Raw genomic sequence first — 277,240 nt, forward strand, 5'->3', positions numbered from 1 at the left:
CCTTCTGTCTATTTATGAGCTTTCTATTTTATCCCACTGATCTATCTGTGTCTTCATTCACCGCCTCCACATTATTATTTGTTGACCTTGCAGCCAGAGCACAGCCTGGTGATCATCCTCCCGCAGCCCTGTCAATGAAGACACTGCACACTGCAGGCCTCCCACCCACACCAGTGCCCTCAGTCCCTCTGCTAACTCTCAAGGTTGTCTCCTCTAACCCTCCCAGCACCACAGCCCTCCCACCATGGGCACTGTGTGTTCTGTGCCTCGGGCCCACACTAGCACCTCCGTTCCCACTCATGCATCCAGCCCCCCTCTACAGCTCACCTTCACCCTGGAGGTTTCCTTCCTGCTTGAGCAGTGACTGTGGTCCAGCTCTGCTTCTGCAATGACTACAAACCTGCAAACTTCTCTGCCATCCACCTTCTGCAACTATACCTTCTTCAACGAGATCAGAACCCCAGCCTCAGAGAGAGGGCTCATCTTCCATGCTTGTCCTTACTCCTGAGCCTGTCCTCTTTCAGCCCTAGGGTCTCATATAATGTTCCCTTACATCTGAGAGTTACTCTTTTATCACAGGTTATTCATTCTGTTTAATGAATGTTTAAATCACTGTGTTTTCTGTCTCCTGATTTGACTCTGAATGATGCAATCACAGAGCACGTTTGCTGTAGTGCAAAAGGAGAATGTAATTAGTATCCCATACTGTACAGTATCATTGCCTACTGCACACTGCCGTGTTTACTAGTGAGTTTATTACATTATAACTAAATATGGAATTGAGGGTTTTAATTCTTTATATAATGTGAAATGCTTGGTGGATTAATATATGAGTGTTTTAGTGAAGTTTGAGGAAATTGGCTGAGATTTTCAATGGGGTGGGAATGTGGTACTATTTTGCATATTTAAGTCAATGTCTAAAAATTCACTGTCCACCAGATTAAATTTGGATAATAAGGGACGGCTGTATTATCTTTTCTCTTTTGGTTGGTTGCACTTGACAGAAGACCCAAGTGCACTCTCATATCTCTTTGGTCTCCTTCCCACCCCAGTGTGTTGTTAAGGCATTGAAATTTTCTTTGGCAGTTGTTAAGGATTTCTTTTCCTTTCTTTTTTTTTTTTTTTTTTTTGGTCCAAGCAATAACACAAATGAATCTTAGAAATATCATTTTGAGTTGAGAATAAATCAGGTTCAGAAGACCATGAGGAGCGTAATGTCATTTACATGAAGCACAAAATAAGAAAAACTGTACATTTTTTGAATACATACATTTGTGATAAATTGCTACAAGGAAAACCAAGGGACTTTATATATACAAAATTCAGAGTAGTTGTTAATTCTAGAGGCTAGACAGATGGTTGGATGGGGGAGAACACAAGTAGGTACAAAAGTATCAATAATATTCCAACTTTGAAATTGGGTGAGGAATCAGGTTCCAGGCTAAATCCTGTGTATGATTTTTCAGGTCTGACTATAAGGCTTTGCCTGACTGGTCTCCTGGGGGAAGCTGCCCTCTCCACACCAGGCAGCCAGGTGCAGCCAGGCCATTGCAGTTTCCTGAAGGGAGCTGCAAGGATCCCAGGGCCACTTGGACAAGATAAACTGATGCATATTTGTGTTTCTTGCCTGGTCACCTCCATCCAGAGGCCTCCTTACCAGGGGCGTTGGTGAGGCATTTTTCTTCACTATGACTCAGTACTTTTCCAGTCTTAGCCCTTCCTTCTCTTCCTCCCCCAGATCCCCCAAGTGCATGAAAAGACAGGAAGTGTTTGTTTGAGGATCCTTGGCAGTGAGATCATTCCTGTCTGCCTGCATTATCTGACCCTTGCCTTGTGCTGTTCCAAGCGGGTGTCAACCCAAACGATCAATAAACAATCTAAAATAAGGAATAGAAGAGAGTGTTATTCTAGCCATACTGAGGACTAGCCTTGGAGTGCAGTCTCCGCCAAGGAAGAAAGTGCTGCGGATGCATGACTTTCAGCACAGTTTCGTATCTTCTCAGGACAAGAACATACATCAAACATGACAAGGGTACATTCCTTCAAGTTTTCAGAAGAAACAGATTAGAGTGCATCAATACATGGCGAGTCAGTATGGCCTTGGCATTTGGGAAAGGAATCTTCCAAGGAGTACTAACATTGGTGTCATAGGAAGGGAAGCATTGATTCTTATCCTCAAAGTAGACATTCTTTTTACTTCTAGATAATGCATTCTTCTATAGTTAAAGCAGATGTACAATGGATGTTTGACAGGCCAAAAGCCAGGATGTTCTAGTTCACATAAAGTTTAGGCCAAACTTTGTATAAGCCAGAATGATTTCCCCATACCCCAACGTGTGAAAATCTTTTCTATTGTGGAAAACGGAGCATTAAGGAGCCAGCACCTCTTCATTTCACCTCTTGCTTGCAGTGACACCGTAAGTGAGGTTGGACTTTTACCTGCAATTTGGCTTGTTGTCTTAATTAGCCATCTTGGCACCTGGCAACTCAAAAAATTGATGCAGCCAGCAGGGTGGCCACTCGAGCCCTAAGCCTTTCTGGAAGAATAAAAAGCCTGAGGGTCCCCTGGGCACTTCCACAGCCATGCAAATGGGCCTTGGGAGTGCTAGTGAATTATTTATGGAAACTTATAGTTCTGAGAGGAACCATTGGTCTTCAACTCCCTGGCTGAATTTCCTCATGGGTCAAATTAGAAACTCAACAGAGGGACTCCAGGAAAGCTAGGGTAGCAGTTCCCTGGCCACTGCTCATGCTCCTGCAGCAACGGGACCAACAGCTGTCAGAGACACTGCGTTGCAAACAATAACTCTTGTTGGATGCAAGCAGGTTCCTGGTGCCAACAGAGGCCCTGCAACCCAGTGCGTTACTGAGATTCATACTGTCTGCGAAAGAATATGGAGTCCTTCAGGATTGCTTTCTCCAGTAGCTCAAAGAGACCTGGAGACTTGGTTAGTTTGCCTCCACCATAACAAAGATCATCTTGTTAAACTTCATGATGGAGAGTCTGTTTGTGGGGTGCATTGCTACAGACCCTCTCTTTCAAAGTGCCCTGATGGTGTCCATTTTGGTTGGGGCGGAAGAGGAAGAGGGAAGGGAGAGGGCCCAACCATCTGAGACCTCCTTCCTCTACTGGGCACTCCCTCAGGTTTGGCTCACCCGTGACAGGTCCCTTGTTTAGACCACACCTGCAGAGGATATAACCTCCCTGCAAGCCATCCTTGTGGCCCCATGGGAACCTACAATGAGGGACTGAGGACAGTAGATGGTAAGACTTAGCCAGACTCAAATTTCCAGGTTTGTAGATGCTACTTGAGTTGGCCCTGGTCATTAGGCCATTACACCCTGTTGTGAAGTCAGGTCAATTGGTCCATGAAACAGTTCAAGTCTTAACTGATGAGTTTCTAGATATGGAAAACGTGGCCACTGGCAAAATAGCAAAGACTGAGCGAGAGAGATAACGGATGTTAGAGTAATGACCTGGCGCCCTCTCCTGGGCAAACTGGGCTAAGGCCTTCCTAGAAAGTTCTCTGAACTTGATTCTTGGCTGGCAGTCTCAAAGGAGACTGATAGGCCAAGGAAATCAGGACCAAATGCTGGGCCATGGGACACCTGATAGGGCTCCTGGGGAGCCTGGAAATGCAGAGCACTGCCACTTTTACCTGGACCTCTTGGCATTCAAAAATAAATAAGACTAAAAAAGTTAACAAAACTACGGGCCATACTAAGGTCCCTCTGTCCCCACAGGGGACTGGAGGCCCTAAGCCAAGGTCAAGTTTCAACAGGGATGTGAGGGAGAATTGCACTTCTTGGCCTTTTTTAAAAAACTGAAGTATAGTTGATTTACAATGTTGTGTTCATTTCGGGTGAAGAGCAAAGTTATTCAGATATCTATATGTGTATCTGTATCATCTATATCTATATTCTTTTTCAGATTCCTTTCCATTACAGGTTATTACAAGGTATTGAATATAGTTCCCTATGCTATACAGTAGGTCCTTGGTGTTTATTTGTTTTATATATAATAGTGCGTATCTACTAATCCCAAGCTCCTAATTTATCCCTCCCCAACATTTTCCCCTTTGGTAACCATAGCTTGTTTTCTATGTCTGTGAGTCTGTCTCTGTTTTGTAAATAAGATCATTTGTATCATTTTTTTAGATACCACATATAAGTAATATCATATGATATTTGTCTTTCTCTTTCTGACTTACTTCACTTAGTATGATAATCTCTAGTTCCATCCATGTAGCTGCAAATGGCATTATTTCATTCCTTTTTATGGCTGAGTAATATTCCATTGTATACATATACCACATCTTCCTTATCCATTCATCTGTTAATGCACACTTAGATTACTTCCATGTCTTGGATATTGTAAATATGCACTTCTTGGCCTTTGACTGCTGGTACACAAGTGACTGTGATCCCTGAAATCCTTGCTCCAGGATGAGGGGGAACAGATAAAGCTCTCCAGTTTGGGGTTTGAGGTTTCTATCACTGGGAGTCTTGCCGAAACTGAGCTGTGGGTAATTCCTTGTGGGTCCTTATAAACCTCCTTTGCCATGGCTCAGTACTGAACATATTATTGGTATAGATGGATTGTCTGTATGTACTCCTACCTGCCTTTGCCCCAAATCCCTGATAAGAACTGCAGCATTTTAGTGGGCGGATGACTCATGAACCTACCCAATTTTCTCCCAGTGCTGAGTAGCATGGTTTATCCAAAATAATATGGGCTGATTGGCCAAAAAAAGGAATAGCCACCCGCGTTGCCAATCTCACAGAAGCCAAAGTTCTCCATGAGAGAACTCTTCATTCAATAGCCCCACCCGGACTGTGCTCAAGGCCTTGGGTATCTGGAGACTCACCATTTCTTATAGAAGGCTCAATGCCATAGCTCCAGAGAGGTACCTGATATTGTGTCACAGAAGTTATTGCCCAAGCTGAGGGAAATTGGTATACTGCAATTGTTACTGAACATGCTTTTTTAAGCATCCCCTCTCTACCCAGATGATAAAAATCAATTTGCCTTCATAAGGAAAGGGTTGCAGTATACCTTTAATGTCTTACTTCCAGGCTACCTAATTCTCCAGCTATCGGTGATGAATGTGACTTGGAAAAAGTCCTGCTCCTGGAGGGAGTACTGGCCTTTGTTATATTGATGACATTCTCCTGGTAGACCTAGACAAGGGCACCACTGGACCCCCAGTTGACTCGCATGCAGCTACATAGCTGCGCCACTGACACAAGCAAGGCACAAGGACCTAGTAGCCAGTGAAATTCCTCGGCATTATCTGGGAATGGGCATGATATCTCATTCCAGACATGACTGCCCTGACAAACATAAAAGAGGTCCAGTGACTGGTTGGAGTCCTTAGCTACTGATGCCCTCATATAATCCATGTGGGGATCTTGAGGGGTCTAACATCTAGGACCTGTGTGAGGTGAGAGTAGGTTGGTTAAGTAGATCTTCAAATGTTGCAGGGCAAACTGAAGCCCTGGGATTTGTAGTCTGCTTCTTTTTAAAGTCTTGGTCTGGAAAGTGCTTTTCAGAGGACCCACCTTGGAAATGAGCAGTGGGACAAATCACATCCTGGGTTTTACCCAGATACTTTTCCAGGGGGAATATTATACAAGCTGGCATTTGGATGAGAGCCCAAGCCACACCTAAAAGGACAAGGCCTGCAAGAGCTGGGAGAAGGACCTAGCAGCAGGCGAAGATGGCTAAACTCCTCAGAAGCAGGTGTCCAGCCATGCCCAGGCCAAGAGAAACAGACCCCAGGTCACTGCAGCTGCAGACATGTCAGCAGAAACCATGATGGAAAGACCCTAAGGCCCCATGGAAAGGAAATATCCTTCCCCTGGCAGCCAGCACTTGACTCCTCCTCCTCCAATACCACCACCCCCTGTGTCCTGATGGCATATAGAGAAGGCAGAGGGGAAAAGAGACACTTTGTCTGAGAGAAAAACAGCCAAGACAAAAGGTTTAACTTTTTAATAGATTAAGTTCATCCAAATGAGTTTCATTTAATCTGAGGCCACTTGGCACTAGAAGTGACCAAGTGTCCCTCTCAACTCCATTGAAATGAACCTCCAAAGAAACATGAGCTCAGACATGAAATGCTACATTCTTTATACATCTGAACCATGCTATGCTTACATTGCAATCATCTACATATAAACATCTTTACATGTACACATAGAAGTAAATACACAAGCAGCAATCTACAAGGATTCATACACAGCACACTGAAAACATTCACCACGTACAGGAAAGTGAATGAAGAGTAGTGCTGATTCTATTGAAATGTATACATGCATTCTTTATATGTTTCAGAAAAAAATAAATGAAAACCTTAAAAGTTTACAACTAATATTAAGCATCTACTATGTGCTGGCACACTGCTAGGTACTGAGCAACGAGCAAAGTTTTGCAGGGAGAATCTTTCAGCTCAACTCATTTTCTCAAAGGCTGATAGGTTTGTCATCACGGAAGAAATTTATCTGTGGACTCTTTGATGATGCTTTAAGTGATCGGATCGTGCAAAGTTCCTGTTGCATTTAGTACACAGGTAGGGCCGTTCCCTGGTGTGCTTCCTCATGTGTCTGTTGAGCTCATCTGAACGGGAGAATGCCCATGTGCATCCCTTCACGTTGCATTTGTAGGGCTTCTCTCCTGGACCCGAGAAAGAAAGGAAGACTTGTCATGCTTCAGGATAGCATGAGACATGGAAGTTGGAAATGAATGGAGAAGAAAAAGGAGTTGGGCATGTTGCAGTGGGATAGGGAGAGACAGGAGACTGGAGGGGGTGCATGGGAAAGGAAGAGAAGGAGGGCAGGATGGGCTAGAAGGCTGAGAAGAAAACTGTGAAGGAGGGAGAGGAAAAGAAAAAGAAAACCAGGAGGGGAAGACAAAGGTCAGTGGTGGGTAAAGAAGGTTGAGGGAGAGGGGTTATCTGTTGGACCTATAGGAGTCCATGAAGAGAAGTCCCAGGAGAGGTAAAGTCAAGACCATCCTAAGAGGTCAAACAAATCCCTCCACTTCTTGCATCATCCCAGACATTCGATACCACAAAAGGCTACAGCCCGGTTGCTTCTGGCCCAGAACTAGAGTCTGTTCTTAGGACTGCTTTATATACCCTTTCAGATTTGCCAGCATTTTCTAGGGTCTTCGGGGTCCTAGACTTAGAGGGAGGTGGCAACAATCTCAAATGACCCCGAAGTCTTATAAAGGCAGAGATCTTTAGTCATTTTCCTGACACCCTTATACTTCGGTCTTCACTCACCAGTGTGTAGGCGCTCATGGATTCGCAGGTGGGAAGATTTTGAATATGATTTCCCACAGTCCTGGTATGTACAGATGTAGGGTTTCAAAATGTTAGAATTCTTCTGCAACGGACATCTCTGAATCTTGAGATTCCACTTCTGCTTTTCTAGGGGTTGTCCTTGGATCAAATGGGAACTAGAAATGTACAGAAATCTAGGATATAGCAATGATGATGAGGAATGTGGCACTATATGGACTTCATGGGGAGTGTTCTCATCATTGAGTATCTTCATCGGACACCTATAGAGGGTTTGATCCCCACTGAAGCTCATCTGGCCTCCATTGTGGGCCTGGTATACATGGATGGTTTTCATGTGACTTCCAGAGACAGCCTGGTCCCCAGGGAAGGTCATCTGGGCTCCACTGAGAATCTGGCTTTCACTGGGGCTCTTCATCTGACCCACATAGAGGGTCTGTTCCCCACCGAAGGTCATCTGGTCTCCACTGAGGCTCTGGTCTTCATCGAGGATCTTCATCTGGCTACCCTTATTGGGGATTGTCATCTTGTTTGCATTAAAGGTTGTCACTTTACAATCAGTGATGAACGCCTTTGTGGTGTCAGTGACATCCATCAACTGGGATGCTGCTGCAAGGTTTCTCTCATCAAAGGAGGTCACCTTGGGGTCAAAAAGAAAGGCACTTGAGGTTCCCAGGGGGCAAATCAAGGGATTTAACATGGGTTGTTGTTAGATATGGACAAGAACTGTCCCAGGGATGTTAGAACATGCATAATCATCTTTGTGGGCATCAAAGGATTCATCACCTGGTTCTGCATTGACTCCTTTTGGCCGTCCTCATCATGGGCGGTCAGAGGTACATAGAGCTCTGACTCTGGTGCAGCTGGGGTTCCTGCCTCATGTATCTCATTGATGTCCTGGAGGAACTCATCAATGTCCTCAAGTGTCAGAAAGAAAGAAGTCATGGAAGCCTCTTTGCTGTTGCCTGATAACTGAACTAGATCTTCAGCTGTGGGATTCTGCAAAAAAAGTTAGAAGTCAGATGTGTTACCCAGCTCAAATCCTAACTCCACACACCCTTCCTCTCCATCCCTGCTGACCCAGTCCTAGTCTAGCCCACCATCATTGCTTGCATAAAAGCCTGCAATTTCCTCTTAATTGACCTCTGTGAATCTGGAGTTGACTCCATCCGGTGTGCCCTCCATAAACAGTAGTATTTCTAAAATGAAAAGTCTTCCTATGCTACTCCTACCTATCAGTGGAGGTGGGATTCTAGATGAATGGAAACACCACACTATCCCCTGCAGCGAGCTTGCCCCATAGACTTTTTAAAAATTGATGAACACTTGATGTACACAATTATATGTTATAGGTGTACTATATAGTGATTCACAATAGTTAAATGTTATACTCAATTTTTAGTTATTATAAAATATTGGCTATATTCCTTGTTTTGTTCAATATATCCTTGTAGCTTGTTGTATACATAAGAGTTTGTACCTCTTAATCCCTTGTCTCTATATTGCACCCCCCCAACAGAGACTTTTCCACAGATGCCCCATCTTCCAGAAATCCTACCAGAGATTTGGTTAATTTAATGAACTTCCAAACATATTATCTCATTTTATTCCAACCATGACCCCAGAAACAGGAGCCATGATAAAACCCTGTTAAATAAGCATTCACAGACGTCCAAAGAGGTGAAATGACATGGCCCAAGTAGAAGATTCTTAACTTGACTTGGACCTGTCTTGCTCTTGGTGCTCACAGGCCTGATCCTCTGTGGATATTTCCCCCAGAGACCTCCTGGAGTTCCCCCTGGCATTCTAGCTTCCTGAGAACCATCCTGGAAAGCATCAGCTTCCAGGAACCATTCCAAGAAGCTTCATTACAGGCAGAGGCTAATGTGCACATGGCCAAAGTCTATACTTCTATTCTCATTGGCCATCCTTACGCTTCTAGGTTCCCTATACATCTGGTAGAAAGCTTCCAGTTAACTCCCCAAAGCCATCATGTCTGTAGCCTCACATCTTTTTCACCCTGTATGCCTCCTTGCAGCTCTTATCCTACTCTAGCCAGACCAGTCTGTTCACTTTTGTCATATCCCTGTCCTGTCCCTTGCTCATAGCCTGTCTTATTAAATATGACATCCATTCTTATCCCTGCCACCAAAGACTGGTCTCTCCCACCCTGTCCTGACTCTCAGAGCAGAGAGACATCTAGGATAGTTCACCCAGGCTATGTTCGAAATGTGTGACTGTACAGCCATTGACTATGGTAGACTGAGGGCACTCCGAAGTCTTCTTCTTCTACAAAAAAATCCATAGAAGTGATAGATGCCCTTAAATTTAATTGTTATCTACATTCACACTTGGAAATAAGTGGAATTTTCCAAGCCACAGTGTAGCAGAAGCCACTGTCACTTGGAGGTGTGGAAAAGGGTACCTCCATGAGGCCAATGTCACTGTGGAGACAATCCTCCAAGAAGGGCCATCAAAACCTAGGGATTCTCTGAGATGAAGCCTCACTGGAAGTCAACCTCTAATAACATCATACTAGGGCACTTCTTTTACTATCATTCCCACTCTTGAAATAGTGTCATGCCTGTCTTCTCCCCTTCCCCTACCACTGGACTGAAAACTCCTCAAGACTAGAGAACTCTACTTCCACCTTATCAGGGTCTGACAGATCCAGCTGGGCAGACCTCAGAGAAAAGGGACCCAAAGGAAGACTTTTGATTTCTACTACTCCAGCTCTAGGTCTGCATCCAGCCTCTAAAATCTCAGGATGTGTTTGGGGTGTCAGTGACATCTGTCAACTGGGATGTTACTTGGGTTTACTCTCATCAAAAGAGGTCACCTTGGGGTCAAAAAATGTCTCACTTAAGGTTTCCCGGGGGGCAAATCAAGGGCTTTAACATGGGGTGATCTTAGTTCTGGATAAGAACTGTCCCAGGGATGTTAGAACATGCAGAAATCATCACTGTGAGCCTCAAAAAATTCATCACCTGGTTCTGGATTGACTCCTTTTGGCTGTCCTCATTATGGGCAGTCAGAGGCACATAGAGCTCTGGCTCTGGTGCAGCTGGGCATCTTGCCTCATGTATCTCATTGATGTCCTGGAGAAATGCCTCAATTTCTTCAATTGTCTGAAGGTAAGAGTCCCTCGACACCCCTTTGCTGTTGCCTGATAACTGAATTAGATCTTCAGTTGGGGGATTCTGCAAAAAAAGAAGTTCATGTGTCATAACCAGCTCAAATCCCAATTTTACACACCCTTCCTCTCCATCCCTGCTGACCCAATCCTAGTCTAGCCCATCATCATTTCTTGCCCAAAGTTTGCAATTGCCTCTTAAGTGGCCTCTGTGAATCTGGAGTTGACTCCATATAGGGTAACCTCCAAAGACCGTCAGAGTAATATTTCTAAAATGAAAAGTCTTCTTATGCAACTCCTATCTATAAGTGAAGGTGGGAATCTCGATGAATGAATTAAAGCCCCACCATCTCTTGTAGAGATCTTGCCCCGCAGACCTTTTTTAAATTGATGTGTACTTTATAGTATTATATGTTACAAGTATACAATATAGTGAATCATAATAAAGGTTATACACAAATTTTAGTTATTATAAATAATTTTTATATTCCTTGTTTTATACAATATACACTTGTAGCTTGTTGTATACATAAGAGTTTGTACCTCTTAATCCCCTATCTCTGTATTGCCCGCCCCTTCCCAGAGACTTTTCCAAAGATGTCCCATCTCCCAGACATCCTACTGGAGATTTGGTTAAATTAATGAACTTCCAAACATATTATCTCATTTTATTCCCACCATGCCCCAGAAACAGGAGCCATGCTTAATCCCTATTAAAGAAGAGTAAATAAGGGTCCAAACAGGTGAAGTGACATGGCCTAAGTAGAAGACTCTTAATTTGAATTGGACCTATCTCACTCTGGGTGGTCACAGACCTGAACCACGGTGGATATTTCCCCCAGAAATGTACGGGGCTGTCCCTGGCATTCTAGCTTCCTGAGAACCATCCTGGAAAGCATCAGCCTCCAGGAACCATTCAAAGAAGAAGCTTCATTACAAGCAGCGGCCTAATGTGCACATGGCCAAAGTCCATACTTCTATTCGAAGTAGCTATCCCTATACTTCTAGGTTTCTTATACATCTGGTAGAAAGCTTACAATTAACTCCCCAAAGCCATCATGTCAGTAGCCTCACATCTTTTCACCCTGTGTGCCTCCTTGCAGCTCTTGTCCTGCTTTAGCCAGACCAGTCTGCTCAGTTTTGCCATATCCCTGTCCTGTCCTTTGCTCAGCCTGTCTCTCTCAGTAAAGTGTCTTAGTGACTATAGCCTGTCTTATCAAATATGACATCCATTCTTATCCCTGCCACCAAAGACTGGTCTCTCTGTCCTGTCCTGAATCTCAGAGCAGAGAGACAGCTAGGATAATTCCCCCAGGTTATATTAAAAGTTTATGACTGTACAGCCATTGACTATGGTAGACTGAGGGCACTCCGAAGTCATCTTCTTCTACAAAAAAATCCATAGAAGTGATAGATGCCCTTAAATTTAATTGTTATCTATAATCACACTTGGAAATAAGTGGAATTTTCCAAGCCACAGTGTAGCAGAAGCCACAGTCACTTGTAGGTGTGGAAATGGGTACCCTCATGAGGCCAATGTCACTGTGGAGACACTCCAACAAAAAGGACCATCAAAACCTAGGGATTCTTGGGACTTCCCTGATGGGGCAGTGGTTAAGACTCCTCACTCTCAATGCAGGGGGCCCAGGTTTGATCCCTGGTCAGGGAGCTAGATCCCACATGCATACAGCAACTAAGAGTTCACATGCCACAGCTAAGGAGCCTGTGAGCCACAACTAAGGAGGCTGCTGGCCGCAACTAAGACCCAGCACAAGCAAATAAATAAATAAATAAATATTAAAAAATAAAAAAGCGCCACTTCAAAAAAAAAAACAACCTAGGGATTCTCTAAGATGAAGCCTCATTGGAAGTCAACCTCTAATAACATCATTTTAGGGCACTTCCTTTCCTCTCATTTCCACTCTTGAAATACTGTTATGCCTGTCTACTCCCCTTCCCTCACCACTGGACTGAAAGCTCCTCAAGACTAGAGAACTCTACTTCATCCTTAGCAGGGTGTGACAGATCCAGTTGGGAAGACTTCATAGAAAAAGGACCCAGTAGAGGACTTCTGATTTCCACTCTCCCAGTTCTAGGTCTGCAACCAGCCTTTAAAATCTCAGGATGTGTTTGGGGTGTCAGTAACATCTGTCATCTGGGATGTTACTGTGGGTTTGCTCTCATCAAAAGAGGTTACCTTGGGGTCAAAAAGGGTCTTACTTAGGTTTCCAAGGGCAAATCAAGGGCTCTAACATGGGGTGATCTTAGTTTGGGATAAGAACTGTCCAGGGATGTTAGAACATGCAGAAATCATCATTGTGGGCTTCAAAGGATACATCACCTGGTTCTGGATTGACTTCTTTTGGCTGTTCTCATCATGGTCAGTCAGAGGTACATAGAGCTCTGGCTCTGGTGCAGCTGGAGTTCCTGCCTTATATTTCTCATTGAGGTATTGATAAAATGCCTCAATTTCTTCAATTGCTTGAAGGTAAGAGTCCCCTGAAGCCTCTTTGCCACTGCCTGATAACTGAACTTGGTCTTCATTTGTGAGATCCTGCAAAAAAAAATTAGAATTTCATGTGCCTTCTATCAAACTCTTAGAGGAAAACATAGGCAGAACACTCTATGACATAAATCACAGCAAGATCCTTTTTGACCCACCTCCTAGAGAAATGGAAATAAAGACAAAAATAAACACATGGGACCTAATGAAACTTAAAAGCTTTTGCACAGCAAAGGAAACCATAAACAAGACCAAAAGACAACCCTCAGAATGGGAGAAAATATTTGCAAATGAAGCAACTGACAAAGGATTAATCTCCAAAATTTATAAGCAGCTCATGCAGCTCAATAGCAAAAAAACAAACAACCCAATCCAAAAATGGGCAGAAGACTTAAATAGGCATTTCTCCAAAGAAGATATACAGACTGCCAACAAACACATGAAAGAATGCTCAACATCATTAATCATTAGAGAAATGCAAATCAAAACTACAATGAGATATCATCTCACCCCAGTCAGAATGGCCATCATCAAGAAATCTAGAAACAATAAATGCTGGAGAGGGTGTGGAAAAAAGGGAACACTCTTGCACTGCTGGTGGGAATGTGAATTGGTACAGCCACTATGGAGAACTGTATGGAGGTTCCTTAAAAAACTACAAATAGAACTACCATATGACCCAGCAATCCCACTACTGGGCATATACCCTGAGAAAACCATAATTCAAAAAGAGACATGTACCAAAATGTTCATAGCAGCCCTATTTACAATAGCCCGGAGATGGAAACAACCTAAGTGTCCATCATCGGATGAATGGGTAAAGAAGATGTGGCACATATATACAATGGAATATTACTCAGCCATAAAAAGAAACGAAATTGAGCTATTTGTAATGAGGTGGATGGACCTAGAGTCTGTCATACAGAGTGAAGTAAGTCAGAAAGAGAAAGACAAATACTGTATGCTGACACATATATATGGAATTTAAGAAAAAAAAAATGTCATGAAGAACCTAGGGGTAAGACAGGAATAAAGACACAGACCTACTAGAGAATGGACTTTAGGATATGGGGAGGGGGAAGGGTAAGCTGTGACAAAGTGAAAGAGCAGCATGGACATATATACACTACCAAAAGTAAGGTAGATAGCTAGTGGGAAGCAGCCGCATAGCACAGGGAGATCAGCTCAGTGCTTTGTGACCGCCTGGAGGGGTGGGATAGGGCGGGTGGGAGGGTGACGCAAAAGGGAGGGGATATGGGAACATATGTGTATGTATAACTGATTAAACTTGTTATAAAGCAAAAAAATAAAAAATAAAAAAAAAAATTTTAAAATTAAAAAAAAAAAAAAAGAATTTCATGTGCCTTACCTAGCTCAAATCCCAATTCCACACACCATGCTTCTCCATACTTATTGACCCAGTCCTAGTCTAGCCCACCATCATTGCTTGCCTAAAAGCCTGCAACTGCCTCTTAATTGGCCTCTGTGAATCTGGGGTTGACTCCTTGTGTACCCTCCAAAGACAAGGTAATATTTCTAAAATATGAACTTTCCCTATGGTATTCTCATCTGTCAGTGGAGGTGGTACCTTGATAAATGCATGAATACCACACCATCCCCTGCAGAGATCTTGCCTCACAGACTTTTAAAAATTGTAATATAGTTGATATTTAAGGTTTCGGGACACATGTAGGATGAAAGTGAAAAGATGACAAAATACGTTCCATGTAAATGGAAACCAAAAGAGAGCAGGGTAGCTATACTATATCAGAAAAGTTGATTAATCAAAAGCTGTTACATGAGAAAAAGAAGGTCATTATATAAGAAAAGGGAACAATTAATCAAAAGGATATAACAATTGTAAATTAATGGACTCAGCATAAGAACACATAAATATGTTAAACAAATACTAGCAGTTCTGAAGCCAGAAATAGACAGCAGCACAACAGTAGTTGGGGACTTCATTCCCCACTTTCAACAATAGATAGATCATCCAGACAGAAGATCAATATAGAAATATTGGACTTGAACTGCACATTAGATCAAATGAACCTAACAGACATATATACTACATTCCATCCAACAGCACAAGAATATACATTCTTCTCAGGTACACATAGAACATCCTCCAGGATAAATCATGATCATATGTTACATCACAAAAACAGTTTTAAAAATTTAATAAGATTAAGGTCATATCCAGTATCTTTTCTTACCAAAATGGTGTGAAAGTAGAAATCAAAAAAGAGAAAGGTTGGAAAATTCACAAATATGTGGAAATTAAACAGCACACTGCTGAGCAATCAATTGGTCAAAGAAGAAATCAAAAGAAAAGAAAATATTTTGAGACAAATTAAAATGGAAACACAACATACCAACACATATGAGAGGCAGCAATAGCAGTTCTAGAAAAGAAGTTTATAACAATTATGTGCCCACATTAAGAAACAAGAAAGATCTCAAATAAGCAATCGAAGTTCACATCTCAAGGAACTAGAAAAGAACAAATTACACCCAATGTTAGTGGAAGAAAAGAAGAAATGACAGAGACCATAGCAGAAATAAAAGAAATAGAGACTAGAAAAATAATAGAAAAGGTCAATGACACTAAGAGCTGGATTTTGAAAAGGCAAGCAAAATTGACAAAGCTTTAGCTAGACTATAGATGAAAGAAAGGGAACAGTCTAACAAATAAAATCAAATATGAAAGAGGAAGGAGCATAACAGAGACTGCAGAAATATAAAGATCATAAGAGATTACTATTAACAATTATATACCAAAAAATTGGATAGCCTAAAAGTAATGGGTTAATTCCTAGAAACATACAACCTACCAAGACTGAACCATAAGGAAATGGAAATCTGAATAGATGTATATCAGTCATCAAAAATCTTTCCAACAAGATTCCAACAGTGAAAGTAACTTCACTGATCAAGTCTACCAAACCTTTAAAGAATTAATGTCCATCTTTCTCACATTCTTCCCAATAATTGAAGAGGAAGGATTAGTTCCAAATTCATTATGGGGCCAGCGTTATCCTGCCACCAAAACTTATAAGGACACTACAAGAAAATAAAATTATAGGCCAGGGACTTCCTTGGTGGCACAGTGGTTAAGAACCCGCCTGTCAATGCAGGGGACATGAGTTTGAGCCCTGGTCTGGGAAGATCTCACTTGCCGTGGAGCAACTAAGCCTGTGTGCCACAACTACTGAGCCTGCACTCTAGAGCCCACGAGCCACAACTAATGAAGCCTGCACAGCTAGAGCCCATGCTCTGCAACAAGAGAAGTCACCGCAATGAGAAGCCTGTGCACCACAACGAAGAGTAGCCCCCACTCACTGCAACTAGAGATAGCCAACGCACAGCAATGAAGACCCAACCCAAAAGAAGTATAAATAAATAAACAAACAAATAAATAAATAATAAAATAAAATTATAGGTCAGTATTCCTGATGAATATAGATGTAAAAATTTTCAACAATACTCTAGCAAACCAAATTCAGAGCACATTAAATGGATTATACACCATCCTTAAATGGGGTTTATCCCTGGGTTACAGGGATGTTCAATTCACACAAATCAATAAATGTGTCTAATGAATTAATAAATGAAGGATGAAACTTATATGGTTATTTTAGTAGCTGCAGACAAAACACTTGACCAAATTCAACACTTTTTCATGACAAAATCTACAAATTAGGTGTTGAAAAGCTGAAGATTTTTCTCTAAGTTCCAGAACAAGACAAAGGTGCCAGCTGTCACTTTTATTCAACATAATACTGGAATTCCTAGCCTGAGAAATTAATTAAGAAAAGGAAATAAAAGGCATCCTAATCAGAAAGGGAGAAGCAAAAATGTGTTTGCAGATGTCATGATCTTACATACAGAAAACTCTAAAGGCTCCACAAAAACATGCCTAGAATAAGTGAATTTAGCAAAGTTGCAGGATACAAGAATCAGTAGTGTTTCTATACATAAACAACTCTCAGTAAGAGAAATTAAAAAAACAATCCCACTTGCAATAGCATCAAAACAATAAGGTACTTAGGAACAAATTTAACCGTAGAGGTGAAACACCTGAACAGTGAAAATTATATTGATGAAATTGAAGAAGACACAAACAGATGGAAAGATATCCCCTATTCTTAGATTGAAAGAATTAATATTGTTAAAATGAGCAATTACCCAAATTGATCTAAAGATTCAAAGGAATTCTTATCAAAATTCCAATGGCGTTTTTCACAAAAATAGAAAAAACAATTCTAAAGTTCAACTCAATCCACCAAAGACCCAAATTACAAAAGCAATCTGAGAAAGAAAAGAAAAAAGCTGGAGGCATAACACTTCCTGATTTCAAACTATATTATAAAGCTATAGTAATCAAAATAGTATGGTACTGGCTGAAAAACAGACACATAGACTAATGGAACAGAATAGAGAGCCAGAAATAAATCTATGCATCTTTGACCAGGGTGCCAAGAACACACAATGTAGAAAAGATAGCCGCTGCAATAAAGAGTGTTGGCAAAACTAGATACACACAGGTTTAAGAATGAAAGTGGATCCCCATCTTATAGAACTCACAAAAATTAACTTGAAATATACTAAAGAATTAAATATAAAACTTGAAATCATGAAGATTCTAGAAGAAAACATAGGGGAAAAAATCTCCTTGACACTGGTCTTGGCATTGATTACTTTGTATTTGACACCAAAAGCATGTGCAACAAAAGCCAAAATAAACAAGTAGGACTCCATCAAACTGAAAGCTTCTGCACAGCAAAGGAAACAAGCAACAAAGTCAAAAAGCAACCTGTGGATGGGAGAAAATCTCTGCAAACCATCTATCTGATAAGGGGTTCATATCTAAATATATATGGAAGTCATACCACTCCATAGCAAAAAACAATCTGACTTAGAAATGGGCAAAGGAGCTTCACAGACATTTTTGCAAAGACATACAGATGGCCAATAGGTACACAAAAAGGTGCTGATCATCACTAATCATCAGGGAAATGCAAACAGAAACCACAGTAAAATAGCACCTCATAACTGTTAGAATAGCTATTATCAAAAAGACAAGATATAAAATTGGGGGAGGATTTGGAGAAAAGGGAACCCTCATGCACTGCTGTTGGGAATGTAAATTGGTACAGCTGTTATGGAAAACAGTATGGAAGCTCCTGAAAAATTAAATACTAGAACTACCATATGATCCAGTTATTCCACTTCTGGGTGTTCAAAGGAAATGAAATCTGTATCTCGAAAAGAGATCCACACTCAGAGGTTCAATGCAGCCCTAGTCGCCATAGCCAAGATATGGAAACAACCCAAATGTCTGTCCATGGGATGAATGATAAAGAAAATGTGCTATTCAGGTATCCAGAGCTTTTTGGAAAGTTTGCATTATGCCACTTTCCTTTTATGGAAGACCTACATTAATACCTGTTTTCAATAACCAAAAACAAAAACAAACAAAAAACCCAGAAGAGGGGCTTCCCTGGTGGCGCAGTAGTTGAGAGTCTGCCTGCCGATGCAGGGGACACGGGTTCATGCCCCGGTCCGGGAGAGTCCCGCATGCCGCGGAGCGGCTGGGCCCGTGGGACATGGCCGCTGAGCCTGCGCGTCTGGAGCCTGTGCTCCGCAGTGGGAGAGGCCACAGCAGTGAGAGGCCCGCGTACCTCAAAAAAAAAAAAAAAAAAAAAACCAGAAGAGGATTTTCACTTTTACAAAAACAGGTGAAAGTGAAAATAGTGCTAATCATTTTTTTTTTTTTTTTGGCCATGTCATGCAGCATGTAGAATCTTAGTTAACCGACCAGGGATCAAATCCGCACCCTCTGCATTGGAAACGAAGACTCTTAACCACTGGACCACCAGGGAAGTCCCTCAACATTTGTTTTGCAGTGAATTTGAACAGAGGCAACGCACACCGAGAACAGGGAGAGTGGCAGCTCCTCCCTGGGGGACTACACTCAGCACCTCCTCAGCAAGCCGCCATACCCTTGAATTCTGTCTGTGAGCACCTGGGCTTTATCTCCATTTGTTTTGCCCATACTTTAGCAAGAAGCGTCCTGAGGTAATTGCCTCATTGCTTTATGCCATTTCAGCTTACAAAAAGTTTCATAGGAATGCTCTACTTTCTGAGAACAGAGAACATTATTCGGCCTTCAAAAAGAAGGAAATCCTGACATTTGTGACTACATGGATGAACCTAGAGGGCATGGCATTATTCTATGTGAAATAAGCCAGAAAAAAACAAACTTTATGTTATTATTTTTATGTAGAATGAGGAAAAACAGTTGAACTCATAGAATCAGAGAGAAGAGTGGAAGTTGCTAGGGGATGGGGGGTGGGGAAGTGGGAGCTCTTGGTCAAAGAGTACACAAGTCAAAAGAGGAATAAGTTCTGAGGATCTAATGTACAGCATGATGATGAGAGTGAATAACGCTGTATTGGATACTAGAAATTTGCTAAGAGAGTAGATCTTAAGCATCGTCACCCAAAACAGAAACGTAACCACATCAGGTGATGATTGAGTTAACCACTTTGAGTGTGGTAATCATTTCACAACATATACATACATCAAATCAACATGTACACTTTAAATTTATGCGAGTTTGCCAATTATACCTCAATAAAGCTGAGTAAATAAAAATAAAACGTTTTCAAGGAAGGGAGAAATCGGTGCCCCCTGCCACGGGCTATATAACTCATTCTCTTGATTGTCTGATCTCTACCAGAATCCACCCAGGCCCCTCCACACATGGCCACCCATTTTGCACATCCTTCCATCCTTTCCACACAGGTTGCAGCTGCCCAGTACCAGGTAGTGATCTGGGGACTGGGGGGGGTGTACCATCTAGGCAGCAGCCTTGCCCTCAAGGGGCCTTCAGGGACAGCAGCCAACTGGACAGGTCCCAACACTGTCTCTTCTTCAGGAACTCGACTGTCTGCACAAGGGCACCCCCTAGACAGTGCAGACACGCAGGGGTGCTCAGTAAAGAAGGCCTCAAAGAAATTAATGTTTTGAATGTTTGGGTTCCTCTTCCACAAGAGTGTACCCCCTGCTAGGACTCACGACCTTTCACCTCAGTACCCAGACTTTGGCTGCTCTGTTTGAAGGTGCAGACTCACCGTAAGTGGATCCATCGTGTGGCCGGGGACCTCAGCGTCGTGGGCCAAGAGTTGCCAAGACTGTGCTGCAGGCTGAAGTAGCTGACCTCTTATATTGTCTCAGGGGCCGGATGTACTGGGGTCCCAGACCGGCATTCTTTGGTTGGCCACGCCCTCTGGGCGGATCCCAGCGCACCCAAATCAGACACTTGGGAATTCTCGACCTTTCAGGTTACCTACCTGATTGGGTTACCCACAAGGCACCTCGGGACGTTTTTACAACCATTTCCCAGGTGTTCAAACTGTGGCGGGGAGGTGGGGGGTGGGGGTGGGGGACGATTTACACAATTAGCCCATTTCATCCTCACCACAGTAGTATGAGGTGGAATTTATAACTGTCAGCATAAGGTGCAGAAAATGAGGCTCAGAGAGGTTAAGCAATTTGTTGGAGATCACACAGAGAGTCAGTCATAGGTTCTAGATTTGAACTCAAAGGGCTTAGCATTCGTAATCTGGGTCCTTGAACACATCAGAGGTGTCAGCCCAGGATCCAATCACCACTGAGTTCTGCAGATTCCATCTCTTGGCTGTAAACATAATCAGAAATACTTCCAGGGTGAAATCCTGGATTTGATGAGATCACCTAGAAATGATTTCCACCTCCCCTCTCCCACCCCCAAGTCCCACGGAGACTGTTTCATCCCAGCAGAGTGATACTGGGGTCGCATGAGTGACTTCTGACCCGCTTCCAACTCTGCTCCAGGTTCGTGTCTGGTCCCCACGGCCTATGGCTCATCCATGACCAACAAGCCTCGGGGCTTTAACCATTTGTAGACCTGCCCGAGGGGAGCCCCGACAGCCTCCGGTTTCTAAAAATTTTAAAGCAAGGTGCTCACGCCCTTTCACCTGGGCCCCAACTTGGGTTGAGGGGTGAGGTGAGCGGGGCAGAAGGAGCCTGACGGGGTCCTTGGACAGACTCCCAGATCCTGGCTTCTGCTCTTGGCCACTGGAAGGCCTGTCCTCGTCAGCATCTCCAGTCGTCTTGCCCTCTGCTCTCTCAGAGGCAGCTGCTCTCATTTATAATCCAGACCATTTTCTCAATCAAACCCCTTCATCCCCAGGCAACCACTGTTGTGTTTTCTCTCACTATTCCACATATGTAAATGACAACGTATAGTGTTTCTATGTGCTTTTAGACTCATATACCTGGCATTACTCAGCACTTATTCTTTTTTTTAAAATAAATTTATTTCTTTTATTTATTTTTGGTTGCATTGGGTCTTCATTGCTGTGGGCAGGCTTTCCTCTAGTTGCGGTGAGTGGGTGCTACTCTTCATTGCGGTGCGCCAGCTTCTCATTGCAGTGGCTTCTCTTGTTGCGGAGCATGGGCTCTAGGCACATGGGTCTCAGTAGTCGTGGCACACGGGCTTAGTAATTGTGGCTCGCAGGCTCTAGGGCTCAGTAGTTGTGGCACATGGGCCCAGCCTCTCCGCGGCATGCGGGATCTTCGCAGACCAGGAATCGAACCCATGTCCCCTGCATTGCAGGCGGGTTCCCAACCAACTGGGCCACCAGGGAGGTCCAGCACTTATTCTTAAATTTGCCTTTTCTCACTGGACCTTATGTCTTCATATCTATTCCTGTGGATAGACAGTATAGTCTTTTTTTTTTTTTTTTTTTGGCGGTACTCGGGCCTCTCACTGTTGCGGTCTCTCCCGTTGCGGAGCACAGGCTCTGGACGCGCAGGCTCAGTGGCCGTGGCTCACGGACCCAGCCGCTCCGTGGCATGTGGGATCCTCCCAGACCGGGGCATGAACCCGCGTCCCCTGCATCGGCAGGCGGACTCTCAACCACTGCGCCACCAGGGAAGCCCCCAGTGTAGTCTTTTTAGAGCAGCTTTTTTTCCTTTGTGTGAGTAGAGGAATGAGACGCCATCCCAGAAAATTCGGGGTCCTCAGGAGGGACTAGCTTTTCTGATTCTGAAGCAAGGTATGTGCAGGAAGCGCCTGGTGTGAGCACACCCCTAGGGCAAAGGAAAGCTGTTTCCTTTCCAGGTTACCTTTGGATAAGTTGGGAAATTCCCTTTGATTAAGGACTGAAGGCCTGTCCACTTTCATAGATAAAACAGAGGGCGAAAGCCTCTCAAATCCAGTGTCACTGACTGAATTTGCATTGATTGGTAAAAGAAATACAGTAAATAGTTTGAAGAAATGAGTAGTTTCAACCTTAAGGTGGTTTTGTATTTGAAAAAACAGGACTGCCAAGTGAAAAAAGCAAAACTTTGGTTAAATGGTAAAGGTTACACTCTAATAAAAATTTAGAACATCATGTGAATAACCAGGTAATCTACTAAGTTTTGGGCCAAAGTTTAAACAGTATCCTTCTAATGTAATTCCTTTTCCTAAACAGTTTGTTTGATGAGAAAGAGAAAAGCTCCTTGTGGCTGTTGACTCGAGTGTCCCTGCTGAATTGGAGACAATGAACACATGCAAGTTGACATCAGGTCAACAATTCATAGTCATAAAAGGGGTTTTAAGGAACACTTTTGCATTAAGACTTTTCACTGAGATTTAGAAGGTAAACTAAATCCAGGAAATTAAAATTTCACCAAAGTAATTTTATATACCTAATCATGGCATAATCTTTGATGAATTAAGTTTTGGGGGGAGTCTGGGGCTTCAAAGATGGCTATATGCAAGAGGGAAGAGATATGGGAACATGTGTATATGTATAACTGATTCACTTTGTTATAAAGCAGAAACTAACACACCATTGTAAAGCAATTATACTCCAATAAAGATGTTAAAAAAATTATGAGGATTTTCCCAACTTATTAAAATGTGTACAAAGAAAAAAAAAAAAAAAGATGGCTATATGACTTCTTGATTTTACCACTGTGAGAAATAAACATGCAAATAGGTCATTTTAATTTATGTAGGATTTGGATTTGGTTTAAATAAATAAGCTAAATTAAAAGAATCACCTAAATTCTTAAATTGCCTATAAGCTGTATAGTTTATTATTATTTACACAAATATTTAAGCATTCTAAGTGTAAACATGGTTGTCCAATTAAATTGAATCATAATTTAAATAACTAACATCTTTATAAATTTTGTCGTTATAAATCTCAGGCAAAAATGAAAATTATGTGAGCCTATGGAATTAGGCTAACTAAACTAACTGGGAAATGTTTTCAGGGGTCTTGTTTCTCTGTCAGATTCTTATTATTAACAGTGATGGTATTATTTTTCAATGATAATTTAATTATGCCATGTGAAATTGCTAACTGACTTTAGGATCTTGGACTAATCCAATATTAAGATAATAGTAGTCATTGTTTACCTGGAAGCCTCCAAAGAAGTTAAAATTCAGAGAGGGAGAGAAAATAAAATTCTTAATTGCCATACGATCTTCAAATGAATTTTTAACCTATGTATTCTTGACCATATATGTCTTCTTCATAATGCTCAAACTAAGATGGAAAGTAATTCCACGTCTTTTAATCCTTCTTCCAAAACAGTGTGTCTTTTCATTAGATTTAGGGTTTATAAGAATCATCTGGGAAAGACCACAAATTACAAATGCTGGCGAGGATGTGGAGAAAAGGGAACCCTTGTACATTTTTTGTGGGGATGTAAATTGGTAGAGCCACTGTGGAAAACAGTATGCAGGTTCCTCAAAAACTAAAAATAGAACCACAATATGACCCAGCGATTCCACTTCTGGGTATATATCTGAAGAAAATGAAAACTATAGTTTGAAAAGATACAGGCACCCCGATGTTCATAGCAGTATTATTTACAATAGCCTTGATTGTCTTTTTTTTTTTTTTTTTGCAGTATGCGGGCCTCTCACTGCTGTGGCCTCTCCCGTTGCGGAGCACAGGCTCCGGACGCGCAGGCTCAGCGGCCATGGCTCACGGGCCCAGCCGCTCCGCGGCATGTGGTATCCTCCCGGACCGGGGCACGAACCCGTGTCCCCTGCCTCGGCAGGCGGACTCTCAACCACTGCACCACCAGGGAAGCCCTTGACTGTCTTGATATGGAAGGAACCCAAGTGTCCATCTACAGATGAAGAGGTAGAATATGTGGTATATAAATGTCTATATATCTATCTATCTCTCTCTCTATATATATATATACACAATGGAACACTACTCAGCCATAAAAAAATGAAATTTTGCCTTTTGCAACAACATGATGGACTTAGAGGGTATTATGCTTAGTGAAAGAAGTCAGACAGAAAAAGTGAAATATTGTATGATATCACTTATTGTGGAATCTAAAAATTAAAACAAACTAGTGAATATAACAAAAAGAAACAGACTCATAGATATAGAGAACAAACTAGTGGTTACCAGTGAAGAGGGGGAAGGGGAAAGGGGCAAGAGAGGGATAGGGGTTAAGAGGTGCAAACTACTATGTGTAAAATAGCTATGAGGATATATACACAGAATAGAGCCAGTATCTTATAATAACTATAAATGGATATAACTTTTAAAAATTGTGAATCACTACGTTGTACATCTGAACTTACATAGTATTGTAAATCAACTATACCTCAATAAAAACAAAAAGAGCAAAGAAGAGTCACTTGCCGAGCTTGTTAAAATACAGATTTCTGGGCCCCACCTCTGGAGGTTCTGATTCATTCAGTCTGGAATAGGACTGGAGAATTGGAACTTAACAATCTCTGAGGTGATGCTGCTTCTGCAGGTCAATGGACTATTTCGTGGAACTCTGCCCCAGAACTAGAGTGATTAGATTAATTTTTTTTAAAGTAGAGTTTAAAGCTTTGAATAACACCATCAATTAAACATATTATATTGTTGGATGTAACTATATAAACACATGTAGATGTACATACTTAACTATCAATGTATATATAATAAAGTTAGCAAAATGAGAAGTGTATAAAAGAGAGACACTGGTAGCTCAGAGAAAATGGAATTGGGCTCTGGGTACATGATCTGTGCTTAAAACTAGGTAGTTTTCTCTTATCTCTTCTGCCAATATGGTCCTACTCAAGCATGCATCTATCCTCCAGAGTCTGTTAGCCTTTGGACTGACTTGCATTGCATTTTTAGATAGTTCAACTGGAGACATTTGTGAAACAATATGGCTTCTCACACTTGAAGGAGTAGAAATTTCCAGTGATCCTTATGTTACTTTCTGTCGGGATGTAATAAAATATTGTCACTGATTAGTGATATACGCAAGGATGTAGCCGTTTCTCATTCTCAGTCACCTTTGCTCTTATCATTGTGAACTGACCTGTTTTATTTCTGGCACCTTTTTCTTATCTTGCATTTCTGTAGGATCCAGTTTTCTTTTGCACCTGGATTATTTTTGCCTGTGCACCTGCCCAGTGAGACACTGAATATCACCAAAGGTTTGCTCCTCATCTGCTTGGGCATCCTAAGGCAATGCAGCCTCCTCGGGGTTTTAGAAAAAAATTACTAGGCTCCTAATTCTTCCAGAGTGGTTCAACAGTGCAGTAAAAACTGTTTTTGTTTGTCATCCCCACAATGTGAAAAAAACTGTCAAGACAAAGAGAAAAACTTCAGGGCTGCCATTGGATTATTTCTATCCAGAAGTAGTAAGTCATGTTCATGCCATGTACCCTAATGGGACATTTCACTTCTGTGGTATTCTTCCCCAAAGTGCATAACTCCAATCTAATCATGAGAAAACTTCAGAAGAACCTTAAAACTTCAGAAGTTCCTTAATTGAGGAACATTCTATAAAATACCTGACAAGTACTCTTCAAAAATGTCCAGATGGGGAAACACAAGGAAATAGAGAAACTACCAGAGATTGGAGGAGATCAAAGAAACATGTGAATTAATGCAATGTGGGATTCTGGACTGGATTCTAAATAGACAAACAAAACAGGACAGTAGTGGAAAAACTGTCAAAATTCAAATATAGTTTTCTTAGTCAATATTGCTAAAAGTTTGTCCATTTTGTTAAACTTTTAGAAGAACCAACTTTTGGTTTCATTGCTTTCCTGTATTCTTTTCCTATTTTCTATTTCATTTATCTCTGCTCTAATCTTTATTATTTCTTCCTCCTGCTAGCTTTGGGTTTAGTTTGCTCTTCTTTTCTAATTTCTTAAGGTGTAAATTTAGGTTGTTGATTTGAGATTTTTCTTCTTCTTTTAGGCGAGTGTTTAAATTTCCCCCTTAGCATTGTTTTCACTGAATTCCTCAAGTTTCATATTTTCATTATTATGCAAATGAAAGCAGTGTTTTTTCATTCCCATTTATTTCTAAATATTTTCTTATTTCTATTATGATTTCTTATTTGACCCATTGGTTCGTTAAAAGTGTATTGTTTGGGTTTTCCTGGTGGCGCAGTGGTTGAGAGTCCGCCTGCCGATGCAGGGGACACGGGTTCGTGCCCCGGTCTGGGAGGATCCCACATGCCGCAGAGCGGCTGGGCCCGTGAGCCATGGCCACTGAGCCTGCGCGTCCGGAGCCTGTGCTCCGCAATGGGAGAGGCCACACAGTGAGAGGCCTGCGTACCGAAAAAAAAAATGTATTTTTTAATTCACATAATGTTGTGAATTTTCCAGTTTTCCTTTTGTTATTGATTTTAACTTCATTTTATTGTAATCAGAGAAAATACTTGTTATCCTTATATATCTTTTAAAAAGTCTATTGGAATTGAATTGTGGTATAATACATCATCTGTATTAGAGAATGTCTCATTTGCAGGTGAGAAGAATGTCTATTCTGTTGTTGGGTAGAACGTTCTCTTGTTAAAACCACTTGGTTTTTTGTGTTGTTCAAGTTCTCTTACTTATCTTCTATCTGGTTCTATCCATTATGGAGAGTGGGGTGTTGACATCTCCAAGTATTATTGTAGGACTGTTTCTTCCTTCACTTTCTTCAGTTTTTGCTTTATACACTTTGGTGGCTTGTTATTATGTCTGTAAACGTTTGTAATTGTATTATCTTCTTGCTGTATTGAACCTTTTATTAATATATAATATCGTTCTTTGTCTCTTGTAACCTGTTTTGATTTAAAGTCTATTTTATCTGTTACAGCTTAGCAACTCCTACTCTCTTTTTGCTACTATTTGCATGGACTATCTTTTCCATTTTTTCACTTTCAACCTATTTGTGTCCTTGGATCTAAACTGAGTCTTTTATAGACAGCATCTAGTTAGATCATGTTTTTTACTTCACTGTACTAATCTCTGTCTTTGGAGAGTTTAATCCCTGGCAAGGAGGGATTCACCTCTACTGTTTTGCTGTTTTCTTCTATATGCCTCATAGCTTTATTTGTCCCTCCCTTCCTATATTACTATCTTCTTTTGCATTTAGTTGCTTTTTGCATGCTTTAATTTCTTTTTTGTTTCTTTTTGCATATATTGTATAGCCATTTACTTGTGCCTACCGTGGGGACTATGTCTAACATCTTAAAGTTTTAACACCCTAATTTGAAATTATACCAGTTTAACTTCAAAAACATACAAAAACTTTGCTCCTCTGAATCTCTATCCCCACCCCCTTTCAGGAAAGGATAATGGGAACAATATTCCCTGCATTCTGGCATGTTTAAAATTGCTTTCCTGCTTCCTCGATATTACAGGTAAACTGTTCCACAATTTCTTTCCCTGCATAGTTGCTATATTATTGTTTTCTTGTATTGAATGTTTATGTAACAAACATAATGCCAAACTGATTTTTTCCTTTGTGAAATAACTTGGTCTTTCTGCTTGCAGTCCCTAAAATTTTTTTTTTTTTTTTTGTGGTACGTGGGCCTCTCACTGTTGTGGCCTCTCCCGTTGCAGAGCACAGGCTCCGGACGCGCAGGCTCAGCGGCCATGGCTCACGGGCCCAGCCGCTCCGCGGCATGTGGGATCCTCCCGGACCGGGGCACGAACCCATGTCCCCTGCATCGGCAGGCGGACTGTCAACCACTGCGCCACCAGGGAAGCCCCCTAAAAATTTTTTTATTTTTAAAGTCTAATAATTCTATGAGGATATGTCTCAGAGTTGATTGTACTGAGTCAATTTCTCTAGGTAAATGTGGTACCTTTTAGGGGCTTCCCTGGTGGCGCAGTGGTTGAGAGTCCACCTGCCGATGCAGGGGACATGGGTTCGTGCCCCGGCCTGGGAAGATCCCACATGCCGTGGAGCGGCTAGGCCCGTGAGCCACGGCCGCTGAGCCTGTGCGTCCGGAGCTTGTGCTCCACAACGGGAGAGGCCACAACAGTGAGAGGCCCGCGTACCACAAAAAAAAAAAAAAAAAATGTGGTACCTTTTAAATATATACAGATGGATCCTATTTAACTTCAAAATATTTTCTTGAATTAGAATTTTAAAAATTAGTTGCTTTCCCCTGTTCGGATTTTCTTTCTCAGAGACTACAATTACATTGGTTGACTCTTCCTTGTCTGTTTTCTGTATCTATCACTTTCTTCCTGATTTTTGAAAAATCTCTTTCTTTATTTTTGAAACACTTTCTTGGTTCTTTTCATTTATTTTCTCTATATCCTTTATTGTCTTTTCAGGTTATTTATTTTCTCTTGGACACCCTGTAATTTAGTCTTCCTGTCTGAGATAACTTTGTCTTTTTCAATCTCTTTCCTGAGTTAATAAGTAAGCTACAGTTTACATGATCCTCTGGTTTGGTCCATTTCTGTATTTTTGTATCTTTGTTTCTTGTGATCCCCTCCTCCCCATATTTACAATTGTTTAAGTATTTGAAATTCTGGTTGGATTCTTGTTTTGTAATTTTCCTCTGCTAAATGACAGGAAGTTTTCATGTGATAAAGATAGCTGATTCTCATTCTTTTTTTTTTTTTTTTTTGAGGTGCCTGTTTATTTATTTATTTTTTAAAATTTTATTTATTTATTTATTTGGCTGCATTGGGTCTTCGTTGCTGCTCGTGGACTTTCTCTAGTTGCGGCGAGTGGGGGCTACTCTTTGTTGCGGTGCGCGGGCTTCTCGTTGCAGTGGCTTCTCTTGTTGCAGAGCAGGGCTCTAGGCACATGGGCTTCAGTAGCTGTGGCACACGGGCTCAATAGTTGTGGTTCATGGGCTCTAGAGTGTAGGCTCGGTAGTTGCGGCACACAGGCTTAGTTGCTCCACGGCATGTGGGATCTTCTTGGACCAGGGCTCGAACCCATGTCTCCTGCATTGGCAGGCAGATTCTTAACCACTGTGCCACCAGGGAAGTCCCTGATTCTTATTCTTAACAATCATTTTATCTTTGCATGTATGCTTTATTTTAATTTTTCTTGTTCATATTTAGAATGTATTGGGTTTTTCTGGACCATATATTTGAAGAAGGAATTTCTGGAGGGCAAGGAGTGAAGGTGTAGACATTTTTACCAATTTTCGGTTCAAGGGCTCCCTTTCTGTTGCCAAATGTAGAGCTGTTTCTTTAATACATGGTACCTTTATTTCTGGTGACGTTTTCTCTGATCCTTAGATCTTATCTATTTAAGTAGAATCTTTATTATAAGCTACTTCTTTCCTTCTCTTCACATCTACTGAGGCCTCTTCTAGACACTGCTGTCTTCTAGGGTGACTCTCTTTTTCTCCCTTAGAATTGGTACCTTTCAAACACTTTACAATTTTGGCCACAGGCACTTTTGAGCCACTTCCTTTTGAATCTTCTATTGTTAGTGCTTTGACACATCAGTCTCCGACCTGCTGTCAGTAGTTCCCTTCAGGACGGGTTCCTCTCTGTCTGAGGATGAACCCTTGTTCTGCCACTGCTAGGACCCATCCACAGTCTCACTCTTGCATGCAACTCCTTCTGCCCTCCCACACCTATGTGGGCTCAAGTACAAATTCTGCTAGTCCCTGGGGTTTCTCTCCCTCACTTTCTATTAAACTGGAATGTGTAGTCTCTTCTGTCTCAGAGTTACACTAGGACGATAAGTTCTGGGTATTTTTATTTATTCTCAATTCTCTGCTTGATTTTTAGGAGGAGGTGTGGGAGGTATCAGATCTAGGCAACATCCACTATCATACTATAAGATTCTACAGGTTATGGGCTTCAGAGTTTTCTTCCCTTGTGAGAACTGAAATTAAGCTGCCATGTCAGAGGGCTTTTCCAGACTTCAGACAAACCACCATGGACCTTTGATCTATGTTAGAGGGAAACCTGTTGGCAAGAAATACATTGCTTTTCCTCATCAATAGGAAACTACCTATTCTGGAGGAGAATCACATGTACAGTATATCAGTTTTTTAAAAGTTCAGGATGGGATATATGATTATATTTCTATTCTGAAAGTATCTTTTAAAATTGTGGGTGAATTGGGTCTGATTATTTGAAGCTTGTTCCAAATGTCTGAATCTGTCTTTTCTTCATTTTCTTTAGAAGAAACGTGGAAATCTATAAAAATATCAAATGATTTTTATTAGTCAGCTATTATTTTAATAATAGCTCATTATAAACAACCCCCAAAATCTCAGTGGCTCACAACAACATACAGGCTTACCTTTGTTTCATTATTGTACTTCACAGATATTGTGCTTTTTACAAATTGAAGGTTTGTGGCAACCCTGTGTTGAGTAAATCTATCAGTGCCATTTTCCCAACAATTTGTTCACTTTGTGTCTCTGTGTCACATTTTGGTAATCCTTGCAATATTTCAAACATTTTCATTATTATTATATTAGTTATGATGATCTGTGATCAGTGATTGATTGATTGATTGATTGATTGATTGATTGATTTGCGGTACGCGGGCCTCTCAGTGTTGTGGCCTCTCCTGTGGCGGAGCACAGGCTCCGGACGCGCAGGCTCAGCGGCCATGGCTCACGGGCTCAGCCGCTCCACGGCATGTGGGATCTTCCTGGACCAGGGCACGAACCCGTGTCCTCTGCATCGGCAGGTGGACTCTCAACCACTGTGCCACCAGGGAAGCTCGAAAAAAGGCATTTTATCCGTGTATATTAGATACTGTGCTAAGCTTAAGCTAATCTCTCAACCCAGTTGGACAATGGAAGCAGCATATGTAATAAAATAGGAAGAAATATTCTCCAATAATAAAATCCTCACATGGGGGCTTCCTGGCTTAAAAACTCTATACGTTGACTGGGATACTCACCAGAGGTTGGCTCTGGGGAAAGGGGGCCTGTTATCTTAGAAGAAGGTCTTCTTAAACTCTGTAGACTGCTTGAGAATTTAATGAAATCTTCAACTCCTTGAGTGCATGAGATCTTTTCTTTTCTTCCTGGAAGAAAGTATGAATTGGTTGAGAGATGGAGAATGGAGATTTTAGGAGGATTCTGGAACCCCAAAACTGAATATCACTTTTTGAAAAAAAAAAAGTTTTATTTTGAAATAATTTCAAACTTACAGAAAAGTTGCAGGAATAGTACAAAGGACTCATATATCCATCCAGATTCCCCAGTTGTTGATATTTTGCCACATCTGCCTTATAATCCTTATTGTTATTCTCTCTCTCTCTGTATGTATAGATATAGATATATTGATATTTGTTTTTTCCTGAACCATTTAAAAGTAAGTTGCACACAATGCTTCATTAATACATCCACACCACCCCTTAATACTTCAATGTTGATCTCCTCAATGCAAGGGTACTCGCTTACATAACCACGCTATAACCAACCAACAGATCAGAAAATAAACATTGGAGCAATTTGACTGTGTAATCTATTTGCTCCACTCACATTTTGCCTATTATCCTGATGTCTTTTATAGGTCCAAGATCCAATCCAGAATCATGCATTTAGTTGTTACATCTCTTTATTCTCCTTCAGTATGCAACAGCTCTTTGGTCTTTTTTGCTTTTCATCATCTTGGCATCTGTTAAAGAGTGCAGACCTCGATTTGGGTTTGTATGATGTTTTAAATGATTAGATTCAGATCATATACTTTGGGCAGGAATACCTGAGAAGTGGTGCTTTGTTCTTCTCATATCAGGAGGCAAGTGATGCTGATTTGTCCCATTATTGTTGATGTAAACTTTTAATCACTTGGTTAAGATGATGTCTTCCAGATTTGTCCACTGTAAAAGTAATTAACAGGTATGTTTTCCTTATTAATTTAACTGACAAGTATCTTGTACTTATACATTTAATAAGTAATTAATAAATATTTTGTGAGGACACAATTTGAGATTATGTAAATACCTGTTTCCCCATCAAACTTTCCGCTATTAGTTTTATCATTCATTAATGATTTTTGCATAAATCAATTATTGTTATGATGATGGATAAATGATAATTTTCTACTTCTACCCTTCCTTCTACATTTATTAGTTGACATTCTACTGTAAGAAAGAGCTTTCAATTCTCCCTCATTTATTTATTTATATGAGTATGGGCTCATGGATCTCTCTTTTTTTTTTTTTGCGGTACTTGGGCCTCTCACTGTTGTGGCCTCTCCCATTGCGGAGCACAGGCTCCAGACGTACAGGCCCAGTGGCCGTGGCTCACGGGCCCAGCCACTCTGTGGCACATGGGATCCTCCCGGACCAGGGCACGAACCCATGTCCCCTGCATCGGCAGGTGAACTCTCAACCACTGCGCCATCAGGGAAGACCTGGATCTCTATTTTATTTGATGAGTTAAAATCCATTATTACTATTATATACTCTGATGCTCAAATTGTCCCTAATTTGACCAGTGGTAGTACCTGTATTCTTTTCTCAAGTTCCTTTTGACATATTCCCATAGTTCTTTGACCATCTCCTTATTTTCTGACACTATAAGATATTCTAGGCTCTTATTTTTTTTTCCTTATCCAGTCCTGGAATCAGCTATTTCTGTAAGAAGCCCTGTTTCCTTTTATGGAAAAATAGTATTTAGATTTGGATGCTAGGTATCCTCGTTGCCATGGGATACCATTGCTACTAGACCTTCTCAATGGGCAGAGCTAGGACATATACATACACACTCACAAATACATCTATATTTGCTTTTTGTATCTATCTACTAAAAATCATGAGTTCTCACTGATACCTCCAATTCCAATACAATCCTACAGAATTATTCTAGATTATCCTCTTTCCATATTTGTAACTCCCTCAATACTGAGAAACCTGGTTCCCAATATTCTCAGTGTGTTTACTTACTTGCCTATATGTAAGAAATCTTCTGGCCACACTGGTAGCCTGCTCAGCCCTGATCCCACTGACCTCTGGCTACTCTGGCTGAACCAGCCAATTCCTTGGTCCTGGTCCTGACAACCATGCCTACTGCACTGCCTTACTCCTTGGCTTCAACCCCACAGATGATGCCAGCTGCACTAATCAGATCTTCAGCTCCTGCCTTGCTAACTGTGTTAGCCATACTGCCAAACATGTGACCCTGCCCGCCAGATCTTGGGCTTGTTTTATACGGAGGGACAGAGCTAGCAGTAGCCTTTATTACTGCTTACTGCCAATGGTTGAATATAGATTCAAGTCGATCTCTTCTGATAGTGCTCTGACAGTAGCAGAAAGCTGCCCATGGTTTTTAGAGCAAAAGAATAGAATCATAGCTTTACAAATTGAAAAAAACTGAAATGCTGGAAGGGGACAGAGGAATTACAAAGGAAAGGGGAGGAAGAGCTTTTAACAAAGATCCTGAGTGGAAAAGTTTTCATTTCTGCAGGCAAAGAGATCTCTGGAAAAAATAAGTACCTATACTGACTTCCAAACGGAAGTAATTCCTTGGGCCCACCTCCTCAGTGGGCTCAGAATCAAGTTGCATCCCCGAATCTGTACTCCTCTTTTGGGAGCCTAAGAATTAGAAGGTCATTTCCACTTGGTAGAACCCCTAGGTCACACGGAACTTTGTGTCTTCCACACACTAGGTGTCACCCAAGTCAGGGGCTTGTCCCCACGTTCAGTTAGGATAAGTTGTGGCATATTCCTCTCTCTTCAAAAATGTTTAATGCTGTGGGGATTTCTAATCAAAGTGTGACTTCTTCTACCTCTCTCCCTGCAAATGTTACCTTAGGGCCATTCTGCCTTTTTAATTAAATCCTTCCTTTCCTGTCAGCCTGATGTAGACCCGATGGAGAGTTTCTGGAGGACACCCCACTCCCCCAGGAAAGGAGCAGGGAGTCAGGTGGACTTGTAAGACTCCCAGGCACTTCCAGCCCTCTGTATGGTGAGGCCAAGTTATAGGGTCCAATGCCCAAGGGCAATTCATGCTTTGCTGCAAGTGTAAGCTTTGAGCAGCAAAGCATGCAGAAGCTTGGGGAAGGGTGCACAGAGCAGATAAAGGGGAACTGAGAGCATCTGGGTAGGGCCCTGCAGTGATCACTTCTTGTACATAAATCTATTCTCAAAGTGAAATAGAGCAGGACCCTATGGTCTATGCCTCCCATGTCCTCTGCCTGTTTTTGTCTGTGGAAAAACTTTAGCCAAAGAATAAGTTTAATCAGAGAAGTGAGAAAATGCAGAAACAAAGGAAAAGAGTCAAAGGAGACCAAATAATAATATCTAGTCATTAAGCAAAGTCAAGGACCTTTAGGTCCTCCCCAAGGGCTATAGATAATCTTCTGAGCTGTATCCTGTGAGCTGTGTTATAGATACTGAAATCCACACCAGGTGGAAGAAGTTAACTACATGAAGACCAGACTGTAGCCATGACATAAGCTGCCACAATTCTGAGAACTGGCCTCAGGGAAATGGGAACAAACCGACCCTGGAACTGAAGATTAACTGTACTTAATCAAGATGACGCTGATCAGACCATTGGTCTTGATGACCAATTTCAAGATGACTGTCAGAGTTGCCTGTGCTGTTTCTGCGAGTAGCCCCCTCCCTCAGCCTATAAGAGCTCTTGTCCCCGATTGTCAGTGGGGGGAGTCGGCCTTTGGACAGGCGTCTGCCCTCCCCACCGGTTGCTGGCATCCAAAATAAAGCAAGTTTTCCTTTCCACCAACCTTGCCTCTTTATTGGCTTTTCAGCAGCGAGCAGCTGGACCCCACTTTCTGTTACAGAAGTACCTGCTATGAGCTGAATTGTGTCCCCTTTAATTAATATATTGAATTCCTAATCCCCAGTTACTTCAGAATGTGACTGTGTTTGGAGATAGGATCTTTAAAGAGGTAAGTAAGTTAAAAAGGGGTGGTTAGGGTGGGTCCTAATCTGGGTATTAGTTACTAATATGAGTGGTATCTTTATAAGAAGAGGAAATTTGGACACAGACCTGCAGAGGGAAGACACAAGGAGTAGACAGCCATCTATAGGCTAAGGAGAGCAGTCTCAGAAGAAACTAACCCTGCCAACATCTTGATCTCGGACTTCTAGCCTCCAGAACTGTGAGAAAATAAATTTCTGTTTTATAACCCACTCAGTCTGTAGTATTTTGTTACATCAGCCCAAGCAAACTAGTATAGTATCTTCTGCATCTGGAAGCAGGTCTCCTTTCTGTAATTATATCACTTTTAAAACAAACTATTTTTCAAACAAGAGTTTTTCTGTACCTGGATACCTGTAGGGAGGCCACAAAATTAGTAAAAATACCTATCTTTTCCTTCAAGATCTCCGCTCCATTAATGAAGCATACTGCCTTTGTTTCCAATTGCCCCTAATCCAGCCACAACACTGTCTGCTAAATATTTCACACTCACAGCCTTGGGTTCTACCTTTTTCTCTGGTCCAGTCTACAAAGAAAACATTCCAAGGCCTATCCATTTTTCTAAATGATTTAGAAGGGTTTAAATAATATTATGTTTCCTGGGACTTCCCTGGCAGTCCAGTGGTTGGGACTCCTTGCTTCCACAGCGGGGGGCCCGGGCTTGATCCCTGGTCTGGGAACTAAAACCCCGCAAGCCACGCAGCACAGACAGAAAAAGAAAAAAAGTATTATGTTTTCTGGTTGTTTAGTCTCATTTGACATAGTGATGATCGATTGCTATTCTGTCCTTCAGTAGATGCCTGCAGACAGAACAAGCATCTGTCCTGTGTGGCCTAAAAAAGCCACTATACTTTTGTGAAAAATGTTACAGTTATGGTACTCTGGGTCCACTACCTAGAACATAATATCTCTTCAGGGGAACAGCATCTTTCCAACAACTGAGAAAAAGCTATTTTCAAGGACTCCGGACATACTGCAGTTTCACAGATGTACTCTTTATTGGGCATGATTGGAAGTTTTCTCTTTTCCTTTCATGCATAAGAATAGATAAACCTAGGCTAATGGGATTCCATATTCAAAATGTGTCGGGTGTCTTTTTTTTGCATTTAAATGAACATGATTCCTACCTTTGAGATACCATAACAGCATAAGCACTTAACAAGCCTTGGGCAGTAGTGCTGCTAGAGAAGTGGTGAGCAGGGGAAACAAATCCAAATCAGAATAAGTGTCTATTCCAATGGGGGTCAAATCACTACTATGTTGTGATGTAATCAATCTGCCTCCAGGTGCTTGACTGCCCCCAAGTGCAGGGGGCTAAGGGTTAGTGACTCTTGCTGGTAAATTGGGCCTCAGTAATGGCAATAAACATGTCAAAGTAAGGGGAAGTCCGTGTCATTGAACCCATTTAATTTATGAATCCATTGAGCAAGTAGGGAGTGACTAGCGAGGGAGACTGACTGACACCCACAGAACAGGTCATCTTGTTTACCAGGTTATGGGGAGTCTCCTCCATTCTGAAGATGAATAAATACTCTCATAGTCTAGACACATTTTAAGAGGGTCTTAAATCCATCTACATACCTCTTCTCCAATCTTCCTTGTCATCAATTTTTTTATTTTGCTCCTTCCAAGTCCCTGACTATACAGTTAACAACTTGCCCCTTTTTTATGTGTCCCTGTGAGGCCTTACCTCAGAACATCTTCCCTAACAAGGAAAGTGGACAAGAAGACGTGCTACTTAAGTTCTACCCACTAGAAGGATTCCCTTCTCTACAGTCCATCAGGGACACTCCGAATGTAATACAGGACACAGTAGTATACTTCTGGCCACTGCAAGTGTCCTGTGCTGAGTATTCTGTAAAAAGGCTAAACGTTTTTTCTCTTGGCTCATTGATCATAGGAAATGCTCTGTGAGGTCATTGGCATTGGCTGAGGGATGGATGGCATGTGATGAGAGTAGACATACTAGGAATGTAAACAGTCAGCTCATGCAACTTACGTGTATATTCAGACTCAGGCCTGGTCTTATAAGACCACTTCCACTTGATGGATGACATGCCCTCTGTTTTATGGTTTGGGATCCTTTGGGGTTGTATAGTCACCAGGTATTTCATGGCTAAGTGTTTTTATATTCTCCTGGAGTCCAGGAGCAAGCCAGGTGCTAGTTCCCAAAAGAGCCATTTGCTGGAGATAACATGCTTTCTAAATGTGTTCTATTTATTAGGGTAAAGTTAGCTTCACCTGGTGATTTCAAATGATAGTCCTTTTAGACTTAACGTACTTTTGTTTCTATCACATCAGAGTATCTCAAACCAAAGGCCACCAGCCCCCATCTTTACTTTGCTCTAACTAGTCAAATAGGAGATTAATTCATGCCTCCATTTTTCCCCCATCTGCCCCTGCTGATTAAAAAAATAAAAAAACAAGAAGAAGAAATGGAAGGATGGAGTGTTAGAGAGTCCTTTGGGAAAATTTTCTATATTGGATCCTGGATCCCATAAAACTGCCATATAACTATTTATCCTTCTCATGGGAAGCATATGGGGTTAACAGACTGTGACAATGGTCTTTTATTCTTCCATAATATTTTAACTTCTATCTGTTAAAAGGTTTTCAAGACCAAAGAAAGCAACTTAAAGAAAGTAATTTATGTTATGAAACTTTTATTTGATCTAACACTTGATCTTGCTCTTTTGAGTTCAATGGCTTCACCTGGGGAGACATATGAGTGAGAGAATTCATACCTTTTTATTATGGAAAATTTCAAACATACATAAAGTAGAAAGAATGGTATAAGAAGCCTCCGAGCACCTATCATCCAGCTTCAACAATTATCAATATTCTATTCCTGTTATTTATACTCTATCCTACCCACCACTACTTTTTTTTTCTTTTGCTGGAGTATTTTAAAACAATCCAAGACATATCATTTCACTTTGTAAATTCTTCAGTAAAAATCTCTAACATAAACAGACTAATTTTATAACCATAACATAAACACAATTTCATTATCACACCCAACAAAATTAACTATTAATTCCTAATATCATCTAATAATCAGTCCATGTTCAGTTTTCCCCAATTGTCTCAAAATGCCTTTTTATAGTTGCTTTATTTAAATCAGGATCTAAACAAGAGCTACATATTGCATTTGGTTGGTAGGTCTTGTCTCTCTCTCTCTGTCTCTCTCTCTCTGTCTTTTTAAGTTAAATACAGTCTTTTCTATTGAAGCAATTTATGTTTTTTCTAGTTCCCAAAATAGACATCAGGTTTCTAAACAGAAGGAAAAAGCCTTAGCCAAAGAGCCACATATTAGATATTCAGACTGGTCTAAGAAAACTAAGAAATTGAGTAAATGAACTTGAATACATTAAGAGTGCACATTCAGAACAGAATTGTACCTTTTGGTCAGAAATATATGAACCAAAGGCAAAAATCTGCTAAGATTAAGGTCATTTAAAATATATATATATATATATAGGGCTTCCCTGGTGGCGCAGTGGTTGAGAATCTGCCTGCCAATGCAGAGGACACGGGTTCGAGCCCTGGTCCAGGAAGATCCCACATGCCGCGGAGCAACTAGGCCCGTGAGCCACAACTACTGAGCCTGCGCATCTGGAGCCTGTGCTCTGCAACAAGAGAGGCCGTGGTAGTGAGAAGCCCGCGCACCGCGATGAAGAGTGGCCCCCGCTTGCCACAACTAGAGAAAGCCCTCGCACAGAAACGAAGACCCAACACAGCCAAAAATAAATATACATTAAAAAAAACTGTAAAAAAAAAAATATATATATATATATAAAAACAAGGTATTTTTTCCTTCATTTTGCATTCATCTTGATATCATATAAAGTGCATTGCCAAGCTAAAATATGAGCTTCCTAATTTTAAAAAAATGGCATAGAAATTTCCCTTTGTTTTAGGGTCTTCCTTATACCTATTAACGGCAATTTGTTTTTGCCCTCACATTCTTAGTGTAAGAGATTACTGCAAAAATCATAGGACTCTAAGGCAAAAGCTTGGGTACAAAGCATGACAACTGTGAGGGTGATGGCTGTAGTGAGGAATTGTTGCTTTTTTCTTTTGTAGTTAAGTTTGTTTTTTAACTGTGTGTATATTTTATTATATCAAAACTATAAAACAAGGTACATTGAGAGAGATACCTCCCTATCCTTTTCCTTATAGGTAATCATTTTTATTTATTAGGTTTTCGTTTATGCACTTTAAATTTTTGAAAATAGAAATATATATATATATATACATATATATACTTTTTTTCCATTCTTACACAGAAAGTATAATACTATACATACTCTTCTGCATGTTGCTTTTTTCACTTTTATGCTGGAGATCACTCTTTAGCAATATATAGAGATATTCTGCTTTTTACATTTGACTAATATTCCAGTGCCTGTATGTGCCATTGTTTATTCACCTGTCCTGTACAGATAGACATGTGGGCTGTTTATGGTCTTTTATTATTACAAAATGTGCTGCAATAAATAGCCTTGAGTATTCACCATTTCAAGTTTTTACCATTTAATCTTAGCTACATATACCTAGAAGGTAGGTTGCTTGGGCAAAGAATAAATGCACAAATAGTTTTGCTAGCTCTTGTCAAATCCCCCTCCACGGTTGTACCATTTTTCACCCCCATCAGCAGTACATGAAAGTACCTGTCTCTCCACAGTCTCACCAACTCAGTGTGTTGTCAAGTTTGAGATTTTTGCAAATCTGATAAATAAGTAATGGTATCTCATTTTAGTTTTAATACATTTTTCTTATTATACAAGTAGTATATCAAAGTTAAGCATCTTTTCATGTACTTAAGAGCTATTTGCATTTATTTTTCTATAACTTTCTCATTTACTACTGGGTTGTTAGACTAGGATTTGAATTTCTTTTCAATATTTAGAAAAATTTTATATATTAGGGATATTGACCTTTTGTGATATTAGTTACAATTTTGTCTTGGTTTTTATTTAACTTTTACATTGCTCATGGTATTTCAGGCATGCAGTTTTTAAATTTTTTAAAATTTTAGGTAGATAAATTTACCCATCTTTCCTTTATTAAATCCAGATATGGTATCATAGTTAGGAAAGTCCTCTTCATTCCCAAGTTGTAAAAAACTTGTTTTCTTCTAGTATTTGTATGACTTTATATTTTTACATTAGATATGTGATCCACTTGGAATTTATCCAAGTGCAAAGTGTGAGGAATGGATCCGATTTTATCCTTTTTTTTTTTTTGGTTGTGCCAGGTCTTAGTTGTGGCAGGTGGGCTCCTTAGTTACGGCGGGTGGGCTCCTTAGAAGTGGCATGTGAAATCATAGTTGTAGTATGCATGTAGGACCAAGTTCCCTGACCAGGGATTGAACCCATGCCCCCCTGCATTGAGAGTGCAGGGTCTTAACCACTGCACCACCAGGGAAGTCCCAGGATTCAATTTTATCTTTATCCACTTGGCTATCAGTTGTTCCAACACCATTTGTTTATCAAACACTAAATTTCCATATGCCTTTGGAGTCTATCTTTGAATTTTGTATCCCGTTCAATTAGCCACATGTCTGTTTATGCACTAATACCATAATGTTTTAATAAGAGAGTTTTTTTAAATTGAAGTATAGTTGATTTACAATGTTGTGTTAGTTTCTGGTGTACAGCAAAGTGATTCAGATATATCTGAATGGTTTATTATGGTTTATTACAGGATATTGAATATAGTTTCCTGTGCTATACAGTGGGACCTTGTTGTTTACCTATTTTATATACAGTAGTTTGTATCTGCTAATCCCAAACTCCCAATTTAACCCTCCCCCACCTCCTTTCCCCTTTGGTCACCCTAAGTTTGTTTCCTATGTCTGTGAGTCTGTTTCTGTTTCATAAATAAGTTCATTTGTGTCACATTTTAGATTCCACATGTAAGTGATATCATACAGTATTTGCCTTTCTCTTTCTGACTTACTTCACTTAGTATGATAATCTCTAGATCCATCCAGGTTGCTGCAAATGGCATTATTTCATTCAATAGGAGAGTTTTTATAAATGTTTCAATGTGAGGTAGGGCTAGTCCACCATTTCTCTACTTTTTTAGGAGATTTCTGGCTAGTCTTGTATTTATTTTCCAAAATAACCTTATAATCAACTTGTCTGGCTCCAGAAAAAAAATAAATAACCTGAGGATATTTTTACTGGGATCACATTAAGTTTACAAACTTTTAACTTGGCAAGTATTGATATCTTTCTGATATTGATTCTTCTGATCAACAACATGGTATGTTTTCCCATTTGTTCAAACCTACTTTTTGTCCTGTAAGAATGTTTTATAGTTTTCCTCATGTAAGTTTTACACAATTCTAAATTTGTGCCTGCATTTTGTTTTGGTTTGCTTTTGCTATTGTAAATGGAATCAGGGCTCTCCTCTTCCTTTATTTCTTCCAAGTGGTTACGATACCATGCACCTAAGATTGGGAATCGAACCCACGTGCTAGGACTCGAACCCGGCCAAAACCCTGATTGGGACTTGAACCCACGCAGCTGGGACTCGAACCCAGCCAAAACCCATGGTCTTCCAACTGAGATCACACACCTGTTTCAGGACTTAATGAAGCTCAGGTTCTTGATGTCTCATTGCAGAAAGAATTCAGTGAGAGACAAAGTGATAGGTAAGAACTTATCTTACCTATTTATTAGGACTTATTTAGAGAGAACACACTCCACAGACAGAGTGTGGGCCATCTCAGAAGGCGAGAGCAGCCCCAGGGTATGGGTGGTCAGTTTTTATAGGGGTGGGTAATTTCATATGCTAATCATGGGAGGAGTATTCCAGCTATTTCAGGAAGGGACAGGGATTTCCAGGAATTGGGCCACTGCCCACTTCTTGATCCTTATAGTCGGCCTTGGAACTGTCATGGCGCCTGTGGGTGTATCATTTAGCTTGCTGATGTGTTACAATGATGTGTTACAGTGATGTGTTATACTGAGGCTCAAGGTCTAGTGGAAGTCGACTTGTCTGCCATCTTGGACCCATTTGGTTCTAATCAGTTTATGTCATGTCCTCGGGCTACGTCATTCTTTCAGAGGTTCTGCCCTGCCCCCTTCCCTCCTGTTTCAGTTACAAAGCTCTTTATTTCTTTATGTTAATTTTATATCCTGCTACTTGACAAAATACATTTACTCTTCATAGGAGGTTTTCCATTTATTATGTTTCCTAGAACTATATTATTTGCACATGGATGTAACTTTATGTCTTCTTTCTCAATTCTTATGACTCTAATTGTTTTCTCTTGTATTAAAAAAGTGGACATCTTTGTCTTCTTTCTGATTTTTGCAATGAGTTCCAACACTAATTGTCTGATACCAGCTGTGTGTCCTACAATTCAATTCAATTCTGACACCAACTACCTGCAGTTAGTAAAGATCCCACAGGTTAAGGTTTTCAGTGCCACAAGGCTGCCTCCACATCAGGTCCTGGGTGTCCCCAAGCCACCCACACTTCTGCCTGGCTGGATACAAATTTGGGGCTTCCCACAACATCCTCAGGTGGAAAATTCACTAGAACCACCCACAGAACTCAGGAAAGCACTATATTTACAATTACCATTTTATTACAAAGGATACTAATGAACAGCCAGATGAAGAGATACTATCCCCTAAGCCTATTAAGGTGTTCACCAGCTGGGGAAGCTCCCTTAGCCTCCTGGCCAAGGGTTTTTAAACCATTGCCTTGGTGACTGAACTCAATCTCCAGTCCCTATCCCCTTCCCCGAGGTTGAGGGTGAGGCTGAGTCCCAGTGCTCTAATCACTGGTTTGGTTCCTCTTGCCCCAGCCCCCTTCCTGAAGCTACCAAACCCCTCCCCCCATGAATCATCACCATGAAACTCCTTATTAGCCTAAACTTGAATTTATAAAGTATTAAATATATCAACTCAAGAGCTGAGTTTATAAACTCAAGTATCAAGGGGCTTGTTATAACAAGACACTTTTATCACTCAGGAAATTCCAAGGGTTTTTGCAGGTCTGTGCCGGGAATCTGGGAGAAAAAAAAAATTTTTTTTTTTTAAATTATATCACCGGGTTTCCCTGGTGGTGCAGTGGTTCAGAGTCCACCTACCGATGCAGGGGACACGGTTTCGTGCCCCGGTCCGGGAAGATCCCACATGCCGCGGAGCGGCTAGGCCCGTGAGCCATGGCCGCTGAGCCTGCGCGTCCGGAGCCTGTGCTCCGCAACGGGAGAGGCCACAACATTGAGAGGCCCGCGTACCGCAAATAAATAAATAAATAAATAAATAAATAATATCACCAGCAGGAAAGCCTCAGTGTTTGCCCACTAATTAATTAAGTTGCTGAATTTGGGGTCAAGCTATGTAAGGGAAGTATCCCTCAATTTCTTTTTATTGAGTCTTTAATATGAATGGGCTTTGAATTATGTCAAATGCCTTTTCAGCATCTATGGAGATTATCAGATCATTTTCTCCTTAGGTGTATAAATTTGATACATTATGTGAACAGATATCCTAGTGTTAAATGATCTTTATATTCCTGAAATAAACCCCACTTGGTTATATATATTTATTTAATGTTCTATTGAGGTATGCTTACTAATATTTTACCTTTCTTATTCATTTACTTGTTATACTTACTCCACAAAAAATAAATTAGAAGTGTTTCTTCATCTTCTATGCTCTAGAATTGTTTAAGTAACATTCAGCTTTTTTCTTTAAAGATTTAGTGTAAATCACCCTTGAAGCCGTTTGGGCCTGATGCATTTTTTGTTGGGTTTCTATTTTACAAATTTGTATTTCTACAGAATTCTGTCTGTTTAGATTTTATATCTCTATGAGGGTCAATTTTGATAAATTATAATTTTCTAGAAAATTATTTATTTCATCAAGATTATCATATTTATTTGCATAAAATTGTACAAATTAATAAGCTCTGTTTTGATGGCCATGTCTGGCTTGTCATTTAGTTTGTATATTTATACTTTATTTAAAAAATTAAGTTATTTAATAGTTTGTGCATATTGTTAGTGTTTTCAAATAAGCCTTTTGGTTTCTGTATTACTTTTACTGTCTCTATTTTTTTAATTCATTAATTTTTCACTCTTATCAATTCCTTCCTTATGCTTTCCTTTCATTTTCTTTGATCTTTTTCTCTTTGTGACATCAATGTTTCATTTATTTACTTTCATATTCATTGATATAAGTATTTAGTGTATGAATTTTCCTCTGATAACTTTTGTTACTGTAGATCATTTATTCAGATGTAATATTTTTACTATTAGCAAGAGTTCTGAATTTTTTATTTTTCCTTCATTGCAGGAATCATTTAAAACTATGTGCATTAAAATTTTTTCCAAGTGGCAGAAACTTTATTATTATCACTAATTTCTAGCATTGTAATCAGAGAGTGCTGTCTATTATTTGCATTTAAAATTTTTTTACAGTATTTTATTTTATTATTTTTTAATTGAAGTATAGTTGATTTACAATTTTATATTAGTTTCAGGTGTATGGCATATTTATTCAGTATTTTTACAGATTATACTCCATTAAAAGTTATTACAAGATAATGGCTATAATTTCCTGTACTGTATAATATATCCTTGTTGCTTATCTATTTTATACATAGTAGTTTGTATCTCTTAATCTCATACCCCTATCTTGCCCCTCCTCCTTCCCTTCCCCACAGTGATAGCCACTGGTAGTTTGTTTTCTATATCCATGAGTCTGTTTCTGTTGCTATATACATTCATTTGTTTTATTTTTTTTTAGATTCCACATATCATACAGTATTTATCTTTCTCTGTCTGACTTATTCCATTAAGCATAATATTCTCTAGGTCCATCCATGTTGCTGCAAATGGCAGAATTTCATTCATTTTTATGGCTGAGTAGTAGTCCATTGTACATATATACCACATCTTCTTTATCCATTTGTCTGTTGATGGATACTGGGTTGCTTCCATATCTTGGCTATTGTAAATAGTGCTGCTATGAACATTGGGGTGCATGTATATTTTTGAATTAGTGTTTTTGTTTTTTCCAGATATATATCCAAGAGTGGAATTGCTGAATCATACAGTAGCTCTATTTTTAGTTTTTTGAGGAACCTCCATACTGTTTTCCATAGTGGCTGCACCAATTTACATTCCTACTAACAGTACACAAGTGTTCTTTTTTCTCCACATCCTCTCTGATATTTATTATTTGTAGACTTTTTGATGACAGGTATGAGGTGATATCTCACAGTTGTTTTGATTTTCATTTCTCTAATAATGATTGATGCTTATTGCCAGTTTTCTTTGTGCCCTAAGATATCCATGTGCACTTCAAAAGGAAGTGTATTCTCTAATATTGATATTCAGAGTTTGACATATATTTGTAAGAGTTACCATACCGATTATGTTCTTTAGGTCAGTGCTACTCAAAGTAGCCAGTCTACTATATCACTAAGCACAAAATAGTTCAGCTGATTTTTTTTTTTTTTTGTAGCAAGACTTTCCAGATGACGGAAGTGGTTCATCGATTTATATTCTGGAGCAAGCTTCTTATCTCACTGCATCTGGTAACCACAGTTCATGAACTTGCACCAGTCTGTAACCACATTTTCAGTAGCACTGGATTAGGTTTCCTAAATCTTTATTCATATTTCACCCACTTGCTTTGTCTTGGAATGAAAGTAATGTATCAAACTTCTCTCTTGTTAATGTGTTTCTATTTTTTCTGCATCTACTGTATTTTTTACTTTGTGGAAGCTGACTGCTGTGTTATTGAGTATATATCTCCATTGTTAAAACCATTAACTTTTTTTTGTGTGTGTGTGGGCCTCTCACTGTTGTGGCCTCTCCCGTTGCCGGAGCACAGGCTCCGGACCTGCAGGCTCAGTGGCCATGGCTCACGGGCCCAGCTGCTCCACGGCATGTGGGATCTTTCCGGACCGGGGCACGAAACTGTGTCTCCTGCATCGGCAGGCGGACTCTCAACCACTGCGCCACCAGGGAAGCTCTAAAACCATTAACATTTTTAAAGTCCTCCTTTTTCTTTTTAAAGCTTTTTGGTCAGAAATCTACCTTGACAGACACCAACATCATGACCCTTGCTGTTTTTGTGTTTTACATCTTGCTTGGTATATATTTATCCATTCTTTTATTTTTTTTTAGATTAAAAAAATAAATTTATTTACTTGATTTATTTATGTTTGGCTGCGTTGGGTCTTCGATACTGCACACGGGCTTTCTCTAGTTGCAATGAGCGGGGGCTACTCTTCGTTGCTGTGCGTGGGCTACTCATTGCGGTGGCTTCTCTTGGTTGAGAGCACAGGCTCTAGGCATATGGGCCTCAGTAGTTGTGGCATGTGGGTTTCAGTAGTTGTGGCTTCTGGGCTCTAGAATGCAGGCTCAGTAGCTGTGGCACACGGGCTTAATTGCTCCGCAGCATGTGGGATTCTCCCAGACCAGGGATCGAAGCCATGTCCCCTGCATAGGCAGGCGGATTCTTAACCACTGTGCCACCAGGGAAGCCCCCATTCTTTTATTTTTACGCTTTCTAATCTCTTTCTTTTAGTTGTGTTTATAGGTAACATAGGATTAGACTTTGCTTTGTCTGACAATTTGAAAATCTTTTCATTTAATATGTGAGTAAGCCTCATTTATATTATTGATAAAAACCTTTTTTTAAATTATAAAATATTTCACCATATGGTCATCTCTCTTTCTCTCTCTTTCTCTGTCTCACTGTTTCTCTTTCTCTGTCTCTCTATCTCTCCTCTTTTAAAAAATATTTCTCTTGATTTGGAGAGGAGACAAGATGGCAAAGTAGAAGGACCCTGAGCTCACCTCCTCTCACAAGCACACCAAAATCACAACTAACTGCAGAACAACCATTGATTAAAGACTGGAACCTACCAAAAAGAAGACATTATACATCCAAAGACATAAAGAAGAAGCCCAACAAGATGGTAGAAGGGATGCACTCACTATATAATCAAATCCCCTACCTCCTGGGTGGGCAGCCCGCAAACTGGAGAATAATTATACTGCAGAAGTTCTCCCACAGGAGTGAGAGTTCTGAGCCCCATATCAGGCTCCCCAGCCTGGGGGTCTGGCACTGGGAGGAGGACCCTCCCCCAGATCATTTGTCTTTGAAGGTCAGTGGGGCTTGAGTACAGGAGCTCCACAGGACTGGGGGAAACAGAGACTCTGCTTTTGGAGGTGCACACAAGATGTTGTACACACCGAGACCCAGGGCAAAAGCAGTGACTTCTGACCTGGAGGCAGAGGATGGCTATTGCTCTCTCTGGGGTCACAAAAGCTGGTGGCGGAAATATCAGGGAGTGTTCATCTACTTGAACTCTTGTTGGAGGCAGACATTTTGCTTGGGTCATTAGCACCAAGACCTGGCCCCACCCAACAGCCTGTAGGCTCCAGTGCCTCAGACCAAACAACCAACAGGGTGGGAACACAACCAGACAGGCTGCCGAAAGACTTCCTGAGCCCACAGCCACCTCTAGACACATCCTTTGGCGTGGCCCTGCCAACCAGAGGGCCAAGACCCAGCTCCACCCACCAGTGGGCAGACACTGGCCCCTCCCACAAGGAAGCCTTCACAAGTCTCTAGACTGCCTCACCCACCAGGGGGCAGACACCAGAAGCAAGAAAACTATGATCCTGCAGCCTGTGCAACTCAGTCTGCAAATGCAGGTCAGAACCTACCCTGGGGCCAGCTGGTCCCTAGCCTTTGGGTGACAAGAAGAGACACATAGGACATCCCCTACAGAGGGCCACTTCTCCAAGGTTGAGAAACATAACTAACCTTCCACATACATAAAAATACAAATAGAAAATGAGACGAAATGAGATGGCAGAGAAATATGTTCCAGACAAAGGAACAAGATAAAACCCCAGAACAGCTAAGTGACATGGAAATAGGAAATCTACTCGAGAAAGAGTTCAGGGGTAGTGATTATAAAAATAATCAAAGGACTTGGGAAAAGAGTAGCGGCACAGAGTGAGAAGTTACAAGAAGTTTTTAACAAAGAGAAAATGTAAAGAACAACCAAACAGAGTTGAAGAATACAGTAACTGAAATGAAAAATACACTAGAAGGAATCAATACAGAATAAATGAAGCAGAAGAACAGATAAGTGGGCTGGAAGACAGAGTGGTGGAAATCACTGCCATGGAACAGAACAAAAAACAAACAAACAAAAAGAATGAAAAGAAATGAGGACAGGGCTTCCCTGGTGGTGCAGTGGTTAAGAATCCACCTGCCAATGTAGGGGACACGGGTTTGAGCCCTGGTCCGGGAAGATCCCACATGCCATGGAGCAAATAAGTCCATGTGCCACAACTACTGAGCCTGTGCTCTAGAGCTCATGAGCCACAACTACTGAAGCCCACACACCACAACTACTGAAGCCCACGCACCTAGAGCCCATGACTTGCAACAAGAGAAGCCACCACAACGAGAAACCCATGCACCACAATGAAGAGTAGCCCCCGCTTGCCGCAACTAGAGAAAACCCACACGCAGCAACGAAGACCAAACACAGCCAAAAATAAAATAAATAAATTTATAAAAAAAAAAGAAAAAGAAAAGAAGTGAGGACAGGGACTTCCCCAGCAGTCCAGTTGTGAAGACTCCTCCTTCCAATGCAGGGAGTGAGTGTTCGATCCCTTGTCAGGGAATTAAGATCCCACATGCTATGTACTATGGCCAAAAATTTAAAAAGGAAAAAAAAAAGAAATGAGGACAGTTTAAGACTTCTGGGACAACATCAAACTCACCAACATTCGCATTATATCAGTCCCAGAAGGAGAGGAGAGAGAGAAAGTGCCTGAGAAAATATTTGAAGAGATGATAGCTGAAAACGTCCTTAACATGGGAAAGGAAACAGTCACTCAAGTCCAGGAAGTGCAGAGAGTGCCATACAGGATTAATCCAAGGAGGAACACACTGAGACACATAGTAATCAAACTGACCAAAATTAAAGATAAAGAGAAAATATTAAAAGCAACAAGGGAAAAGCAACAAATAACATACAAGGGACTCCCCATAAGGTTATCAGCTGATTTTTCAGCAGAAACTCTGCAGGCCAGAAGGGAGTGGCATGATATGCTTAAAGTGACAAAAGGCAAAAACCTACAACCAAGAATACTCTACCCATCAAAGCTTTCAGTTTTTTAATTAATTAATTAATTAATTAATTTGGTTGCGCCAGGTCTTAGTTGTGCTCACAGGCTTCTTAGTTGTGGCACATGGGCTCCTTAGTTGTGATGTGAACTCTTAGTTGTGGCATGCGAACTCTTAGTTGTGGCATGTGAGATCTAGTTACCTGACCAGGGATCAAACCCAGGGCCCCTGCATTGGGAGAACAGAGTCTTAACCACTGTGCCACCAGAGAAGTCCCTCATTCAGATTTTGACAGGTCTTAGGACTGTTCGGACAATTTAAAAATCTTTCCTTCAAGCAGAGGGCAGGAACAATATGAGTAATATCTGGATAGTACTTGGCAATGGCTTTGATAGGGAAAGAAGAAAATAACCTCTTTTGATCAGTTTCTGTCTTTGTGTAAGATTTCAATTTCCATTCTACTGTGTAATATAAAATCAAAGCATGTCCTCTTGTTTATGGCAGGGGTCATTCTCAGACTCTGGAATGGGGTCTGCTGTATGAAGTCATTACTCCCTTTTTCTAATCCTCTCTTTAATTTTTACATAAAACAATTTTGAGTGGTAGCAATGGTCCCTGCCTTGTTCCTGACTTTAATGGCAGTGCATTTAATGTTTAGCCATTTAATATGATGTTTGCTCTTTGTTTCTCAGAAAAAGAAAATAAACAACTCTTTATCATAGTTAGGAAATATCTTTTGTCTCTTGTTTTACTTAGTGTGTTTTACCAGAAACTGTTCTTGAATATTCTTAGCTGCTGTATAATTGTAGTTTTCAACTTGATTTTATCAATGTGATTAATTAGGTTGATGGATTTCCTAATTTTGAACTATCTGTAAGGGCATGAGATAAATTCTATTTTTAGGTTTACTCTTAGGTGGTTAATAGTTTTTCTTGCTGTTGTGAATGGAATCTTATTTTCTATTACATTTTCTAATTGGTTATTGCTGGTATATAGGAAAGCTATTGATTTTTTTTAGGTTGCTCTTGTATATGGTCACCTTGCTGAATTCTCTTATTAATTCTAATAGCTTATCAATTGATTTTCTTAGGTTTTTATATGTAAGCAATAGTGTCATTTGCAAATAATCACAATTTGCCTCTCCTTTTCTAATGTTTATACCTCTTAGTGTTTTCTGTCTCATTTTGAATTAGAGAAAATAAGTGATACCATTTTAATAGTAGTGGTGATAAAGGTCATTCTTGTCTTGTTTCTGACTTCAATTGGAATGTGTCTATTGCTTCACCATTAAGTATGGCATTTGCTGTAGGTTTTTATCATTGTTTTATTAGAAACAAACAATGTGGGACTTCCCTGGTGGCACAGTGGTTAAGAATCCGCCTGCCAATGCAGGGGATGCGGGTTTGAGCCCTGGTCCGGGAAGATCCCACATGCCGCGGAGCAACAAAGCCCGTGCGCCACAACTACTGAGCCAGTGCTCTAGAGCCCGTGAGCCACAACTACTGAGCCCGTGTGCCACAACTACTGAGCCAGTGCACCTAGTGTTCCACAACAAGAGAAGCCACCGCAATGAAAAGCCCGTGCACCACAACGAAGAGCCAATGCAGCCATAAATAAATAAATAAATTAATTAATTAATTAAAAAAACAAAAAAAAACCAAACAATGTATCAAATTAAGGCTGTTCTTTTCCTAGATGCTAGGACATTTTTTTCTTTTATATCATTAATGGGTGTTGAATTTATCAAGACATTCATTTAAAATGTTTTTATTTATTAATATAATAGGTTAAATTGATATATAATCTAATGCTGAACCATTCTTTCTTTCCTTCTTTCTTTCTTTCATGAATGACAACTTATTTTTTACACTGAAAGGCTGCTGAAAAACAATTACTAGTCCTATTAAAGAAAATCCAACATCTTAATTGAAAAGTATGGTGACTGTATTTACTCATTAACTACTACTGAAGTTTTCTAAAACAACTTGAAAACATCCTGTGTGTGTTTAATTTCAGTACAATGGATTCAAGATCAAGTATACCTGTTACATGTATTAAGGCTGGATTACAAATGTTCATCGTCATCACCATCATCATCATTGTCATCACCTTCACATTTTCTTTTAATGTGTTTGATGATTCATGGGCAGTATCTTGTGATGGCACCGTGTTAGTGTTAGTAAGAATGTTTTGGGACCCTATTAATGATGGATTAATCCGACATTCTGAACTGCTGCTGTTGCAGGAACTGATGCTTTTACAACTAGGACTATGAAGTGAGCATCTGTACTATAAACCTTTGCTCTGTGAGGGACATTGGAGTCCCTACCTTAGTTGAAACGGACATGATTTTGGGGGTTGGTGTGCCTGGAGTGGGGATTCTTGGTCTGCTACTAACTGAACCCACACTTAACTGTGGAACCGTTACTCTTCCAGCAAAGCAGATGCCTTTTTTTGGTAAAGATTTAAGTTTATAGTTGGGACTGTCAAGCAATATATATCAAGTGGCAATTTAGGGGCTGAATATGGCTTGACCAATGGCAAAAGAGTTTGATTTCTTTGCCTTCAATGTCTAATAAAAAATCTCGGGCTTCCCTGGTGGCGCAGTGGTTGAGAATCCGCCTGCCGATGCAAGGGATGAGGGTTCGTGCCCCGGTCCGGGAAGATCCCACATGCCGCAGAGCGGCTGGGCCCGTGAGCCATGGCCGCTGAGCCTGTGCGTCCGGAGCCTGTGCTCCGCAACGGGAGAGGTCACAGCAGTGAGAGGCCCACGTACCGCAAAAAAAAAAAAAAATCTCTTGGGGAGGAGAGGTAAAAGATTGGTTAGGGCAATACTGGATTGCCAATCGCACATCATCTGCATCAACAGTAGCTTTCTTAGCGTGGCTTGAATAAATTTTCACATCATCTAAAATTGTGGTCACAAATTGAAAGGCGACCTCCAACATCTGATTTATAACTCTTGCTTCATAGTCTGTAATCTCTATGTCCTTCAGGATTTGTGCCATCATCTGTGCATCTTTCAGCATGCTCTTGGGAGAAGGCATCTTGCCAGAATCTGTGATATCTAGTGATCAGACTCCTCGAGCTATATCACCCACATGAATGTAGTTCAGTCCTGGTTTTGATGCAAGTCCTTTGTCTAGTGTGGTTTTTCCAATCCCTGGTTTACCTTGCCTGCTCCGCCCTCCAGCTCCACCCTGCCATACACCCTGACTGGTGAACAGCATGTTGGGCCTTTTCTTATTTTCTTAAATAGATCATATAAGGTGAAAATTATGTATCCTTCAAATGTGTTTCTCTCTTTGTTAGGCTCTGATATTGTGCTACTTTCATGAGCTGAGAAAAATTTCAACTTCTTATATGCTCTGAAGTCAACTTATTTAAATGAGGAATAATCTGTCCCTTGAAGTTCGACTAGAACCACCTATTTATAACTCTCAGCCTGTTACTTTTTAACAGTGTAGCTCAATGACAATATTTTTATTTTTTCTATGGTTATTGCTCCATTTGGTTTTCTAATTCTTTTTGGAACAATTTTGGCTACTTTTTTTTTTAACTGGAAAACATAACTCAGAACTATGAGCTTTAGCTGATAAAGAAATTGGTATCAGAACAGGCATGAATTTGGTATTTATTTTTGGGCAGTGAAAATCCAGCTAATATCAAAAGTAGCCTTTGGGGCTTCCCTGGTGGCACAGTGGTTGAGAGTCTGCCTGCCGATGCAGGGGACGCGGGTTCGTGCCCCGGTCCGGGAAGATCCCACATGCCGTGGAGTGGTTGGGCCCGTGAGCCATGGCCGCTGAGCCTGCGCGTCCAGAGCCTGTGCTCCACAACGGGAGAGGCCACAGCAGTGAGAGGCCTGCGTACCGCAAAAAAAAAAAAAAAAAAAAAAAAAAAAGTAGCCTTTGGCCTGCTGCCAATAAGTTATCATCTGCAATCAATTATCACCTGAATGAAAGATGCATTGAAGGCAAAGCGTTGGGGAACTAAGTGGTCTCTGACACAGAACAGTATGGAGGGCAGATGGGATCTGTGAACTGCTATAAAGAGGGGTTTCTTTCTGGACAGAATGAAGAAAAAGAATATGAAGCTTAATACTCTAAAAGTTTGGCTCAAGACAAGTCCCCAAACCATTGGCTTTCTATGTCTATGATAAAAATAATTTATCTTTTGCAGTCGCGGGGCTGATAGTAACTGAAAATCAAATCCAAAGTGTTATATTGAGAATTACTGTAGTACAATATCAGTAAAATTCACAGCCTTGGGACTTCCCTGGTAGTCCAGTGGCTAAGACTCAGCGCTCCCAATGCAGGGGGCCTGGGTTCGATCCCTGGTCAGGGAAGTAGATCCTGCATGCCACAACTAAAGATCCTGAATGCTGCAATGAAGATCCCGCATGTGGGAATGAAGATCCAGCGTGCCACAGCTGAGACATGGCAGCCAAATAAATAAATAAATATTAAAACAAAACAAAAAACTCATAGCCTTTTGCCAGGTCTCGTATTTGAAAGTCAGAGCGTTGGCCAGAAAAGAAAGCAGTCAGATGACTCAGAACATCCAAAATCCTACCCCCTTGAGCCTCCCTGGCCAGCAGAAGTGGCTCCTTAAGGCTAATGGGTGACTTCTGACAATCCTTGTCAGCAGCAGGAAATAGTGACATAGTTCTGTGACAGCCTTCTGTTGATCCCTTCTGGTAAATCAAGGTAAATAAGGTAAACTCCATGAAAATACATGTGAGTGATGTTTCTGGAGAGCCAGTGTTCTAGGGAGCATCACAATGTCCCTTCCTAAGTACAAGTTGCTTTGCCTTACAACCTCCTACCATATGAAAGAGACAGAATACCATATTTTACTGATTCACATTTAAGAAAATAATTTATTAAGGTAAAATTCACATAACATAAAATTAATCATTTTAAAATGAACAATTCAGTGGCATTTAGTACATTCACAATTCCAACATTCTAACATCTCTGAAATGGAATTCATCTTACAATCAATGGTATGCTATGGTTTAATTGACAGTGTTTTATAAAATTCTTCATAGTGGAATATAAATAAAGGTGCACCTTTCAGTTGATGGTGTCTTAGAGTAGTTGAATTTGGGTACTTGGTGGTTTTCTTGGATTTTTGAGGGAGCATACATCATATTTGGGTGTCTTGCAACCCATTCATTTACTGAGTGACCTGAAAGACTGTCAGCTTTGAGAGGAATCCAGAGCAAAGGAAATTGTCCAGGTGGTCTAGGCTGCAATGTAAGTAGATAGGCCACTTGGTCTCCATGACCCACCAGATCCCAATCATGTTTCGGTCATCTTGCTGAGGGAGTCTATAACAAGCCCAGGAGCAGCAGTGCAGAAGAAAGCCATGCCCTGTCTGATAAGTAACTGATCTCCTTTGAGAAACAGCTTTATCTTACTACTGGTTCCTGACAGAAACTGAATGCTTGTCCATGGGACTACCAGGACAAGTGACCTTGCAAACTGAACTGCCCAATATAACCTGCAAACTATTTGATCCACTCTAAAGTCTTTAGTGTCCAAAAGCATTCATCATCAGGTAGAAAGGTTACAAATGAGACCAGGCTTAAGCATGTTTTCCTTTACCACCCATCGCTCAATGAATACTTATGGTCTCATCAGGCAGAGACTGTTTGAATGGATAAAGAAAAGCAAAACCCAAATATCTGCTGTATATAAGAGATGTACTCTAAAAGATGAAAGAAAATGGAAGGAAAAAGATATACCATGCAAACAGTAAGCTTGTGAAGGCTGGAGTGGCTACAATATCAGATAAAGTATACTTCAAGACCAAGACTATTACTAGAGATAAAGATAGATATTTCATAATAATAAAATGATCAATTCACCAGGAAGAAATAATAATTAAAAATGTGTAATAACAGAGCTTATGACCTAATAACAGAGCTTCAAAATATGTGGAGCAAAAATTGACAGAATTAAAAGAAGAAATACACAATTCCACAATCATAGCTGGAGATGAAAAAAAATCCTCGGCAATAGACTAAGAGACATAAAAAATCAATAAAGACATAGATTATGTGAACAATACCATCAATCATCTTGCCCTAACTGAAATTTATAAAACTCTGTACCAGGACTGCAGGATAAACATTCTTTTCAAATACACACGATATGTTCACCAATGGACCACAGGCTGGGCCATAAAACAAACCTCAATAAATTTGAAAGGATTGACTAGAAAAATGGTACAGATGAACCAGTTTGCAAGGCAGAAATAGAGACACAGATGTAGAGAACAAACATATGGACACCAAGGGGGGAAAGTGGGGGTGGGGAGTGGTGGTGGGATGAATTGGGAGATTGGGATTGACATATATACACTAATATGTATAAAATAGATAACTAATAAGAACCTGCTGTATAAAAAAATAAATTAAAAAAAGAATTTGAAAGGATTGAAATCATATAGAATATGTTCTATGACCACAATAAAATTAAATTCGATATCAATAATCATAAGATACCTAGAAAACTCCCAAATACTTGGAAATTAAGCAACATAGTTCTAAACAATCCATAGATCAAAGAAGCAATCGCAAGGGAAGTTAGAATGATAATGAAAATGTAAAATGATTAGTAGGATGCAGCTAAAGCAGTCATTAGGGTGAAAATTATAGCTCTAAGTATTTGTAATTGAAAATAAGAAAGGTCTAAATACCCCTTACATTTTATCGTGGAATGTTGACTTGCATCCCCAACTTTATGGTCCAGTGGATTAGATAATTCTCAGTTCGCATTGGGCGGTTTCATGGCATCTCGTGGACAAATGTTCAGCTTCTACCAGGGTCGCTGTAAGCCAAAGACTGCTTTTCAAGTAGTGGCCAGTGGTTTGTGGGTGGGATCAGAGCCTTACTTCAGAATCCTAGGTGCCCATGCTGTAATTCTCCAACTGGGGTTGCCAGAAGGTATATGTAAGTTTTTTGTCACAAAATACTTCCAAAACCATTAGGTCTGTTGGATAATCAGGCCCGACTGGTAACACAGCTTGCATTGCAACCTGGACCTACCTTTTGGAGAACCCCCTTTGGAGCCAGGTTCCTCTCTAAACTTATAGGTTACTGGTAAGTGAGACAGAGCAGCACGCCCCAAAATAGTACACATTGCCTCCAAACCCAAAGAGGGCCACCAAGCTTTTAACTCTTTCTTTGAGGTGAGTGGTATAAGCTGTGGCAGCTTGTTTCTTACTTTAATTTTTATTTATTTATTTAGTTTAGTAAAGCAAAAGAACTGACTGGCAAAGAAGTCTGTAAGATACTCCAAGACTTTGGGAGGACTGGCTCAAAGAAAAATACAACATGTATATAAAAGAAAAAAAAAGTTGTCTTAGTTTGAGCTGCTCTAACAAATACTATATAGCCTGAGTGACTTAAACAGTAGAAACTTATTTCTCAGAGTTCTGGCTGCTGGAAAGACTGAACTAGAAAAAAAAAAAAAAAAAGCCAAATGGCATAAATAGACCACAGGTGAGAGCGAGGGTGAGGGAAGGGGCCAGGAGTCCACTCAGGAAAGCTGGTAATTGTCGATGTGGAACTGGCAGGGGAAGGAGAAGGGAGATGCCTGCAAGAACACGAATTCCAAAAAAGCTGAAATGGTGTGGGGAGAGGACTCCCACAAACCCTGGAATACATGGGCGGTGAGTTTGACAACAGCAATCTTTTCCTTTGCGGAGGATGGAGGTGGAGTCTCCACTCAGCCGCAAACTCTGGAGACTCAGCGCTGGGGCTGGGGATGGGGGCGGGGCTCCCGAGAGCACCAAGGGAGGCGCTCCCCTCCGGAAGGCACCTGGCACTGTCCCAGGACTGCTCCCTGTTGGTGCCACACGTGTCTTCCAGCCATTCCCAGAGGAGGTCTTCATCTTTCTTTGGCCCCCAGAACTGGCCGGGGACCACACGGGCCTTGTCGATGCCACTGTCCTCCAGCTCCTTGCCCTCGACTTTGCCAATCTCGCACGCCCCACTGGCTTTCCCCCCAGGGGCGCAGGATGCTTTGGAGAGGTTGTCATCTTGATCAGGCCTCATTGGCAGCTCCAGTTCCCATCTACCTGTTTCTTTTTAATGAGGTACAACTTTCACACGATCAATGGCACAGTTCTTAATGTACCAGCTGAAGGCAGTGATCACTTTTCCTTCTGGACTGCTGAGGTCTCTATGGCACAGGGCCTGGCATGTAGTGGCATATCTAAGTGGCTTACAGTAAGTACTAAACAATTATTTGTTGAATGAACTAATGAACAAAATCGAATCAATGTACATTCCCACCAACAATAGACTGGTGCCTATGTCATCCATATCCTTGTCAAAAATAGGTATCACAGTTATGTTCAAGTTTTACCTATCTGATAGGCATAAAATGATTTCTCATTATACCTTTCAATTTTTCAGCTCTTTCAATCCCAGTGAGGTGGAATGCTTATCTGTATGGTTACTGGCTGTTGCACTTCTTCTGTGACTTTCCTAATCATGTTCTTTGCGCATTTCAAAAAGTGGGAAATTTGTCTTATTAGTTGGAAAATGTCCTTCATAATTAACCTGAGCAAGACCAGATCAGACTGAGCGGTTCTGGATCTTGATCACACCACACACAGACCACCTTCCCTTCCCCACAGTTTCTAAGGAGCCCCTGCAAATAGGGCACATGCTGGGAGAGACCAGAGGATGAGGAGACCCAGTGCCACGCTTAAGGAGCGCATAGTCTTGGTAGGAGAGGGGAGGAGGGCAGAGGGGGAGGGCAGAGGGGGAAAGGAAGGAGAGAGCCAGGCCAGGCACTCAGGAGCTAGAGTGCACTCTTTCTGGGCACAGCTGTGAACAGTGAGGCTCAGGAGGGAGGGGCTTCTGCGACTCTTTTTTATTCTGCATCCTACTGCCACGGCCAACCAGCCTCCGGTTCCAGCTGATTCTACCACTGCCTCTCACCAGGTTCTCCTGCCTCCAGCTTCATCCTCCCTACTGGCAAGCCACCAATCATCTTTCTAAAAGGTGAATCTGACTCCTTTCAGCCTTCTTCCTAACTCTCCTCCCCATGCCACCGCCACACACCCTTCAATGGCTTCACATTACTCTCAGGATTGAATAAAAACTCTGTTAAAGTCAACTTTGCATCCCCAGAGCACCCCAGCCTGAAGTCCCTCTCCCAGGCCCCTCAATAGGACACTGCAAAGCAAGAGTCTCTTCAGAAGTGATGCTGGGTTCCTGAAGAGGGTCAGCTGGGTGGGCACCGCAGGATAAGCTCCTCTCGGGGCTGGCAGGGAGACCCGTTGTCACCTGCAGTCTGGTAAAGGAAGTGTAGCAGTGGCTCCCCAGAAGGGTCAAGAGAGAGGCATCCCTCTCTCGTCCTCTTTTCCCCAACCCCTGGACTCAGTTTCCCGAAGGAATGAGCAGCTCTGGCCCCGTCATTCTGGGGGATTTCTTAATGGCAGCAGCTAAGGTGGCACTCCAGGATGGGGACAGAACCAGGCCATGGCCAAGACAGAATGACAAATGATTAACCTTAGGGTAAACCCCTTATCATGGCCCTCAATGCCTACCTCTGATCTTAAGTCTTCCTATTCTCCCCTTCCTCACCCAACAGCCACCACACTGGCCTTTTTTCTTTATGTCCTTTCAACACATAGTTCCTTCCATTTTAGAGACTTTGCACGTGTTATTCCTCATGTCTGAAACTCTCCTTCCCCAGGTATTCTGTGGCTATTTCCATCATTTAAACCTCAGCTCTGATTTCAGCTCCCTGGAGAAAACTTCCCTGGGGTTCCATATATTCCCCCATCCTATTACCCTATTTTATTTTTTTCACAGTACTTGTCACCATCAAACTTACACTCTCTATTTTATAGTTCATATGCTAGTTACAAGCCCCATTGGGAAATATTTGTATCTCATTCACCCATTGCATCCCCAGAGCCTAGAATAATGCCTTACACATACACACATTTATGTACCATGATCCTTGCCCTCACAGAAATGATTCTATCAAGAGCAACATATCTTAAACAAATAATTATGCAACACAGTAACTACAAGCAGAGTCAAGGGTTTTGAGGCAGAGGTGCAGGACCCTCTCCCACTTCTTGCTCCAAGGACCATTCCCTTACCCTGTGGGCAATTTCTGCTGCAAGACTCTGGCTTCCCCTGGAAACTGTTTAGAGCTCAGAGGATTCACCCAGGAATCAGGCCTCAGGAACAGGGCAAGGTTTGTACCTCTAGGCCCAGTTCTTCAAACTTTTGGGGTCTAGCTAGGCTTGTGGGCTGCAGCAACTATGTCCCCATATGCCCCAAGCCAGAATAAGTTACAACATTGATAGCTCACTTGTGTGGGCTGTCTGCTCCTCCAGGCCCTGCTTGAATTTCTGACAGGCCCCTGGCTTGGGGCCTGGTCTCCTTAATACCTTACAAGCTCCACTCCATCCCCCATGCTCAATGCCCAGTGTCCTCTATGTCTACAGGCTAGTTTGCAGAGGCTGAAGTTGGGAGCTGCTTCTCCTGTCCCTTCTGTGCTTCCTCAGGACCGCCTGTTCTAGAAGTCTCTCTCTCTCCAGGGAGATCAGCAAGTTTCTTCTTTTGAGGGATACTTCTTCCAGGTGCTACCTGTTTGGGATTGTGTTCTTGGACTACTTTGGAACCCACACTAGTGCAGTTAGCTCCCAGACTAGTGAAGTTCCAGGAAGCTGGGCTCCAGGAAAGCCCCATGAGGCCCCGACCCACACCCCACCCCCCATCAGAGGAGTGTAAGTGAGGGTCCAGACCTCACTCCATCTTGGCAGCCACCCTGGGAAGCTCTGCCTTGTCCAGTTGATCTCTTCATCTCGAACGCGTAGCACAGTATCTGGTATGTACTTAGCACTGAATGAACAGGGGCAATTAATACCACTAATTTATGTAATGAAAAAAGGCACCATGCAACTGTTTTACATGGATTATTGGCACTTCACTTACGCAGGTACCATGACAATTTCCATTTTAAAGTGAAGAAACGAGTTCAGAGAAATTAAGCGACTTCCAAGGTCACAAAGCTGTGCACTCTCTCTTCATTGCGCGACGGAGCAACGCAGAGGGAAAATGCCAGAAAGCAGGCAGCCCAGGAAACGGGCGGGCTCCTGGGAGCCAAAGAGTGCAGCAGTCCCTGCGCGGTCAGTAGTTTTCACACTGGGTTACCAGCCGGCTCGGTTTCCGCTAAGCACAGACCGGAAGTGTTCCTGACGGCCACATTTCTAACGCGCACGACCGGAAGTTTCTGTTTGCGGCTTTGCGGGGATAGGGGAGTCGCTGGGCCGCAGCCTGGAGGTCTAGGTGCGGAGGCGCTTGGGCTTAGGAGACAGCTGGGGCCGTTAGGGAGACCCAGGCGGCGGGACACTGGCGGGGCCCCGACCTGACCCTGAGCCACTCTCGTCCTCGCGGCCCGCCTCTTCACCCCGCCCCCACTTGGGGCTGAAGTGGCTCCGCCCCCCGATCTGAGCCTGGTAGTTCCTCAGGCACTGACTATTGACCTCGGGGTGCTCCCCCATCTCTCGGGCGCGATGGCTACGGGCGCGGATGTGCGGGACATTCTAGAACTCGGGGGTCCAGAGGGGGATGCAGCCTCCGGGACCATCAGCAAGAAGGACATTATCAATCCGGACAAGGTAGCAGTGGTGCCTGAGAGCGCTGGGTAGCGGTAGTGAAGTGGTGGGTAGGAGTGACAACGGAAGACAGCTCGGGGAGAGATGAGGTGCCACACTTCTTGTGAGATGGGCGGTAAAAGATGTGAAATAACGGGATAGAGAATATGTGTCACCTTGGTGAGATGGGATGGAGGAGGTGGGACCCTGTGGAAAATGGTGGGGACCAAGAGGGTGTGACATTTGTAAGACAGGAACTAGAGAGTGTGACACTTGTGGGATATTGGGGGGACATCAACTCGGTGTGACATGCTGAGAGATGCTGGAAAAGTATCTTCTGCTCTGACAGGTAGGGCTCTGAGGTACGGGTGTGGAGGGGAATGACCTGCTCAGACCCAGGTGCCCCTTGAGTGGGTTTCTGTACCTTCATAGTGTGTCATTATGTGTCACAGTGTGTATGTGTGTCATTGTACCTGTAGATGCTGGTTTGTTCAGGGATTGAGCTGGGCTAAAGAATTTTCAGGGAAGGGAGTATAGCCTGTGGTTCCTCTCCTGTGGTTTCCCTCCCCAGAAAAAGTCCAAGAAGTCCTCTGAGACACTGACCTTCAAGAGGCCCGAGGGCATGCACCGGGAGGTCTATGCACTGCTCTACTCTGACAAGAAGCAAGTATTAGAATCCCAGATCCCCCAGGCTTTGGTCCCTGACCAACCTGCATGTCCCTAACTCCTAATTTTCCCAGCCAGTTTTCTCCCCACCTCCCCTCTCCACACAGGGCTTCTGCTTGCTTAGGATGTTGGAGCTCGGATGTCTCACTCCAGGACGTGACTTCCTTGCTCTATGGTAGATCAGCAGCCTGGGTCCAAAGGCTCTCTACACACCTTCTGACTGTAATCTCTCACCTCCTTAAACCCTGCTGCCAGGGATGCACCCCCACTGCTACCCAGTGACACTGGTCAAGGCTACCGCACAGTGAAGGCCAAGTTGGGCTCCAAGAAGGTGCGGCCGTGGAAGTGGATGCCATTCACCAACCCAGCCCGCAAGGATGGAGCCATGTTCTTCCACTGGCGACGGGCAGCAGAGGAGGGCAAGGACTACCCCTTCGCCAGGTTCAATAAGGTGAGCCACCACCATTGGGACGTAGGCCAAAGTTGCCCACCTACTCTGAGCCACTTGCCTGAGCACTCCAGTCTCCTAGTTGGCTCCAGAGGCCCCCTCAGGCCAGGTCATTAACAGTGGTTACCCACTCAGTTATTGGTGCAAGTACCTCTGTGGGTCTTCACTGCCCATGGGATCCTGTCCTCTCCTGGACCTGCTCTGGTGCTCGGTGTGTTGCCTTAGCCTTTCGTTTCTCGCTGTTCTTCGGAGCTGTGTCCTAGGTGCTCTACTCTTCTCACTCTCTACTTTCTCCCTAGTGTGTCTCGTTTACCCTGTGACCTCCGTTACCCTCTGTATGCCATTAACCCCATTCAGTGTCTCCAGTCCAGAGCAGCAGTCCACATATATCCAGTCATTTGCTTACCTCTCTCCCTGAAGGCCCCACGGGTACTTCAGATCAAGTGGATACCCTTGAGCAGAACTCATAATCTTCCCTCTGTTCCCCACCCCCAAACCTGTTCCTCACATAAGTGAATGATGCCACTATCCACCCAATTGCCCAAACCAGAAATTTGGGAATCATCCTTGACTTAGCTTCTCCCTTAGCTCTCATATTATTTCAATCAACAACGGGACAAAGAAGGTAGGGGAAGACAGATAACAAACATGTAAGCAAATAAATTGGATTCTTTCAGATAAGAGCCATCAATAACATAAAACCAGGATATGAAATGAGATAAAGAGTGAACTTGTAGGTGTAGGGGAGGCCTAATAGATAGGGTGGTCAGGGAGGGCCTCTCTGAGAAGCTGGCATTTGAGTTAGACTTCAGTGATACATCTAGTCATTGAGTCCTGCTGACTCTGTTTCTATAATAAATCACATCTGCCTGTGTTCTTCATTCTCTGTACCCTAATCCAAGCTGAATTATCTCTGGTCTGGATTACTGAGGCTCAGATGGAGCAGGGCCTTATACAGACTCACGCAGCCAGTGAGAAGCAGAGCTGGGCTGGGCTAGGATTCCCTAGGCTGTTGTTTAAGCCACTCACGATACGGCCCCACAGTCCCTGCAGCTTGGAGCAGCCTAGACTTCGAGTCTGCAAGCACTGGGGGCTTGAACCCCGGACTCCCAAGTCCTGACTTCTTTCCCCTCAGCCAGTATACCCACCTGCACCTGGACACCTCCCCCTGGGTGGCTCACAGGCCTCTCAGACTCAGTACGTCCAGGTGCGACCCATCATTCTCCCCCATGCCCCCAAACTGGTTTTCCTCCTTAGGCCCCTCACCACCATCCTTAGGCCCCTCAGGTCCAGTGGAGGGAGAGGCTGGAGATGTAAGACTGAGAAGGGATAACCAAGAGGTAAGAGATTTGAGGTGGGGGTGGGAAGGTTGGATGAGACAATTTGAGGTGAAGACAAAAGAGTGTTCATTTTGTATTTAGTAAATACTACTCCATGCCAAGTCAAGCCCAAGGCAGTGGGGACACAAACATGAATCAGGCACAGTATCTGCCCTCTAGAAACTCTGCATGTTGTTGGGGAGCTGGGGGGAGGCACAGGCAATTACAGATCGGTGGGATACGTGCCATATTGGGAGGAACTGAAGGTCATGGAAACTTCCTGGAGAAGTTAGAGCTTGAGTTGAGTTTTTTTTTTAATTGAAGTATAGTTGATTTACAATGTTGTGTTACTGGTGTACAGCAAAGTGATTTAGTTATACCTGTGTGTGTGTGTGTGTGTGTGTATGTGTATTCTTTTTCTTACTCTTTTCCATTATAGTTAATACAAGATATTGAATATAGTTCCCTGTGCTATACAGTAGGACCTTGTTTATCTGTTTTATATATTGTAGTTTGTATCTGCTAATCCCAAACTCCTAATTTATCCCTCTCCCCCTCCCCCTTTGGTAACCGTAAGTTTGTTTTCTATGTCTGTGAGTCTGTTTCTGTTTTGTAAATAAGTTCATTTGTATTATATTTTAGATTCCTCATATAAGTGATATCGTATGATATTTGTCTTCTCTGTCTGACTTACTTCACTTAGTATGATAATCTCTAGGTCCATGTTGCTGCAAATGGCATTATTTCATTGTTTTTTTATGGCTGAGTAATATTCCATTGTATATATGTACCACATCTTCTTTATCCATTCATCTGTCGATGGGCATTTAGGTTGCTTCCGTGTCTTGGCTACTGTGAATAGTGCTGCTATAAACATAGGGGTGCATGTATTTTTGCAAATTAGAGTTTTCTCCGGATATATGCCCAGGAGTGGGATTGCTGGGTCATATGGTATTGATTTGAGTCTCGAAGGATGTTACCAGGTGATAGTAGAAAAGGAGTGCAGTGACTTGTTCAGGCAGAGGGGACATCATGAGCAAAGGCATAAGTGAAAAATCAGCCATGTGTGGGATGCTGTGGGCATTTCCCTGTTGATGGAGCCTAAGGTCCAAGGTAGGATATGGTGGGAGACGAGACCTGAGAGGGCAGCAGGGCCGCGTCAGGCAGGGCTTGGCAGCCAGGCTCAGGAATTTGGGCTTTGCTCTGATGTCTTTAGGGAGCCACTGACAAATTTTAAGTAGAGAGGTGTCGGGATCAGATTTGAGTTTTAGAAAGATCGTGGTGACTGGGTGGAGAATGAAGTCAAAGTAAAGGGAACTAACATCTTCCCTCCAATACTGCTCTCTCCTGGGGTCCCGCTTTCAGTCTGTGGCTCCCCAGCCGCTTTCCTGCTCAAGCCAGAAACATAGGAGTTACCTATGACAGCATCTTCTCTCACCCCTCACAGCCACTTGTCACATCCTATGATGTTTAATCTAAAGCCTCTCAAGTCCATGCCCTTTTCTCTGCCTTCCACTGGTGCTGCTTTATTTCAGCCCTCTTCACTTCCCACCTGGATTATTTCTTAAACCCGCCAGCTGGTCTCCCAGGCTCATGTTTCACCCCGTCTTCACTGTTGCCAGGGTGGTCTTTGTAAAAGAGAATCGTGACCATCTCACTCCTCTCTTTAAAACTAACCTTACTGACTCCCGTCACCCACAGGATGAATTCCAGACTCCTTAGCAGTCACACAAGGCTTGCAGCAGCTTGCCTCTGTCAACTCTCCAGGCTCTCTTCAGGCCTCTCCCTGTCTCACCCTTTTCTTGTTTCCCTTAGTGTCCCTGACTGCCAAGCCCGCACACATCAGGCCATTTCTCTCTCATCGCTGTTTATGTGGCCCCCCTGCTTAGGAGTCTCTCCAGCGCCTTCCCTCACTGGTTCAGTTCTACTTAACCTTAAGACTGAACCAGGCTCCATTTACCTCTTCCCTGACAACCCTTGTCCCAGGCTGCATCAGGTGTCACTCATTACACCCTAGGCATACCTTTGTCATCAAATTCGCTGCACTTTACTAAATTTTCAGCTGGACTGTGAGCTCTGAGAAGGCAAGGCCCCTGTCTGTCTTATTCAGCATTGTGTCCCCAGCATAGGGCTAGCAGGCCCGTGATAAATATTTGCTGAATGAATGACCATCTCCCTTGCTTGACGGTGAGCTGCTTTTTAAGTAGCAGTGTTCAGAGAGGTCACATCTTGGCTGCAGATGGAGAATTGTTTAGAAGAGGATTAAATGGAGGCAGAGAGGCCAGTGGGGAGGCTGTTTCTCTGTCCAGGCAAAGGGGTAGTGGTGGTCTGGACAGGGTTGTGGCAGAGGAGATACAGAGTTGGGAGGTAAAATCCACAGATGTGGGAAAGGGGAGCGGTCAAGGGTAAAGGTGGGATTTAAAGATGCCTGCTAGGTTTCCGCTTGGGTGATGGTGACATTGACTGAGATCCGGACTGGGGGAGATAGGAGTTTGAGGGAGGGCGATGAGCTCAGTACTGAACATATTAGGATTTGTTTTCTTTTAATTGAGGTATAGTTACTATATATCATACATACATTAGCTTCAGGTTACAACATAATGATCCAGTATCGGTATATATTGTGAAATGACCACCCCAGCAAGCCTAGTTAACACGTATCACCTGAACATATTCAGTTTGAGATGTATATAGGATCTCCAGTAGGAGATGTCCAAGAGGCAGCTGGACATAAGGGTTTTGAGAGCAGGTTCAGAGCCAATGTGGTCTTTGATGGAGAAACTTCCCTCGTCCAGCCTAGCATTGTCTCTTTCCTGGGGTCTCTGACTGATAGACGCAGGTGGTGGTGGTGCTGTTTGTCCCTGAGGGAGGTCTGGGGGACGGGACATGGGTGTTGGGGTGGGGGGTGTATGTTGCGAGTAGGATTCAGGTGCCTTTTCCTTAGAGACGTGACCTTGGCCAGCTCTGGCGGAGCTGCAAGTCTCACTGTCACCACTGGGTGGCAGGAGTACTTCAATCAAGTGTGCCATGACTAGGGCTCCTGGGCCTTTCTCCAGAATTTAGCCATCTGCCTTACTCCAAAGTTGACCTTTGGACTCCACAGAAGCACTCACACGTGGTCCCCTCACCTTAACCATCGGGTCAGGAGCATGTGTCCTGTTACCGAGGCTCTGGAGCCAAAGGCATGATGAAGTTGGTCCTGGAGTGGATTCAGAGGCAGGCAACAGTTCTAGAGCCTGCCAGGGCCTTTGGTCAAGCAGAGAGTTTCTTTTCTTGCTCTGGAAACATCATGTCCAGGTGCCCTGTGCAGGGTCCCAGGCAGAGGATTTGCTTTTGTCCAGCCCAGGGATTGACAATAAACAGGAGGGGCTGCTGGAGCCTGCGGGACGTGCTGTGACGTGGGCGTGCCCCCTGTCCCTCCATGCCTGTAGACGGTGCAGGTGCCCGTGTATTCAGAGCAGGAGTACCAGCTCTATCTTCATGACGATGCTTGGACAAAGGCAGAAACCGACCACCTCTTTGACCTTAGCCGCCGCTTTGACCTACGTTTTGTTGTTATCCACGACCGGTATGACCACCAGCAGTTCAAGGTGAGCTGGTATCGTGCATTTGCATGTGGGCCCAACCCCCGGGCGTGGCAGGCCCACTACCTTCATGATCTCCTCTCCACATGCCTCTGAGTTTTCATCCTCCCTCTCTCTGTATCTTTATCCTCAGAAGCGTTCTGTGGAGGACTTGAAGGAGCGCTACTACCACATCTGTGCCAAGCTTGCCAACGTGCGGGCCGTGCCAGGCACAGACCTCAAGATACCAGTGTTTGATGCTGGGCACGAGCGACGGCGGAAGGAACAGCTGGAGCGTCTCTATAACCGGACCCCAGAGCAGGTCAGCCCGAGGCCCACAGACTCTGCTCCGTGCCGTGAAACCCCTTGACCGTTGCCTCCCTCCTGCACACCCTCAACGCCCTCACCCCAGCTCCCCTTCTTCCCCCTCTTCCCGCCCCCATCCAGCCCTGCCTCTCGCCGGCCATCCTCCCTGCTCTCTGTAGCCCTCACCTCCCTCACGATCCCCTGCTGCTCAGGTTCCCTCACAGACAGCCCGGCACCCCTCTGTCTCCCCGTCTCCTCTCACCGCCCCATGACCCTCACGGGCGTCTCAGCGTCTCTCTTTCCCAGGTGGCGGAGGAGGAGTACCTGCTGCAGGAGCTGCGCAAGATCGAGGCCCGGAAGAAGGAGCGGGAGAAGCGCAGCCAGGACCTGCAGAAGCTGATAACGGCGGCGGACACCACTGCAGAGCAGCGGCGCACGGAACGCAAGGCCCCCAAGAAGAAGCTCCCCCAGAAAAAGGAGGCTGAGAAGCCGGTGTGGAGACCAAGTCAGCCCAGCTCAGGGTGGAGGGCTCTGAGAGCACGCGGAGCCGGCAGGGGGCTGGGACTAACACCGGGCCCTCTCCCCGTGACAGCCTGGTCTCCGTAACTCCTTCTCCCCCAGGCCGTTCCTGAGACTGCAGGCATCAAGTTCCCAGACTTCAAGTCCGCAGGCGTCACACTGCGGAGCCAGCGGGTACGTGAGTCACCTCCTTCACTGTGTCTGGGCCCTGGGCCCTGGGCTCTGCGGCCTGGATGCTGCAGGCCATGGGGCCGGAGCAGGTGGAGGCGGATGTACTGGGATCTCAGGGGGATGCCAGGCTGAGCTCACAGCTTTCACTCTATTCCGCTTACTGGCTGTTTTCTTCTGTGACCCAGAGCTGCCTCTAGGGGTTATCTTCTCTTCCACTCCCCCCACTGCCTTTAGTCTCCTTCATTCTAAACCGCTTGTTGGGGGGAGAGGGCTTAGCTGCCTGGGTCATTGCAGATGAAGCTGCCAAGCTCTGTGGGACAGAAGAAGATCAAGGCCTTGGAACAGATGCTGCTGGAGCTGGGTGTGGGTGAGTGCAGGGGCCAGCCCCTCAGGACGTCCCCACCGAGGCTGCAGATGAAGGCTGGGTGTGGGGGGCAGTTCTGGCTGCCGGCCTCCCACTGCACCCCAGCTCTGTCCCTGTGCCTTCCACCCACCTGCCCACAGAACTGAGCCCGACGCCCACGGAGGAGCTGGTGCACATGTTCAACGAGCTGCGGAGTGACCTGGTGCTGCTCTACGAGCTCAAGCAGGCATGTGCCAACTGCGAGTACGAGCTGCAGATGCTGCGGCACCGGCACGAGGCGCTGGCCCGGGCCGGTGTGCTGGGGGGCCCCGCCACACCGGCATCGGGCCCGGCCCCGGCCCCGGCGGAGCTGGCGGTGCCTGAACCCGGTCTCGGCCCGGACCCCAGCAAGGACGCCATCATTGATGTGGTGGGCGCACCCCTCACACCCAATTCGGTAAGAGGCAGGGGGAGCGCAAACTGGCCCTGCTAGTGAGCACATGCACGTGCGTACGCAGGCCCCACCCCCTCTAGTGCCTGCAACAGGAGTCGTCACTCTGAGGGGTTCTGAGAATGAGGGACTGGGTGGTCGGTCAGTAGGCATCACCTTCCTGACTCAGAGAGTGAAACACGTGCACCCAGCCTGAATCTGGCCCTGGGGGCCATTGACCTCAGCACCTTCTGTGTCTCCTCAGAGGAAGCGACGGGAATCGGCCTCCAGCTCCTCTTCTGTGAAGAAAGCCAAGAAGCCCTGAGGGGCCACACGGGGTGTGGGATGGTGCTGTGTAAATAGAGCTGCTGAGTTGGACTGGGCTGCTTCCTTTTCCTTCCCACCACTTCTCATGCCCCTGGCTGGGAGGGTGGGCAGGAGGTGGGGGGGTCACCATACCCACTCCATGGGGATGGCGCTGGGGCTTGCCTGCACTGAGGCCCTTAGCAGCCCTTTAACCACTGACCAGCTTTGCCCAAACACCTGTATCCACGAACACCCGTGGTTCTGCACTCAGGTTGGTTCACACACAGCAATGACCATAGATAGCGGCTGCTTTGAACACAGCCTTGTGCTCAGACAGTCCAGGGCCCTGTGCATGTTCGGTGTGGGTCCCCTAGGTGCTTCAGAGACTGCCAGCTCTACTGGTGGCCTTGAGCACAGGGCAGCCTGGCATGTGCTCTAACCCCTGCACATCCAGACAGTTAGGCTGGCACACACACACCCAGGGCCTCGTTTCCCCGACTTTATTCAGTGGCACGTTCACAGCGGGGATGGGGGTAGACACAAGGTGGGGCCTGATCTGTCCTGGAGCCCTGGGGGCACCACACACCATGCACTACAGATGGGAGGGGGCACAGGGGGGCTTGGTGGCCCCAGCAAGAAGCCTGTACTGGGAGGAGACAGTGAGGAGGAGGCCCCCCAGCCCAGGCCCACAATGGGAGGGCCTGATACTGGGCTGAGGTTGAGGGGAGGGGGTAGGGGGCACAAAGTGTCTGTTCCAGAGGGGCCAAGTGGCCAAGCCTTACCCAGGACACAAGCCCACAGGGCGGGCTGGGGGACACTCTGGACGTAGAGCTGTGCCACTCTCCCTTTGCCCCTCTGGTGAGGGAGAGGAGGGTCTTGGGCTGGGCCAAGCAGCTACCCTGTCCTGCCCCATCCCTTCCTCGGCCAGTCAGAACGGCTTTGATGTCTGCTTGAAGATGAAGCCTCGGTATGCGAGTGTCTTCATGATGTTGGCGATGTTCTTGCAGTCATCTAAAAAGAGGAAGAGAAGACATTTAGATGGGCCCCAGAGCCTTCCCCTGTGGGCCCAGAGGTACACGGGTGGGGGTGGGAGGCAGGTTCAGATTCAGGAGCCATAGGCTCTAAACCAGTGGGTCCTATCCCCAGCTGGCAGTAACTCCAGCTTCAGGTTGGGCCGGGTGATGCTGGGCCAGCAAGAAGCCTGGTCTCAATGCTTCTGAGTCCCATAATTCATGCTGGAAATTGGCCGGCGTGTCCCTCCCTGGCCCCAGCGGTGATGTATGGGCACCGTCGCAGTAAGAAAAAGGCAGAGTAAATGTGTAATTTCTCCCTTGACGGCCCCCGGCCGCTGGGCGATCCTTCTTGTTGCCGCCGCGTGGGGACGGCCCGTCCGCCACACTCCGTCTTGCCGCCACCCGTCTTGATGTCTCCATTTCATTACTGTGCGGCCATTCATCACGCCCACGGCCAGGGTGACTTTGCCGGCACTTGCATGTGTGTGGGAGACGTGGCCCAGGCCATAATCACTGGTGACAAGGCACAAGCCTCGGCACTTCTGGGCCGGGGTCCCAGGCTCACGTGCTCCAGCAGCTACTGCCTGGGCGCCTGCTCCTGTGCAGCCCAGGCCAGTGGAGAGGGGCCGGGTCTGTGGTCCTCTTAACACCCTGGCCAGCAGCCTTCTACCAGACACGCCTGTGTAGCTCAGCCCAAGCCCTGCCTCTCCCACCCCGGCAGGCTTCAGCCCTGTCTCTGGCCATACCTCAGATTAAAGACATCTGCGCCTGCCAGACCCTGTCACAGCCGTTTCCTCAGTATTGACTGCCGTAAGAAACTCCGTGGTGAAAACTGTCCTAGACCCCGGGGGCCACAGGAACAGGTACTCCTGGAGCCTCAGTCTCATGGTCATGGGCCCCGACCCCCTCACCTGCCTCCTCTGCCATCCCCCCCACCTCCCACAGGTGCTCTGCTCCTGTGCCGTAACCAGGACCTCAGCTGCCACCGCCCTCGTGGGGTCGATGCCATGGTGGCAGAAGTATCGTACGTCGGTGTCATAATCAGGTGTGGGGGTGGTAAGGTCAAGGTGGGGTCAGGAGGCCCCTGCGTCTGTCAAGGACCAACCCCTTGCACTGAGCTCCCAGCCTGCCCTTGCCAGGACCTTAGACCAGGAAAGGGGACCCATCAGAGCTAGAAAAAGACTGTGGGAGTGGGAGGAGTCTGGTCAGGCCAGGCCCTGTATCATCAGCCAGACACCAGCTCTGCAGACCCGGCGCACAGCAGACGAGCTCTCTGGGTCAGGCCAGACGAGTCACACGGGGTCCTGTCTCTCAGAGCTCAATATGAATGTAGCTACGGTGGATGTGGGCATGGACAGGTGACCCAGGCACAGGGACACCTTGTTCCTCTAGGCGCTCGGGAAGCCATGAAGGCTGGTCTGAGGCAGAACAGTGAGAAGACAGATGGGTGGGTAGTGGCGGCCATGGCAACTCCAGACGTGACCCATCCCCATGGTTTATGGGCCGGACACGCGCCCCGCTCAGCTGAGGCCCCGTCATTTGTCTCCCTTAGTGTGCACGCCTGTGCTGTGGGGGCAGAGGGTGGAGGGAGGGGGCTGTGACAGGAGGAGCTAGGCAGTCGACAAGAAGGGGAATGGGGCAGGAATGGCTGTGCAGGAGGGGCGGGCCCCAGGAGTGGGGAGGGTTTATGACAGGGACCAGGGGCTGTCGCGGCACCGTTGAAAGGGCTACGATAGGTGATTTTCTTCCCAAATAAATCTGGCCTTGTCAGGGCCCCTCCGATCCTTGCTGTCTCCGGCACTCTGGGGACCATGGCCGCTGTGCATATTAAGAATAAGTCCCCTCGTTATCTGCAATTACCCAGCGGCCACACACCTCATTTCTTCCAGCAGAAAAGAAAATTAGTTTTCTATTGACTTCATCTGGCTCCTCCCTCATTGCTGGACAAATTGCTCAATCTACCTCCCCTGGCCCAAGTGAATGTGCCCAGCTCCTCCCCCCAGGCCACCAGCCATTCAGTGGGGGAGCACTGACTTCCCACCTGTGCCTCATCTGGAGCTGGGCAAAGGTCCATGTGCCCCAGTCTCACCCCTGACCTCTCCCCACTCTACACACCAGATGGCTTCATCCGCATCCTGAACTTCTGAAAATTGCTGTCTCCAGTCTGGGCCTCTCTCCTGAGCTCCAGACCACAGATCCAAACGCCTCTGGAACATCTCTTCCTAGGTATCTATACAAACTCAAAACGTCCAGCAGTGAACTAATTTTCTCCCCCAAGCTCCTCTCCCCTGTGTTCTCCATCCCAGTGAATGGCACTCCCAAATGTCCCAGAAGAAACCTGATTCAAGCTTGACATCCTGCCTGCCCCCCAAATCCAATCAAGTGTGAACTGCAGGCTTTATCTTCTTCTCTGTCTCATCATCTACTTCCCTTCATTCTGGCACCACTTCCCAGTCCAGACCCCATCATCTCCTGCTCTTACAACAGCAGCTGGTCCTCTTTCTTTTCCCTTTAATCCATTCTCTTACAGCCAAAGTGATCTTTCTCACACAAATCTGATCACATTCTTTTCTCTTAAGTCCCTTCAGTGGCTCCCCTGCCCTCACTTTCAAGTCTACACACTCCTTATTATGACTTGAAGTTAAAGGCCCTGAAAAAACAGATCCCTGATATCTCTGGTCTCACCCCCGTCACTCTCTACCCCCAATGCCCGGATTCCAACCTCAAGGAAGCACTTATGTTTTCTGAAAATGACGAAGTGGGTTTTGGAGTCAGACCTGTTTGTAGTCTTAACTTCGCCCACTGGCTGTGTGCCCTGCGGCAAGTGCCGAGTTTCTCCAAACTTCAGGTTCACTAGGGGTGACAACAGATACTACCTCAGTGTTACTGGGAGGACTGAACGGGTGATACACCCACATGTCTGCACATGCTGTGTTTGGAATACCTCCTCTCTTCTTGAAGGGAAGGCAAGGATGCTAGTTTTCTGGATGACCCAATGGTGAGAAGGTGTATACTGTACAATCCGTGGCACAGATGACACAGGGGCCAGCACACTTGGTGAAACCACTTGTCACTCGCGCCACAAACTCTGACTGCTGACCCTGTCCACTGGGGATTCTGGAGTCTTAACTTGTTGCAACTGGTCCACCACAATGAAGAGAGACCCAGACTGGGGAAGACAGCCCTGAAAGCCGACCTAAGAGTCAGTGCAACCCACTGATCAGCACAGAGACAAATGTGGGCTTTTAACAGACCATAAGTTCAGAGAGAGCACCGGGTAAGCCTCCCAGAAAGTCCTCTGCTCGAAGCTCTGGGGCCACCTGGGTCAGCAGCCCCACCTTGTGGCACGTCATTGAGCTACTGAGGCCAGCCTGAGGCTGTTCTGGGGTCGGGGGCAGGGAGCCTTGTGCCCACAATGGAGGCCTCCAAGAGTAGGTCTTCCTCACCTCCAAATTCTAGAAGACTAACCTGTTTTTATGTTCCTGCAGGAACATCAACTTGTGACAAGACTGCCCTCTTCTTTTGGGGGGCATTAATATTTTTAATGTTGGAATTAATTCTTAATGTTTTTATATTGCCAAGGCTGTAATGGGGGGGTCGGCTGCATAAACCCCTCAGAGAGGTAAGTGGGGCCAGCACCTAACAAAGGATGAGCTTGCTGGCTGGCTCCAAGGGTAGTCAAATATCTGCTTGGCAAAATAGCTACTAGTGGAAGGGTGGCTCAGATCGCTTAGGACAGCCGGTGAGAACACACACAGGGCAACCACCTGAGGCTGACACGCTCCAGTTGGCTGCACTTGTCTGGGAATTGAATGGTAGAGGACAGGATGCAGAGCCTGGGCCAGCGCCACCCTCAGGAGGGAAGGGACCCAAGGAAGCTCTTGGAAGGCCATCTATTCATGCACTCATTCATTCAGCAAATACACACTGACACCTTCTGTGTGCCGGCTGCGCAGGGCCCTGCTGGGCCACAGGGCTGCAGACTCTGCAGCTCCCTGCCCTCGAGGAGCTCAGAGACTGCATCTATTAAGTGGTGCAGTGTGAACAGTGCTATGAGGGAAGGAGGCACAAAAAAGGGCACTTTGTTCAGTCCAAGGATCAGGAAAGGGTTCCTGGGAGGACGAAGTTAAACATGCAGAGAGGGCCGGCCAGCAAGTTGGGGTTGAGGTGGGGAGGTGTTCTCAGCATATGGAACAGCACAGGCACATTTCTGGAGGGGAAATGTGGAGTGTCCCCCACAAATTTAAGTTGAGCAGGTGGGGGATGATGAAGAATAAGAGGCAGAGGAGTGGCGAGATGAAGGCGGCGAGGTCAGCAGTGGCCATCTAGAAGAAACCCTGCAGAGCCCCGAATGCCAGACTAAGGAGCTTATAATTTCACTGTTCTGGGAATGATGGGGAGACTCACATGTTTGAGGAGGCGCATGACAGGACCCGATTTGTGTTTCAGAATTATCTTTCAAGGACTAGAGGTGCTAACGCGGAAGGCAGAGATAGCAACTAGCGGACTCTACTATGTATTTCTGGTCCAGGCCAGAAATGGTAGCCCAGAACTAGGCCAGTGGTGGTGGAAATGGAGGTGGAGATATACTGGTGTTGTGGAGAAGCAGATGGAGGCAAGAGATTTTTAGGAAATAGAATGAGCAAGACTTAATGAGGGGACTGGGAGGGCTGGAGGGATGCATCTAGGATCTGAGTGCCACTCACTGAGATGAGGCAAACCAGAGAAGGTGCAGGTTTGGGGCAGTGATGAACATACCTTCGGATGTATTAAGTCTTGAGATTTCCACGAGACAGCTAAACTTATCAAGCATTTCTTTTATGGCTTCTGGGCTTTATATCTTGCTTAAACAGGCCTTCTCTATCCCAGTGTTATTAGAAAACTATCATGTATTTTCTTTGAATACTTTTTGTATTTAATTTTTTAATCTGTCTGGAATTTACTTTTGTATGTGGTGAGAAGTAGAAGATCTAACTATTTTTACCCTAGTGGATAGCCAGTTGTCCTGTCACCAATTGAACAAACTGTCCACACCTGCCCCGTGCTTTTGAAACAATGCCTCTATCTTATAGACCATCCCCACACATGGATCTGTGGGAGCCAGGAAAGAGAATGAACGTGAAATGATCAAAGAGGCAAACCAGATTGAGAGGACACCTGGAGCAGCAGGGTGACAAGCCGCTGACCTTACAGGGCTGTGAGGCAGTGTGCCCTAAAGGAAAACTTAGACACAACCTGAGGCCTCCTGCCTAAAAAGCTCAGCCAGGCAGTGGTTGAGAGTCCGCCTGCCGATGCAGGGGACACGGGTTCGTGCCCCGGTCTGGGAGGATCCCACATGCCGTGGAGCGGTTGGGCCCGTGAGCCATGGCCGTTGAGCCTGCGCGTCCGGAGCCTGTGCTCCGCAACGGGAGAGGCCACAACAGTGAGAGGCCCACGTACAGCAAAAAAAAAAAAAAAAAAAAAAAAAAAAAAAAAAAAGCTCAGCCAGGCAACACATCTTATGAGTGATCTCCAGGTGCTGGTGAGGAACGGGGCCGGAGCCCACGGAGCAAAGATGGGTGGAGAGAACAGCACAAGGAGCAGGAACCATGACAAGGAAAAGAGAGCAAGAACCTGGCGCGTGTCGACATTCTAGAACCTCATCTTGTTTCCACCTCTTTCTGTTAGGACACCTTGGCAGCAGCGTGCCTGAGTGCAAAGTGTCAGTGGGACTGCCGGATCAAATATATTCCCAGCCCCACATGGGACACACTTATACTAAAAAAATTATTTGCTGTTTTATCTGTTTAAATTCTAATTTAACTGATGTTCCTATATTTTTATTGCTAAATTGGCAACTTGGTGCTGGGGGCCAGCATCTCAAGCCATGGTTGGGTGCAATTCAGAGCACAACAGCAAATAGGAACTCAGAAGAAAGGAAGCCAAGGCAGGGAATTTAGGACTAAACCAGCAGAGGGCCCCTGTATATCCTTAGATTCTGGGTTCGAATCCAACCTCCATCACTTAGTAACTGTGTGAACTTGAGCAAATTACTGTACTTTATTTAACCTCTGTTTTCGGATTCTTCTCCTCTAAAATGGGAATAATAATGATAATTATAGCAACTACTCCCCTCACAGGGTTGTTAAAAAGATGAAATGAGTTTTTATTTGTGAAGTGCTTAAAACAGTGGCTGGGTTAGTTATTATTATTAGTATTGGTGTCGTTATTCCAATAATAATATTGTTATTCCAACAGAAATACACTGATATCCCCCAACCCCTGTTCCTTGTCCCAGATGTGGCCCACAGAGTCCCCTGGGCCCCCAGGCAGGGTGACCTTGGCCCACCCAACATGCCCTCCAGACATAGATTCCCTTCTCCCCACTGACATGGCTCCCACGGCTCCCTCCCGCTTCCCCCCAGACTGGCCGTTATAGCCTCAACTCCAAAGTGACCCCTTCTTCCAGCCCTCCCCGCATCCCCCCTCCACCCCACCGAGGTGCCTGGAGGTGCCACAGGGCTGATGGTGAAGGATGACGGTGGTTCCACAATAAGGGGAAAAGGCAATTTCATCTTGATTAGCAGGCGATTTCTCTCTCCGTAATAAGCGCGCTCCAAATAATTAGCGTGTTTTACGTAATAATGAAATTACAGAAATGCAGTCCACTTATTCAAACAACTCACCATTACCATATTTTTAAATATTAGACTTAATTAGAGTTTATCACTTCGGAGAAGTATGCGGACCGAAGATGTTTTTAAAAAAATCCTCATAAAGTGTTTATTAAGCGCTGGTAAAGCTGGGATAATGATGTGTTTGGAAATTAAGGCAATCAAACACTTACCGCCGCTTCTGTAGGCCGGGCATGGAAATGAGGCCATTACACGCCCATTACCCGCCAGCTCACAGCCACTTGGGGGGCGGGGAGAGGATGCGCCTGGCCGAGAGGGCACAGTGCCCAGAAATGCCTGTGCCAACAGCCCACAACAGCCTGACCAGTAAGCACAGCATCACTTACAGGACATCTGGCCACCAGGAGCCCAACTCAAACCTGGCCAGGCAAATGACTGGACAGGTCCCAAATGCCAAAGAAGACACCCAAGACTAACCCAGGTCCAGACTCCCAGGCCTGGCAGGACATATCAACTTCATTTAAACCCCAGTGCAGAGTGGGGACAGAAGCCAGACTGGGCAGTCAGAGAGGTCAATGAGAAGAGGCGGAGGCTGAGGAAGCTACAGACCCGAGTGTCCACTCCCAATTCTGGGCCACACAGGAAGGGGCAGCTAGAGTGGTGGAGAAGGGTCTAAGAGGAAGCTGGGGAACTGAGCTGGGAGCCAAAGATGCAGAGGGGCCAGGGGCCAGGGGCCAGGCTCAGCAACACACCTGGGGACAGACTCAGACTGGGGAAAGTAGGCAAGAAGGGTGGCGGGAGAGGGGCTGGTGGCTCCAGGCCCCATTTATCCCAGTGAATAACTAATTCCAGAATTTATAGTGCTGGGTTTTTGTTCTGTGGCCATTTATATCTGCGAGGGGAGGAAATGAAGAGGCAGCGCGGATGCCACATCTTTCTGTGTTATTGCTTGTCTGCCATTTGCAAATCATTATTAATTGTGGGCCCTGGTGGCGGGCTGGGCGGGGGCCGGGCTGGGTACATCCACATAGCTCTTCATCAAGGACCCCAGCCGCTGCCCCAGAGAGCCAATTACCCCGCCCTGATTGGGATCAGATAAAGAGGGAATTTTTACAAATTAGGGAATAAATAGAATTTCCACACAGGGCGCGGGCAGGACCTGAGAGGCTGTAATGAAAAACCATCCGTCACCATCAGCGTGGGCTGGGCACATAGCCCCGGCACTCCCTCCCTTTGTGGGCCCACCCTCATGCTCAGGGGCCTGGACGTACAGGTCTAAGGACACCCCAACCCCTCCAAGTCCGGAAGCAGGGAGAGGAGTTCCCAGTGGGGCGCGTGTATGCCCTCTGGGCCCCAGCTCTGACACTGTCCCTAGTGCTTCTCCCTCAGGGTCTTGACAAGGAGGAGACTGGGGCAGTCCTGAGAACGACCAGAGCTGGGGACCACGGGGCAAAGACCCCATCCACGCCCCTCCAGCTATGGCAGCCCTAGGGCAGAGCCCCGGCCCGTGGACCACTCACTCTGGGTTCCCATTAGCGCTCCTCCCCTTGGATCATTAAATATGTATATCTTATTACACGCCTTGTTAGAGTATCGAGCTCTATTGACTGATGATAAATCCTGAGCCTCGTCCTGGCCATAAATTTATCTGGAGATGATGAAGACTCAATAATCTAGTCAGGCAGATAATATCATCGGGCCTTAAAAAAGATCATTACATTATATGTCAGAATTAAAAGTGAAATACGCCGTAGTAACAGGGCGGCTGCTCTGGCCATTACAACGGGTGCCCGCCTCCCCTCACTCATCCCCAGCCAAGGCCCTATCCAGGTAGAGGGGCCAAGAAGCCTCGCCCTCCTCTTGGCTCTGGATGCCACAGATAAAAGTGCCTGATAACGTAAGGCAAAGTGAAGGGGACCTGGCCTGGGAGGGGACAGGGGAAGAGGTGGCTACTGAGAACAGCTGAGCACCTCTGCCATACTTGGCAGCCACTTCTGCCCCAACCGAGCTCCCAGCTGACCCTGTCCCTAGGGGTCTCCTGTGGGACTGTCTTCTGGGGGTCCTTGAGTGGCTCCAACAGGAAGGTGACAGGGCTTCACACCCTTCCAGAGTGGCCTGACCAATCAGGGCAGATTCTTTCCAAAATGGAGACACAGGGATAGGGAGAGGTTAGGCTACTTGTGTGTATGCCCTAGGCACCTGTGACCTGGCCCCAGACCCATGTGCCAGCAGCATATCTGAGGCCTTTCCTGTGAGCATGTGCTATCAATCCAGACCACGGCCACCTCCTTCCCGAGAGCCCTGTCTGTCACAGCCTCTACATCCTGTCCTTTGAGAAACTTGCCGCCAGCCTCTTGTTCTTTGAACTCAGCACTAACAACCATCTCCATTATATCTTATTTTCACCCATTTCCACAGTCACACCCTCCACCTTGTTAACATCCTCCACTGTGCTACCTTTTTTTTTTTTGCGGTACGCGGGCCTCTCACTGTTGTGGCCCCTCCCGCTGCGAAGCACAGGCTCTGGACGCGCAGGCTCAGTGGCCATGGCTCACGGGCCCAGCCGCTCCACAGCATGTGGGATCTTCCCGGACCGGGGCATGAACCCGTGTCCCCTGCATCGGCAGGCGGACTCTCAACTGCTGTGCCACCAGGGAAGCCCCACTGTGCTACCTTTGAAATGTTAAATTCAAATATTCCCAGTTACTGACGATAATATGCTTTTCATTTCATCTCACTGGAACCTCGAAACTGTTTATATCCCTAATATCTCCAGATACATTCCCCTCCTGTGTTCACCTTTTTCCCCGTCCACTTTTGACTGCTTACCCAACAGCCACTCCCCTTCTGCGAAGCTGGCAGAGCCCACTCCTCCCTCCCTGACCAAGGGAAACCTCTGTGGTCTGAGCCATTTGTGGGGATCCTACCCCCTTGCCAGCCATGGGTTTAGGAGTGGCCAAGTGTTCTGGCTACTGGGATATGATGGTAAGCTTGCTGAAAGACCTTCAAGGAAAATTTCTTCACTCTTACGAAGAGAACCATGAGGGGAAAATAGTCCAGTATATTCTGCTGGATGTTTTCATGTCTGCACATAATGTCTGGGACTGCAGAAGCCATATTCCAACCTTGAGGGGACTTAGCCTGTGAAGAACATGCTGAAGATAAAAGAACAGAACCATGGAAAAAAATCTGGGTCCTTGATGACATTGCTGAGATGCTGAATTAACCAACCCTAGGATCACCTTACCTCTTTTGTGAGGGAATAAACCCTCTTATTATTTAAGGTTTAAATTGGGTTTTCTTTTTCTGTAGCCAAAAGCTTATTAACACACAGAATGTAAAGGCAGGAAAGAGAATGACAAAACAAATGAAGGGAGGCAAAGGGCAATGAGGACACTATTTCAGGCTAGGAAGCTGGTAACCCTTGTTATGCTCTCTTAAAACATTTGCTCAGGGCTTCCCTGGTGGCACAGTGGTTAAGAATCCACCTGCTAATGCAGGGGACACGCTTTCGAGCCCTGGTCCAGGAAGATCCCACATGTCGCGGAGCAACTAAGCCCATGCACCACAACTACTGAGCCCGCATGCCACAACTGCTGAAGCCTGCACGCCTAGAGCCCGTGCTCCACAACAAGAGAAGCCACCGCAATGAGAAGCCTGTGCACCGCAACGAGGAGTAGCCCCCGCTCACCACAACTAGAGAAAGCCTGCACGCAGCAACAAAGACTCAATGCAGCCAAAAATAAACAAATTTATAAAACAAACAAACGATTTTTACGTCTCTGACTTGCAATTTAAGTTGACTTTTTCAAAGTCCCATGGCAACACAAAATCATGAGACTCAAGGCTTCTTTCTCCCCTGCCCTTCTTAGCATGTCGTTTCCAATTTCCAGGTTATCTTATGGCCCAAAATGGCTGCTGAAGCTCCAATCATCACGTCCACATTTTAGGAAAGAGGAAGAAGGAAAAAGCAAGAATAATGTACTTTCCAGCTAAGTCATTTCCCTTTCAGTATTGTTCCTGGAGGACCCACACACTTTTCCTTTTCTCTCACTAGCCAGAACTCAGAGACATAACCATATCCAGCTGTATGAGAAACTAAAAAAAAAAAGTAGTCTTTTAACTGGGTACACCCTGCTGCCCCTAATTATCCAGGGGCTCTATTTAGTGAGGAAGAAGGTCAATGGCTATTGGGTACATACCAAGCAGTTTCTGTCCTAGCAACATAACTGGTACACCTCGCTTTGGAGCTTGGATTCTATGGTCCATCATCTTAGTCCTTTCTTGCCAATCGTCTCAACTCTCTTGCTCCCCTATTCTCCCATCTCCCTTGCCTGGAAAAACCCAAACACTGCCTCCTCTATGCTTACCTCTGGGCTGAGTGTGACTAGAGAAAACTGAAACCTTACAGATTCATGCAACTCATAAAATCATAGTCATCAACCTCAACTGGGTGTATAAAACCGCCCCATTTCCTACGTGCCTGATCAGTGTGCATGCTCTCTCTCCCTTTCTCGCTAGTTCAATTTCCAACTTTCTCTACTTTCCACAACTCTCAAACTCCCTACCCCCAACATCACCCTGACCCTCTCACCCACACAACCTCATCTCCGACTTCACAGGAAACACAGAAGCCACACCCCTGCACCTGTGCCAGTCCTCTCCTTTCACCCTGATACAAGAGAGGAACTGTCCTGATGTCACTTCTGAAGCCCATCCCCCCACTCCACCTGGTTTCTGGAGTCTAACCCAACTGCCTTTTCAGGGGTCTTACTTTGTGAGTAACCCCCTTTCTCTCTGATGTAGCTTCAGTTGCTTCTTCTGCACTGGTTCCTTCATGTAAACATGTAAATATATTAAATCTCTCCCATCTTTAAAAACAAGCTCCCTTTAATTCCTTTTCCCTTTTCCCATGTGGCTAAGACCCAATCTTTCCTCCCTTTCGTAGCCAAAGGTCTCATTTCCTCCTCTCCCACCCTGTGATCTGATTTACCCCAGCAGCACCTTACCAAACTGCTTTCTCTAACAATCCTTATGGCCTCATGGGGCTGAAGTCCAATGGAAGCTTTTCAGGTTTAGATCAACTCAGTGGACTGACTCATGCCTTGAAACTCTTCCCTCGGTTTCAGTGACACCACGTTTTCTCCACTACCCTCCTCCAGCTCCCCTGTCTGCGCCTGCCTTTTCTCTTGACTCCCCCTAAGAGGTGGGTGTTGCTCAGAGTGGTCGTTGGCCTTCTTCCCTTTTTACTTACTGTCTGCACTCTCCGTGGGCAAACTTATCCACCCCTAAGCTTTATTTATCATGTATTTTCCCATAGTTTCTAAACCTGTATGCCTACTACCACCATCCTGGTCCAGGGCACCACCCTCCCTCATCCAGGTGACATTAGTGCCCCAGCCAATCTCCTCTATAGCGTCCTTCTAAGCCACAAATCTGGTCATTTCACTGCCTGGCTTAAACCCCTTCAGTGATCCTGGAACTGAAAAAGGACATCAGTAGAAATGCTGGTGAAACTGAAGTAAGGCCTTTCGTTTAGTTAACAGTAAAGTCATACCAATGTTAATGGCCTGGTGCTGATAGTTGTACTATGATTGGATAAGACGTTAACACTAGGTAAAGATGGGTAAGAAAGGTTTCTGCAAATGTAAAATGAGTTCCAAGTAAAAAGTTTAAGAGTTAATAATTAAAACGACAACCATCACCACCACTTCCAACGGTGCCTCACTGCTCTCAGGAGAGCATCCAAACTTCTACATTAAGTTCTGGGGATCTGCCCAGGTGTCCCCCTCGGGCCTCATCTTTCCCACTCTCCTGTTGGACCGTGGAGTTCTGGCTCTTCTCCCTCATGTGTTTTTTCACGTGCTCTTCCTTCTGCCAGGGAAGCTCCTCCCCCACTTCTCAGCTGGAGTGCCCCCTCGCCTATCCTGAAGGATGGAGGCTTGCTGTGGTTTCCTGAGGTGACTTACCTGTGCCCCCATGTAGGCGTTAGGAACCTCTTCTGTGTGTTCCCACAGCACCCATGTTCCTCCATGTGACTGCCTCTGTCACTCCCTGCTGGACCACAAACCCTTTGGGGGCACTAAGGTTACCTCAACAGAGGCCCTCGGTAAGTATGTATTAAGTGTAGGGAAGGAAGGACTGGAGGAAAAGAAAGAGGGAAGGGTGGAGGGACAAGATCACAGGTGAGCCTACTCCAGCCCTGACATCTGCCACCTGAAGCCCAGACAGGCCCAGGCCCTAAAAGTCAGTCACAGTCCTTCCTCAGATTCCAACGTGCCGGTGGCTTCGGCCCCTTCCCCACCTCCACTCCTTCCTAGTACCTTCATTTTCTCAGGACCTGCTGTGCCAGGAGACTGGCTGGGACCTGAGCTCTCAAGTGACCTGGCCAGCCTGTCCTGAACCAAGACATCTGGGGGCAGAAGCTGTGGTGCTGGGGCTCCGTACTCCCCGCCAATGATGCCCTGGAAAAGGGCCCGGCGATGCCTAGGGACTCTGGGAGGGGGGCTGCCCTCCCTAAGCCCAGTCCCACCTGGTAAATATTTCATCCTCAAGCTGCTCAGCTAATCCCTATTAATTTCAATACCGCTGCCTTGCCTGGCTCAGCTCCCAATGCATTATTTATCCCCTTTGTTTGTTTGTCGCTAACAGGTGGGCCCCAGCGGAGGCGCTGACTGGGGACAAGCCCACTCCATCACAGTGTGGCTGTGAATTAATCATGAGGACTAATGGGAACCACCTCAGCTCCAGGCACTTCCCTAGCCCCCTCCCCCTGCCCTGGCACCCAGGGGTGGGCCGGGCCACCTCAGCTCAATTTAACTCAATTCAAAATGACACATCTTACTCACTATCTACCCACAAGAGTCAGACACTATGTTATGCTTTGGGGATACAAGCTGAACAAAACAGACATAGATTCCTGCCCTCAGGGAACTTACAATCTAGTGGGGGAGAGAGGCACTAAACAACTTCTTAAAGAGGACTGTGACGGGATGCTCCAAAGGGGGAGTGCACAGAGGAGGGGCGCTGACCAAGGCTACGAGTCAGGGAAGCTTCCTTGAAAAGCAAACTGAGCTGTGCTCTGCAGGAGGAGTGGGACTTGATTAGGCCAAGCGTGGGAATGGGGGCTCCCAAGGAAATAAAGCCACGTGGGAAGGCCCTGAGGTGAGCGAAGGCATGGCAGGTTCCAGAAAATGAGGGAGGGCATTGTGCACGGGGCACGAGGAGAGAGGCTTGAGAAGGGAGCACTCTTCTCCCTGAATGACCAGCATCTGTCCCAGCGGATTAGCACAGAGTCCTCCTGAACACCCAGACACAAGCACACACTCACACCGCCTCTGCCGACTTGAACAACATACGATTGCCTGACCTTGCGCCTGCGACACCGGAGAGGCGGTCAAGATTATGAACCGTCAACTGCACAGATCAGGAAACTCAGGCGAGCATCTGGCCTGGAGGCTTCTGAGGGGGCCAGCGTGGGCCTTAGCACCCTGGGGCTTAGGTGTGCCCGTGGCAGGCCAGGGCTGGGGACACCGACCGGCCTCGGCCACAATGCTCACATCACCCCCCAGGAAGGAACCTGCCTCACCTCTGAAAACCCAGCACTGGACAGGGCACCCACAAGACGCCAGCAAACACCTGCTGAGTGAATGTCCCCACAAGAGTGAATCTCTCTCTGGGGAAATCCTTCCCGAGATCTAAATAGACGGAATGAGCTAACCTGTACGCAGGGTGTTACAGTACTTTCATAGTAAGCCTGAGAGGTAGGAGCCATCATCAGCCCCATTTTAAAGAGGAAGAAACAGAGGCCCTGGATGGTGAATGACTTACCCAGGACCACACAACCTGAAGTGATGGGCCGTAACCAGGATGAGGTCAGCCTGGCTCCAGGCTCCTGGCTCCCGCATATCCATAGATCTAACCCCTCTGTGGGGGCTTTTCCTCAGGGATCTCCCTTGGTGACTCCAGGTACCCTAGTTCTTGAGGACAATCCTAAAAGGCACCTTGTTTATGCACCAAGTGTAGCTCTGCCAGGGCAGAGACCTCATTGTGCACACGATCAGGTGTGTGTAATTCTATTCAAAGTGGCCACTTTATGTGTCTCCAGGCTCTCCGTCCATCATGGTGTCAAGTCCTGGAGCAGAGGCATCCGTCAGCGCCTCCCAACGCCATGGTCTGTGTGCCCGCGTGCCTGATCCCGCCCATGCGCCTGTCCTTGGCTCGGGGGCTGCTCTGGCAGCACTGCCCCGCCCTGTGAGAAGGCTCAGGCTAGCCTGCCTGCTTGTCCCAGCCTTACCCCTGCCTTCAGGCTAGCGTGACTGCCGGGCCCCACCCCTGCCCCAATGCCTCCTCTAACCTACCGGGTCTCTGTTCTCTTGGAGCTAGGCAGCCAGCGTGGAGGCAGCCTCGATAACTCGCTAACGTGCTGCCCATGCTGTTCTTAAAAATTTATGACTGTGCAACATGAAAAATCCGGCTGAGGAACCGTCATTAGCGGCGCTGCCTCCCTCCCCCACCAGGGCCGCCCTCGTAAATTGAGATTTATGGCTGCAGCAGGCGGGGCGGGGGCGAGTGCAGACGGCGAGGATGCTGTGGCGGAGACAGGCAGAGGCCGATGAGGCCGCGATGGGGCCGGGGGCTCCCCCCTGCGGCAGCTCCGGTTCATCGCAGTCTGCGGAGATACCTACCGAGAGTAACGTCTGGCCTGGGGTGCCGGCCTAGCGCGGATGCTGATTACGTTTAGCAGTCGGACTGCAGAGGGAGGAGCCAGTCCTGTGCCAATCACTGGCTCGTTGAGGTGTAGAGCCAGATCCTGAAGTCCAGGGGCAAGCAAGCAAGGGCCTCTTAGTAGGATGACTTGGGGAGGGGGAAGGTTGGACCTAGGGAGGAAGGATCATCCTTGCTGGGGTCACAGGGCCTGGGCCCCCCAGAGTCAGCTTCTCCAACCAGAAGCATCTAGTTTGGGCTGTGACTGTGATATCCCAACCAGAGAATTGAAGGGGAGGGAGGGAGGAAGGAGGATGCCAGGACCCTTCCCTTCCCTCTCCTTTCTCTGGTAAGAAGGGCCAGTGGAGAGGATGTTAAAGGCAGGAGGGCAAGGACTGGACCAGTCACAGAGCCTCCCCTGACAGAGGCCAGGCTGGGGCTGAAGAGGAGAGGAGGTGAGCCCATGAGCCTGCTGCCCACCCCCCCGCAGGCCCTCCCGATTACCTCCCCTCTGCCTCCCCCCCTGCTCACTTAGCCCTGTCAGCCAGGCCATTATGAAATTGGGGTTTCATTTACAGACTAATTAAACATTACAGCTTGTTCACAATTACAACGCGGGGATGAGGGAGTAACTAATTACGGAAGAAATGAGCTAACATTTATCTCTGCTCCCACCCTGCCTCTACCCACTTCCCCCAACCCCCACCCCAGTCTGGCTTCCTCCCACTCTCTGGTCAGTACCAGCTCTCAAGGCTTATTACCTAGGATGGGGGACTGGAAGGGTACCCACCCACCCTAGACACCAGGTTGGGCTGCGGTTCCCAGCTACCCCAGGGGAGGGGCTTAGCTCCCAGAGCCCTGCCACCAGAGATAGTCAGGGTTTTTGTGCAAGACCCCGTGGGTGTAAGGACCCTGTGATGGTACGTGTGGCCCTCATATGGGGGGTGGGGACCTGCTCTGGTGTACAACTGTGACAGCACTGTGGAGCCATGTGGCCCTATGTATCTTTATCTTGGGCAAGGTTTTGCTGTGACTGCTGCAGACAAAGATTTGTGTGACAGGCTATGAGCGTGAATGATCCATGCCCTAACCCCCAAACCCCCAGGGCAGAATACGAAAGAACCAGGCAGCTGCAGGTGTTGGTCTAAGCGGGCCTGGGATGTGGCCCCGGCAGCTCCAGGACCAAATCCCCACCGGGCAACCTTATTCACTCCCTCAGAAGCAAGAGAGGCAAGCAGGGTTACCCTGCCCTAGGGCTCATCTCGTCCCTGTCCTCGGGCTGGCCTTGGCTTCTGGCCAGATGCCCCCCTGGGGCCCAAGGAGCCTCCTGGGGGCCTGGGGTGCCCCCTGTGGGCAGGAGTCCTGGGGTCTGGCTGGCCTGCTGCAGAGTTTAATAATAGTAACAGTGAGAGTAAGCGTTTCCATCCCTCCTGCCTTTGGGCAGAAGAAGAAAGGAAAGAGGAGGGAGAGGAGGGAGTGGAGGGAGCGGGCTGAAGGGAGGCTTTGAGGCCTCAGAACTCACATCAAACGGCCGGATCTGGGCCTAATTGTCTGACCCCTGCCCCTGCCTTCAATCAGCTCTGCGGCTCCCCGCCCGCCCCTCGCCTAACTAGCAGCCATGTTCTCCTCATTAGGACAAGCTCCCCTTGCACACATGTCCCCGGACATGTCCCCAGCACTCCCAGCTCCCAACCCTGCCTGGTGGGAGGGTACAGCGGGGACCCAGTTTTGGCGGGGCTCCTGGGACAGCTCTTCCCTCAGCCACAGCTGGCTGGCCTGAGCGGCTCAGCACCTCTCCCTGAGCTGCAGGGTCCTGGATGCCACGTGCTGTGACATATCCCTGGGCTGGCTCAGCCGCTGGGTGCGTTCTGTCCTCTGTGTGTCCTTCTTGCTACAGCCCAACTGTCTCAGACACACAGCTCCTGAGGGCAAGATACATATGAATCCTGCCCCCTTCGGGCTGGTTCAGCTGTTTCAGCCCGGCTGGGGGTCTGGTCTGGGTCAGGGTCTGTGTTCAGAGGCTAGGAGCTGAAGGAACTTGTCTGCCTACTGTGCAAGGGTGGTTCCCTTAAACAGATCCAGGCGTGGCGATGTGTGAGTGTCTGCGGCTGGTGGCATGGCAGTGAGGCAGGAGAGCTTGGTGGTTAAGAGCTCTGACCCTAGAGAGATGTGTGTTTAAATTCTAGCTCTCCCGCTTCCTGGCCCTGCTGCTTTGGCTGCATGACAACCTTCTTGAGCCTCAGTTTCCTTATATACAGTAGAGGTGACAGCCCCAAACTCACAGGGTTTGGGAATTCAATGAGATTACAGACATAAAGTCCTCTGTACTACATCCGGCACTCAGCAAGTCTTGTGGAAGGATACAGGTGTGGATGGTGGATTCAGACCAGACCAAACAAATTCCCTTCTCCACAGGCCACAGGCCTCGCTTCGTCCAGCTGGGTCAATAGTGTCAGGGACAGAAGGAGCTGTGAAGAAGGGTCCAGAGCCCTGCAGAAAAAAAGAGCAGCTCCCAGGGGACGCAGCTGATACCAGGGGCAGAAGCACCAATGCTGTAACCAAAGCTTGGGGGCAGGAATGTCACACAGCAGTTTCAGGTGGGAGGGGCAGGGGCCCAGCTTAAGGACTGTCAGGTGGCTTGAGGTCAGATAAGGTAGGTTAGTAGGGCTGGTCCATGAGGTATGGATCGTCCCTTGAGTACTGTGGGCTTGGAAGGAGGGGATGCTGTGAACACCACTGGAGTGAAGGCTGACTGGACTGCTCTAGGTATTAATTCTCAGGGTACCAGACCTGTACAGGATTGGGGGAAGGGCTGGCCTGGTCTGGGCCCTGACATTGTCTCTCACCTTAAACCAGTGGTAATGACTTGCAAATACTGATGAAAACACAAACTACAGAGACTGTGTTTTTCGGGGAGTGAAGGTGGGGAGAGGGGATAAGGAGGAAAATAAACTGAAATGAAGTCCGGTTATCTCCCATCTGTGGCTGCTCCTAATCCCCCAGCCCAAAGGAATCCAATGCAGCCCCTTATCTGCCCTGTCAATCACTCCATCACCACCCAGTGCTTGGTGGGCACCACACGCCCTCGCACACACTCAAGCACATGCTCACACATGCACACACACGCACACACTCACTCCAACTCTTGCTCCAACACTCCTGCCCACCCCCCAGCCCATTACTCCTCTGAGTAGGAGCAGCCAGCACGCAGGTCCTGCCAGATGGATGCAATTTGCATAATATCAGCAGCGGAGGCTGCAAGATCACCAGGGGTCAGGGCGCTGACATCCCCGCTCAGTCTATCTGCAAGTGCTAATTTGGCCAGCATTGATCTGTCTTTCTGATTTCTTTGTCATTTACGTCTGCGATGGTTTGACAGGAGATACAGAGAGAGACAAGGGGAGGCCAAGCCAGGCCTGGGGCTAGGAAGGTAGGGAAACAAAGATTGCACTTCCCAGTGCATCTCACACACACAGAACACACACAGACATACACCAGAACCTCCTCCATCTATCGGTCACTACACTCATCCATCCGTCCATCCATTTTTCCATCTGTAGTTGCTCCTGAAGACTAGAGCCTGGTATCTGGCAAGGACCAGTTCCTCAGATGTCCCTGGACTCTAAGGGTGCCAGCTCAGGGGGGGAAGGCATGAGCAGCCCTGAGCACTAATGCAGGCAGGCCAGTGGAGGCCCTGTCAATGCCTGGAGACTTAGCCCTCCTTGTGGCTGGCCATCCCCTGGCTCCTCACTTTCTCTGGGACACAGTAGAAAGAACCGGACGGGGCAGAGAGGAAGGAGGTGGTGTAGGGGAGTGGTAGTGCTGGGGAAACAAGCACACTCCAGCTGTCTCTGAGCCTCCTCATAAGGCAGCTGTGCTGACTCCTCCCCTCCCAGCCCTGAAGATGGCCAAAGCAGGGGGGAGGGGGCGAGGCACCCCTCTGCCTCCCTGGGACAGGGCTATCATGTCTGCAGAAGCCTCATATCAACTCTTCACCACCCTCAGGTCATCCAAAGCCCAGACTGGGCTCTGGCTGATTCTGAAGCCCCCTAGCTCAGCCAGGAAGCCCAAGATCAGATCGGGTCTACATCCTACCTGCTGGACCCTTGGCCAGAGTCCCCACATTCTCCCCTTGGTAGGAAGGTTCACCACAGGGATGGGAACGCTGCCTGGGCAGGAGATGTCATGGGGAAGGGGAGGGGAGGAGAAGATGGGAATTCTGGGAAGGAAGAGCCCACTGCAGAGAGGTGGGCAGGGTCACTCTGTCAAGGGAGGCAGAGGGGCTTGAGCCTTCCAAGGGTGCCCCCCAGTGGCTCTGTCTTCACCCCACCTCTTTCCCTCGCCCACGGCAGCAGGAGCAGGTGATCAGAAGGAACTCCCTGCTGGGCAAGAGGGGTGCTGGCGTTTGGTGTGTGCTAATCCCGGGCCGAGGTCTTCAGAGGGACCGGGGAACTTCAAGGAGGGAAAGGCAGAGCTGTACTGCAGACGAGCTCATTAGCCAGCACCCCACCCCCGCCACGAGGAGGAGGGCGGGCAGCCCAGGGAGCGCGGCAGCGGAGGCGGCAGAGAAAAGGCTGTCACTGTCCTTTCTTCCTTTTGGTACAAGCATCTCCCTGAACCGACGATTCTCCTGCAGTGACACCTCTCACGGGCGCTAATGAGATCCGTGTCACAGAGCTAATGTGCTCTGACTGGACTCTGATAGACACCCCACTCCTTCAGGGGAGCCCACAGGCCAGCACTGCCCCCCAGGGCCAGGCCCCACCTGCCGGGCCGCTCTCTTGCCAAACTGTGCTGGGCAGCAAACTCCTGAGAGAGCCCACCCGGTGTCGGGCCATCCCGTCTCACCTGGAGCCTTTGGGACCCCCAGTCCCTGAGCAGAGAGGGTAAGCAGCCAGGGCAGGACCACCCAGCTGGGCACCAGGGAAGGTTCCGACTGTTCTCCCCGCCTGTGACACCAGCAGTCTGTGGGGCCTCTGTGTCCCAACAACAGGGGAAATCTGACATTTCCCGGGCAGACTTCCAAAAAGAAAGAAGGGAAGGAGGCCCAGGCCCCGCCCTTAGAGAGGTCAAGTACGTAGGGCCTGATCATTACCTATAACTGGGGTCCAGGGATGTATTCTGCGTGCTCACAGTGGGAGGGTCAGGCAAGATCCCCAGAGGAGGGGGCCCCTGGAATATGGGCAGGATTTTCCTGGGCCACGAGGTGGAGAGCAAACAGAAATCACAGTGCAGAACTAACTGTCGGGGCCAGGAGGAGGCCGGAAGCCAAGTGTTAGGGCCCCGGCTCCAAGGGCGACTGTAGCAGGGTGAAGGGTGGAGATGCCCCCGCCCCTTTCTTCCTCAGCTGCTGCTACCGAAGATTGTCAAGACCTGTGTGTGTTACACGACACTGAGGGAAAGGCAGAACATGAGCTTGTTTTCTTCCTCACCATCTCTGTTGGCAGCACAAAGCCCAAGACCAAAAAGGTGCTCCTAAGTTCAGCACGGCAGTGAGAACACAGGCTTTGTGCTCAGGTGGACCTGGGTTTGAATCCTGGCTCCTCAGTTCAACTGCCTCTGTGACCTCAAGCAAGTCATTTAACTAAGCCTGAGCCTCCCAATCTGTAAAATGGGAACGATAATGCCTGCCTTCATGAGAGTGTGAAAATTAAATTAGCGCCCCCAGATAATGTGAGTGCCGTGCTGACCACTTGCTGAAATGAAAGAAGGCCCACTCAGCAGTCCCCTCTGGAGGCCGCCCTGCCTCGGAAGCCGCCCGAGCCAAGAGTGCTGACGGAGCCCGCTGACCCAGCCAGTCAGCAGTCCTACAAATGTGCAGTCCCCTCACCTACAACCTGCTCCATGCCACCCTGCTCACCAGGCTCCCAAGGGCAAATCCACCCCCCAGGAGGAGGCGTCCCTCCCCGACCACGAGCCCACGTGGACAGCCCCCGAGCCCCCTCTCTGCCCGGAGCTCCATCCTGGAACCCTACCTCTTCCTCAGTCCCCAGGGCCAGGCCCTCACCCCATCCTGGCGACTGTACCTGTGAGCTGGGTGGGGGCAGTGTCCTGTGGCTGTCATCTCCCAACGCACGTTCAGCACCTACCACAGCTCCTGACACACAGTAGGTGCAAGGCAGACATCCACCACCTCCCTCCCCATGGCCACTGCCGGCCCTGAACTAACCACCACCTCCCGCATGACTTATTACACACACACCCCGACGCCCGTGGCCTCCCCTTCTGCGATTTCTCCTCACTAGTCCTCTCTATACAAACTCAGATGGCGCTGACTGGAACCCAACTCTGACCAGGTCACTCCTCTACCCAAACACCCTACGGCTCCCCCTCAAACAGCTCAGCCGGGCGCACCGATCCCAGCGGGCCCCTCCCTTCCACAGCCTAGGCCCCTGCCCTGCCCGGCAGCCCAAGCCTCCAGCACGCCTGCCCCCTTACTCTGTCAGCACCTCCTCCACCCCAATGCTCAGCAGGAGTCCCCGCCAGGTAGGCCCCACAGGCTTCCCCTGCCACACATACCTTAGAAGGAGACTCAGAAGATCCCTCCAGGGCCCAGGGTCATCGGTGATCTGCACACCCCGCCACTGCCCTCCACGGCATTGTGGGAGAAGCCAGCAGCTCCTGGAGAGGGCCAGGCTGTGGGATCTGCAGAGCCCTTACCCAGCATCACCAGTGCCGCCTCACCTCCCAGCAAGATACACACCACTCCCCACTTCGGGCTGGCAGCTCCTCACACAGTTAATTAGCACCATGTCACTGAGGACCAGCCTGAGTGGCCAGTGACAGGAACTGACCCCTGACCCCAGGGCTGGGAAACAGTCCACATCAAACTCTTACAGCGCGACCCTTTTAGCACGCACAGTAACTCGGGGCACCGCTAGCTGAAGCTCATTAAAGCTGTCTCTTTGGCGCGAGGGCCATTAACCTCACCGCTCAAAACCCGCACCTCCCCTCCCCGCCTCTCCCAGCCCAATTAATGCCCTGCATCCTCCCCCGCTTCCAAGCACCCTCACCCACACCTCAGAGCCAGCCAGGAGCTGGCAGGGCAGCCCTCTTCATTCACAGATACAAGGACCAAGTGCCAGGAGCCCCCAGTGCCCTGGGGAGACCCTGGCATGGGCAGAGCGACAGAGGAGGCAGCTCCTTGAGCGGCCACTGTGTGCTCAGACCGCACAGGCCCTTCACACACGGGACCTCGCTGAGCTTTCCCAACAGCCCCGAGAGGCAGGTGGCATCGGCCCTTGTCTAAGGTCACAGGGCCTGAACTGCTTCTGGCTCCAAAGCCCTGACTTCATTGCCACCCACAGCCTTGGGCTGTCCCCCCTGGGGCCCACCCAGATGGAAAAACCTTCTTCTCTGAAGAAAGAGGGAATACTTCAGGGGTCCCAACCCAGAGTCAACATGGGTGAACCAACAAGAACGACATCACTGAGTCCCAGGAGGCAGCAGAAAGTGGGAACAAGGAACCCCTTCCTCTCATGAACACCCCCAGGACAGATACACAGAAGCAGGGCACCCAACTCAAGGCTGCGTGGGGTACATTAACCCAGTCCTGCCAGCCCTTCCCACCAGGCAGACTCAGTTTCTGGCAGCTCCTCCTTCCCTGGGCCAATGCAAGTTTTCTCAGTGGCCTTGGTTCTCTGGTCCCTCCCTTTCCCGTCACGCTTGCACTGATTCATCCACTCACTCACTCACTAACTGTCCATTCATCTACCATAGCATTTGTTGAGCACCTACTTAGAACTAGTGTGTACGGCACCAACTGCCTCACTGATTCTGGATCAGAGCTCTGATCCTGTCCTCATCTCACTCACGAACTTCCTGTCTCCTCAAAACCTCACAAAAAGCCACACCCTCTAACCTGGCATTCAAGGCTGGCTTGTTCCCCGTTTAATTTCTAGCCGTTTCCTAACCCAAATGTCCCACTCCAGTCACGGCAAACTACTTGCAGACGCCCAAAATTATCCTCTCAGCATGTCAGCCTTCCTCCTGCCCTTGGGCTTTTGTACACACAGTTTCCCCAAAGTGGAAAACCCTTCCCCCATCTGCCTGCCTAGCAAACTCCTATTCGTCCTTCAGGCATCCCCTGACTCAAGTCTCATCTTCTCTAGGAAACTTCCTGCTGACCTCCAAGGCCTATCAGCTTGCTAGGTTTGGGGTCTCCTCTAGGATGTATGAAATAACTCCTGTGGGAGGGAACAGCAGTGGTTGTGGGGTACTCCCAATTCCCCAGGCCCGTTGACCACTTTCTCTTTCCCCCTGGACCCCAGGAGAGCCTTGGGGGCCAATAAGAATGATATGGGGTGTCCCTGAAGTCAGTGAAATGTAAATGAAGAAGTAGAAGCCACCTGGCAACTGAGGACAGGGGAAACCTCCCTTGGGGCAGCCCAGGTGTTTCTATCACGACCCTGAGTACCCTGGGTGGCAACTGCCCAGTTCAGTCTCTGTCTCCTCCCAGGATGTGAGCTCCCCGAGGACAGGAACATCCACTCAGCATGCCCAGCCCCACTAGGCACCTGTGATGTCTGTGGACAGAATTAGGGGCCAGTCTGTAGCAGGTGACTGGACCCTTTTGGTGTTATCTTGCCAGGCCCCTCCCCCTCATACCTCCCCAAAGGTACACAGGTTATGATGATGTCGTAGCACCACCCAGGGTCACCCCTGCTCCTTCCCACTTGGAACAAAGCCTATGCCTGTCAAGTACCCTGCTTGAAAGCATTTGTATGCACATGTGTGCAGATGCACACACAAAATAAGATACACAGAAATGAACAAACACACTTTCTGATGGATACACATACAGGCTGATGGTTGCTTCCATACATAGACCGGTGCCCCCAGGAAAATGTATATAGATACACTGTTACACATACACGCATCCCTCAAAAAGATACACATACATGGACACATATAAACCCCTAGACAAACACACAGAGACATGCAGCTGAAGGTGCCATTCACACACACATACACTCACAGACACATAGCCACAATGATATATAAGAAGCTAGCAGAGCCTCCAATGCCTAGAACCAGCCCCCTCCCATGCAGGAATCCCCCCTGAGGGTGCACCCCCATCTGGTACCCCAAGTGGCTCCTCCCAACCCAGGCACCGCTCAATGGAGGCTGCTGCTCCTACGGGGGAGTTCAATACCCTGTGGACAGAGCCATCGGTCAGAAGGACCCTGACTAATTAAAAGCTGGTGAGGTTTAAATAATTCATCTCCTTAACTCCCATTGATCGCCCAGTTTAGTGGCCACAGACTTGAAACAATATTAAACAGCCTTCTCTAGCTCCACAGGGGGTGGGTAAGCTGACATGTGCCCACCCCTCTGAGGACATCACCCACCAGAGATGCAGCCAAGGGCAGGATCCCTTGGCCTGAATCCAAGGCCACCTGTGACCCACCCAAAGCCCAGACCCCAGCCTCCTCTTGAATGTTGTTTTGAGAGATCCTTTCCAATGGTCAGATTCCACTCTCCCCTCACTCCACCCCCCTTCCCTGCTCCCCCCAGCTATGGAGAGCACCCTGCTGGAGCACTGAATGAGCCACGGAACCCCTCTGTGTGCCAGGGGACTGGGGCATGTGGGCAGGGGATGGACCGAGTTGCCAGGGGGATATGTGGAGGGACTGACCGATGCCGCTGTGGGGCCGGCCTATGTGCTGCAGGCTGAGGCCCTTGTTCATGTCTAGAAGTCCATTCTTGGGCCAGCAGCCCATGGCGAAGCTGTAAGCCTGGAAGACAGGAGGCAAGAGTGGTTACCAGAGGCCCTGACCCCTGACCCAATCCCATCACTCACCAACACCCCCAGCCCCCCATATCTTCCCAGCAAGGGCTTACTCTCATCATGCCACTTCATGGGAGTCCCCTTGCTGGGCCCCCTTTCCACCAGGGCCCCCTCCAGAAAACCCCTTCCTTCTCCACAGCTCCCTTTCTCCTGGGTGTCTCCCCATCAGAGGCCCCCAGCTCCCACGGGGTGCCCCTCACCAGGCTCCTTCCTGGAGCTCCCATTTACTAAGATTCTCCTGATCAGGACCCCTCCTCTCACAGGGCATCCGCTTCAACCCATGCCCCCCCTTTCCAGAGTCCCTGGCCCTCTGCTGGGGCCCCTCCCCACAGCATTACTGGTCACAAAGACTGCTGTCGGAAGGGACTTGGAGACCAATATATCCAGACTTCACTCCACAGACAGGAAAACTGAAGCCAGAGACGAGGGGGCCAACTACCTGCCTGTGGTCAAGTTGCTTTTGACCTGGAGGCAGGCCAGACTGCGGAGCTAGTGCCACATGGGGGCTCAGCTGAGGAGGGGTAAGGTCACCTGGCCGACTCAGGCAGCTGTGAGGGGAGCACGTGAAGAGTGTGTGTGTGTGTGTGTATGTGTGTGTGGTGGGGAGCAGATCTTGCTGAAGGTCAAGTGCTCACTTATGCATATTCAAAGCAGCCACCCATCGATCTGTACTTAATTGTTTTCCTGGGGTTGGGGAAGGAAGTGCTGGGGGTATCGATCTGCTCAGGCCCCCAGCACTCCATTGTCCCCCTCTGTGCCCTGGCCGCCACCCACCTCCATGGTGGGGGGGCAGGGCACACGTCAGGCCAGGGACAGCACCTTCTCTTATATCCCTTACAGGCTCGATGACTAGATGTCACAGATGAGGAAACTGAGGCCAAGAAGAGACTTATAAGGGTTAGAATGCTATTAAGTGGCCCAACAGGGATTTAATTCCTGTTCAGCCTGCTAGCAAGTCCCAGGCTTCTACCAGTGGGCTTGCGAGGCTAGCTGACTCTTCAAACATTGCCCATCTCCTCACCTTAGAAGTCCCCAAACACCAGGCTGTCCTCCCAGTGGCAGGAAGGTGACAGCGTGTGGGACAGTGGTCAGTGGGAATGAAGCTTGGGTGAGTTTCCAGAAGTTGGATGGTGAGTCCACTGGTGGAACTAAGGTGACTGCTAGCCATGGTCAGGCAGGCACTGCAGAGCCCCCGCCCACCACTGGGCCCAGGAGGTCTCCATACCACTGCAGACTGCCTCCCAGTGGAAGAGTGCCCAGCACGGGGTCAAAAACGGAGGACAGGAGGCTGGACACACAGGCTGTGCCAGGACCAAGGGGCTGGGCAGAGGTCTAGTACCCTTCCTTCCCAGCTGCAGGAACCAAGCCTCAGCCCCTTGGGCACTGGGAAGCTAGGAGCCAGTGTACTTCAACCTCAGCCCCCTCCAAAGCCACTTTCCTTGACCACAGAGGTACCAGCCACAGCCCAACTTCCCAGCCAACCCTCCCACCCTTCCCCAGGCCACAGCTGTACCCAGAAATCGGGGGCTGAGCATGAGGCTCAAGGACAGGGGAGAGGACGCTGGCTTGGAGCCAGGGCAGAGCTGGGACACAGGCAGCAAGGAGAACAGCCAGTGGGCGGTGCACAGCTGGAGGAGCTGCTGAGCGTGGTCAGGGCCGCGGCTGGAGCGCAGTGGGCCAGAGAGCAGTGGCGGGCTGGCTTTCAAGTACTTTAAAATCACTTACAAAGGGCGGATTAAACGATCAAAAATTCCATTTAATAGGACAAATAAAGAAATAACAATCTACTCTATCAGCCTGGAGAAGGCGAGCTGGATGGGTTTTTTTCCCTCTAAAAAGGAAAAAGGGAAGGAAGGGGGAAAAAAAAGAAGGATAATGTGTGTTTACTCAAGCAAAGAAAAAAATATTTAAGTGATGTCGGGGAGAAGATTGCAGTAACTAGTGAAGAATAACATCGTCTACTTTGCTGTCAAATCACACCCGAATTTCAGTAATAGATTCTCGGCTGACACTCAATTCAATTCGAAGGTGATCCTGCTTTATCCCAGCCCATCAAATATTAAACACTTGCATTAGCAGGTGCTGCCGCTTCCCGGCTTAAAGCGGCGGGCGGGCGGCAGGGCTGCGGAGGCCCCTCTGCTCCGCTTGCGGCTCGGGGACAGGGCAGCTCAGCGTTATCTGCACGTCATCCTGAGTCTTATCGCAGCTAAGCGGGAAGACCACTTCAGATAACATTAGGCGCCTGCCCCGATGCGTCACCATGATTAGATTATTATTATAATTATGACCCCCCAAGATCTTCTGCAGATGGGGATGTGCAGAAGCGGGGTGGAGGGCAGCAGAGCCCAGGAGGGCCAGACTGGGCCTGGCTGGTCCAGGGCAAGCCGGGACCCACGGGGGGAAAACACGGGTACCAGGCAAGGCGGTAGCCCGGTCCCGCCTGACGAATGCCTTTCAGGAAGGGCAGTCTAGCTTGTCAGAGCCGGGGCGAGATGAATTGGCGTCTCCACCGCGGCCGCGGGTGTCATGCCGCACAGTTTCGTATTCTCAGATAAGGCGTGATAACCAATTGCTGCCGTGACATGGCCTCATCCAGCACTTCCTCAGGGGGGCATGGGCGGGGGGAGGGGAAGGCACGTGCACATGGGTCTGCCAAGCTCCTAATCAGACGGATTTAATTTTTACAAATGCTGCTTCCAGCGGGGCCTTCACATACCAGCCAAAGTCCAAAATGATATTAAAAACGGTTAATTAAAACTGCTCTCCTTCAGCCTGGGCTCCCCGCCCCTGCTGCCCCTGCTGAGAACCCTGGCATATCTCCTCCAGGTGCTGCCATGCACCTCTGCAGAGCAGAACCTTCAGAAGTGACCACCTGCCTCGTGGAAACCCCCCCTAGGCACAGTACCAGGGCACAGCCCCACAAGCTCCCCTCAACTCCTGCTATCCTAGGTACCCCTCAGGCACAGCCAGCAGAGAGCCACCCAGAGAACACAGGGTCCTTTCACAATCTGTGCTCCTATCAATGTGTGGTCTGGATCTTGCACCTGCTGCCCCTGTGAGCCTGTACCCACATGCCCACCACCCCCAGCACTCACTTCTAAAGTCCTTCCCCTGCTCCCCCCCACCCCAGATATATACACCATCAAGCACGAGTACACACACCCACCAAACTCTCCCTCAGGTGACTCAGCCCATCCTTCCATTCCCTACTCCCTTCAGGCATCCTCCCTAAGAGATTACATCCATCTGTGAATCTTAGCAGAGCCTTCCCAGGAGTCCAGCTCAGGGCAAGGTGAAGTGGGCTATATATCTCAGAGATTCTGGCTGAGAAGTCAAGGCTGGGACCAGAGAGCCATCAGAGCAGGAGGATTGGGGAGGCTATCCCTTGTGGGTTGCCCACAAGCACAATGGAGAAAGACAGGCCCATGCGGGGTTGGAGATGGCTAGGAGAGCTTCCTGGAGGAGGTGGTACTGGAGGCACCAGGAAGAAGACACAGCAAGGACAAAGGAGAATGACAGGAGCAAGCTTGATGAGAACAGGCAAAGGCTGGGGTATGGCTAGGGCAGCCAACATGGGTGGAAGGAGAAAATATTTTGGGGGCTGCCTCCCAGCTCTGTGCAACACTGGCCACTGTCATCAGTCAAGGGGCCCTAATATTGTCTACCCCCTTTCTCCCACCTACTTCCTATCCCCATTCCCTCCCTCTCTTCTGCCAGCCTTTGGGGTGTGGGGTAAGGCACCCAAAAGCTTTTTGACCCTGATCAGTGCTGGGCAGAAATTTAAGAGCCAAAGCCTGTGCCTGGGCCCCTTTCCCATGATGGTTCCAAATTCTCTGGGTGTCACTTCTCTAGCTGCACCTTTCCCAGCTACCAGGGCCCAACCTGCCCATCTGTGGCTTCCCGGCCAGAGGGTGGGGCAGGTGGAAGGATGACGGAGAAGTCCTATCCAGGGCAGGTAGAGTCAGGGTGAAAGATGCTGGGCCTCCCAAACCACCCACCCCAGCCCTGTGCCAGGCAGGCACGCACACTTTCCTTCCCCTGGGCTGCTGTAATTTCCATGCGCAGGGAAGCAGGTGCCGAGCTGTTCCCGGCTGGCTCTCCCCTCTCGCGGCTCTGCCCGCCTTGGCTGCTGCCCCATTAGCTTAGTGGCCAGCCATCTGCGACGGGCCTGCCGCGCAGCCCTGCTGTAGGCGCGGCGGGTGGCCCCCTGTGTAACAGGGAGCTTTGCCATTAGCGCCTTTAATATTCTGACACCTCAGCACAGCCTGCTATTACATGCAAACGCTGATCGCCCTGTGAAATTACATTGCTGGGCCCGCGAAATGGAATCGTGTATAATCAGCCTCCTCCATGCACTGTCAGTCCCATCACAAACACTGCGCCCGGCGGCTTACGGGGGCTTAGCAGCTGCGACAAGTGTATTGGGTTTAATAGATGAAGTAGCCCTCATCGGCAGCAGCATCAGATCCTTCAAAGAGGAAAGAAGAGGCATCGACAGCTGCTAGGGTGTCTCTGCCCACCCATTTGCTACCTTACCAGGGCCCTGAGAGTAGGGTGGACACAGAGTGGGCAGGGCAGTGGCTGGGTCTAGAACCCAGCTCAGACCGCAAAGAGAAGCACAAACTGCTCTGCAACTTCCAGAAAACCCACAGCCTACAAGCTGGCAGCAGCACATCTGACCCATCCATCCTCCCCACGAGGTCACCCTGTGGGCCTAAGGCTGAAGGGTCATTTCCCAAGAGGAGGAATCAAATCAAATCACCTGCCTTTCCCATAAACACCCAACGGGCAAAGATATAGAGGTGATACTCTGGAGGATGGGGGGAGAGAGAGTCTGACAGACATAACTACTACCTAACCTTTTCTTTAACTGGCCAACACATCTACAGATGGTGAACCAAGTACCAAGGCAACAAATATATATGAGGATGGCATTCCCAGCAGCCCAGGCCTCATGGAAAGGCAGTGTGTTCAGGCTCAGGCGTTGGTTCCCAATTCTGCCAATTATTAGCACCATAACTTTGGATGAGTTATTAAACCTCTCTGAGCCTCAACTTCCTGTACTGTAAGATGGGATGATAGTTCTTTCTCCCCGGTATACCTGAGGTCACTCAGGAACACCCACTCCCACTGCCACCTCCAAATATTCTTGGTGCCATCACCCAAAATGCAGATTGCCTTTGAGAATGCTGGTCCCTCTCCCTTTTCCAGGTTCAGTTTAACACCGATCATGGCAGACTGTATTTTCCAGTGACTGTCATAACATTATCTTCCATCTCACATATGCTCTTCTTGCAATATGACTCTGATAAACCTGCCATCAAGAGGGGGAGTCTAGGGCTTCCTTAGTGGCGCAGTGGTTAAGAATCCGCCTGCCAGTGCAGGGGACATGGGTTCGAGCCCTGGTCTGGGAAGATCCCACATGCCGTGGAGCAACTAAGCCCGTGTGCCACAACTACTGAGCCTGCGCTCTAGAGCCAACAAGCCACAACTACTGACTCCATGTGCCACAACTACTGAAGCCTGCGCACCTAGAGCCTGTGCTCCACAACAAGAGAAGCCACCGCAATGAGGAGCCCGCGCACCACAACGAAGAGTAGCTCCCACTCGCCGCAACTAGAGAAAGCCCGCGCACAGCAACAAAGACCCAATGCAACCAAAAATAATTAATTAATTAATTAATTTTTAAAAAATCATAAAAAGAAAGGGGGGAGTCTATACCTCTCCCTTTGAAATGGGGTGGGCTTTTTTTTTTTAAACTATTTCAACTAAATAGTAATGCAGAAGTAATGCTATGTGATTTCAAGGCTATTTCAGAAATGCTGAGGAAGCTTCCTCCTCACTTGCTGGAACATTTTCCCTGGAGCCCTGAGCTGCTTGTAAGTGGTAAGACTGCTCCAAGGCAGCCATGCTGTGAGGAAGCCCAAACTAGCCCACAAGCAGAGACCACATGGAGAAGCCATGAGACTAGGTGAAGAAAGAGAGATGCCCAGCCAGCCCCCAGCTGCTCCACCCACACACTGTGCCAGCTCCAGTCACTGACCACAAATACGTGAGAGAACCTGGGCCAGAACTACCTAACTGAGCCTTTCCTGAATTCCCGACTCATAGAAACCATGAGAGATAATAAAACAGCTGTCGTTGTTTTAAGTCACTAAGTTTTGGTGATAAGTTATGCAGCAGTTCTGGAAAACTAATGCCTACTCACTTCTGGATAAACTGTGTCAATACTTTCAACTTCCTCTTTCTGGCTGCTTCTAGACAATTCTTCCTCTCCTTCTGGGACCTCATTCTAAATCATCATCACTGGGTAACTTCAGTATCTACGGGATAAACTCACTCATGAATCTAGCCTCTTGATTTCTCAGCTCCCTGTGCTCTAATGACCTTCTCCTCTACCAATTTCAGCCATCTCTCCCTGGGGCCACACCCGGGGCCTTATTACCCAGCATTGCTCTCCTTCTGGAATCATACAATGACAGATTCCACTCTGACCGCAGCCTCTGTCCTTCCAGCTTTTGAACCCTCTCTCCCTCTACTCTTGCTTTTTTTCCTCATCTGTCAATCCCCTTCTAGCCCTTTTCTACCAAACCTGGACCTCTTGAATCTATGACTTCAACCAGCCCAATCTTGAACTTCCCTAAGAAACCCCAACATGATTCTGTTTCACCACACTTGCACTTGAGCTCAGTGATGCTGGAAAGAAGTCACTGTTCTGTATAGGAAGTGGCCACTATAGATCCAAGATCACTATCTTAGCAACCCTCAATGGTATCCAACCACCCTACTCCCCTCCTACTTTCACAAAGAAAATAAAAGCTGCTAGGCAGAACTCTTCCAACTGCATGCCCTTCATATACAAATGCATCTGTATCCTTCCCCACCTGCTCGTGCACCAATGCTGTTCTAATGTTAGAGACACCTCACTTCCAGTCTAAGGGGCAAGCCCACGCTTGTGCTGTACATCTCACTCTTTTTCCACTTCCTCAGGCCCTGTTTCATCTAGTATCCCCTTTCTAAATTCTGAACCTCCCCATTTCTGCTGGCTCCTTTCCATTAGCATTCAAGCATATGCTTGAATCTCTATCATCTTTACATAACTTTTTGTGTCTTTGTTTCCTTTTTGTAAAATGGGCGTAAAAACAGTTCCTATCCCATAGAGTTGATGTGAATGAGTTATTGCATGCACGGTGCTTAAAACAATGCCTGGCTCTTTGAAAGTTATATAAGTATTAGATAATTATTTTTAAAGTCTTCCATTTATTCCACATCCTGATCCAGCTACTGCCTGTTCTCCTGTTAACAACCAAACTTCTCAAGGCTGTCTCCACTCACCTCCCCAACACCCCTTAACCCCTGCAGTCTGGTTGCCAGCCTTATCATGTCACTTAGCTCCAGCGAAGGTCAACAGTCCTCACCATGCTGCCCACGTCTATGGACAGTTTCAGGCTCTTGCTGCCTTTGCCACCCTGCAGCCTGCTTCACATCTTTGAAATCCTTCTCCTTTGATTTTTCTCAACACCCTACTCTTTGAGTTTTCCCCTCTCTCTGACGTCTTCCTCACAGTCTCCTGTAGAGTCTCATTCATCTGGTCATGTGTGGGCTTATGCATGTTCCCTTCCCGTTTCTGTCTGTGCTCTACCACCCTCCCTGGGTGATTTCTTCAACTCCCTGGTCTTCGACCTCTCCAACTTGCAAATTGATATTTTTTGCCACTACTTGAGTGTCAAACATATATATTCTATTGCCTACCTGGCATTTCCACCCAGGCACTTCATTCTCAGTAGGTTTAAAACCAATTTCAACATCTCCTCTCCAAAGTGCTCCTTCTCCTGGGCTCCCAAATCCCAGTGAAAACCCTTACCATCTACCTGCTCTACCAGAAATGTGGGGGCCAGCCTTGCTTCCTTCTTCTTCCTTACCTCTCACCAAGGCCTGAGATTGCTGTTCCATGCCCCCAAGACTCTACTCGAGCAATTCCTTCAGCCTACCCAGGATGCCCTCTGCATTCTCCCACTTTTTTCCCTTAATGAACATATACTCTTCTTTCAACACTCAATTCAAAAGTATCTTCCATCACCAGGCCTTTCCTGACTTGTCCCTTCCCTAAACCCACCCAGACTCTGACTAGCATCTGTATTATTAGATCTGTTTATAAATCGGTTGCCCCATGATGCTGGGAGACTCTCGGGGTGGGGCTGTATCTGCTCTCTCTGAACGGCCTCCTTTGAGGGAGGGGCGAGAAAGCACCTCTCTGGATATAATCCCGCCAGGCAGAAAGGCCTGGTTTTCAGAGTTGCTGCTCCTGCCAGTCCTATTCAGTCTCCTTCAGGAACCACTGTTGATCCTGTCCAGCGGAACAGCAATCCCACCCGACCCCCAGCCATCCTTGGAACTGGGGGCTCAGCTGCCTGGGTTAGGAAAGAAGGGGAGATTGTCCCTGTCTCCCTTCTCCTTTTCTGAACTCTTTGGTCTTATGGGTGGTCTTGACTCCATTCCTCGGGCCAGCAGAGACCTGGCCAGCACGGGTATAGCAGCAAAAGGACGGACACTCCCATCAGGTGACACAAACACATCCTTTCTACCTCCAGCTGGTAGTTCTCCATGTTCACAGTGTTCCCTGGCTTCCAACATACTTCAGGGGCACCAGAGCTGCTGCCGCCTCTGTCCATCAACAGCACTTGAGTGGAATCATTATTTTCTCTGTGTACTTAACCTTCCTGCTCACTGCCTACAACAGGACAGCTGCCTCTAGTGCGTGGGACCATCACCACAGCAAAGGCTGGGGCTGTGCCACAGGTCCAGGACCCACAACATTTGGAAGGCAGCTGCCAGCGCAGTTTGATCCCTTGGGTCCTGAGTCTATTTTTGGGTAGAGCAATCTTCCTCATGTTCCCAGAGCCCTTGCTTCACTGCTGAGTCACAGTGGACTTGGGGACACTGAGGTTTCTGGGGAGAGAACCAGATAAGGAGCAGGATCCTGAGCCGTGCCGCCTGAGCCTCCACAGAGGAGGCTGGCCTGGCTGGGGCTCCACGTGCACTGCCACAGAGTCGAGGCAGCAGGTCAGTCTGAGCCAGCTGCCCAGAGTGAGGGCTACATTGTGGGTTTTCTTTGTTTTCATTACAGTTTCTTCTCCCATTGCTTCTTTTGAGCCAGCCCTTTCCTCCCCGGGGTGCTGGGGATTGAATGAAACACCACCCCCGGCTCCAATAAGTGTATTTCAATTACATCTGTCACTGCATAACGATATAATGATATATCATGTGATATTAAATCCATGGTAATCATATCAGGGATTTTTTTTTAATCGTGCACTAATCGCATTATTACATCTCTATAATTAACAACAGGAGGTATGGAAATTCAGTTAAGGCAGAAGGCTCAAGGTACTCCCCCCACCCCACCCCCGCCCTAGCTCCCCCAGATTAGGGCCCGATTAGGAGATGGGAACTGCAGGGCACTAGCAAAACGGGCCAAAGCTCCCACCTCCCAGTACCTCAGCCATGGGCACAGCCTTCAGCATCCGGGGCTGGCAGACATAGGCCAGACTGAGACCAGGGTGCTTGCTGTCTGTCTTGTGGCTGCTCAGGAAAGAGCCTGGGGCAGAGGCCACACAGAGAGGGCCAACAACAAGGCAGCTGGGCCTGCCAGACCTCCTGTCATTGCAGCACCAAATCTTCTCCATGGGGAGGGGTGTTTGTTACCTTTCCTTCAAACCAGCAAGGCCCTCAAAGGTGCTTGTAGGGCACAAGGCAAGTTCCTGCCTCATGGCCTCCTAGACCAGAATTCCTCCTACTGATGCTACACATACTCCCTCCCTTGACCTAGCCCTTTGTGTTGGCAGCTCTTAACATCACCAAGTCCAGCAGCTGTGATGTCTCTGCCTCTCAATCCTATCATCCCTGAGCTGAACAGACCCAATTCTTCTTGGGGCCATTCCTCCCCAGTTCTCCCTCTGAAGTTTGGCCCTGACTACTGCATGACAAGTGGATTTCTGATAACCACTGGAGCCGTTCTCCCATCCCCCCAGATGGTCCAAGTTCTTATGTCCTCCCACCCAGGCCTATATGGAGAAGGGAGGGGCTTGGGACTGCAGCCTGAACTATGTCAAATGACCCTGTCTCTCCCACCCCCTTCCTGATACTGAGCTGTCAGGACTAATCCCCTCAGGGGTGTCAGAAACCAGTCTGCAAAGCAGAATTTTGTGTTTCAAGTCCAAAGCTTTGAACTTAGCATGTAACTAGTCCTCAGTGAGGGGCAGGCATTTTGCTAAGTTTGACTCTCAGAAGTTGGACAGGCCTGAAGATGAAAGAGAAAAATCATGTCCTTTTTCCTAATAAAAAGGAGACACTAATAGCAGTCAGCACTTAGGCAAAGCACTTTAAGTTTCTAAAGTCCTTTCCAAATTAAAATATAAGCCTTTACTGAGCATGTGACACCACCACCACGGCCACCCAGCCCTCACAAACGAAGGCAGGTACGTGCTGGCACCCAGCACACACACCTTCACTTCTTTCTCCCTAGGAAAATGGAAAGGGTGCTCAAACCTTCATCCCAGACCTCCCTCCCTCTTTGTTGGCTTGCTCATGTAACACACACTTAATGAGCAAATCCATGTGCCAAGCTCTGTGCCCGGTGCTGGGGATAAAGCACACTAGGCGGCTCGCTGCCTTCTAAGCTAGGGACGTCCCTGGCGGTCCAGTGCTGAAGCCTTCGCCTTCCAATGCAGGAGGTGCTGGTCCGATCCCTGGCTGGGGAGCTAAGATCCCACATGCCACGCAGCCAAAACACCAAAACATAAAACAGAAGCAATATTGTAACAAATTCAATAAAGACTTAAAAAGAAAAAAGGAGCTTCCTAACTAGAAGGAGAGACATGTCACCTCACACATGGTGGGGGACTGAGATCCTACAAGAGCCCCAAGGGAGAAACCAGCCTTAGAGGGGGAATAACTGAGAAGGACCAAGATGGCTTTCAATGGAACATCCAAGGTGGGGTGGCTGTGAAAGGTGGATATGCAGGCCAGGAGCTCAGTTCCAGGGGTCTGAGCTGAGACAAGAAAGTCCTAGGAAAGCACATGGGTGGCGCAGGACACTGCAGGAGTGGATAAGCTCACCCAGGAAGAGAATAAGCCTTTAGGGTCAACGAGGCCCTTCTCTTCTCTGATGTTTGGACGGAAACAAGGAAGGCTGAGAGACGGGACGGCTGAACACTAGAGCCTCCAGAGCTAAGGTCCAAAGAGACTTCTCTCTGGGCACACCCAACATCCTGGCCTCTGTCCCTCCCATTGTCATCTCCACCTTCACTTTACCCAGATGTGACAGGACGAAACAGTGTGGACTTCAGGCTCACACTGACTTAGTCACAACAAACATTACTATGAGAGCCTATTATATGCCAGGCCATATGTGTACTTGTAGCAATACAGACACAGTACTGTCCTCAGAGAGCTTCCAGTCTATTAGAAAAAGCCCATGTTAAATAAATAGCAACATAAATAATCATTAAGTTATCAGAAGGGCTCAAAGAAGAAAGGTGGGCTGTTTATAGGATGGAAGAGGGGAATCTGACCTAGCTGGGGAACTCTGAGGACAGGTCAGCAGAAACTGACTGACAGGAAGGCAACAGGCGAATGACATGTGCTAAGGCCTTTAGGCAAACAGCACTTGGAAGGAATCAAGTCAATGCTAGTGTCCCTGGAGCACAGAAAGCCAGCAAGAGATGAGGCTAATGAGGAAGGCAGGAAAATCCAGGGCCTCATAGGACACGATGAGGGTTTTGTACTGTTTCCTAAGGCAATGGGAAGCCATCCAAGTATCTACCACTGCCATGCTATGCAATCTTGGGTGCTCCACCAGCATCAAAAGTTAGTTCCTTTGCACACCTACCCATCCCTATTCCCAAGGGTAGACAGGCCTGGGAACCGGGGACCATTTTTTTTTTTATCTAGAAGGAGAGAAAGAAACTGCAAGAGAGCAACTGACCTCATTGGTTCATTGTAAGATTCACACATTTACTGAAGGCCTGCCCGACCCTGGAAACTCAACTGAATCACACGTAGACCCTGTCCTCATGGAACTCACAGTCCTTTGCAAGGAAAGAGATGTCAGTAAGTGCCTGATCACTGCGATAGAGAGTGATTAGAGAGGACTGCAGTAGAGACAGAAAGGAGGACAGTGCTCAGGCCCGAGGCATCTGGAGCCCAGCATGGGGAGTGCTGCCCCTAGTCCTCTCCTCAGCGCACAATCCGCAGCAGGCTGGGACAGACAGCACTGCCCACATAGGCTGCAGATTGGGCGGGGGGCAGGAGTGTGAGGAGGACCCTGAGCAGCAGTGAACCTAAGCCAGGATCTTCCGGTTGCAAAGATGAAGGTTGAAAGGCTGTGACTAAAGCCACTAAGGAGAGAAGAGGGAAAGGTTCACTGTATCGTCCAAGGATAAGGGATGGGGCACCTTTAGAACACGGAACAGGACTGGAATAGAAAATTATTTCAGGAAATGGCAACTCCAGTCTCCAGGCCTGTTTCCTCTTTGGAAGACACGGGACTGGGGGGTGGGGGAGAGGGATAAATTAGGAGTTTGGGATTAACAGATACACACTACTATATATAAAATAGATAAACAACAAGGACCTACTGTTTAGCACAGGGAACTATATTCACTATCTTGTAATAACCTAAAAAGGAAAAGAATCTGAAAAAGAATACATACATATATATATATATATGTATATATATATAAAACTGAATCACCTTGCTGAATACCTGAAACAAACACAACACTGTAAATAAACTATACTTTAAAAACTTAAAGGGGGGGTTGCTTAAGTACTTGATTTCTTAGGTCCCTGCCTGGTCTGAAATTCACCAGTTCTGAGGCTCCTCAACCTCCCATAAGAGTCAGGCTTATTGCTGTCCCCCAGTCTTTGCTTATGCTATTTTCCCACCTGGAACACTAGCCTTCCTCTACCCTCTCCAAATCCTGTCTGCCAGGACACCACCTTCAGGAAGTCCTTCCTGATTTTTCTTCCTCCCTCCTCCACGTCCCACCCTGACCTCCACAGTTAATACCACAGTTCTCCCAACAGCACTTTGCTTAATAACCTATTACATATGGTCTGGTACTCTTACTTGACTAGTCTAGGTACTGTCTCGTCACTTCCAACCTCTGACATCCATTTCAGGGGCAGGAGGGAAGTTCCACCCGTACAGGTCCTAGAAGCAGACAGAAGTCTGGGTCCCCACTCCCTCTGCCCACAGTCCTTTGAGAACTCAACAGGCCTCCACTTGAAAAGGGTGCTGAAAGCAATGATGTCTCCAAGTGCGATGGGAGATATTTGTGTCTGCTTTACCCTTGGCTTTTTGCTCTGGTTCAGGTAGGAGCGGGGTGGGCTGGCTGGCAGATCTGAGAGCGCGGCACGCCCCAGCGGGCAGGGCGCACAGCGCGGAGGAAGGCGCGAGTCAGTCTGGAGTGCTCCCCATTTATCAAGCTCACGCAGGCCGCCAGCCGAGCGAGTCTTTCTATCATTACACCTCTCAAAATCCGATTCATACCACTAATCCTGCCTTCATTCTCCCAGATTAATAACATCTCTTTCAACCTTCACAGTGTGATAAATAGACAAAGAGAGAACAAAAGGAGAGACAGAAGAGAGAGAAAGAGCTGGAGCAAGTCCCCATAATAGAGAGAGCCGAGAAAGAGGAGAGGGAAAAAAGGAGAGCGAGCGAGAGCAGGCAGCGGCCAGAGACTGCAGCGGTCTCAGAGAGCCACGAGGAGAGCGGCGGCTGCGCCCCGCTATGCACTGTGCTCCGTCCCCAAGAGAAAGAAAGGCTCGTTAACAGCTCCTTCCTGCCTGCACTTTTGTTCAAATTCTTTTCTTCCCTTCCAATCCTGCTTTAGGTCAAATTCCAGTGAAAATGAGTCTCTTGGCATCCCGGTCTCCTCCCAGCCTCCCTACCAGGCCCAGGGAACCAATCGGGCCCCTGGCGGCAGGGCTGGGTCTGGGCACAAGACAGGGCTGAGCAGGGGCTTAGAAAGGGGCGGAGCGAGCTGGCCTAAGGCTTTGCCAGAACTGTTCCCTTAGCACAAACCCCTGCCCCTTCCCTGCTCTTCAGGCAGAAGAGGAGAGGGAACAGAGCAGAGAGGGGGCTTGAGGCCCGTCCCCGAAGGCTCTGTCCTGCACATCTTTCCAACCTAAGGCTCTAGCTAGTCCAATCCAAGGCCCCCAGCTGCTAGCAGCTCAGCTAGATGGTGAAAGTAGGCACCTCGCAAGCTTGCTAAAACCAAGGTGTGGGCCATACCTCCAAATTCTGATGGAGAAGTGTGCCAGGGACAATAAACCCCACTGGGCCCCAGCCTTAGCCCTAACACAACTGACCTGTGATGTTTCTTGTTCTCCCTGCCCACATGCTTGCCCAGACTTGTCTCCACAGCATACTTCCCCTCCTCCTCTCAGACTCAGTTCAAGGGGCCCCCTCTGGATGCCCGGCTGAGCTCTTCCAGGAGGATTCAGGCACTCCCTCTTCGGGGCTCTGAAAGGCAACAGCATTCACATTACCCTGTAGCGACTATCTGTCTCCCTCACTCCACTGGGAGTCTGTCTTCTGAGTTCTCTAGTCCCAGGTCCAAGCTGCCCATGGCGCTTCCATTCTTTCTCGACTTTGCCCAAACTAGCGCTGGCAGAAGACTAAGCCAAACAAGGCTCGACCCTCCCTCTGGACTGCAAAGTATTCCTAGGCAACTGGCAAGCCTAGCTCAGAGGCAGAGGCAGAAGCACTGTGCATGGGGAAGCTCTCTCGGCCCTGTGCACCCACTCCCTTCACAGTCCATCAGAGTGGAGGGAGGCGGGGCTGCACCAAGCTCCCTGGACCACTCTCTTCTTCAGCAGACCCTCATGGCGGGAGGTGGGGTGCACGTATGCAGAAGGAACGCCTGCCCTGCCCAATCCAGCCTAGTAGGAAGAGCCTTCCAAGAAAGTCAAGGCTTCTCCAAGGACAGAGTCTGGTAGTGGGCAGGAAAGACCCAAAGCAGACCCTCAGTAGAAAGCTGGTGGCCTTGTGATCTGTTCAGAGGCAGATCCCTCCTAGGGAATATCTTGCAGACACCTGCCAGATACTTTCCTCCAAAAAGCCTCCCTCTACCCTCTGCCCCAAAACACAGCCCTCCTTTTGGATCAAAATGGCTGCTACCTACTCCCACCATTCACTCCTGGGGGCCCCATCACCTCCAGCCCCAACTCTCAGGTTTGCCCAGTTTTATCTCTGCCTGGGGAAAGTCCAGAGAAAAGGAGGCTTCATAGGGCCAAGTCAAAGAGCAAAGTAGGGATCATATCTCATCCACCCAAAATCCAGAAGTTCCGTTAACCTTCCCTCAGCCCCATATCAGAAGGACTGTCCACACTATCACCTGCTCTACCAGGCCTCCAGGATCAGACACTTACAATAGGGAAGGCTGAAATAGTGACACTGACTGACATTTGTCCACGGGTCCAAGTGACCCAAGGAGGTGGGGGGCTGAAGAGGGAGGGCAAGAAGGAGAGAGAATGATACAGTCTCACTGAAGGAGAATGGTCCTCCCTACAACCAACCTAGCCCACCGGTACCCTGGGCTCTAGGACAGGCTAGGTCCAGCTGGCACACAGGCCCACACTGCCTCCGAGGCCAAGGCCACAGCAGAGCTCCAGAAGCATGGAGCCCGGAGGCCCTTCCTTCCCTAAGAGCCCACACTGCTGGCAGATCAGAGAGCCTCAGCCAGTCAAGCCTGCAGCCTTCTAGACACAGGCAGCCAGCAGGCCCAGACACCCCTAAACTTGCTCTAATCAGCTTCCCCAGGGGCTCAGAAAGATGCCCTACCCCTGACAGTGGGACAGTCCCAGGCCCTAGGAAGAGAAGTCATGGTGGCCCCTCTATCCTCTGCCTTTACCCAATACACAGTCTCAGGGTCTCCCCCAAGGTATGCCTCCACCAGGCCATCCAACTCAGGGGTGAACCTCATCCCCTCAGGAGGCTTGGCCCCTGCAGCAGGGAGTCAACCTAGACCTCAGTAAGGGACCTGTCGGAGGTCACATAGAGAAGAAAGTCAGCCAGACACAACAGGATCTCCGGCAGGTCGAGAAGCCAGACCCGAGTGATGCTCTCCCCCCAAACCAGACTTTAAAAGCTCACTCTCTGAGTGCCTGGTTCTAGAGCCCACTCTTCGAGGCAGCCGGTGGCACAGAGCAGGGAAGAAGTTGGGTCCTAATGTGTAAAAAGCTCCAGCAAAGCAAAATCATTTACTCTTCAGTGTGACTGCTCAGCAGAGCTAATAAATCTTGCATGAGCAGGGCCGATTCTAATTTCCTAATATGAAAAGGCATTTGGATTGAGAGAGAGGGGGAGATAAAAGTGATTGAATCTCCAATAGTCCAGGTTACTGACAAGAAACATCCTGCTCAGCCCTGAAAGAAGGATGGCAGCGCCCGGACGCCTGCACACACCCATCCGTTCTGCCCCCCCTCTTGGCGCGATACATCTCAGTCTCTTCTATTGACAGGACGTGGCTTTAAACACAGTTACACAAGTTATCATTTCTGCCTTCTGATCAATCTGAATTTTCAGGACAATTACCCTCTTAATCAATGATTGCTATCAGCAGCCCAGCGCCTGGACGGATTTCTCAGCAAGGTAATCATGCCGCCAGGCTGGACGGCGCGTGCATAGGCAATGAAGCTCCGGGTGGGGTCTCCTCCCTCCCTCCGGAGCCCCCATATCCCAGTGCCACTGCCAGCATCGAGGACAAGGACGGCAAAGTGTGAAGGCCACTTTGCGGAGTGATGAGAGTAGAAGGGAGGGAAGGGAGGGGCCCAGCCACCCTGCAGCCTTCCCGACCACCTGATTACGGAAGAAACCTCTTAAAACCCTAGATTTACTGCCCACCACGCTGATACATCTCCACATGCCCTCCTGCCATCATTCCTACCTCCTAATTAGCCTAATAAAGCCCAATTCTAATTATGGGCTCAAACTATTAGGGTGATCACCAAGTGCAAAGAAAAGAGAAATATTGGTTTTACTAATCTCGTAGAGGCGGTTGGTTCTAGAAATTCCTTTTCTTCCAAAGACTTGGTTCATAAGGGCTACTGACTGGAAGGGCAGGGGCAGCCTCTCCTCCTCCTCCTCAGAGGTCCAGGCATCTGGAGCTTTCACAAAGCCAGCCTGACCTAGAGCCAGGAGGCCACCCAGTCCCACACTCCCTCCAGGGTCCTCCCACAGATTCAGCCCTCTGTGCATAAAACAAGGCAGGGCCCCTCCTCAGGAGAAGAGGGGAGGGTGGATTTGGTCTCTGCCTCAGCGTCAAGTTAGCCAGAGGTTGTATCTGCCATCATGGGGGCAACTCAGTTTCTCAGATCACCTGTTGTTGGGTGAAGGACTTACACAAGAAAGGCCAACAGTGGAATGAAAAGGACATGGTCCAGGACACTGACGCATCAACTTATGCTTCAGCATGGGTGGCAGATATGTGTATACAGTTACACCCAAGCAGAGTGGGTTATGGGATTAAAACAGGTCCCCACAATTTGCTATTATATCCTGAGGGGGAAAGAGAATTAGAAAGCACGGATGTATTCACTTACTGACATTTACTGGGTGCTAACCATAGGCTAAGTGTTGGGGATACAGCAGGGAACAGTATAGAAATGACCCTTACTCTCAGGAGCTCACAATCTACTAGGAGACAGACAAGCGTCTTTCTGTCTGCAAAACAAAAACAATAAAACAAACTTGTAACACAAATGTTCATAGCAGCATTATTTAATAGCCATGAAGTGGCAACAGCTTAAATGTCCATCAACTGATGAGCACATAAATAAAATGTGGGGACTTCCCTGGTGGCGCAGGGGTTAAGAACCCGCCTGCCAATGCAGGGACACGGGTTCGAGCCCTGGTCTGGGAAGATCCCACATGCCTCAGAGCAACTAAGCCCACGAGTCACAACTACTGAGCCTGTGCTCTAGAGCCCATGAGCCACAACTACTGAGCCCGCACACAACTACTGAAGCCCGTGAGCCTAGAGCCCATGCTCTGCACCAAGAGAAGCCACCGCAATGAGAAGCCCGCGAACCGCAACAAAGAGTAGCCCCCGCTCGCCGCAACTAGAGAAAGCCCGCGCACAGCAACGAAGACCCAACGCAGCCAAAAATAAATAAAAATAAAATTTTTAAAAATGTGGTATATCCATACAATGGAATATTATTCACAATAACGAGAAATGAAGTGCTGATTCATGGTACAATGTGGATGAACCCTGAAAATTATGCTAAGTGAAAGAAGCCAGAAACAGAAGGCCACATATAAGAAATTCCCAGAATTGCAAGAATAGGCAAATTTATAGAGATGAAAGTAGATTAGTGGTTGTTTAGGGCTGGGGTGTTTGAGGGGAAATGGGAAGTGACTGCTGTGTTTTAGGGGTGACAAAAATGTTCTAAACTTAGATGGTAGAAGATGGTTGCACAACCCTGTGAAGATACCAAGAAACAATGAATTGAAACTTTAAATGGGTGAATTGTATGGTATGTGAATTATATCTCAATAAAGCTTTTTTTACACGTACAGTATGATAGAAGGAGTGCAGGCTCACCAGCAGTGAACAGAGCCAGGGAAAGCTCTAGCACAGTGCCCGCATGCTCTGCAGGCACTTGATACAGGTGTCTGAAGAGAAAGGAAGTTCCCAATGGGAAAGGGGGAAAGTCTTCACAGGGGACATAAAGGAGTTAGGTCTTGAAGGACAAGCAGGAGCTCACTGGGCAGGAATAAAGCAAAGGACATTCATGCAAATGGAACCAATGTGAATAAGGTCTGGAAGTGGACGGTCACACAGGCTATCTTGGTATAGTTGGAGAGGTACTTTGGAGGTCTCAAAGGACAGGCCAGAGAGCTTGTACTTCATTCAGTGACATCAAGATTTTTCAAGCAGAGAAGTTAGATGATCAGTACAGGATAGCTTGGGGTTTGATGGTTCAGGTATGGGAAGTAACATATCACAGTTGCAAGGACATGGTTTTGGAGTCAGATATCCAGGATTTAAAATGCTTAAATTCCTCTTCCAATAAACTCAAATAACCAGCAAGGGTTGGGATTTTGCTCACTATTTTATCCCCATTGCTTGGCAGAGTGCCTGGCCCAGTAGGTGCTCAATAGCCATTTACTGAATGAAAATAAAATGAATGAACGAATGGCTATGTTGAATTCAATCCCATTTGACAAATGTTTATTGAACACCTACTGTGAAGCTGGCACTCTGGTTACATAGTGTGAGCTCTTCAACCGTAGGGCCCCTGTCTGATCTCTGATCTCTGCCTCAGCGCCTTACACAGGTTCTGTTTGGCACAGGGCAGGTGCTGAAATCAATATTAATTCCCTTCCTTCTCCTGGTCTAGGAGGTTTCCCTAAGAGCCGGTGAATCTTGGAGAGGAGTAGCCTGAACACTTCACTGTGGTTGGCGAGAAAAGGGAAGCTGAAGCTGTAGGGGTGGAAGGCTTCAGGAGCAGAGGGTGGTGCCCACGGTGTTTGTCCCAAAGCCAGCTATGGTGCGCCAGGAGGCAATCCGAGTCATCAAAGCCAGTAAAGAACTGAGCAGGGATGAGACTGTTCCCACAGCGCATTCTCAGAACCCTCTGCAGATTGCCCTGGACCAGGCCTCCACGCAGGGAACCTAGCACAGGTATGGTGGAAACAGAAACTTAGGACTTGCAGGTGGACGAGGAGGGGAAGATCTGGGCCTTATCTTCTGAGCACCCTGTCTGGACCCTGGACAGCTGCCATTTCCACATCTCCCCACTGGTCGGGAGGGCCCTTCAGCTCATGGCTGACCACAGTAAGAAGGGGGCTTCTCAGTCTCCCAGCCCCCAATTCCTGTGGCCTCCCCTCCCCTCCCTTTCCTTCCCTCCCTCTCCTTCCTGCAGAGCTTCCCTCGAGCCATAAATATAAAATAAAACACAAACACCCACAGTCCAGGAGGAGGGCATCAGACAGATAATGGGCATTTTGTATCTTTTTATGACACTCCCCATAGGCAGCTCGGCAATCACAGCGCAATAAAGGCAGGCATGCAGCTTGCATAGTTAAACAACTGCCGGGTAATTAGGCACGGCAAACACACCACTGGGGAGGCCTCAGGGCTGCCCTGGGATCTGCCTGCAGCCTGCCCTCCTGCTTGCAGCCAAGTAGGGGCCAAGCCCAAGCCTAGCAGAGTTAAGACCTGGTTGTGGGGCTGAGGGCAGACCACTGGCTGCTGCCATATGCACACTTGGGCTCATGCCTGTGCACGCTCACAAGCACACCTGCCCACACCCACACACAAGCACTTCCTGAGCAGCTAGCCTGGACCTCATCTCCCCAGGAAGGCCACTCCTCTTTTCCAAGTAGGGTAGCCGAGGGTCTCTCAAGGGCCCTGCTTTAATGCCCTTGAAGAGGTCACAGGCCTGGCTGCAGCAGGGGCTCACTCATCCAGGTAGCCCTGAGCTTACCGAGTTGCACAGGCAAGGGGACACATGAGCATATGGTCATGATTACACTGACTCTTTCTCTTGTAAATTCCAACTCAGTACAGAGGCAAATTCGAAATAAATTATTTTTTAAAAATACACCCACACATACCGTACACATATTCCTATCATCGCACTTATTACCTCTACTGTATTTTTCCCCATCTACCTTAACGCACCCATCTTCCTTGCTAGATGGGGAGTTCTGTACAGGTGGAGACCAGACCTGATTCATCTCCAAGTCTACATGCCCTGATGCACAGGGCTTCGTCGAGGAATGGTGTTAAGTGAGATGTTAATTGAGATGTGCTGGCCCAGGCAGAGCACAGGTCACTTGCTACCCGGGGCCTAGGTCCAGGCTGACCTAAGCCCAACCAACAGAGAGAGAAGCTCTCACCAGCGCTGAGGCAGCTGCACTGTGAGTCCACACAGTGCCCATTCCTCCTCTAGTGACCCAGCCAAATTCAAAATTTCAGGGAACTGATGGCTAATTAATGAAAAATAGACAAAACCCTGCTCCAATTCCACTTGAAGACTGAGACAAAAGATCCCATCTCTAGGAGCCACCAGATCAGCTCTGAGGAGTCAGCCAGGGAAAATTAAAGCACTCAACCCTAAAACCCTCTTCCCTCAAGAGAGCTGACAGCAGGCCAGGTGAGCTCACAGAAAGACCCTGATTGACCCAGCACAGTCCCATATGAATGTGAACACACATCCAGCTACTTCCCCTGGTCTCTATCTGGCTGTCACTCCACGTCTGCCAAGACAATCAACAAAGGGGTCAAAGGCCAGAGGAAGGGCCTGGGCTGCACCCCACATTTAGGGTACTGAGAGGCTCCCCTTCACCCCCTGTAGAAGCAGGGAGACAAGCTTCTCCTCACCCCATATTCTTATGGAAAAGCCCAAAGCCTCAATGGCATTCAGCTCCAGTCCAGGTCACCCCAAACTGTGACAGATGCCATCTGTCCAAACTCCTCCCCAACACCTGAGCCCCCAGCTCTCCTGACTTGACGCCAGGCAATGCCTTGCCTTCCCTGGACCCGCAACTTTTCCCAATGGGGTAAAGGAGTAGCCCCAAGGTTAGAGATCAAAATAAGTAAGGGTCAAAGAGGGACTTCTCTTTCCTTCCTTGCATGCATCACATTTTTTGCTGGGAGCAGAAAGAGGAAACCTCAGGTACAATGAATCATCTCCGAATGGCAAAGGCAGAAGAGACCACAAGAAAGATCACCTCACTCAGCTTCCTTATTTGTTAGATGAGGAAACTGAGGCCTTAGAAACGGCAAGTGACCCAACACCAGAGCCCATGCCTTTATCTTCCAGCTTTGAGTTCAGTCCAGGGTTCTTGGTATTGTACCATGCTGTCCTCTAGAGACAAGGCCTGCATCTGCACACCTCCAGGTGGAGTCAGACCACAGAGCCCACACCTACACCCTCCCCATATTCCCATGTGTGGGCACATGCCCACACCTGAGTATGCACAGACACAAGCCTCCCCACAGGGAGAGATACGAGATACACATCTTTAAACATATATAGACATGCATGTTCACATGGGCGCACTCTCTTACACACAGACAGATTCCCATTAAATAGATGTCACTCCCAAGAGAACTGGAGCATGAGGCCAATCCCTGTCCTTCCCCAGCCACTGCCTCACTGGCCATACAACTAGTAATGGCCAGTGTGTGTTTGCCCAGGCCTCCAGCCCAGGCCAGACCAGAGGAACTGCCTTCAGGTAGTATCTGCTATGGGACAAGTGACAAGAAGGAAGCCATGGAAGGCGAGAACCTGGATTTACATCCTGGTCATGTGGCCTTGGGCAAGCTTCTTAATGCCTCTGAGTCTCTATTTCAGCACCCATAAAATAGGGACAATAGCCCTTGCCTTGCTGAGTAGCTGCGAGGACTAAACGTGGTAATAATGTGTGGAAAGCACCTAGCACAGAAGTCGACTCCAGCTGGGGCTCAATATGTTGGTGCTGTATTGCTGATACAGCAGGTTTGACCTACAGACATGGTCAAACCTGCCTTTACAGAGTGGTCTGCATGGAATGTGGGAGATAGGAGGCAGGGCTGTACCTCCTCCCTTCAAGGAAGTCTCTTGGCCCTTTTCTCTCCTTTTCTGTAACTCCTCCCAGGTTCCAGGGTCCAGAGTAGCAACAACAACAATTTAAAGAAAAAAAAAAAAAAGGGAGAAAGAAAAGAACAAAACAAAACAGAACCTGGGAGAAGGCAGAGTAACTAAGGGTTCCCTTGGCTCTCTCAGACTTCACACTGAACGCTGATAAGTCCACCTCTTCCCCACACGGCCCTCAGCTCTTCTACAGGATCTATGCCTCTAGGAGCCTCTTGAGGTCCCCTCTGCTTGCCTCGTTCTGTGGATTCAGAGAAGCAGCAAATCTGGTCCCTTGCCTCAAGTGGCTTATGGTCCTGCACAGGGAGAGACCAGGCCACAAAATAACCAAAAGGCACGGACCGTGAGCCACTGGGCCCTAGCCCCTGGCCCGAGGGTGAGAGTATGGGCTCTGCAGTCTAGATGCTGAGGTTTAAATCCAGGCTCCAAACACACCCAGGACAGAAGATGCACTCTCCCCTGCTCCAGAGCGAGCTCAGAATTCACTTCCTCAAGGACACAAGAGAAAGACAGAGGCGGCTCATGGTGGGACCAGGACGAAAAGGTTGTGTCACTTGACAGGACATAGACTGAGCAGAAGCCAGTGAGGGGCACACAGACCCAGGGCGGGCCCCGTTGTAAAGACCTGTCACGGAGGGCACTGCAGGCAACGCCAGGGTAGAGGTCGATTTTGTAGCAGCTGCAAGGAACCTCACCGAGGAAGCAAGAATCCCAGCTGCCTTAAGCGGATTCCTTACCCGCTCCCCTCCCCCTTGTGGCCACACTCACCAGGGACACAGAGCAAGGCAGCATCTCTCCCGGCTGAGGCCGCGCCAGGCACCCCCCCCCCCCCCCCCGCCACACACACACCAAGTACCAGCACTCTTCTACAAGCGTGGCAACCAGGACCTAACTGATTCTTCACTCTGTAATTTCCTACATGTTACTGTAAGGATACTGAGGTCTTCTGGCCAAGTATTCTCAGACTGTCCACAGACAATAATGCTACAGGTCATGGTGGCCTTTCCCTCCCTGCTATCCACCTGGCCCACAGGCTCTTCCTTCCCTCCCCTGGACATAAACATGGCAGTTTTCTGGAGCCACTGCCCCATTCTTAGAAGGCAGCTGAGGTTGGCTCCACTCTAGACATCAGGAAATGGCTCCTTACTGGCTCACTTGCTTTTGCCTTCTCTGCTTTTCCTCCGCTAAAAGGCATACACACGGCTGGACCACATGAGTAGCTTACAAAACCTGAAAACTACTGTTTGTAGTTTCCCAATGCAGCAAGCTCCTTCCCCTCCAGGCCTTTTGTTCACACGGCTCCCTCTGCCTGGAATGCCCTTTCCATTTGACTCCTAAAAACTCACTCATCTTTCAAGGCTCACCTCAACAGTTTCCTCAGTGAAACTTTGTTGACTGCCTCTCCCACACCCCAGGTGAAATGACTCCTCCCTCCTTTGCCCTGGAGGCAACAGGGCAAATCAGTTACAGGCGGGGTCCCTAGATTCAGGTGCATAACTCCATCACTCACTAGCTCTTGAACCTTGTGGAAGGTACTTAACCTCTGTACCTCAGTTTCCTCATCTGTAAGTTGGCTAATAATAGTACTTATCTCAGAGTTGTTTAGGATTGAGCTAATTTATAAAAAGGCATTTAGAGCAGCACCTGTTTATTATTATTAATTATCTCTACTTTACAAACGAGGAAACTGAGGTTCTGAGAAGGTAAGTGGCTTCTCCAAGGTCATAACGCAGCGAGGTGGCAGAGCCAGGAGTTGCCCGAAGGTGAGTGTGACTCCATACTCTGTTGGACAGCCAGGCACGCTGATGGCGGCTGCAATCTAGGACGTGAGATGATGGGCTCTGTTCCTCAGTGTCAGCTGAGGGTAAGCTAGTCCAGGGGTGGCATCTGGCTCCTCCTCCCTGGTGCTCACTTGCATTCTGCTGGAGGAACCCCCTTTTCCTAGCTCCTGCCCACAAAGGCTTATATGTCTATCTTGAGCTCCTGTCTCCTTTCCCCTTGTAGCCTAGTCGTCTTGTCTCCAGTGGTCAGCGCAAGGACAAGGGAGCAGCAGAGGCACAGTGCTGTCACTTCATGCCCAGGACAACTCTCGGAGTGGGTATTCTTTTTCCTGTTTTACAGAGGTTGATACTGAGGCTGAAAGAAGTTAAGTGAATTTCCTAAAACCTCACAGCTAGTAAGTGCAGAATCAAGATTCTAAATCAAGCCTACTGGACTTCAGAGTCTATGTGTCAGATATTGGCACCTTTTATAGGTTCAGAGAGGTTAAGGAACTTGCCCCAGATCACACAGCTAGTTGGTAGCAGTGTCATAAATTTGAGCCAGACTCATCTGGCTCCAAAACTCTTTCTCTTGCACCAATGGTCTCTAGCCTGTGAGCCACGTACCCAGGGCCACATCACATCAAGCATCATCTGAAGACTAAGTGAAGGGAAAGTGTCACATACAGCCATACCATTTGTCTAGGATTATGCAGCTAGTATTGTAATTAAGAAAATACAAGTTCATTTAAAAGCCAATCAAATTCATTGCAGCTTTTTTTATTATGTACTTTTATCACTATACACCCAAAATATAAGGTCCATCAAGTGCTCAAGGGGGAAGGGAATGTCTGATAAGTTTTCTGATATTAGTAAGAGCCCCGTGTGCTCTGTCTGCCTACCTCCCTAAGAGCTCTCCAAAACCACACTTAGTACCTTTCTCAAGGTACCTTCCTGATCCTTAGTCACAAACTCACAACAGAGAAGTGCCTTCTGTGTGGAATAACTGTCTAAAGGTCATTAGCAGGAACAGGAGGCACAATCCTTTCCAGGTCTTGAATCCCATGAATGTTAAGAAGTAATGCCATCTCCAGCAAAGAGGACCCAAGTCCTAAGCTGTGGAAGGAAGGAAGGAAGGAAGGAAGGGGTCAGGGAAGTGAGTTTCTGTCTTTCCTATCCTGGCCTCCAACTCCTTCCCTGTCCACCTGCCTAGGATACATGGTCTGGGGAAAAGAACAACACCTATGTGGATTCAAATCCTAGCTTTACCTCTTCCTGGCTATGTGCCCTTAGACAGATTACTTGCCTTCTCTAAGTCTATTTGTCTGGGAAATCTGGTAGGGGAATAGGCATCTGGACTCTGGAGCTCATTAGTCCAGCCTTATACTCAGCATGGGTTCAGTGAATGCTTGTTGATACCCGGTGTGTGCCAGGCCCAGTGCTGAGCACGGGACACACAGAGATGGGTGGTAAGCAGGCCTCAAGGAGCTCACAGTCTAGTAGGAAGCACAAACATGTAAGCAGATGATTACAAGACCACATGATATACTCATTACAAAGTACTGAAGCCATACTAAGGAAGTGATTAACTATGTCTACCAGAAGTGGGGGAACACCAGAGAAGGCTTCACAGAAGAGGGTTTTGAAGGATGAACAGGAGTTTTTCCAACACATTAAAAGGGGAAAGGCGAGGTAAGCAAAGGGAACAGAATGAGCAAAGGGAAGTGAACGTGCGCTGTCTATTTGAAGAGCAGTGAGAAGTTTGATATGGCTGGAATGTTAGAGAGACAGGAGATATGAAGATAGGGATGCTGTAATAAGCTAGATCCTCCAGGCCTTGGGTACCGTGCTCAAGAGGAAGGATGGGCCACAGCCTCCCACATCTACCCTCTTGGCTCCAGTGCTGTTCCTGTCAAAACAAGCACACTGAATCACACCCTTTCCCGTGCCTTTGATTTAAGAGTTCCTCTCCTGGCCCTGACAGTAAGGCATTTCTGTCCCACAGATTATAACTCACTCTGGGCTATTATTCAGCTCCCCAGCCCTGGCCCTGCTGCAGTTAGTCCAAACATAATATCCTTCATGCATATATTATCTGTCTCCCTATTATCTGGAATCATTTCGGAATTAAATTTCAGTCCTGCAATATTGGCTTCAGGAGCGGCACGCTTTATGGGCTAGTCAAAGGTTAGAATACCAATCAAAATAACAGTGCCGATGCAGCGAGACATTTTAATATTCCAAAACCCGGTAATTGTAAAAGGACATAATATTTTTTCCCTGATTACCCCAAAGGCAACACATGTTAACAAGGCGAGGGAAGGAGTGAAAGAAATTTCAGAGTTCAGACAGCTGTAAGACATATTTAAAGGAAAAGCCCAGGCAGGGCACTACACCATGGGGGCAGGGAGATGAGAAGAAAGAAGACAGTCTCTCTAGCTCCAGCTGCCCCGACTCCAAATATAGCACTGGTCCCTCTGCTACCTCTGGACTATGTCCCAAGAGCTCATTCCCAAGGGCAGATGTTACAGAGGATGGGATGAAAGGAGAAAGAGCTCAGGATGTGGAGTCTTGAGGCCCAGGTTCTAGTTTCAGCTCTTCAATCCAAAGCCTCCAGCCCCCAGGCTGGCCCCTCCCAGGGCTTCAGCATCAAATCCAGTGGCAAACCCTCAGGGCTGCTCTCCCACTCGGCCTCTCCTTGTCCCGTGCCTGTGCCCCCGCCGCTCTCACATTTATACCTGGTGCTTTTGTGTCCTGTTCTCTTTGCACATATTTCTTCCCAAAGACAGTTAGAGGCCCTCAGCTACCTGGCCTCAGAGCTGGCTCCCCTCAAGATGGCAGCCCATGTGCCCACTGCCCCACGGACAACGCTCTGTACTTTGGCTGATGCCAAAGACCTGCGCCACAGCCCCAGTCTCGTCCTGACTACTGAGTGGTCCAGAAGCATTTGTCTCAGTGCAAGCCCTCCTCCATCCAAAATAAACAAAACAAACACCTGGCAGGGCCCCTACATCTTCAAACCTCTCTTGGTTTTCAGTTTTGTTTTGTTCTTGTTTTTTCCAAATAGCCCCAATCAAGGGGCTCTGCGGCAGGCACCATGCAGTCACCACTGTATGAAGAGTCCCAGCCTCTGTCAGGTTGCCTATCACTTGAGCAGCTCTATCCCCACAGCTACAAAATAGTGACCTGACCAGCAGAGTTCCAGACCCTTTCAGTCCACACGGCTTCCCAGCTAGTTCAGCCCACTCGCTGGAGCCTCCAATCTGCACCATCCCGACCTGCTGACCTGCCTATGGCCCCCAGCAAAGAACTTCATTAAGGCCGAGAATTTATTCCTCCATAAGCCCTTAATTTATTACTGCGCTGATTGGGACTCTGAACGCTCCAAGGTCAGGAAAAGTCGTACTCAGTCGTAGACACCAACCCTCCCTTCAGCAGTTTCTCCTGCTGTCCGCTCCCAGGGGAGGGGGAGACAGAAATGCTTCTTGGAGGGACCCAAGGTCTCCTCTCCCTCTTTCACAGCTGGTCCCAACCCCATCATCCCCTTCAGGGCATGCAGATATTGTAGCAGGGCGTATAGCACAGATGGCAGAGGAAAAGTGGAGCAGCAATCTTCACACCCTGGTTCATCTGGGTCTGTCAAATTCTAGGTGACCTCCAACCCTACAACTTCTGAGCATGACTGGCTGAGCCCTGTCTGCCAGGACTGACTCAGAATCCTCCGAAGGCTTCTGCCTACCTGCTTCCCCAAAAGCCCATCCAAACAGGCCCAAGCACCAGAGGGAATTCCAGGCCATTTGTGAGTGTATGTGCACGTACTTGCATGGCTTGGTCCGACTGTCCGTGAATCGTGTATGTGGAGGCATGCACTTATACATACATTTATACCTACGTGTCCTGCGTATGCAGTGAATATATACATACTATGTGTGCATGTGTATATCCATATACTCACATCCTTTTGGACCTACCCATTTCTTGACCTCTTATTTACACTAACATTCTCCTCCACCTAATCTTGGCTACCCACCCCCATGGGCACACCTTGGAGCCTGCCAACACTTAGAACTGCCCCATCTCTGAAATCACTAATTCAGACATGCTACTTTCCAACCATAATCTCTTATCCTTTCATCTGGCATGCTCAACTATAGCCAGTATACCCGTTCCCCATCTTACTGGGACCTATCCACTTTTTCCATATCCGTCAGGACCGCTGCTTTCTTCATTTCCCTCAACATCCAGCTTAAATCCCACAGTCCATCTTGGCAACCACTGTCTCGACAATATCTTCAACTCTTTTGTTCCTTTCATCACACCCCTTGGGAAAATCTCTTCTGTGTATGAATCTAAACGTCTGCTTTCTGCATGCCCACAGCCAGGCAGCTGAGCTTTGCTAAAGGAAAGCCACACAACTGAACAGAGAGGTTCCACTGTGAAGTAATGTCACCAACATCAACTGGACCCGCACCACTGCCTAGAAATCCGACTATACTTCTCAAGTAAGCTCATATTGCTATTCTTTACTAAAACTACAGCAATCCTTTTCCACTTTCTGCAAACCTTCGCAGCCTTCCCCTATTAGTTATCAGCAAATGACTGATCTACTTCACAGAGAAAAACAAAAGCCTCGGATGGGAACTACTACTTGTCATCACCAAATGCACAAGCCTACCTGCATCTGTCTGCACCCATCTTCCTCTCCTTACCCCATAATGATGGAAGAGGGGACCATCCTCCTGAAGACAGCCAGCGTCAAGAACCTGGGTTCTCCATACCATCTCCTGTCACCTTCTCAGAGACCTCTCTCACTCCTATATTTTGACCCTTGCTTCTCTAATATACAAACGAGCATGTGTCTTTTACCTTAAAACACAAAACCTGCCTCAACTCCACAGCTGCCCCACCACAGCCCTTACCCTTTCTCTCTCCTTCAAAACCACATTTCTGAAAACGTTAAAATTTCTGTCTCCTCATTTACTCCCCAATTCACTCCAACTTGGCTCCTATCCCTATCATGCCATCAAGAGGTTTTACCAGAGTCACCAAGGTCCCTGAGCCCAGGTCTGGCACTCATATTTCAGTCTTTACGTTATGTGGCTCCCTCTGAGCAGACCAGTCCTTTTCTTTGGAAGACACTCTTGGTGTCTATGGCATCACACTCTCCTGGTCTACCTCTTCTTCTACCATTCTTTTACCCTCTCTTTTTAACTGTTTGCTCTCTTGAGCACAGAGTCAGGCAAAACTAAATTTAAGTTCTAGCTCTGCCACGTACCAAAGTAAGACACTGAGCAAATTTCATCATCACGCTGTGCCTCAGTTTTCTCAACCTTAAAATGCAAAAAACAATAGTAACTACTGTGCAGGGCTGTGAAGATTGGATAATGGGTTAGATAATGAGTGCAGTGTCTGGCACAGCACTGTCCAACGCAAACATAACGTGAGCCACATAAGCAATTTATGAATTGAATGCCCAGCTCAAGTAATAAGAAACAGGTTAAATTAATTTTAAGAATATGTTTTAGGGGCTTCCCTGGTGGCGCAGTGGTTGGGAGTCCGCCTGCCGATGCAGGGGACACGGGTTCATGCCCCAGTCTGGGAAGATCCCACATGCTGCAGAGCAGCTAGGCCCGTGAGCCATGGCCGCTAAGCCTGCGCGTCCGGAGCCTGTGTTCTGCAACGGGAGAGGCCACAACAGTGAGAGGCCCGCGTACCGCCAAAAAAAAAAAAAAAAAAAAAAAGAATATGTTTTATTTAATTTGGTATATCCAAAGATTACCATCTCAATAGGGACTCAGTATAAAAAAATTATTAATGAGGTATTTTTTATTTTTTCATACTTAAGTGTGTAATTTACACTTATGACACATCTCAATTGAGATGCTAAATCTTCATCAGAGATACCTGATCTGTATTGAGACTTTAAACAATTAACAGTTGAAAATGCAGATTTACCAATCCAGTGTGTTCTAAATATACTGAAAAGTTCTTCTTGAAAGTTTTTAACTTACATTTAAATTAATTAAAATTAAATAAAATTTAGAATTTGTTCGCCAGTCATATCAGCTACATTTCAAGTGCTCTATTGCTACAGGTGGCTAGTGGCAACTATATTGGACACAACGGATCTAGCACATGAAATGCAATCATTAAATAAGAAATATTACTATTACTACTAGTGACCACTCCTGCTCCTTCTCTAGTTCTGACTCTTCCTCCTCTATGTATCAAACATTGGTATTTCCCAGTGTTCTGTCCTAGGCTCTCTTTTCTTCTCATCTTATTCACTCCATTCCCAGGGCTTCAATTATCATTCACATACCAATAATGCCCCCAAATCTGTATCTCTTATCCTGACCTTATCCCTGAGCCCCAGACCTACATATCAAATACCTTCTCAACAGCTTCACAAGAATGTCTCAAAGGCATCTAAACTCAACATGTCCCACACTGAATTCACCTTCTCTTCCAATCCCCAAACTTCTCCTCCTTCCATTATCTCAGTAAATGCATTCCAACTCTCCCAGCTGCTTACATCATAAACCTTGGGAGTCATGATGGTCTTCTCCTTCATCCTCAACCCTCACAGCCAGTCAGTCACCATTTCCTATCTATTGTACAGTCAATTCTGCTGTAACACTTGTTTTGAAAGAGCAAATTTGTTCCAGTGCAACTGAAGTCTTAGGGAACGATTTAGCATAACGCACATTGTACATTTGTGTGAGACTCTGTCCTTAAGCAATACAAGATAAACACAGGAAGTTACACCCAGCTGAACAGAGCTGTGTAAGAATAAACAAAATGACACGTGCGTACACCTCAAACATATACCAGCTACCTGGATCACCACATGTGCTACAAGCCACAACCGTCTGAGTACAATCTCTGATTTCAGAGAATTCTCTTTCTGCCACTCCACAATAACTCACAAGCTACAACCCTTCTCATGCCCATTTCCACAAGCAAACTTCACGTTTTTTTTCAAGGTAAAATGCCATATTTATCATAGTATTTATGTATTTCTTAACCATTTAATACGTGTAAAATCATGCTACCCATAATTTTTATTTTATTAGATTCCCATCTTTTTTCATGTGTCGCTGATGAAGTTTGTGAGTACTGTGCACCTAACCCCATTTTTATGGCACAACTTTCCACAGCAATGGTGATTTGGGGGGAGGTATATGTTGCATCGCAGCAGAACTGACTGTACCATTTAACACTCCAGATTCAGTCCATTTCTCTGCATTTCCACTGCTAACAATTTAATCCCAGTAGCTATCATCTTTCACTTGGAATGGCCCAATTCTCTGGTTCTCAACCAGGGACGGTACCTCCCCACTCCCACACCATCCAGGCCACCGGAAAAGTATGTGTCTGTCGAGGGGAGGTGGCATTTTTAGTTGTCACAGTGACTTGGAGAGGTGCACTACTGGTTTCAATGAACAGGGACTGGGGATGCTGCGAGTTCAGCAATGTTGCCCACATGATGATGTGCCCCATCCCAACACGCCAACTATAGCCCCATTAAGAAAAACCAGTACTGGTCCCCTATATCTACTCCTAGCTCTCTCTACACTGCAGCCAGAGAGACTTTTTTCAAAATGCAAATCAGATGATGCCTCTCCTAGGTTCAGTACCCTGTAATTGCTTCCCCTCACCCTAAGGATAAAGATCAAAATCTAAAGTCTGGTCTACAGACTCCCCTCCAGTTTCATCTTACGTCAGCCTTCTCTCTTCCCCACTTTCACTGTGCTTCAGGCAGTCACTCATTCAACAAATAATGATTAAACATCTACTGTGTGCCAGGAACTATCCAAAGTGATGAAGACAGAAGAGTAAACAGAAGAGACAAAAGTTCTTTGGCCCCCATAGAACTTACATTCTAGTTTCATGAAGCTGCCAGGCTTCTCTTCACCCCAGGGCCTTGCCACGTGTGGTTCTCTGCTTAGCCAATTCCTGCTCATCCCCCAGGTCTCAGCTTAGACTCCCTTCCTCCCTCCACCCCAATAAGTCAGGTCCCCTTGTGATGTGATTCCATGACTCTGAACTTTTTAGTGTTATAACACAATTGAAATTGTTTAACATCCATCTCTTCTGTTATATTCCCAGGGCCCAGCACAGTACCTGGAACACAGAAGGCGCTCAAAAATATTTTGCTTATTGATGCAGATGTGTATGTTTATATATGTGCAAGTGCCCTTACATTTTAGGAATATGTATATATAAACACATTCGTGTCTGTGTGTATTTTCAGATATTTCTGCAGGTGAATATGTGTATACACATGTATCCAAGTATGGATACATACATACAATTTTGGGTAGGCTCGCTTGAGTGTATTCATTCACATGAGTACATATGTATATTTGTGTGTGTGTGTGTGTGTGTGTGTGTGTGTGCACTCTTCTGGCCCCTCAGTGACAGCTCTGACCTCCTGGAGGCCGCTGGAAGCAGGGCCCCAAGTCCTCTCTAAGCTGACAGTTCAATGAGAGTATAGATCATTCAATGACATTCCAAATGTCAGCAAACACTGGCTTGCTCCTCTCTGCTACAAGGAAAGTAGGTGGAGACAGGAGATGTGGAAACCTGGCCCTAGAAAAGTTGTCCTTCCCTGACGCAGCCCACACCGCCTCTGGACAGGAGAGGGCAGCTGAAAGATAACATTCTGCCTCTTCTCAGACTGGAGGCCTTAGTCAGTCAGTGCAGACCGTTACCTCAGTCCCAGGTGCTCACTCAGCACGTCTAGGTGGCCAAGCAGACCAGGACCCTCCCCATTCTTTTCATGGGGCAAAGCCCTGCTGGGGGGTTGAGGAGAGGAGAGGAAGGGAAAGAGGTAGGACAAAGTAAGATCAAGGATGGGAGAGGAGCCTGTAGACAGCCAGGGCCTGGGTCCCACATGGGGACAGAAGGCAGGAGTGAGGCTTTTACATGGTACTCCCACAACCCTGGCAATGGCCTCTCCGGCTTAGCTTTTAGCATTGCTCTTTTTAAGGGTGCAGGAATCTTTGTGCAACCTGCACTAAGTCATGCAGTATAGAGATCAGAAAGATTGCCATGTGCCTGGACCTCTGGGGCCCTGCAGCCTCCCTGTCTTGCATGGCTGCTGGCAAGGACTGGAGTTCGGTCATCTTTCCTACTGGGCCCTTAAGCACAGCTGGAACACGATGTGGCTGTAGGGCAGAGAGGAAGGGGTGAGACCCCTGGTTTTTCTTAGACCTGCTCAGTCTACCTTCCAAGAGGCGATCACAGAGTCCTCAGTTTCCCCTGGTACCCACTCCCCGCTCCATGGCTCAGCACAGTCTGGCAGACGAGCAAGCTGAGCAGGCTCAGCACAGCCGCCTCCACTGCCAGCAGCACCGAGGTAGTCCCGAGTGGCAATGTCATCGCACGGGTCGGCTGCTTTCCTGCTTCTCTGCCGAGGAAGCTAGAGGCAGGGAGTTATCCATACACCAAAAAGTCTAGTGAACTTCACAGAGCAATTGTTCATGGTCAGCGCCTGCCTCGCTTGGTGGGGCCTTCACATTGCATTTGCCAAGGCCAGCAAGCAGCCTCAGATGCACTCTGACAGCTGGCACGCCGTCTTCCAGGAGCACAGGCCTGGCCACACCCGCACGCGTAGCCCTGCCAAGGCCCGCGTGAAAGGGCCTCTCTGGAGCCAGCTCTCAGAGATCAGTCAGCCAGCCAGCAATTGTTCACTGAGCACACACTCTGCACCTAGCCTTGATCTGGCCACCGGGGACACAGAGAGGAACCAGACTCAGTCTTTGTGCTTCGGATGAACACGTCTGCAAGGAAACACACAGACTCAGTTTCAACCCTCGAAGATCACTGATATCCAGAGTGGCAAGGAGCCTCAAGGCAAGAGTTCGACTGCAAAGCTTCTCAGTGGAGGTGAGGCCTGAGCTGAATCGTCAAGGAGAGGGAATAAGCCCGATGAAGATGACTGGGGGTGCTTCAGAGGGAAGGCCATAGGCCAAGGCCTGAAGGCAGGACAGAGCCTGGCCTCCTCAGCCAAAGCTGGGAGGTAGTAAGCAGCTGTTGTTCAGCTGCAAGGGAGATCATCGGGGGAGGTGGGGAGGGGTCGAAGCACAGACAAGCCAGAGGGCAAAGGACCTGTACACCAGGGAAAAGCAAAGGAGTTCACAAACACTGCCACAGAGAGCGGCTGCCCTAAGACGTACGGAACAAAGTCCAAGGTCATTGTCTTCCAGTGCTCCTCCAAATGCTCACTTAGCTCCAGCCCTCACACACACCAAAGGCATGCTGCTCTCCCTGCCCCGAAGCCCCCTCTCCTCCTCAGATCCAAATCCCACCTCCCTTGAATGCCCAGTTCAAGACCCAAATCCCCATGATACCAGCCTGAGCCTCCAATGACCTCTCCCTTCTCTGGGGCCCCCGGGAGCCACTACTCTGACCTCTGGTGTGTGTTCTCCCTTTTCTGAGCTTCCTGGGAGTCACTGAACGGCATGGGGTTCCTGGGGCTGCCCCAGGTCTGTTGCCCTTACATCACAGGGATTAATGGGAGTCAGTCTCCCTAGTGGCCTGGGCCTCCTAGAGCCAGGATCCTATCAGAGCAGGGGTCTGCAGCGTCTATTCCTACACCTCCCTTCTTGTGCTTACCTAGGAAGGACAGCACACACTAGGAGAGTACAGTTTTCTGGGTGATTCATTCTCTGCCAGGCCCACTTTCCTAGCTACACGGGGTCCCTCCCAGCCCACAGCCTCAGTGCCCACTCCCCAGGTGCTCAGTGCTACATGAGTGCCAGTCTCTTCCCCCATGCTCACAGGGAAGCGGGCTCTAGTGTCCACAGCCCTTCTCACATGAGCAAGCTCGACTGGGGCTAGACAGGACCAAAGCCCGCCTGAACCAACTCTGCCTCCCAACCCGAAGGAGATACCAGGGCCAGTCAGGTGGCTCAGAGGCCACACTCATGATCACTCATGATACTTTCCCAGAGGCTGAGCTAGGACCACCTCCCTCCCAGAGGCAATGCAGCTCAGCCCAGAGGTGGAGCTCCAAGCAAGAACCTGGAAACTACCCTTAATTGGGACTTCTCTGCACATCTGGGTTAACACCAAGGAGGGCAGTGTCAAACTCCACCCAGCAGCCTGGTCCCCCAAGCAGCTCCCCACTCCCAGAAATAACCACAACCTTCCAGCACACATTAGCTAGGGAAGGGTATTGAGAAAAGAGAAGAAAAGAAAAGAGATGAGAACAACAAGTTGAAAACAGCAATGAGAAAAGAAAGCAAGAGGGGGGGTGGTCTGAGGCAAAGGAGAACCAGAGGAAGCATGGAGTGGGACTCAGACACAGTACCTTTTTCAGATTAATCCACTGCTTGAAGTAATCTGCCACTGGCAAGCCCAAGTACTGGCACTGGCCCGGGAGCCTGAAGAAAGGGAGGAGAGAACAAGTTGAGCACCCATGTACCAGGTACGGAGTCTTAAAACAGGAAATCCAATAGAGTCTATAAGACAAAGTGATCTCAAGGCTAACCCACTAGCCATGGGTCCTACCCCACCCAAGAAAGGCACCCCATCTCCAACACTCTGGACACTGGGCTCCAGATGCAGCCCTCAGATCCAACTGTGAGAACCTGGAGACTCTATTCAAAATGATATCAGCCGCACTGCTTTCTGACGGCCTACTACACGCTAAGTGTCTTACTTACATTCTCACGTTAATTCAGAGAGATGCTGTGAGGTGGGTAGATCTGTATATATTATAGACGAGGAGGGGTTACCTAAGATTCCACAGCCAAAACATGATAGTGCCAAGAAGTGAACCCAGGTCTGTCTCACTCCAAAGCCTATGTTCTTGCCAATGCACCAGGATGTTGTCGTCATCTTGTTACACAGAGAGGCAGAGATGTAAGATAGGAGGAGAGAGAGGAAGAGCATGTGATTTAGAGATAGTTGGGCAGGGGCTTCGGCTCACATTTAAGTCTCAAGCAATAGGCTTTCTGTGATAGAGAAGAGACCACACAGAGGGTGTGGAAGTCAGAATCTAAACCAAGAACATGTTCTTGTTTTCTCTTTAAATAATAATTTATAAATTATCTCCCCTTCCAGCTCATGATGCCGTTTGGCCCACACAAATCCATTCAGCCAAACACTTACTGATGTTTTACAATAACAGTCAGTCACTTAGGCCTCAAAAAGTAAGACTTAACTCCTGCACGTAAGGGGCTCACAGTTTGTTCAATGGAATGGATAATAAAAGAAATAGATAAAAAGCCTTAAATTGGGACTTCCCTGGTGGTGCAGTGGTTAAGAATCCACCTGACAATGCAGGGGACACGGGTTCGAGCCCTGGTTCGGGAAGATCCCACATGCCGCGGAGCAGCTAAGCCCACGCACCACAACTACTGAGTCTGCGCTCTAGAGCCCGTGAGCCACAACTACTGAAGCCTGCGCGCCTTGAGCCCGTGCTCCGCAACAAGAGAAGCCACTGCAGTGAGAAGCCCGCACACCACAACGAAGAGTAGCCCCCACTCGCCACAACTAGAGAAAGCCCATGCGCAGCAACGAAGACCCAAGGCAGCCAAAAATAAATAAACTTTAAAAAAAAGCCTTAAGTTGAAGCATTGGGGTACATGGAAGGATGGTGGAGGATGCTAGAAATATCAGCTGGGGAAGATCATGGAGTTTTCTTGCTAAGAGGAGCTTGGCCACAGGCAATAGAGAGCCTCAGAAGAGTTGTGATTTACAAAGATTGTTCTGGGGGCAACAAAAACAATACACTAAAAAAGCCAAGTATTAGCCAGGAGACTAGACAGTAGCCGTAGAGACAGCGAGCCAGCAACAGGAAAAGATATAAAGGAAGCCTTGGTGACCGAATGGGACGTGGGGCCCAATGAGAGAAAGCAGTAGAACCCAATTCAGAGGTGTGTGGCTTGGTTCGCTTCATGCTACTCACTGAGACAGATACAAAGACAAAGTTAGGGGCGCAGAGAGCATATCTAATAGATGAAGCGGGCCAGCATTTAATCAATTTCATTATTGTTTTAAAATTTTCTTCATACAGTGTCTCCCTAAACCAGGGTACACTGCTCCCACTGCCTCGCCCCTACCACCCCACCGAATGAAGGCATGAGTTTGGGAATGCAGTTTTAGATATACACCTGATGTGTGCTAAGCACTCAACATCTGTTGAGTCTGAGGTGCCTAGGAGACATTTGGCAGTGGGGATGATGTCTAAGAGGCAGATGGATGTCCAGTTTTAAAGACAGGTCGGGACTGGAGATATAAATTGTTAAGTCATTAACGTAATTTAAGTAAAATTAAAGCCATGAGAGTAGACGAGATCACCTGGGAAGAGTGTGGAATGAGATGAGCAGAGGGCCCAGGCTAATGTCTCAGGATAAAATGAAACCAGGCCACCCCTACCAGACCACCACCACAGACAAGGAACTCACTACTACACATAGCAGTCGGCTCTAATTTTGGACTCCTTCAATTCTCAGAACAGCCTTCCTTTATACTAAACTAAAATCTGTCTCTTGTAACTTCTACCCATGTGTCTGAGAAATGTCTTTAGAAACTACAGAGAATGAGACTTCTATCTCTTCCTTGCAGAACCCTCCCAAGATCTGAGAGCCTAGGGAGCTTCCTCAGAGTTCCCTTCTCCAGGTCGCATAGCCTCAGCTCCTTCGAGAATTCTGTAGGAGATAACGTACCATGAGTCGGGACTCACCCAACCCACCTCCATGTCCAGAGGGCAAGGCTCCTGGACCTTTTTCAGGGTATCAGATTGCCAAGGTCACAAATGCTCTTTGGACCTCACTTCACATCACCTGTGGTCAACCTAAATGATGATGAAAGCAGGCTTACCCTTTCTGGAATATTTATAACTGATTTTTGAACTTAAAAAGCAGGTCATTAGGGGCTTCCCTGGTGGCGCAGTGGTTGAGAGTCCGCCTGCCGATGCAGGGGACACGGGTTCGTGCCCCGGTCCGGGAAGATGCCACATGCCGCGGAGCGGCTGGGCCCGTGAGCCATGGCCGCTGAGCCTGCGCGTCCGGAGCCTGTGCTCCGCAATGGGAGAGGCCACAACAGTGAGAGGCCCGCATACCGCAAAAAAAAAAAAAAAAAAAACAGGTCATTAGTGTCAAATGCCAGAGTGGTCAAGCAAGATAGAGCTGAGAAAAACCCAATGAATTTGGCATTGGTGGGCTGGTGGGAACAGAAGGCAGCAGGCGACGTGTTGAAGAGTGAGAAGAGATAAGAAAGTGGAGATCACAAGTACAAACTCCTTTTTTAGGAGGCTTGGCAAAAAGAATCCAGTCGAAATGACTTGTTTCTACCCTAGAAAGTGTTAGGACAGTCAGCCTTCCATCCATTATTCTTCAGTTATTTGACAGACACTAGTTGGAAGTCAGTGCCCATGTTTCAGGTGGTAGAGTTAAGGATTTACTTTTCTAAGACCTGAGACACCTTTCCAAGGGAAGGTTCCTCTCAACACCCAGGTGGCACAGTGACATCAACTACAACCAGTCAGTTTCCTAGGAGGGAAATTCTGGCTGAGGCCAAGATGATGAAGGGGTATCCAGGTAGGATGTCCCCATGTGGGAACCAAGGACCAAGATTATAAGGAAATGAGGCAAGATTTTGAAAGATGAAAGGTAGCTTTAGGAACTAGAATGTGGTTGCCTAAGAAGCAGAACTGTAATGTCTGGATAATTTTCTTGTTCCCTGCAATTTTTCTTTCATGTTCTTTATCCTTGGTATTTGTGAAATGCTTGCTCAGGTCAGCTTTTTTTTTTGCGTTACGCGGGCCTCTCACTGTTGTGGCCTCCCCCGTTGCGGAGCGCAGGCTCCGGACGCGCAGCCTCAGCGGCCATGGCTCACGGGCCCAGCCGCTCTGCGGCATGTGGGATCTTCCCGGACCGGGGCACAAACCTGTGTCCCCTGCATCGGCGGGCGGACTCTCAACCACTGCGCCACCTGGAAAGCCCAGGTCAGCTATTTTTGAAGAATCATATTAAGACCTGTGAGTGAAGGGGGCCACCAGAAGCACCAGAATCTGCAAAGGAGCAGGTTAGGGGACTGGCCAGCAAAAGGCAAGGGTCCTGGGTCACCTATCATACTCTCCCTTAGCCAAGCCCAGCACCCTCTGATTCTTTTAGTTGACACAGGCCAGGAGTGCTTTTGGCTGGCTGGTCCTGGGAGAGGGAAGGGCTCCCTCTTCAGCAGGATTTCAAAGGCAGATATCAGCTGCAGGCTTCTCTACCCAGGTAGGAAGGGTCTAGCTCAGTAGGATCCTGCCTGTTTCTCTTGGTGGAGGACCTATACCAGAGTGGCCGCACTGAGGACAGACTAGACAGATGGTCAGGCTGGAGACTCAGCTTCTGATATGGCTCAGCCGCATCCAGAGTGCTGCCTGGGCCCCCTGGCTGACTGAAGCAGAGGGAGGCGGGACCATCATTGTCACTCGGGGCCCTGGTCACTTGCAGGTACACATGCTGTTTGCAGACTCACAGGCATTCAGGTTGTTGAGTCCTCCAGCTAATGGGAGGTCCTAGCTATGTGACTTCAAGATACAAGCAGTACAGTTATAGCAGGACGCAGGCCTATCTTCACAAGAGACACAGAGCCATATGCCAGAACTTGAACTCCCAGGTGCCTCGTGGGAAGAGAGCTACACATTTCTATGACAGAACCCTAGCCCAGCTTAGAGAGCACCAAGAGAAACCCTGTGAGGAAGGTAGGTTAGAGTAGTTGTCACCCCTTCATAAAAGAGGAAACTGATGCCCAGAGAAGAAAAAGGATTTGCTTAATCAGACAACAAGCCAAGGGCAGAACTAGAAATGGGATCTAAGTCTTCTGACTACACAAGGCATCAATCATTTGGATGCAGTCTTTGCAGTCCCTGGGAAGGCAAGGTCTGGGGCTTTAGAGGGTTAGGTAGCACGGTGGTCAGTGCTCAAGGTCACACCTGGGTCCACAGTTCTTAGGAGCCTAAGGCTAGGGTCAGTGGGTACCAGTGGGTATATGGTTCCACCAATTTAGAAAAGAAAAAGGCAAAGTCACCCTGGCACGAAGGGCCTGAATGCTGTGAGTTCCTACCAGATACTGATCCCAGGAAAAGAGCCATTGGCAGTGGGCCCTGGACTAGCCTACGGGCATGAACGTGCAGGCAGGTTTATGGTGCCCAGGTCTCCAGGCAGCTGGGATCACTGGGCACAGAGCTCCTCAACTGCCCAAACATCATCTGGCCATGCTTATTACTGCTGCCCAATGAAATTTTATGCACCAAGTCCACAGGTGTGATTTCCCCTTCTTTATGAGGGTCGGAATGACATCACTGATGGCCAATAGAAAAGAGCCAATTATGTCCAGGCCATAAAAAGGAATGGGATTTTTTTTCAACCAAATCAAAACTTCCTTCAGCTTCATGAATGCAAGGGGCCCTCTTTAAGGAAGCCCCCACACACACCAACCCCAGTCCTGCCTGTGGGCTCTAAACCAAGGGATATGATTGCTTTCCAAATACTATGGGGCCTAGGGCCAGAGAGGGGCTCTGCCTTTGGCGTTAACCATGTGGCCCTGCTCTTATCACACTGGCCCCTTAGGGTCATCAGAACCCACTGTGAAACCCTCTTGCTGATGCTTGACTGGCTCCCTGCTGCTCCATCCAGGGGGGCATCAGAAAAGATATGGTACTCCTCAAGTTCCTTTATCACTCCTGCTAAATAACAAAAAGAAAGCAAAGAAAGCCCTCTCCTACTTAGAAAGAACAGTATGGGAGGAATAGGGGTGTAAGAAACAGCACCTTGCCCATACAGCACAGAGCAAAAGGAGCCCCTCATCCAGCCCTACCACCTGCAGCCCAGCACTTGGGCTAAGTCCAGACAGCCCTGATGGCAAACAGCTCAGCGCCAGCCAAGGCAGGGGACTAGCTCATTAAGGGAACGTCACCTTTGCTAATGGGTATGGGCGGGATGAAGCCACTGTTAGCAAGAGCTCAGCTTTGAAGACTGGGTGAAGCAGAGCTGGGGACTCTGCTAGACCTACTAGGCTTGAGTCGATGGGGCCAGCAGCATGCATGGAGGTCTGACAAACAGACTGGCAGACACCAAGAGCCAGGACCAGCAGGAGAGCAGGCACAAGTTCTGGCAGAGGTCATGGACACTCTTCCTTCTGTGCTTCTCTCTCTGCAAATCTTAGGGACAACTCTAAATTGGGGAGATGCAGGTCACTCTCAAGCCCTTAAAGAGGAGGAAGTCAGCTGAATTGGAGGCCATATTTGATCCCCCTCTGCCTCTCTGGAAAAGCTGTGGGACCCAGATCTCGGAGTGATGTAGGCTTTCAGTCCTGGTACCCAAAAGCACATACTGCTGTCCTGCAAAGGGCAAACTATTTTGTGCCACCTGATATGCAGAAAAAGGGGAGTGTTGAGGTGCAGAGGCCAAGAGCAGGGAGAAAGGCCCTGTCTTCTTCAAAGTCACCTTGGAGCACGGAGGCATGGAAGGCCCAGCCTGGGGAAGGCAGAAGCAGCAGACCCAGCCGACCAGTCAGATGGGAGCTCCTGCCGAGGGGTCACCTATGAGGGGGGTTGGACTTGTTTCCATGAGGGGCTCCACACTTGCTCATTCTGATACAAACCTTCTCAAAGAATGCTGTCACTGGCTGTCCTGCATCTCAGAACCACCACATCTCCTAGGCTTGTCTCCAACTCCCAGGGCTGAGCCTCAGGAAAGGTCCCCTTCCCCTGGGTCCCAGTCTGGGAGTCCTACTAGTCAGAGCCTCCCCAGTCAGCATGACGTGATTCTGCATCCAGCTCCGGCAGGCTGCCCCAGCCAAGGCAGCACTTAGCTGGGGACGCAGCTCTTTGTCTCTCCTATTTCTGTTCCCCTACCCAGAGGAGATAAACAGACCCTGGGTGATAAACGGCCCGCCTTTCACGATCACTTTTCCTCAAGTTGAGGAGAGTAGCTGGTGATGGATGGGCTGGAATTTGGTTATCAGGAAGGGCTGTCAGCCAGAGGTGCCTATCTCCTCCCCCACTACGCAGGGCATCATTATGCTATGGCATCGAGGTAAAATATGAGCAAGGGGAGGGAAGGAAGGAAGAGGGGAAGGCTGGGCTTCTACACGGAGCCAACTGAGCTACAATGAGAGCAGGCACGGGGCTGGGACGTTAGTTATCTGCCTGTGACACCTTTTATCTCTGCACAAATTGGTCCTTCCACCCCCACTGCATCCTCTTATACAAACACAGGCAGGCACCATGTGTCACCATTGCAATCGCGTAGCAATTTAACCCGAATTAGTGAGGGGGTCAAACAAGGAAATAGGGGTTTCTCATTTCAACAGGTTCCTTAGTCTCTGCTCTGAACCACCACACTGCGGGGAGGAGGGTGGAGAGAGGCAGACTCATAATTGAATTCACTGACTTGGCCACTGCTGATGTATAAAAAATTAATGCTTAAGTCTCGTACTTATCAAAGCCAGTCAGTTTCCATCTCACCTGCAAGACACACCGTGGCAGGAGATACAGCCTGGCTGCCCCCGGTGGGCTGAACGCTCAGTGCTTTCCACCAGGGCAGGACTGGCAAGGACAGGAAGGGAGAGAAAGGCGCTGCCCTGCAGCAGCAACCCCTACTAGAAGCCTACAGGATAGTGTGTAGGGTGTGGGGGAAGGATGAGGGCAATGGGGGTTACAGGAGGTGAGCACATCAAAGATGATCCTAGACAGTTCAAGAATACACTTCAGTCTACAGAGAAAAGGCATTCTGGCTCCACCCTCCACCAGGAGGTGGCCAGTAACCCCTCTCTGTCCCCCACCCACACACACACAGACACAGCTGTGCTGAAATTGAAGAAGCCAGTGGGAGCACTGTCAGCACTGACAAGGCTAAAAGAGCAGGGAGTGGAGGAGTCAGGTCCGTTCCCAGATCACTTCCCCCACGCAGACCCTGGAGCTAGAAGAGCCCCTGATGGGGGCGGGGGGAAGGAGAGCACAGTAGAAGCCCCACCAGGCACATGGCTCTGCCGCACTAAGAGACAACTTGGTCAAGTGAACGTGTGTCCTTGGGCAAGTTACATCACCTCCATGCCCTGCTCTGGGAAGGTTAAACGAGCCGGCCAAGGGAAACATATTTTATAAATAAGCACTTATAGAAGGGATTCTGGCTGTAAGGAGGTCAGCTGAGGCCAAACCTGCCTTTGGAGATGCTTCCAGGCCACCTGCATTGAGAAGACAGTGCCTCGGTCAGGAAAAGGATTCTAGAGAAGTTTTCTGGGGATGACAGAGTAGGGAAGTCCCAGAACCATTCAACAGTTGCCAAAATGAATTCCAAGAAGCTTGGGGGTGAGGGGAGGAGCTGTGGATAGAGAAGCACCTCGGTACTCATTCTCCAAATCCAAAAAATCAGCACGCAAATAGGAGGGAACAAAAGCCAAGGCCCCAGTCTGAGACACAAAGTGGGAGAACTTTCTACCTGAAGTGATACCACATATTTATGGGTATCACTGAGACCCAGGACCCTCAAGGAGCAGAGGCCAATCAAACCTGATTCCTATACTCAGGACCACCTAGAAGATAACCACAGCATGAACTATAATGATCACTCCAGGAGAGACCACAGCAAAAGGGTCATCTCATTCCTGGGGATGGGACGGCAATGCTGAGGAGCACTTACAGAGACTGAGCTTCAATCCCCTTCTCTCTCTCTCTCTCTCTCTCTCTCTCTCTCTCTCTCTCACACACACACACACACACACACACACACACACACACACACACACTCCCTCTCTCTCTCTCTCTCTCTCACTCCCTCCCTCTCTGTCCCTGCACTCTCCTCCTGCCCACAGCCTTGGGAGAACGCACTGCCGACTTCTCAGCCCACTTTGCCCCGACACTTGCCCCTATCCTCTGGGACGGCTGCAGGTTACAATTCCAACCACCAGCTTCAGAAAGATGATACACTTGCTGGAGCCTGCAAAGGGTCAGGAGAGAGTACTGTTTGAAATACCAGCGTGACAGCTGGCTCCTTGTCTGTCTCTTCCTCCCCCATCCCCCTCCCCAAACTTGTCATGGTACAAGAAGTCTATAAGCAGCCCATCAGCTTTAAATATCAGTGTGCGTGAAGCAGGAGCACGAGAGCGAGGGAGCGGGAAGCAGACAGCAAGCGCCTCTGTCGCCACTGCCTGTCAGGGAACACTAATGAATTTCACCACCAGCAGCCATGCCTCAGATGGGGGTGAGGTGGGGGTGGGGAGTTTTCTAGGGAGAACATTCACAGTATTAAAACATCTCTTCCCAAAGCCCTGTTAATAAATGTCACTGCAGAGCCAAGAACTACGCCCCGCCACTAGGACTCAAGGCAAGGGAGGGGTTGGGACGAGCCCTGAGGTCCACCCAAACAGGAAGGGGAGTGCAAGTGTGAGGCTGGAGGGAGCCAGCTGAGCCCCCCAATTAAGAGGGTGACCACTATCACCCGTGCTCATCTCATAAAGGCCTTGGGATGCTTGGTTGAGAGGACTAGGAGGACAAGAAGGAAAGGCCTCACGCTGGAAGAGAGTACCAGCAGTGCGGCCCCAGCCAGACTCACTCCCCGCCCCACTTCCCATCAACTTCAGCCAACTCACTACACTTGAGGCCCCAGGAGGTACAAGGGGCTCCGGGCCATCTTTCCAGATCTAGGGGAGGTGGGGTGAGGAAACTCAGGCACCAGTCCCAACAGGAAGCTACTTCCCCAACAGATGTCAGAAGCCAGAGCTTATTATACTCTCCCTTTCACAGATGAGGAAATGGAAGTTGAGAGTGGTAATGTGACTTTCCCAAGGTCCTACAACTAGTAGGTAGTGGAGCCAGGACTCAAACCCAGGTCTCTTTCAATCCTAAAGGTCCTGTTCTTTCCACAATACCACACAGCTTCTCTGAGGAGGGGCTGATCACCTCACTGGCTCCTGTGTGTCCTCTATTGCCAGGCCCTGCCCTGCCCCTCCACCCCCTCCCACTGGTACACATGCACCTCTGGCCTGGCATGGGCCACAGCTGCCATGTAGCACAGGGCTGGGCCTCAGGCCAGGGTGAACCCAGCTTGGCAGAGAAAGCCCTGGGCCTGAGCCAGGCCATCACCTGGGAGTCTCCACAGCCCAGAGGGCATGGCTGCAGGCACAAGACTTCCCTCGGGTGCTCTCCGTACAGCTCTGATCAGCACTGTCTGATCTGGCAGTGACCTGCTGTGCAGGGGGCAAATGACATTTAATTTCCTCTTGGTTTCCCTATGGTACAGACGAAAGGCCGTCACCTGCGTCTGGGTCTGGCAGCACAGCTGGAAGTGTTCGCAGACATGCTGCTCTGGAGAGTTCCCAAACAGAAACCAGAACACAGGCGGGTGCAGAGGGACGCCCCGTAGGCCAAGCTGCCCGTACTCCCAGAGAAAACCAACCTCAAATCCCCATCAGCAAGCAGATGCTTGAAGCCTCCAAAAGGCACCGTACATGTACAGAGCACCTCCCTGCTCCACCGCTTTGTGGCCCACCTGTCACCTGTCTCTACTCCCATTTCTCCCACACAGAGCCCACAGAAATAACCACACAAAGCACACAAAGGCCACAAACACCCTGGGGAACAGTCTAACATGCACCTCCCCAGTGCCACAAAACCAAATACTGTGTATCTCGCCAGCCCCTCTCTGGTGAAACAATAAGACAAGCACCTCTTCGGAGTCCCTCCCGCTGCAATTCTTCCAGGGAAAGTGCCCCACCTGCTGCGGCTGCGAAAAGTGCTGGAGCGGCCACCAGGACCGGCCAGCCCTCTTTCCCAGGTGGAATGGCAGAGGCCTCAGCAGGCAGCAGGGAGTAGGGTCCGGGGAGGAGAGTGAGCAGGTGACAGGAGGTTTCCAGGGTACTCTGGTCAGTGTCTTGGCTGGTGAGCTATTCTCTTTTTGGCTCAGGCACTCCGTTACAGTTTGAGTGGTCTCCAAGATACCTCATTCATCCCCCACCAGAGTCTCCACCTGGCCTGTGGCCATCTTGACCCTTTGCCTGGGCTGCCTTTGTGTGGCCTACAATGCCCTCTGGAGGCTCTGAGGAGAGCATCCGGCAAGCATTCAGGATCTGGGATGCAGTCTGACCTCTGCTTCCAGGACACAGCTGTTCCCCTTACCCCTGGCTGATCTCCTCTGCCCTGATCCCAGCTCCCCTGACCCCTTCAGGATGTGTAACACCTAGCCTACACAGTCACACTTCTGGTGGGCATTTTAAACCATGCTCCATGGAGCTCTAGGGTGCTAGGAGGGACAGCGGGCTACTTTGTGGACTGGGGGAGGAGGAGGAAGAATGGGCAGGGCCTTGCCCCAGCTTCAACCAGAAGAGCTCAACTTTTATGTTTTGTAATATTGGGCTTTCTTTAACATTTTATTTTTTAAAAGTTTCCTGCTAAAAATACTACCCATTCAGTCTCTCTACTATGCTGCTCTGGGTTCTCATGGCATTTGTTTTGTACCTTTGTAGTGTTCTCATGCTCTACCGTACTTATTACTTAGCCTGCAATTAGTTTTGCACGTGCTGTTCCTTCTGCCCTGATCACCTGGCAGTCCCCACAGTCCCCAGCACAGTACTTACTGGGCTCCGAGTAACTCTCAACAGGGGCTAACTTTAGGCTCCTGCTGGAATATTCTTCCAGGATACACAGTGCTTAGTGCCTTCGATGGCAGTTTCCAATGGTATTTCTCGGAAGAGAAGAGCTGAAGTGGGTGGTAACTGACACTTACAGGGAGGTCCTAGTGAAGATGTGTGGCACGTGCCACTCTTAAATCACCAAATGCAGCACACCTGCTACCATCATCAATCATCTAAATCAACCTCCGGGGGACCAAGAAGACTTTTGCATCTGGCCAATCTCTGAGCAAAATGCAGTATATTCCAACAGGAAATACCACTCACTAGATGTTTCTAAACCATGAATGTGGGACCATGGGAACATAGGATGATGCTCCTCAGCCAAGTACTCAAGGGTCTGTCCCCTTGTAGAGGAGTCACGAGTCCCACAGCTCTGCTTATCCGACTGGAGATGGGGGAAGCCCCTTGGCCCATCAACCCGACCCGCCGCCTGGGCCTCCTTCTCCAGCCAGCTTTGGGGAGGTGGCAGCAGGGGCGCAGGGGACTGTGCTCCTCCTAGCTAAAGCCGCTTGTTAATAGGCTCTAGATTCCCTTATCCCCGGGGAAAGGGAAGTAGCAATGAGCCCTCTCCCTCCCTCCACACACCCCCACCCCACAGATGCCTCCCAGCAGGGCCAGGGAGGAGAGCCATTAGTGTGTGCCTCAGCAGACAATGGGGAGGAGAAGCCTCCAGAGCAAAGGACAACTGCAGCAATTAGAATGCAGGGAGGTTCAGAAGCTATTTAACTGGGTGACCCTGAGGTCGCTGCATCTGACTCCCATCCCTGGATAAATATTGTATGAGAGGGGAGGGGGGCAAGCGAGGGAGCCATCGCAGCGCTGCCCCTCCTTCCACTCCTTTCCCCACCCAACCCGGCTGCCTCCAGACACACACACCAAGAACCTTATTTACAGCCCTGACAGTCAGAGCACTCCCTCTGCTAACCAAGAGGGAATGGACAGAGCCGACTCACCCAAAACTGACTGTGGCAATCGAGGAAGAACTCAGCGCTGCTGGGGAAGGGAGCTGAGCCAACACTGAAACGCAAGGCTTCCCCCAGATTCTGGGTCCAGCTAGCACAAATACTCTCTATCACCCCAAAACCACCAGCAGGCGAAGCTGGTGCCAACTGGCAGCGAGTAAATAAAAATGGAGCATCCTTCCACCTTTTGGGGGCCCCGTAACGGAAAAACTCCTGGATCTTACCACTACCCAGGTGTTCCTTAGCAAAGACGGGAGTCCTAGCTACCTGCCCAGAGGAAGCGGGAATAGCCACATGCCGCTTATCCAGCGGGTCCCTTAGCTGACCTAGTGGGGAAAGGCCACGAGCAGGAAAGTCAGACAGAGCAGCAAGGGGTCAGGGTGGGGGAAGAAGAGGAGAGCGTCTGAGCACAGGCTGCTCCTCAGCCCCCTCGAGCCGCTCCTCCAGTCCTGCTCTAATGCACCCTGACATGCCTCTGAAGACAGAGAGCTGTTTGCAGTCAGCACCGTGATTTGTTAGTAATTATTTCCATGGTGTCACACTGCTGTCACTCTGTTAACAAAGAGACAGGCTGCCTCGGGCTGCCTGCAAGAAAGAATCGCAGAGAAAAAGGCCTGTCAGGCTCCCGGGATTCTCTGGGCTGGCTGGCTTTCTTCCCCAAACCAACATCCTTGCAGGCTTTGGAAGAAACAGTTTTACAGAACTATCAAGTCTGAGGCGTGTCACCCATTAGCCAGGGACACTGAGAATTTATCCCACCCGCTCACAGGCGCCCTTCCCAAAAGGCGACAGAACTAAGCCCCCAGAGTCCACAGATCATTCAGGCACGGGCCACTATGCCAGCTGCAGCCTTGAGTTCCCTGGCCTTCACCTTCCAAGACCCCTGTTTCCTGACCCTTCCTCCTCACTGGGGTGTTCACACCCTCTCATGTGCTCTTAGGAGCCTGAGGATAGAAAACTATTTCAGAAGCAGCCGCCCCACTGGCATGGATGGTGGTTAGGGAGTATACGATGGCAGGGCATCTTCCCTCCTTGAATCTGCCAATCACCGTTCAAGACCAAAGCTGCTCAGGTACCAACACCTCTGTAGCCCCCAGAAGCCTGAGCACCTGTGAGGAGATCCTCTCTGAGCTGCCTGGATCGGGACAGAATCCGCACTAGGAGAGCTGGTGGTTTGCTTTAGCACAAAGTCATGTCTCCATTACCCTGGCTGGGAATTAGAGGACAGATTGGCAAGCGCTGACAAAACAGAGGTCACTCACCTTACAGGCATGGAAAGTTGGAGATTAATTCTCTCCTCTCACAGAGGGAATCAGACTCCTGGATAGTGGAAGGAAGCACCAATCTTGAAAAACCCTTTCACTGCCAAGCAGCAGCAGCAGCAGCAGAGAAGGGAGACGAAAGCCCACGAAAGCCCTGGAGAGGCCCTGTCAAGGTGGCAAGAGCCACTGCCACCAAGCTCCCACAAAATCCCAGGAGACAGAGGAGCCTAGGCAAGACTAAGATTCTTCTGGTATCAGGGTCGAAAAGACAGAGGGCAGGGCTGGCTGCATGCACTGAAATGTAAACCCCATGAAGACAGGATATTTAGGAAGTTTTATCTCTGTTCACTGCTAAATCCTCAATACCTGGAACAGTGTAAAACATATAACGGGCGTTCAATAAACATCTGCTGAAAGAATAAATAAAATGGGTCACTAGAGCTCAAAGGCCACTTCCACAGGCCTGGGGTCAGCCTCTCTCTATCACAGGGGTTCAGAAAAGAGGGAGGCCAGTGCAGATTCCACAAGAGACAGGGAAGACCACATGTCTGAAGGACTGGAATTAGGTTTTTAAAGGATGAGGGAAATTAGGACAAGCTGATAGGTCTAGGGAGATGCTTGTATCAGACTCAACATTCACATACTTATTCGACAAACATAAAATGAAAGACTAAAGAAGGTATGTAGTCCAACAGAAAGGGAACAGATAAACTGCAGTACAGTAATACAATGGAATCCTACCCAGCAATAAAAAGGCTGAACTACCGATACATACAACAACACGGATGAATCTCTCATATGCTATGTTGAGCAAAGGAAGTCCGACTCAAAAGAGTACATCTTGTTTGATTCCATTTATACGAAAGTCAGTAAGAGGCAAATGATCCAAAAGTAACAGAAGTCAAGAGTAGTGGTTACCTGGCAGAAGGAGGGCATTACTGACTGGGAAAGGGCACAAAGGAACTTTCTGGGATGACGGAAAAGGTTCTTCGTCTTGATCTGGGTGGTGATTACACAGGTGTATACTTGTATAACAATATATTGAGCTGTCCATTTCTCATTTGTATACTGTATGCACCCTGCTGTACCTATTTCATACCTCCATTTCTAAAAAGATAAAATTTTTGGAAAAAGCTGGGTCTCAAGAGTCACACAAAGAATGTTCAAAAGAAACACAAAAATATCTCACCCAAAGGAAAATATCTTCCAGCATCAACAGTGGCTCTTTCTCCCTGGAGTTCAGGACACAAACCCTCCAGCCTTCACTCTCTATTTGCCAGAGGAAAGAGAAGCCCAGACGAATGGCCAAGGCCTGGGAAGGTCCAAAAATGTTCAAAACACAAATCAGTGCAGCCCGAGTCTTAGGTGGAGGACATCATGACCTGGCGGGAGGCCGCATGCGGCCTCTACTCCAGACCACGTGAGCTCCAGGGAAGCAGAGCTGGCGCCCCCGGTCAAGCCGTGCCCTGCTGGTTCTGAGGCTCTCTGAAGCAGCCTGTCAGATTCTCCCATGCAGCGTAGAACCAGACTTCCAGACACTGCCCAGAAGAGCCACAAACATAAAACCAATTTGTCTTCCTGACAAGCCAGGCGGAGACTGGCTGAGCTACCCCAACTCTGGGCGATGGTCAAGGTCCGAGCGCCTACAGCCCCTCCTGCCAGCAAGGAAGAGGCAGTAAGAGCCTCATGGATGGTCAAGGGGCACTCCACCTATCAGACCGGGGACCAGAAACCAGGCGGCAACACTCACCTCAGGACCAATTAAGCAGTAAAGAGCCATCTAGTCAGCAGCTCTGCAGCAGGCCGAAGCAGGAAGCTCCCATCACCATAAACGTCTCAACGCCTGCTCAGTCACTACATAAACATCTCCATCTTTTATCAGGGTTTTAACTGAGCAAAACTTCCATTCCAGGGATTCCTATAATCACTGAAGTGCTTTAGACCCTCTGACACCTTCCAGGGGGGTGAGGAGATGAGGCTGCCACTGGGGCCCCACCCTTCAGCCTAGAAATGTCCAGAAAGTGGAACACCAGAGGCTCTGTCGGCCTGTGACGGGCCGTGCTCGCAGACCCGACGACAGGACTTCTCTCTCCCCAAGTGCCCCTGCAGGCCCAAGGTCCTTCCAGGGCACACCAGCTTCCCCAGACTCAGGCTTTGAAGGAAGGCCTCAGGCTGCGCCACCCACTGACCTGCAGCTCCAGGACCACATGGAGAAGAGTGGGAAGGGAGCGCAGACTGGGAGCCGGGAGCCAGGAGCCTGCTCGGGCTCCAAAGAAGCCTGCTCCTGCCCTGAGGCCTGCCCAAAGGAAATGGATAATCCCCAGCCAAGCCTGCCATCAGGCGCCCCTTTACTGCCAGATCCAGGCCCCAGGAAAGGTGCAGGAGGGGGCCCTCCTGCATCTCCGAGGAGGCTGGCCCCAGAGGCCGTGAGCTCTCAGGTGGAGGCGGGGCACCCCTCGCTCCTCCACGCCCAGGAACTCGGGGCCCAAGGAGCTGTCAGGCTAACGAGGCTACCCCACCACCGCTCCATCTGAGCGTGGCAGGCTGTGCCGCACCACTGGCTTCAGGTGGCTCTCCTTTAATTAATGGCATCCCAGGCTCTGCAGGGAGCTTCACCCCACAATGAATGGCCCTCTCTCATTAGAGGCAGGCCTGCCATGATGTATTCAGGGCGAGGGCCAGGACTCATTTCCCTGTCTGTGGGTTGGGGATGGGAGGGAGGGGAGAGGCAGCAGGGAGAGATTTATATCGAGTGACTTGGATTAGCTGCAGCTGAAACATGACCCCATCAACGCAAGCTGCCTTCTTGGGGCTAACCCCATGTACCTCTGCTGACGAGAGGGCTCTAGGGAAGCTGAAGGGAGGGCAGAAGGTCTGGTTCTCGTTCTCTCTGGGCTTAGGCTGCAGCTCAAAGGCCCAGAATTCCTATACAACCTCCAGAACCCTCTCCCCACCCCGCCCGCACACACTTTGTGTGCACTGGGAGCCTGCCCTGACTCTGAGCTGATCTCGTCCACGGAGAGCCTCTTCATGGCCAGGAAGCTGACCCACTGGCCTCACAGCTATGGGACCGAGGCCCTGACCATGGCAGACAGCTGTTTCTCCTGCTTTCTGTAGGAAATACCCTCACTCCCTACCTCAGAGGAGGACTCCATGACATGGTAAGGCCCCGTGCCTGCTGCTGTGTGGGCAGGATGCCACGGGACATCTCAGACCTCAGGCTACCCAGCGCTAGGTAAAAGGCAGGTATCAGTCTGACATGGAAACATGCTGGCAGCCATCACCTCACCGTGGTGATCCATTAGGCTGAACCCTACGTCCAGGGTGGGGAGATCCTGTGCAATATGACTCTCCTTCCCTCCCCCTGGCGCCACTTCACAGGGATCATCAGACTGTGCAGGGTGGTCTGGGGTCTTCAAGGCAAAAAGGAAAGTGCGGCCTTCAGTGGTCCACGTTTCCAATGTACTTCTCACAGACCTGGAAAGAAGGCCACCCTGCACTCCGCTAGCCACACAAGTGGTTTTAGGCCACAGAGCTGGGTAGGTTCAGGCTGGCAGCAAAAAGCACACAGGCCTACAAACTCCCCCTGCAAATCCCACTAAACTTATGTTCAGATTTGCTTGTGCTTGGGAGAAGAATCCTACTCAGAGCCTGCCCTCTTTCCATCCTCAGCCCTCTTAGAACGCCAATTCACTAAGAGAGCTGGAGGGTGGGCCCTCACCTGCTGCTGCCAGCTCATCAGAAGGTTGCTTTGAAGGCCTGCTGTGTCCCGAGGAGGCCAGGGCAGAATGCTTATCATCTGTACACACCGGCTCCATGTCACCCACACTTCTCCCGGTCCTCGTGGTGGAGCATTCATGTACCCTTCCTTCCCTACTCAGAAAGAGATGTAGCTCAGTTCTGCTTTGCTAAGCCCTATTTGGCAATGTGTCTAAACACATGCAAACTTAATTAGTTCAGGAGGGGAGCCCAAGCGCTTGCAGTGACAGATAAAAGTATCAGGAAATGAGACAAGTCAGGACTGCCAGGGAGTTCTTACTCAAGCCCCTTCCCCCAGCAGGCTGCTAATCAAAGGTGATACAGCTCAGTGCTGAGACCAACTGGCAAATCCATGGACAAGAGACATGTTTTCATGAGCTTAAAGACACGACGAGATGCCCCCCGTGCTTTCAAACATACTACAGGACAGAGGTGTCCAAAGTGATATTGGCAGTGGTTTCCTTAAAACAGATCTGAGGATTCATTCATCTGTAGCTCAGCAAAGAGGCTCTCAGACAGCCCCAAGTCATCCCCCACCACACCTCCTGGCCAACCATATCCCCACAGCAAAATGATCGTAACAGTCCAGACCTCTGCCAACACCAGACCAGGTACCAGAAGCCGAGGGTGTCAGAGAACATCCTGAGGCTCTGCCACTCAGTTGCGAACAAAGGAGAGGAGGAAGGGCGTTCCCACCAACCACAAAGCCATGGGCCACGAAGGAAGACAGAAGCAGACGGTCAGATGGCAGAGCGGTCAAACGCATGGCTTCTAGAGTTCAAATCCCTGCCACAAATTGGTTGTGTGCCCTCGACAAATTACTTACCTCTCTGGGCCCCAGTTTCCTCATTTGTTAAAAAAAAAAAATTACAAAAATAATTAGTTTCCTTGGATTGTAGTAAGGTTTAAATGAGATTAATGTATAAATAGCACAGCAGGACTCCTGGGATGTAGTAAGTGCTCAATAAGGGCTCGCTATCTTTATTACCTGATGTAACTTTCCCAGAGCAGTCCCAGCCCTCAGTCCTGGGGGCACAAATGTCTCAGAGAAAGCCCTTCACACTGCGCCTAGGACCAAACTCCTCCTCCCTCGCCCAGGCCCCCCTACGCCATCTCACCCGGTACCCACCGTGGAGGGCCCAACACCCAGTGCTGGCAGGGGCAACCCAGGAGCTCCTTGGCACTAGCAGAACGGTCCTCTAACCTGTCACACTCAGGCTGGTGCAGCAGGGCCCCAGGTTTCCTCCCCCATTCCATTCTCCCTGGACCTACCCACTATGACCCTCTGCCATTCTTCCTGAGCAGGGTATTCCACAGGCCCACTCCATAACTTAGTTTTCATTTATTCAACACACATTTATTGAACAACTACTAAATGTCAAGCATTGTCCTAGGGTTGTAATGGTGCCCACAATCTAGGGAAAGAGATGGACAAGTTGAGGCAGCTACAGCACACTTTCATGTATCAATAAGCACATGTGCTCCAAGAACACACGGGAAGGCACCTGGAGAAAGATGTTAGGAGGGACCCTTAGGAATTGGCCAGTTAGAGCAACTGGCTGGGGTGGGGACTGAATGCATAAAGAGCATCAAGAGATGAGGCTAGAGAAATAAACAAGAGCCTTGAAAGCTCCAATAAACAGCGTGACTTTGCCTGGAGGGCAAGGGGAAGCCTTGAAGGCTGCTAAGCGGGTGTGATATAATCTGCTACAATTAGGAGAAAGGAACAGAAGCAAGACAGTCAGAGAGACCAGTGAGCAAGAAGACTTTCGTAGGAATCCAAGAAGAATATGGTGACCTGAACTAGGGCAGTGGTAGTGGGTTTGGAAAGAAGGCAAAGACTCTGAGAAACCTCTGGGACAAAGGATCAATAGGATTTGGCAATTAATTTGTTATGGCTAAAGGGAGGAACCAAGGGTGATTCTCAGGTTTCTGTCGGAACTACTGAGTAGATGGTACCAGTCAGTCATTATTTAAGAGAATGGTGGAGGACAAGGTGTTGGGAGAAAAGTAACACCTGAGCTTTAAGGGGTCTGTGTATATCTAGGTAAGAGAGAGAACAGGGGCTGGATATGAAGGCTTGGAGTTCAGATGGCAGATGGAGCCGATTCCTTTTCTCCAGTGGGATCACTGCTGCCATGTCAGTTCCCACGTCTCAGGTGGAGGAAAAGATGAGAAGACAGCATACAGAGAATAACTGAAGCTGGGAATAGATTAGATCACCCTGGTAAGTGTGAGTGTGTCGGATAAAAAGAAAAGACAACTAGGAGAGAGGTCGAAGAAATACCAATATTTAAGAAACACCAAATTTAAGAAAAAAGGAAAGAAGAATCTGCCAAAAGGACTGTGAAGGGAAAGTCAGAGAAACAGGAGACATAAGTAGAAATGAAGAGTGCTTCAAGAAGGATGAAGTGGTCAGCTCTGCTGAATGATGCCAAGAGGGCCCAGACTGACCCCCATCAAGCATGTCACCGGCTCAGCATTTCAGCCTTCATCTACACGCCCCACGAGACAGTCCCTGCCCCACAGTGCTCCCCAGGCGGGTGCTTTCACCGCCATGGGACTTCACTCCAGGTGACAGCAGTTTCTGCTCTTCCACAGTCTTGGCTGCATGACCCTCAGTAGTCCCCATTGAGTGCATGCCCCCAAATCAAGCAGTGAGTAGGGTAATATGAGCAAGTGTCTTTTTTTTTTTTCAATCAGAGACATCATGTTTGTTTGTACTTGAAACAACAAGGGAGACCTATGTAGTCTGGAAAGGGTTCAGTCATCTGAAAAAAAAAAAAGAGTGTGAATTCAGGTGTGACTTTCGCACAGACGCTTCCACCTGCCTCCTGATTGGTCTTCTTCATGATGAATAAAGAACAAAATAACACAAAAAACTTCATGTCAGAGTACTGAAGTAATTGGAATAGATCTCATTTCCTTTGGCTGGACAGCGTAGTATTAAGTGCTTTCCCCCAGTTGGCACTCTTATAAATTATCATTCTTTTTTCAGAAAGCTTTCTACCCAGGTGGCTGAGTTTTTTGTTGCAAAATTAGTTCAGATGGTCTCACACAAAATAATGTTAAATGTTGAGCAAGTATCTCTTGATCTCCAGACTTTCACCAACAGAGGGGTGTGGCATGCACACCTCACGAGGAAAGCAAGGAAAACACTCAAGTCAAATGCCAGGCCCGCATTCACACAGTCGACCTCCAATGGTCGCTATTCCAAAGCTGAAGGGGAGGGGGAGGAGGACCCTCTCAGCAGACCTTGAGCAGACCCCGGGGCCCTGCGTCCCCACAGCGGTGTCTGCTGATCCTGCCCCTCTCCTCCAAAGGGCTCCTTCCCAGACGGCACCATGGACCAGGTCCACCCTCATATCAGCTCTTCCTTGTCCCCTACTCCCAGCCCACACCCCCGTCCTCCTGATCTCAGACCCACAGGCCACTGGAAAAGCCTTTGGTCTAGCTTCTCAGCTACCTGTGCTATTCAGCTGGTAAACACAGGTCTCCAAGCTACAGGTGAAAAGCTGAGTTCCTCAAGGGCAGCACCTCTGCCGGTGTCACTCCTCACTCCGCATCCGCCCTATCCTCCCACCATGCTGAAGGTGGAAGCCCTCCACAGAGACAATACAGAGAGCCTGGGTAAGTGGAAAGAGAGAAAATTGGTGAAAGAACACTAAACTCTACAGGGAGCTTCAAGAAATACCAGGTAAGGCAAAGGAAAGGTAGGTCAGGTAGGAAAGGCAAGCTGACCAAGAGCCAAAACCACGAGTGTCATTTCTTAAACAGGTTTAGAAGGAGAATTAAATCTGCGCCCCCTAAATTAAAACCCACCGTAGCAGGATCTGTGATGATAGCATCAAAGCCCATGTAAACCTGAGTGTCAACCCATTCAGACTGACCAAAGATGGACACAAAATGATTTTGTCAGGATGGGAGCAGATTTCTTTTCTCCAGTGGGATTTCCGCTGCCACTTCAGTCCCCATTTCTCAGTGCCTCACTAATCAGGCCCTTTCCAACAAAAGTCATGTGAAGCTGGTTGGAGGAAGAGGGGGGTTGGGAGAGGAGGGGAAGGACAGCAGCGAGAGGGAACCATGGCTCTGAGAGACTAGAGTGGGAAATGAAAATATTTGCCGAGTTCCTTAGACTTAGTTAAATCTGAAAATGGATGTCAAAATAAGAAGTGAGCCACATACTAACAAGTTGTGGGTGTCAGTTTAACACCACCCTTGTCAGGCTCATCAGCAGGCTTTACCAGGCGTGTGAGAAAGTGGCTGTTCTGACGACAGCCATCTGACAAGAGGCTCCAGGAACATGGAAAAGCTGTGCACCGTCACGCAGCACTACTTAGATTTCCTCTCTGGCTGTTTTTATTTTGTTACACATTTAATTAAGAGCCTTCCCAGCACTTATGTGGGGTCCTGCTTCTAAAAGGCAGACACAGAGGTCTCCTCCCCCAGCCACCTGCCACCTGCCACCTCCCTGCTCACTGGCTTTCAGAGCTTCACTGGCCTTCCCGAGCCAGACCCAAACCAGCCACCAAAGTCCGCCGGAATCATCTCTTTCGGAAGCTATGTGGCCTTAAGAATTCAATTCTGCCTACCTCTGAGTCTGCCAATTTGAGCCTCAGTTTTTAATTGTGCTTTGTTTTTTTCATCTATAAAAGGGAGACACCACCTCCTACCCGAGAAGGCAGTTAGGAGGACTGAGTGAAATGTAGTATGTGTTCATTAACATCTGATTTCCTTTTATGTGTGATTTGATTCCCCAACCCTATCCCTCTTCTTGATTACACCAGTTCTCGTGAAGATGCAAAGCAGCCTCCTGAGTCACCAAAATCTGTCCAGGGCCTACCGTGACAAGGCCTGAACTGGTGCTGCAGGCCAGCACAGGCCAGACCCAAGGAAGATGGCATCTCCTCTCCTTCTCATGCAGAAACCAACCAGACGGTCCCCAACATCACGCACAGGAAAGCTTTCATATACACGTATAAGTACACACCACTCACAGCTATCACAGAAGATGCTGAAACTGGGTGTTTGGGACATGAACACACCAAAGAGAGAAAGCCACTGGGAGAGTGGGAGTCTCAGAAGGCTACCTGGAGAAGCTGGGCCTCTGGTCTGGGCCACACGAGCCCCAGAACTCTGGGTGTCAGCCTGAACCCCACCCCACCCCAGACAGCTTCTCCTGTGCTGGAGCTCCTCGTAAGTCCCTTCCCACTTCGAGCGCTCAAAGCTGCCCAGGATGCCTTAACAGAGCAACAACAGCCTTCCTCCTCCTCACCTTCTCTGTGGAACCCTCCCCCGACTCAGCTCTGCCTCCAGGCCCAGGAACTGTAATTTCCCTGACAACGAGCATCAACAGGAGCTCTGAAGCCTGTGGTGTGCAGTCAGCGTGCGCACGACCTAAGGGCTGAGGGAGACAGGTGCACAGGCGCTTATGTGATCCAGGCCTGCCCTTCCTCCCACCTCACCTAGAGGGTTGGGTCCAATAGCAGGCTGGACAGCCACCTGGGTGCAGAACTTCACCACAATGCCCAGCATCCAAAAGGCATAAAAAGGATCTTGGTGAGAAAGTAATGCCTGAATTTTTAGGAAATGTCACTCTAGAGCCACGACTCCCCACCCCGGCCAATACCCTACCCTGTGTTCAAAAGCTCGCTCACACACACACACACACACACACACACACACACACACACACAGAGTGCTTGCTGCCACCTTCAGTCATAAAGAACACAGAGGTATCGATTCTATCAGTCCTCAGCAAACAGTGCCCCACCACCTCCACCCCGCTTTAGTTCCCTGGGGGGTCTCTGAAGCCAGGTATCCAGGAGGATAGCCAAGAGGCAGAAGTGTCAACCCAGCAGAGGAACCAGTTCTGTCTTCCATAACTGGGGTAGGATCAGGAGACAAAGGAGAAAAAGCAGTGGTGACAAAGGAGGAAAGAGGAGGCTGGTAACCTGGGCAGCTTCCTAGAAGCTTCCCTCTCTCATCCCCACACTGGGCTCTCCGTGAGACTGTCAGGGCCTTGTATCCCAGATAAAAGCCTAGCCTAGTATAATGGTTAAGAGAATAGACCCTGGAGCCAGGTTGCCTGTGTTTGAATTCTGGCTCTGTGTGTTCTTGGGCAAGTTACTTAACCTCTCTGTGCCTTAAGGTCTTCATCTATAAAGTAAGAATAACAAGAATCCCTAGGGTTAGTAAATGACTTACTATTTCCAAAGCATTTAGAACAGTAAATACTATGTATTTGGTTTAGAAAAAAATTTAAGACTCTCTTTTACCTCCTTCTTTTCAGGGCAATAACATGTAGCTCCACAACAGGAAGGGCTGCCCTGGCAAAGGCAAGAAGGCAACAGCAGTACTAGCAGGGTACTTAGCCTGTCCACTCCTGGTTCTAGAGGCAGAAGGCAGGGCTCCCAGCCCTCGTCTTGCCCTGCTGACCCCAAAATCCAGGGACTCCCTGACCCAGGTGCCCTGAGGCTTGGACATCTGAGCCTGAGAAAGGCAAAACCTGGCCCCGCAGATTCCAAGCCCTGCCAGCAAAGGAGTCCTACTCATACTCACATGACTTTTAAGTCCCAGTCTCCACAGGTGACAAAAATTGACTTGACGTTTGGATCTAAGAGGCCTTCCTTCGCCATCCACTCATCGACCCTCTGAAAAGTACACAACAAGAACAGATGAGATTTTCCTTTTTTTTTTTCCCTGAGTCTGTGAAGAGCCACACAGTGAAACGCAGATAAGCTGCTTGTAATCAGACCAGGAGAAAATTGTAATCTTATCCCTCCACTCTGGGTTCTCAGTCTTGGCTCAGAACTTTGGAGGCCCTTGCAGGACAATCCCTGCAGGCAGATCCCACAAGCCCAAGTGGTGGGGGGCAGGGAGTCCCTCCACTCCCCCAGTGCCTGGCAGCCCACCCTGGACAGGATAAGGACAGATCCCAGTAGGTCAGTCCACATACCTTTGGTCCTCAAACAAAGGCACAGCCTAGCACAGACACAGGCTGTCCTGGGCCACGAGAACAGGCTGGGAGGAGGCCCCATGCAGGGAACTCCAATTCACAGGTTCATTCGCTCATTTATTCATTCCACCCTCCCACCAAATGTCTACTAACCAAATTTATTAATTTGGTTATTCCCCAAATGAAGGTGAAGTTAATTTTCACCATGAGTCTAGCAGAAGAGGCTCCTCTGCCGGGCTGTAGGCCCATCTTGACAACAGGGATAGCACTGCCTGCTCCAGTCGCTTGAAGCTCATAAACTGGCCCCAGACTTTGTATTTCTCCTCTCCTGGTTGGGGATTCAAATTCAGCGGAATCTTTTGAAGGCTGAGCTCAATTCCTAGACAGGGAAAGAAACTACTCCTAAACACACTTTAAGTCTTTCTTCCCCTTCATCCCTTTGATCCATTTTATTATTTGCCTCACACTGGAAGTACAAATACTAAAATCAGTATATACCGAGAAAATTATCATAAAGAATTCATGAAGCATTGCCTATTTTTCAGAAGATCCCAGGCATGGGGCAAGAGTGCAGCAGATCACACTGCTGCTCCACTCACACAGGAGGATTATTTTTAAAGGCTATATTGCATAGTTGTTAGAAACGTGGGATTGAAAGTCAGACACATCTGGGTTCTAACCTTGGCTCTTCCATATCCTGGCTGTGTCACTGATGGGAAGTCATTTAAAAGTCACATAACCCCTCTGAACTTCAGTTTCCGTCATCTATAAAACGAGGTAGGATGACTAACCTTACAGGATTGTTTTGAGAATTATATGTGATAATGTATTAAGTGTCTACCTAAAAATAGACAGTAGGCTGGGAAGGGGAGAAAGACAGATCATCTTAATACAATATAATAGAGGCAGCAATGGAGAAGTACCCAGGATGCCATCAGACCAAGAAGAGGCAGAGGCTAGCCTTACCTTTTACAGGGAAAGGAGTCAGAAAGGCTTCATAAAGACGACTGAACTAAGGGCTTGATGACAAAACTAAGAGTTTGCTTGACAGCATGGAACACAGGAAAGGACACTCCAGGCAGAGGCAAAGACTTAGGCACAGACATTTTGTATCTGATAAGCAACTGTCTGTTTAATGTCTGCCTTCCCCACCAGACTATCAGCATCACAAAGGCAGGGACTCTTAGCTGTCTTATTCACCGTCTTAATCCCTAACCCAGCACAGTGTCTTCTTGATTAAAATGTGAGTAAGAAATAACGTGACTGGAGTCCGCTGTGATTGAAAGGAAGGGCAGGAACTGAGGCTGGGGGACTAGGTTAGGCCAGACTGTGAAGGGCCTTGTGTGCCCAGCAGGTAATGGAGAGCCCATGGTAATCCTGGGCTCCCTGGAACCGCAGAGATTCTGGAGGCCTGGCCCATGCTGAAGCAGTCCTGGAACAGGGCCAAGGATCCCATCGAGGTCCACGACTACAGCAGCCCTATCTCCTGGGACATCAGGGCCACTCCTCAGTACCAGACTCTGCAGACCCTCTTCACAGTCTGCACACCAGAGAATCCTCCTCAGCCCGAGGGTCTCCCCAGCAGCTAAATTCTGGACCTTCCACTGCTGAACGGTTTGTCTCCCCAGTCACTCTGGCCCAAACCCTTGCACGACACACACACACATGCATCCTTTCCCCAGGATCACCTAAAGAAAATAAGGCAGACTTTACGTAAGAAAAGAGGTAAGGCAAACCTGGAGGTCCCTAAGTCAGCTAATCTCGCTCCAGTTCACTGGCCTTAAATCCCCAAGGTAAGTGCCCCACCTGCTAGGGGGCTCCCCAACGCCCCAATTCCTGCACAGTGGTCCTGGAAAAGAGAGCAGGACAGGACAGGACAGGACTGTCAGGAGGCAATGCCCAGCAAGACCAGGGCTTCACCATGAGAAGCACTTACTGCTCCTTGGAAGCTTAGGGCCAAGGCCATTCACTCATGCAGCAGATATTTAGTGAGCAGCTTCTGCTACGAGCCTGTCCAGGAAAGTGATGCTTTTGGAATCAGGCCTGTCCTTTTCCTTCCCTTCCTGTTTGAATGGATAAAGGGTTGGAGGGTCCACCAAGACAAGCCCCAATCAGCCAGCCCTCCTGGCTATTGAAGGTCTAGAGGAATGCAGACTGAGCCCTGCTTAGAACAAATGTGTCAGGCAAACATCTAACTGGCCATCTGCTCAGGGCCTTGCTTAGGACAAGAACTAGCTCTTCAGCTCTATAACCAACTCAGGGCTAATGGGAAAGAGTAGAGCCCGGTCTGGTCTCCTTGTCGTCCCGGAGATTTCCTATCTAGGCCAGTGCCAGGAATCTCCCCCTCTTCACCCCCAAAATATGTTGAAATAGCAGAAAGTAGCTTCCTGGGTGAGACTCAGAATCCTCTGAGCATCCTGCTCCAGAGCTGGCCTGGGGTCAGCAGGAGGAAGCCTTCTGAAGAACAATCTCCCCCTCAACCAGCGCCGCTGTGGAGAAAACTCCATAACCTCGACAGCGCTGGTTTGGTGCTGGCCCAGAATAAGCATCTTCTTCCCGGGATCCCAGCCAGAGACACTCCAGGGAAAAGCTGCCTGCCCCCCTGGCCTTGCTCTGGGATGCTGGCTGGGAGATAGGGAAGGAAGGGTCCCCTCTTTCTCCTTGAGTCTGGGCTTGGAGGGAGCAGTCCAGGCTGAGGACCCCCCTTAGTCATAGGGTGAATCTCCCCACCCAAAAAAGAGGGTCAGTGGGGCTGGGAGACACCTCAGAGCCCATCTTCTCCCAACCCCACAAGAGTCTGACCAGCCACAGAGCCTGGGCCTGCACACTCCCTGGGACAGGCAACACACTCGGCCACTGGGTGAGCCTAGACCTCTCTCTCTGGCCCTAGTTCCATCCTGAGGAGCCCCAGGAAATTCAGTCTGCATTTCTCTCTCCCATGGGACAGGCCTCTAGGCTCAAGAAAGAGATCTTCCTCCCTCTCCACCACCCTGCTCCCTCCAGGTGGACTACCTCCGAGGCAGATGTGCTCTGCTATCCTCCCAGACACTCTGCTCTCTCCTGTGATATAGGGGCTGAGCTTTGGGTTTATTGCTCTTAAAGATAAATAAAGCACCTAAGGAGATCCACAGGCTTTTTCTCTTCTCTCCTCCCGCTAGAGAAGGGAATGGAAGGGGGACCTTTCTCCCTCTCTGAAAATCCCAGGCCCGCAGGGGTGGGAGACGAGCTGAGGCCAAGCACCGCTTCCTGACTCCCTCAGGCTGGAGCACAAGCAGCAGCATCTTAACCTTTTCCAGCTCCCGGAGGAGAACATCCCAGAAGTATGGTCTCTGCCAAGGGTTCTAAAGCCTTTAATTTGATTTTCCTCACACAGGCAATTGTTGTAATTATTCTGATTAGGAATCATTACCCAGCGCAGCCTCTGCACCCCTGACAAGCACGATGCATCCAGCGGCAAGCTGCAGTGGGGCAGACGGGCCGGCCGCACCTCCTGGAGGAGCTGACAGCAAACAAAAGCCATCGATGGGGAGTTCTGCGTGAGTTAATGAAGTGCTCACATGCCACAGGAAGCCAACACTAAAGCTAAACAAAAACACCTCCAGTCTCTGGGGCCAGCCCGCAGCGCTGCAGCTTGGCTCCCCTACTCCCAGCCGCCCAGCACGGGCTGCCCGAGCCGCTGGAGCCGCCAGCCAGCACAGCCACGGGCCGGGAGCTGGCGGGGCCTCCACCAACCCCCGGTGGCACTCGGACATCTCGTCAGTAACCCTGACGGGAACAGCTGGAGATGACAGATCAATGGTTCAATACTCTCAACAGCATGTCACTGATGTGACAGCAAATGTTATTCTAATCAAGCCATAATCATAGTCAAATTACACGGCTACGTTCTCACGAGGGGAGGGAGAGGAAGGCGAGGAAGCCAGCAGGAAGGGGTCAGAGGTCAGGAATTAAAGGTCACTCAACCTACCTCCAGCACTTGCTGCAGGCTTGGCTGACCATCCACCATGGCTTGAATAATCCCGGTGAGCTGAAAGAAAAGAGAAATAGCCGATGGGTGGAAAACCAGGGCGCAGGGACTCAAAGCTGGACTGGATCCTTTCCTTTCTGTTTTTCTCCTTCTACCGTAAAAGACTCTGACCTGCACAGTTGTAGGCTCCGAACCTGACAGAAGCCTTGGGAATCAAGTTTCCCCACAACTTCCTGCCCCAAGATGGGGGTACACATCCACATACCAACCACGGGGTGGGTCTCAGACCTGTTTCAGCTTTCATTTTGCAGAAAATTTGATTTTATGTGTCTTCTGAATTCAATAGGCTCAATAACTCCCCCCGAATTACAGTGAATTCACCTCCAAGCTTCTTAGAAGTTCCTGCAGAACTTGGGAAATGCTCACACGGGACCAGCACACTTGGTTCCAAGTCCACCCCTTCTCTGAGCGCCGGTGTCCAGCACTTCCCCCTCTGAAACCAGCAATGGGCCGAGGGAGCCCCCCAGGCATCCACCCTTCACCCTGCATACCTGGGCCCTCAATACCAGCTAGCCAAACAGGAAACAGGCACCTTTAGCAGACAAAAAAGCCTACTAACCTAGTCTAGAGAATTTCTGACTCAAGGGCCTCCACTCCACCCAGGTCAGGCCTAGGTTCAAACCAGCTTGTTGCTTTGTTTTGTTTTGAAGTGGAAAATATCCCTCAAGTGCAGACTAGATAGGCTGCCTGGAAGGCTTGCGGCAGGAGGCCCCCTGCACAGACGTGGGCCCAGCTGGAAATCACGGTGACCAACATGCCCCCAGCCACTTCCAGACAGAGTAGCATCTCAGGCCTGCTTGGAAACTTTCTTTTTTTTTTAAGTGCGGGGGGTGGGGAGGGTGGTGGATTAAACTCCAATTAAACTATAATTACATTTAATGAATACCAAATAAATACCCAACTCACAGAAACCGCTGGCTCTAAGAGGGAAGGTTATTTTCTCATAGCGACTTACATGGAATGGTAATACACACCTTTTAGGGAAGAAATTTTCATTTTAAGAACGCTGAGTTCCTCTAGGTGGGTTTCTGTAGTTCATCAAGTCATTATTAGGTGGTATTTTAAGGAAGTGTAAGGACACAGCCACTCTATTTTATATTCCAGAAACTGTTTTTATATTAATCTGTATTTTAATTGGGTAACAGCTGCTGCCTACAGACTTCCCATGGTCTAAAAGGAAAATAAATTAGAAAGATTAACTACACTGTTGTTTTGCGAGGCTTTAACCCACAGCATGCCCACCCGGCTGGCACCTCCACACCCTTTCCTTGCTTGGGAGACCAAAGAACTGCCCAGCAGAGGGAGGGCCTGAGCCAAAGAGAAGAAAAGGTGGTCGGTCCCCTGAGGGCTGGGGGCGGGGATGGGGAAGAGCCCAGGGTCTGCAGCTTTCATCCTGGAGTGCTAAGACTCCTCCTTTTATTTAGTCAACATCTACTCCTGGAGAGGCTGGGCCCCATTCTAGGAAGCGGGGATCCAACAGTGAAGAAAAGCGTGGAAACCCTGCCCTTGTGGAATCTGCGTTCTTCTTGGCAGCCCCGTGCTGGCCCAGTCCAGCCAGTACCCAGAGCCTGTCGGCCTTCCCGACCCACACACTGAGCAGGAAGGGCCCGGTGTTTTGTCTCCTGCAGGGGCCGGAGTCCAGAGTAGGCCTGGTGCCAACTCCAGGTCCAATAGCCAGATGACTGGCTGGTACCCATGCACCTACCACTGCCCTTTCTCGCCCAGCTTCTCTCCTGCTTAGTTCTCCCAGGGCCGAGTCACATCCCCAAGCCTAGAGCTGGGGCTTTGGGTCAGGGCTATCCTGGAAAAGAGGGCCCACAGCCATTCTTCTCAAAAAGCCCCAGGGTCTGTGTACAGTCTCACATCCAGTCTGAGTTTCCTGGGGCAAGGTTAGGTCTACTCCTTCTCTTGGCTCCCACCAAGGGTCACTCAGATGAACACTGAAGGGCTTCCAGAAAGTCTCGCTTACACAGGAAACCAATGGCACCCTTGCCAAGAACCCTCCCTCCGTGGAGATGGGACTTAGGTCAGCACTTGTGTACAAGGTGCACAAGCACCTTCCCTGGGCCCCAGGAAAAGCACTACACCGAAAAGAAAAACCGGGGCGCTGCTCTGCAGGGTCTCTCACCACAGACTAGGCCCAGCTCTTCCCACCCTGGGGTGTGGTGAGGGTGGGAGCCTCCCGGATCCTGGGGCTCTCTCACACTCCTCTCCAGGGCTCAGCAATCCCAGAATCATCAGCCTGGGAGGAGCCTAGTGAGCTCAGCTCCCTCCCTCTCCATGCTTCCCAGACCGTCATGTCCAGCAGGACATGGCTTACGGCTTACAGTTGAAGGACTTGAACTCAACCCCCAGAGACACAGGGGCTTGAGATCCTTTCAGGGGCAGGCCTCACTCCCCTGCATTAATGCCTCCAACAATGGACCACATCTTATCAGCTCTGCCAAGGCACTGGATGAAGAGGGGTTGAAATCTTAAAAGTCAGTCCCTGTACCTGATACTGACAACCTATAAGACTTGTACCACAAACTGTGAGGAAGAGAGACAATATAATAAAATAAATACTGGGAAGTTATACCTTATGCCTAACCTAAATCTTTCATGCTGCTGTTTAAGCCCATTCCCACTTGGGTTAATATATGTTTGTAAAAAGCTTTCACAGCCTCACAATGAAAGGTACTAGAGCAAAGCCAAGTATTTATTAAGCTGAGAACCAGGGCTCACAGGCTAAACAGAGCTCAGAGACCTTAACCACTTAAAGCAGGAGAGGTGAGAGGAAGAATTAATGTGTGCTCTGTGGCTCCTTTCACTGAGGGATTACAGATTAACTCCCGCTTCTCCAGACTCAGAAACCACAAGGCGAGGGGCTTTTGACCCTGACTGATAACATGGCTGGTTACTGAGATCCCCTCCCGCACAAGGGCTTTGTCCAGGAACGAGCTGGCTTCCTCATAAACACTGGCAACTACACGAAGCAGCCCAGGACACTCGGTGCCAATAGCATGTCAGCATCCAGTGCTTTCTCCCTTCACAGTTTATCTCCAGCACAATCGTATTCTGACACCAAGACAGTTTGTTGATTACATAAGCACTTGTCTCTGGTGTGCAATCTGATAATCAGACCCACTCTTTCTCCTCAGACAAAGAGACCAATAAATCTCACCCTTTATAAGTACAGGTGCAAGACAAAGCCCTTTACTGGCAGTTAGCAAAATGGGTATTTTTCCTAGTTTTTTTTTTTTCACAATGACAACAACAACAAAAAAGACTGCACATGGTCAGCCCAGCTGCTAGAGACAGAGATCTGATGAGTTGGAGCAGATTCTAGAGGTGGTAGGGAAAGGAAAGAAACACATCCCATCCTATCTCTGTCAGAACCATGTCTCCAGACCAACTATCAACTGGAACTAAGAAAGGACCTCAAGAAGTCTAACAACATGTCCATTACACAGAGCAGTAAGAGTGTCTACACGTGGGCTGCAGACTCACTCAAGGCAGAATCCCTCTTCCTGCTGCCCAGCACTGAGCCTGTCTCTCTCCCAACACAAGCATGTGCTTGTGCGTGTACACACACGGTCAGGGTTCTTAAAACACTTCTTGTGCAAGAGAGAAAATCCTACCAGAGGAGCTGCTTAGAAAAATCTGGAGGTTTTTGTTCCTCACACTTACTAATGAAAGATTCCTTCTGGCCATAATGACCTCCCTCCCGACCCGCAAAGGCAACTACCGCCAGATTGGATGAGGTCTCAGAATGACAGCCCCATCCCGTGTCCATGCCTCTCTTTGCATTACAGTCCATCTAGTATGAAGATGGGGCAATATTTAGATGACCTGAGGTTTTACAAAGAAGACTTTACTTACTCAAAAGAGCAAGTCAGCAGCACGGCTACTCCGAGGGGAGGCAAGGTGTGGTTGAAAAACTCCTTGACAATATTCACTCAAGGAACATGTATTTTTACTTGGTGCCAGGCCCTAAGGATGGGACCAAGATGGATCAGATCTAGTTTCTGCCCTCAAGGAACTCACAATCTAGTGGGGAGATGGATAAATGACTGCAGTATAATGTATCTGATTGGTGCTACGCTGGGGTGAGCACAGCCCAGCTCAAGGAAGGCTTCCCAGAGAAGGTGACCCTGAGCAGGGTGCTGGAGGACAAGTAGGAGGGTGGGCGCAACACAGAGGCAGAAAGACCATCGCGTGCAGAGGCAGACCGAGGGAAGTGAGGGGGAGACGAAGCAGGGAGATCTGAGGCTGGATGCAAAGGCAGGGACCAGGCCAGGGAGAGTTCTGAGCTCCGGAAGCCTGAGACAAAATGGCAGAATCCATACCTACAGCACAGCCGCAGCCTCACTTCAGAGCAGGCTTCGTAATGAGAATCCCACACCACCAAGGCTACTACCCTCCAAATTATGTATGTGTGTCCTTGGGTGAAACTTTCTACAAAAAAGAAACATCTTTCATCAAAGTCTCACAATCAGGACTTCCTTGGTGGCGCAGTGGTTAAGAATCCGCCTGCCAATGCAGGAGACTCAGGTTCGAGCCCTGGTCCGGGAATATCCCACATGCCGCAGAGCAACTAAGCCTGTGCACCACAACTACTGAGCCTGCGCTCTAGAGCCCGCGAGCCACAACTACTGAGCCCACGTGCCACAACTACTGAAGCCCGCGCGCCTAGAGCCCGTGCTCTGCAACAAAAGAAGCTACCGCAACGAAGAGTAGCCCCTGCTTGCTGCAACTAAAGAAAGCCCGCACACAGCAACAAAGACCCAATGCAGCCAAAAATTTAAAAAAAAAAAAAAAAAAAGTCTCACAATCCCTCCTCCCCTTCCCCAAAAGAGAATCAGCAGCCGCCCTGCTCTGAAAAAAAACCCTTTTCCCAATATTCTCAATCATCCATTCCTGCCCAGGGCTGAGTTCCAGCAGTGCTCTGTTCCATTCCTAAACAAGTAGCAACTTCCAATTTAGGCCTGTCTATGCCAGGCAGCAAGCTGGAACTGGAGCCCCCGAGGGGGAGGCCACACATACGAAGGAGGAAGAAAAGGATAAGAGGACATTACACTTTCAGGCCAGTGGCGGGCTCAGGTATCTGGCTGGTTTAAGGAAAGTCTTCCCTTCCCTTCCCATAAGGAAGGGGATTTTCATCGTCATTAAAATGATGATTTTTTTCAAAAGGGGCAAACAGGACAGATTAGCACCCCCTAGTGGTATAGGTAATTCCCAGGGGAAAGAGGGGGAAAAACAGTGGACCCCAGAGGAAGCAAGAGCCTCCACATCATTGGTAGGAACAACAAAAGGCTTGAGAGACTAGACACCTTGGCAGATGGATGCCTACAACAAAAGGCCCACCTGGGTCCCTGGCATCCATCCCTGGAGAGACCCTTAAGACTCATATTTGGGCTAAGTCAGTCTCAGAGCCCACTGAGCACCCCCAGCAGTGCAGGCAGGCCCTTCCCCAGCCCCTTCCACACCAAAGGGATTGTTTTGGGATTACTCAAGAACTTCTTTCCTCCTGTTTCATTCATATGAAGAAAGTAGGTCTCTAAATGAAGGCACAAAGTCTCTAATGTACTCTCACCCCAAAAACGCTCATGTTTTCCCATCACCTCTACCACACACACTTGACCGGTGATTCCACCACACACAGCCTGTGGCTACCACAGAGTAAATAACACGATGCACCACAGGGAAAAGCAGCCATAGAAGGCCTCTCCATACAGTCCTGGGGGTCAAACTCTTCAGGGGCACCTCCTCTCTGCCGATGGCTCTTTGAGCCTCCAGCAAGCATCAAGATCTCAGTTAGTCCCAGTTTCACAATCTGTGAAATGGGGCCATACTAACCTGTTGGCAAGGTGGCCGAGTACAGAACCAGCCTAGGATAAGGATAAGGACATTTCAGCCTCAGCCAGGCTGTCCTCATACCCCACTTGGACTGCTCTTGTCTTTCCTCAGTGATAGTGCTGTGCTTCCCACAAATTCAGCCAGTGCTTCACACAGGACCGCTTTGCTCAAGCACAGAAAAACATCACCAGAAAGCTAAGAAAGCCTGAACATAACCTCTGCTTCCAAGAAGCTGAAATCTTCACCTCTTGCCAAGGGCCCTAAGGGAAATGGAACTGAAAAGAAGCTGAACCCCAGAGGCACCACCCTGCTCCTAAACTCCAAGTGCCTGGTCACCAAGAAGGGGAGGGATGACAAGGAAGGGAAAATGTTGGGGAAGCTGGGACAGATTGTGCCACTGCTCTCCCTGGGTCCCCCAATGACCACACTGGTCCAAGGGGAGTGGCAGGCTTTGTAAAAAGCTGACTGGGTCCAATGCACACCTGCCTCAACCACTGAAAAGACCTAAGCTTTCCCTAAGCAGCCCGTATAGAGCACCAGTGATCCCCAAGCTCCCGTCCCAGCAACCCTTGCTGCCCAGCCAGGGCCCTTACCTCTGTACAGAAAGGAGTAAGCTGTGGATGGACTACGGGCTGGACATACATGTGAAAGGTAGACTCAATCTCCATGGTCCGGCCATTTAGCTTCAGGATGGGGAACTCGATGATTTCCTGGAACGGCAAAGGCACAGAAAAGGAGGAATGAGTTTTTTTTTAACTAACCATTTCAAATAACTCAGAGTCAAGAATGGGGGAGTGATTTGGACTCATTAGCTCCTGCCAGGCCAAACCCAAGATTGGGTGAGATGGTGCCAGCTCAGTTATAATCCTAACCCTCCCGCTGTTAACATCCTCACAGGTTCCAGGGACTCGACACATATACCATTCCCACTGTCTCTGGAAAGGGGAGGGAAGACAGTGGGAACATCTGCCCTGATTTCCCCAACTGGTTCTCTAGCAGAGGCCTGTTCACTCGAGCCCCTAAAAATAGGACCCCCTTCCTCTTGCCCAGGTCCCTGCCCTGGAATGGGCCTGGGTCTCCAGTCACATAAATAACCAGCCATCAGACTAATGTACAGACCTCCATATATGAAGTTTAAACAGAGCCGATGAGTTTCATTAGTTTTTACAAAAGGAAAAAAAAAAGATAAATAATAAATAAAGCCAAAGGGGTCAAAGGGGATACTGAAGAGAAGGAGAAAACTGAATAAGAGTAGTAAGAGTTAGTGCCCTCCCACCTTTCTTTCAGGCAGTACGCCCACCCCTCAGCTTCTCCCCCTGCCCCCCCCAACCCAATCACTTAGCCAGCCCTTCCCAGTCCACTGGAACGTAATGGAAGAGAAGGAGGAGTGACAATTTGTTTGGTGTCTCTAAGATTAATTTGTCTCCATTATTTAATAGAGATGCACAGCACCAAGGTCCTGGTGTGCAAACAGGCTTGCAGCACGCTGGCTGTGCAGCCCGCCTCATACATCGCTCCTGGGAAGGGAGGAACACGCCAGAGGAGGGAGAGGGCTGGAGAGAGCACGCACATGCTGGAGAGAAGAGGGAAAGCCAGGAGAGAGAATAAAAAAAATGAGTGCTTTTTAATATTCAAAAACAGTTTGCAAAATTTAATCAAAGCAGAGGAAAAGCTAACATTTTTACCACTTTGACATTTTTATTAGCGCTTTCATAAATTTTTAAAACATGAATGGAATTAGTTTACAACACAAAAAAACTGCCCTGAAAACATCTGGAAGAGACAAATAGGAAATAATAAAAATAAATAAATAAAAACAAAATCCTCCGAGTAAAATTAGCATGTGAAAAAGGCCTCCACTGCAGAGAGAGGAGGGGGGCTTTGCCCACTCAGTGGCCACCACAGTCAGCCCCAGCGGCATCCCTACCCCAGGTCCCCCGTTCTGGTGCGGACCTTTCCAGTATCACTAAAATCAAGGCAAATTGGTTCTCTCCAGGGACAGCCTGAAGAGGCAACACAGAAGCCGTTGACACCCGACTGCACTCAGGAAATGGATGAGCGGGGAGACAGAAGGAGAAACAGCCCATCTCCCTGATATTCCACGGCAGCCTGGCGTCTCCCCACCAAACATACCTGCTCTGTTGGCCTCATTTTTAAAGCATCTTTATCCAACACATCACAGCAGGACTGAAGAACAAATCAAGGCAGCCAGATTTCATGACTGAGAAATTCAAAGGTTCTGGTTGACTGGTCTCCCCGGAGTACCCCCAAAGATGGGGAAGCTGACAGGAGCCCCCATAGATAGGAAGGATGGAAAGACTGCAAGACTGAGGCAGAAGGGAACAGAGAGGAAGCCCAGGCTGCTGCTTAGACTAGGTGATGCCTCTCCTCCTCCCACCGCACTAGGAAGTAGGCCAGAGAGGAGTTTGGCTCTGAAAAACAGAACTGAGGCACACACACACACACAAAATACACACTGGTTCCCCAATGTGTATTTTGAAATCAGATACCCAAGATTTCCAAGTGCTAACTCTGAGGTGGGGCTCATCTGAGTCAGGCTCATTTCTGATATATCCTTCCTCTGCCGCTAAGTAGGAGAAACACTTCCCCAACAGAAAGACCTCCATAGCCTGGTGAGTTTGGCTGCCCTGGCGTCTAAGGAAACAAATACAGCCAGCTCCGCACTAACAATGTTAGCTGGGCCCACAATGAAATTTAACCTGTGACACAACTGTACTTTTCATTTAAACTTTCATTTGGAGAGAAGCAGTGTTTGGAGACCTGCAGTTTGTCCTGCTAATAAAGACAAGTGTTGGGACCTTTAAGGATGCCATTCATCTCTGGCTTTTATTAAATTCAATTTTCTTAAGCCCATGATACATTATGAAATTAGGAGTTGACATTCCTCTGGAAACAAAAATATCTATCAAACATAAATAGAAAAAAAACCCTCTATTACCAAGAATTTATGGCTTAAAGTTGATCTCTTTCCACTTTTTTACAAGCACATGGTTTGTTTTAGAGATCTGAAATGTTATTACAGATCTAGAATTTTATTAGTATTTATTGTAAAATAGTAAGCGCTTCAGCTCCCACTCTGACCAACACCGAGTCAGCATCCCCAACAGATACTCTTAAAACTTGGCCTTTGGGTTTCCCTGCTGCAGCTCAATCTTTCCTGCTGCTGGCTTCCTCACCCCTGGGGAAATGGAGCCAACCTAAATGCTCACACTAAGTTTGATCCTCCCAGAGAGGGGGAACAAGCCAGCCTCGGCTCCATGTGAAGAGGAGTGACCCCTGAAATGCCCGGGGGCCAGAACACAGCAAATTGGACCTGTTCTGAACACCTCTCCAATGTTGCATGCCCATCAGCCAAGCCTTCCCTCCAAGACCAAGAACAGGGCCCATCTCAGAACATGACTTTGCAGGGGCCCTTCCTCAGCACCACCATCAGCTGTTGTAACAATGACCTTACACACTGGCATATTCTTTTGAGCCACTGAGGATGCAAAAGAGGAACTTTTGACAGATGGCCATTTGGGGAGTCAGAAGAGTAAGGACCTCACTTAGATACTTCTAACCTTCCCATATTGCCCAGACAAGCCCAGAGCCTCAAAACACTGGCCCCAACAGCCCATTCATAGGAGAGGAGCCCCAATCTGTACCAGTTGACAAAACTCCGCAGCTAATACACCTTGGGTATGCCAAACACTTCAACAGTTTTCAGCTGATAATGAATCAGGGCGGGAACCCCAAAGCTCTAAGCTGATCACATTAATTCCACCCAAGAGCTTGTGCAGATGTGCCCTAAGTGCCAGCTTCTAGGGGCAGGTGCTCGGATCATGAAACTGTTATTTCTGCCCTTCCTCCTTTGCCCTCCTTCTATTTCCTCATTCCCCTGGGAACAAGTTTTTTTAAACATTTTTTTAGCATTTGAGTGTCTGCTTGTGTAAAGGTAGCACCATGAAGGAAAGAAGAACTGGTCTGTATTTACCAGCCCTCTTTCCCAACCCTAATAATAATTTCTCAATTCCTTACTCTTGTATGACATTTGCATTCAATTAAACTACCTGAGCATCTACTCTGTGTAGGACACTGGACAGGTGTTGGAGTGGGATTCAGAGATAAGATGTAGTCTGCATTGGAGAAGTACACGAACTAGAGGGCAGAAAAGATACGTGAGCAAGTGATGAACAATGCCCTGATAAACATCTTAGTGGAACCGACAAACCCAGTGTTATGCTTTTTATTACAGTGTGCTTTCAAATGTATTTTCTTATCTTACCCTTTTTAACCCTGGAAGATAAGTCATATCGTCATCACCATCAGCTCATAAACCAATACTATTAAGCACCTACTATCTACCAGGCAGGGGCTGGGTGTGGACACAGAGGCAAATACAATGAGATGTGGCTCCTCTGTCTCAGGTGCTCGGAGTCTGGGCAAGGGGTAGAGAGGAGCTGGCCCCAAGACCCTCAGAGACACACACAAAATGGAATCGTTTCATTCTTTCCAGTTATTGTTAACTATGTGGCAGACACTGTGCTAAACGCTCAATAGGAATGACCGCATTGAATCTACCTAACAACTCATGAGATGGGAATCAGTATTATCCCTATTTTACAGAACAACTAAGGCCCGAAAAGCAGTTGTCACTTGCTCAAGGTTACACTACTAGTAAGGGACAGAGTTGGGACTCCAAATAGGGAAAATGAGACTTAAAGAGAGTAGGACTACCAGCTTTCAAAATCTGAAGGGTCAAGAAGGATCTGATTCTTTTAGTCTGAAAGGCTGTCTTTAAGGAGCTCAGACTCCTATCTCCCAGGAAGAAAGGCTGTTCTCGCGTTACAAGAGCGATGAATGTGGACCATCCAGGCAGAAAGTCCTGCAGGATTGCTACTGAAAAGCCTCCACTATGGCTGCAGGGACACAAATGGAGCTGAGCTCTGGGCTCAGAGAGGGCAGAACTGTGAGCCTTCAGTTTGCATCTCTAGCACCCAGGTCTGTTCCAGCACACAGACCTCATTCTCTGCTTTTGGTGAGTAAACCCATGAAGGGGCTGATAAATAGCAAGACAGAAGCCAAGCGCATGGCTCTAACAGAAAATTCTCTGTTTTCCCAGAGTTCTCCACAGGACCAGAGAGGTGAAGTGATGGTTGGTGGTAGAGCCAGAATTCAAATGCAGATATACATCGCTCCAAGGTATTGATACTTTCTACTTTCTACCTCTCATCTCTAAGTGGTCTCCCATCCTCCCTCAACTGCTACAAACCACCAACCACCCAGTTTTCTGTTTGCCTGGGACCACAGTTTCCTGGAGCAGGAATTTGCTAAAATTGGGATAGCTTGGTCACCCTACACCATCCACCGCTACCTGCACTACTAGGTTGTCCAAGGGTAGAGCACCATAACCACAAAAAGCTGGTCTGCTGATGGTTGATGGGAAGTGGCCACAACTTGATAACTAAGCACAAAAGCCTTGGAACTTGGATTTTTCAAAGTATCCATGGTTCTAAACCTATTGTATCTGCTGTCTCAATCAATAAAATGCTAGCTGCAAATTTTTTTTTAAAGGGATGGGAAGACAGAGAGATTAAAAGGAAGCACCAAGCAAATATTCTTTTACCTTTTTAAGTGAGTAGAAGTTTCTGTTGGAGCAGAGATTTCAAATGCAGCTACTTTCTACAATTGCTTAAGTAGGAACCCCGGTGATTCTCTTGATAAACTGAGGACAAAACTGCAACAGCATTTCAAATGAATTTCACACGCACGATCAAGAAATAAATGTGTAGGTCGCTTTCGGTGTATTCAGACTCCCTTAAGCTAAAGTGTCTGCAGTGATAAGATTATATTCAAAGATACAACAACAACAACAAAAGGATTTTAAGCAGAAGGGACTTGGGTTAGGCATTTCTTGACAATGGGCCAGAGGGTTTAACAGTGTGGCATTCTTACAGACCTTTTCTCCAAAGCACAGATTCTTCTTTGCCTGAGCCGATGTTTCTACGGTCCTGTCTAAAATGGGCAGATCATTCTTCATGGCTCCCCCCTCTCAACCTAGGAACTGGCATTCCCTCAATTTAGAGACGGCAACAACTAATCTATCCCTTCTCTACAACCACTAACTCTTTAGTCCAAAAACTGTGCACCCCTGCAGAGAAAGGTTTGATAAAATCCAAAAGCAACATCATCACATGGCAAGGCAGAAAAAGCAGTACCTGGTGAAAACATGGGTTTTATCCAGACAATGATTTTTGAATAAAAGTTCCATGCAGGCCCTTTCTCCAAGGGATCAAAGAGGCTCTTGGCCACAGGGAAGAGGGGAAGTTGAGAGGGAGAAGTGAGGGCTGCACCGGGCAATGGAGGGAACATGGTTTGCTTAACAGTTTCTCCTTTGGAAAAAAAAAAAAAAGACATTTTATGCACAAGGAGCTTATTTCTTAAACAAACACTCGTGGTTTTGATTTACACCACAGTCTGCTCCTAAATAATTTATGGCGGGTTAAATTTATTGCCGAGCCCTGGCTGGCTGCAAATTCGAATTGCCAAATAATTAGATTTTAGGGCAAAGCTTATAAATTACCCGTCGATTTGTCCGGACTTGTTTGTCAGTTGCTTTGTGCTTCGGGTCATCTTTGGCATTTGGCTGTTTGGGTTTTAATTGCTGATTTACACTTTGACAGATGAGAGCTGATGCTCGAAGTTTCAGGACAAGGAAGGGTAAAAAATTGGAGCTTTAAAAGGCTGATTTTTCACCTACATGTCCGTCTTCACCCATTCCCATAGACCCCAGAGCAATTAAAATGTAGAAAAGAGGCTGAAAATAGACACTGCTATTCTTTATGGGGGGGTGCAGAGTGAATTATAATTTACTTTTACTGAAATCTGAATTTTTAAAAAATATATAATACCAATGAATGAAGGAGACCAAAAGTCTTAGAAACTGCATCCTCACCCAGGGGTGTACGAGCCTGCGTCTACCTCTACACGCACCTGACTCTGAATCAGCCTCAGTTCAAACACTTCTAGATACTCAACTGTAAATAACTTCTGATATTAGTGGCCTCTGTGAAGTTGACCCTTCAGGGCAGCAAACAACCAAATGATTTCTTTGTAGCTATCTGTTTACATACATTTGTCATGGAATTTATTTAAACAAATCTCAGGTTCTGTGCAGGAGAGGTTCCCCAGAGGCAGCACTATAGGAGGGCAGGGAAGTTGAAGGGTGCGAAGTCCAACTTACCATCCCAGTGGAAGGAAAAAATCTCTTTGGATAGTGCTGCATTCCCATCTACATGCTGATAGAGGGCCTGCAGGCTCCCTTTATGCTCCCCAGAGAAGCAGGGCCTGCCTCCCAGCCACCTGCTGTATCCCAAAAGCTCACCATAAGGCCATGAGTCAAAATAATACTAGTATTAATTCTACTAACAAGAGCTGATACATATAGCTATTACATGCCAGGCCCTGTTCTAAGCTCTTACATTTTATCCTCCCAACAGTCCTATAAGATTGATATTATTATTAATCCCATTTTGCCAATAAGGCAACTAAGGCATAAAGAGTACCAGTAACTTGCTCAAGGCGAGTCATACTGCTAGTAGGTGGTAGAGACCAGACTCAGATCCAGAGGGTCCAGTCCAGTGGTTAGGAGTCCATGCTCCTAACCACTCCCCTATATTGCTTCTCATTAGAACAGCCTCTACCTGAGCTCCCCCTCACTTTGGAGGTTGAGAGTCCACATTCTGGGACCAGGGCACATACAGCCAAAGCCTGTTCAGTTTATCACCCAATAGGGTGGGGAAAGTTATGTACCATGCTCAGGATCACAAGATGAATCAGAGGCTTGGTTTGACAAAGACCATTTTTCCAATCAGTGCAAATACCGCACTGAAGATCCACTAGCCGGGGGTGAAGAGGTGGGGGTGAGTAACAGGTGATCAAGACACACCAGGCCCACTCAGGCAGACAGCGGGTTCTGGTCAGGAAACCTGGAGAGGAGCCCAGAGAGGCTGGCTGGGCTTCAGGAAGCCTTGCTCAGTAGTCCCCATCCACAGCCCCAGGGGCTGCTGGTCTCTTCACAGAAGACTGAATCCCCCTGGGGTGCTTCACAGATTCCCTGCTCTCTGTGTGTACCTGACGGCTAGAAGCCAGGAAAGGGAAACAATTGTGCTGCCATGACGGCAGATTTTCAAAATCACTGACCAGTAAGTGAGCAACAAAGACTGACATCTTGCCCACACTGCCTGAACACTTCTCTCACACACTGGCTCATCGGAACCCACATCTCTGTAAGGGAGGCAGGTATCACTGCCCAATTTGATAGACGAGAAAGCTAAGGTGGTCAGTGGTTTAAAGCATGGTCCCTTACGGGCAGCATCCCATCTCCTGGGAACTTATGAGAAATGCAGATTCCTGGCCTCCACCCCAGACTTTCTGAATCAGAAACCCTGAGGGTGGGCACAGCAGTGTGTTTTAAAAGGCTTCCAGCAGATACTGATACTTGCTGAAGTTTGAGAACCACTGGTCTAGAGTAGAGCAGTGCTTCTCAGACTTCAAATTACCTGAAGATCTTGTCAAATTACAGATTCTATTTAGCGCTGGAGAGGGCCTGATATTCTGCATTTCTAACAAGCTCCCAGGGATGAATCCCAGGGGATGCTGTTGGTTCTCGGACCACACTCGGAATAGCAAAGGTGTAATCTAGAACATCTGTGTGACTAAATCCTTATCACAGAGATACTGACAAGTGAGAATCAGAGCCAGAGCGCAAGGTTCTCAGCTCTTCTCTCAGAACAAACCCTTGCTTAGCCCACTTTCAAGCCCCTTGAGTGAGCCCTTTAGATCTGCCAACCACTCCCAGCTCCTGCCATCAGACATTTCATTCTCCTGGCCGCCAAGATCCAGGGGAGGAAAAGCTGGCATCTCACATCCCAGAACTTTGTAGAGCAAGTTGACACATCTCTGTTAGGAAGCCAGCAAGAGGTCTTCCTGCCACGGCAATGCCTGCTCCCTTTAAGAATGCGGTCAAGACCCAGGGCATCAGCTACCCAACAGAGCACTCATCATACTATTCTCTCCAAAAAAACACCTTTCTTCTGTACAAATGAACCAAAAAGCAGGATTGGATACCTAGGTCTCCTAGGAAGACCTCTCATTACAGACATAAGCCAGGAGCTATTTTTCTGCCCCTGGTCCTGAGAAAGGCCTAACACTGGCCACGGATGTAGAGCGGGATCACAGCACTTCCTACGATATCCTGAGACCCCAAGCTGGAGATGCCTCACCACACTCCACACCATCGCCATGAACTTCCTTTAAGGCCTTCCCCTAGCACCGTCCCTCTAGTCATGTTACCTCTCTAGTGAAAGCAGACCTTATCAAAATGGCATGTTTCCTCCCACTCACAGTCCCAGCCTCCTCCATCCCCAACTAACTACCAATCCCTTTCAGCTGAGCAGCTGGCCTTTCATTCAAATCTGCGAGTGCTGGGGGTGGGGTGGGGGTGGACAGTGAACAATACAGAGTCCCTGGACTCCATTTCAGACATCGCAATCTCAAACCGTGGCCCTTAGTTTGTATCACACTTGTGGAGAGCAAGATTCCAAGCTTTTCAGCCAGTTATCGTCCTATCTACCCAACCATCACTACCTACCTCTCAAAGGCCAATGGCCAAATAGTTCATCAAACAGACCCTAGAGGAGTAATGGCCTACATCACCACTAAGAAGCTGACCTATGTCAGGTGTACCCGACATGGACCTTCAGCACAGAGCACCCCACTTACGACAACCATAGGTTTCGCTCTCCACTCCTTACCAAATCTCTTAGCACCACTGACTACCAGAGCCCACAAGTACCCAAAAAAGCTATGAGCTACTTAAGAGCACAGTTCTCAAGCTTGTTTCTTTCCCAGCACATCTAAGGGCTACAACACGTAACTCCTCTCCATCCCCACCATCACCACCTTAGTCCAACCCCCTAACCCACTTTCAAGTAATGCCTCCTAACCATTTCCCTCTGCCCATGTTTAACCCCTTGAACACTTTTCCCTCCATTCCATGAACTCTGGCTTATGATATCTATTTCTGTTTCCTCTCTTCCACTCAACAATACATTCACACTTCCTTTTCTGGGTCGCCAATTTTGCCCCCAACCTTACTGTGGACTCTGCACTTCCTCCCCTTTCAGCAACATCGGCATCTTCCAGTGAGAGCCTCTGCCAGCATTTAGCCTTCAGAACAGCCCTTAGCTGGAAGGGCCTCCCCAGGACTAGACCATAGCACTGGAACAGAAGTGGAGCCCATACAACAGATGTTTGCTAACACAGACCAAGATCTCCCACTGGCCAGCTACAGGCAGGTGCAGGGCCTAAACAGCAGCCCGTTCCAAGGCACCTTCACTTCAGCTTAGGAGCGTCCCTGATGTTTGACTCTCCCTCCAGAGTGTACCTCCCTCCTTTCTGATTCTCCCAGCACCTAATCGGGCTTTGCCTGTGGTAGCACTCAACACACACAAACCTTCTCTGCCTGTCCTAGCCTGCTCACCCTTCTGCTGCAGACCTGCCAGCCTGTGGGGCTAGTGTCAATCTGGGAACACTCTTGTTTCAGGCTTTTAGGCAATAACTCAGTTTTCACAGCTAGAGCTCAAACCTCATCACATAAACGCATGACTGTGGGGGCTTTTTAAGTATTGTGAACACCCAGGATAAGGGAATAAAAAATAATCATTCCAATGACATCTTAATCAAAATGATGCAGAACCCTTTTTCCCAACAAGACATAGAGATGGAGGAAGCATCTCCTAATATCAGTTTCCTCATGTCAGACAACTGATTTCAGTCTACAAAGTAAGATATGTAATCAACAGAGGGGAGAGGAAAAACAAAACAGGATGGGGGCAGAAGTGAAGCCATGGACCAACCCTAAACGCTCCTCTGGATTGCACTCCCCCTCCTCCCTTCCCGACCTAACTGGTTTTCCTTCTGTGGCTGTGTTACCTGTTGCTGCTGCTCCAAGGGAGAGCTCGTCCCCACCTCCCACCCCCTCCGGTCACCTCCACTGTAGCAAATCTCTTCTCATCCAGGCTCTCCTGCCTCTTCATTAATCCTTCCCTCCTTCCTTCTGTTTCTCAATGTTAGTCAGCAGGCCGTTTATCTGTTTGAAGGGTATAAACCTCCCTGATCTAGGGAAGGAGGTCTTCCCAAGGGATGCCTAGCAGATCTAGATCCAAACTGCCAGTACTTGGCGGGCTGAGTGGCTGTCAGGTCATTCCCTAGCCCTTGCCTCTCTCCCTGGAGACCTCGCAGCCCAGCCCAGTGCTACCTTCAGGGGCAGCTCCCTGACAACGCCTCAGGGCCTCAGCTCACATATTTCTATCTTGATCCTCACCCTTTTGGCCCACATGTTACTAGCTAAAATTCTCTTAAACCTCTTGTAGCCTCTGTACTCTCACTTGCAGCATTCCAATAAGATGTTCTGCTTGAACGTGAGAAATACCATATCACCGATATAGCCAATCCTACTAGCCAAACAGTGAAATAATTTGCCGGGTTCTGAGAATTCCCTGGTGGTCCAGGGGTTAGGATTTGGCGCTTTCACTGCTGTGGGCCTGGGTTCGATCCCTGGTCGGGGAACTAAGATCCTGCAAGACACACACACAAAAAAATTGCCGGGTTCAAAGTCTTCATTCTCCCTCTTCCTCATTTTCAACGTTCGCGCACAAACAAGCTCGCAATGCAGGTCAGGTTTTTCAGACTTCATTCAGTTGGTCCTGGCTTACTCTGTGAGTGCCTTCTTTCATTCCTGCTGCAGCAATTCTGAGAGCCCTCCAGCTCACTTGGCCCTCTCGGCCTCCTGACTTTCCCTTAACAGGAAGCTGTGCAACCCCTCCCCCACCCGTGAGCAGGGCTGACCAGTCCCCTCCTCTATGCACCTACTGTACTGAGTACTCACCCAGGCCACGGTACTTATCACGCTGCTTCACAGCACTTACACGGCTGTCTACCCTCCTCGACTACGAGCTCCTTGAGGGTAGGGATCATTTCTTGTCTTTATGCCCCAGCACCTAACATAGAGCTTGAAGTTGTCATCCAAAGAGTAAAAGGAGGCCTTTTCGTTGCCTCTAAGGTGGCTACCATGAAGTCCTCCCCATTCCTTTACTGACCTGGTTGGTTTTATCATGTCCTACAAAAACCTTAAAAGGCAGCTCAGTGTCACTGTTAGTTTAACAGTCCCTAATTTCATTCACCATTTATCAATGGCCCTATTCTTTAGAGTTCTTCCCCACCACCAACCTTAGCTCCGTGTCTAACAAAATCTGCATTCCAACAGCTGTCACAGCCCTGGAGAGGCCACTGGATAATAAGAGGCTGGGGGAAATGTCTTCTGATTTGCACTAAGTTACTCAGTGACTCTGTTACCGGTGACCCAGCGCTCCCCAAGGAAAGCTCCTTGGTCCCACCCCGAGTCAACTCCATAGCCTAACTACACACTATGGCAGCTTAAAGGTGTAAACCCTGGGGAAGGGAGAGAAGCAGACTGAATACAGCAAATAAACCCACTTCGATCGCACCCCTGCTATGCCCAACACACGTGGCAGCACCACCATGCACCAGTGCTCCGCTCCCCGAGATGTCTCTTTTACTTTTACATTGCTGTGTCTGCTCCAAACAAAGAAGGGCCGTTCGGCTTTCACATGAAGTTACAACAGGGTCGAGTTCCGGACACGGCAAATGGGGCAAATGCTTGTCCCACTCAGGGAGCACTAGTGAGGAGGCACAGTGAGAGCCAGGGGAGGCCCATCCCTATGAGGGACCACCAGGAAACTGCAGCCTGTGGAGGGGGGCTCAGGAAGCGGGGGGGAGGCACCACATTTATGGAAGCAGCAACAAAAAGGACAAAAGGGCCTAGTGGGCTGCCCCATGCCCACCCATCCCTGCCACCAATAGAGGAATTCACTTACAGTGACCCTGAAAGAAGAGATGTGTTAAAGCAGATATAAGAAAGGCAATAATTGGTCTGATGGGCAGGGGAAAAATTATTCCAGGAGTCGAGAGCCTATGCAAGAACACTTACGGCTCACACAGTCATCATAACTCAGCCCCCTCAAGCATTTTGTGCTCTGCTTATGGTGTTAACTTTAATGTCTTAACATATAACACCATCCACACTAACACAAAATACTACACACGCCAGATGAGGCTGAGTTATAGTTGCTGTGGGAAGCATAACTTTGAATTTCCTGATTTTGGTGCATTTAATCTCAACCATAATGTTACATTAACGTCGGTTTTGCATTTCATTTCCCAGTTTAGAAGAATAGCGTCAGCGCCTTCGCCTGTCTGTACAGAAGAAGGGGCGGGGCTGACTGACCACAGGCAGACGGACCACCACCCAACAACTGGGTCCTCCGCTAAAAAGCCTGACCCTGGGCCTCCCCTGGTGGCGCAGTGGTTGGGAGTCCGCCTGCCGATGCAGGGGACCCAGGTTCGTGCCCCGGTCCGGGAAGATCCCACGTGCCACGGAGCGGCTGGGCCCGTGAGCCATGGCCGCTGAGCCTGCGTGTCCGGAGCCTGTGCTCCGCAACGGGAGAGGCCACAACAGTGAGAGGCCCGCCTACCGCAAAAAAAAAAAAAAAAAAAAAAAAAAAAGCCTGACCCGACCCCGACCCCTTGGAGGAACCTGGACCAGGACAAGTGAATGGGGAGGGAAGGGTGAGTTCTTTCTCTAGGGAATGGCCTTTCCATCCACTTGCAAAGTACAGGAACCAAGAGCAGAGGGGTAGAAGCCGAATATGGAGCAAAGAGCAATGTGTGTGTATCAGGTGGGGGGACAGTAGGGGGTAGGGAGCTCCTGCCTCTAAGCCTTGAAGGGAGGAGAAGGGAATCAATATAGTGTGATTTGTAGGGATCTTAACCAATTTCCTGTGAAGTTTTCCAAAATGCCTCTCTCACAAAAGACTAATAATGAAGAGCCAGCTTCAAGTCATACTGAAATCCTCCAAATGCCTCTCTTCTATTTTATCCCTTCTCCGGTCACCATCAACCCTCCCCCAACCCTGCCCTCCCAAAATAACCCGGCATCTGGACAATTTTCTATAAAAAAGAAACGCCTTTACTCATAGTTCTAACTCAAAATGCAGATGGAGTCTCTTCAAGGTTTCCTTAAAAAAAAAAAAAAAAGCCCCTGTGGACAAAGACCAAACACTTAGAAAACCTCAACCCCAAAGGTCATTTTTCTCCAAAGTTGTGGGCACTTAAATACAGATGAGAAGGAAAACAGTCACCGGGGCTGCTGCAGAGCAGTGAGAAAAAGGCTGTACCTCGGAGCCTGATGGAGTCTGATGGACAAACTCAGGGAGGGAGGGGAGGTGGCAGCCAGGACATGTGCTCCCAGACAGGAGCGCCAGGCCGCCCCTCCCTGGCCATCTGGACAGCTGAGGTTACTTCCTCCTCCCCGCATGCTGTGGCCTACACCTCATTTTCCTCACTTACATTTGCTTTGGTCTTTTCTGAACACTGAGGTGGTGAGAGAACTTGCCCCCAGGTTAAAGCTGCACAATTAAAGTTCCCACCAAAGCTTTCAGGCTGCTCCCTGGGCTTCGGGGTCACAGCCACCAGCGTTCGATGCACATCCACACCAAAATGAGCAACATGAACTCCTGCTGGCGAGGACAAAGCAGCCACAATTCTCCGAACCAGATAAAAACCTACTTCCATATCAAGAAACAATTCCTAAAGCAAGAAAGGAACTGTATTCCTCAAATTTTGAGTCTCTAAAACATTTTAATCCACCTAAGTTAACATTTAAGTGAAAAAATATTTTCAAATGAAAAAGTCTCATATTCAACCAATACCTATCATGTTAATCTGAATCAAAATGTGTAAAACAAAATGAGTGCAAATACCAGAAAGGTGAAAGCCTGTTACTGGCAAACCAACCACTCCAGTTTCAGTGAGCTGAACAGAGTACAAAAATAAACAGCAAAAATTATGACAAATGGGAAATACCAGATGTTTTACCATGTTTACAACCAATATTGTTACTCAAGTACAACAGAGCTTGCACCTGTCAGTTTGCATGGTGGCATTCCTTTTGGACAGTCCCAACAAGCTGACTCAGGGATTTCTGAATACCAGACACAGATGAGAGAAATGAGCCCCATGCCGAGCCTCCAGAGAGGCCCTGGCCCAAAACTTGTTCCTGCCTCCTATGCAACTGAGGAGTACGACACACTCCCAAAAGAATCAGAAGTGCACTGTGTTCAACTGTGTTCAACTCTTGGGAGCCAGGCAGCAGGGGAGCCGGGGTGGTTCTGATTCACAGTCCAAGCACATCCCCAGGAGGCACACAGACCTTGTCCACAAAGTATCTCTGTCAAGTGGACAGCCATCAGGAGGTTCTGAGAGAGCTAGGCAGGGCTGATCTAACCTGCACACCATATTCTAGTCCTTTTACTGTCTCTTCTAGAAGTTCATTCTCATCCCAAATCTCAATCTTTCCTGCTTCCACTTATATTCTTTTTTTGTCTTTATTAAAATGAAGAGCAAGTTATTATCATACTCCTTGGAACAACTCCTTCCAAGTCTGGACAAGAAATCAGTCACTAAAACCATATTCAATTTCTCTTCTTTCTAAGTCTTATTTTTGTGCCTCTAATAATTTCTGTTCCTCTTTTTAAATTTTTTATTGGAGTAAAATTGCTTTACAATGTTGTGTTAGCTTCTACTGTACAATGAAGTGAATCAGCTATATGTATAGCTATATTCCCTCCCTCTTGGACCTCCCTCCCCTCCCTTCCCCCCCCCCCATCTAGGTCATCACAGAGCACCAAGCTGAGCTCCCTCATTTTTGTTCCTCTTATCCTGAGCTTTTCCAATATCTCCACTGCCCTTGTTGACCAAAAGATCTAAACAATACAGAGGCTATAATGAGAACCTGACCTATGAGGACCTCAGTGGAAGGACACTATCCTATCTGGGATGGACTACTTCTCCAATCCATCCTCCAACCTTTCTCTGAATCCTTTCAGGACCCTGCTACATGCAAACTTTAGGGAAGGTTTTTTTTTTTAAAAGAAAGTGGGGTTGGCGGGGGGAGCTTTAAGCTGCCAATAAGTCTCAAGTCACTTCTAAGCTGCCCATCCCTTTCCTGAGAGTGGTCCAGTGGGTAGTTCAACAACAGAGCTGTCTGGCCCCAAACTCATCTTCTTACCTGTTGATCACAGCATTGTAGAGGCTTAATGAAGTAGAGATGCATTACATTTATCACTTGCCCTAGATCCACTCAAATCCATCACTATGTCACAGCAAGGAGTTAGATTGATCTGACAGGATTTGCTCTTCTTCACAAACCCATGTAAGTTATTACTCAGTACCCTATGCTCTTCTAGCTGTTTGCTGATTGATTATCTGACGATCAGGTCAAGTATCTTCTTTGGAATCACAGTAAACTAACGGGTCTATAATTTCCAAGATCATTCGTATTTGCCTTTTAAAGATAAGCAAGACAGCAAATGCTTCTTCCTGAGTTCTCTAAAGTAACAGCTAATGCTTTGCTAATAATGAACCAGGACAGCCAATTCCTTAAGTGCCCTTGGAATCGCATCATCAGGGTTCATTGATTCTGGAGATAAACTTTAATCAGGCTCAGACCCTGGTAAAAAGCAGGAAGCCCAACCTCAGGCTAGGTCTAAAAGGCCCTGGTGCCTAAGTCTAGGAAGGAAGTTGGTGATACAAGTGATTTAAATCTGTACTGCATTATATCTTCAGCATTGCAATAGATAAATAAAAAAAAACAAAAAATTAAAAGAACAATGCCCTTGAAAGAGAGATGAAAGGTGATACTAACAGACCAAACTGAGACATGAATCAAGTTTCACCTTCAGTAACATTGGTAGGACCCTCTGTAGGACAAGAGAACAGAGCTACATAATTATCTCAGCTTATAATCTAACTGAAAAGTTCAGAAACAAATATACATAGGCATGTGCCAGGAAGCAGAAAGCAGGAAATGTCATCAAGAAAGTGCCAAGCAATCATGAGGCTTCAGAAGAGGGATGAATCCTATGCAGTAGCAACGTGTTAGGTTTTAGACTCAGGTCCTCCTAAGGCTTGCTCAGCAACTGAAATCATCAGCAAGGTAAATAACATGGCATATTGGGGTATGGCCCCCTGATTCTCAACCCAAGAGAATCTACATAACCAAAACTCCCACCCACCACCCAGGTACACCCACCACAGAATCTCCAGTTGTTTGGGGAGGTGGAGAAGACAACCCTACAGCACAGGTAGGAGCAAGAGGCTGAGAAAGAAAGTGTGGCTCAGGCTGCCCCCAAGCCGTCTTCCCTTTCATGCGAAGTTCCTTCCCCTAGGAAGCTCTCCTCATCCAGCGCCTGTCTTCCCAAGCCTCAGCAGGCCTGATTCCAATCCTCCCCCAAAGACAGACCACTACTTTGAGAATAGGAAACAAACAGGCAAGGAGAAACGGAAAGGTAAAAGGGTTGTGTTATCTGCTTTATGGAAAATAATCTACCATCCTAAAGACAGAACCCGTCCCTGGAAAAAAAACCAATTATGAGAAATGAACCCAGTTTACCTCTGAATGGACCTCCCTGTCTCCCAAGTGCCTGCTGCTACAATCCTCTTCTCCTCCTCTTACTACTGAAAGCTACTCCCAGACCCACATGTCTACACACTCCCAAATTACCCACCTGATAATCCAGTCCTACAGGGAAGAGTTCCAGTCCTAGAGTCAGGCATACCCAAGGCCCCCACACTACAATTCACTGCCACATCGGCCCCCAATCAGGCCCCCAAAGCAAACATCAAGCAATCCAATATCACCTAGCACACGTGTCTCTCTGCTGCTAATCCAAGCTTCTTAGCAGCACTACCTCAAAAGGTAAAAGATCTCCAAACACAGTTGGTAACTAAGAAAAAAATGCAAGCAAAGAAATTTTCCTTTCCAACAGACCAGCAATGGTTGTTCAGGTTATCTAATGCTGCATAACAAATCATCCCAAAACTTAGTGGCTTAAAACATCAATAATCATTTATTATCTCCCACAGCTTCGATGAGCCAGGAATTCAGGAGTGGCTCGGCTGGTCAGTCTGGCTCAGGGTCTCTCCTGAGGTTGACGTCTGATGTCCACTGGGGCTGTAGTTATCTGAAGGCTTGACTGGAGGTAGCAGAGTCACCTCCAAGACAGTGCCAAGAAACATAACCAGCAAGTTGGTACTGGCTTTTAGCTAAGAGCCTCAGTTCCGGTACACATGTGCCTCTCGCCAGGGCTGCTTGAGTGTCCTCAAAGCATGGTGGCTGGCTTCTTCCATAGCAACTGATCCAAAAGAGCAAGATGGACTGTGATGCTTTTTATGACTTAGCCTCAGAAGTCACGCAGTGTCTCTTCCACTGTACTCTGTTGGTTATACAGGGCTAGTTCTCATTCATTGTAGGAGAGGGGAACTACCAAAGGTGGGAATATCAGGACGTAAGGATCGTTGGGGGCCATTTTGGAGGCTAACACAGTATTCCTTAAAAGAACATGCAGCAGTAGCAGGAGAAGGAAGGAGGGAAGGGAAAGGAGAGAGGAAGGATGGGACAGAAGGAAACATTTTGATTCCCAAAGGCTGAGACCAGAGAGAAACAGTGTGCCCAGTTCTCTACAAAGACCTCTCAGGTCTACCTTACCCTAGGATGCCTGAGTCAAGTCCTGCTTCTTAGGCAGGAACTCCAGATGAGTAGCTAAAAGCCAAGAAGACATGAGAAAGTTCCTCTGGGTCCCAGAAAGCAAGTCTATCCTCCCTCCCTCCTTGCCCACCCCATCTTTGCTGAAGCAATGATGCAACAGTTACCTGAGGATGAATCTGCGGCTTGTCACACGTGGCCTCAAAGTCCAGCACTAAAAAGTAGTGATACCTCTGGGGAGGGAAGGACATCATTGCCGCCATGGATGCGCCAAAGTTGTGGGCCGCCAGCTTTCTGGTGGATATGGAGCAGAACTCCGGAACACCACAGGGAGAAAATAAGTGGGAGCCCAGCACTTTTCTTGCTCTTGAAAGTAAATATGAAGAAAATCGAGCTGCTCCAGTCTGTAAAGGTGCTAGCATTGAACATCCAGAAGCATCTAAAACTTAGGGGAGGAAAGTTTAAAAGAAAAAAAAAAAGAAAGAAAGAAAAAGAAAAGAAAAAAAAAAAAAGAACAGAGAGTCTGGGTTACTCCCTCCCCACCGTGGCCCTGTTCCACCTAGTCTTCAGGAATATTCACAGAACATGAACCACTCCCCAGTGTTTCTGTGCCCCTTTTCTAAATCCCAGTATTCGTTACTGAAGTTCAAGACCCTTAATACTGGCCCCCACAACATTATGACAGCTCTGAGTCTCCCAGACCATTCTCAAAACAAGATGCAGCACTGGCCTTGATCTTCAAGTGGAGCTCTAAAGTTCAAAAGAGAGAGAGAAAAATTCTGTGGTCACTTCTCAGGTGGCAACAGTTAACATTAAAGCTAAGTTTCCCAAAGTAACCCGGGGTGCCCCGGTTGCACAATCAGTCCTGGGAGCTAAGTAGACTCAGACAGACAGCAGGAAATGCCCAGGATTCTCTCCTCAGCTCCATTCCCAGCCATTGTCCCTGGCTTTCCTGTCTGTATCTTGATGTCTCCACATGCCCTCCTCCCTTCTCCCAACGGGGAAGGAGCAGAGCCCACCACAGGGAGCTTGCTCACCACACTCTGGTGATGCCCCAGCCCCCAGCCAGTAAGTGGCACCTGGGGGAATGAACGAAGCCTGCAGAGCACAGCTGCCAACAGCCTCGGGCCTTCCTCCGCTGCCTTTAGACTAACTCTCCACTAGAGGCCTTGAATGACTGCAGGACTTTTTTTAAATAGGGAAGAAAAAGAGAAAACCCAGATGTGGTGGTAATGGGAGCATTGCTAAAAGTCTAGTAAAGTTTTCTGAGTGTACATGTGCCAAAAAAAAAAAAAAAATCCAAATCACTTTTCAAGTTTTCCCTTTAAATTTGCAGAATGTCTGCTCCTTAGAGGACTAACGAAATATAAAAATCAAAGCCTAAGTTTTACTCACGAATAACTCAAGCTTCCTTAAAATAAAAAAAAAAAAACAGGAATAAAGCAGAAATTTTGTGTTTTTCCCATTTCATACCCAACACTCAAATTCCCTCAACTTTAATCCTCAAAGTCAAACAAGAAATCATGCTGCTCAATACGGAAATGGCCATAGTTTAAGCTTTCTGAAGCTCCAGTCTGACGGAGCCAAAAGCTTGCCTCTGAAAGACTGCAATGGGCACTCCCTCCCTCCTGTAGCGTGGAGGAGGCTAGCAGCCTGGGAAGTCCAGAGCACACTAGAGGCAACAAGGTCACTACCACCTGAGCGGACATGGATCATGCCAAGTATCACTTCTCACCCCGGCTCTCCCGGGACTCAAGGAGTGACCTACAGTAACTTGCCTGCATATTTATTAGGATATGTGCTGGTGTGGGTCCTCAATTCCCCTATTCCTATAGTGAGGTTCCATATGGAACAAAGACCAAGAAGTATTTTAAGTTCTTCATGATTCTAGCACAAGCGTAGTGCTTGTTTTCACCGTGGCCTACAGCCTCTCCAAAAACGCAGCCAAACTCCGTAGCCTGGGATAGACAAAGGCTGGCTTGAGTTTCATTATGGAATCTCTTGGAAAGGCAAACGGGCCAACATCATTTTGAAAGCCGGAATCCAAAATAACTCTTCACGTCACCCACTCCTGAAAAGTACTGGAAGCCTTGCTGAGATTGGGAGACACCAGTCTGCTCAGATTACACATTCTAGTTTGAATCCAAAGTCCCTCAGGGCCTTAGAACTCTTCTCTAACCTCTCAAAGTCAGGTCATGCATAAGGACTTTTGAAAGTCTTAATGTTTTCCAATGTGTATATATAGTGTATAAAGCGTTTTTAGTCAATCAGACTTCATCTGCCAAATACTACAGGCAATTAAGCATTATGATTAAGGAGGGCTTCTGGGTTTGAATCCTGGTTTTACCACTTATTTGCCATGGCACCTTGGGCAAGCTCTGTTCTTCAATTTCTCACCTGTAAAATGACAACAGCAGCTCCTACTCCTTAAGCGAGAGTGAAATGAGAGGACATATGTAAAGCACTAAGAGCAGGGTCTGGCACATAGGGCTCAATAAATATAAGCTTACTATTATTACTACTACTACCCTATTGAGCTATGCCCACCTGGCCAAGCCTGGACCCCCATACTTTGGGCCTATAAATCCAATGCATAAGGCAACCTCAGAGAGTAACATCAATGTCTCCTGCACCCCCAGATTGCTCTAGACCCCCCATACTACATACTATATATGCCCTATTCCCTCCCATGGACAACACACTGATGGCCAGAGGTCCTCACGCCTGCAGGCCTTGCTTTCTCATCTGATTTCACCCACATAAAAAAGCTTCTCTCTTGTAAAAAGTCTTGAGAGCAGACATTAGGAGACCAGGCCTCCACATATCAGCAGTCACTGGGTTCCATACTTCCCTTACATTTAAAAAAACCAAGTTCAACTCAAGTCAAGAAACAGAGGGCAACTCTTCTCCCCTTCCTGAAAAATTCAATCTAATGGCTTTAGAGCCATTAGTTGTGGCAGAGGAAAGTAGGGTCTACATCAGTTGAAGTGGGAGGAGCAGAAGGGTCTGGGAGGGAGTATCAGAGCCCAAGCTGGGTGAGGAGGCGTCCATACAGAGGCAGGAAGGTGTGATGCAGCATGCCACAGCCCTAGTGGGGTATGAAGGGCATCCGTTGGCAGAGAAGGAGCAGCAGCCTGATGTGGGGACTCACAGGCAGGGTAAAAGAGTACCCAAGAGGGGGAAAGGGCAGTGGCAACAATGGGAGATTAGTTACATACAGAGGGATTGATCAAAAAAGGGCATATATTAAGGGTAATGGGACCAGGTTTCTCACTGTTAGAGGATGGAATTAAAACATGGAAAGGGAAAAACATCTGTGGTGTTGAATTGGAATTGGAGTGTGAACTCATGGTTTCTGATATATATATATAATATATAAAAATAAAGCTAGGGCTTCCCTGGTGGTGCAGTGGTTAAGAATCCACCTGCCTGGGGACATGGGTTTGAGCCCTGGTCCGGGAAGATCCCACATGCCGCGGAGCAACTAAGCCCGTGCGCCACAAACTACTGAGCCTGTGCTCTAGAGCCTGTGAGCCACAACTACTGAGCCTGCGCTCTAGAGCCTGCGAGCCACAACTACTGAGCCCGCATGCCACAAGTGCTGAGGCCTGCACGCCTAGAGCCCGTGCTCCGCAACAAGAGAAGCCACCGTAATGAGAAGCCTGCGCACCGCAATGAAGAGTAGCCCCTGCTCGCCACAACTAGAGAAAGCCTGTACTCAGCAAGAAAGACCCAATGCAGCCAAAAATAAATAAATAAATAAATTTAAATAAATAAAGCTAGATGTACATATGAAGATGAGTATATATCTATACACAAATATATAGACACATGTATATATAATTTCTAGCTCTGTTTACTGAAGGGCCAGGGAGCAGCAACACTCTGATAGCAATGTGCACATCTAGCATCTAGCCGCCTTCTAAACAACATTCTCCACTGAAAGAACAAGAGCTCTTTGGAGAACTGGCTGATTCCAGGGCTGTGGCAGAGAAAGTACAAGATGAGCCGAGAACATCCTGTTGTGCCAGAAAGCAAGGAAATGCTCAAAAGGATGCGGAAACCAGCTTGAAGGGGCTCCCACTGGCAAGTAAATAATGACATTAATGCATTATAATGCACTGAATAAAAAAGGAAACCATGAGGCCATAAAGATAAAAATAAATACATAAATAAGTAAATAAATTTTAAAAACTAAAGTTTGGTAAGGGATTTCACATAGTTTCAAAGTATCTCCCCACAGATTGCTTATTAATTATAACAGGGAATAAGTTTACAATGGAGAAGCCTGGCAGACATCACCTTAATCAAGTGAGCAAAATGAACATCATCAATAATGGGATTAATCAAAATCTTGCATCACATGATAGGATGCAATGAGAAAAACAAAGCATCATTTCTGTGATACTCCTGTTGAAGATGCATAACCTGAATCTAATCATGAGAAAATATCAGACAAACCCTGAATGAGGGACAGTCTACACAATAACCAGCCTGTAATCTTCAAAAGTATCAAGATCATGAATCTCAAGGAACGTTTAGTGAGAAAAGTCTATAGGAGATGAGAGACTTGGTAACTAAATGCAATGCACGATTCTGAACTGGATCATTTTGCTGCAAAGAACATTACTGGGACAACTGGCAAAACTTGAATGGGGTTTGAGGATTAGATGGAGGTAACATATGAATGTTAATTTTGATGGTTGTGTTATGGCTAGGTAGGAAAATGTCCTTGCACATAGGAAATGCACGCAAAGTATTTAGGGTGACGGGGTGTTAGGTCGGCAACTTAACTCACAAATGGTTCAGGAAAAAAATTCTTTGTACCCTACTTCCAACTTTTATGTAAATTTGGCCTATTTCAAACTTAAAAAAAAAATTTTTTTTTAACCACATGCGATGTTGTTTAAAAAAAAAAGAAACAGAGAACAGTATGCGAGGGAGCCATCTCCCCGTACTGCCACAGAGGGTAGGCTGCAAGCTCTCCTCTGGCAGCCCTCAAAGCATGGAGTCTCCATCCTAAGTGCCCCTGCCCAGTGCCCCCTCACTGGGTATCCCTGCCACCTCTAGAGCCTGCTCGGGAAATATCCCTGCACTCCTTGCAGAGGCACTCCACTCGCCTGTCTACCCTCTGACATCTTAGAGATTGTCCCTTTCTATTGATGTCTTTATATTTTAGTCACAAGTTTGCAGAATAAAAGTCTACATGTTATATCATCAGCCAGGACTTTGAGAATCTAGTTGAGGGGCAGAACTCAAAAGGAACAGTTTATGATTCTGTGTATATCTACCTCCTCACCAGGTTTCACCAGAGACGAAGACTTACACACATTTATTCTGACACCCATTTCCTTCTCCTAGCAAATTAAAGGTAGTAAGTAGCCTATGGCAAAGAGGAAAACGAATGATTCTCTCCTCAAAATAAAGGGACCAGTCCCCCAGTGAGGCAGGGGAGGGGAAAACAGGGATTGCCACAGGGCCAGCCCTATTTGGAGGAGCGGGCCTGCACCACAGCCCCTGGAGGATGTGCAGAGTATTTACACAACAGACACAATGGCTCCTCTGCAGCCATTACTGTCGGTCAGGTAAATAACGCATGTGCCAAAACACACATTTAATGAGGGAAATCATATGCCTTTATAAAAAGCCTCAATTTCTATTTACCTGAGAGACCAGGGAAGCACCAAATCACCAGATTAGTGGAACCACAGAGGAGTCATTCTGGCGTCTTGGGTAAATAGACATTTCATAGCCTTCCATTACTGGAGGGGGGAAGGGAGGGCGAAGGGAGGGGGCCATCCTTTAATATCCACATACAGGCCAGGGGGCCTGGGGGAGAGAAAAGAAGAGAAGCCCATCATGAAATATGGGGTCCTCTCCCACCCCATCTCCCCATCCACATATACTTGGGATCTCTGGGAAGGGTATGGGTTTATACCATCCCTGGGTTCAATCCACTCCATAAAAAGCCAGACTGGGGAGTTCCCTGGAGGTCCAGTGGTTCGGACTCGGTGCTTTCACTGCCGCGGGCCTGGGTTCAATCCCTGGTCAGGGAACTAAGATCCTGCAAGCCTCGTTGTGCGGCCAAAGAGAAAACAAAAAACAAAAAAAAGCCAGACTGGGAGGCAGGGGTGCATTCCAGAGAAACTTCAAGGCACTGAGGCAGGTTCTGGGTCCAGACTAGAAGCACATGGGACAGCCACAGAGTACCCAGTTCCCAGTCTCGGGGAAGTTCCTGTTCCAATCTGACCTGCAGTAGCACAAGTGCTCAGACACCTAAGCCACAGAGGCATCCACAGAGAACACGGTAACACCTGTCTGCAACTCCTTCAGTCACAGGCCCTGTCTCAGGTGGCTAAAAATAACCTGGGAAAAATATAAATAAACTGCATGCCTTCAAAAGTCATAATTTTCAATCTAATGAATGCATTCTTAACAGCCAGAGCACTTTCCGTGAAAATCATAGACTGTCAAAGGTGAAAGAAAACCTAAGAGAAGACGCAGTCCAGCAAGCCAGGGAAAATGAGCCCTAGAAAGAGAAAAGGACAGTCCAAGGTTCACAGAGCAAGTAAGGTTAAGAAGAGAACCCACGGCTCCTGACCCCCAGTTCAGAGCCTCCAGCCACTGCCCTAACACAAGGAGCAGACACCAGCATTTGTCCCCCAAACTTTTCTGTAGCCTCACAAGTGGAGGCCAGGGGCCTGAGGGCTCAGCCTAAGGCAGAACAAAGCTTGAGACCCCTACAAAAGCTTAGAACCTCTACACAACTTCCTGATGGCCCCAAAGTGGAATGCAAGCAGGAACTCTAAAGCTGGGTCCTCACCTCAACAAAACACTCTCCTCCTCTCTACAACCCATCACCCCCTAGACCTGTAGCTTCAGCTGCTTCTGCTCCAAGACAGGGCTAGGGAGAACTTGTCCAACATCAGAAGCAGCTGCTAATCCCAAACTATCAGAAGAGCTAAAGTCACTAAAGACCTACAGGAATACCAAATTCTGATGGCAACATCACAGGCCACAGGAGCCTCGCTCTCCCCTTCAATTAGCCTCAATTAGTCTCAGCAACTCAAGGCAGCACAGAAAAAGAAGTACCTGTTTGTGATTTGCCTGCTGTTTACTAACCCATCAGCCACATTCAGTAGCTTGGGCAAACTCCTTCAAGGGGCCAAGGATGGGAAACATCTCTTTGCAAAGACCTGCATGTCAGTTGTGACCCCACACACGAGAGGGAGCAAAGGCTAGTTTCCTAACACATGGTAAATAGGGTAGAAATGGAGGAAGGGCAGTGTATGGTATGGTACTCTCATCCCTGTAAGCTCCTCCCACACTTGTAGACAGCATCTGACCCCCAGAGGGGAGGTACGCAGAACCTGCTATACCCCTGCTTCTGAAACGGAGAACTGGAGCAGAAACAAGGAGTCATACAGCTAGTTGTTAAAATGCCGTATTAGACAAGCACAGGTTCAAATCCTGCCTCCACCACAGGCTCTTTGTAATAATAGCTGTAACAAAAATACCTATCTCTTAGGGGTTCAATTAGACCATACAATATGTACAAAGTGCTTTGCACAATAGTAAGTTCTCAGCAAAAGGGAGCTATTGCTAATACATGAGAAAGAGGAAAGTGAAACACTATTTTGTAAAAATCTACTACAAGCCAGGCACTGTAGTTGTGACTTACATATTTCATCTCATTTAAGCCTCCCAACCGTCAAGCAAAATAGGTAACAGTATTCCCATCTTACACATGAGAACACTAAGGCTCAGAGGCACTCAGCTCTTCAGGGCCCTGTTCTCCTCTCCCACATTTAAGGTCCCACTTTCTCCACTTGGCTGATTCTCCCATCAGCCATAGGGCTAACAATGCATATCAACTTTAGTTTTTCTTTTGAGCTAAGGTATGACTTTAACTAAAAGGAACTCAACCATAGCAATAATTAAGTCTGTCCAAATCACTCAAATTTGTTTATAATAAGAAAAACAAATTGCAGCCTGGGTACAAAAGCGGAAACAGGGGGACTTCCCTGGTGGCGCAGTGGTTAAGACTCTGCACTCCCAATGCAGGGGGCCCAAGTTCCATCCCTGGTCAGGGAACTAGATCCCACATGCATGCTGCAACTAAGAGTTCGCATGCCACAACTAAGGAGCCCACATGCAGCAACTAAGGAGCCCATGTGCCACAACTAAGGAGCCGGCGAGCCACAACTAAGGAGCCTGCAAGCCACAACTAAGACCCGGTGCAACCAAATAAATAAACAAATATATTTTTTAAAAAAAGCGGAAACAGGAAGCGGTGTCTTGGATTAAAGCAATTGCAGCACAAGGAACTCAAAGCCTCTTCCCAAACCCAGTTCCAGGGGAGCAAATCTTCCCGTCTCACAAAGCGGAGAAACTGGCAGGAAGCAGGGTGACAACTAGCTCTTGCTCAGGCCCCTAAATGTGATGTTTCCTTTTACAAATCTGTGCCTTGGCAAATGCTGCTCCCACTGTTTTGAAATGTACTTCCATTTTCACCAGGCAAACTATTGTTCCTTCTTCAAAATCCAGCTCAAATCTTCCCCTTTTAGTAGCTTTCTCTGACACCTCATCAGAAAGTTAATTGCTTAAGTGATCCAGTAGCACAGTTTAACTTTTATCTCACTATATTGTAAGATTTTAGTTATCTGTTTCTCCTCTTAGCAGTAATTTTCAGCAAGTCAGGTGAGAAGGATGGAAGATAGCAGGTGTAGGGGTGTATGTGTGTGTAAAAAGGCATATTTGAAGAGATCATTTCTTTTTTTCTTTGGCCACGCAGCATGCGGGACCTTAGTTCCCCAACCAGGGATCAAACCCATGCCCGCTGCAGTGGACACAGGGAGCCTCAACCACTGGACCGCCAGGGAAGTCCCTGAAGAGATCATTTCTTGTACTTGTTTTTTGTCAGACCCTTGAATCCAGTTTAAAATTTCAAGCAGCATTGAAGAAAAGTATAAGATTAGCTTTTCCCATCTAAGGAGTATATGAGTTTAAAAAGTCTGAGGACACTGAGCTACACATAGATCCTTAAGGGCAAGGACCACATTTTATTCATTTCTGTATCCCCAGAACAGGGCCAGGCACAACGTAAGTGTGAGGCAATGTCTGCTGAATGAATTATGATGTCAACTGCTCTGGCAGAACAGAGCAGGGCCTAAGAAGCAGGAAAAGCTTCTTTTCTTTCTTTCTCTCTCCTTCTTCCTACCCCCCTCCCCCCAATTCTGTCCTCCCCAGTTAGAGACAGAGAGTGAGCGAGCATTGCCTTCGTGCCAGAATACTATTAAAAGGATTAATTTAGGGACCGGTGTTTGGACTGTCACATCCAATCACTACCCACAGATCTACAGCTTCCCAAATCAGGCTCATGCAAAGAGGAATCAATTGCAAGGACACAGAGGGTCTGAACAGGCATACTAATGGCTTCCTGAGGTGCCAGCGGCCAGCTCTGACACTCCCATAAATTATCCGCCTTTTGATTTTACCTGTAGCTGTGGGGCACAAGGCACAATTCTGAACATATCAAAGCAATCTCTTGTCACCCAAGGCTCCCCAAGAATGTCCCCAAAGGAGGATGGACTAAAAACAATGACCCAAAGGGAATCTGCTTCCCAGCAGGACTGTTCCTAGCAGTCATCAATTAAAACCCAACAGGACCAAGTGGATAAAGGGACCCAGATCAAGACTAGGACATATGGATAAGACATGCATCAGATTGCAGTTCTGCAATGACTATACATCTCTCACTCAAAAGAAGAGAAATCACAGCAATAAACTCACACAATTTCATCTGGGAGCAACTCTGCACCAGCTCTAACAGTACCTCGCAGCATGACCTGACAACACACTTAACCTTCCTGGGCCTCAGTTTCCTCACATGCGTAGCAGGGACAATAATGCTGACCATCTGACCCGCTTCCCAGAGTGGTGATGAAAAGTAATAAAAAGCATTCAAGAGGCACTTTACAAAGCCACAAGGGTGGCAACATTAATATACGACCCCGACAGACCAGGAAAATGACTGGTCACACTTCGGTGAATTTCTTTCGGGTAGCTGCTCACTCAGTTCACTTCACTGATGGTGCTGGGGCTAAGGTCCACCCTGAAGAAAGTTCTGGAATTCCGAATGGGACTCCTGCTGTCTGAAGATTTTCCATTATGAAGAGCAGCATCTTGCTTTAGTTATAATTTCCTCCTGTTTGCTGGCTGCCTCTGCCAGGAGCTAGGTTTCTATCACATGGCCACAGTGACAATTGGGAGCACCCCAAATGTACTAAGCCAAAGGCCCAGTCACCCAATTGCTACCTGCTTTTTAAAAAATTGTGTAAAATATTGTTAATAACAAAAGTTAAGGACACCTTGCTAAGAGTTTTACATCTCATTAAATCCTTTAGCCAACCTATTAAGTTCCATTTTACAGATAGAAAAGCTAAACTCAGAGAGGTAAGTCATTTGCCCAAGGTCACATAAGCACTGTTATCAGAAACCTCTAGCAATGCACACCGGAGCTTGCAGGAAGAGGAAGACAATTCATCAGACACTCAACAAATACTTTATTTGATCCCTGTACCTGACACATACCATCATACTCAACTAGGAGACACTCTCAAAACCAGAAAAAGATCATCAGTTTCTTAGAAGCAAGCAAAGAAGAAGACTAAGTAGGACATATGGAGAATGAGGCAATTCCCTGGGAAGCTTAGGAAAATGGGTCCCCCTCCGTGTGTACAGTTCAAGAAATTCAAAGCAACTAACATTAAGCTACGAGACCAAAGACCAAAATCTCTCCCTAGCTACATTTATTCACTACTACTTTCAATAGAAAAGCATTCCCCCAAACTTCTCCTTCATTCCACACCAACTTGTCCTTCCCACATCTTTTCTAGTCCGTGAAATAGGAGCTGGTATCGCCAACAATTTCTCTGGTAGACATCCTTTAAGCTCAAGTAGATGGCCAGGAAATTAGCAAAGAGAACCAGTATACACAAAGACGCAAAGATTTAGGTATACTCAATTTTTAATTGTCAAAACACTGCCTCAAAGGTGAAAATGTTACCCATGTAACTGCCACAGCCTCCTTACTGGTCTCTCTGCCTCAGGTACTATCCCCTTCAATCCATTCTTAACACTTAACATTAAAATTAAAACAAACTTTCTAAAACACAAATCTAGTATCAGTCCACTTCTTAAAACCTTTCAATGGCTTCTCACGGCTTTTATGATGGTCTGATCCAGTGGTTGGTCCACAGGCCAAATCCAGCTGCCACCTGTTTTTATAAAGTTTACTGGAACACAGCCATGCTCACTCATTTTCCTACTATGGCTGCTTTCGTGCTATAGCAGCAGAGTAAACTGTTGTGACACAAACCCATAAAGACTAAGTATTTACTATCTGGTCCTTTACAGTAAAAGTTTGCTGACCTAGTCTAATCTTTTTTTCTACCCACCATTTAATCCTAAGAGCTTATAAGGCCCTGGCTTCTGCTTACCTTTCCTCCTTAATTTCTCACTGTATTCTCCTGTCTTCTGCCCACTGACTACTGTATGTTTCAGTCACACTGAACTTCAGTTTCTCAAACTCAACAAAGCTCTGACCTTCACACTTGGTTCTTCACATCTTCGTCTAATTCTAGCTGAGTAGGTTACTTCCTCTGAAAAGCCTTCCCTGAACCCACCAGTCTGGGCTGGAGATCCTTCTAAGTACTCTCAAGCACATATACTTACCTCGTTACAGCACTCTCAGAGGTCTTGTGACTGCTTCAATACTATCTGTCTCGCCCATGAACTTGTAAGCTCTTTGGTGTCAGGGATAGCAGCTGTCTTGTTCACCACAATCCCACCACCAAGCAAAATGCCTGGACCTCAGTTATTCAACAAACAGCCTCTGACATCCTGCGTATCAATCATCAGAGTCTACCTTTTTAGCCAGCCCCGATCCTCGTAAAACGGAGACAGACTGGGATTAACCATCCACCCAAAGGTGACCCACAACCCAAATTTGATAAATGCATGTGACCAAGATCCCAAAGGCCTTGGTCAAATGCATTTATCAGAAGCCAAATAAATGTGATCCTTCCTATTGTCTTAAGATGTGTATTTCTCAGGATAAAGGATTATTCCGGCTCTATTCAACCTTCCTGAACTTCAAGTAGGTGCTCATGTAATGCCCACTGAGAAATCATGGCAGAACTTGAAAGTATGGATATCCCACCTTCAACTCTCACCACTTTATAGACTTTGGGTTAAGTTTCAGTAGTCTTTTAGCATATGGTATCTTGTCAGAAAAAGCTACAGAAAAGTACAGTCTGCACCAGTCCCCACTCCCAACCCTCCAAGCCCAAATACTCATAAGGAAGAAGTCAAGCCAAACCTTGACCATGCAACAGGATTCTCACCTCTCCTTACTTCGAAGATGCCAAGACTGGCCGCTGGGGATGCTGAAGGTTCTGTGAGAGCTGGAAAGCCCCAATGCTGTGGATAAATACAGATCTCTGCAACAACTCTATTTCAATACTGTTTGAAACAACTTAAAGATCACACAATACTTCAAACTCCTAAACTCAAACTACTTTGGGATAACAGTTATCTATGTGGAAGCACAGTGCCAGTACAGAGCTTTCAGAAGCTACTAGTACTACAGTTGACCTTTGAACAACACAGGTTTGAACTGCACAGGTCCACTTCTTATGTGCAGATGTTTCTCAATAAATAAATATATTGGGAGATTTTTTTGGAGATTTGTGACAATTTGAAAAAATCCGCAGATAAACCACATAGCCTAGAAATACCAAAAAAATTAAGATGTCATGAATGCATTAAATATAAGTAGGTATACACATAACATACAAAATATGTGTTAATCAACTGCTTATGTTATCAGTAAGGCTTCTGGTCAATGCTATTAGTTAAGTTTTGGGGGAGTCAAAAGATATAAGCAGATTTTCAACTGTGTGGGGAGTCGGTTACCCTAACCTCTGCATTTTTTCAATGGTCAACAATATATATTTTTGCAATGATGAATTTCATCTTCTCTAGTGGCATACTTTTCTTCCTAAGGAGGTTTATCTCCTAGAAATACTAAACATTTACAATATCCGAGCTTGGACGGAGAGAGATGGCCATGAAGTCGTGGCTCTCTGGATAATCCCGAATCCTAGTCTAGCCAAGGAGGGGATACTAGTAAAGGCTGACAGTATTCAGAACTCAGGCACTGAAGCAGGGATTGGGGGAAACACTGGTTGCCACAAATGGCCACACAGACCAGGAAACACTTGCAGGATATATCTAGGTCTGCCTCAAGTTCTAAAAAAGTCAAGGTAATCAAACCCCAAATCAAATCATCAATGGACACCTATCATATTTATCACTTAATTCAGATTTTCCATACTCCAGTTTCTCTTCAGATCACTTAAACCTTGCACCTTTTACTCATCAAACCTTCAAAAGGATTAGAAGTTGCAGAGGTGCCCTTGTAAGCTAGCAACGCCCTTGCACAAAGAAACACCTAGGTTTGGAACCAATCTATTCCTGTCTACCACTCTACACATTTAACACTTTATTCTACTCAGATCCCCTGGGAAAATGCCACTCACCAACCTACCCCACCGCAAAGAAAACACTTTTCAAAATGAAAGGGAATAAAAGCACTTTTATTTGGAAATTTCAAGTTGCAAGGAGAGCTCTCAGCCAAGCTCTGTGACCTAGCTAGCCGATTATTTACAGGATCTTTGGGCAGGAATTGTTAATGAGCTTTTAATTTGGAGTGCTTAAGTTGCCAAAGTGCTCTGAGCTCCAGTGAAGCACCACAGAATCCATAAAGGAAACCTTATCAATCACTTCCCGGCAGCTACCTCCCCCAACTCCCCCCACGAAAGGCAGCCAAGTGGGTTTCTAACCAAGATCACAGACACACACATTAGTGGAGTCACACTCCAAGTCCCTGTTTATAAATTGGCTTTCAAATGCTAGGGGATTCAGGTATAATATACTTAAGCTCCAGGCATGAACCCACCAAAACAAGGCATGCTGTGTATGATAAAGTCAGAATAAAGCAGAATTTGATGAAGCCAATTTCTAGTAGAAACTCTACAATCAAAAACCATTCAGCCAATCACAACCTACTATCGTTCAAATAGTGTACGGTCTTTAGCCAATGGGATTCCTGGTTTTTTGCCCTTCGCCTGGGAGACTGATAAAATGTCTGACAAGAACTAATACCAGAGAAGTGGCCAGAGACCTATAGCAGAGGGAATGATGGGTACTATCAGTTTACAAAATCCAGCTCTAAGGACAGAATCCAAACCCCCAATGAGAAGCCACGTTCAGCATCTTCCAAGTCAACAAGGAGCAGTTATATTTTGCAAGAACTCGCAATCAAGCCCCAATCCAAGTTCATGCCTTTTTAAGAAAACACCTGTTGCTGGAGCATTTGCAGGAACAGCAGACAGAAAGCTAGCCAAGTTAGGCCCCTTATTCAATCCTTCCACCATAACTACGACCACCGCTACAGATTTACAAAAAGAAGTAAACTGCTAAGCTTATGTGTCTGTGTGTGTGTTGGGAGAGGGTAAAGGGAATGTTCTCTCTACCATCTCCTTGCTAGTTTTCTAACCTTTGGTCAAAGCTCTCTTCCTCCTCCTAAGTAATCCCAGATAGGAAGTCAGCATGCTTAATCACCTCACCCAGCCTGTCTTTCAAAGCCCTGCCCCTCTCCTTCTCCGCCTAAACGTTTCTCAGTAGACCATGCATCCAGGGTGAGCACATGGGCCAGCACCCCAGGCTGCACAAACTGCGCGCCGCGACCCTCACCCCGCATGCATTACCAGGGCCCAATCTGGGGGGGCCTCGCCGCATCACCCACCCCGGGGTGTTGCCCCCAACTCGGGCCCATCCAAGTCCAGGGGATTGTAAGGGGAGGAGCAGGGGGCCAGGAGACCAGCCCTCCTTCCCAGGGCCGCCCCCGCCCCCCGTCAGCAGCGGGAGAGGCTGTCGCCATGGCAACGCCCCCTCCTCGGGGCCAGCGCGGCAGGCTCCCTCCAGGTGCAGGCCCCGACTTCTCCCTCGGCCTGAGCAGGCGCTCAGGGCAGTTTACGGCGGCGGGCGCGGCCCGCGCCGACTGCGGCGCCGGCCAGGCAGAGGCAGGGCCAGCTCCGCCCGCTCCCCACCGCCCGTTCCCGGCCGCCTCAACAGCGGCAGCCAGCACCACGAGTCCACAACACACCGACTCACCTCCGCGCACTCTGACCCCGGCCGACGCGGCGGACGGGCGGGCGCGATGGCCAACCGCTGAGCCCGCCGCCGGCTCCTCCGACCAATGGGCTGCACGGGGGCGGGGCTTCTTCTCCCCAAAGGCTCGCTCTCCCGCCGACATGCGCGCGAAGGTGCGCCAAGATGGTGACTCCCCACCGCAGGCCTTATGGGACTTGTAGTGTCGAGGTTGCACGTATTTAGAAGAAAGTGAAGGGGGGCCTCACTTCTGAGCTGTGAAAGAAATTTTTTACAAAAGGAAACTTTCTAAGGCCTAGAGAAACCCAGGTCCCCCACTTCCGTTTTCCCACCTTCCAATATACTCATGAGGTGAATATAGGCTCATAAGGTGACATGTTGTATTTAGATGTTACCTTCTCATGATTAGTTCATTCAGCAAGCCATTACTATCATTTACTCTCTGAGGTCGGCCTGGGGGAAGACCTGAGAGGAGGGGGATTTTAGGCAAAGAAAAAAATGCTTAGATTTCTGAAGGGCCTTCCCAAGGAAAAGGGAACTAAGTTGTTAAGAGCAGCTCCACAGGGAACTTCAGCGTTAAAAAGGATTCTGGCCTCAGCTGTGGAGAGTTTCCACAGTCAGTCAACTGGAGAGAACCTTGGCCAAAGCCAGAGATGTATTTCTTCATCTTGGTTGTGCCTCTCTGGTAAGTCATGGGTACTAGGTTCTGAGCTGGGAAACCGCAGCCTTGGCCAAGCCAGTGATGGTTTTGACAGCCTCCCAGTCAGCCAGGAACCATCTGTGACCAGCTTCGGTCACCAAGCCCTCTGTCTGACATCTACATATTTTCACTTAAGAAAATGTCATATGTATATGTATAACTGATTCACTTTGTTATAAAGCAGAACCTAACCACCATTGTAAAGCAATTATACTCCAATAAAGACGTAAAAAAAAAAAAAGAAAAGAAAATGTCGTCAGTTCTGGGCCCTACCACCTCCGTGAAATCTGACCTTAACATAATGCATGATTCCCACCTGAGCTGGGAAAGCCTGGTAATCCCCCCTTTAAGGAATGCCTTCCTTAATCCCACATGATGGGTTAGGTGATTCTACTCTGCACCTATGGAATTTATTGCATTGTTTTATAATTGTCTGTTTCTTTGTTGTCTCTCCCCCAGGACTGTAAACTCCTGTAAGGTAGGCATTATTTCTATATTGTTCATGCTGTAAAGTAATACCCAGCACAGTGCCAGGCCTAAAGCAGGCACACAATAAATGTTTGTGAACAAATGAGGGAATAAACACCAGCAGGGATAGGTGTCACTTAACCAAAGGTCAGTAAAGTGGAGGCACATCTGCCTATCGCCTGATTCTTGGAGCTGGAATTGGGTCTTCCTCTTTCCATTAATGTTATCTAGATGTTAATCCCAGTGGATCATATCAGTCAACATATTTTATAGCGCCTCTGCTAAGTGTCAGGCACTGTTTCTGTTGCTGAGGATTCACTGGTGAATAAGACACACAAAATCTGTGTCCTCAAGGAGCTTTTACATTGAGGAGGAGGAGGGGAGAGGAGGAACAGACAATAAACAAGTAAGTAAATAGATAAATAAAATTAGACTAGTATAAAATAGATAGCTAGTGGGAAGCAGCCGCATAGCACAAGGAGATCAGCTCGGTGCTTGTGACCACCTAGAGGGGTGGGATAGGGAGGGAGGGATGGAGACGCAAGAGGGAGGAGATATGGGGACATATGTATATGTATAACTGATTCACTTTTTTATAAAGCAGAAACTAACACACCATTGTAAAGCAATTATACTCCAATAAAGACATTTAAAAAAAATTAGACCAATAAGAGGCCTTAGCATGGCCTCTCTCGTCTCTGGCTTTGTTATATCCTGAAGCTGGCCTGAGAATATGGCATAGCCAGCCTTCATGGCTGTAAGAATGAAGTAAACGCACACTATGAGAATTGGAGGCTTTCCTTAAGGCCCAGCCCCAGTATCCTCCATGGAACCCTTGACTTCCCCAAAATGTGTTCTTTCCTCCTTGGTGCTCTAGAGCTCATCTGAACAACTTCCAGGGCCTCACCACATTGTAAGATCTTTTTGGACAAAGACCAGGCAAAATGCACTCAAATAATAGGACAGTTTAAGTACACTTGGTACCTTACACTGCTGCCTAACCCAGCATTTGGCTCCCTCAAGCCTTTGGCTGTGTTCTGGTTCCCTAGAAAACAGAGCCTGAGGCAAAGCTTATGTAGTAAGATTTCATTGGGAAATGTAATCCCAGGACAGCAAGAGTGAGGGGGAAAAGAGAAGTGAGGCAGGGAAGGAGGGAATGAAAATATAAAGTAGTATTGTATGACCAAAGCTTAACAGGAAGCACAGCTAGTTGCTCTGTCCTACAGACCATGTAGAACCATCACTTCTCAGGCAGGAAGAAAGGGAGGGTTGTGTTACCCCACCACTCCCGTAGCCACAGGGGGCGCCAGATCCCACACCCTAAAGCACAGTGGTTCATCTGAGACTAGAAAGGATGAGAGGAGCCTCTGGCTTGGTCAAAATAGGCCCCTGCAGTCCCATCACAATGCACACATTGGAAGCTCTTTCAGAACCTAACCCTCCTCCCAGAGGGCGCTGAGACAACCAGATGTCTTAGTAAAGGATGTGATAGTAGTGGCAGCTGGGTTGTCCATAAAACAGGTGGCCAAGGTCTGGGGTGGGGCAAGCAGATGGGACGAGTGAATTTTCGGAGACAGATGAACTGAGTCCAGTACAGGCACATATACACCCTGGGTAGACTGCCTGGCTGCTGGATTAAGTGACTGAACTAAAGTGAACACTGAGCGCAAGAACAAAAGAGGACCACGTGGGTTCTTCTGCGGCCCTGTCAAACCACCAGGAAAAACCGCAAGATAGCCATCAAAGTTGGGACCTTAGCAACTGAAGGGCAGAGAACCCAGGACCCAAGGACAGTGCATGGCAGCCCCCAGACTTGGCACAGCTGAGAGAACCCAGACTGGATCCGAAACCATTTTATCTGATAACTGGAGAAACTGCTTCTGCCATTCTGAGTCCCTGTAAGCTATGTAAGATAGCATAGTGCAGTTATAGGGAGAGTGAGCGTGGAGAGAGCCTGCTCAGGTTTGCATCCTGGCTCTATCTGTGACCTTAGGCAAGTCACATATTCTCTGAGGCTCAGTTTCTTCATCTCTATAGTGTAGATAATACTAGTACCTATTTGTTATTAGAATTAAACATGCTTAGCACCGTGTCCTGCATAAAGAGTGCAGTAAATATTGGCTGTTACTATTATTCTTGCCCCTCCCCCACCCCTCTTCCAACTCCTCTTCCCACCGTGACCACCACCATACCACCTCCTTGCTCCCCCACGCCCAGCCCCAGTCCTCTGCTCCAAGAGCAGTGGAGCCTAGACCTGGCCATGGCTTCTTCGCTCTGCTTTCCCCAGGGCTCTTCCCTATGAGCCTGAGCCATTCATCTCCCTGGTGACCTGAATCTGAACTAAGAGATGGATGTGGTGTGGCTGAGGCCAGGGTGGTAATGTGCTCCCTTATCTCTGTGCCCCTCACTGGGGCCTAGTTAATTTTCCCTTTGATTTTAATATAGATTTATTGAAAGTTTCAGTTATCAAAACAAACTGCGGCAGCAAATTGGTGTTCTTTGCTGGCCTACAAGTGCCTATAAAGCTGCCATGCTCAGGAACGAATGGCACTCTCCAGGAGGTCAGTCATGGCAACAGGAAGTCCCTGGGGACATACACACTGCCGTTTAATATGTTTCTTATTAACCTTTTTCTTCTTGGCTATCTAAGCCTCCCCTTTAAATCGGAAATCAAATGGAGCCACCTGCCCACAGAGGCTCTCTTCCCCAAGCTGCTCCACTGTTCCTTCTCCAGTCCTAGCCTCCCCACCTCTAATCCTCTGACTTCTCCCCGCCTCGCCCATTGTTCCAGAGAGAGTTGTGATTCACATGCCCCAGAGGTATGGCCCAATGCCCCATCCCAACTGTGGAAGGTTGGCTTAGGCTATCCAGCCACTAGTCAGAAACAAAGAATCCCTAGAAAAGACTGGGGCCTCTTCCAGATCTGGTGCTCAGAAGGGAGGGAAAAGTTTTTTTGTTTTGTTTTGTTTTTTTTGCGGTATGCGGGCCTCTCACTGTTGTGGCCTCTCCCATTGCGGAGCACAGGCTCCGGACGCGCAGGCTCAGCGGCCATGGCTCACGGGCCCAGCTGCTCCGCGGCATGTGGGATCTTCCCGGACCGGGGCACAAACCCATGTCCCCTGCATCGGCAGGCGGACTCAACCACTGCGCCACCAGGGAAGCCCGAGGAAAAAGTTTTTAAAGCAAAAGAGTTGTTTTCCAAAGGGCAGGCAGTCCTGTCAGGAGCTACTGAACTCAACAGAAGCAAAAAGGAGATGATGATCCTAGAGATTGGGCAGATTTTCCTTCCAGCCCAAGAACTGTCTGATTTCATTCTCACATCCCCACTGCCATTCCCAATAAGGCCCCTCCTCTCAATCCCAGCTTGATTTTTGAGACCCTCCATTTTCTGGTACCAATCTGCCTCTCTAAGTGCAACCTGGGTTCTTGCTTGCCCCAGTGGCTCTTATAGGTAGAACCCTCACTGCCACCTCTAGGCTCTGGAATCAGTCCTGTCCCAGGGGAGAGGCATCATGACCTGGTAACCTCTCCTCTCCCGGTCATCATCTCCTCTTCTGGGCCTGAGGTGCTGCTGGGTCACTTGTAGATGCCGCATCCCAATTCCCAATGGCTTCTCCTTGCTCTTAAACATTCCCTGCCAGCAACAAGGGCTACTGCTCTTCCTTGGAACTCAGACTATGACTAAAGGTCCTGACGGCTGTAGCTGTGCAGCTAGAGTGGTGGAAGGTGCAAGGGTTTGGATCCAGAGAGTCCAGGAGTTGAACCTTGGCTCTGACACTTGCTGCCTCTGTGACTTGGGGAAACTCTCTGTGGTTTCGTTGCATCTTGTGCTTGCATCTACTCTTTTCTAAGGACCACTCTATAATGAAATGACTTGTCTGTATCGCTCACCTACAATACTCTGAGATCCTCAAGGAAGAAGACTGTGTTTTAATGGTCTTTATTTTCCAAATATGTCTATTTGATGAATAAGTAAAAAGTCTGTTTCCTCTACTATAAAATGGAGATAATACCTACATAAACAAGAAAGCACCTACCACAGTGCCAAACCAACATGAGGTAGGGGCTCAGTGAGTGAAATTTCCTTCATCAATTTTCCCTTGAAGTTGGTCATCAGCCACCAGCACTCCCACTTTTTGCCTGTTCGCATCTCGGCTTCAAGTTCAGCTCTTCCCTCCTGTTGCCTGCTGGAGCCCTTCCACCACAGTTCAAGTGCCAGCATTCACCCTGGCCCCTTTAAAGTGGTGCCAACTTCTCCTCTCCTCTAGACCAGGCTCCCTCCATTTCTCCAAATCTACTCACAAACTTCTGTCTCCAGGTGGCTCTATTCCCTGGACTACCTTGTAGTTCATCTATAGCAGTGCAGATGCTCCCTACCATCTATACCAGCTGGTGATACCAATAAATTTACATTAATGCTAGTACACCAATGTTGCTGATTCTAGGCCCCCGCCCGCTCCTGTAGAAATATTGGTCCCCTGCAATGTTCCTTAAAAAAAGCCTCAGTTGTGCCCATGGAGCAATACAAGCTACTATGATCCACTGGCTTCTGTCATTAAGTGCACCATGGATGCTGGCCTTGAATGCCTCTGCCTGATGTGCTCAATTCTCATGGTACCATGACAGTGTGAGAGCATGGCACTCTCTCACAAAGTAAGAAGATGACTCCCTCCATATTACATGCAGCTAGGGGGATGTGAAGCCCCACAACAGGGAGGTTTGAGCTCTTAAGTGTTTCAGAGGCAGGTCTTTCCACTTATTTAACCAGTCCTTTTTCTTCCCATTTTGTACATCTACTAACAAACACCAGAGGAGCGAAAATAGGGTGAGTTTAATAAGAGCCATCATACTGAACCAGACCCACGATCCCTCTTCAACCCTTAGTCCTATTGTGGAGACTGGCTCATCTGCCAGAACCCCCTCTCCTCTATCATTAGGTTTCTCTCTGGAGCTCTGCTGGCCCTTCCAGCAATATGGTGTCCACTGGGTTATCCAATCATGCTGGTGTATACCTGATCCAGTTATGGGCTTGGTTCAAATTGTTTCCTCTGAGAGGATTTTCAGCCCCATGTAAAACTGTGGATTCAAATAGATATTTGGGTCAGGGGATGTTGCCTGGCTCCCCACGCTGGATGTAGCCAAGTATCAGCTCCAAATCCCATAGGACCACCATTACACTAAATTTCCCCCCCAGGATTTAGTGAATAAATTCCTTTTACTGCCTACCACCTTCTGTTACCTTCCCAGACTAGTGGGGCCTTGTCCTTACACTAGACCCCTTGTGGTTTCATAGCTCCTCCTTCCTGGTCTTGACTTGGTGTTCAAGTCCTCTACACTCAGGCTTCAACCTATGCTTCCAGCCTTATTTCCTAGTAGTTCTTTAACTCCCCTTCTCTTCCAGGCCAAAGGGACTGATTATTAGTCATCAAGGAGCTTTGTATTTCTCTGCCTCCAAGACTTTGCTGGTGGTTCTCTCAATGGGGAGTGCCTTCCCCATTCCCATCTCTCAACTGAACCCCGGGAGAAGCGTGCCCTGCTCCAGGAAGTATTTCCTGATCCCCAAGTGGCTATTCCTTCCCCTCTCCTGAGTCCCCAAACCCTATCTGCCTGTCAGACCCTGCATGGTAGGTGGTAATGCACAGGCCAGAGGCTTGCTCAACATTCTTGATCTCTAGGCACTGCCCGACCACAGCCCCCAGGACCTGAGAATGCTGCTGTAGGGCTTTTAAGAGGGCATCCAAGGCCTTCAGGGGATCTCCTCCAGCAACCCCAGCTGAACTAAGAGCTTGTGTGTATACTTTTTCAAGATGCAACAAACATTCTTTGAATATCTAGTTTGTGCTAAGCTCCTTGAAAACTCAGGACAGGAACATGAGCCACAGACACAGTTCTTGCCCTTGTAGAGCTTACACTCTACTGAAGGAGACACATGGGTAAGGAACCAAGTGTCACTCAGAGTGATAACTGTGATCATAGAGACCAGTTGCCATGAAGGTTTTAGGATGAGGGGTCAATCACAGCTGGAAAGTTTTCTCAGAGCAGGTGACATTTAATTCAAGTCTTAAAGGTTGAGCAGGACTTTCCCAGGCCCAGGAGGTGGGGAAGAAAAGAATGAAGAGGGCAATACAGGCAAAGGGAATAACATGAGCAAAGGCTCAAGGCAAAGAAATGGCCCACGTGTGGGTGGGAAGAAAGCCAGTACTACTGGAGCAGAAAGCATGGCAAAGCGAGTGGTGAAAGAAGAGTTTGAAGAAGTAGCCAAGAGTTAAATTCATGTGTAGTCTTATAAGCAAGTCTTCTTAAGGTGTTTGGACTTGATCTTGAAGGCAATAGAGAGCCACCCAAGGGTTTAAAGCAGGGCAGTGACTAGGTCAGTTCGGTGTTAGGGTGGTACTGTTCAAACTTTAATGTGCTTGCATTCCAAGCACCTGGAGATCTTGTTAAAATGCAAATTGTCATTCTGTGGTCCTGGGAAAGGCCTCAGATTCTGCATTTCTCAGAGTTCCCTGGTGACGCTGATGCTGCTGGTCCTCAGACCCCACGAGAAGTAGGCAGGTCTTAGTGCGCTCTCTCTGGCCCTACTTCCCACCTTCCCCAATGCATCCACTCACAGAGCATTCTTCTTTTCACTGAAAACGGTTCAAGGCTGCTGTGGCTCTTCATTTTTATTTAGCATCTATATTTTAGAAGTTGTTAATTGATAATTTGCTCCACGTCCAGCAAAGGATCAGGTGCAGAGGGCGCAGGGCTGGGGGAAGACAATAAGCAAGACATTTTCCTGCCCAAAAGTGTTCAGCGTCATCTGTGAAGGGGCAGTTTTCCCTGAGCTGCCCTCTGCCAGACTTGTCATAAACATGGTAAATGAGGCCTGTCTCAGTAGTGCTCCCTGGGGCCCCACCTCCTCGGCAGCCCCATCCAGAGATGATCCTGTTTATCCCTAACGGTTGTCTGTGACCTCTAAATCAATTCCCTGTCTGATACTAAAACCCTGGTCCTCCCCAATCCTCCTCCCAATTCCAGGCTATGTCAATTTGTAAAATTGGAGGCACGTGTGATGACAGGCATTATAAGCGCAGGCTCTGAAGTCAGACTGCCTCGGTTCATGGCCCAACTCCACTACTTATTAGCTGGGTGACCTTGGGCAAGTGGCTTAAGTTCTCTAAGCCTCAGTCTTCTCATCTGTAAATTGGGGGTAATAATTCTTCCTGTGTCATGGGCTGTTTTGGGACTCAGATGTGGCAATGCCTATAAAGCACAGCCCCTGAAACAAGCAGAGAGTACCCCATAACTGTTAGCTATTGTTTTTATAAATACAAAAACCTATTGTACAGGAGCTTACCAAAGCCCTGTTGAAACCCTGTATAAGCGAAAATCCCTGTCATCCCCTCTCCACCTAGGATGGCTTTTTCTGCTTGTACCAACCCCTCCCTAATGCTGGAGAAACAGAATACAGCCCAAGGCCGGCAGTGCAGAGATCCCCCACTGGATAAGGCAGCCTTTGGAGAGCATTTACAGGGCAGGAGTCTTCAGCCTCCCAAAGCTGAGGCTCCATGTTGGAGGGGGATGCTTTGTGGATTCCCTCCTACCTCCACGCATCCCCACAGTGTCCCCTCTGCCGGGGGTCACCCAGGCTGCCCCTCCTTCTGGCTGCAGGGAGAGAAGCAGCTTCAATCATTCATCTTAATGTCTTTATTAAGCAAGGTTATGACCAGGATGAGACAAGAAACAAGGTCTTTTAGTGTAAAAACATGGCTCCCTGGGCTTGGCCCCAGGGGACTCCTCCCCGGCACTGCTGCTGCTCCCAGCTACCGCTTCTGGAGGTCCAGGTCAGGCAAGATAATTCTGCCCTGATTTCTCTCTCTCCCTGCTTCTTTGGAAAGTTCTAAGGGCCTGCCCAGAGCTTTCATGTCCAAAGGGAAGAGCATGACTTGGCATTTGGTGGCAGCCACGGGGTCCTCAAGGCTGTGTTAGGCTTGAGCCCTAACTTGGGATCACTGTCCTCATCACCTCATCACTCACCCGCCATGTGCAGGCAGCGACAGCCTTAGCCACTGGGGCCAGAGGGGTGGGGTGGGGGGCACGATGGGGCCTGACCTGGAGTCTGGGCTCAGAGCCTAGGTGATAACAGTATTCCTGATTATGGAAAGATTGAGGAGGATCCTAACAGGACCATTCCACAAGTTCCCATTACTCAGAGAAGTTTTCAGAGCCATGGTGGAGTCAGCATATGCTCAGATCCAGGCCTGGGCTCTAGGGCAGTAGCTGTTGGCCCATAGAACCCATGGCTTACTGACTCTTACCCATCTCCATGCGAGGGCAGCGGTTTGTGGGCAGCAACAGGGCCAACCCCCTGACCTGGAGAGAAGGGCAGAGGCTCCGGGAGAACCAGCATCAAAAAGCCTCAACCCAGAACACACAAGAAAGCCTCAAAGGGAGCCATGTGCCCAGACCCACCCTTCAGAGGCATGGAAAGAGTCCCCAGATAACCGTTCCCACATTTTAGTAACATCACCCTGAGAACGCGAGTCCTTAGCTAACCGACATGGGAGGATGAGAATATGGAGCATGAAGAGGTCAAGGTTCAGAAGGAAGAGACGGGTCACCCAACACAGTTTGCTGACCACAGCCCTGCTAAGCCTCAGGCCACTGACTTGTTTCCCACTGTGCTGCTGTCTTCTCAATGGCCCTGGTTTCTCCCTCTATTTCAAGACTTATCCTGAACGTGACCTTCTCACACGGGCTTCCCTGAGGCAGGCTGGCATAGAAGAAAAGCTCAAGCTGTGGAGTCACGTGGTAAAACTGGGTTCCCATCCTGGCTCTACCCGCTTCAAGCCAAGCAACGCTGGGCAAGTCATTGCTGCTCCCTGAGGGTCAGTTCCCTCTTTTGTTCCTAAAGGTCTTGAGGGGTCACTGAGACAGTCTGTGTTCAGCTTAAAGTTCGACCTGGAACACAGCGGAGGAGAGAGAGATGGAGGAGGGAACCAGGGGTCTCAGTCCTCTTCATCACAGGAAGAACGCAGGGGTGTCCCCTACTCTCCTCCCTGCAGGCTGTGGGTGAGAGGCCTTGGCCAAGGAGGGCCGAGAGAAAGCAGGCGGGCTGTGGAGGGAATGCCAGAGCCGCTGAGGGCAGCACAAAGTCAGAGTGACTTAGCACTGGTCCCAGGGGCTGCATGAGCCAGGCAGGCTTTTACAGAGATATCCAGGGAACAAGAAATACCAGCAAGGAAGTTGCCCCATTAATAAATAAGAAGGCGGGAAATTAATGATGGTCTGAAAATGGCTGAGCTACTGAACTCGTTCTTTAAATCTGTCTTTAACAAGAAAAATAAAGAAAAGAGATTTGGCCAATTAGGGGGTAATGAAGACATTGTAAAAATAGCACCTGACAAAAAGCACACATTGGTGGCGGGGGGAGGCACTGAGTGAACATCTAATGGCCTTGACCCTGCCCCTACCCTGACCCCAGAAGAAGGCTAACAACGCAGGGGAGAACAGGGGATCATTACAGGGCCTGGGAAGGAGTAGGGAAGGAACCAGAATGGGGAAACTCCGACTTGGGCTTAATTGATGTTTTTTAAGAACCTATCGTGAGCCAGGTACAGTGTTCTCCAACATTGTCTCCTGTGAAGACTGGAATGAAGGTGAGAATGGGGGCGAGGGAGGCAGATAAAAGGGGAGCCAGAATGAGGGCACATGAGGTGGTTGAAGGGTGCCCAGAGATGGGGCATCTCTAAGGGCAAGGAAAAAGCAGGACCCTGATTAGAACCACAAAAAGTCTAGGCCCCTGACATATTTGGGGTGGCCGCTTTGGACCGTATGCCTGTAAACAGCAGAAGGGAACAGCCGAGGAGGCATGGGAGGGAAGGACAAATGTGTCAGAAGGAGAGACCTGGAGCCTAAAGGAGAGGGCGCAAAGTGCTTACATGGAGGAAGGAAAGTGAGAGATGGTATTTGGGTGGGGCTTAGGGAAGGAGCGTGGAGGGGCGGGGTGCGGGGCCCTTCTGCTAAGTTCTGGAAAAAGCACACTGCTCGCCAGCTCCAGGGCTCCACCGCGGCCCAGGTGACTCACCCACTGAGCAGCATGGCAGCCTCAGTGACAGATGGCGTCGCAGGGTGAGTGTAAGCGAAGGATCTTCAAGAAATAAGAGAAGGGTGAGCTAGAAAGATGAGGGTGAGAAAGAAGTCCCAGAGAAGGCGTGACCTTGTAGGGCGAGCTACAGGGGTAGAGTCTGGTTGCTACTCTGCACACCCCACCACCCAGGTCACTGGTCAGTTACAGCAGTACTCATCCCACCCACTCTCCCTGAGCAGCTAGGGACAGGGAGGGTGTCTGCAAGAGGAGCAGGGTCACAGAGGAGGAGATTTAAAGGTGGGCTCTTGGGCTTCCCTGGTAACGCAGTGGTTAAGAATCCGCCTGCCAATGCAGGGGACACGGGTTCAAGCCCTGGTCCAGGAAGATCCCACATGCCACGGAGCAACTAAGCCCGTGCGCCACAACTACTGAGCCTGTGCTTTAGAGCCCGCAAGCCACAACTACTGAGCCCACGTGCCACAACTACTGAAGCCCGCGTGCCTAGAGCCCGCGCTCTGCAACAAGAGAAGCCACCGCAATGAGAAGCCCACACACCGCAACGAAGAGCAGCCCCCGCCCGCCGCAACTAGAGAAAGCCTGTGCACAGCAACAAAGACCCAGTGCAGCCAAAAATAAATAAATAAAATAAATAAAGGTGGGCTCTTGGGAAGATCTAGGCAGGGAGGGAGGGGTGGGGCTTGAGGAAGAAAGTAAGGGAGGGAGCATGCAGGTCCAATCTACCCCCACCCGTGCCCCCTCTTATGCGCAATTGAACGTGGTCCTATGGCTAGGAAGGGAGCCAGTGCATCCTCACCCCTCTCCATCCTTTCCTAGGCCATGCTCCACCCTCCCCTGCAGTCCCTGGGTGCTGCCTTTGGGCTAACCCGCACTGCCCAGGGAAGCCAAGGCCCAGAGCTTCCCCCGGGGACAGAGGTGGTCCAGGGTCCGTCCTGAAATCTGGTTCCAGGATTCAGTCCAAAGTGGCTGGACTGTAACAACACTGACATCGTCCACGTGGGGCATGGGGGGTACAGACAGTGACACTGCAGGAGAAAAGGAGGGCAGTCGGTGATGAATAGGGGCAGCCAGAGTCTCGTTAGAGGGGGTGTGGAGAGGATGGCCACTGCAGGGATGAGCCTGGGGCCTGATTTATCATCTTCAGAGCTGATCTGAGCGAGAGGGGTTAAGTAGCAAGTTAATGAAATCTGCAGATGCTGCTAAATGGGGAGAGCTGGATGGCTAGAGGGGATACAGGAGGGAGGCAAGCAGGCAGGCTGGCCCCTGAAGAAGGGGACTCATGTGGAGGGGAGAGAAGATAGACGTAGCCCAGCTGAGGGGAATCCTGTCACATAGTCCCTGAAATCCGATTTTGTCCAGCCAGGGAGAAAGAGGTTAGACAGACAGCAGGGAGGAAGGGAGAAGCCAGGTCCTGTCCCAGGGAGGTCCGCAGGGACAACAAGCTTCACATCCCCCCCACCCCAATCCCAATGGGCTTCAGCAAACACTTACTGGGCAGCCCCTGAGCCCCGGAGACGAGCAGGTGGGTGGGCCAGACGGGGCCTCTGCCATCTCTTCCCCCAGGCTGAGTGGTGAAACAAGTAACTACAGTTCGCTGCCGTGATAAGTGCTGTTGAGCAACACAAAGGAGGGAGCAATTAATTCTGACAGGGGAGGGCAGGGAGGTCAGGGTGACATTAAAGCAAGCCTTGAAAATAAGGATTTTACCAGGCAGAAAAGGGAACAGAGGGATGCTAGGCAGAAGGAACAGCACGAGCCGCTGCCAGGAAAAGCGCAAGGGAAGCGGAGGGAAAGGGAGCTGGCCCAGCAGAGACGCCTGTTCAGGGAAGGAAATGGGCCAGGGGAGACCAGCCAACAGCCCTGTGTGCTCCATGCACCGCTGGGCTCAGCTGGGGGCACCGGGTGTTGTGTAGCCAGCCCAGGTCCTGTGGTGGTCTGCATGTGCAGGGCAGGCCCGTGGGCAGCAGGATCCTCGCCAAAAGAGCTGCTTCTGCGTGCCAGCTGCACGCTCTACCTCTAACAGGAGACCAGGACCTCCATCATGGGGTTGACACAAGGATGAAATCAAAACATCCATAGAGCTTTTGGAACAAGGCCTGGCACACAGTAAGTGCTTACTAAATATAAGTTATTATTATTTTGGTTGTTAATATTTCTAGGCTGAAGCTAAAAATCTGGGCCAAGCGTATGGCTGCAGCTCCAAAATGCAACTAGGGAGCCAGCAGAAAAGTGGCTACTTAGTAAGTAGAAACTAGGGCCCATGAGACAGAAAGTAATTCGTCGCTCTAGTGATGAGGTGGGACAGGATGCTGGTGAGACATCAGGGCCCAGAGATCCCTGAGAAGCGGGAAGACTGACACTAGGCTATCGAAAGGAATGTTGGGGACGAGGCTGTCAACACCTCTTCTCAGACCCGACAAGGGCAGTTCCTGGAAGCAGAGAAGGAGGGCGGTTTGCATCTGAAGGCTAAGCTCTCTGTTCCTTCCTCCAGCCCTCAGATCAGTCCTGGGAAGATGAGTGCAGCCCTTCCTACAGAGGCCCTCCCTTCTCTACTCTTGTCCTGAACAGTAACCCTCTCCCTGTAAAAGAAACTTCCCATAGGGAAGTAGCAAGGGTATAGTGGCAAGACATGTGTTTCACTCCTTTTTATTCTGTATTAACTAGGTATTCAGTGATTGTTTGTTGGATGAAGGACCAACTCAATATGTAAAAAATTTTGAAGCTCTTCTGCATAGCACACTATAATCATACTAGAAAAGCCTCCCCCAACCCCCTCTCCACACCTCTTTCCTCATTCCATCTCATGGCAGCTGGCATGAAGAGAATGGCTAATGGTGTGGCTAGTTAAAGAAAAGGCCTTGATACGATCCAGCAATTCCACGCCTGGGTATTTATCCAAAGAAAATGAAAACACTAATTCAAAAAGATATATGTACTCCTATGTTCATTGCAGCATTATTTACAATAGCAGAGATATGCAAGCAACCTAAGTATCTATCGATAGACAAATGGACAAAGAAGATGTGGTACATATATGCAATGGAATATTACTCAGCCATTAAAAAAAGAAATAATCTCGCCATTTGTGGCAACATGGATAGACCTGAAAGGTATTATGCTAAGTGAAATAAGTGAGAGAAAAACAAATATTGTGTGGTTTCCATTATACATGGAATCTAAAAAAACAAAACAAACAAAACAGACTCATAAATACAGAGAGCAAACTGGTGGTTGGCAATAGGAGCAGGGTGGGGGAGAAATGAAATAGGTGAAGGGGACTAAGAGGTACAAACTTCCAGCTATAAAATAAATGTCATGGACATGTAATGTACAGCATAAGGAATATAGTCAATAATATTGTAACAACTTTGTATGTTGACAGATGGTTAATTAGACTACTTATTGTAGTGATCATTTCATAATGTATTAAAAAACTGAATCACTGTTGTACATCTGAAACTAATATAATATTGTATGTTAACTATAATTCAGTTTTTAAAATTAGATAGAAAATAAAATAAAGAAAAGGCCTTGGAGTCAGACAGCCCTGAGATTCAGACTCTGCTCTACTACTCACCGACTCCATGCTCCTTAGGAAGTTACATACCCCCTTAAGTCTCAGTTTCCTCTGCTGTAAAGTGGTTATAATAATAATAATACCTACTTCATAGGTTTTTTGGATTAAATTAATAATTCGTAATAGTTCTTATAAATAGTACAGTGTGCCTGGCACACAGAAATTGACTCTAAATGGGGTTGGATTCAATAAAATCAAAACAGTAGAGAAAATTGAAACAGTAGTATAGTAAACATCCTAATTCTCCCTTCACCTCCACCTTGTATCCCTTCAATATTTCTCTAGGGGACTGTTCTTTCCCTGTTGCTATATGGGTTTTTTTTAGTCAGGTCCTATAACTTTATTGTTTAGTAAAAACTGGGCTTTTAGACCCACGAAGTCATAAGGTTGTGTAGGCCCAGTAACAATCCATCCTCAGATGGAAGAGACAGATGTGAGACTGAGCATAAGCAGGACTGGAGGGCACAAGCAACCTGCCGAGCAGGTACCCCAGACTCCCCTATTGTCCACGACTGGTGCACCAGTGCATTTCCTCTGCTCACACCTATTTGCATGGAGGAATGGCCAGGGAGTAGGAGGAAAAAGCCCTACCTTCGTTCTTGGTTGGATTGACTCAATACAGGGGGATAAGCTGAAAATGGACAGTGGCTGCACTGAAAGACAGTGATGAGGGAAAGTGTTCCCAATGGGCAGAGCACTGGTCATCCACTTTGTGTGGAAAGAGAAGTGACTCAGGGATAGAATATATCTGGACTCATGGACTGTGGTTAATGACTGGGCTGACTGGTCAGGGGCCTGGAAGGAGCAAGGTTAGAAGATGACAGACAAGAAAGTCTGGATAGTGGCCAGTGACTGGACCTATGAGAATGGACACAGGGAGATTGGTTCAAGATGGCGGAGTAGAAGGATGTGCTCTCACTCCCACTTGTGAGAGCACCAGAATCACAACTAACTGCTGAACAAACATCGACAGGAAGACACTGGAACTCACCAAAAAAGATACCCCATATCCAAAGACAAAGGAGAAGCCACAATGAGATGGTAGGCGGGGTGCAATCACAAAAAATCAAATCCCATAATGGCTGGGTGGGTGACTCACAAACTGGACCACAGAAGTCCACCCACTGGAGTGAAGGTTCTGAGCCCCACATCAGGCTTCCCAACCTGCGGGTCCGGCAACGGGAGGAGGAATTCCCAAAGAATCAGACCTTGAAGGCTAGTGAGATTTGATTGCAGGACTTCAACAGGACTGGGGGAAACAGAGACTCCACTCTTGGAGGGCACTCAGAAAGTAGTGTGTGCATTGGGACCCAGGGGAAGGAGCAGTGACCCCATAGGAGACTGAACCAGACCTACCTGCTAGCATTGGAAGGTCTCCTGCAGAGGTGGGGGTTGGCTGTGTCTCACTGTGAGGACAAGGACACTGGCAGCAGAAGTTCTGGGAAGCACTCCTTGGTGTGAGCCCTCCCAGAGTTTGCCATTAACCCTACCAAAGAGCCCGAGTAGGCTCCATTGTTGGATCACCTCAGGCCAAACAACCAACAGTGAGGGAACCCAGCCCCACCCATCAGCAGACAAGCGTATTAAAGTTTTACTGAGCTCTGCCCACCAGAGCAACACCCAGCTCTACCCACCACAAGTCCCTCCCAACAGGAAGCTTGCACAAGCCTCTTAGATAGCCTCATCCACCAGAGGGCAGACCGCAGAAGCAAGAACTACAATCCTGCAGCCTGTGGAACAAAAACCACATTCACAGAAAGATAGACAAGATGAAAAGGCAGAGGGCTATGTACCAGATGAACGAACAAGATAAAACCCTAGAAAAACAACTAAATGAAGTGCAGATAGGCAACCTTCCAGAAAAAGAATTCAGAATAACGATAGTGAAGATGATCCAGGACCTCGGGAAAAGAATGGAGGCAAAGATCAAGAAGATGAAAGAAATGTTTAACAAAGACCTAGAGAGTTAAAGAACAAACACCTAGAAGAATTAAAGCACAAAAAAACAGAGATGAACAATACAATAACTGAAATGAAAAATACACTAGAAGGAATCAATAGCAGAATAACTGAGGCAGAAGAATGGATAAGTGACCTGGATGACAGAATGGTGGAATTCACTGCCATGGAACAGAATAAAGAAAAAAGAATGAAAAGAAATGAAGGCAGCCTAAGAGACCTCTGGGACAACATTAAATGCAACAACATTCGCAGAAGGAAAAGGAGAAGAGAGAGAGAAAGGACCCGAGAAAATATTTGAAGAGATTATAGTCGAAAACATCCCTAACATGGGAAAGGAAAATAGCCACCCAAGTCCAGGAAGCGCAGAGAGTCCCAGGCAGGATAAACCGAAGGAGAAACACACCGAGACACAGAGTAATCAAATTGACAACAATTAAAGACAAAGAAAAATTATTGAAAGCAACAAAGGAAAAATGACATATAACATACAAGGGAACTCCCATAAGGTTAACAGCTGATTTCTCAGCAGAAACTCTACAAGCCAGAAGGGAGTAGCATGACATATTTAAAGTGATGAAAGGGAAGAACCTACAACGAAGATTACTCTACTTGGCAAGGATCCCATTCAGATTCGACAGAGAAATCAAAAGCTTTACAGACAAGCAAAAGCTAAGAGAATTCAGCACCACCAAACCAGCTATACAACAAATGCTAAAGGAACTTCTCTAAGTGGGAAACACAAGAGGAGAAAAGGGCCTACAAAAACAAACCCATAACAGTTAAGAAAATGGTAATAGGAACATACATATTGATAATTACCTTAAATGTGAATGGATTAAATGCTCCAACCAAAAGACACAAACTCGCTGAATGGGTACAAAAACAAGACCCATATATATGCTGTCTACAAGAGACCCACTTCAGACCTAGGGACACACACAGACTGAAAGTGAGGGGATGGAAAAAGATATTGCATGCAAATGGAAATCAAAAGAAAGCTGGAGTAACAATACTGATATCAGATAAAATAGACTTTAAAATAAAGAATGTTACAAGAGACAAGGAAGGACACTACATAATGATCAAGGGATCAATCCAAGAAGAAGATATAACAATTATAAATATATATGCACCCAACATAGGAGCACCTCAATACATAAGGCAACTGCTAACACCTCTAAAAGAGGAAATCGACAGTAACACAATAATATTGGGGGACTTTAACACCTCACTTACACCAATGGACAGATCATCCAAGCAGAAAGTTAATAAGGAAACACAAGCTTTAAATGACACAATACACCAGATATATTTAATTGATATTTACAGGACATTCCATCCCAAAACAGCAGATTACACTTTCTTTTCAAGTGTGCATGGAACATTCTCCAGGATGGATCGCATCTTGGGTCACAAATCAAGCCTCAGTAAATTTAAGAAAATTGAAATCATATCAAGCATCTTTTCTGACCACAACGCTATGAGATTATAAATGAATTACAGGGAAAAGAACGTAAAAAACACAAACACATGGAGGCTAAACAATATGTTACTGAATAACCAAGAGATCACTGAAGAAATCAAAGAAGAAATTTAAAACTACCTAGAGACAAATGACAATGAAAACACGATGATCCAAAACCTATGGGATGCAGCAAAAGCAGTTCTAAGAGGGAAGTTTATAGCTATACAAGCCTACCTCAAGAACCAAGAAAAATCTCACATAAACAATCTAACCTTACACCTAAAGGAACTAGAGAAAGAAGAACAACAAACAAAGCCCAAAGTTAGCAGAAGGAAAGAAATCATAAAGATCAGAGCAGAAATAAATGAAATACAAACAAAGAAAACAATAGCAAAGATCAATAAAACTAAAAGCTGGGGGGCTTCCCTGCTGGCGCAGTGGTTGGAAATCTGCCTGCTAATGCAGGGGACGTGGGTTCGAGCCCTGGTCTGGGAAGATCCCACATGCCGCAGAGCAACTGGCTCGTGAGCCACAACTACTGAGCCTGCACGTCTGGAGCCTGTGCTCCACAACGGGAAAGGCCGTGACAGTGAGAGGCCTGCACACCGCGATGAAGAGTGGCCCCCGCTCGCCGCAACTGGAGAAAGCCCTCACACAGAAACGAAGACCAAACACAGCCAAAAATAAATAAATTAATTAATTAAAAATCTTTCTTTGTTTAAAAAAAGGAAAAAGACTAAAAGCTGGTTCTTTAAGACGATAAACAAAATTGATAAACCATTAGCCAGACTCATCAAGAAAAAGAGAGAGAGGACTCAAATCAATAAAATGAAAAATGAAAAAGGAGAAGTTACAACAGACACCACAGAAATACAAAGCATCCTAAGAGACTACTACAAGCAACTCTATGCCAATAAAATGGACAACCTGGAAGAAATGGACAAATTCTTAGAAAGGTATAACCTTCCAAGACTGAACCAGGAAGAAATAGAAAATATGAACAGACCAGTCACAAGTAATGAAATTGAAACTGTGATTAAAGATCTTCCAACAAACAAAAGTCCAGGACCAGATGGCTTCACAGGTGAATTCTATCAAACATTTAGAGAACAGCTAACACCCATCCTTCTCAAACTCTTCCAAAAAATTGCAGAGGAAGGAACACTCCTGAACTCATTCTAGGAGGCCACCATCACCCTGATACCCAAACCAGACAAACATACTACAAAAAAAGAAAGTCACAGACCAATATCACTGATGATTATAGATGCAAAAATCCTCAGCAAAATAATAGCAAACAGAATCCAACAACACATTAAAAGGATCATACACCACGATCAAGTGGGATTTATCCCAGGGATGCAAGGATTCTTCAATATACGCAAATCAATCAATGTGTAAACCATATTAACAAATTGAAGAAGAAGAACCAAATGATCATCTCAATAGATGCAGAAAAAGCTTTTGACAAAATTCAACACCCATTTATGATAAAAACTCTCCAGAAAGTGGGCATAGAGGGAACCTACCTCAACATAATAAAGGCCATATACGACAAACCCACAGCAAACATCATTCTCAATGGTGAAAAACTGAAAGCATTTCCTCTAAGATCAGGAACAAGACAAGGGTGTCCACTCTCACCACCCTTATTCAACATAGTTTTGGAAGTCCTAGCCATGACAATCGGAGAAGAAAAAGAAACAAAAGGAATACAAATTGGAAAAGAAGAAGTAAAACTGTCACTGTTTGCAGATGACATGATACTATACATAGAGAATCCTAAAGATGCCACCAGAAAACTATTAGAGCTAATCAATGAATTTGGTAAAGTTACAGGATACAAAATTAATGCACAGAAATCTCTTGCGTTCCTATACACTAATGATGAAAAATCTGAAAGAGAAATTAAGGAAACACTCCCATTTACCACTGCAACAAAAAGAATAAAATATCTAGGAATAAACCTACCTAGGGAGACAAAAGACCTGTATGCAGAAAACTATAAGACACTGATGAAAGAAATTAAAGATGATACCAACAGATGAAGAGATATACCATGTTCTTGCATTGGAAGAATCAATATTGTGAAAATGACTATACCACCCAAAGCAATCTACAGATTCAATGCAATCCCTATCAAATTACCAAAGGCATTGTTTACAGAACTAGAAAAAAAAACCTTAAAATTTGTATGGAGACCCAAAAGACCCTGAATAGCCCAAGCAGTCTTGAGGGAAAAAAGTGGAGCTGGAGGAATCAGACTCCCTGACTTCAGGCTATACTACAAAGGTACAGTAATCAAGACAGTATGGTACTGGCACAAAAACAGAAATATAGATCAATAGAACAGTATAGAAAACACAGAGATAAACCCACGCACCTATGGTCAACTAATCTATGAAAAAGGAGTCAAGGATATACAATGGAGGAAAGACAGTCTCTTCAATAAGTGGTGCTGGGAAAACTGGACAGCTACATGTAAAAGAATGAAATTAGAACACTCCCTAATACCATACACAAAAATAAACTCAAAATGAATTAGAGACCTAAATGTAAGACTGGACACTATAAAACCCTTAGAAGAAAACATAGGAAGAACACTCTTTGACATAAATCACAGCAAGATCTTTTTTGATCCACCTCCTAGAGTAATGGAAATAAAAACAAAAGTAAACAAATGGGACCTAATGAAACTTCAAAGCTTTTGCACAGCAAAGGAAACCATAAACAAGACGAAAAGACAGCCCTCAGACTGGGAGAAAATATTTGCAAACGAATCAACAGACAAGGGATTAATCTCCAAAATATATAAACAGCTCATGCAGCTCAATATTAAAAAAACAAACAACTCAATCAGAAAATGGGCAGAAGACCTAAATAGACATTTCTCCAAAGAAGACATACAGATGGCCAAGAAGCACATGAAAAGCTGCTCAACATCTCTAATTATTAGAGAAATTCAAATCAAAACTACAATGAGATATCACCTCACACCAGTTGAATGGGCATCATCAGCAAATCTACAAACAACAAATGCTGGAGAGGGTGTGGAGAAAAGGGAACCCTCTTGTACTGTTGGTGGGAATTTACATCATTACAGCCACTATGGAGAACAGTGTGGAGGTTCCTCAAAAAACTAAAAATAGAATTACCATATGACCCAGCAATCCCACTACTGTTCATATACCCAGAGAAAACCATAATTCAAAAAGACACATGCACCCCAATATTCACTGCAGCACTCTTTACAATAGCCAGGTTATGGTAGCAACCTAAATGCTCATCGACAGACAAATGGATAAAGAAGATGTGGTACATATATACAATGGAATATTACTCAGCCATAAAAAGGAACGAAATTGGGTCATTTTGTAGAGACGTGGATGGATCTAGAGACTGTCATACAGAGTGAAGTAAGTCAGAAAGGGAAAAACAAATATCGTATATTAAAGCATATATGTGGAACCTAGAAAAATGGTACAGATGAACTGGTTTGCAGGGCAGAAATTGAGACACAGATGTAGAGAACAAACGTATGGACCCCAAGGGGGGAAAGTGGCAGGGAGTGGTGGTGGTGTGATGAATTGGGAGATTGGGTTTGACATATATGCAGTAATATGTATAAAATGGATAACTAATAAGAACCTGCTGTATAAAAAAAAAATTAAATTAAATTAAAAACAAAAACAAACAAAAATGGGCACAAAGTGTGACGATTTTTTATCACATGTTAATATCTACCAGAGAGTACCTACCATGGAAGGAGCACTAAACCATCAAGTAAACAAAATGACTCTGCTTGTTGACACTAGCCAGCCTCTGTCATCAGCTACCCCAACATCAACACAATGAACGCATGGATGAAGTAGCTATGATGGCAGGGATGGAGGGAAATTATGCACAGGCCCAAAAGCATGGGTTGCTACTGACCAAGGCTAATCTAGCTACTGCCACTGCAGAACGTCCAGCCTACCAGTAACAGAAACCCATGTTAAATCCAAGTATGGCACAATTCATTGAGGAGATCAATCGGCCAACTGGTGGTAAGTTGACTATTTGGGGCCCTTTCCATTCTAGAAGGAGCAGAAATTCACTTTGACAGGAATAGTTCCACATTCCAGTTATGAGTTTGCCTTTTCTGTCTAAAGGGCTTTAGCTAGCACCACCAAGTGAAGGTTTACAGAGTGTTTGATCCCCAGCATAGAATCCCATATAAAATCCACCACGTGAGACCAAGGGACCCACTTCACAGCATAGGAGGTGCAAGAGTGAGCCCATCACATAGGATCTGTTAGTTGTATCACACACTCCAGCATCTAGAAGCTGCCAGCCTAGCTGAGCACTCTAATAAACCTCCTGCATGCTAATCTTTGTCTCAAAATGTGCTTTTTGGGGAACACAACTTATGACAGTCAAAAAACAAAATAAGATCCCTAGGGACTTCCCTGGTGGTCCAGTGGCTAAGACTCTGCGCTCCCAATGAAGGGGAGGCGGGTTTGATCCCTGGTCAGGGAACTAGATCCCACATGTTGCAACTAAGAGTTTGCATGCCACAACTAAAGATCCTGCACACGGCAACAAAGATCCCACGTGCCACAACTAAGACCCGTTGCAGCCAAATAAATAAATAAATATTTTTTAAAAATAAGATCTCTATCCATGTTGAGCTTACATTCTAGTGGGGGAAGCAAGCAAAAAACAATAAACATAATAAATAAGTAAATCATTAAGTATGTTGGAAGATGTTAAGTATGATAAGTTCTAAGACATAAAGGAAAAGTAGAGCAGAGTAAGGAAATCAGTGGTGCCAGGGTGGAGGAGTTGGCAGATAGGATGCAGTATTAAATCAGGTGTCAAAGTAGGACTTAGTGAGAGATGAGACTTGAGCAAAACTTAGAGGAGTTGAGAGAGTTGAATGAGTGGGTATCTGGAGACATCCCAATTAAAGAGAATAGCAAGAGCAAACACCCTAAGTCAGGAGCCAATGTGTTTCAGGAGCACCCAGGAGGCCAGTGAGGGTAGATTAGGGTGAGCAAAAGGGGAATACAATGACAGAAATAGAAATTGGAGAGTTAATGTGGGGCTAGAGGGTCAGATTATATAGGGCCATTTTAAAGATGATGGCTTTTACTTTGAGTAAAATGAGGACTGTGTCTTACTCATGTTCCTCCAGGAAGCCTTCCCTGGCTCTCTCTGGCTAGATGCACTCCCTCTGGTGCCTCCCCTGTGCTCTCACAGCCTCCTGGGTTTCTGCCATGGTTGCATTTATCACATTCTATTGTAACTGCCTCATTGTCTGTGTTACCCACTTTAATCGTGAGCTTTATGAGGACACATGGAGATTGCATTGGTCAAAGGGGATCATTGTGAGGATATAGATGGAAGTAAGGAAGTCAAGACATATAGCCACACAGTGAGACTTCACAGAGACTATAAAAACTTTGAGAACTGGAAGGTTATTCAGGATATAGCATAGTTCTAGAAAGTAGGTGTTTTCATTGCTGCCTCTGAATAGGCATTCATTGAGCTCCGCTCTCATAGTTCACCACTATAGTCACTTACTACTCTGTCCTTGCACCTAACACTTCCAGCCAACATGAGTTTATATTTTCCAAGAAAAAGGATCTAATTGGTTTGGCCACACCCAGTCAATAACTCTGTTGAGCAGAGCGTTCTTGCTGGACCACTTCATGGACTCCTGGCCAGCCAATAGATTGGCTGCCTTTGGGTCAAGTGTCCACCCCTGATCCAGTTAGCTGTGGTCAGAGTAGTAAGATTGCTTGTTACAAAGCATGGTCATCTATGCATATGAAAGCACCCAGAGCTCCTTCTCCTGACAAGGGGCAATAGATGTGACTGTTATTCACTCTCCAGTACAGACTCCTCTCCATTACAGCACAATGACTGGCAAATAGGGAAGATCAATCAATCAATCTTGTATAAAGTCTACCCCTCCCAAGGGCTAGCACAATGGCTGGCACAAGATAGACAATAGTTATTTTGAAATGGAAGGCCAATGTATCCAAACAGCATTGTACAGAAGGAAAAAGTATAAAAGTAGTGGTTTTGCATGTGGATTCTTGCCCTAGACTGAGGTCAAATCCCAAATCTGCCACCCAGCAACCACATGACCACAAGCAAGATACATAACCTCTCTGAGACTTAGTTCTTGCCACAGATGGCTCTGATATCATAAAAGTGTTCGGTACATTAAATGAACAATATAATAAAGTACTTTTCTACAGTCCCTGGCAGGTGGTGATGCCTTAATAGAAAATGATGTTATTTTCCTTTGTGAGACTCGTGCTAATGAGCACAGATCTCTAGGCTAAAGCCTGGTTTGGAAGGCAGCAGTCATGTCCCACTTTCAACTGAGTAAGGCAGGGTCCTACCATGCAGAGAGCACACTGATGGCAGGGCCAGGTCAACTGGCTGGACCCACAGTCTTCTCTCTGCCCGCATCCACCAGGTTACAATTTCATGGGTCATCCAGGCAGCTGTTGCTGACTTTAGCAAAAAAAAGTACTCTGAAGGATGCACCCCCAAAACCTTTCTGAGTCAGTAATAAATACATTATTCACTGGACAAGCAGGCTGCTATACCTTTAATCTCCTGACATGAGGGGTGTCCAGCAGAGAATGGGGAAGGGAAGAGAGAGGAGGGAAAAATAGAGAGAGCAAGAGCACATTGACCAGAGTCAAGGATTCTGTAAGCTATAACTCAGTATCTATCCAAGCCCATCTGGCCTGGAGAAGCCTTCTGGTCACCACCTCTGGAAACACAGGGATCAATAAGAAGATCAAGATGGAGATAGCTGTCTGTGCATTTATGTGCATGCAGACACATTTGAGATTGGAAGCTCATTCAGGGCAGAGAAAAACCTAGGCTTACACCCTCTTGAGCCCTGCTCCAGGCTGGCACACAGCCTGGGACTGAGAGCTGATGGAAGGTGAGGTTCTTCTCTGGGACCTACTTAAGGAAGGGCTCCTCATGGAAGAGATTGCAAGAAGGTTTGGGGAAAAGAATACGAGTAGTCACCTTGGCTCAGGATATGTTGAGGAGGCACACAGGTAATGGGCAGGGAGAAGGAATAGAGACAGAGAGGGAGGCTGAGTCGCTGCTGCAAGCTGAGTCCTCAGCAGACCACACAAGGACAAAGGAAAGCCCCTTTCTCCATGGAGCACCGCCGTGGCCTGTGCTGTGGGCAGGAGTCTGCCGGCTCCAGCCTCCCTTTAGGACTTTCTGGGGCAATATGGCTGCACTTTTTGGTTCCCTCCAGGTGCTCCAGCTGCTACAAAGCCTTCTGCTCTGCCAGCCCCCCGCAAGGAGCCCCACACAGCAACGCCAACTCCCTCTTACTGTGCACAGCGTCTGGTGGCTTCGAGGTACACTTGTCAAGGGAGAAGTTTCTGTTAGGAGACCAGTTTTCTCTTTGCCCCACTCATTCATCTTTGAATTTCCTTTGAGGATTGGTGGTGCCTGAGGCACCACCAGGGGGCACTAGGGCCTCTAGGCACCAAGGGCCAAGGAAAAGGAAATCCCCAAAGCGTGGAGGCCCCAGGTGCAATTGCTGGGCCCCTGCAGCCCCCTCCGGCAGGACCTTGGCGCAGGAAATCGGGGAAACTGTGCTGGCTTATCTAACGAGAAATGAGAGGACTGGGCCAAAGAGCCCTATTTCTGTCCAGCCCTACACTACCTGCCATAAAATTAAATGATCACAATGAGTACATTAATTACCTGACGTGAATGCTTTAACATAACAAAATTATTAGCCATTCCAGATTTAGTGTTTGTACAGCACTTTATATTTGCAAGGGTGTTGCAATAACTTACCCTGCTGAGGGTGCATTTCAGGCCCTGGACAACCTCCTAAAGGGTTTCTTCTGGCCAGCCAGCTGTCTGGCTTCTGCCACAGCTGTTCCCCTGTCCTTCTTGCCTTCACTGACTGCTTTTCTTCTTCTCCATCTGCTACCTGGCATCTCCTCCTGGCAGCCCCCTCATCTATTCATCGAATCTCTTTTACTTCAGAGAGACGGTTTTTTCACTTGAGCCAGGTCACCTGACCCTGCAGCAGAATGAAAGGGCTCTAGGGCGGCTGCCGTGGGCAGGGCTGGGGTCGGTGGCCGGCATGTCTCTCTCCAGGGCTGGCTGTGACTGCAAGTATGGACACATGATGGGCTTGGCGCATAGCAGGAACTTGGAGTGTGAGGCCTGATGGCCCCCCAACCTCTACAGGAGTTGACGGCATGTCCTGTCATTTGCAGAATGTCCCCTGCACCCACCCCACAGCAAACCCGGGGCCCTCCAGGGGGCATGGCATGAGGGGACTCACCTCTGTGCCAATTCAATCCCACACTGGATGGGATATCACAGGACACTTCACTAGGAAAACTTGTTGCGGTTGGCCTGGGTGTGAAATCTGCTTCCCGGGCAGAGAGATCAAAAGGCCCCTTGATGGATGGCTGTGTACCCAGCTCTCCTTGCTCACTTTCATCTTCCTTCCAGAAGGAGGAGTAAACATTCAGCTAGTGAGCACTGCAGGTGTTCCCTCGAGGAGTGGAAAGGAATATCATTGAGAGCAGACAGGACCACCAATGAAGGTGTCCACAGGGATATCAAGGGTCTCAAGAAGGAGCAGAATGAAGGGCACTGCAGCAGCAGTTTCAGAATTTCTACATAGGAAGGTTTCTGGGGCAGTGGCAGTTTGGCTGGAAGGCAGTTGGGGGGGACTTACCTTGAAGCTGCATTTGTATAGCTTGTATAATACAGAGCAACGCTATTTCTTAACGTGCTTTCAGTCATACTTTACACAAGTGGAGAAGACATCCGTTTTCTATATAAAGTGTATCTTAATGCACAGCACAGGGGTTAAGAACAGAACTCTGGAGCTGTATTGTTTGAGTTCAAACTCTAACTTCGCCATTAACCAGTTAGGTGAACTCAGGCACGTGCTTTAGCTTCTCTGTGATTGTTTCCTCATCTATAAAACGTGGGTAACTATAGTATCTACCTCTGGGACTTGCTGTGAGGATTAAAGGAGTTAATCCATTTGAAGCATTTAGCTTATAGTAAATGTTCATTAAGGATTAGCTACTACTTATTGGCAAGAGACTTGGGAGGGCCTAGGATGACTGTAGCACCCAAAGCGGGTATTGGGAAGTAAATTCCTAAGTCATTCAAAGTGAAGGGGAGGTGAGGAGAGGGAGTTGAGATTTAGGCTAGGAGTGGTATGTGCGGTGGGGTGCTGAGGAGACTCCTGGTAAAGTCCAGAGAATTCCACCTCCAAAGGGTCATGGGAGGGAAGGGCTGGGCTCCAGGTGATGGGAGGGCCTCAAACTTTCGCTGGGCATTAAGTGGTGGGGGCTGCCTGACACCCCTGTTAACTGGTCTAGATGTTTCACCTACAAGTAGTAGGGAGAATGTGGTATTCTCTTGCCTTTTGGAGAACAGGGTATGCAGTGGAGGTGGCAGGTAGAGGCGGGATGTCTGTGCGATGGGCAGGTGGCCCTGCACCCCTGGCCTGCCTCTGTCCTGTGCTGCCCATGGGCTAATCCCCAGGTTCCTGGCCCAGACCCAAAGTGGTAACATGATGGAGATAAGATAAGCCCGACAGGCAAGGAGACTTGTCCCCTTTGGGTCACACAAAGCCCTAGGCCCACAGGATTGGGGGACATTGGGCACTTCATCCCACATCTCCCTCTTCAATGAAACAAGGGGGTCTGACAAGTTTCCCTTAAAAGCCTCCTCCATCAAAAGGCCCATTTGAAATTCCATGTCTTCTTGTGGTGGCCACCAGGAAAATGATGGAGCAGAGCTCAGTTCTAGGGTTTTGCTACCACTCTTCTGGGCTCTGGAACCTTAAAATTAAGATGACCAGGCCCAGTTCCCTCCTCCCCATGCTCTAGGCAGAGTAGGCTCATCCACCATGAGGTGAACAAAGAGTCCCAGATGCACGTTTCTTCCTTGGAACCTCATTTTCAGGCAGACTCTGGATTGAGAATCAGAAAGCCAACTAGGAAACTTCTGACCTTGTTACTTGAGGCAACCTTCTGTTCTATGGGTCTTCAAAGGTCAGGAAGAAAATACTTGAACTACAGTTTATATGTATTTTTTATGTAAAGAAGAAAGAAATTTGGGGTTTGCTGATATTTGACATACACATTGAGACAGGCACCCTCACTTGGTGAGTCACTTGGTCACTTGTCATGTAGGGGACATGACGTATCCTGAGGGGAGAAGGGGAATTCAACAATATGGGGTTGACGGGGTGCTTATGACATATTGCAGTTAACACGTGTCCACCTAAGGGATTAACTGATTATATTAGTTAGCTTTAGTTAAACATCTTCATAGAATGGACAGATGGTTTTAAAAGATTCCTGCAAAGAAAACATGACTTTTAAATAATACCAAAAAAATGCAGGCCCAAGCAATCACTTCTATTCCTAGTAGGAGTTCTTAGTCAGATTATCAGACAAAAACAATTACAAGCCTATCAGATCTGACAAGAAAGCAGCAAAAACTGTAAAAAATTATTTAGAAGAGTAGAAGAGTATGTGAAATATGGGTTTACATAATTATAACAAATTCTGCCCTATTGTACCTTGAGATATTAGCCAAGAGTAGTAATTTAGAAATATATAAATATACATATATTGAGGGTGTGTGTGCTTTTTTCCTAAGTATGCATGGTTAAAAAATTTGGAGATCACTATTTTAGCTTGTCTGTGGCTCAGGTTTTGTCAAAAATAATTATTGTTTTTCAGAACAGTGATAAGATAAAACTTCATTTCTCTTAATTTGTGATATGTTATTTAGTGTCTGGACAGTCATTTTCTATCTATGAAACCTCATACAAGTGTCTCAAAACTCTCTGACCTTTGCTTTGATTACCTGTAAATCATTATAGGGATTACATAAAAATGTTTAAATGTCTGTCACATTGTGGGCCCTTGATAAATGGTTGACATTATTACAAAGAAAGATATTGCTAAACCAAATTAAGAGGATTAACAAATTAATAGGAGAAACAATATTTTGGCCAACATTTTTAAAAAATTTATTTCATAGAAGTATAGTTGATTTACAATGCTGTGTTGATTTCTGCTATACAGCAAAGTGATTCAATTATACATATATATGTTCTTTTTCATATTCTTTTCCATTATGGTTTATTACAGGATATTGAATATAGTTCCCTGTGCTATACAGTAGGACTTTGTTGTTTATCCATTCCATGTATAATAGTGTGCATCTGCTATTCCCAACTCCCAATCCATCCCTCCCTCACCTGCCTCCCCCTTGGCAACCACAAGTCTGTTCTCTGTGCCTGTGAGTCTATTTCTGTTTCATAGATAAGTTGATTTGGGTCATATTTTAGATTCCATATATAAGTGATCTCATATGGTGTTTGCCTAATTTGGCATAGATCCTGTGGTCCAGAATTTGGAGCTGACCTTGTCTGGATTCCTGCAACAGCTCTCTGTCTAATCTCCCTGCCTTCATTGTCCCCCACTGTTCCCTGGCTCCAGCTTCCCTTTTCATGTGACCAACAAACCAGTCCTCCTCATCACTTTCATCACTCATTTCCATGCTTACACACCTTCCATAATTCTCTTGTCCTAGACAATTCTCTATCTGTTATATACTGTCTCATATTGTTCAATAATTTTTCTTTGTTAGACTTCTCTTCCAGATAAAACTGTTGTAGTTAGTACTTAGAACTTACAAATAAGGAAAATCAGGTTGCCCTTGAGAGAATTTAACTTAATCAGCAGGTGATGAGAGGAACCCAAGGTCTCCTAGGCCCTTGGGAACAGTTACTAGACAACTAATCAGTGGCATTAACACATCTAAGAAAAGAAAGCTTCAGTATGGTCTGCAATAGAGGAAAGAGAGGTATTAAACTTTAGCTGAATGCATTCAGCAAAGTCCATGGGAGAAAGTTACTGGACACAGGGGTACCTGAGCACTTCAATCATTAGTCTTCAGGGCTGTTACTTCCTCCACCAGGAGAGGTCCTGCTCCATTGTACGTTCTACTTCCCTAGGTAATATACCCAGCATTCTTCTCATCTTTGACCTTCTGGATGAAATATTCCCCTCTTTTAATTACAGTTGCCCCTTGAACAACACAGGGGTCAGGAGTACAGACCCTCCATGCAGTTGAAAACCTGTGTATAACATAGCTGGCCCTCCAACTACATGGTTCTTCCATATCCAAGTTTCCGCAGGTTTAACCAACCATGGATTGTATAGTATTTACTATTGAAAAAAATCTGCATGTAAGTGGACCCGTGCAGTTCAAACTCATGTTGTTCAAGGGTCAACTGTACTAGTTCTGGGAATACAATCAGGGCACTGGTTTACTAATTCTGCTTCCCAAGCACATCCAGATGGAGACGGAGGCCTCTGTTAGGGGTTCAAGCATTCTGGTCAATGGAAAATTATATCTCCATTGTTTATGTGAGTCTGATAATCAACGTTTGGTAATCTTAGTTTATGTGAAGCTGATAATTAGGTAAAGATCTAAGTGGAAAAGATGAAACTTACAGACCAGGAGAAAATAGAGCAGAACATTTTTTAAATTGTGGGGTTGAAATGTCCCTTTTAAGTACGACATAACATCTAGAAGCTGTAAAGGAAAAAATTTAACTAAGGAAAAAAATTCAAACTTCTATACAAAGAAAAACTATGATTTGAAAGACATTATAGACTGGGATTACATATGTGCAACATATACAAGAAATAAAGGATGAATACCCACTAAATATGAAGAGAAACTAATAATGAATAAGGAAAAGATAACCCAATAAAAAAATGGGCAAAGGATATGAATTAGGAAAATCACAGAAAATATGTCCAATATCAATATGTTTTGCACATAGTTGAAAATGGTTCAAGCTCACTTTTAACTAAGGAAATGAAATTTAAAAAGCAGTGATATTCCCCTTCCATAAGATTGATATAATTTTTTAATAATATATGAACATATTTATTTAGTCTATTTTTTTAATTGAGGTATAATTGACATATAACAGCCTCAGATGTGCAACATAATAATTTGATATTTGTATATATTTTAAAATGATCACCACAATAAGTTTAGTTAACACCCATTGCCACACATAGTTACATAATCTTTTTTTTTTTAATGATTTTTAAAATTTTTATTTATTTAATTTATTTATTTTTGGCTGAGTTGGGTCTTGACTGCTGCGCACAGGATTACTCCAGTTGCGGCAAGCGGGGGCTTCTCTTCGTTGAAGTGCGCGGGCTTCTCATTGCGATGGCTCCTCTTGTTGCAGAACACAGGCTCTAGGCATGGGGGTTTCAGTAGCTGTGGCATGCAGGCTCAGTAGTTGTGGCTCGCGGGCTCTAGAGCGCAGGCTCAGTAGTTGTGGCGCACGGGCTTAGTTGCTCCGCGGCATGTGGGATCTTCCCGGGCCAGGGCTCGAACAGGTGTCCCCTGCATCAGCTGGCGGATTCTCAACCACTTTGCCACCAGGGAAGCCCCTTTAATTTTTATCAGAGTATAGTTGATTTAAAATGTTGTGTTAGTTTCTGCTGTACAGCAATGTGAATCAGTTGTACATATACATATGTCTACTCTTTTTTAGATTCTTTTCCCATATAGGTCATTGTATAATTTTTAAAAGATACATTAGAGGGGTGTATCACTGTATTTAATTGAAAACTTGATAGTGTCTTTAATACAATTGATGAGGGTGTGTGGAAACAGATATTCTCAAAATACTTTTAATGGGATATCCCTTGGTAGAGCTTCTTTTGGAGGATCATTTGGAAGTATGTATTAAAATGTGACTCTTGTTATTATACTTGAAAGACAACTTGGCTAAGAATTGTTGGCATTTTTTTTCCCCTCAGAACCTAAAAATCATGGCTCTATTGTTTTTCTGATGTTGATTGTTGCTTTAGCTCTTTTACCCCAGCATTTTCATTCATCCCTTGATTGGTCTGATTTCATCTTAAGTTTTTGTTTTGTTTTTGTTTTCCTTTTCAGGAAGGCATCATATATTATTTATTCCCTAAGTTATTGCTTGTTTGAAAATGTCTGTCTTCAGCTTGTTTACTTAAATGACAAGTTGACCAGATGGGCTGGTCTTGGGCTCACTTTATTTCCCTAGGCACTTTGCAGCCACTGAATCTGGTGGAGAAGTCTGAGACAAGCCTGATTCTTCCCTCTTTTAAGTGACCTGCTTTTTCTGCCTAAATGACTGAGTAATTCCTTCTTCCTCCTGAAAACTGAAGGACTTAATCAAGATATATCTTGGTTTAAGTTGCTCATAATCGTTTTTTTTTTTGGAACACAGTATGTCCTTTTAATGAGTAGATTCAGTTCTCCATAGTTCATAACAGGAAAATTTTCTTCTGTTATACATTAAACCAGCTTTTCTTTTTAATTTGTTGCATTCTCTGAGAACATCAATTTTCCTTAGGTTGTATCATCTTTATGTGTCTTCCATATTTTTTAAAATCTTCTCTCAAATTTTTTAGAAAATTGGCTTTTTTCTCTGATTCACTAATATTAAACCAAGAATCATTTTGGTCCCTGTTGTTTTACTTTATTTATAAGTTATGCAAGTGTTCATTGAGTCTCTAATTCATTTTCTCTGCTCTATAATATCTCTTTTCATCTCATTCTATTGTTTTATCATGTTGTCTTTGGGTTCTTTTACTTAATCCATGCTTTTAGAAATTTCTTCTGTAGCATGAACCATTCACGGACAATTTTCTTTTCCCCTGGTTATATTTTCCTCAACTGTGCATTCTTTATTTTTTGCATGCCATGTTCCTTTCTTTCATTGACTCTTTTTCTTTTCTATTTGCCATGTTATAATTACACATTTATCATGGTGACGTTGTGGAGGAATTCCTTCATGAGACCTATCCAACATTATTTAGTACAAGGCCTATACACAAATAAGACCGATCAGAATTCCAAGACAATTGGTAAAGGGATGCCTCTTGTTTCTTTTTTATATTTAATAGCTTTGGTTTAGAATTACCATAAGAGTGTTTTATAAAATAATGAGGTTAATAGACAATATTTTATAATAACTATAAATGGGATATAACCTTTAAAAATTGTGAATCACTACATTGTATACTTGAAACTTATATAATATTGTACATCAACTATACTTCAATAAAAAATAATAATTTCTAAAAGAGAAAAGAAAATACTTAGCAGTCATAGCAGCTAAGCATCCCTCACCCTCACTGTATGTTCTCAGGCTACATATATGTAGATAGACTACACTAGTCCACCCTCAAACTGTAGCTCTTAGGCCAAAACAAATCCCAATTCCAGTGTCACCTCCTCAGAGAGGTTTCCTCTGATTACCCTTTCTAAGGGTATCCATGCTCTAGTTACTCTATCGAAGCACCTAGTTTTATGTCTTCAAAGTATTTGTCACTATCTGAAGTAGACTAAATGACAAATCAAGGTGAAGGTAGCAGGGGTTTTTACCAAAGGGTGGAGAAGCAGTGGACTCTGAGTACCACTGAGGAGTATCCTCCTCTCCCAACACTACATAGGTATGAGAATATGAGCAGACTTTACTGGAGGGAGTTGCAGGGAAAGTAGCAAAAAGAGAGCCAGGTTTAGATAAGTCAAGAAGCAGAAGGAACATTCAGAGAAGTGATTGAAGGCATAGAGGAGTTGGAATTTCCAGAGGGCTAATGGAAAGTTTTGGCAGGGGAAAGAAAGTGATTTGATTAGGCTTAGGGAAGTATAGAGCATTTTAGGAATGACAGTTCCATAGAGGACAAATTTAGGAGGGGAGCAGATACTTATAGTTGGGGCTTTGACCTGTGACAATAGGAATGAAGCTTGGCAGGTTCAGTCACAACTGACCCATGGAAAACAGTGGACACAAGGGCTTAATAAAAGTCAACTGTGGTCTGGAAGGTTCTGCAAGTATATGTTTTGATGCAGAGGTATGATTAGTCACAGCAGATGCAGCACAGGACAGTAGCGGGAGCAAAGAAGCTTGAAGTTCAAGGTTCTTTAAGGGGAGGGGTGAACAGTTGTCCTAAGAAGATTAAATTCTTAAGTTCAGTATCCACTGGTGTCCTGTTTAATAAGGGGTTGGAGGACTTGGTGCTTGTAGCTTGGGATTGGGTGTGTGGAAAGAGGGACTTAGTAGTGGCCCAGGAATTGAGCCTAGATCTTCAGGTGCAGATATAGATTTAGAACTTCCATTAGAGCACAATTTTTATTTTCATTCTCCATGTACAGAAATGATACCTAAACTATTATTTCAAAATATTTACACTTGCTCTTGCAAGTTCAAATTTTACAAGATTTGGGCCATTTCCCCCAAATTTCATTCTTATTGTTAGCATAGTATGTATTTGCTTAATTTTTAATTTACAAAATTTGGGGGGCTAAGTTAAATTTTCCAACATAAGAGAAATCATGGTTTCCAGTTGGTGTAATGATGGGGTTCAGAAGTCTTAACAAAACTTAAAGTTGTCACATTTAGGGACTTCCCGGGTGGTGCAGTGGTTAAGAATCCGCCTGCCAATGCAGGGGACACTGGTTCAAGCTCTGCTCTGGGAAGATCCCACATGCCACGGAGCAACTAAACCCGTGCGCCACAACTACTGAGCCTGTGCTCTAGAGCCCATGTGCCACAACTACTGAAGCCTGCATATCTAGAGCCTGTGCTCCGAAACAAGAGAAGCCACAGCAATGAGAAGCCCGCGCACCACAACAAAGAGTAGCCCCCACTCACCACAATTAGAGAAAGCCCGCACGCAGCAACGAAGACCCAATGCAGCCCTAAATAAATAAATAAATTAATTAATTAAAAAAAATTTTAAGTTGTCACATTTTAGGAGGGAAAGTATGAAGCTTAATTTTTATTTTATTCTTTTCTTTTCAGTGACTTATAGAATCAAGAGGAAATACGTTAGCAGAACCAGGCCAGAATTATACAGTGAGGCTCCTTGCGTCTTCTTGCTCACTGAACTTCTGAGATCCTTTTGTCTCTAACACTCGGAGCTTTTTATAGGTATATTCCATTATTTTCTCACTGTGGAAGCTCTTTGTTTTCTACCTACGTATAATCACTTCTAAGACACATATTTTCCCACATTTTTACAGCTCTGACATTGGGATGCTTCTTATAATCCAAACTATCTTTGATTAGATGAGATATAGCACTTTGTAGCACTCTCCCATATAACCTAACATAATTTCTGACACACAGTAAGCACTGAGCAAATGTTTGTTTATAGTTTGACTAATACATAATTGAAGAGGCCATTTAATTTGAATTACTTCTTAAATACAATCTTAAACTTGACCTCTGGCATTTCTTCAAACTTTTAAGGTCCCCAAGTCTTTATTCAATAAAATGTTAGATTGTTACAAAAAATAGAAGAAAGAAATAAGGAAAGTGTAATTAGTTACTGCTTTTACAATGACTTTTAAATAGATTTAATACTTAAAAGGTGTTCCGTAGTAATACCTACTTTACTTTTGTGTAGAATTTGTCACCAAAACCCCCCTGCAATACAGGAAGAAAAAAAAGACTAAACGAATAACAGAGAACGTATATGATTTGCCCAAGTTCCACAGCTAGTCAAAGTCTTGCTTTCCTGGCTCACAGTACTTGTTCTTTTCACTGGGCTGTACTGTCCCATGGAAAGGCAAATGGACTAAAAGCATTCTTAAATGCAGCCCATTTTTGCAAAGGTCATCTTAAAATTGATTGCCATGAAGTGAAATTCAAACTACACATGTGCTGTTGCCTTCATCTCCTTCTAGTCTTCAAAAGAAAGGGCGGGAGAAGATACTGCAGACCTAAAGCATAATTGCTTATTAAGCATCATTCAATGAAGGAGGCAGTAAGAAGTGAAACTACTATTATTGCATAGTAAAGAGCAGCTTATTTAGCTCTTGGGAAAGACTGAAGGGTATTTACTACTAAAATGTAATTTTCACTCACTTTGAAGGAATCACCACAAGTGTCAATTCATTTTCCAACTTAGAACCTTTAAGTCATTCTCATGAAATGTTTCTTTAATAAATTTATTTATGTATGTATTAATTAATTTATTTATTTTGGGCAGCATTGGGTCTTCGTTGCTGCACAAGAGCTTTCTCTAGTTGCGGCAAGCGGGCACTACTCTTCATTGTGGTGCACGGGCTTCTCATTGCCGTGGCTTATCTTGTTGCAGAGCACAGGCTCTAGGAGCACGGGCTTCACTTCAGTAGTTGTGGCACTTGGGCTCAGTAGTTGTGGCACGCAGGCTCTAGAGCTCAGGCTCAGTAGTTGTGGTGCATGGGCGCAGCTGCTCCGAGGAATGTGGGATCTTCCTGGACCAGGGCTTGAACCTGTGTCCCCTGTATTGGCGGGAGGTTTCTTAACCACTGCACCACCAGGGAAGTCCCTCATGAAAGGTTTATATTCTTTTGTCTTGTGTGGCTCTTCTGCACAGTCCTCCATCGTGTCACTCCACTGCTTAGCTTCTATTCCACTTTTGGAATAGCTTTCACTTCTACACACACATTTCCAGGCTCTCCTTAGGTCATCCCTTTCCTGCTCTTGTGTTCATGGCAATGATGTCTTATCTGACATCCATTTTAGCCAAGATTAACTTCCATCTGGGCAGACAGCAGAAGCAAGAAGAACTGCAATCCTGCAGCCGGTGGAACAAAAACCACATTCACAGAAAGATAGAAAATATGAAAAGGCAGAGGGCTATGTACCAGATGAAGGAACAAGATAAGACCTCAGAAAAACAACTAAATGAAGTGCAGATAGGCAACCTTCCAGAAAAAGAATTCAGAATAATGATAGTGAAGATGATCCAGGACCTCAGAAAAAGAATGGAAGCAAAGATCGAGAAGATGCAAGAAATGTTTAACAAAGACCTAGAAGAATTAAAGAACAAACAAACAGATGAACAATACAATAACTGAAATGAAAAATACACTAGAAGGAATCAACAGCAGAAAAACTGAGGCAGAAGAATGGATAAGTGACCTGGAAGACAGAATGGTGGAATTCACTGCTGTGGAACAGAATAAAGAAAAAAGGGTGAAAAGAAATGAAGACAGCCCAAGAGACCTCTGGGACAACATTAAATGCAACAACACTCTCATTATAGGGGTCCCAGAAGGAGAAGAGAGACAGAAAGGACCCGAGAAAATATTTGAAGGGATTATAGTCGAAAACTTCCTTAACATGGGAAAGGAAATAGCCACCAAAGTCCAGAAAGCAAATCAAGCCTCAGTAAATTTAAGAAAATTGAAATCATATCAAGCATCTTTTCTGACCATGACGCAATGAGATTAGAAATGAATTACAGGGGAAAAAACGTAAAAACACAAACACATGGAGGCTAAACAATACGTTACGAAATAACCAAGAGATCACTGAAGAAATCAAAGAGGAAATCAAAAACTACCTAGAGACAAATGACAATGAAAACAGGATGATCCAAAACCTATGGGATGCAGCAAAAGCAGTTCTAAGAGGGAAGTTTATAGCTATACAAGCCTACCTCAAGAACCAAGAAAAATCTCACATAAACAATCTAACCTTACACCTAAAGGAACTAGAGAAAGAAGAACAACAAACAAAGCCCAAAGTTAGCAGAAGGAAAGAAATCATAAAGATCAGAGCAGAAATAAATGAAATACAAACAAAAAAAAAAACAATAGCATAGATCAATAAAACTAAAAGCTGGTTCTTTGAGATGATAAACAAAATTGATAAACCTTTAGCCAGACTCATCACGAAAAAGAGGGAGAGGACTCAGATCAATAAAATTAGAAACGAAAAAGAAGAAGTTACAACAGACACCGCAGAAATACAAAGCACCCTAAGAGACTACTACAAGCAACTCTATGCCAATAAAATGGACAACATGGAAGAAATGGACAAATTCTTAGAAAGGTATAACCTTCCAAGACTGAACCAGGAAGAAATAGAAAATATGAACAGACCAATCACAAGTAATGAAATTGAAACTGTGATTAAAAATATTCCAACAAATAAAAGTCCAGGACCAGATGGCTTCACATGTGAATTCTATCAAACATTTAGAGAACAGCTAACACCCATCCTTCTCAAACTCTTCCAAAATATTGCAGAGGAAGGAACGCTCCTGAACTCATTCCAGGAGGCCACCATCACCCTGATACCCAAACCAGACAAACATACTACAAAAAAAGAAAGTCACAGACCAATATCACTGATGATTATAGATGCAAAAATCCTCAACAAAATAATAGCAAACAGAATCCAACAACACATTAAAAGGATCATACACCACGATCAAGTGGGATTTATCCCAGGGATGCAAGGATTCTTCAATATACGCAAATCAATCAATGCGTAAACCATATTAACAAATTGAAGAAGAAGAACCAAATGATCATCTCAATAGATGCAGAAAAAGCTTTTGACAAAATTCAACACCCATTTATGATAAAAACTCTCCAGAAAGTGGGCATAGAGGGAACCTACCTCAACATAATAAAGGCCATATACGACAAACCCACAGCAAACATCATTCTCAATGGTGAAAAACTGAAAGCATTTCCTCTAAGATCAGGAACAAGACAAGGATGTCCACTCTCACCACTCTTATTCAACATAGTTCTGGAAGTCCTAGCCATGACAATCAGAGGAGAAAAAGAAACAAAAGGAATACAAATTGGAAAAGAAGAAGTAAAATTGTCACTGTTTGCAGATGACATGATACTATACATAGAGAATCCTAAAGATGCCACCAGAAAACTATTAGAGCTAATCAATGAATTTGGTAAAGTTGCAGGATACAAAATTAATGCACAGAAATCTCTTGCGTTCCTATACACTAATGATGAAAAATCTGAAAGAGAAATTAAGGAAACACTCCCATTTACCACTGCAACAAAAAGAATAAAATATCTAGGAATAAACCTACCTAGGGAGACAAAAGACCTGCATGCAGAAAACTATAAGACACTGATGAAAGAAATTAAAGATGATACCAACAGATGAAGAGATATACCATGTTCTTGCATTGGAAGAATCAATATTGTGAAAAATGACTGTACTACCCAAAGCAATCTACAGAGTCAATGCAATCCCTATCAAATTACCAATGGCATTTTTTACAGAACTAGAACAAAAAAGTCTTAAAATTTATATGGAGACCCAAAAGATCCCGAATAGCCAAAGCAGTCTTGAGGGAAAAAAGCAGAGCTGGAGGAATCAGACTCCCTGACCTCAGACTATACTACAAAGCTACAGTAATCAAGACAATATGGTACTGGCACAAGAACAGAAATATAGATCAATGGAACAAGATAGAAAGCCCAGAGATAAACCCACGTACCTATCGTCAACTAATCTATGACAAAAGAGGCAAGGATATACAATGGAGAAAAGACAGTCTCTTCAATAAGTGGTGCTGGCAAAAACTGGACAGCTACATGTAAAAGAATGAAATTGGAACACTCCCTAACACCATACACAAATAAAACCTCAAAATGGATTAGAGACCTAATTGTAAGACCGGACACTATAAAACTCTTAGAGGAAAACATAGGAAGAACACTCTTTGACATAAATCACAGCAAGATCTTTTTTGATCCACCTCCTAGAGTAATGGAAATAAAAACGAAAATAAACAAATGGGACCTAATGAAACTTCAAAGCTTTTGCACAGCAAAGGAAACCATAAACAAGACGAAAAGACAACCCTCAGAATGGGAGAAAGTATTTGCAAATGAATCAACGGACAAAGGATTAATCTCCAAAGTATATCAACAGCTCATGCAGCTCAATATTAAAAAAACAAACAACCCAATCAAAAATAGGCAGAAGACCTAAATAGACATTTCTCCAAAGAAGACCTAAAGATAGCCAAGAAGCACATGAAGAGCTGCTCAACATCACTAATTATTAGAGAAATGCAAATCAAAACTACAATGAGATATCACCTCACACCAGTTAGAATGGGCATCATCAGAAAATCTACAAACAAATGCTGGAGAGGGTGTGGAGAAAAGGGAACCCTCTTGCACTGTTGGTGGGAATTTGCATTGTTACAGTCACTATGGAGAACAGTGTGGAGGTCCCTCAAAAAACTAAAAATAGAATTACCATATGATCCAGCAATCCCACTATGGGCATATACCCAAAGAAAACCATAATTCAAAAAGACACATGCATCTCAATGTTCATTGCAGCCCTATTTACAATAGCCAGGTCATGGAAGCAACCTAAATGCCCATTGACAGACTAATGGTTAAAGAAGATGTGGTACATATGTACAATGGAATATTACTCAGCCATAAAAAGGAACAAAAGTGGGTCATTTGCTGAGACGTGGATGGATCTAGAGACTGTCATACAGAGTGAAGTAAGTCAGAAAGAGAAAAACAAATATCATATATTAATGCATATATGTGGAACCTAGAAAAATGCTACAGGTGAACCGGTTTGCAGGGCAGAAATTGAGACACAGATGTAGAGAACAAACATATGGACACCAAGGGGGGAAAGCGGCGGGGGGTCGTGGGTGGTGGTGTGATGAATTGGGTGATTGGTATTGATACGTATGCACTGATGTGTATAAAATTGATGACTAATAAGAGCCTGCTGTATTAAAAAAAAAATAGTAATGTTAGCTCTGGGTTTTTTACAGATGCTCTTAGAAAGTTGACACGATTCCACTCTATTCCTATTTTTATCATAAATGGGTACTATATTTTGTCAAATGGATTTTTTCTGCATCAGTTAATCTGATCATGTAATTTTTAATCTTTAGCTTCTTGATAGGTGGTTTACATTGATTGTTTTTAAAATGTTGAACTAGTCTTGAATACCTGGAATAAATTCCACTGGGTCATGGTAAAAAAAAAAAAAAAAAAGATTAACTTCCATTTGCTCCTGAATATTTGATTTTTCTCTACCTACAAGCTTGTTTTGAAGCCAGATGTGTCCCAATGTGGAAGAGTCTATTTTCCAATTTCACTGAAGTTACTTCTTGGAATTACTTCTCTCCTGGGAAAAGCAGGGTGCCTTGCAATGAAGATCACTACTCCAGAAAATAATGGGCACTGATTTTACAAGTTAGAATGAAGGATCTTGAGAGTAGTGGTTGCCCTGCATTATGGGGAAAGTATCATATTGATGACTTATTTCTCCCTTTCTACCCAAACTGCTTGCAAGTTATCAGAGAAGGGACCTCCAGTGACTTCCAGATATTTCCCCCTTTGACTTGTTTTTTCAATTATTTGCTTATATTTAGTTAGTTAGTTTTACTTTATAGCTATGTTGTACTTTTTAGCTATGTTTTAGCTAACTTTCTGAGCAGATTACTTAACCTGAGCATCAATTATTTTAACCATAAAATGTAGATGAAAATGCCTACCTATCAGGGGTTTTGAAAGAGTTAAGTGACAGCGCTTGTTTAAGAGTGGCTAGCTGTTTCATTTCATAGTTACTTCATCAAAAATGTTTCTCAGCTCAGTACTTTCCTTCACTATTTGCGACTTGAAATCACTCTAATCCCTTGCCATGCTCTTGTCCTAAATGTTCCTGCCCTGAACTACTTCAGCTTTTCCACATTCATGTGGTCTTCTAGTAGACTGACCATATAATTTATTTGGACACTTTTGAGAGTGTAAGGGGGCGGGAACCACCGGTTATTATGCTACGACAACAAGTGTCAGCTGGGAGTGTCCTAGGCAAATTCGAAGGTATCCTACTCATTAGTCCTCTCCTGGCTACAGCAGACTGCTTCCTACCCTGGGAAATATCTTTATGTTGTCCTTTCAAGACTCAGTTGTTTCACTGACCTCCTTACTCAGTATAAATTCTTCCCTCTGTCACCACTACTATCAGTACCTATGTTCAGAACTGCATATGTTTATTTTCTAAACCACCCTCCTTTAGCAACTTCTCCATTTCTGTTGAAGCCTAGACCACACTTCAGAGTTTATCTTTGACTTTCCATATTCCTTCATATCCAGCCAATTGGCAGAGATTGTCAACTTCAATTCTGTAAACACTTATTGAGCATTTACTTTGTTCCAGAGACTAAATGAAGTGCTAGGGATAAAAAAATAAGATACAATCCTGATATACAAGAAGGCTCACATTAAATAATAAACATGCAACTAAATAATTGCAATTTAGTGTGTGAAGTGCAAAGAGGTAGTGTTTTTGGTAAAGTGGTGATGTCAACATGGAAGTTATCAACTCTGCTTGGGTGGTTCAAAGAAGGATTTGCGGAAATAAAGATGAAGTTGACCTGTGACTTAGTATATGAATTAATTAATATTTTATTAACTACAATTTACTAGACACTATGCTATGCACAGGGAATACACTGATAAGCATGACATGTATGACCCTTGTCCTCTTGAAGCTTATAGGCTATTAGGGATGGCAGACAGTACAAAAGTGAGACGTATTAGAAAAAAAGAGGGGGCATCACGTGAATACATAAAGGGAGAACTAACCAACTCTGCAACCAAGTCCATAACAGTTAATTTGAAATGTGAAAAGATGAATAGGAGTAGTTAGGTGAAGGGCAGAGATTGATAGGAGGGGGAAAGAGAGTAAAATCTTGAGGTGGAGAGAGTATGAGGTATTAAAACACTGAGAAGAGACCAATATGGCTGGAGAGGAAAGAGGAGTGGGGAAAGGGACATGGCATGAAGCTGGAAACGTAGGCAGGGGTCAGAACTTACAAGACCTTGTAGACCACATTAAGGACTGTGGACTTTACCTCAGGTCAATGGGCAGCCATAACTTAAGCTTTGAAAGCAATGTAAACTGATTTGCTCTTTCTAGAAGGAGGCTGTTGCAGTAGCTTAGACAAGAGATGATGGTGGTAGAAATGGAGAAAATGGTGATTTTTAGAAATATCTAGAAAGTATAATGACAAAATTGGTAATTGATTTGTAATGAATGGTAAAGAAGGAATTGTCAAGGCTGGCTCCCAAAACAGCTGGTTCTGTTATTTACTGAATTACGGAACATCAGAGAAGGACCAGGTTTGGGAATGAAGATAACAGGTCCAGGTTTTGATATGCTGAGTTTGCAGTACCAGTGAAATATTCAGGTGGAGAGCTTATGTAGGCAGTTGCATATGTTTGTCTGGAGCTACAGATTTGACAGTTTTAGGTATATCAATGGTAATAAAGCCAAGGGAGTGAATGCATTTACCTCAGGAAAAATTCCAAGTGGGAAGATACATTAGAACAGAATGTGCAAAACATTTAATGGTTGTATAAAAGAAGATCTATCAAAGACGGTTAAGAGGAAGTAGCTAGAGAAGAAAGAAGAAAATCAGAAACATGTGATGTCACAGAAGTCAAAGGAAGAAAGCGTTTCAAAGAGGGAATGGTCGTGTAAAATGAGAAATAAAAATGGATGATCTTACTGAGAACAGTTTCTGAGAAATGGCAGGCACAAAATCCAGATTAGTGGGTTTAGGACTAAGTGGGAGGTGAGAAAATAGAGGCAGAATATGTAGGTAACACTTGCCATAAGTTTGGGAAGGAGAGAGGGGAGAAAGCAGTGAGACCTGAAGAAAGATGTGGATGAAGGACTGAGGGGGATCTTTCCTTTCCTTTCCTTTCCTTTCCTTTCCTTTCCTTTCCTTTCCTTTCCTTTCCTTTCCTATGAGAGCTTCTTGAGTACATTTAAATACTGAATAGAAAAGAACCATTAAAGAACGGTGGAGAGTAAGTTTCCACACTGGAGAGTAATCAATAAGTGGTAGAAACAGGGTTCAAATTCAGATCTGTCTTCACTCATTCTTCACTTCCATCTCAAATTTTAATAACTCTTACCATTGCAAACACACTTTGTGGTGCAATCACGAGTAAATTTTTTCTTGACAAATTATGCCATTGACATTATTATTATTATTTTTTAGAAATTTCATGTAATGTCTGAAACATTTATATTAACATATTTCCATACAAATAACCCAATGAAAGTTTAGTATTAGTTGTTTTGTTTGTTTGTTTGTTTATACTGTAGGTTCTTATTAGTCATCAATTTTATACACATCAGTGTATACATGTCAATCCCAATCGCCCAATTCAGCACCCCACTATCCCCACCCCACCACAGTTTTCCCCCCTTGGTGTCCATACGTCTGTTCTCTACATCTGTGTCTCAATTTCTGCCCTGCAAACCGGCTCATCTGTACCATTTTTCTAGGTTCCACGTACATGCGTTAATATATGATATTTGTTTTTCTCTTTCTGACTTACTTCACTCTGTATGACAGTCTCTAGATCCATCCATGTCTCAACAAGTGACTCAATTTTGTTCCTTTTTATGGCTGAGTAATATTCCATTGTATATATGTACCACAACTTCTTTATCCATTCGTTTGTCGATGGGTATTTAGGTTGCTTCCATGACCTGGTTATTGTAAATAGGGCTGCAATGAACATTGGGGGTGGCTGTGGGCATTATTTTTGTGATATTTTCCATTCTTCAATATTCAAATCCTACCTCTTTAATGCCCTACTTAAATCCCACCTTCTCCCAAAACACTTCAGGACACCTCAAATCCTGATGGGCTCTCTGGCTTTTAAAATCCTGCAACAATCTTCCAGTGTTACTCATTTGATAAATTTTACCTGCATTACAATTGAGTTGGATATTATTTCACTTTTCTTTGATTATTATTTAACATCACAAATCTATAAGCTTCTCAGAGGATAGGATGTGCATTGTATTTTTTTGTTGTTTTTTTGGACTTTTTTTTTTTTTTTTTTGTGGTATGCGGGCCTCTCACTGTTGTGGCCTCTCCCGTTGCGGAGCACAGGCTCCGGACGCGCAGGGTCAGTGGCCATGGCTCACGGGCCTAGCCGCTCCGCGTCGGCAGCATGTGGGATCTTCCCGGACCAGGGCACGAACCCATGTCCCCTACCTCGGCAGGCGGACTCTTAACCACTGCGCCACCAGGGAAGCCCTGGACATCTTTTAAAACTTCATCCTAATGCCTTAAAACTTCATCCTAATGCTTTATCCATAGTATGTAGTCAATAAATATTTGTTGATTGATTGCTAAGTCAATCTCATCGTTGATACTGGTTGAATATCTCTGAGAACTGTCTGCAACCACTTCAGAAAGTTTCATGTTGATATCATTCTGAGAAATGCAAGAGTTCTTATTTCTGCTGTGGATTTATTTTTTCCTTTTTGGTTATAAAACTGGGAATCTCAAAAAGACCCTTGGTTTGTATGTGTGTGCGGGGTGGGGGGGCGGCCCTTTTGAAAGGGATGGTGGAAAAAAAGCAGACCTTTTATTTTGTAAAGTTTTTTTGAAGCTTACAAGTTCTCATAAGAAAAAGTCCAAGTTGGTCGAACTTGAAGTTCCCCTCCTACTTTCTCCTCTTGCAGAACCTTTTTCTAAACCTACTTCCCTTAAAATGACTTTTATTGATTTTCACTCAATGAGAGTTATTCTTCAGAATGAGGATGGAGGGGTCAGAGAGAGAAATTTACCCTGTGTTACCTGTGGAATAGGTGTACCTCCGTATCCAGTCTTGCTTTATTTGTTCTCTTTCCTGGATCCAGAAATCTGCACGCGGGGGATCATTAGGTCCTCTGTGTCTTGGTCGGAGCTTGAGTACAGTATACTAATAGATCAATTTATGTGTTCATTCATTCAGCAAACATTTATTGAGCAGGCATGTCCTAGGCATTGGAGATACTAAGATGAATAAGATGTAGTCGCTGCCCTCAGTGACCTCCAGATGTACACGAAGACACCAGCTTGCTGGGGGTTGGGGTCAGAGAGGGCTTCCTGAACGAGGTAACTGAATATCCTCCTTTGGGGAATCCTAAGAGAATGAAGAGATCAGGCTCGTAAAATAAATATAAACATCTAATCAAGTTAGCCAATTAGAAAGACATTTAGTAAGACAGTCTTTTACCAGTATGTCCGTTGTTTCTTTTGCAATTTTCCCCTGATTTCTTTGTTTCTAGTCTACATTTAAAATTGCCAGGACTCCCCTGGTGGCACAGTGGTTAAGAATCCACCTGCCAATGCAGGGGACACGGGTTCGAGCCCTGGTCCGGGAAGAGCCCACATGCCGTGGAGCAACTAAGCCCGTGCCCCACAACTACTGAGGCTGTGCTGTAGAGCCCGTGAGCCACAACTACTGAGCCCACGTGCCACAGCTACTGAAGCCTGCGCGCGGCTAGAGCCCATGCTCCGCAACAAGAAAAGCCACCGCAGTGAGAAGCCCATGCACCGCAACGAAGAGTAGCCACAGCTCGCAGCAACTAGAGAAAAGCCAGCGTGCAGCAATGAAGACCCAACACAGCCAAAAATAAAATAAATAAATAAATTTATTTTAAAAAATAAAATAAAATTGCCTCCAATGTTATTTTTCTAAACCCTGATCTGATCCTGTCATTCCTGTCTTGAGAATTTTTAATGGCTACTCATTCATTCTGCATATTCATCCATCACCTACTGTGCTGTGTCAGGCAAATATCAACTGTTTGGGATGAGCAAACAATTCCTCCCTTCAAGAAGCCTATAGTCTAGGGTTTCCCTGGTGGCACAGAGGTTAAGAATCTGCCTGCCAATGCAGGGGACACGGGTTCGAGCCCTGGTCCGGGAAGATCCCACACACCACGGAGCAACTAAGACCGTGCACCACAACTACTGAGCTTGCGTGCTGCAACTACTGAAGCCCGCATACCTAGAGGCCATGCTCTGCAACAAGAGAAGGCACTGCAATGAGAAGCCCGCACACCACAACAAAAAGTAGCCCCCCTTGTTGCAACTAGAGAAAGCCAGTGTGCAGCAACGAAGACCCAACACAGCCAAAAATAAATAAATAAATAAATAAATACAATAAAATAAAAAAGAAACCTATAGTCTAGACCGAGAGACAGACAAGTAAGCAGACAGTTTCCGTACAGTTTCATACTAGCTTTGACAGGGCAAGCAGATGTTTCTGTGGGTGTATACAGAGGCGCGCCTTGCCTGGTCTTGTGCTTCCTGAATCTTGTCCTCAGATTTAAATCAATGCAGTCCAACAGATACCAGTATCTGTTGTGCTAAATACTACGCAAAACAACTGCTTTTAAGCAGATCAAAGTCTAGTGGAGGAGCCTGAGAATTTAATCGATAATTCCTGCACAGTGTGGTCCGTGGATAGATAAATGCATAGGATGCTAGAATAACAGGGGTTGAAGAGGAGAGAGGACTGGTAGGCGGCAAAGCTTTTGGAAGAGATCATGCCTAAGCCGAGTCTTGAAGTATGAACACGAGTTAGCTGGACGCTGAAGCATCCAGTTCCTTAACGTGACAAACAAGACCCTTCACAATCTGTTGCTCTACTTTGCCAGCACACCCTTATGTCTTCTATATCTTTGTTTTTTAAATTAGGAGCAAGGACCCCTGGATCATTTAGTGTTACACATGGGATATGAGAATATACTGGATAAATGTGGTGCATCTTTCTTAAGCATCAGTTTTACCAGATGATAAATAATATAAAACATTGTTTTATATTAAAGCACAATATATTTGTGGACTTGAAGGCAAATTTTGCATTAATTTTTTTTCAAGATAAAACAGGGTACATAAATTCCAAGCTAATGACAAGTCATTTGTGGCTTGCCCTTAGACACCACCATCAGCCACCACCCCTTTCTTGTGGAAAAGTTTGAAATGCACTATCTGAATGCACCAGGAACTTTCAGGTCTCTGTGCCTTAGCATATGCTATTCCCTCATCCGGAGTGCTGTTCCTACTTTCTCCCTAGGTAAACTCTACTTATCCTTCAAAGCTAACTTAAGTGTCATCCATAAGAGGGGACAGTTAATTTAGCACAGTTAATTTTTTTGGACACCCACTTACATCTCTGCCTCCTTTCCTAATAGCGCCAGGCAGAGTTAGGACCACCTTCTTTTGTGTTCCCACCACACTTTACCCAGAGTTTCCATTACAGCACTGCTCACACTGTACAGCGAAGCTTACTGTCTGTTCCCTTATCCATTGCTGCTGCTGAACTGTAAGCTTCTCTAGGGAAGGGACTATTTTTAACTTTATTTTATTTATTTATTTATTTGTTTGTTTCCGGTACGCGGGCCTCTCACTGTTGTGGCCTCTCCCGTTGCGGAGCACAGGCTCCGGACGCGCAGGCTCAGTGGCCATGGCTCACGGGCCTAGCCGCTCCGCGGCATGTGGGATCTTCCCGGACCGGGGCACGAACCCTCGTCCCCTGCATCGGCAGGCGGACTCTCAACCACTGCGCCACCAGGGAAGCCCTAACATTATTTTTATGTCCTTAGTGACTGGCACTTGGTAGCCCCTCAATCAGTGTTTGTTGAATGTTGAGTTTATGGACCATCCCTTACTCTACATCCCTTCTGCTCTTACGTTAAGTAATATCTCCTTTCCTTCTCATCTTCAGGGAGTGATGTGTTCCACAAAAGCCTATTTTCCAGACAAGTGAAATTTACCTCCTAAAGTATCAAAATCTGCTTTTGGTGGGAATTTACTTTTTTTAAAGTTTTTACATGCTTCCTCTCTTAAGTAAAATATACTAAGCATAATGTGTTCCTGATGACTTATCCCTGAAAGCACCAGCTTTATGCTGGCTTGGAATTCATAACATCCTCTGGGGACACTGACGGGATAGGACTTTTTGCTTCCACACCAAATAACTCCATTCTCTTCTGGTTTGAGAGTTCTTGTGCTCACTTCTTGTGTTTTGGTCACCACTTCTTGGTGTCAGTGTGCTCGCTCTAACAGCACTGGCTTTTGCTCCTGTTGTCTGTGTTTTAATGGATATTAAAATCCCAAAACTAATATATGTTCATTGACACACAAACAGAAACACTTAAAGTCCAAGTCCTTCCTTGTTCCTGGCCCCCCACCGTCCCCCCCACATTCACACTCCCACTCTCTAGGCATAAGCACTGTTAGCAGTGTAATGTACATCCCTACAGGCCATTTTCTTTTAACATGTGTGTATACTTGTGTATATACAAACATCAAATCATATTCTGCACACTGTTCTATGACTGGCTTTTCTTCCCACTTGACAATATACAATAGGTATTTTGCATGTCAGTACATCCAAGTCTATCTCATTCTTTTTAATGGCTGCCCCCTTTTAATTTGACAGTCTTAATCAGCAGTGAATGGGAAAGCCAAATAATCAAGCTTATTAGAATTGTACCTAAGAAAGAGTAAATCGGCTCTGAGTGAAGGCTTGAGGAATTCTCCTAGGAGTAAAATGTGTTAACTTTAGTGCATAGTCTTTGTAATGTTTATCTTGGCTACTCTGGGACCCCTTTTGTTTATTTCCTGGTTCATTGTGTTTTGGATAGCTAAGGTTGCTGGATATATGACCTGTGAATTAGTGAGGTATTACATATTCGATTTTGCATTATATGATTATGCTGTGGTTTTGTGAGGGTTGTGCATTTAATTTTTAAATTTAGACTGTCTTTGTAGACAGGGATTATTTCTTCTAATCCTAAGTACTTGCATCATAGTGCAGACCATTGCATATGGTAGCAATTAGAACGTTTGGCTTGGTGATTGACATGGGGCTTCTTATCTATATCATCTACCTGTGAGATTGTGCACTGGATTTATGGGAACTCTATAAGCTCATCTGAGGAAGTATTTTACTACTAATGAACATTAAAGTACTGGCAGCATCTTGTCCTATAAATAATAAAATCCTTTTTAGGATTTATATAGAGTTTTCTGCCTTCATCTACTATAGTAAGTGACTAAATCCTGTTAATTCCACCTTTTAGATTTCACTGTAATGTGTCCCCTCTTCTCCATTCCCACTGCCCTAGTACCTTGGTTCAGACCCTATTATATCCCAACTGAATTACCTGTAATAGACTCCTTAATTGGTCTCCCTACCTCCAGTCAAAACTCCACACTGCTCACCCAGTAACTAGTGCTCTCTTTTTTTTGTACTTTTGCTCTTAGAATTGGCATTTTATTTTATTATTATTTTTTTAAATTTATTTTGGCTGCATTGGGTCTTTGCTGCTGTGCATGAGCTTTCTCTAGTTGCGGTGAGCGGGTGCTACTCTTCATTGCGGTGCGCGGGCTTCTCATTGTGGTGGCTTCTCTTGTTGTGGAGCACAGGCTCTACGTGCACGGGCTTCAGTAGTTGTGGCACGTGGGCTCAGTAGTTGTGGCTCATGGGCTCTAGAGCGCAGGCTCAGTAGTTGTGGCACACAGGCTTAGTTGCTCCGTGGCATGTGGGATCTTCCCGGACCAGGGCTCGAACCTGTGTCCCCTGCATTAGCAGGCAGATTCTTAACCACTGAACCGTCAGGGAAGTCCCTAGTGGTCTTTTTAACACAGAAATTCTATCAGGTCACACCCCTGGAAAACCCTCTAGGGGTTTCTCATCACCTGTAGAATAACGTCCACTTTCCTTAAATTAGTATACGTAACTTTTTTATGATTTGTCCCACTTCCCCTGATTTTCTCTTGCTACTCAATGCTCATACTTCAATTTCTAGGGAAATCAAGTGGCTTGTAGTTTCTCCAACACACCACACAAGAGAGTTCCCAATAAATGCTTGTTAATTGAATGAATGAAACACCTTATGTAGTTAGAGTGACCATTCAATATGCTTGGTTCAGAATGGTCCCTGTTTACCCCTTCCACCCCAGCATAATTATTAATAGTGCTTCTTTTCACTATCAAACTTATCTCAGGCCCAAAAATTACATGGTTACCCTAATGATAGCAGTCATCAAATTGTTTTCTAACTCTAGTCTCACCTACTAGATAAGGAGCCCTTTGGGGGCAGAAATTTTATTCATTTTACTTTTATATCCTCATTTATTCATTCAGCTAAGAGATTGACACTGTTAGATGCTGAGGTATAATACTGAATAAAGCAAACATGGTTCTTGCCTTCATGAAGCTTACAATCCAGCAGGAAAGAATAATATAGCAGGAAGAATAGTGCCTAATACATTAAATGCCACTGTATGAATGAATGACTCAACGTGGAGATAAAGACTTAGAGGTTCCTTAACAACCCTGATCTCATGAATTACAGAGACAGAAATAGTCGTAAGCATAGACCTCTAGGTTGATCAAATTAACTATTTACTTAGAGTTGCTAACTAAAAATTTTATATACAAACAATGCATACAACACATGTACACCTAAACATACATAATATTTAGATGCTACCTTAAAGTTAAATGTAAGAAAAAAGGGACCATGAAATAATAGCAAGAATGAGACTGTGAGGGCTCTATGTTTTTAGACGATTTGTAACCCCACGTGGTTCTTTGGAGGGCGGATTATCAGTATGTACTCCCCACCCCACCCCCCTTTTTTTTTGAGTTGAGAAATCTGTGATTTTAGAAATTGAGCCACAAAAAGGCGGGATTTCTTAAACCAGGATTAGATTTTGGTTGGGTTTCCCTTCCAGAGTTTGGAATACCTGCTACCCTAGAATGGTTAACCGTGTTCCCATGGGCAAGTTACAAAACCCTTTCAACCTCAGTTTCCTCTTCTATATATAAAATAGTGCTAATATTATCTCCAGAATTGATCGAAGGATAAACGGGATTATGTAAAGGCATTTAGTCCCGTAACCCAGCTTCTAGAAGGCACTCAGGGAATGTTAGTTCTCCATCCATTTCCCTTATTTATCTTTCTGTACGTGGTGAATTAAAGGATGGTATAAAATTATTTGAAAGGAAAGAACTGTAAATATAAACACCAATAACAATTTTTGTCTCAAAAATGCGTGCTGAACTAGGCCCTCTCCATCCCCTCTGCAAGTAACAGTTTTATTTATATTCATTTATTATCTTATTATTATAGGCAAAGACCCAGAGAAGCATTCCAGGAGCAAAGTGATAGGTAAGATTTTTCTGGGAAAAAGGCAGAGTTTATGAGGGAGCCAGGATTTGGGAGTCATTCAGCTGCAGTGGGTGTCAGTATTAAAGATACCCATTTACTCTTGGTCGCTTTTGGTTCAAGAGAGGAAGGACAGCAAACCACCTACTGAGATCTTTCAAGGGGCGTAAATGTGAACAAAACCAGGAGCTCTCTTCAGTTTCCACAGCGTCTCGAAACCTCAGGACTTTCGAGCTCTCTCGCAAAGGCCAGCAGGTCTGTGCTCCAGGAGTGTCCTGGCTCTGGACTCCATTTCCCAGAGTCCCTTAGTGCCCTAATGTATTCAGTGCTCAGAGTGCCTGTATGTGTGTGAGTGTGAATGTGCGTGTGTGTGTGCGCGCGCGTGTGTGTCTCCGAGTCCCTGGGAGAGTGGAGGCTCATTCACTGATTAGAGCCAGCGCTGAGAGGCAGCACTGCTCCTTCTCTTACACCAACCGAGTCTCTTGATCTGTACATGCAATCCCAGGCAGCTCGCGAACACAAACCCGGGGCCAGCCGCCTACTGCTGCTACTGCTGCTGCTGCTGCCGCTGCCGCCGCCGCCGCCGCCGCCGCCGCTGCCTCCGCCGGCTCTGCGCACCCGGGACTTTTCATGCACCACACTCACCGCCTCCTTCCCTCCGTGTCCTGAAAAGTGCGACCTTTCTCCCAAGGAATTTCCACGGCAAGTATGGAGACCAGAAAGGGGTGTGGATGCGTGTGCGTACATAAGAGGGGTGGGTGCGAAGGCAGCCGGCTGGCTCAGGAACCTGGCTAACTTTCCGGGTTCGTTTCCTAGGGATTCGGGCGGCTCCCCGCCCCCCCACCCCCCCGACAGGGGAAGGGGCTGGGATCTGGACTGGCGCGTCTCAGATCTTCGCGACGGTGCCTCCCGGCATCGGTGCCCTGCGCACTCCATGCGCTGCTTCAGTCAAACTTTCCGTCTTGAGTTTTCCTTAATGTGTTTTATTTGGGGGGTGCGAGGGGGAGGGACCACACGCGGGAACTGGACAAGTAGGAAGGGTGAGGGGGCAGGGGCGGCGAGGGAAGGGAGCGGGACTCCTTTTCTCCATCTTTTAATAAGCCACATTCCCACTTTGTTTGGGTCGAACGCTAGAATGCCCTCTTGCCCGGCTCCCCAGTGGATCCCGCGGTGATTTCCGGCGGGGCCCGGGCCGGGTGGTACTCAGCGGGGAGCCCGAGGCTGCTGGCGGGATGGGGAAGGGGCGATCCGAATGAGAAAGGACCTCGACCGCCCCCACACAACACATGGCCTGCCCAGTGGGGTACCCGGGGAGAGGCTGGAAACCTGGGGCCTCCGGGGGCTCGGCTTACTTTCCTGGAGGGGGCGGGGGTGAAGGGCGTGGAGGAGGTGGAGGTGGGGGTGGGGGAAGCCCCCGCGGGCAGGAAGGAGGCAGGTGCTGGCCCAGAGGTGGACCGCTCGAAATGCGGCGGGTAAACTCCCTGCTCCGCTCGGCCCGCGGGCCTGGTCTCAGAGCAGCCCGACCCGTGAGGGGTCTCCCGGGATTTTCGGGGCCGGGACTCTCTCTCCCAGCGGTTCCACCGAGCGGGGCGGGAGGACCGCCGTACAGACAGCGGCGCGGGGCTCTTTTTGTAGTTTTATTTTTATCTTAGACCTGCCTTAAACTGAGTAACAATTTCTCTTCTTCCGACTTGAGAACAAAACTTTTCAGCGAGCACGCCGGGCGCTTCAGTCCTGCGGCCACCGCAGCCGCGCTCGTCAGCCCGGGCGGAGCGACCTTCTCCGCCCGGAGCCAGGCCCGCCACCTCGCTCCCGAGCCTCTGGTCGCCCCTCTCCCCAACCTCGAGATTTTCAGGGCTCCGCCTGAGCGTTTCGCCTTTGTGCTTTGTAAGGGAGAGCCTTTTCTTCTAGGGCACGACAAACTTGGGCAGAGAGCTTCCGTGTGGCCCCCCGGGCGAGGCCGCCCACGGTGGTGAGGCCATCCGAGGGGATGCCCGGTCTGTCCTCCGCTCCAGGAGCCCCTCCAAGAGCTCGAGGTCCGGGTGGACCCCGGCCGGCCCGGCGCGCGGGAGCCCAGAAGTAGCGGGGACTCGGGCTACCCGAAGGCAGGGGGAGAGCTCTAGCTTCCCGATCAGAACGCGCTCTCTCGAGCCCGGCAGCGGCTCCAGCGGAGGGCCAGAGCCCGGGCCCCGAGCCGGGCGCGCGTCGCACCGGGGGGGTGTATGGGGCGGGGGCTCTCGGTTTGGGGCTCAATCCTGCCGGGCCGGGCCGGGCCGGCAGTCTGGGGTCTCTGGCCCGCGCCGCCTTCCGCCCTGGAGCAGCTCAGAGGGAAGAATCGGGCACTCTCTGCCCACGATGCCCACCAGCCACGTCTCGCCTCTCGCCTCCGCACCAGACTCGGCTTGAGGGGCAAAGGGGAAGGAAAGGAAAAATAAAGAGAAAAAAGGGGCCGGCCGGGAGGAAGCGGCGAGTCAGGCAGGAGGGAACAGAGCGGTCAGGGGTGCCGGCCTCCTCCTCTGCCCGTCTCGGGGGTTCTTCCCGCAGATGGAAAATGAGCCGAGGTAGGAAAGGCAGAAAAAGCGTCGAGGAAAAGCGATGAGGGCGTCTTCCATGCCGATCTCTACCGGCTCGCGGAAACCCAGCGAAAGTGGCGTCAATTCTCTCGCCGTACTCCGGGGCGAGTGGGGGAAGGCCGAGGACAGGGCGGCGCCGCGCCGCCGGTGACAGACGGGGCCGGGCGCCGAGCGAGCGGGGACCACACACCTGTTCTGCGAGTCGCGTCGTGTGCGGCGGCCGAGCGGCCGCGGCGCGAGAGGCAGAGCCCTCCCTCCCGCACTCCAGGCCCGCTGTCCGAGAAACGGGAGGGCCCGGCTCCCCTGCGCCGGCCCGCCTGTGCAGGAGCCCCGCAATCCAGGAGCCTGGTGGCTGCCCGCCGAAGCAGTGGCGCGCGGCGACAGGACCCGGGTGACCTGCGGGGCGGGGCTGTGCAGGGGCACGAGGTCCTTGGACTTTGATCGAAGGCAGCTTCCTCCGAGCTCCTGCCCCGTAGGTCATACCCGGCCGCGGACGAGGGCCCGTCGCACTTAGCGGTTCTTGCCTGGCTGGAGCCCCGGTTCCCCAAAGTTACAAACAGATGTTTCGTGCGGAGGTTGTTGGAACCTAAAGTATTGTTTGTGCAAAGGCAACCGAGAGCTGGAGGGAGAGGTCAGGCCGAGGAGTGGTGGGCTCGGGTCTGCGTTGGCCCTAAGTTTATGCAGGTTTCGTCTTCACTTCTTCTTCCTCCGTTTTCCCTAAAAGAGTTGGGTTTTCCCGGTTTGAAGACTTAGAGGCTGAACTGTGCACCCGCTCGCTGAGCGGCAGCCCCGCGGCCCCGCACTCTCGGACAGGCCGGGTGGTCTTGGCTTCCCACCCGCTGGCCAAGCCGGGCCTGAGTCGGGGCCCAAACTTGGGACAGATACCAGGCCAAGTGTGAATCGCAGGCGTTGGCCCCAGCCATGGAACCGTGTTAGCCTTCTGCTTCCTGAGCTCGTGCATATGGTGGTAAAATTTCTGTTAGAGCGGTATTTCCAAATACCCCCGGGCATTTGGCGTTCGGGAATTCTCTTCAAGCGAAGAAGTCTGTGAACTTAAAAAAAAAAAAAAAAAAAAAAAACTTCCCTGAGTTCTTCACAACCCTCCACCACCCTGGCCCCATTTCCCACTGTTCTTTGCTTTTTAAGATGCCTGTTAATTTTTTAAAGTTTATTTATGCAAAGGAAAAATATCGTTTAACTTGTTCTATTATTTTAATTCTTTGCTTTAGGAAATGGTTCAGAGACCACAGAAATGTCACCTGTTGTAATAAGCAGAGGGGGGTTGTGTGTGCGTTTTAATTACCAGCAGAGTCGTAGTTTGGTGGGCGTTCAGAGCTCGGGCTCCGGGAAAGAGGCTTTTGCAGCTTTCTTTGTGGCAGTCATTTGCAAGTGGGTTTGGCTCAGGGCAGCAGAAGCAGCCGCAGCTCCTCTTCCTTTTACGCCGATCCCCGGCGCGGGTCAGGAAAGACCCTGGACAGGGATGGTCAGAGGCTGGGGTGGGAGATTGCCCGCTCTCTGAGACTTTCTCTCTGGCTTTCGATTTTTCAATGGGAAAGTGGCTAGTTCGCGCCGGAGAGCGAGGAGCGCTGCGCATCAGCCCAGTTTCAGACATGTTCACGTTCCAAACGCCAGCTTCTTCGTTTCATTTGTCTTGGTTCTGGCATGTTTAACCACGCAATTAGTGATCTCACTAATTATTCAGTTAGCTGGCGTTTTGTAATCACTTTAAACCAGGGTCGGCTGTGTGATTTAGCAAACTGCCACACATACAGCCCTGAACCAAACCGATCACGTCAAGGATTTGAAATTTTAAAAACTCAATATTTGTTGGTCCCTCCGTCCAACCTCACTGCCTGCCAGACAATTTATTTAGCTTCGTGGATTGATCCCTCCTCCTTATTTAGTTAATTCAACAAAGACTTTTTGCAATCTGTTTGGAGTTTGTCTGATGCCGTGGAAAAGTAGCTGATGATTTATTTGGTTGCTTTTCGATTTCTGTCTTCAGCCCTTCTTTCTCCTCCTTTCAGCGGGGATGTCAGCTGTTATTACTTCCTATTGATCCCTTTGCAAAGTGAGAAGTGAACTAAAATTAATGTCAATTCCACTGCTCAGATCAATAGCTGGAGTTATTTTAATCTGGATTTGCACGAAGTGCTAAATTAAAAAAAATCAGCATAGAGGCAGAAAAGTAACAGTTACTTACTTTCCCTTTGGCCGGTTCTTTACAGTCACCCAAATGCTCCATCAAGCTGATTATCTTACAATCCATATTTTTTTAATTAAGAGGGTCAGTTTTCTTATTTGGGGTTCTGTGTTTAAACCCATGACATTTTGACATTGGGAGTGTATTAACTATAGATTTTCATAATGACTGTGGTCTGCTGAAGCCTCATCTATACAAGTTGTTCATGTGAGGAGGGGGTAAGAAAGAAAAGGGAAAAGAAAAAAAGCACTCCCCCTTCCCCCACAGAGACCAACGCCCACACAGTGGAGTAAAAGAGATGTGGCCTGGGAAAATATTGTTGATTTATTTTCAGTATAATGAAGTTTCAAATGAATAACCAGGTTTGAGTGATTCACTGTGTTCTGTTGGAGTGTCCAGTGCTGTTGCCAGATTACTAATTTATTAAACTCATTTAAGATAATGAGGTGACCCAGGAAGTAAAAATAAAAAGCAAATCCTCTGGGTGATGGTTATTTTGGGGGGGGAAACATCCTTCTCCTCACCCCTAGTGTATTATGTTTGCCCTTTTCTCCAGCTTGCCTCATATAGTATTGCTTGTTTGACAGACAAGTAGTTTGTTATTTCTGTTGTGAGGAGCTGCTTAGAACCCTTGGAACAGCCCTGGACCCACTTTCGGAGCATCCATGTTGTATGACCATTAATCTGACTTGAAAACAGCCAAGAATAGGATGCCCAGACTTGTCAGGCTAACTGGCTGTCCTTGGCAGATCATTCCCTGCACTGCTATAACTTGACAGGAAAGTTATTTAAAATTTGGGAGAGAGAAAAATCCGTTAATGTGAGATACATAATCTGGTAATTTAGCAATGATGTCTATAAGGAAAGATGCCAAATGAGGAAACAGTCTGATGGTGTGCACTCATCTTCCCAATTAATAACAGTCATTGACATGTTTGATACAGGATGGGAGAAGGAAATACTCTCTATGCACTGCATTAAGCCGGGAGGATTCATCTACTGCTTAACTGAGGTCACTCTGTTTGAGGGAATATCAGAGATACTCCTTTATCTAGGTGTTTTTTTTTTAAGGGAGGGGGTAAATTTATTTGAGACATGACTCTCAATTTAGAGGTTGTGATTTGTAGCAGATGGTGCTTTTTGGTTACACTTTAAGTTTCATTAAGTTTTTATTTAGTGTACATTCTTGAAGCTAATAAGTCCTAGTATTCATCTTTTGTTATCCTGACTTTCATACACAGCCCTTCTCCCACCCCCTACTCAAAATAAATTTTTTTTTCAAAATAAATTTTGAAACAGAATCAGTGGCTATGAAAATGTACAACCTAAATTTAAAAGGGAAATTGAAAGAAGTCTTTCTGAACTACAATTTGTTCCAGGGGTCTTTAGCGGACATCAACTCTGACTGGGCCAGTAAGCAGAGGAAAGTAAGTCAGAAATTTTGTTAACATTTTGCTCTAAATGTCAATAGCAAATTCAAGGCAGTTTACAAATCTACTTAAGAGTGAGTGCATTAGTAACTAAAATTACCAATCAGTTCTTTGCTGCCCCTGGAAGACAGATGCTTCCAGAGAACATATGCCAAAGGCACCCGTTATGTTTCTAAATATTGCCAGAGACGCCAGGCACTTTATTGATGAAGGTTTTGTTCCTTCTCAGAAAAGAGAAAGCCTATATGATTAGGGAGGGGTGTGGATCAAAAATAATGCTGCTGTTGTTTCTTCACATAGTACTTCTTTCTGGAAACAGTCTTAGATGATACATGAAGATGTGTGTTTATGTATGAGCCAATGTGTGTGATTTATCCACATGTACAATTTGTACCAACTAACACATGGAGGTGTTCATGATCTAGATGTGCTCGACTTAGGGATTTTTCAGTCTCAGGGCATTGTTAGGGAAGATGAAGAGAGGATGCGGATGCAGGGGGTCATATGAGTAGAACCTGGTCTCTGTTTGAACACCGGGCCTGCCATGAGCAGTGTATGCAGGTGCAGGCCCTTTAAAATATAGACCCCACCTAATCTACTGGGTGACTTGGCCTTCCAAAGCTCATTTGCTCAGGGAATATTGTATTTGGAGGTTTTATTTTTTTTTTCCTTTGCTGGGCTCAGGCGCATTTCACCCGGAACGTGTAGGGACCAAAGTCGGCTACGCGTACATCACAGTAAGTTGTCTATTGATTTTCCTGAATGAAAATGGTCTGATGCTGCTGCCCACTGGCTCCTAAAGCCTGTGGTGTCTCTTGCCCCAGCATCTGTAAGCCAGAAGGATGGTGTTTTGATCACTTGGGGTTTCCCTTTTCTTTCCTCCCCCTGACCTTCCTCCCCCCTCTTTCTTTCTCTTTGCTGTTTCCGCAGGTCTTAGAAGGGGATGATTCCCCAGTAATATTCCCTGCCCTGATCCCAGGTGCCACGCCCTCCCAGGGAAGACTGCTTCTTGTGTGACGTCGGCCATAGAAAGAGACTCCGATGGACTTACACCGGGCAGCCTTCAAGATGGAGAACTCATCCTACCTCCCCAACCCGCTGGCATCCCCAGCACTAATGGTCCTGGCGTCCACGGCTGAGGCTAGCCGTGATGCTTCCATCCCTTGTCAGCAGCCACGACCCTTCGGTGTACCTGTCTCGGTAGACAAGGACGTGCATATTCCATTCACCAATGGTTCCTACACCTTTGCCTCTATGTACCATCGGCAAGGTGGGGTGCCGGGCACTTTTGCCAATCGTGATTTTCCCCCTTCTTTACTACACCTCCACCCTCAGTTCGCTCCCCCAAATCTAGATTGCACCCCAATCAGTATGCTGAATCACAGTGGAGTGGGGGCCTTCCGTCCCTTCGCTTCCACTGAGGACCGGGAGAGTTATCAGTCAGCCTTTACGCCGGCCAAGCGACTTAAAAACTGCCATGACACAGAGTCTCCCCACTTGCGCTTCTCAGATGCAGATGGCAAGGAATATGACTTTGGGACACAGCTGCCATCTAGCTCCCCCGGTTCACTTAAGGTTGACGACACTGGGAAGAAGATTTTTGCTGTCTCTGGCCTCATTTCGGATCGGGAAGCCTCATCTAGCCCAGAGGATCGGAATGACAGATGTAAGTACTTTGGTGCAGCCCTCCCCTAACCCCAGTAAGCCCTGCCTTACAATAGGATTCAACAGGTCGGTGGCATTTTTCATGCTCCTAGTAATGGGAAGGGCCGACTCCCTCCCATTCAGTAGCTGTGGAGCGCTGACATTTACTTGTCTCTTGTCAATGAGCATTGATAGTTCTTGTAGGAAATGTTTTTCTGAAGGTAGCCAGAGGCACACTGGCCTGCACTGCCCTTCCCTCCAGGGCACCATTGTCTTATTCTCTGGGGACTCTGGAGTGGAGGGGGTGCTGTATATGGACCGGAGTGAATGTCATTTCATTAGGAAGTGTAGGTTCCTAGGGAATTTGGGGGGCTCGAAGAAACCGTCCATCCCTCCTCTCTTTGCTATCCTCATTATGTTTCTCTGATCTCGGTATTATTTTTTTAGTTTTTCCATTGTATCACATCCAGCAGACTCCACGTGATTTTATTTTTCACAACTCTCAGCCCTACTCCAAATCAGGCTATTTTTCAGAGAAGGACAAAGGTGTCGTCAATCACCATAAAGCATTTCAAACAGCTGTGTTTTCCTTGCAATCGCAAGGCTAGAAAGTCGACTTCTCTTGGGATTTAACAGGTTTTCTGGGTGCTTATCCTGGGGCTCCCTTTTAGGACTAGACACAGCTGGCCTGTGTGGCGGCTCCATATTTGATGCTCACAACTATTATTAATTTCTGCTTAGGGAACAGCTCTGTCATGTTCTCCAAGTGCCTTGCTGGGCTCCGGCTACACTCACTAACAGTTGGGGCTAAACCTTTACTTGGAACTTGTAGAGTAGGAGCGTTGAACCCTGCCATCTTCACCTCTAATATAATCAGAAAATAATTGTGTTTTGAAGCTTTTGGACTATGGGTAGACCCCACAGAGCAGTTTTCTTCAAGCCTGGTGAGAATTTATGAACTGAGGGTGTTTTTCCACCCGATCCTTTGTTCTAAGATTTGCTTCATTTTATTTTCTTAAGAAAACTACATCTGAGGTTTGCTTTCCCCTCTTCCCTATTTTTTGTGCTCCCGTCCTCTCTATAACCACCACCACGAATGTCATTTTTTTCTCTTCTCTTTATGGTGCCGAGGAGAGTAATAGAGACATTGCAGCTCTCTCCCCTGTCGGCACTGCTTCCTCAGGCTGTCTCCTTGAATTAGGCACTGTGTTAACTTTCCTGCGCTAAAAGGCATCTGCCTAAACCCAGCGTACCTTTTCAATAAAAGTCATCATAAAATCAACCTGCCTTGTAAATCCATCGCTCTTTGGTTTTGAAATATGTTGCGAGTGTGTCTTTTATGTCAGCGTCTGTAAGCCCAAGACCTCTCCACTTAAGGGAGAAGGCTGCTATCTGAGAGCACAACTGCCCATGTTCTCTCTCTCTCTCTTTTGCTTTAGCTCCTATTCCACCTTTTCCCTTTCTGTACAGCTGATGTGTGAGTGAGTGTGTGTGTGTGTGTGTGTGTGTGTGTGTGTGTGTGTGTGTGTGTGTGTGTGTGTGTGCTGATCCTGCTTTGGGAATATACTTGCTGAACACAGATTGGCATTGTATCGGTCTGTTTTAGTTTAGTGTAGTTTAGTTTTCATTTGTCGAAGTGCAAGTGATAAAGGCAAGCTCTAACCTGACCTCTGGCCAAAACTGTCCTGGGTTCGGGTGTGACAGATTCTGCTTTTTTCTCCAAACACAAGTTGAATATGAAATCCTCTTAAAACTAACATGCCACAGAGTAACACCTGGAGATCAAGATTCCTTTCTTCTCTCCTAACAAATCCAGCTTGTCTCCATTTTTCCATTTTTTAGCCCAAACCTGTCTCAGACCCCCAGAGCAGGAGGAAGCTTGTTAGTCAGGTCAGCACTCATAGATATGGATATCCATTCCCCTCTGAGTGTCAAAGCCATAACTCTTCCGTTTGCCTGGTTTGCATTGTGTAGGGGTGCCATCCCCCATGGAGATGGATCCCTCACACAGGAATACGCCTGGGTGGAGAAAAATTAAATGAGTCTGTCTCCCAAAGTGAAATGGAATTCTGACCTTGAAATTAATGAGATTCTGATCAGAAGGGTGGGGAAACTTCTTTATTTCAAACTGTAGTGTTGTATAAATTGGAGCCCTTTCCCCTTTTATTTGTTTAAAATATCCTTTCTTTAATGAGTATTTTGTGTTCTCCTTTTTCTCTTACACAAACGTTAGACCTGTAGGCGTGTCTGTGAGTGTAGACTGTCCACTCACATTATTATCTAGAGTTGCATTTGTGACTGATCTTAAATGAGAAATAAAGGTACAAAGTGAATAGGAGACTGTTACCCTGTGATAACCCTGGATTTGTGCTTCTTTCTCCTTTCCTTCCCTTGGGTGGGGTAGCAGCCTTCACAGGGTTGTACTGGGGAGCATTTTTGCTTTTGATTTTGAGTATTTGGAAGGCTGGGGAAACATTTTTCTGTAAGGAAGGGTCGAAGAGGCACCATGACAAAGTCTGCTGCAGCTTTCTTGGCTCCTGTCATATGCCGACGTGTGTCAGAATATTTATGGTCTGTTTTATGTAAATACATATTTAAGGGCCGTTAGAAGGCCTGATTATTCCCACTAGATGCCTTTCAGGTCCTCCCTACAGAACCGTTTTGAAATAAGTAATATTTCTCAGATAATCGAGTGACAGTATACAAGACTGCTTCCAAGGGGAGAGCTTGAGGGGCAGATGGGGCAGTGAGGGGGTGGGGAGGCAAGAAGAGAGAGGATAGAAAGTGTTCAAAAGAGCAAAGTGATAGGATACAGTGGCTATTGCCCAGATTGCCAGAAATTAACCGTGTATATTTTAGGTTTTGTAATTCTTAAAATTTAGAGTTAATCTTAGATATGGTTGACTGATTTTTCAGTTCTCTTCATATAAATAAAATTTTTTTCATAAAATGTAAAAAAAGTTTTAATTAAATACAACAGTAAAACTCCTAAATAAGCATGTAGCTTTAGGGGTTTGCTGCGGGGTGGGATGAGTATGGGTGTGTGTGTCCCTTACTTAGAGTAGCAGTTTTATGACTGAGTTCTAAGTCAATGAAAAAAATCAGTTTTACAGTGGAAACACTGACAGTTTTTACTCTCGCAGCCTCCCCCTGCTCACACTGCATCCATATGCAGATATGTCCACATCTGAGAGCATTTGAAAGAGGGGCCTGCAGACATGGTGTAATGCCCACGTGTTCTTTCCTTAAATCTGGGTACTGATAGGCAGGGTTTCTTTTGTGATTAAATATGCATTTTTGTAGAAAGAAATGTAGCTATTTGGGTGAAGTATTGTCTCTCCTAGTAGATGATTCCAGTTTGCTTGCCTCTTCATCTACCTGGCATCACAGGTGATTCCTGAGGTAGGTGTTGGGCTCTATGGAAAAAAGAAGCCTTTACTCAACAGGACTGACTTATGTGCCCTGGAAAAAGGGAGAAGTATTTTGTGAGAAGCCATTCGTGGAGGATGCATGATTCCCCAGGAAGGGGACTGAGGTAACTCCTGTTTATTGTCATGCCCTGAACCCGTCTCCAAGGCTCCTTGTCCAGGGAAATGAGGTGAAAATTTATGGACCAATTATGAATAGTCCACGTGTGTCTTACATATGAAGTGTCTACAGATATGTTTCCCAGGGCTTTTAAAATAAACATTTCCTCATTAAGGAAACTTTACAACAAAAGGGAAAATAAGTATTCTCTGCTGCCTTGTGCTAGAATCTATACATTTATTACCCCCTTAGCACTCTGGCTCTTATCATGTGCATTTCCTGATTGTTCTCTGTAGACCACTCCTGTGCCCAATTCCTGTCTGGGTGACACAGCAATTGGAGTTGGCTAGGATGCATGCTCAGCCTGAGGGCTGAGGGGGATCAGAACTGCCCTTGGGAAGTAATGACGGGCCCTGCCTTCTGGCTCACCTCAGAGATGGGCACTGGGCACTGACCCCAAGTGGCCCTCTTTCTTTGCCCTTCCCTGTGGTCAGGCAGATTCACAGGTAGGCAGGGAACCCTGTGGCTCACAGCAGTTCCCAGATGTTCTGCTTTGCTCTCATCTTTGATATATTCGAAGTTATTCAAATTTGAAAAGCCCTGAGTAGGAGAGACGGTATTTTGACTCTGAGATGTGTCTTTACAATGGCACGTATCCTTGAAGACCCTAGGAATCAAATCAGCTGAGCCCACATAGGCCCAGGGCAGCCTGGAATGAGCAGGGCTGGCCACATCATGGGGGTGGTGTTAGGGGGGCTACTTCCCAAGGGCTCTGGGACTACCCAGGACTACCTCTGGGTAGGGACCTTGATCTGGGCCTTTAGGAGAATTGCTCTTGCTGGGAAGAATGTTTGGGGCCTTTCTCAGGTCACCAGGCTCAACTTCTGGATTGTAGCTGGAGCAGATGACCACTCTGAAAGGGTGCAGAAATCACCAGAAAGATAGGTCAGATGGTGCCCTCTGTACTGATTGCCCAGACCTAGCCCGGTTGTCGGCTCAGCTGCTCCTGGGGTTCTCGTGGAGTCCCTTTTCCCTCCCCATCTGGGGTGGGTGAGGGAGGAGGGGGCGAGAACTCCTGTGATGTGTGTGGTTGTTTCTGGTTGTTCACTCCCAACACAGTCATGGAGACTCCTTTTCATGCTGCTGGGTTTAATTGTCTTGTTGGGATAAAGAAATGTTTGCACAGCTAAAGTGGGGCCGGGCTGGACGGGAGCAGTCCCTGATGGCTGCAGAGCCATCTGGCCTGGCTTGGCTTGGCTCGGCGCGCCGCTGGCCCGCCCGGCGGCTGGGCTCGCTCCCGCTCCCGCTCCCGCTCTTCCCCTGCCTTCGCTCCACGCGGCGCCGCTCTGGTCGGCGGCTGCCTCCTCGCACGGCCGGAATGCCTAATCACCATGGTGAGAAAACGGACACCGCAGCCGTCCTCCCTCCTTGCCTCGCGCCCTCCCTCCCATCAATTGTCATGCAGAAGTGATCCGGGCTGCCGTTTCCTCGCGGCCGCCAGCCAGCCCCTCGCCGCTCCCGGCAGAAGGGTGGCTAGTAATTGATCGTTTGGGGGAGGGGGCGCGGAGAGGCGCGAGGCCGGCGAGGGGGGAGGAAGGACCACAGAGTGGGCCCCGTTGGCTCACTTGAAAAGGACCCCCAGCCTCCGCCACGGAGATGGCGTTCAAGTGGTTTCAGAAATGTTGGTGACCTCGCCGTCGCTCGGCCGGACTCGGAGGCTGCGGGAGAACGCCGGGCGCTACCCCGGGGCCGGGCGAGCACCGCGCCGCCGCCGCCGCCCGCGGCCGGAACCCGAGGGCTGCCTGGTCCCCCACCCCCGCCCCGCCCTCCACGCCCAGCGCCCCCAGGTCGCACTGAGAACCGAGCCCTGGGCCGGTTTCCTGTACGTCGTCCGAGCCGCAGAGAGATGGGGTCGGGGTGAAGGGGTGGGAGGGGTTGTGGCCGAGGAGGGGCGCGCCCACGCGGAGGTCGGGGCGATCGGGGTACCCGGAGGGAGGTGCAGATGGGCGGGTAGCGGAGTGAAGAGGCTAGGGGACACTGAGCGGGGAGGGGGCTTGGGGGGCGAGGCTGGGGGGAGGCGGGAGTGAGAGGAGGGAGCGCGGAGGGCGCCGGGGCGCGTCGAGCCGGGGGCATGGACGTGTGCACGCGCGCATCTGGATCTGGCGTCGCCACCGGCATCCGAGGACTTTGAGGTTTCTCACGTAGGTTCGAAATGTTTTCCCCGTCCGTCTTGCTTTTCAAGTCCGGGGAATGTTTCCCGAGTCCCGGGGTTCGTGAATCGGCAGGATGGTTGGTATTCGGGCGAGGAGAGTCGCGGTCACCTCTGACCGTCTGAGGCTCGCAGCCAGCACAGCGGGGCTCGTTAATGTCTGGGCAATTTCTGGAACTCTTCCCACGGGAAGTTTTCCGGGGCTGCCTTCCGGTCAGTGGCCCCAGGTTGATTATTTGGTGGACCTTTTTTGTTTGAAAACAAAAAACACACATTGTATCCAAATAACAAAAGTTGCTTTCCCTCCCCACCCCTTTTCCTCATTAGGCAGGGAAGAGGAAACTAAAAAATAGAATTATATTTTTATATTGGTTTTTCTTATTTTTAACCCTTATTAACTACACCCATCTGGTTAATAAATATTGGCACACTTTGAAATAGAGTCTTTGTAAATACTCGGGATTTGGAGTGACAATACACTTAATAGAGTTCTATTTTTATGATGGATTTTCATATTTTTAACTCTTTAACACATCCCTCTGGTCAAAAAATATCAGAACACATGTTGGAATATACTCTTTATAAATACTTGAGATTCGGAGTGATGTTACATTTTATTGTAAAACCCACACGATTTTAACACCAAGATAACAATAATTTTTGCATTTAAATATTCTCTTCACACAGTTCCGCAACATTTCCCAGTGCCGTTTTACCCGTCCTAAAGAGAGATGAGCTGGAGACCTAAGGATGACCTATTGCTACATAGCAACTAAAATGCCTTAAAATTTTTTTAAAATGCCACTTAAGTTGTGGCATTTGTGGTTGAAAAGAGTGTGTTTTTATCCTTTGGAAGCTCAAAGTGTGTGCTACAGAGTAGAAATTTCTTATATATCTCTTTCTTTGGGGCAAGGAGGAGAATTTTCTGCAAAAGAACTTTCACCTACTTAGTAACTCTGTTGTGCCTTTTCCAAGAAGAGATCCTGAGTTGGGGCTATGGGTTTAGGCCTGGAGAAATGAGAGGCTGTAGTATGAATCAGTCAACCTGGTAGATGCTAAGCAAACAGGAGTAAATCATGCCCTTCCAGCCTTACCCAATGGATCAGACTTTTCTATTATCTCAATCACATTTTAGTTTCAGTGTTAAAAAAATTTTTAGCACTAAATCAGTACCAATCACAGCAAAGCGTTCAATAAGTGTTAGTTGAGTATTGAATAAATTGATGGTAGTGATTATAATCTAATTTTTACTTTAAGTTTTCATCAATTTGCCACTCTTCAGCCTTGCACTGGATAGTATCCATAAAACTGTGCTATCCCAAAGGTGTAGTGGTTTGAGGAAAGAAAGGAATAATTTATATACCTTAAGTTTTGATGAGGAGGGAGTTTTTTAAGAGATGTGCAATTACCTTTCTCAAATACAGATTTATTGTGTTATTTTGGTTAAAAAACTTTCATAACTTAAAAAATAATTTAAAATTTGCTTTTCTCTCCTAACTCTCTAGAAACCTAAGATTGGAGTCTATCCCCTACCCAAGTGTTTTCCCACAGCATTACATCACCTATCATGGAGTCTACAAAAATAGATCTTCTTTGGGTGTGTGTTTTAGGAAAAAAAGTTTCTACCTAGATCCTGGTTGCAGCTGGAACCAGACAAGTGATGTGGGAGTTTTGTAGACACATACAACCATCTGGCAATTCAGATATTTGACTGGCAATTTTCTCTGTGGAATGTGTTCTGAGTGAAGATGACCTAGAGGAAATGAAAGTTGTGTTTCTGGGGGGAGACGTGGTGCTGCATCCAGTACATTCTGTTCAGCAGACACGGAGCTTTAGGAAAGTCTAGAGCTGCATGGGTGAAGAAGGAACCTCTTGGTACAGTCTCATGAGAAATCAAGCCCGGTAAGCCTTAGTGTGACTCACCAGATGAGGGTTGTCTTTTTCCACTGAAATTCATTTGCAGGCTGAGACTTACGGCTTCGCATCCATCTTAGAGCAGCAGACAGTCAGAAAGCTGTAGGGAGGGGGCAAGGGCCAGCCCTGGAGAGACCTTTGCTTTATTTTCAGGTATATGATTTCCATTTAGGTGCTAGCTGATCCTATATCGCTCTCACTTGACCTTGCTTTTCAGAGTTTGATGTACACTGAGTCAGAATGGCCTAGCATAATAAATACCCATTAGAGGGATAAATACTGTATTTGCCCCTTTGAGCCTCAACCTGAAGGTGTTTCACATCAAAGGTGGGGAGGCAATATAACATAGTGGCTATGAGTTCAGCCTCTGGAGTAAAATCATGACCCTTTAGCTTACTTGCTCTGTGACCTTGGGCAAATTGCTTAACCTCTCTGGGCCTCAATACTCTCATCTGTAAAGTGGGAATTACACAACCTAAGAGGGTTGTTGTGAAGGACTGAATGAGATTAAGCACACTGATAATGCTTAGAACAATTCCTCACACATACTAAGTGTGCAATACATAATGACTATTACTATTTTCAAGGACAATCTGGTGGTATAATCTTCCTTGTTAGAAGCACTGATGTAGACAAACACAGGGTCATTACTGACTAGCATGTATGTAGGATCCTTTCACGCACTCATGCCTTATGGCGATGTGGAAGAGGGAGGGAGAAAGGCTCAGAGCCCTTTTCTGTGATAGCAGCTGCTTCACCTCCCTGCATTATTATCCATCCACCAGGATTAGCCCTGGTGGCCCTCTGACCTCTTTCTTCCTTCATTTTATAAAGAAGCAAGGTAATATTATAGTTAAAGAAACTGAGTCTCTGAGTCAGGAAGGGACTTGACTAGGATTAGATATCTAGGCAGTGGCCCAGGTTAGAGAATCTGAATCTCATATTTTCTTATTCTGGAATTTTGTTTTATCCGATATTATTAGAAATAAATGGGCCATTAGAATTTGTGTGTGTTAAAAATTTGGGCCATATAAAATAGGATTTGCTTTAATGGTATTTGACTAGTATTAGAATTCAGAGTCCCAGAGTTTCTAGTATGTCCTCAGATTTTAAGTTATACAGTCACTTTTCCCCTCTTGCCTATGTGAGAGAAATCTGTGAACCTTCCCCCATCTGTGTGTGTCACAGTCCCACAGCATGATGGATTGTCTCTGCTTGGGGGAGGCTTAGGAAGGGGCTTGAAGAGGCCTTGTAGGTCAGGAGAGAAATACAGCAGCAGGACTGAGCCCGGGGGGGCAGGGGGCTGCTGGGGAGAGATTAGCAGGGGAAGGGGAGGGCAGGGTTGGGCGGGGATAGGCCTCTTCCATAGTGTCTGTGTGCATTCTCCTAGGAGTAAAAGAGGGCTGTCCATTACCCTGAGCGCACAAATAAACTCAGTGTTTTTCTCTTTGTAGAAAGAAAGCCCCAGGGGGCTTGGGAACACCAGAGAATGACTGTACATCAGTAGGAGAGGTGGGGAGTAGGAGGATGGGAGTGGGAAAGACTGACCCTCTGCCTGAGGACCTTGGATTTGAGTCTGTTATTTAAATATAGGTTTCTCTTCACATATATACATAGCAGAAATAGCCATTGGAGGCCAGTTGTCTGATACTTCAATCCTCATCCGTTCCTTCATGGCTCCATTTAAGAGAAGGGGTTCAAGTCGCTCTGGGGGGCAAAATGTCTCTGTAGATCATAGAGCACCTACTCCTCTCTCCCAGTCCCCAGTCCTTCCCACACACAGACACAGAAACGTATGGGATGTAGGAAGGGAAACAATGAACATTCTTAATTTTGAGTTTTTAAAGAAGGGTGGAAAGTCTGGGATTTAGGCCCAAATGCCACAGTCATAGGAAGGAACTCTAGGAAAGAGTTGGGTCTGAGAGGTAGATAGGGAGGTAAAGGCAGCAGCGCATGCGAGGGTAAGTAATCAGCAGGACTGCAGTTAGGGCCTAGGCTTCAGCTTCCTTCCTGAGCAGTAAAATTAAAAAAAAAAAAAAAAAAAAAAAATCCTTAGAACAACAAAAGTCTGGACGCATGGGCTTCCTTCCTGACAGGCCAACCTGGTGGGGCTTCATTCAGCCTGAGCAGCAGTCAAGGCTGATTTACGGGTAAGAGGTCCCAGACAGACATGTGCTCTTAACCCTTTCCTAACTGCTGAGGTGCCTCCTTGCAAATGCTGCCCTCCTCTTCCAGTTTCCCATCATGGCGTGGGTAGCTTTTTATTGTTGTTGTTTCTTTATTCAAAGAGAGTACCTGCTGCTGAAGGACCTAATATCGTCTCCATGAAAAAGCTGGGTCTCTGGAAGTTGATTGACTTGAAAGAGATCTTACCATCCAGTCTGTGATGGCTGGCATTGTGGCTTTGGCTGGTATAACTCTCAGGCTCTTGGTGACATTACATTGACTTTGGAGTGTTGTGTCCATCTCAGATCATGGGAAATGCCTCCTGGAATCTGTACTGGGGTGATCCTCTGAGCCTCCGATCTACATCTGTAAAATACTGATACTGCAGAAGGAAGGGTGCTGCTTCATCTTGGGTGTTTTTTGGTGGCGTTGTGGGTAAAACTGCAGCAGAGTACAGGAGGCATGGTTCAGTTTCCAACCTGATAGAAAGTATGATACACTCATCAATTCATTTAATCATTCAACCAGTATTTCCTAAGTACTTGTGTCCTTCCAGACACTGTGCTGGGTGCTGGGGATACTATGATGAGCAAGACAGATTAGAGTTGCTGCCTTACTGGAGCTGAAAACTTAACAAGCAGTTGCAGGATGTTGTGAAAAGTACTCTTAATAGGGGAAATATAAAACACCATGGAGTTAGAAACAGGAGCACCTATCTTGTCTGTGAGTCAGGGATAGCTTTCTGGAGGGAGTGACCTTTAAGCTGATATCTGAAAATCAAGGAGTTACTTATTCAAAGAGGCTAGGTGTGGCAGTTTGCTTTTCTGGACCAAGTATGGCATCTGAATGCGGAAAAAAGAACTCCGGAGCTTCCAAGGATTGCTCATGATCGGAGTAAGAATAGAATTTCTCTCTACCAGGGTCTCAGACCTGACCTTGGGTCTCTATTATATTTCATCCTATAGCCAGGCATTCTTGAGAATGTCCACTTGGTGCTTATATGGTTCTGAGGCCCAGTATCATGTAGGGTCTTGCTTTTAAAGTATCTTTCTAAAGATCAGTCACTATAAAATACTTTCTGATGACATATGATATCTTAAGACCCATGAGCACTCAGAACCATGCTTGGGATGGAGTAGACACTCAGGAAATATTTGCTGAATGCAGGAGGACCATGACCCTGCTGATGTTTAGTTGGATAGATTAAGTGCCCTAAGCTTTATACTAAAGTTCATGCTCAGCTATGTACTTTGCCCTGAATGGAGACCTGATGGATCTCAGGATCTAGAGTACTTCCTGGCCGTTAAACTAAGCCACATCGCACCCAGGATTCTTGGCAGGATTTCTTGGCAAAGTTTCCTATGGGAGGTGCATTGCACAGACTTGACTTGCACGAGGGAGGTTAGGAGTGTAGTGCGAAGACTACCGAAGAAGGAAAAAAGGAAGGCAAAGCCAACTGTTGTCCCAGCCTGGCTCATGTAGGCATCCTAAAAACAGTTCCTTCCAGCCAGGGCCTCGGGACTCCGCCGTCTCTGCTGTGGTTTTCCTTCCCCCGGCCTCTTATCGCCATTGTCGTCGCTCTACATGCACAGCATTTCCTGAGCTCCTGTATGTAGAGCCCTGGGCTCTGCGCTGTTTGTGGGGGAGTCAAAGAGTTAGGAGATGATACTTCCTCTTCTTGAGGGCCTTATGGTTAAGGTGAGTAGTTAAGATGTATATGTGAAAAAGAAACGATCATGTAAGATAACAGACAGATAGGGCTCTGGGATTTCAGGAGAGGGAGTAATCCCCAAGGCTGGTTTCTCAAAATGTGATCTAAGGACCACCAGCATCCTGATCACTTGTGGTTGTGGTGGCGGAGGGGGTGGGTTGGGGATGGGGGAGAATGTTACTTATAATGCATATTCCCAGGGCCCACACCAGACCTCCTAATCAGAATCACAGGGAATGTGGCCTGGAAATCTGCATATTGAGCAAGCAGGTGGTTCTCCTTAAAGTTTACTCTCCTTAAAGTTTATGACCCCCTCCTCCAGGGTGAGAGTCTCAGAGGGAAGCTCTGGCAGAGGAGTATGGCTTTGGAGGAAGGGGAGTCAGGACCAGACAGTGGAGAGGGAGAGGCTGGGATTCCACTGAGGAGCCCGGGGCTGGTAAGGGTGAAGACTCAGGGCTTGCCCATGGCAGTACCTTCTCCAGTCTCCTGTCATGGGTGGGATCTGGCCGGCTGCCTCTCCTTCCCCGCGTTGCCTTCACTCCTCCTCGTGTTGTTTCCCTCTCCCTCCCTTATTGCCGATCAGCTGACTGTATTGGCGCAGACCTCCCCTTTCTTGGTGCAGCATTGTAATTGACGTGGCCCAGCGGAGGGGTTCATGGTGCTTAGCCAGATGTGAGGGAGGCCGGTGAGCGCTTTGGTGCTCCTTGGGCTCCAGCCAGCTTGTCTTCTCACTGCTGTTATACTGCCGAGAAGGGGCTGGAGAGTATTTTTTGCCAGCCTCCTCTCTCCTCTTCCCCCTGAAGCTTCTGTTGCTGAAATGCTCATTTGGAAAGAAAGACGGGTTAGAGGAATCTCACAGTGTCAGAATCGGTCACCAGCACCTGCAAGCTGGCTCTCTGCTTCAAGCTTTAACCCTTCTGGGGGCAGCTGCCAGTGGGCAGGAGGTTAAATGAGCCGCGAATAGGGGCCTGGTCCAAGGTTCGGGTGGCTGCAGACACCTGTATGCTAGTGGTTGCTCTTGTCAACCTTGCTAATGGACTTGGGGTGGTGTTCTTTTCCCAGCATACTTGCCCCTTCTTAAACACTCATCACTTTGTACTGCAATTATTTGCTTAATTGTCCCACCTCCAAGGGCCCATGTCTGTCCCCTGTGTGACTCTATGCAGTATTTCTCCTCGTGTAGCACCTGGCTCAATAAACATTTGTTGGGAGAGTAAGGGAACCCAGGATCACTGTTTCCTGGACCAGGTTATGCTGAGTGTTGCCAGCTGGCTCTACCCACTTTGACCTAGTCTGAAGGACCACACAGGATCCGCCAAGGGCTGGGCACCTTGTGGCACATTTACACGTGGGAAGTGATGACAAGGAATAGAGGCGTTGCGTACAGCTCAGCGATGAGGCAGGAGCATAGAGCCAGAAGCTCTGACTTGTTATTTGCTAGTTGTGTAACTTTGGGTAAGTTGCTTTGTTTCTCTGAGCCCCAGCTCCTCATGTATAAAACGGGAAGTGGCAGATAATCTTTGCCCTACCTTATAGGGTTCTTGAATCAGAAAAGATAATACAGATGTATTTTGGTTATCTAAAAGTAACCATATAAAGGACACACAATATATATATTTTATATATATATATATATATATATATATATATATATATATATATATCCCCTTCCAAGAACATCTGTCTAAAGAGTAAAATGGTCTTAGGAGACTAAAGTAGTTTATGAAATACCTGAGTGTTCAACCTAGAGGGAGCCCTCTTACATGCTGTTTCATCCTTGAAGTTGGCTCCATAAGAGAGGCTGCATTCCCTGACACTGGCTGCAGCTGTTTATTTTCCTAGGCAGTTTGGGACAAAAGTTGTGTAGACTTTTTGTGAACGTAGGTTGGCAGGCCCTTTCTAAAACAGATCTGTAACATCTCAGCTGAAATTTTATCTTGCCAGATTCCCACTGAAAGGAATGTACCCTCTGCCTTTCTTCTCAGCAAAGTTCAGAGCATCTTTATTTTTCCGTTTCCAGGGCCAGTGACTCTAATCCTACTTCGAGGAGGGAAATGTTTTAGCTCAGAGGCATAATGCTTCGGCCTAAGGAATGATAGGCAGAATCAAGGTGAAGAGGGCTTTCTGCCCCGGAGACCTTTCCTAGGCTGCGAGAATAGCCATGCTCTACAGGCGAGTAGGACAAGATGAAGAGGCCCTTGTCAGATATGGAAGGATTTGGAAGGGCCTTCCCTTAAGGGAGAGCTTTAGAAGTCAGAGCTGGGCCAGGAGGATTGGAAAGAGCAAGCATTTGAAAAAGGCTTTACTTGTGCGGTAAACTTCACTGTGTGATTATTTAATAGACCATTAACAAGCAGATTCATTAACAAGATCTTAATTAACAAGTTCCAGGGTTATTCCTCCAACTTCCCAAGGGAACTGTTCTCCTCCTATTTAGTCCCAGAGACTTCCTATCCTCCTTAAACTAACCACACCAGATGCATTTAAATTCAGTCTTTTTATTGCGAGTGAAATGACTGTGGGCAAAGACAGGCACAGAGGCCGCCCCTAATAAGAATAGTAACACCTTTGGAGCACTTTCTAGGTGTCAGGCCCAATTCTGAGTGCTTTACAGGCAATCATTTATTTAATCCTCATAACATTCCTATGAGATAGATATTGCCATTTCCATTTTACAGATGAGGAAACTGAGGCCCAGAGCGTTTTAGCAACACACTGTACTCATTGTCACAACAGTAGGAAATAGCAGAGATGAGATTCAAGTCCAGGCAGTCTGGCTCCAGAGTCAATGGGAAGGAGGAAAACCCCAGAAGAGGGAGGCCTGTGGGTCAGATTCATGAGGAAATAAGAATAAGAATAATCCTTGTATCTGCTCATCTGTGCTGGACACAGTTCTCAGTACCACATGTACGTATGTCAGGCTGCGTCCTTATGCGAAGTCTTCTGTAGTGAGCAGCTGTTAGGTACAATCTGTTGGCCACTCACAAGCCTTTGTCACCCTGTCTCCACTGTGAGTTCTTATTCATCTCTGTTCTCAGTACCTAGAGTGCTGCCTGGAACGTACTAGTTATGATCTAAAACAAAACAAAACAAACAGTTTGTTAAATGTACCCCTTGATGGAAGGGGGAAGATGCTTTAGCATCTGCTAAGTCCTAGTGCTTCTCACGGTGCAGTGCCTGCCTTTGGGATACTTCGCACTTTACAGATACCACCATTCAGAAGACCTAACTCTGAGACAGGACAGCTTCATCTCATCTTTCTGTGCCTCAGTTTCCTCAGGATAAAGTGGAATTAGCACTAGTACCAATCCCCTAGGGTTGTTACAAGGATTAAATGTGTTCATATAAAATGCAAATAAAGTCCTAAGAACAGGCCCTGGCACAAATTAAGCCTTTAATACGAGTTAGCTAGAATCACTATTACAGGGGCTTGGGCACAGATCTGAAGTCTCTTGAACCAGGCTCTTCCCCTGACCCCCAACTTCTACTCTTGATAACATTTCAGGGACGGTGAACTCTGGTGAGCCCTGATCTCTTATGGGTTTGTACAGTTTGTGACAGGTCTTTCTATAGCCAAAAGAATTCCCGATTGATATTAAGGAGCTGGTACCCACAATGTTGCCCTTCCTTCTTGGCTCCAGTTAAATGGGGCTGGGGCAAGAAGGACTAGAACTCACCTGGTGACCCCCCCTTTTTAACTGCCCTCAAAGGCATAGGGTGGAAATAACTAGAACTCTTACCCTGGAAAGGACAGTGAACCATCAGGACTTTCTTTTGGGATAAAGGGCTTGGTTAGTCTTGTTGTTGGCCTCTGCCCTGCCAGCCACTCAAATAGCAAAGTCTGTGGGCCAGCTATACTGGGGAGAGGATAAGGGAGTGGCAGAATGCCTAGAATCATTGGGAAATTTGAGCTAGGAAGGAACTATTGCAGGTTGCTTTATTTTTCTTATTATTTAATTACTTACCTGAAGCTTAAGACTGTTTTCCCCTTTATCCTAAGGGGAAAAAAATCCTTTTTCACTATCTAGATTCTCATCCCATTCGTACATTCTACAAAAACCCTTCTCCTCAATCTCAACTTGAAGACTTCCTAGAACACCTGTTCTCATGGCTGGCCACTTTTTTTTTTTTTTTTTTTTTTTTTTTTTGTGGTACGTGGGCCTCTCACTGTCATGCCCTCTCCCGGAGCACAGGCTCCGGACGCGCAGGCTCAGCGGCCATGGTTCACGGGCCCAGCCGCTCTGCAACATGTGGGATCTTCCCAGACCGGGCCACGAACCCATGTCCCCTGCATCGGCAGGCTGACTCTCAACCACTGCGCCACCAGGGAAGCCCACGGCTGGCCACTTTTGCTCCCACTCCAGTATCCACCCCCTGCCCCATCATCTGTAGTTAACGATCAATCGATGCTCATAAACCCCCAAACTGGCCTCCCTCTTCCCAACTTAGCATCCTTGTGTTCTTTCTAAGTAGCATGGCCACAATATCACTTTCTTTAGCAGCATTCTAACTTCTAAGAAGCTTAATAGGCAAGGAGATTGTGGGCTCTTTGACTTTCTCTGAACCTCAGCCCTAAGTGGTTTATTCTATTAAGCTGATTCTTTTTTTTTTTTTTTTTTTTTTTTTTTGCGGGACGCGGGCCTCTCACTGTTGTGGCCTCTCCCGTTGCGGAGCACAGGCTCCAGACGCACAGGCTCAGCGGCCGTGGCTCACGGGCCCAGCTGCTCCGCGGCATGTGGGATCTTCCTGGACCGGGGCACGAACCCCTGTTCCCTGCATCGGCAGGCGGACTCTCAACCACTGCGCCACCAGGGAAGCCCCTAAGCTGATTCTTGATGGTGCATAGAGCTTCGCTGGATAAGAAGTTGGGGGCAGTGGGGGTGGGGTGCGGTTAGAGGCATAGGATGTTCTCAGTCCCCCTTCCACTATGCCCCTCCCTCCAAGCCATTCCTGCCCTGTGATTCTGTTTTCAGAGCTCAGGAATGAAGGGAGTGGTAATGGAGCTAAAGTAAAGAACATTTCTTAGAGGACTTAAGAAGTTGGCTTTTTTTCCTGAGCTGTGCTTTGCACTCTCCCCACTATCCTTCCTGCCCATTTGTTGCTGCTCTTCAATCAACCACTTTGGGATTTTTTTCCTTTCTTTCCTTCCACCTTAACTTTTGCCTCCACTCCCATTATAGCCACACACACAAAAAAGAGTAATGAATACAAATTAAGAACTATTGATTCAAAGGCAGGAAATCCAGGTGTGGAATGTAGGAAAAAATAACAGATTCAGTTCTAAAAAGGAAACAATGCAGAATTCTTCTTGATATTTTTCTTCAGAGTTATGCCAAGATGAATTTCTTCCTTCTGATATTTGGACCCAGATTAAAGATTTTCGGGTTTCCCTATGAACATTCTTTCTTACTTCAGGAGGGCCGGCAGGTTGGAGAGCAGAAGAGTGTCTGTTTTTTACTGAATCACAGTCAGCTGCAGAGAAACTTTAAGGGAACTTTGTGAGCAGGAAAAATGGGGCTGTTGGAGAATTGAGGGAAGGGAATCACGAGTGTAAGTGTAGAAAAAGTACAGGACAGACTTCACAGAGGAGGCAGGAAGAAAACCAAAAATGATCAGAAAGCTAAAAAGAAGGAAAGAAAACTTGAAGATGGAGGCAGGAAGACGATGGAAATTTTGAAGCATTTCAAGGAATTAAACATATTTTGTTTGATAACACAGTCATTGTTGGTGAAGGTATGGGGAGACAGGGTCCTGTACACATCATTGGTGGGAGTGTAAAGTGGTACAGTCTCTTTGGAGGGCAGGTTAGCACTATTTGCCTATGAAAGTTTTAAATGCAAATATCCTTTGATGAGATTCAACAATAAGAAATTATCCTACATATATTTGGTCGAGTACCTAAAGATGTATGTACTTTATAGTATTGTTTGTAATTTGAAAAAACAGAAGCAACCTAAATGTAGATTGATAGGGAATTGATAAAATAAATTATGATACATCTGTATAATAGAATATCAGGTAGTGGTTTTTAAAAATGAGTTAGAGCCATATGTGCTTATATGTAAAACAAGGTAGAGAGAAGTATATGACCCCTTTGTATAGAGAAGAAGATACGTATATATCTTTATATTGATATTTGCATGCAGAACTTTTGAAAGGGTGTAAAAGTAATTGTTGACAGTAGTTTCCTCTGGGGAGTATGACTGAGATGGTAAGTAGGAGTAGTACTTTTTATTTTATGCTCTTCTGTGGTATTTGAATAGTTAACATGTACATGTACTATTTTTATAATTTAAAAATCTGGTTTATAATTTAAAACAGATAATGTGGAAGTACTGGAGCAGAAAAAGGACGCTAGGTAAAAACTACAGAAATCCAAATAAAAAGTATGGACTTTGGTTAATAATAGTGTATCAATATTGGCTCATTAGTTATGACAAAGTACCATACTAAAATAAGATGTTAATAATAGGGGAAACTGAATGTGAGGAATATAGGAACTTTCTGTACTATCTTTGCAACTTTTCTGTAAATCTAAAAACTATTCTAAAAGATTTATTTTAAAAAAGACAATTTGGAAGACTATTTTATGGGAAAGGTCCATAGCCTAGCACCTAAAGATTGAATACAAGAGAGATCAATTGATAAAAATGAATGATTCATCTGGTTCTAGAACTAATTACTAATTGGTTCCATTTCTTTCAAATGGCCAAGTGTGATGAGATGTACAGTCACAATTGCTGGACAAGTGTCTGATTTCTTGTTGTTGTTTATTAAATTAATTTTCTTTTCTGAATTAGTTTGTAAAAAAGTTTAA

The 277,240-nt window shown here is 46.8% G+C and overlaps 3 protein-coding genes and 1 pseudogene across 11 annotated transcripts in view; 2 read left to right on the top strand and 2 right to left on the bottom strand.

Annotated features, from left to right (window-relative positions):
* Positions 1–51,331: 51,331 nt before the first annotated feature.
* Positions 51,332–52,319, bottom strand: LOC307067780 (transcription initiation factor TFIID subunit 9-like; annotated as a pseudogene). Its single transcript has 2 exons — positions 52,043–52,319; positions 51,332–51,856 (listed from the first exon to the last, which is right to left on the bottom strand). The product of its transcript is annotated as a transcription initiation factor TFIID subunit 9-like (transcript).
* Positions 52,320–60,822: 8,503 nt separating this feature from the next.
* Positions 60,823–69,051, top strand: DMAP1 (DNA methyltransferase 1 associated protein 1; the record flags this gene model as incomplete). Its single annotated transcript, XM_079720675.1, has 10 exons — positions 60,823–60,927; positions 61,475–61,566; positions 61,825–62,020; positions 66,768–66,926; positions 67,054–67,221; positions 67,512–67,697; positions 67,827–67,898; positions 68,190–68,262; positions 68,400–68,695; positions 68,934–69,051. The coding sequence occupies 10 exons, from the start codon at positions 60,823–60,825 to the stop codon at positions 68,991–68,993; spliced, it is 1,407 nt and encodes a 468-aa protein (XP_079576801.1). The 3' UTR covers positions 68,994–69,051.
* A 421-nt stretch (positions 69,052–69,472) lies between these two features.
* On the bottom strand, positions 69,473–198,652 carry ERI3 (ERI1 exoribonuclease family member 3; the record flags this gene model as incomplete). 6 transcript variants are annotated; one of them, XM_079696438.1, is made up of 9 exons in its annotated part: positions 69,473–69,985; positions 94,945–95,044; positions 130,837–130,909; positions 154,699–154,790; positions 159,063–159,122; positions 165,554–165,670; positions 183,813–184,084; positions 196,053–196,128; positions 198,518–198,652. In XM_079696438.1, 9 exons carry the CDS (start codon positions 198,650–198,652, stop codon positions 69,903–69,905), a joined length of 1,008 nt encoding a protein of 335 aa, XP_079552564.1. In that variant the 3' UTR covers positions 69,473–69,902. The 6 variants fall into 6 exon arrangements, with proteins under 6 accessions (XP_079552564.1, XP_079552563.1, XP_079552562.1 ...); XM_079696437.1 differs by having other exon boundaries at positions 183,813–184,090; XM_079696436.1 differs by having other exon boundaries at positions 94,912–95,044; positions 183,813–184,090.
* Positions 198,653–258,292: 59,640 nt separating this feature from the next.
* The window catches only part of RNF220 (ring finger protein 220), a gene marked incomplete at its 5' end in the record, with an annotated part of 217,362 nt that continues 198,414 nt past the window's right edge, over positions 258,293–277,240 (top strand). For 2 of the 3 annotated variants that reach the window (XM_079697385.1, XM_079697387.1), the window contains one exon: positions 258,293–258,917. In XM_079697385.1, coding sequence (XP_079553511.1) covers positions 258,293–258,917 — 625 coding nt within the window. Of the gene's footprint in view, positions 258,930–277,240 lie in introns of all 3 variants that reach the window. The other variant, XM_079697386.1, reaches the window with a different exon arrangement.

This window comes from Hyperoodon ampullatus, assembly GCF_949752795.1.
Source record: "Hyperoodon ampullatus genome assembly, chromosome: 2".
NCBI lineage: Eukaryota > Metazoa > Chordata > Mammalia > Artiodactyla > Ziphiidae > Hyperoodon > Hyperoodon ampullatus.